The following is a 257,027-nucleotide window of genomic DNA, read 5'->3' as shown; positions in this document are numbered from 1 at the left end:
GAGTTTCCTTGGAGTGTGCTGTCAAGGCCGCATCATCTGTGAAGAGCATCTCTTCGATAGAGAGAGCAGAGCCTCTGAAGGTAGGGATGCAAGGTATATGAGCTTGTGGTACTCCTAACACCAATAAATACTTTACATTGGAGATGCATGGCTGCTTTCTTTGGAACTTGGGGTTGTATCCAACCAAGTTATACTCAGAGGAGACCCACTGAATTTAATGAACTGGAATAGGGCTGCCATACATCTGGAATTTCCTGGACATATCCAGGATTCGTCCTCCGAAAATAGCATCTGGGCAGAATTTTCAGAAATCAGTTTAAAAGCTAGACAATTTTGAGTGTATTTCACTTTTTGAAATACTGTATGTCAACCCTAAACTGGAAGGAAGAATTCAACAACATGCCAAGGCTGTTGATTCAACATCACCGGTCAGAATGAGCATTTTGGCTTGCCAGACAGAACAATTATCCTGATCCCTCACTCTTCTCCCTCAGCACACTGTTCTCCTGACTCCTTCTACAATCCATTTCATGGAGCCACACAGGATGGAGAGAGGAAAAACCCCAATATGCAAGCAAAGTCTTTGTGCAGGGCTTCCACTGATGAGCCTCATTTAGTTAAATCCAATCCAGAGTTTGTCATATTCTTTTCAATGGGTCTACTCTGAATAAGAGTAACAGTGAATAAAAACCCTCTATTGCTGCCCACTATTGCTGCTCCAATACTTTGGCCACCTCATGAGAAGAGAAGACTCCCTGGAAAAGACCCTGATGTTGGGAAAGATGGAGGGCACAAGGAGAAGGGGACAACAGAGGACGAGATGGTTGGATAGTGTTCTCGAAGCTACAAACATGAGCCTGACCAAACTGTGGGAGGCAGTGGAAGACAGGAGTGCCTGGCGTGCTTTGGTCCATGGGGTCACGAAGAGTCGGACACGACTAAACGACTAAACAACAACATTGCTGCCCACTAAAGAGGCTTTGAAGAAAGACAGAATAATAAGGTGAAATACAGACTTGTGTTTTGTATCCCATTTAATTTTACTTACCTTTGTTATAAATTCTGGGGATTTCTACCATGTGGGTTTTTTACTATGTGAAGTCTCATCTTTTACAAAATTAATAAAGGTTAATTATTTTTTTAAAAGAGTAGACTAAATGCTACAAACAAACATGTTTAGTCTATATTGTTTCCTCTCCTTGTGGAAGGGCTTATAAAAATCCTTCCTGACACTTTCTTCATCAGCCATCCTGTTGGTTTTCCTGGAAGTCTCCACTGCTTTTCATACCAGTGATTATAGTTTTATTCTGGCTTGCATTTTTGGAATGGGAATTGGGAGCATGGTGTTACGGTGACTCTGGGCCATCCTACTCAGAGTAGACCCACTGAAATTAATGGACCCGACTAATTTAGGACTATTAATCTGAATGAGTCTAGTATGAGTAGTACTTAGTTGGATATGACCTTGTATGTTGCACAGATGCCCCTCTTCTTTACATGATTGTCTTCCATGCACTCTAGAATAGCCTAGGAACCCTAGGACAAAAGTGGCAACCCAACAGAGGTACTCATCTGTCACTATTGCTGTTGCAGGCTTCCCTTGTGGTTGGAATGACAAAAGATAGAGAGTTTTCTTGCCTCTTCAAATTCTCAATGGCTGACTGGTTGCCTGGGGAAAGATAAGGACAACATACAGATAATAATGCACTAAGGGTAGCAGCTGCAACCAAAGTTACCTGTGAATGGCCACATGATGAAAATAAATGATTAGGAAAGGATGCCAGCACTGAGGTGTCTTGCCATTCCCCATGTGTCAGCTAGGCTCCCTGACCAATAAATGTGATCTCAGATCTTAGGCCCCCTGGGATCTGCATCTTGTGTGGTGTCACCAGTTGGAAGAGATTATATTGCCATTAAGACAATGTTTCCTGAATTTAACAGTGATCAGGACACAGGTTCAGAGCTCAGACCTGACTACTGAAGGCCAATGTGCCTGAGGCCGTTGGACAGGAACCCCCAGAGAAACCGCCCTCTAGGGCCAACAAAGCCACAGCCCAGACCCTCATGGGCATTTTCCCCTGAGCCCGGAGAACCAGATGTGTCTCTTCACACATCACCAGTCCAGGAGTGCACCAAGTAGAAGCTATGGAAGAAGAATGGCACCTGTTTTCAGGCCAGATGGTTGGCCTTTTAAGGCTCTGAAATTATCTGTGGGAGATAGAGTCTGGAGGAGGCAATCTGCAGACAGGGGCTAAAAAGCAATACAGTGGTACCTCGGGTTAAGTACCTAATTCGTTCAGGAGGTGCCTACTTAACCTGAAACTGTTCTTAACCTGAAGCACCACTTTAGCTAATGGGGCCTCCTGCTGCTGCCGCGCCGCCGGAGCACGATTTCTGTTCTCATCCTGAAGCAAAGTTCTTAACCTGAAGCACTATTTCTGGGTTAGCAGAGTGTGTAACCTGAAGTGTATGTAACCCGAGGTACCACTGTAGTCTGCTCTCAACATTTGCTGGAGTAAGTCCTCCAAACTTGCCTTTTTCACTGTGGAATCTGGCATTAGTCCAGAACACACACATTCAGTGGAGGAATCTGCGTCAGAACTCTTGCTGCTAGCTACAAATTGTTTTCCTGTCACATAGCCACTTCTCCCCATGTAAGCCCACCCACCAACTGTGCTCTAGTTAGACAGTCAGTCCTGCTGACTATATGACCTATATAACAGGTTTAGATGGCATTAGCTACAGCTAAGTCTTCCTGAAGCTGTTACAAAACTTTGGAACCACTCTCTGGGAAGAGGTCAGGAAAGTTTCTGCACTAATTAGTTACTACAATCACACTCGAATTTGTTATTATTATTATTTTTAAAAAAAGATTTCAGAGACAGCAGCTTCTTGAAAGCCACCCATTGGTCAGAACACTACGGTGGCAGCATCATTCTCAATATGCTTTCCAACTAAACTGGACACAATGATAATTTTCTAGATACCATAATTTCCACTTCATCGTTGTCTACATCAACATTTATCAAACAGTGGGCCTCAAACAGTGTTACAGTCTGCCCACTGTCTCCCTGCTTGCTGGCCCTATGCCCTAGCTGTGCTCTAACTGTTTGGTTAGATCCATGCCAGTACCAGCAACTTATTTACATACTGAGTAAGGCTTTTGACAAAGTCCCCCATGATATTCTCGCAAGGAAGCTAGTAAAATGTGGGTTGAATGAAGTACAGTAACTGTTAGGTGTATTTGTAGCTGGTTGACTGACCGAACCCAAAGAGTACTCATTCATGGTTCTTCATCATCCTGGAAAAATGTGACCAGTGGGGTGCCACAGGGTTCTGTGTCCTGGGTTCGTTGTTGTTCGACAGCATTAAAAATGACTTGGATAAGGGAACTGAGGGGATGCTCATCAAATATGCAGATGACACCAAACTGGGAGAGGTAGCTAATGCCACAGAAGACAGAATCACAATTCAAAATGACCTTAATGGATTGGAGAACTGGCTGCAAGCTAACAAAATTAATTTCAATAGGGACAAATGTAAGGTTCTGCACTTAGGCAGGAAGAACCAGATGCACAAACATAGGATAGGGGACACCTGGCTTACTAGCAGTACTTGTGAAAAAGATCTAGGGGTCTTGGTGGACTACAAGCTTAACATGAGTCAACAAACAGTGTGATGCTGCAGCAAAAAAAAGCTAATGCTATTCTAGGCTGCATCACCAAAAGTATAGTGTCCAGATCAAGGGAAATAATAGTACCGCTCTATTCTGCCTTAGTCAGACTACACTTGGAATACTTTGTCCAATTCTGGGCTCCACAATTTAAGAAGGATGTTGACAAGCTGGAGCGTGTGCAGAGGAGGACAACCAAGATGATCAAGGGTCTGGAAACTAAGGCTTATGAGGAGTGCTTGAAGGAGCTGGGTATGTTTAGCCTGGAAAACAGGAGACTTATAGAAGGTATGATAGCCATCTTCAAATATCTTAAGGGCTATCACATGGAGGAGGGAGCATGCTTGTTTTATCCTGCTCTGGAGGGTAGGACTCAAACCAATGGCTTCAAGTTACAAAAAAGGAGATTCCAACTAAACATTCAGGGGGAAACTTTCTGACAGTGAGCTGTTCAGCAGTGGAACAGACTGGACTCTCCTTCCTTGGAAGTTTTTAAACAGAGGTTGGATGGCCATCTGTCATGGATGCTGTAGCTGAGTTTCCTGCATTGCAGGGGGTTGGACTAGATGACCCTGGGGTCCCTTCCAACTCTAAGATTCTATGAGTAAAGGTGGCGGACAGAGAAATTCAGGGGGACATTCAGGAAGATATGTCTCCCCACTCTGAGGAGAAAGGACCCTAGGTGGTGTTGACAGAAATAAGAAATAAAAGGTTAATAGTTAATTGTTGCTGTTGTTTAGTCATTTAGTCATGTCTGACTCTTCATGACCCCATGGACCAGAGCACGCCAGGCACTTCCACTGCCTCCCGCAGTTTGGTCAAACTCATGCTGGTAGTTTCGAGAACACTGTCCAACCATCTCGTCCTCTGTTGTCCCCTTCTCTTTGTGCTCTCAATCTTTCCCAACATCAGGGTCTTTTCCAGGGAGTCTTCTCTTCTCATGAGGTGGCCAAGTATCTGTCCTTCCAGTGAGCATTCAGGGCTGATTTCCTTCAGAATGGATAGGTTTGATCTTCTTGCAGTCCATGGGACTCTCAAGAGTCTCCTCCAGCACCATACCAACCAATTAATTAATTAATTAACTAAGTGAGAATAGAGGGAAACTGTTGTAGGAGGAAGAGGTGAATGTAAAGGGGCCAGGGAAGAAGAATGAATGAGAAAGTTAGGGGGGTGGAGATAAGGGACAAGTTGTATGTGCAAGGAGAATGGGGGGGAGGAATTCAGGAGAAGGGTAAAATTACTTTGAAAGGAATGTGTAGATAGGAAGGGTCATGGGGAGAAAAAGAAGACGAAGCAACAACATGTGGGAAGATTAATGGAGAGTAATAAGTGGAAACTAGGTAGGGAAAGAGAGAAGCAGAAAAACAAACCTTTTAAAAAAACCTTATTTAAAAATAAATAAATAAAAGTGGATCCCATAAAATAGGTTGTGCTAAATCCCAGGTCTCCAGATGTTGAAGACTATTCACTCATAGTTAAAGGTAAGACAATATAAACAGAAATGTTGACATTTTTGGCCACAGCCAACATTATGCAGGACATCTTCTGTGACTTTACAAAGTGGTATCTGAATGATACATGTCATTGCAAATATGTGTTTATCCCTGGAGGAGCCAGTGTGGTTTGATGGTTACAGTGTTGGAGACCAACCTGGGAGATCAAGGTTCAATTTTTATTTCAACAAAATTTGTATACCTCTTAAGTCCAAATAAAACTTGCAAGTGCGTATAAAATATGCATTAAATCCCAAATCAGCCATGAAGCTCACTGGGTGACCTTGGGCCAGTCTCTGTCTCTCAGCTATCTCACAGCGATGTGTTGAGGACAAATTGGGAAGTGAAAGAACTATGATGCCACCTTGAGCTCTGTGAAGAAGAGGAGAGATATAAATGGAGTGAATAAATAAATAATAATATTCACACTTTACATGCTTATTTTTATTAGTTCTTAAAATAACAAACAAAAGACATGAGTTATTGCAAATATTACCATCAGTATTCAAGCAAAAGAAAACAATACCACCTGACAACATAACCATCAAAAGTTTCATTCCAAAAGGAAATTAAAATTGCCCAATCAATACATTATCTCTTGCCTGGATGGAATATGTTAATTTATTGTCATGTGCAATATTTTTAAAATATTCTGACTAGAGGTAGTAGTCCAATACATTGCAATCAACATTTTCACTCCTATCAAAATATTGGTAACTATTTCCACATTCACATATATCCATGTATCCTTCCAAACATTTTAAAAGTCAATTTACTGGATTTCTTGGAATTGAGTATCCAACAATTTGCTTATTATTTTCTAAGGCTTGCCACCAGAAACCATGGATTTTATAATCTCCTCGATACATGTGTAGACAATCTGCAAGGGAAGCTACACCTCCAGCAATTATTATTAGACAGGCATCAAATTATTATTTGCAAGGCATCAAATACCATTCATGCAATGTCTTGCAATAGTTTTCTTTCAAATGCATTGACAAAAAGTCAAATCTCTGTGTTTCTTTCACATTTTCAGGATTCAGCATGCTTCCCAGGCATAAGAAACTCTCCTGATAAAAATCACAATCTTTTCATGTTCTTTTGAAAGCGGACACACAAACCCATTAAGTTGTGAGCACTGAGCCGGCTAAGTGCTATATAATACACTAAACACTACATTGCCCTTCTACAACCCATCCAAAAAAAAGAAGAAAAAGCTATTACTTCTTATATGCTGGAAATCAATTACAAGATGGAAATTGAAATCATTTTAGTTATTGTGTGCCTATCACTTTTGCTCCATGATGATTGCAAATCTCTTGCAAAATAAAATGCACTTACAAGCTTTTGTCAGTTTTGTACAGCTTAACATCTATAGCAGTAACTAGTCCAACAGCTCCTCTTACTTGCAGGCCCCAGAATACTTAAACCCTGGTGAAATATTGCAAAACAAGCCATCCAGGTACAATGCAATTCCCTTGCTAGCTTTCCCTCCTTTACAATCCTTTCCTCTTAGGATTTCCAAAGGTTGGTATTACTACATGTGGGGCTGGAAAACTCCCTAACGTCTAATACTGTAATTTTACATCTGACATAAAAGCCAAACAGAGACTATCTCTAGACAGAAGATTATAGCTTACAACAGTTCAGTCAAATTCAGACAGTCACTCCTCACTGTGAGTATAAGGCTGAGCCACGTTTCTACGCATGTGATCCATTATAGCAGAGTGGAGGAAAACTGGTATTTTTCTGCTAAGGCTTCAATCCTATTCACATTTGTCTGGGAGTATATTGAACTCAATGGGACTTACCTCTGACTAAAAATATGATGGGGGGAAATACATAAAGCCCATCACACACACACCCAGGGTATATCACACCCTGAAATTCATGGATGGCATCTAAAATTTTGAAATAAAACCAAAAGCTTTAATTGATTAGTTTATACTTAACATTAAGCTAGTGCATATTGGTATATTTATTTATTTATTCTAAAAATTAAGCTACTCACACTGCAATCCTGTGCACACTTACCTGAGAATTAAAGCCATTGAACGTATTGGGACTGCTAAACAAACATGCATAGGACTGTGTTGATTAAGTTTTTAAATTGGATTTTTGATCAGCTATCCCTTTTGACTGGTTCCCTGGCTTATCAGTGGCCCTCAAGATATTGTTGGACTCAAACTCCCATTAGTTGCAGTTGGTATAGCATATGGCCCGAGATGAGAGATGGGAGTCCTACAACAACTGGAGGAAGATAGGTTTCCCATCTCTAGTCTATAATCTGCCCCCAAGGTTTGCAAATTCCTCCAAACCGAGCAGCTTCAAGATAGGCAGTTGTGTTTATAGAGTACCAGTTGATGACCCATCCGATTCTAAATAATGGTTCCCAATAATGATCTTTGTAAGTATGACCACAGATTCATACAAACTGTTGCCACAAAGTGGCAATTGTAACCAATAATGCTTTGGTCAGGCACTTCTTCTTCCAAAGGATTGCTTAGGCATCATTCTGCATCAGTAACTCCCATACATAAGAAGCAACGCTGGAGCTTTATTCAAGCAGCAGACTTAGAATGTGTCTCCAAACAGCAAAGCATGGTTCACACATGCACACTTATCACACAAAGGACCCTGCATGTCTGAACCAGGCATCATAGATTCAACAGTACAGAAGCTTTCAAATCACCTCGCACACAATTGTTTTTCAGTGTAGTTAACACATTCAACAGTGAATTCTTAAGGAAGTACTGTAATCAAGTTATAGAAAATCAAACACAGCAGGTGGTGGTGCATGGTCGTTCTTCTTAGCTAGTAGAGGAATGAGACTGTGATTTTATAATTGTTGGAAGACGCCCAGAGTGGCTGAGGCAATCCAGTCAGATGGGTGGCATATCAATAGTAAATTATTATTATTATTATTATTATTATTATTATTATTATTATTACTACTACTACTACTACTACTACTACTACAGTATTAGCATGCTAACTAGTCATGGGATGCCTGTAATTATTTTCTTCTCTAAATCCCTTTTCCTTTTCTAAGCCCAAAAACAAGGACTATCTTATAATGGTGTTTGCATTTGCAAGCTTCTTTGAGAGCCCTTTTTTCAGCATAAACTTGAGTGAAAACCTATTTCCAACACCTTCCATGGCAGGCACAGATTGTGAGGAATGAGTAGTAATTTTTACATGAATGCGTTTAAGATATGGTTACCAAAAGTCCCCGTTTCCCAGGGACAGTCCCCAAATTTATCGCTGGAATGTCCCCGGATTTCATTTAATGTCCCCGGATTTATATTTTAAGTGTTGTAGTTTTATTAGTAGGCAATGAATGTTGCGTGATTGGTTCAATGGCACAAGACACATCATATGGGGACTTCTGGAGAGGCAAAATGGCGGGCACCACGGCTGCGAGCAGCTCCTGAAGCCAGCCAGAGCCAACTGTGCTACCAGGCTGGCTCTGGGCTGTTGAGACTGCCGCTGCTGCCGCCGCCGCTGCTGAGGGGGAACTGGGAACGCCCAGCACGTCAACTGGGGGAACCACTGACCCCTCCCCTGCGACCCAAATCAAGCCAGGTGCGAGAGCGTCTGGCCACCCAGCCGACTGCCCAGCGGCGCTCCAGGGCCAGTAAAACCCCGGAGCCAACACAGGGAGGAGGAGGAGAGGAGAAAGATAAGGAAGAGAGAGAAAGAGGAAGGAGAAAAAAGAGGGGAGGCCCAACCTTGCGACGCCGCTGCCACCACTGAGGAGAAGTAGGAGAGCACCAGGAGGGCAAGGACACGTGGCCGAGTCCAGGCCCGACCTGAGCCTACTCGAAGGCAGCTAGTGCTCCAAGAGAGCAGACCAGGGCCCAGAGGAAGGTCGCGCGACAGAGGAGACCACAGAAGAGATTACTTCTTTTCTTTTTTAAAAAAATATATAAATTTTTTTGCTCTTTTTTTTTTTTTTTTAAAAAGTGTCCCCGGATTCTTTGGGGGAAAGTCTGGTAACCTTAAGAAAATTAGGATGTAACTTTCCTGGGACTTTCCATCACCTCCCATTGCTATGGGTTAAGAACCTAGGGAGTTGTCTTGTACCAAGACAACAGATCTTGGGTCCATCTAGCTGAGTCTTTGCCAAACTGGTACACTTCAGGTGTATTGCACTATAGGTTCTATTGGTGCCGGGCAGCAGTTGGACAAGGCTGGCCTAGTGTTTGTCAGCTGTTCTCTGGGGTTTCAGAAAAAGGATTTCCCCTACTGGACCTGGAAATGCCAAAAATGGAACATGGGACCTTCTGCATCAAAGCATATGCTCTAACACAAAACCAGTGGATGAGGGCAGTATCATCTTTCAATCGTTTAAAGGGGTGCCTAAACTTTTTTCAAAGAGGGCCAGATTTGATGATGCTTGATGAGTTGTTTTTAGGATTGAAGTTGCTGAGCTTTTTTTAGGATTTTACCCCAGGACATATGCTGCCATGGGGCGGACTTTGGACATCTAGTGAATTATTTGCACCAAAATCTCACCTAGTGTTTTAATTATATTGAAGGAAAACAGCTGTTTCTTCTTCCTTCTTTTTAAAAAATGTATTGCATTCCTCCACAACCCTCTGCATCTTTATTCAGACGTGATAATTAAATGCGTGAGGGAACGCAACCTTTTGTTTCCGGACAAAGAGCGAACTACAAAATGTATGGACCTTTCGAGGGCTTTTGCGGCAACATGTATTACTCTAGAATCCATTTCTGAACACAGCAGCGCCTGATAAATCGTTGGAGCTTAAAGATAGGCTAAATAATTTGCAGCGGGGCAGGCACGCGATTTTCTTTGGTTGCAATTGCAACACCGAAGAGTCCCTTAAAGACTAGCAAACACTGCACGAGCCGAAGTTTTAAAGACCCCTTTCCCCGCAAATCCCTCTCTCCTCTTCCGTCCGAAGAGCGCTCGACTTCCTCCAGCCCCGGCCACACCCAGCGGTGTTTTGTTTCGCTCCTTCCACCCTCCCTGAGGAGCAGCCGGGTGCGCCGGGCGCTGAGCATTCATTATTGCTACATCCTCCTCGGCCTACTTTTCCTAGCACCGCCGGCGCGGCGCCTTTAAGAAACGAAGCTGGCCACGCCCATCCCTTGAGGCCTCCCCAACCAATCGCGAGCAAGGCCGGGCTTAGGGGCCCAATCGGCGCCGCCTTTAGTGCGAGGCGCTCGAAGCCGGTCCCTGAGGCGGAGGAAGCAAAATGGAGGCTGCTCCTGAGAGGAACGGGGTGTCTCTCGCCGCCGCCGGCTTCGCCCCCGAGGTCCCCGAGAGGCTCCAGCAGCGGGAAGCGGAGCGGAAGGAGGAGGCCGGGCGGCGGCGCCGCGAGAAAGAGTCTCTGGCGGTGCGGGAGGAGCAGAGCGACTACTTCGCCGCCGCCTTTGCTCGGGAGCGGGCGGCCGCCGAGGCCTTGCTGGAGCCGGAGCGGGACGCCGAGGCCGTGTCGGAGGCGGCGCGGCGGCTGCAGGAGCTGCAGCGGCTGCTGACGGACTCGGTGCGCTTCCTGCCCCCCTACGAGGTGCGCCAGGCGCAGGCGGCGCTGGGGAGGCTCCAGGACGCGCTGGCCGAGCGGCGCCTCCAGTTGCAGCCCAAGAAGCGCTTCGCCTTCAAGAAGGGCCTCAGGAAGGAGGCCCAGGAGGCGCCCCCGCCGCCGCCAGTGCCTTCGACGCAGGAGGGTCAGCCAAGCCGGGCGGAGGAGGAGAAGGAGGAGGAGGAACCCGGGTGCGGCTTCAGCCGGGCCGAAGGACTGGAGTTGGAAATGGGGCCGGCCGAGCTGCTGCAGCGGGACGTGGCGCTTTCGCAGCTGAGCCGCTGCCGGGTGCGGCTGCGGGGCAACCCCAACACGCTGTCGGTGCGCGGCTGCCGGGACTGCACGGTGCTCTGCGGGCCCGTGTCCACGTCGGTGATGGTGGACGGCTGCGACGGCTGCGTCGTGGCCCTGGCCTGCCAGCAGCTCCGCACGCACCTGGCCACCCGGAGCAGCTTCTACGTGCAGGTGACCTGCCGGGCCATGCTGGAGGACTGCAGCGAGGTCCGCTTCGCGCCCTACACGTGGACTTACGAGGGCATCGACGCCGACTTCCAGACTTCCCGGCTTGACAGGAGCAGGGACAACTGGAACCAGGTGGACGACTTCAACTGGCTGGCTAGGAACGAGCCCTCACCGAACTGGAGCGTGATCCCCGAAAATGAGAGGATCACGGACTGGGATTGAACCCGTGATTGTAGCCCCTTCGCCTCCGCAGAGGGGACTAGATAGTGCCTGCTGCATTCTGGAAACGGCTTACCAAAGGATGCAGTTAGAGATACCAGATTGATGTCCTTTTCTTGTTCCGGGTATTGGTTTAGGCAGTGTAATAATCAGGGGCCAAACACAGCCTGGTGGCTCTTGCTACCTAATGAATGGTGCTGACGCCTTCTGTTGTGCGCACTCTGTGTTATGCTGTGGCTGCCTTAATATTTCTCCAAATTCTGTTATGGTGGTGCTTTCTCATCTCTGCCCCCGCTTTTAAGATGCTAAGATGTGCCATACCACTAAAATACTCTTGGTTATCTGCCCATTGTGCAGGTTTAAAAAAAGATAGTGCTTTGGATGGTGAAGTGCTTCAGCTCTGTAACACATTAGAACCAGTGCAAGTGTTGAGGAAAGTATAACCTTATCTAATGGCTAAATTGATACTTGTAGTTAAAGCTGAAAAAAACGTTAACAACAATTAGTATACCACATGTCTGCCAAATAAGCTTATTTAGGAATGTGGCACATGTATAACAGAGATACTACAAGTCAGAATAGGGGTGTCAAACCATCCCTTCAAGTGGCTGCCTAACCTTTTAAACAATTCAAATTATGCTTTATTTCCAGAAGCAAACTTTGGATGGACTTCCATTTCAGTTTCAAATGTCCATAATAGAATATACTTTCGTCTGCTAGAAGACATTGAGGGATTACCTGCACCACCTGCAAAATGTCACCAAAACATGTTGCTGAATTACGGTGTTTGTAAGCTTTAGCTCACCTTTGCACATAGAGCTGACAAATACTCTAATCCCGAACAAGTGCATATAATTGGTTTTGGTTTCAATTAACGCTGTACCTGCAAGTTTTTAAAAGGTCTGTGACCAGCCAAAAATGTATACATGCATTAAACAACTAAAGCACATGCTTAATTCTCCCACAAAAATCATTGTGAAATTAAAAGTGCTGAACTCTGGCTATAGTGTGCCCACACGTTTATTGTGCTGTATGCAAGAAAACTACTTTGACAGTAACCATACGAAACTTCATATAGCATTTTGCATGTTTCTGTACAAATATGAAATGGTCTGGACATTTCAAAGTCTTGATGTACTGTCCATGTTATTTCCGCAAATGTCATCTTGCATTAAAACAAACTAGTCACTGTTAGAGGTAATGCCTTTGAGTTCAGTATTGTTGGCCTGTCTATAAACTCTGCAAAATTGGTCTTCATTACTGTTTGACTGTAACAAAAATCATTTCCGTTCCTTGTGTTATTTTAGTATTTATATGAAAGTAGTTAAGAACTTACTGGTTTTATAAAATATTGATGGCTTTTCCGTGTTTACAGGATGCTCGGATTAAAAAGTCATAAGTGACTGGTTTCTTGTGAATTTTGTTTTACAAGTGGTACTTTACCTCTTAATATCTCTGTGACACTGGGAGAAGGTTACATAATTCACAGGCCACTTCTCACTCTCCCACAAGCAGGGGGAGAAACCAGAGGTGGCATATCTTGAGGGCATATCACAGTGCTGGTAGCACTGTGAATTCCAATAATTAACTGGATGTATGGCTCCTAGTACCACACACACCCTAGCAAGCTGTTATAGGTGAGAAGGGATAGTGTTGTTGATCCCTGTTGTGCAGCTTGGATCCAGGAATATATTGTGTGAGCAGAAATGTGCTTGTACAAGACAGCCCTGCCAAATGATTCTAATTTCTTTATCCTGCTGTGAAATGACTACCATTCCAGAAGATCCCTAGACTCTTGAAGCAGCTTTCAGAAGGGGCAAAGAGGGCTGTGGTGTGTGAATGGGGGAGGAACCAGGGAAAGCTCTGTTGTGCAAGTAGAAGGCCTTTCATAGGTTAGAAAGGCACTGTAGCTAGACAACTGACACAGGCAAGCTGAGCAGCAGTCCAGTCCTTGCCTCCTACATCAGAACTATTGTTAATTATTAAATTTATATACCACCCTTCATTTGAAGATCACAGGGCAGTTAACAACACAAGAATACAAAATGAAAACACAACATGCATAACATGATAACAAAAAAACCCACAATAACCCCCTCCCCATGAACACATTTAAAAGACCTGTTGAAGATCTTTCTTTTCCATCTAGCCTTTTAAGTAGAGATTTTTGAAAAATTTAGGTCCCATCTGCACTCTACATTTAAAGCACTATTATACAACGTGAACAGTCATGACTTTTCCCCACCCCCAAACACCCTGGAAACTGCAGCCCGGTAAGGCTGCATAGGGCAGTCAGGAGCCCCCAATTTCCCCTCACAGAACTAACATTACCAGAATAGTTTCACAGTCAATCCCTCTCCCCAGGGAATTTTGGAAAATGTAGCTCTGCAAGAAGAGCAGGGGCTTCTAGCAGCCCCCAGCAAGCCGCAGCACTTAGGATTCTGGGGGAAACCATGGCAGCTCAAAGAGGTATGACAATGCCTTGAACTTAGGAAGACTAAACTTCAGGAAGTACTTCCTGACGAAACAAGCTGATCAGTAACTGAGCAGATGGCTTTGGAAGGGGAAAGGACTTTCCATTAAGAGATTTATAAGTGGGGGTGGAATGACCTCTTGCAGAATGGTGGGCTACAATGCCATTGTCAGGGCAATGTAAAAAGCATGTTTTGTTTCGTTTTTTAAAAGCAAGTTGATTTTCCACTAAAAATAGTAATGTTTCTCTCCAGTGCGAAAGTGGTTGTCTGTAATTAAACCTTCATTTAAGAGGAAGCTCCCACCTAGAGCCATATCACATACAAAATGTTACTTATTTTAATACTCCTATACCTCTAAGCAGTGCACGAGAGGGATACATTGTACATACTGTATTTTTTGCTCTATAAGACTCACTTTTTCCCTCCTAAAAAGTAAGGGGAAATGTGTGTGCGTCTTATGGAGCAAATGCAGGCTGTGCAGCTATCCCAGAAGCCAGAACAGCAAGAGGGATTGCTGCTTTCACTGCGCAGCGATCCCTCTTGCTGTTCTGGCTTCTGAGATTCAGAATATTTTTTTTCTTGTTTTCCTCCTCCAAAAACTAGGTGCGTCTTGTGGTCTGGTGCGTCTTATAGAGCGAAAAATACAGTAGTTAAATCAGTTAAAAGTAACCATAAATGTTAGCCATAATTGTTCAACTGAACAGGGACTGTGGCATCTACAGTGATGGCTTTTGTCATCGTTTATCCGGGCTCCTTCCTGTATGGTTTTATACCAAGATGGCTCGGTGCACTTCTGTTTCTCTTGCTCACTGTCATAATGAAGGCAATAATTTTAAAAGTACACATAACTGGAAATCTACCAATGTAGCTTAGGACACAATGTATTTTTTAAAAGTGTTTTTATTGAAAGTTTTCAACCTAAAACTAATCTAAATTACAAAAATGGTAAGAAACCAAGAAATGAGAAGAGAGAAATGAAAAGGGAGAAAGAGAAAAGGAGGGGGGAAATAACTATGAGGGCCCTTTATCACATTTATATCATATATATCATATCATTTATCCACACAAAGAAAGGTAGGCCCTCCCAGCTCCCACCTGGGAGCCTACTTCTTCCAGTCTCCCACCCTGGGAGAACCTTTCTACCCTGTCTTTCCTTCTGGGACCACCTTCCTCCAGCTATTCCCTTTCTCTGTGTGTGCTTAGAACACAATGTACAAATGGGTGTTGCAACTCTCTAATTCCATTTTGGAATTAAAAATCTGAAGACGTGACAGTAACTGGGAAAATACTGTAATTTAGAAACATCTTTTTTATTGAATATCTGTACTAAGAGAACTTAAAAGTTTGTAGCCAACTTTTTAGCATGAGTTGATCACATAAATCTTACTGATGTTATGTTTCTTGGTAATGTTATTATTAGCCACTAGATTGTACAGAGGCATGTTCCACAGCTTCTGTTTTCTCCCTCTTTCCATGAAGATCTGCGATCAGTCAGAAGGATAGTTCTTCTTGCAATAGTTTGCTGTACAGAATTTGATGCTTTCTCCTGCTGTTTAAACAGTTACATTTTCATTTTCCTATCATTTTCATTTTGTGTATGTTAGGTGGATTGCAAAGATTTCCAAAAGCATGGGTTAGGGTCTACTGGTAGCCCACATACGTCTTTCTGATAAGTATTTCTTATCTACTAGGATGAATGCAAGAACAAAGATGAGAGAGTCAACATGACTTACAAATTCTTGCACTGAAAATAAAGAAAATAAGGACTTCCCTTGTATTGGCATGTACGCTACTAAGAAATTACCTATAGCTGGCACACAGTTCATAATCATACTCATCCACAAATGAGAGTCTTTACAGCTACTGCCATACTGTATTCTGAGTTCTATTTCCACCACCGGAACACCCTGTCGAGATTCTCAAGGTCCATAAAAGACAGTCTTCTTCCTTAAGCAGTGACGTTGGAGCAGAGATTCCCTGCTTAATCTGTGGGGCAACTACATCCCTGGTGTCACACTGCACAAAAGGTTTTCTTTCTTAAAGCCTCAAGTTCTACTCCACTGTTGGCCCAGCCCGATTAGCCTATAAGCTGCTCACAATATCTTTGGGAATTGTTTTTGGTGAGGATCGAGACAGTTTCTCCCATGCTTTTGAACACTTCCAGCTGTGAAAGGTTAGAGGATGGGTATAACTTGTCATCCACGCTTCCTAAAACAAAAATTTTAGTTATCTTAAAAGGTGACCTTAATTCCACCAAAAAAAACCCCATGTAAACCAGAGGGATGTCATTAAAGGTGAGTGGCAGGACAGGATAAGCAGCAACATGGTCTTACTGGCTTGGCATAATCTAAAAAAATAGCAATGTCTCTGATCCAGTTTTGAATTCAGAGAGCGTCGGCTTTTCTCCCAAGAAGAGCCTAGGAATGGGACATCCTTGAAATAACTTGGTTTTCAACTGCAGTGTGCTGTAACACATCATGTGAAAGCACAAATCCACTAACTAGTAAAATGAGGGATTATTTCCATTGCTCATCTGCTGGCAGAGATTTCTCTAAATTGGATCACGCTGATTAGTATTAGAATGACGCATTGTAGATCCAGCTTTAATCATTTGAAACCTTGAAGCTGTTTCTCCTTTGCATGGAAGGGACCACTAGAAATAGTTGCATGTGCTATTTGCCAATAATCCTTTTTTTATTCATTGTGAAATTTGTTGATTCTTGCCCCTTGGAAAACCCACCCACGTTTCTCCTCCTTCAGGCTCGGCAAGATGGAGGGGCCAAACCATGGCTCAGTTAGAGCGACGCCATTTGGAATCTTCAAGGCCTGAATGGTGGCAGATCTTCCTGAAATTGTCCTCTTTTCCAAAACAGGATTAATTTTTGTGAAGTCTTGGTGAGCCTAACACCGCAAAGATGGCTGTGATGAAAGTCAAGTTCAACCAGAAGAAAAGAGTAAAACTAGCGCAAGGACTATGGCTCATGAACTGGTTCTCCTTGTTTGCTGGGATCGTTGTCTTCTCTATGGGATTGTTCCTGAAAATTGAGCTCAGGAAACGAAGTGAAGTGATGGACAACTCTGAAAGCCACTTTGTGCCGAATTCCTTGATCTTGGTGGGTCTCCTAGCCTCTGTGTTCAATGGTCTTGCGGGCAAGATCTGTTACGATTCTCTGGATCCTGCTAAATTTGCAAAGTGGAAGCCTATCTTGAAAGTGTACCTAGTGTTGTGTGTGCTCTTTAACCTCTTCATTCTCTTCGTGGTTCTCATTTGCTTTCTGCTGAGGGGTTCTCTGGATAGTACATTAGAACATGGTCTAAAAAATGGCATGAAGTTCTATCGAGATACAGATACTCCAGGAAGGTGCTTCATGAAGAAGACCATCGACATGCTCCAGATTGAGTTCAAATGTTGTGGAAACAATGGTTTTAGAGACTGGTTTGAGATTCAGTGGATCAGCAACCGATACTTGGATTTTGGCTCAAAGGAAGTGAAAGAGTAAGTAGTTAAGTATAACTTATGCTTTAACCCATGTTTGCATTCCAAGTTCTACTATCGGAACCTCAAGTCATTGTCATCTGAATCCGTTTGGCGCCTCTTGTCTTTTGTGTTTCTTCCTTTGCAAGGGCTGTAGCTCTGCATGCAGAAGGTCCCAGGTTCCATACCTGGCACCCCAAGGTACAGCTAGGAGAGGCCGCTGCCTAAAACCCTAGAAAGCTGCCAGTCAGTGTAGACTATATGGAGCTAGATGGATGAAGGGTCTGACACAGTATAAGGCAGTTTCCTATGTTCCAATACAAAAAGCATTCTTCAACATTCCAGTGTAATGTGTGTTTTCCCAATGTTTTCTAGGTCATTTAGTTTTTAGTTTGTTTTGTTTTAAAAGTTTTATTGTGAATGGCTAGAGGCTCAACTAAAAAAAACACATGGAATTAGGGTGTTTTATCCCTCAAAGGAAGGAGACTGGCATTTCAAGATGCCAAATATATTGCTTCGCTGGCTGATTAAATCTCCTAGGTTCATTCATATCTTTCAGACCTGGTGCTGTAATAAAGTAATTGTGCCAGTTTTGCCCTTAAACGGGAGAGGGAGTAAGGAGGTTCTCCAGCACAAGCCCCACTGAAACGAAGCGATTAACGTGGCTCTTGTTCATTTCAGCAGGGGCTGTGCAGGAAAGCTTCCTGCTTGCACTGAGCTCTAACGTTTGTCTTGACCTCTGTTAAGTCGCTCTGTGGCTATTATTGGCTTTCTTGGCTTATTGAACAGATGGAATCGTAGGGCTGTGCAAAACGGGCATGCATTCAGAGAGACGCAGACCCTGTCTCAGTTGATTTTATCAAACCAGCTGGGCAGATTGTCTTTGATGGTTTTGCAGATCTCGCAGTCCTTGTTGTTGCTCCCTTACAGCATGCCTGGACATTGAAATGCTTCATGGGTCTTGCTTCAGATAGTATGTTTTGCTAGCGATGTTTTTCAAGTACCGCATAATCACTGTACATGCTATGAAGAGGTCTGGGTAATTTACTGGTGGGAAAACACACACCGGGTAAAATTATAGCCAAGGTAATTTTGCAAAAGAAACTCAACAACATAGCGGCAAGTACTTTCAGTGCTTCTGAATGTCACAAAATAAGTGTCGCACATTTACGGCACACAGCCCATTTGGAGGTAAATAGACTGGTGGGATTTCCTGGCATTAAATTCCTCCTCCCACTCACTGCACTTCGTAATGTGGATCAGGGCACCACATGTTTGCTTTGCTTCCCCCCCACTCCTTTTAAAGAAAAGCTTACTCAAGTTATAGTTTGGCACTAAAGGAAAACATGAGAGTTGCAGTCACCGTCCCACACCACTTTCATGCAGGGATAGAATGTGAATATATCAATCAATCTTTATTACAGTCCAGAGACCCAACAAATCGTTACAAAGCAATGCACAATTCAGACAGTCTACCTCCAGGTTAAACAAGCATTTTGTTCAGACTTAAAGATAGGGATCATTGGTTCTGGCAACCACCGACAAAAACTTCGCCACTGCTAATGTTCTAGCGTTTGTCCGGTCTTCCAATAGGAACCTGACATAGTGAGCCTCTGATTTTCCCGGGAAAGGTACCAGCAAGGGTAATATCAGTTCAGCCCTGGCTTGCTCATATTTCACACAGTGCAGCAAAATATGTTTTATGGAATCGATGTCTTGAGCACACGAGCAAAGTCTGTCCTGGTAGGGAACTCCTCTCAACCTGCCAGAATATATGGATATAGCAACACTTCTCCCCACTGTTATACACTGCAATCAGCAGAAAAAAAGAGACAAACACCCCCCAGGTTATCAATTAGCATGGCCTCTGGCAACTGGGGAGGTTAAAAGAGTTGTCAAAGGCTAATCAGTGAATTGCTGAAAAATTCAGGATTTTATAAAGCTCTTCCAGCTCCTAAGCTTTCCGGCCTGTGGCAGAGGAGTGCAGCTCATCACATGAGAAGCCTCTATTGTTGCAAACCGTGAAAAGGCATCATTTGCTGTGGTGCTTCCTAGAAACGCCCCATTAAAAATAATGGGCTGGGTTCTTTTTCACCTGCAGTGACCAGAGTTAACAGCCCTTTTCTTCTGTGAAATTTTATGTGCCTATATCAAACTCTGGTTTCCATTTAATAACCAAATATTAATGTTTCTTTTCTAACATTGTTGGGCATAGCTCACTAGGCACACAAGCTCCATTCATTTCAATGGAAGTCCTAGAGAAGAAACGCCTTGTGCATTGCGCCTGACAAGACTTTGTAAACCATGGCTGCCACAATACTTTCTCTTTTTTCCAAATCATTTTTATTGCTTTTCCAAATTTTAACGAATCAACCACAAATTAAAACAGAATTTATACGAATTTTATGGCTGCCGCAATTCTTGTTAGCTTTTCATTAAACAAGGATCTTTCTGGGATGCTGTATCGTGTTGCTCAGGAACACCATTAAATACTATAAGATGACAGTAAGGAAGGAATTCATTTCCAACTCAATTAGGTATTTCCCAAAGCAATCAGTGAACACACATGAATTCCTTTGAGGAAAAGAGCCCTGGAATATGATAGGCACTAAGGTACCAATCCAGGCAAAGTTAATGTGTTACAATACAGTTCAGTCTATGTCTACTTGGAAGTAAGTCCCATTGGTTTCAGAGGGGCCTGATCCTTGGTAAGTGTGGCCTAAATCACACTGAAATCAATGGGACAAGCCCACTGCAATTAAATTAATCCCATTACTTTCGGTGGAATTTAAGCATGGCTAATTTTCTTTGAATTGGTCCCTAAATACAAGTGAAAGTGGTAGATGGATGGTGAAGTTACATATACAGTACAGTGGTACCTCGGGTTACATACGCTTCAGGTTATAGACTCCGCTAACCCAGAAACATTACCTCGGGTTAAGAACTTTGCTTCAGGGTGAGAACAGAAATCGTGTTCCGGCGGCGTGGCGGCAGCAGGAGGCCCCATTAGCTAAACTGGTGCTTCAGGTTAAGAACAGTTTCAGGTTAAGAATGGACCTCCGGAACGAATTAAGTTCTTAACTCGAGGTACCATTGTATTGGATATGTTCGTATTAGTTATATGCTAATGGCTAAGCAATTCCATTTAAGTAATTGTATATTTAAATAATTGTAACTGTTTATCTTAAATGATGACAAATATATATAAATGTAAAATATTATACTCAGATAGCATACTGAGGTTGTTTTGCTTGGTTTTTGGCAAGTTGCCCTGGAGTTTCTTAAATTTGTTTCTTTGGCTGCGATGGTTATGGCCAGAATTTTATTATCTTTAAGCCACTAGCTATAGAATACTGTTATTAGCATTTTCTGAACTTTGATGCATGCTATGTCAGAAGTTATACTTGTTGAAAAAGTGTGGGGACAGTTTAAGTTGAAATACCCTTTGATATAAATAACTACTTGAGAGAACCTAATGAGATGTTCACCCTTGCCAGCATTAGCTGAAGATTTGTGAGCTTGCTCTTAATCCATGCATAGCAGAAAGGCAGGGCAGGAGGGGGAAAACAAGATTATGCTGTGCTTAAAAACATGGGTGTGCTGAGAAATATTGAATGCTGGGCCTCCTTAGACACAGGTTTGGCCCTCAATCCCAATGGTGAAGTTAGGTGACATAGAAGCTCCTCACCCCACCCTCGTGGGAGTTCACAGAAGGCTACATTCAGACCCCTAAGAAAGAGTCTGGCAACTGTAGAATAAATGAATAAAATGAAGTTCCACATTTAAGTTTGGAAGCGAACCCTTTAAAACTGTATCAGCTGCCTAGAAAACCATGGGTGTTTTGTTTGTGATGATGAGAGCAGAGGTCACAACTAGGCTGTTAAGTGTGCAATATGTCAGGGACTGTAAATGGATTCAGGGCTATTTCAGATGAAATGAGGCCATGCCTCAATATCTCCCAAAATTCACAGATGAAAACTAGGGTGGTCGTGTGTTCTACTTAAGGGGGAGCAGTCCTTTAGTTGTCTATTTGAAGTGTCCAAATTGGGTTTATAAGGAACCAAGGGAGTAGGGGTTTTGATGTTGCACATACTCACAGCAAGTTGCACTAACAGTTTTAAACAAGTCGGATAAAAGTGCAAAAATGGGACAAAATAGGACAGTGATTAACCAGAGACATTGCCCGGGTAAATAGGGACATAAGTAGGATAATGTAATTCTAAGTCCATTTTGGCTTGAAACAGATTCCACTATGTTCAGTAGGGTTTCCTCTTTAGTTAGGGGCTTTAAGATTGTACAAAGTGTGCTTCCCAAATTCGAATCTGCACCTGGCTTTCACTTTACCTTTGTGTTTGTACCACTCACAATGGGAATCCATCGGTTCAACATCTCACAGTACCATTCAGGAAAGATGAGAGCATGAGTACAATATATAAAGTCCAAGAACTCCTCCATTTCCTCCCTGTTCCCCAATGCACATTCTTACGCTTGAATGTTTGGGAGCCTTGGCAATAGATTAAGGGCTGTCCCAAGGCTGCCTTGGTTGAAATGTCAATGGTGCCCATCCATCACTACCTGGTCAAGTTGCAAAGTACCAAGCCTGGCCCAGGTATTTTGGCGACATCTGATGGAGAAAATCCTAATGGGACCTTTTTCCTGGGAGTGAAAATACAATAATAATAAATTTAATAACTAGCTATTTGCTGCCCTTTCACAATACCCCCAAAACTGCTGCCAGAGGCAGTTGCCTCACTCTGCCTAATGGTAGGGCCAGCCGTGAATAGCTTATGATTATACTTCTTCTTGAGCCATTAAAACTTGAGCCATAATCACAAATAAAGAGACACTTAATGCTGACCAACAAGTATCCCCCCCTCTTATCTTCATGAAATAGGAAAGAATAGAAATACAAGCAGAATACACAGATAATAAAGTAAAACTCACCAGAACAGCAGTTGAACTAGTGGTGTAGACTACTGTAATGGCTGAGGCTTAATGTCATCTGCAAGCTCAAAATTAAGGGTGTATGAAGAGAAGGTGATAATAGTGGGTGGTAGTCAATTAACTCTTACTCAGAATAAACCCATTGAAGTTAAAGGACTTAGCTTGGTTCTATTAATTGATTTCAGTGCATCTGAATGCCACCCAGTGTTTTTGCCTGTGCACCGTGCTCTCCTCTCAAAACAACAACTTGGGAACAACCAGGGGAAAGGTGATCTTCATTGTGATGTATCTGTTCTGGGATCTCCCCCCCCCAAAAAAATGAAAATGAAACAATCCCTGCTGTGGAGTATGCAGCACAAACAAGAAAAGGGTTGTCATACCCTGACCATCACAATGTTCAGCTGAGCCTCCTCTCAATTAGCAGCCTGTCCATGTGCCAGCAAGCAGTAAATCAAAGCAGCAATTGGAGGATTCCTGCGTTTCTTCCATCACACCCACATTTTAATAACATTTCTCAAGCAGCTGCCTGCTTTCTGTTCTATGTGGCCATCAGGCAAGTGGCACGCTCCTACTCTTACGCCAACACACACGTTTCTAAAAAGCCTCTGTTGTACCTGGCTGCCAGCTGCTTCATGTGACTGGCAAGCAGCAAAACAAACAGAGCAGCACGTGGGTCTAGAAAAACAAGACAAAATCAGGAAAAGAGGAGGGGGAAACAGCAGCTCTTTAAGACCGCATGGAGTCCTATAGCTTGGTGTCCAAACAACTAACTTATCAATTACTGTTCTGACTTCACTCATAGGCTAAAAACACTGACAGACAGGAGCAGCCAGGCCATCTCATTTCACATCAATTGCTTAGAAAGGCACCTGCACATTTTGCGCCATAGTTTTATTTCCAGGAAGGCTAGATAATTACTTTAAAATAAATAAGGAAGGAAGGAGGTCCCGCCAGGTTGGCCAATCCCTGGTGCATGCTGAGGAGCACAAGGATCACCAAAAATAAGCTGAAGGTACATTTTCTTCTTGCGAAGAAAACAATTAAGTTTCATCAGAGTTCATCAGGATTTACTGGTAAGGATCTGACAAGGTTCTACTAAAGTTTGGGCACTGTTCAGAATATAAAGATATTTGATTAGTCATGCCCCGGGTTTGTTGCATGTTTTATCCACGTTCACTGGACACATTCACTGACAGTATTTTTGTCATTTACTTTCATTCAGCTCCACCCCTCTGAAATATGATGCATACCCTGAACTCCTCATAGAGTCACTGAGCTTATCAAGGACTTATCACCTTTAGCAGACAAAGGCATGCACACACACAATTTCTCTCTCTCTTTTAATCACTTACAGCAGAAATCTAATCAAATCTATTCAGAATATTCAACTCCTATTGAATTCAGTCAGGTGTGCTCCCAGGTAATTGAGGTTAATATCACAGGCTCAATTTCTCTCCCCTCTCATGGATGGTGCCTCTGCCGGATCTTCAGCAATTCCCTCTCTCCACTGTTGCACTATAATTTTGGGAAGTTCCTCAACCATCGGGGAATTTCCAGGGAGCTCAGGAGGCTGCTGTGGCAAAAAAATAATAATGGTGGGGCCGTCATCTTCTGTAGACCCCCTTCTGCCAGCACTTCTCAGGATGCAGCCATCAGGTTTTAGTCAAACCATTAGTTAAATTTGTACAGGAGTAAAAACGATGGTTCTGGATGTCCTTTGGTTTTAGATCAGGTTTGAGGGAAGTGTGGCCCAGACAGCATGCTCAGGGTTCATGCATGATGGGTGTTGTAGTCCAACAACATCTGGAGGACCATGAGTTTCCCATCCCTGCTTCCCATGATACATGCATGTGACGTAGGAAGCGGCTTTCCCTCCCATGTATGAGAAAAGGGAGACTGCCTCTTCTGAGATGGCACTTCCCAGATATTACACAAACACATAATATGAGTGCTTACACAGATTATAGTAAATTGGAGCATTCTTCTGGCCCATTATTAAATTATCAAACTAGCTGATTAAGCGTTGTGGAATTTGAGTGGCATTTTCCCCTAACTGGTGAGTGGGTGGAAACAATGGGCTGTTCTCGACTGATCACCTGAAGGAACAGAGTAAGGTTCTGAGCAGGACATACGGTGGGACCACTTACCCCCCTCACCCAGCATCATTGCTGCTTACCTGAGCGAGGTTGGGGCAGGACGGTAAAGAGATCAGGGGTGTGTGGTTGTGCCAGCCACATTCCACTAGTGGTGCAGCTACACAGCCCACTCCACCCCAGTCCCATCCAATTAAGCAGCAGTGACACCAGTGTTGGAGGCCAACATTGCAGTTTCATCCTACTCCAGGTATCACTACTGATTTCAGGTAACGAAGAGCTATCAGATGTGGGTATTATTTTGGAAGGGAAAGCAGGATGATCATGCAGGGCTGGGTCCAGGTTTGAACACACGGAAATCAACGAGCACTATTAGTTAAGAATGCCCAACTTTACCCAATGATTGCAATGGTCTACACCTGTCTAAGGATGCTTCCAGCAGGTGCACAGGTTGCTCAAAGAGCACATCTGAGCCTTTGGAAACAAGAGTTTAACTTAGCAGATTTTGCCCAGAAAGAGTAGATCTAGATTTCAACGAGGGAGGGAAAATATGGGCTGGCATTTCAATACCAACAACATGATGTGGACTCTGGGGGAAAAGTTGCATGCAGGGGGCACACCCTGAGTTTGGATGCGGCGCTCTGTGGCCGAGAAACGGTGCACTGAATAGCAGTAGGAATGCATTTGGATCCAAATGCTTTTATATTTGTAACTTGCTGTGCTTTGCCTGTTTACAGCCGCATTAAAAGCAACGTGGACGGCAGATACTTGGTGGATGGCGTCCCCTTCAGCTGCTGCAACCCGAGTTCGCCACGACCTTGCATCCAGTACCAGGTCTCTAACAACTCAGCTCACTACAGCTATGACTTTCAAACCGAAGAGCTCAATCTATGGAACCGCGGCTGCAGGGAGGCTCTGCTTAAATACTACAGCGGCATGATGAGCTCCATGGGAGTCATCGTCCTCTTTGTCTGGCTCTTTGAGGTAATATATCGGCATAGTAGTTTCGGTGTCTTGCATAGAACCACAGTGAAAGGCCAGCCCTCCACACAGAAGAGCAAGAACGGGTGATGGTACCAAGCGGGGGGACCCACAACAAAATGGTGCGGTACAAAACCCTCCAACATTTCTCTGATGAAAATAGGGACGTCCTATTTTACTATTTATACCCCCACATCTTATGAGGTTGCCCCAGCCCCTCGAGGTGGCTTCCAACATATATGAAAACATAATAAAACATTTTTTTTAAAGCCTTCCCTAAAAAAATAAAATATTCCCAGGATTGCCTTCAGACAGCTTGGGGGGGGGGGTCAGATAATCCCATACCCTCCAACATTTCTCCAATGAAAATAGGGACATCCTAAGGAAAAGCTAGGGATGCGGGTGGTGCTGTGGGTTAAACCACAGAGCCTAGGGCTTGCCTATCAGAAGGTCGGCAGTTCGAATCCCTGTGACGGGGTGAGCTCCCATTGCTTGATCCCTGCTCCTGCCAACCTAGCAGTTCGAAAGCACGTCAGAGTGCAAGTAGATAAATAGGTACCGCTCCGGTGGGAAGGTAAACGGCGTTTCCATGCACTGCTCTGGTTCGCCAGAAGCGGCTTAGTCATGCTGGCCACATGACCCGGAAGCTGTACACCGGCTCCCTCGGCCAATAAAGCAAGATGTGTGCCACAACTCCAGAGTCGGCCACAACTGGTCCTAATGGTCAGGGGTCCCTTTAAATTTACCTTAAGGAAAAGCTGGACATTCCAGGATCAAATCAGAAACTGGGACAGCTTCTCTAAATCAGGGACATCCCTGGAAAATAGGTACACTTGGAGGGTCTGCATTACACTGTAAAAGGAGGGCCTTCTATTCTGAGCTCCATGCTGTTCAGGGCCTGCAGGGGAGGGGAGACAAGGAAATCTTCCCCTGACCCCACACAAAACATTCCCAATAGTACTAAAGAGCTCAGGTTTTGGGCTGGCTGCTAGCCCCATCCTGAGTGCTTTACTGTTATATTCTGCAAGTAGGGAGGAACACTTCCTGAGAGTGGGAGAGAGAGGCCTTTAATGCTATGATCCCATCCTATTTTTTCATTTCCTTTCTGCCCCCCATAATCAAGTAAGTAAATAAAAATACTTAACTGACCAATCACGTCCCCCCCATCCTTGCCCCAACAACATAAATTCTGGCTATGCCCACACTCTTTGCCTTCATTTTTAACTTTCTTCAATTTCTGACTTAATAGTTTATGATGTAAATAAAAAAGGACAATGTTCTTAGCTTAAATTTCTATACAGTGGTACCTCGGGTTACAGACGCTTCAGGTTACAGACGCTTCAGGTTACAGACTCGGCTAACCCAGAAATAGTACCTCAGGTTAAGAACTTTGCTTCAGGATGAGAACAGAAATCGTGCTCCAGCGGCACAGTGGCAGCGGGAGGCCCCATTAGCTAATCTCTAGACATTTTGGACTACAACTCCCATCATCCCTACCTTGGATGTGTTGTCCTGGGCTTATGGAGGTTGTAGTCCAAAATATCTTGAGTGCACCAGGCTGGCAAAGGCTGCTTTAAACCCATTTCAAGGGTAGTCAATGGAAAAACACGGAAAGTAAATGAGCTGTGTTGTAAACAAAAATTGCCCTTTTCCCTTATGGGGTATCCAAGAGCCCATATAGAGTCCTTACATAGGTTCCCTATTGGTAGGAGAAGATAAAGGGTGGTCTGATGGTGGTCACTGCAGGGTTGTTGCTGCTTTTAAAACCCTCAGTAGTGTTTTTCCTGACCGGAGTGTGCCTTTGACCTCAGATAATGACACTTGCTTGCTTTAATTCAGGATAGCTAGTTTGCTGTACAAAGGAAAAAAACCGCATTCGTTGCTTTGCCCATTTTTGCCTCTGGCTCCACCCACTCTGGCATGCCCAGAAGGGAATGTGGTCCTCAGTCGCAAAAAAAGGTTCCCCATCCCTGCTATAGGGATGGTCAGGCATGATCAAGTCTTTTACATGTGAGTGGGCAGGGTGGAAGAAGACAGAGGCACTCCACTGTGGACTGGCTCCTCAAGTCACAGCCCACCATGGCAGGAGGGCATCCCAGTAGGGACATTTGTGATAAGACTGTGGTATGGCAGGAGGAGTTAGCCAACCAGAGAATACTGAGGAGCAAAGCAGCTAGTAAGCTTGATCTTTATTGAACTGTTGCAACAGGGTGCTCCCCTCACCCGCAGGAGAGAAGAGGAACCCAGAAAAATGGTGTGCAAGGCCTTATAAAGACTTTTGAAATTGCCACCCTGTAGATCAAGACCACCCCCAGAAACATCATACATACATCACAGAAGGGGTATAACCTAAGACCACCCCTCAGATACATCTTATCTACATCACAGAAAAGGCGGTCTTAAAACAGAACTTTGAATGTTGTTTTTCTCCTGTCTGGCAGGTTACTTGATTGGATTGCCTGGGGAGCCTGGCTAGTCTTTTGAAATGATAAATACTTAGTCCCTGGGCCAGGTCACAGGCTCACACCCTATTCATATCTTAAATGTGCCCTTAAGACAGGATTTGTGAGGAAAGAGACAATGGGAGGTTTCCCACTTTGACTTTGCAGAGAAAACATTTGCTCAGTTTAGGAATCAAAATGGTTCCAGGTTGGTCTTCCTGTGCTGATCTATGTATGTGCTTGGTTGGTATGCTTATGAACATTACCATATATCTAAGACCTCAAAATTCCTATCACAGCTGCAACAACCCATAAGAAAATATCCAAATTCATAGGGCAGCATGAAAAGGTCAGAAAATAGTGCAAAAGCTTTCAAGTTAATCCAGAGGTGTTCATCAGGCTAGATGGTGCTAAAGGGTGATCTGATGGTGGTCACTGCAGGGTTGTTGCTGCTTTTAAAACCCTCAGTAGTGTTTTTCCTGACCGGAGTGTGCCTTTGACCTCAGATAACGACACTTGCTTGCTTTAATTCAGGATAGCTAGTTTGCTGTACAAAGGAAAAAAACCACATTTATTGCTTTGCCATTTTTGCCTATGTCTCCACCCACTCTGGCATGCCCAGAAGGGAATGTGGTCCTCAGTCGCAAAAAAGGTTCCCCATCCCTGCCATAGGGATGATCAGGCATGATGAAGTCTTTTACATGTGCGTGGGCAGGGTGGAAGATGACAGAGGCACTCCACTGTGGACTGGCCCCTCAAGTCACAGCCCACCATGGCAGGAGGGCCATAAGACTGTGGTATGGCAGGAGGAGTTAACATACACATACAGACTAGATTCAGATGCTAGGAACATTGCAGATCTAGTCTCAGGATGAGGGGTGGTGGTAAGTAGAAGCCTTGAGACCATATTCTCAGATTGGGGTCAAGAGCCGTATCCTGCCTAACATAAAGCAGAACCAAACTCAACATTATTTCCTCACTCTATTAATTTATCTCAGGTTAGTTTACTTCTTTAGCATCAGTTTCGCATTAATGCAGGGTTCCCCAAACTTGGGTCTCCAGCTGTTTTTGGACTACAAGTCCCATCATCCCTAGCTCGCCAGACCAGTAGTCGTGGATGATGGGAACTGTAGTCCAGAAAGATGGCTGGATAACCAAGTTTGGGAAATCCTGGTCTAACAGAATAAGCCTTTTCAGAACACTCTTAACTGCCCAGACACTATTGTTCTGAAGCAGCCATCCTCCTCTCTGATGGTCGACTTGGGTGACTGACTGCCTATCAGTCTGGAACAGAAATGGGGGCATCCCAAAATAAGGCAGAGGTTTCTATATACCTAGGTCTCTAGGTATGCACATTAAGTGACATTTAAAAAAACAAAAAACCTCAAAGTGCCCTGACCGGAACTGTGAGCTTCTAGGATTTACAGAGGATTGATGCTGACAGTGACAGAGGGGAACAGTTCAGGACTCAGAAAGAACCATCAGTGGTCTGCCATTCCCCCGCCCCTCCAACTCTGCCTGACGCCAGGGTTGGCCCTAGGAGAAAGGACATTGGCCTACTTAAGTCCTTGGCAGGATATAGTAAGTATCTTGCAGCAGGGGATTAGGTTTGGATGAGTGCTATGAGGTTAACCTCCCCCCACCCCTGACAGCGCCACGCTGTGCTATTAGCATAAAAAGGGAAATGAATATTCTCCAGAACTTTATTTCTCATTCATCCATTCACCTCACTGCTGTAAAATGCTCGTATTCATGGCTGACAGCTGTATAACACAGCAGGAGAAGGCATTGGAATTGGGTGAAGAAGAAGAAAGTGCTCTTCATTCTTTCCCCACTCTACACACACCTAAAAACTACACGAGAAGTCAAAATAGAACTGCAAGAAGCACTCCTCTTACCCAGTGGCACCATTCTCTCAGGTTCCACTTCTTATTTTTGAAATTCAGAGTTGAGGGCTTTGCAGCCAGGTGACATAATTGCAGGAGACACAAGCAGGCCAGCCAGGACGTGCAAGAGAGACCTGGTTTCTCTCAGGCTTGCAAGCAAATCCGGCTGTGTTCTTAAAATGGCCACTCTGGACTGCGAGTGGCCATTTTAAATGTTTAATGTTTGCATTTTGCTTTGTATTGGTCAAATCCAACCATAGAACTGCCCCACCCCACCTGGTAACTCTAACACACATCCATTACATTTTAATAATAATAGTAATCTGCCGCATAGCTTAATGTAAATGCTTATATTTTACAATCTAGTTGGTCTGGGAGAGGAGTGGGGGTATTCTAGAATTGAAACTCCAATTATTATTATTATTATTATTATTTATTATTATTATTATTATTATTATTATTATTATTATTATTATTATTTATTTGTACCCCACCCATCTGGCTGGGTTTCCCCAGTCACTCTGGGCGGCTTCCAACAAAGATTAAAAATACATTAAAATGTCACACATTAAAAACTTCCCTGAACTTCAAATGTCTTCTGAATGTCAGGTAGTTGTTTATCTCTTTGACATCTGATGGGAGGGTGTTCCACAGGGCGGGCACCATTTCCAACTCCCGCCATCCCTTGAGGGGAGTTATAACGCTACAGGATCTGAAAGCCTACAGGTCCCCAACTCCTGTCCTTGAGCAGATAACCAGACACTTGAATGTAAAATGTCAAGACTTCTGGTTGATGCAAGTGGCAGAAGTATAACATTTTCACTGAACTTCTACCACTTGCATTCTGAGATTTTACAGTGCAAGGGCTGTAGGAGACTCCTCAGGTGACATCTAGCAGGACAGGCCCACCTATGAGGCAAGGTGGAGCAACCGCCTCAGGCAGCATGGTCCACAGGGGCAGCTGATTCCAAAGTCAATCTTTGTTCCCCTCTTCTACATGCTGTAGATCCCCCCTCAAGCCTTCTTTTCTGGTGGGGCATGGGGTGCCATTTCCGGGTCCACCTCAGGTGCCAAAATGTCTACTATCTAGACTAACCACCACCCTGCCCACAAAAAGCTTTCAACGTACCTGAAACTTGCTATTGAGATCTCCTCTGCCAGTTCGGAGGAAGTTTATAACCACAAACATCTACTAGAGTAAAATTATCGCTGCAGGACTTGGAAGTTATTGAAGGCAAAAACATGTTTCTTCCCTGCATATGGTTGAACAATTCAAGCACCAGATATGCCACACTTTTACCAGGATCTAAACAGGGATGGGGAACGTGCCAATTGAACTTGCCAGCGTAAGTTCTGCCAGCTTCCACTACTTAGGATTGCTCTGTCCATCCTGTGGTTCTTTGGATCCAGGGTTAAGATCAGGGATGGGGAACCTGTGGATCTCCAGATGTTGTTGGGTCTCACTGGGGCTGATGGGAATTGGAGTCCAGCAACATCTGGGATGGTCACGGGTCCAGATAAATCCTAAATATAGGAAACTTGCAGAATTTACACCAGCTTAAGTTAAACTTGCATAAGCTTACCCCTGTTTTAAAATCCATTCAGGAGAAGGCCTACTGCAGAGGGGAAACAATCCTTTTAAATAGTGTTTGACTTACCCTGCTGCTGGGCTGCCAGGTTATGTGACTGAGCTGAAAGAGATTTGGAATATGTAATAATAATAATAATTTATTATTTATACCGGGTTTCCCCAGCCACTCTGGGTGGCTCCCAACATAATATTAATAATATTTTTTAAAAAGCAACAAAACATCAAACATTAAAAGCTTCCCTAAACAGGGCTGCCTTCAGATGTCTTCTAAAAGTCAGATAGTTGTTTATTTCCTTGAGATCTGGGAAGGTGTTCCACAGGGCGGGCGCCACTACCAAGAAGGCCCTCTGCCTGGTTCCCTGTAACCTCACTTCTCGCAGTGAGGGAACCACCAGAAGGCCCTTCTCCCATTGCCCCACCCTGCCCCCACTGTGGTCCTGGAATGACCCCCCCCATTTTACTTACACCAGTTTAAACCCCAATTTGAAAACCTTTTTATTTAGACAAGACTTCCTGGATTTCGGCTGTTTCCAGGTTTTGAAAGGCACATTTTATACTGTTTCGTTGTCTGAATGGCCTTTTGCTTATCACTTTGACATACTTGGACATGAAGGGATTTACGCATTCTTTAAATAAAGGCATTTAAATTCTGTTTCCCAACCAGATGTCGGTGATGATAGGGTTGCGGCTGTTGCATACTTCCCTGGAGAGCATTGCCAATCCAGAAGATCCTGAATGTGAGAGCGAAGGATGGGTGTTGGAGAAGAGCCTGAAAGACACTTTCAAATCCACCCTGGAAAATTTGAAAAATATTGGTAAGATGAACCAAGTGGATGCAGGCGCAGAAGGGGCAGAAGGCGACGGCGCAAAAACCCAAGCTGTCTCAACCGTCAGTTGAGTTTATTGGCTAAAAAGACTGTTACCAAAGACTGAGATTTGTGAATATTCGGTTTTTTAAAAGGTACAAGCTGTCGCAGCTATATATATATATATGCATGCACAAAACATACACTTTTTACATACGGAGAGAACAGTATAAAGCACTTTGTGGATAATAAAAGCATCCTTACAGTAGACAGCCAAAACCACCTCTATGGGAAATGCTATAACGTGAAGTTTAAAGCAGATACTTTCTAGGGTAATTGTATTTTTGAGGCAAGTGATATTTCATAAGAAATTCGGTGTGAATAAGTGGTCAACACTATCTTGTGTTTCGCCTCCCATCACCAGAAACCGAATGGGGAAGTTTAAAGCTAATTATTTTTGTACTTAAGTTTACAAATATATTTGTAAAAACAACAACAATAGTATACTTTTCTGGGGGGTAGTCAAAGCACTGCTCTGAATGTTCTTGCTAAAGCAAAAGAATATTCAGTTGTCCAAGTAATGGAAAGACATAGAGAATGGTATGAGTTCATAATAGCCTCTAATTTTTTGGATAAACGCAGGTGTTGTTTGAAGTTGTTACTGAAAGGACTACCTTCTGCCATGTTCACATGATGCGCAAAAACAGAGAGTAAAATTGTACTGGATTTCTGTGCACTGAACACCAATTTGTCATTTGATAAAAATAAGATCACACTGGTTTGAACAGCAGATAAGCTATAGCCCAAGCTGCCAGCGATTGCTCAGGTGCTGTGATGCCAATACGTCATTCATTCATTTGGTAGGTATTTCTGTATTTCAACTACTTCAGAGTTTTAGGCTCACTTTGTTTTAACATACACACCAACTACAATAAATCGGACATGAGAATTCTGCTGTTTCCTGGGAAGTAATCATGGCAACCAACTTGTAGCGGTTTGGTTGTCAAAGGAAAAATATTGCTGCAAATCAGCACTTGGGAGTGAGCCTTTCCCCCTCCTATTAATAGGCACAAGCTAATAATCGAAGCAAGTTCAACATTTTTATTCAACAAATTGGAACCAATGCAGAAAAAGTTGGATTTTCTGCAGCTTACGGAAGACATCATTGGCTCAATGACCTTGTTGGCTCAGTGCACTGTGAATCCAAACACGTTTTTCTGCATGACTGTATATTACTTTTACTGTGACTCTAAAAGTGGTGATCAGATAGCAAATACTTTTTAAATTTTAGAAGCTGGAATGAAGCATGGGAAAGAGCTTGCTGCGTAAAGAGATTTTTATCTTTGTTCTATATGAAGTTTTCTTTAATTATTTGTACATACATGCATGTATTTGCCAGGCAAGCCTTTCCTGAGTGAAAGCAAAAAGCAGTTAGCTAGCTTCAGCAGATTCCTAGGTGCTGTGAACAAACACGGTTGGACCTGGTACTTTGTCCAAAAGACTTGACCATCTTCAGTAAGTGACAGAAGAAAGGGATGGGTGATTGAGAAGAGATTTTGAGTAGTGTACATGTGTGTGAACTTGTGGGGTAAGGTAGTTCAAGGAAGGTCGTTCTGGAAAAAGAGAAGGCCAGGAGGGACTTGCAGAAGAATGCATAGATAGCATATGAAGCTGCCTTAGCCCAAGTCAGACCAAACGGTCCATCTAGGCTGGTGCTGGCGACAGCTCTCTAAGGCCTTTCCCAGCTTTTGTTATCTGTGCTCCTTTTAACTGGACATGCTGAGGACCAATGGGGATCTTCTGTGTGCATGGACACTTGACAAGAGAGAGTGCAAGGGGCCCTAAGAGAAGCTGACCTCTGCTAGGTATGGCCACAAGCCGCAGAAGGGGGAGACCTCTGAAATAAGGACCATGAGACTGAAGTGAAAAAGGAGGCCAGGGTAGAAACTGAAGCACAGGAGTGAATATGATCACAGAGAAAGGAGAACCAACGTAATGGAATCATACGGGAGAGATACAGCAAGTGGGGAATGTCAACAAGGAGTAGGTTACAGTAGTATCCTTAAGTCATGACGGGAGTACAGCCATGGTTTTTAGCAGCAGGTATCAAAAAGAAGAACAAAAAATAACATAGCGAAATTGACTTGCGAGGTGGTGTGTTGTTTGATAAGAGATTGAGTGTTGGGGGGGAGTGAGGCTCCTTTAATTTCATTGTATACAGGTTGTACAATGGCAGTAAAGGTATTATTATTATTATTATTATTATTATTATTATGAAGAAGAAGAAGAAGAAGAAGAAGAAGAAGAAGAAGAAGAAGAACTTGGCGATGATTAAGGGTTTACAGACTGCTTAGGTTCCAGAAGAGGACAAAAGGAAGGGTTCAATGGTACCCTTCATGAAATTCTAGGCAAATTGGCGTGTGTGTGTGTGTGTGTGTGTGTGTGTGTGTGTGGTTTTAGTAGTATGCCATTGTCGCACACAGGTTCATCATCAGCAAGGTCGCATGTACAGTTTTTACTCTTTTTCCAAATGAAGAAGTTAGTTAAATGCAGCATATTCCCAGTTTCCAAATCCATTCTTGATATTTGCAGACAAATGTTTAGAACATTATCATGAACCTTAGTACAAACCTCTTAAAAGAATTCTGCGCTTCAGCTTTCGAAATGCAGTTTTTGAAACAGTGAAATATGGATGGCAGAACCAGTAAGCAACAAAACAATTGAAGATTAGGGAATACAGTAACTAAAGCTAAATATACAAAATCTGTTGTATATAGGTCTATAATGGTGCTAGTTAGGTCAACATGAGACATTTTCCAAAGAACAGGCAGCTGGAAAAGAGTTTAATTATGAAAATTTCAAAATGCTCTCCGGGGAGATTTTAGTGTGCTATGTTCTGTATCTGACATATGAGTAGTAGTCATGAAATGTTCCAAAGAGTTTATTGTATTGCACCTAAGCTTAATGCAACCCTAGAAGTATTTGACTGCAACCATCACTTCATACAGAGTTGGGTTATCTCCCTCTAATTTGTGTGTGGGTTTTTATTTAACACATTATTTACTGTGATATCAGAATATATGGGTTCACTTACAAAATCACCACATTTGACAGCTAATCTCAAGAGTTACCTCATTATATTGTATTATATTAGGTTATAGAATCAGTTTTTGTTTAAGGACTAGTGAACAATTTCATTTGAAGTCACATTTTAAACTGAACCTACCTAATTTATACTTTCTGAAACAATACACAAACAGAAACACAACCATTTTATAAAATTTGTACTTATATGAATTTTGCAGTAAAATTCTCCAGCCAAGAAATGTGTTCAAAAATGCATGTTTTAGGGGGAATTGTGCATGAAAATAGACATACAGTATTCGTGAAAATAACTTACAAAAATGCATGTTACAAAAAATGCACTGCAAGAATGTATATAGTCATCAAAATTGCACACAAAATTTGCACTTAAATTGTGTGTGAATATTCATGAGGATTTTTTCTAAAGAAAGGATTTTCAAACAGAGGTGGAAATGTGGAAAACGAAACTTAAGATTGGAATAATAAGAGACTGTGATAATAAGATACTGGGAGAAACCAACACTGAAAGATTCACCCATTCCTAGTAAGGACACAGGAGACATAGACATTTTTGTTGTTTTTACAGAAATGGGAGGGATCCGTTCTTCTGAATGCTTTTTCTTCTTTTGCTGAAGGTGGATAATCTCCACCACTAGGTTGAGCAGATTCTTTTAGAACAAGCAAAAAATTGGAACTGACACCCAACTGACTTGGCTGTCACACCCCTTTGGCAGCAATCCAACCTAGTGGTGAAGGTTACTCATTAAGAAGGAAGGAAGGAATTGGTGGTTGAGAAATGAAACAAAAAATGCACTATCCTGCAAGATAAGATATTCCAGTTCATGTGGGTCTTTTGACATGGCTGTTTTGTATTAATTTGTAATATATATTTATCCTATCAAGAAAGAGGTTCTCTGATATTGTAAATGCCATTTAACATATGTTTGTAGGTGCTATTTTTGCAAATGTGAATGTAGATATTAAAATTATCTATATTTTAAGAGTGTATACCTTATATATATTTTAAGGTATTATGTGGATTTTGTTTCTTTGTAAATATTTTTTTTGCTGTAAGGATTTGTAATTCACTGTCCAACACTCTAGAAAGGAAACATTTGCTCCACTTTTTTTCAGCTTAAGACTCAAAGGGCCATTTGACATATTAAGTAGTGACAAAACATGCTCCCCCACAAATGGACACTTGACAGAACGGTAACTGGGGTTGGGGGAGGATTGGCAAATTTATGAACAGCCTTCACCAATTTGGTACCCTCCAGATGGTTTGGATGACAATTTGCATTAGCCAGAACCAGCAGAAATTATGGAAATTGTAATCCACCGTCAGTTAGAGGGCACCGGGTTGGGGAATGCTGGGGTGGAAGCTCATGATGCAATAACCTTTCTGGACCTAGCTAACTAATAGCTAAGCACCTCTGAGTTTGGTGAGTCCTGCAATGGGAGTCCTGCAATACTGCTTGGTGTTCCTTGATGGAAGGAAGATGGGACAGAACATTTGGGAGGTATTCTAGTAATGAGTTCCATCAGTGCAAGTATTTCCACTTGGTCAGTGGGACTGTCCCATCTCTACTCCCCTCACACATGCCCCCCATTCCCCAAATATGCCCCAGAAGAGTGGGGGAGCCCCTAGAACTGATTTAGGGGACTTGCAGAAGGAAGAGTGAAGAGAATGTTCTCGTGCACAGAAAGAGAGATATTTGTGCTGATGGAACCTTCCCCTGAGCGCTGCATTGAATTACGTCCTATATTTCTATACCACCCTTTAGCAAAAATTCAAAGGGCAATAAACAACAAATCACTATATATTCTATAAGTAGTTTCAGCAACAATATAAAACAAGCACAGCATGAACTGAAATAGCAACAGAAACAAAACTACAGGTGCACACTACAAAACTAACTGTGGACCGACTTCACCTCTTCGTTGGCAAAAGAGGTACTTGTTCACCTTCCTTCTAAAATAAAGGATAAAGGCAAGGCAAGGAGCAACTCAGCGAGGAGATTGTTTCAGTGCCTTGGAGATGCCCAAATGGTCTCCATATTGCTGATCAGGACCACCATGTGGGCTTCATTGGCTGATCTTAAATATTGGGCCGGTTGGTATGCAACAAGGTATTTTGGTCCCAGAGAGTTCAAAAATTTAAATGTCAGAATAAGCACCTTAAGCAGGAATGGGAAGACAATTGGTAACCAGTACAGCTGTTTTAAAATGGGAGTAATATGTGAGTTCCCTGCTGCTCCCATAAGACTTGGACCACTGTGTTTTGTACTGCTTTAAAAACGACTTCCATGTCGAGTGCATTATTACAGTATGGAAAACTATGGCCTGGCTAACCCTATCCAGGAAAGTTAGTGCATCAGCCAAAGCGAAGCATAGCTGCTGCTGCTGGCTGCTGAGTTGGGACTTTGGGGGGTACTACTGGAACCATATTCATCACGAAAGTGCACCTCTCCTCCTTTAAGGAAAGTGCGATTCTGTTCAGAACAGGCCATTTCAGTAACTGCTGAACCAGGAACCATCCTCCCTCAGCACATCTGCTTTATTTGGATTCAGTTTCAATTTGTTGGTTCCCCATCCAGTCCATTACTGCCTCAGACACTGATTCAAGATCTGGGCTTCCTTGAAGGCATGTAATCATTAATCCTCAGACTAATAAAGTGCATTGTGTAACTGATTTACAGCAGAAGGGTCTCAAGGTTGCTGGCTCATTTGAGATCAAGTGAAAAATATCCAAAATCCAGAGACAAAAATGTTCATTCAGGCATGTGGCTCTCATGTAGCCACCTTGGGAACAACACAGGGCTGTTGGGCTGGTGTGCAGTTACGTTCCGTGTTCTATAAATGCCTAATACACCCAACTGAATTTACAAGGAAGTTACAACAGCCCATCTTTTCTGCTCAAGTTTAGAAATGCGAGTGTTACTTTAAAATTCCCCCGTTCCTCCAAGACACAGAACACTTGGCGAAACATCCTAAGAGGGAGAAAAGTATACACACAGCTGCTCCAGAGCTAATCGTTTCTAAGTAACCTTAATACATTTTATAAGATTAGCCACCATGCACTCCTCTATCCTGCACACGTAATGCTGGACAGTGATGGCTTCTGTGAGCATGTGCCGCTTAGCAGGAGCAGGAGACGGCTATATCAGGCTCCTCCGGCTAAGGATAACCTCTGCTGAACTGGTAACTGGCAGAGTTTACAATGATGCGAGTAGAATTTTTTTTTTAAGCATTTCAGAGAAAGGGAAAAAATATTATTGTTAACTTTGCTTATGCTAAAGCTAACGCCGACCTCAGCTAAATAAATTTAGAGGTGATGTGGTATTTTTAAAATGCTATTTAAAAAGAAGAGCATTAGAGGTTAATTGATTAAGAGATAAGGCCAGAGAAATAGAACAATGTCACATGCTAACAGCTCCCCACTGAGAGATAAATGCCTGGATAAGTTTGTTTCCAGCAAGGCGACAGGTTAGGCGATGCAGAGATCTATTTTCAAGTCCAGACTCAAGGTTACCCTTCCAGTTTTGACCGTACTGTTATTTGTTGGTTTTAGAGTTTGCATTTTCAAGAATAAAAATAATTGTGTGTGGTAAGATGGGAGGGGAAAGGAGTGAAGAACATGGAGTAGGGAAAAGAGAATGATTTATTTTTGTGGAAAACTGCAGTCTTCCATCAGGGAAATTCAGATATACAGAAGTAGATATATAGAAGCTCAATGTTTTGTTGAAACAAGTCCTGTTTTAAGGACATGAGCCAAAATAATAATAATGAACTTCTATACATCTGAATTGCCAGCATGAAGGACTTTGGATAAAATTCTCATTTTCGTACCTTGTGGGGTTTTGTTTTGTTTTTGCTTCTTTTCCTAACCCCACCCCCTTCCCAGTGTGATAAGCAAGATGTACTTAAAACAATGGGTTAAGTCACCACTCAGGTGCACTTGGCCCATTGAACTGGGAACTAAGTCATGACTCATTTTTAACACTGCTTGTTAAACAACCCAGGTCCTTCAAGCATTCCTCATAAGGCTTGGTTTCCAGACCCTTTAATGATCTTGGGAAAGGAGTCTTCACTTCTCCTGAGAAGTAGTCCTGAATTGTGTGGAGGCTTTCTTCTGTGCTTTGCTGTGTAATACTAATTTACTAAAATGGTGACAAGATGATTGAACTCAGATGTTTGAATGCAGAAAGAGATGTTGCTGATCCAGGCTATTAATCTTAAAACACAAAAGCTAGTAACTCAAAACATTCGGCACACCTTAAAAAATAAATAAATCAACAGGTTTACACATCAATCGAATGTCAACACCTAAAGCATTTATTTTTATACTTTTTATACATATGATACATTTGAATTTTTACAAGTTGTCCACAGATATGAAAGTTATTACAGGTATTAATTCCCTGATACTGAAAGCTTGTTATATAAACATTTCTACAATGAACATAAATACATGCAAAAGGAAAAAAAGTCAGAGAAGAAAATGGGTTGTTGAAGGATGAGCAATCCTACAAAATCCAGGATAAATTTATACACTTTTCCTATGTCATATAGTCATAATTCCATCAACCCATTTGACTGCCATCTTGGACTAGAGTACCTGAGGGGAAAAGACCTTATTCTCTCAGTATTTACTTTACATAGAAACTTGTCAGTTAAATGGCAGCAGATCCTATTTTTCTGTTTTATGCACCCATAAAAGGGGAGCAGGGGAGACTGAGAATCTAAATGCATTGTTACTAAATGCCTCTTAAAGCAAGTTTGTTTTTTTAAAATCCCAAAGAAACAATATCAGAGCAGAACTAGTACATTAAGTGTAACATGCAGAGCAAATAGCTTTATTCACAACCTAATCAAAGGGAAAATGAAGACTGAATATTTTCTTGCTAGTTACATAACACTCAGCAAAGAAGGAGAGGCTCAGGAACTACTAGCAAACACGTGTAGGAAGACTGATCAGATGGACGCCTGTCCTGTCAAAAGTTATTCTCCCTAAGAAAAGGAAGCCGAACTGGTATAGCTTTGAATTTGTGTCCTATGTATTCATTGCAACTATTCTGAGCCTATAGAAGACTGCTGTAAACACTATTTGATGCGTTAGATCACTGAAAAAAACCAAACTTAGACTAATTGCTAGTATACTGGCTGTTTGTGGGATGCCATCTCTGAACTGAAGATGAAAGCCAGGAAAAATCCCAAGAGTTATCAGAACTAACTAAGATTACAGATTATAGCTATTTATTTTAAAAGGATGCTATTTGGAAGGGACAGAGAGAATGAAACCTCTAGAGAAAGTATAACGTTATTTTATATGGTTTTGAGGCCCCAATGTATATTTAGAAAATTCACTGCCTTCAGGCACCCATGTGCAAAATCTGTGCCGTTATTTCAATATACTTACAAAATATACTATAGACAAACTTCTTTACAGAACGCCAGCCAAGTACAAATAGATGTAGATGGCGGTGCAAATTAAAGGAAATTCATGTGGTGGGAGGGGGCCTGTCCTTGGTTCTCACTTTGCCTTCTATGTTTTTATCTTGGAACTTTAAAAAGGGGAAAGGATCCTGAACCTTGAAGGCTGGTAATCAACAAATGTAAATGAAATGAAATAAAATTCTTATTCTCTTCCTATTCAATCTGACATCAAATTAATTTTCGCATGACTTCTCTGATGGGTGATGTTACGCAATATCTCAAATCAACTAAGCAGAATGTCAACCTTCTAAACATAGGAGGTTATCAATCACAGCATGGACAACAGCGTTCGGTTCTTGCCCACTATGTCAATATCACAATCCACACAATAATTCTAAAGAGTGCAATAGTTCAAAAAAAGAAGATCTTTAAGTTAGTTTTCCTTATTAAAGTGTTCTCTTTTAAGAAGAAGAAAGACAAAGGCAAAATAGCCCTTCAAGGCTTCAGATTACAAAGTCATTTTAGATACAATGAGTGTTCTTCTGCACTCCTATAGATAAACCCATTGCTACATTTTTTTGCACCCCTATTTCATTCCATTACAAGTTTTAAGTACTAAAATGCAAAATGGCTCAGATTTACTACAAAAGGGTGAACACACCACTTCAACATTGTGCTAAGTTGCCATTTCAGCAGTTTTTCCTCCTCTTATTCAAAAAGTTTCATACTCCAAGGAGATGGCTACTTTTGTAATAGAAATGTTAAATTCAGTAGCCCAAGTTATAGAAATCAAAAGGTTGTGTACGAAAGAAGCAGTGCAAATAATACTATTGATCAAATCTGCTAAACAGAAAAGTTTACATGGTTATGGAAACCAGGAAATATACAAACATGGAAAAGTCAATAAAAGAACTAGACTCTTCTCTTTATTACTTCAATCCTTTGTTTCCTATTCCACCTTCCGGCTGACAAATTTTGCTGGATTATAAAAGGATGACCATGAAGTTCCAGTCTTCAGAAAGGAATTAGTTATAAATGTTGCCAGTCGATTCCTACTAACGTTTGATTTGCTTCTTGTGCGTGTCCTATTTCCTCCGTAATGCTGTGTTGCTGCCAGAGTTTTTGGATCTTTTTAAATCGCTCTCTGCACAGATGTAAAGGATTCCCTCGTCTAGGGTAGAAAAGTCCATGAAAAAGAAACTATAAGAACATGAAATAACCCAAGTTCCAAATGCTATCTTGCATGTAAACATAAATAAATAAAACCATTTGTTTGCAACGTTTATAAGCATGCCCTGGTCTCAGGGCTGAAACAATTAGGCAAACAATAAATCCAAGAAAAATAAACATATTTTTTTAAAAAAAATAATGAAAACCACCAGCAGCAGCACTGTATGGAAGCAGGTGACTAAAAGCTATCAGAGAAAAAGGCTCATAACAGCAAAGCTCGGTAAAGCTCACCTCCTCCCAATGGCCTGGACACATGCTGAAAGTTGATGTCACTAAGAGGCCAGAAATGCAAGTCACCAGCCAGGCATTCCTCATCATATCCACATCCATTAAGCATCACCTTGCTGACACCTTGGGGTATCGTCTATTCCCTCATATGCCCATGACCATCTGAAGTATTGCTCGACCTTACAAGGCTGATTGTAAAGATTACTTAGTTCAGGGGTCAGCAAAAGGTAGATCTCCGAGTGATCAGAAGGGCCCAGAAATATTTAAGTGTATGTCTTTTGCACTTGGCTCTGGCTGGTGGATCTTGGGGTTTCAAAAAACAAAACAAACCCCAAAGTAGATCCCACAAGCCAGAGGTCTGTCCGCACCTGAATTAGATAACGTACATGAAGCAGTTTGAATACTCGAGACATGGTATATAGAATGTTAAGTCTTCTTTATCCTAACTAGATGAGGCAGGCAGAGATTGATGCTTTTTTCCTAATTCCAATTAGCTGCTCATATGCAATTGGTACTTAATCCTTGGTGAAATCTATGCTTCCCCAGACTTTTGTTATTCCCCAAAATACACATGTAGCGGGCCAAACACCAAATAAGACTTGCCCAGTTTCCACGAGGCTGGCACCATAAGACAAAAGGTTCTGGTACATATAATAATAATAATAATAATAATAATAATAATAATAATAATGTAGAGCACGGGTAGATTGAAGCTTGCACCAGCCCCAGCCAGTATGGTCAATGGGCGTGGATCATGGGAACTGTAGTCCAACAACATCTGGAGGGCACCATGTTGGCTACCCTTGCTGTAGAGTTTAGCCAGCGTAGGGTTTCCATGATGCTCCCATGTGATATTAACAACATCTGCACATTAAGCAGTGCCCTCAAGCTTCAGTTTGAAGGGCATCCTGCAACAGGATTCACTGATTAACTTTTTGTTCAAAACTTGCAGTGACTTCACACTACCGGATTCAACTCTAGAAATTATATTTCCATATGCACCTGTTATCTAGAAGCCACGGCAACAGTGGCCATCCTTATTAATTAGTAACAATTTAAATGACCTCATGGAAGTCCATTTTTGTCAAATGGGTCTATTTCACAGAACTGCGATTAACTTTGAAACCTACGGGACCGCCTCTCCTGGTATGGCCCACAGAGGAACTTACGGTCTTCAAATAAAAACATCCTGAAGGTCCCAGGCCACAGAGAGGTTAGGCTGGCCTCAACTAGAGCCAGGGCCTTCTCGGCAGCGGCTCCAACCTGGTGGAATGCTCTGTCACAAGAGACAAGGGCCCTGCAGGACTTGACATCTTTCCGCAGGGCCTGCAAGACAGAGCTGTTCCACCAGGCCTTTGGTCAGGACGCAGCCTGACTCCCTCCTTTGGCAATCTTTACAAAACTTTAGTTTATGGTAGCCATCAATTTTGATTTTAATTAATTTTTATAATGTTTTTATAATGTTGCACTATTTTAGTGTTGTTAGCCGCCCCGAGCCCAGCTTCAGCTGGGGAGGGCGGGATATAAATAAAATTTATTATTATTATTATTAATATAACTCTATTGATGGTTTCATGCAGTTCACCATTACGATGCTTTTCCTTAGTTCTGGCAACATAGGTTGTTTGTTTTGTTTTTTGGAAACAAACAAAACAAATACAACACAGAGTACGGAAAGCTACCTGAGTCCCTGATCCGTTTCTCCATAGTCATCAAGGTAAGGAGGAGCATAGAAGCAGCCCTTTGTTTTTCCAGCTAAGAATAGCACTTGACACTCCCGTACTCTGAAAAGATCACACAAAAGAGGACGTCCTGGTTAATGTTAACTCCATATGTCTCTTAAATCAATAGTCCCACCAGCAATTAGAGGTTAAAGTTCATCACAAGCAGAAGAAATGAGGCATTTTCACAGAACCACAGCCTGTGCCTCCTCAATGAGCAGCTGCGTGAGATGAGTGCAGAGTGAATGCGCAGGTCAATTCTGTGTCCAGGGCAGCTGCCTACCAGCTCCAACTGGTACACCAGCTGGGACTATACCTGCCTGCGCACTGTCTCACCAGAGTGGTGCATGCTCTGGTTATCTCCCACTTGGACTACTGCAATGCGCTCTACGTGGGGCTACCTTTGAAGGTGACACAGAAACTGCAACTAATCCAGAATGCGGCAGCTAGACTGGTGACTGGGAGCGGCCGCCAAGACCACATAACAACTGCTAACAACACCTTGAAGATCCAGGGACCCAGGGAAATTAGACTGGCTTTGACTAGAGCCAGGGCCTTTCGGCTGTGGCCCCAGCCTGGTGGAACGCTTTCCCACAAGAGACCAGGGCCCTGCGGGATTGGACATCTTTCCGCAGGGCCTGCAAGACGGAGCTGTTCCGCCAGGCCTTTGGGCAGGATGCAGTTTGATTTACTTTCCTTTGTATAAAACAAGCCTGAAGGAGGTGTATGATCAGTGGAAACAGTTGGCCCTGGCAAGTATCAACCTCTCTCAATTCCAACCTGATAATTGCCACCTGCCCAGATTTTAACTTGTCTGAATTAATTTTAAGATGTATTTTAATTAACTGATGTCTGTTTTTATGCCTATTGTGTTGTTTTTATGATGTTATCCACTCTGAGCCCAGCCTCGGCCAGAGAGGGTGGGATACAAATAAATTATTACTACTACTACACCAGTCCTGAAAGACCTACATTGGCTCCCAGTACGTTTCCAAGCACAATTCGAAGTGTTGGTGCTGACCTTTAAAGCCCGAAATGGCCTCGGCCAAGTATACCTGAAGGAGCGTCTCCACCCCCATTGTTCTGCTGAGGTCCAGCGCCGAGGGCCTTCTCGTGGTTCCCTCACTGTGAGAAGCCAAGTTACAGGGAACCAAGCAGAGGGCCTTCTCGGTAGTGGCGCCCGCCCTGTGGAACGCCCTCCCATCAGATGTCAAGGAAATAAACAACTCTTTGACTTTTAGAAGACATCTGAAGGCAGCCCTGTTTAGGAAAGTTTTTTATGTTTGATATTTCATTGGTTTTATTATTATTAATTATAATACTCTGTTAGGAGCCCCCCAGAGTGGCTGGGGAAACCCAGGCAGATGGGCGGGATATATTTAATATATTACCTTATTATTATTAAAAACAAATCCTACAACTTAAGTCTTCTCTTGCTGTGGGAGAGGTGTGACTGTCCATTAGAGCTATTCAAGCGCAACCACCCTCTTACCTGAGAAAAATTCCTACTCCAGAGCCACAGATAAACGTATGTGCAGTACAGGCTCCTACGTCTTCTCCTTCCAACTCTGTTTGACAACAGTAGCTCTGAGAACACAACATGGTCCCACATACAAGGCACAACGTTGGTGCTCTACTTTTATCACCACCTGACTTCGGACACCTTTGTAAGAAACAAAAAGATGTGACATTTATATTTAATATCACGTTACCTTATCTACTAGGGTAAGTTTCACTGTGACTATTATAATATCCTCCATTTAGTTCATGTCTTGGATCCAAAGAAGGGTGAGTGGAACTTCACTCAGGCAATGAGATTTTCTAACTCCCTTCTCCTAGCTGCTTCCTGCTGTCATCACTTTCCCCTCCCTCCCAAAAGCTGATCCTTGAGTATGGAAGAGCCTGTGAAACAGGACAGGATGCAGCAGGGAGGGAGAATGGGAAAAGACTGGAGTTGGGGCACAGGGAGATGCCTTTTGTGAGCCGAAATGCCTTTTTGCTCATGGAGAGGGGAGGAGCTAAGCAACAATGCACCTCACATAAACAAGAGCAGAAGATAAAGCACTATTTGATACCTCTTTCACACTAAATCGAGAAATCCCCTTTTGCCCATGGAGAGCACATTTGGGCTCAAGCCTATATTTTGAAAGTTTAAAAAACTTGTAGAATGTGTTTAGTATTTTTAAGGATACAGAAAGTGAGGAGCTGAACAAAGCATTCATGAAAGTTTTAATAAACTTTTTCAAAACTTTAAGACCCCCTTCAACTGAAGATGCCATGGACTGCAAAGGTTATATACCCTGTCGCTGAGCTGCAGCCTGGTTTCAGAATTATTTCAATAAAAATCAAGGTGGTCATAAGGAATTGCATAAGACTTACGAAAAGTTAGAAGCTTGATTGATGAGGCTACTGTAATCATCGGGAAGGTCTATTAATTTGTTAGATTCTCGCGGGTAGCTAAAATGAAACGAACCAATAATACACATTAATACATTTCAAACTTGGCTTCGGTATGTAAACAGTTTGATCTATTACTGTACATTTGGATTCACTGTTAAGCTATAATGTAGTATTGACTTTTTTATTACTGAAAGACCTTTAACTGCAGGCTTAGTGAGATCAGCTTGGGTGACCCTTGCCTTTTTGTGGGAGGGGGCAGTTCCTGCTGCTCTGAAGGAGGCAGTGATGCAGCCACGCCTGATGACTACTTTCCCTAGACCCAAGGGTATGTGACAACTACTGCCCAGTCACAAATATCTCCTTCCTGGGCAAGGGGCTTGAGAAGGTGGTGGCTACCCACATTCAAACATGCTTGGCAGAAATGAATGACCTGGCCTTATTTCAATCGGGCTTCAATTTCAACCTGTCATTACCTGCATCAGGACAGGCAACAAAAACACTGGAAAGATGTAAATGAGATAGCAAACAGAGGCATGCAAGCTGAGGAGAGGTAAGCAGTAAAAAAGAGCAATAGGAAGGTATGGTAACTCTTAGGAAGAGGGAAGCCGCAATGGGATGCATACTTGTCTGCTCATTCAACCATGTTCCCACATTGGTAGGCTTCTTTCAAGGACAGCATCGCTGTATGCAATCCCCTTACTCTATCACTAGAAACTCCATCATGGATTTATACACTCCTTTTTAAGAAAACAGCTAATTAGGCTAACTGGACCTACAATGTAAGAAGCAGGGTAGGGGGAGGATGGGGTACCCACACAGCCTATGAACAAACTCCAACTAAAGGCCAAAAGGGATGTGGCGGAGCCACCGCTTGCAAGTCTGCCCCATTCACAGATAAAACAGGGGTGAGCAGCGTGTCTTACACACCCCTGAATCTTTCCCTCCTGCTGGTTTTCTCTTACTTACCTTATGGCTTGTCTCTGACCTTGCAGGTATCTTTTTACTTCATCATTATTACACCAGCTGTTAATGGAAAGGGGGGGGGGAAGGTTAGGGTTCATTCTTGTAGGAGCCAACTGAGAAGTACATATTCCAGATCCTGCATCCAGAATTTCCATTTGCGAAAGAGCATCTCTGGATCAAACCCGTTGTAATTTAAATACTCTTAATGCTGTGAAATTTCTCAAAAACAGCTTTCAGCATTCCAACAGCAGAATCAGATTTCACATATTTTTGGGGGGTGGGGAGGAGATCTACTGTGGTATAGGCTGTCTATTGCAATCCCATCACAAAATCTTGCAACAGCTGTATGCCACCATTAGAATGATAGCTATCTCCACTCCAGGATCTTGCATTTGGGAACTATACTTCAATGCAATCAGGTAGTACCAATCCTTATAGCTGTGTGATGCAAAATACTCACATTTGCCTGTAACAGCACAGGACAATGCAAATGTGTACTGCACTATTTTAAATAAGCATGTTGTCTGCTGGCACAGTGATTTATAATGTTTAATGATCAGACTGTCTCCAAATGCACACACTGCTAGTTCTGTCATCTGATATAAACGGTCTACAAAAAAAAGGTGTTTTTCCACTGTATATTTATTTAAATTGAAATAATAAATATCATTCCTACCTTTCAACTAGCGTATCTGTAATTTTGCTGTTTTCTTGAAAAAGGCAAACGAGGTTGTTTGGCAAAGAGAGATAGCTACATAAATGTTCAAACTGGTTTGCCCCACTGACTGCAATGGGAGAGAGAAAAAAGAAAGATATATTATGATGATGGTTAGATGAATCAATCATCTGTAAGGAACTCCCCAAACACACATGTACACATGTGTATAATTTCCAGAGAAGTAGCCATTTTGCAGTCTTTAAGGTTCCACAAAAAAAGTTATGTTTTGTGCTGCAATAGACTAACATTTAAGAGGGAATAAGCTTTCATGGACTACAGTTTGCTTCGCTAGATGCTTTTATTTATTTCATAAAATTTATATACTGCTGGAGGGGGGGACCTCAAAGAGATGCATTAAATGACATCCTGAGTTACAGGTATATACATTGTTGTGATTCAGCGGTTTCATATTGCAGTTTCCTTTTGACGTTCCCCTTTTCCAGCATGATCACCTTAAGGTTGGTTACAGACTATTCTGTGATGTTGAAAATTCCCTCCAATGGTTTGCGTAAAGTCTCTGTGCAGAAGCTGACCTGTCTGTCCTATGTAGAATGTGCAAGGGGATTGTTGGTAGAGGATATGTATCACACTGTAAGGTGTGCAGGTAAAAGAACCCATATTTCCAATGAGATGAACTGAATTAGCGAAATATAGTAACAACCAAGGGAAAACTAATAGGCCCACATGCAAAGCCCAACTGAAGTCCCCTTGAAATTAATGGGACATAAAATTAGTCATGACAAGCTATTTATTTTAATGGCACTTAAGCACAATTAATGTTCTCTGGATTTGGGCCACTTTAGTTTATATTTAGCTCTTTACACCTGGTATGGTAATTCTGCAAGGTTATTGTTTTTCATTTTTGTTCCTTATTTAATGCATATTTTGTTCACAAATGCAAGCTATCTAAAATTTAATTATCCACTACTGCACTGTCTATAAAATCACATTACACCTCACTTCCATTTTCAAGACAAATTAGTTATAATACTGAATATAAAAAGCTGCAATTCATTCTTTAGTGTTTAAAATTACACTTCACCAGCCATTCACATTATTGCTTCAAAGTGGCTAACTGATTTTATACCTTGCAGTTCTGGTGGTACTGGAACACCATTTAAATAGTGGAAGAACATAGCAGAGCACCTCAGAAAAGGCATGATCCCAGCTTTTATACTTCTCCATAGATGCCATCCAGAGGACATTTCTTTGAAGGCACTAAGAATAAAAACAGATATAGAATTTTGGTAAAATCAATCTTAAAAGTTACACAAAATGCCACAAACATTTAATTGATTTTGCATTTCATCAATTAAGTGCCCAGGCAGTGAAATAATGGGTGTGATCCAACTGGTGCCCTTGTGTTCACAGAACGACTATTTATCCAGCGGATGGGATAGCAGGGCCCTGTTCTGGAATGTCTCCAAATTCTGTAGAGCTGTTTTAGGGGTGCTGTGGAGTCGAGGTGATACAGGAAAATCAGCAATATAATAATAATATTCCTTTATTTTCCATTAGTGAAAGCTTTCACTGGCTGAAAAGAGTGCAAGGGCACCAATTGGAGTCCACCCCAAATCTTCTGACTTCATTGTTTTTTAAAGTAGATTCGAAGTCAAAACACTATTCAGTCCCAGGGCTAACCCCACATCTTTAACAACCCCACAGTAACTAAGGCCCCATCTACATTATACATGTAAAGCAGTATCTTGTCACTGAGCTAGCCCTGAGCTCATTCGGTAGAACATGAGACTCTTCATCTCGGGGTCATGGGTTTGTGCCCCACATTGGGTTCTTTCAAGCCCTAAACCAGAACACCTGAAAGACCAGAACACCTGAAAGACTGCCTGCTCATCAGAGCTTATCTGAAATAGTCAGCAGAGAGTTTTCTCCATGTGGCTCCACCTCTGAAGAGTAAGAAATGAGCTTCCACATACAGTGGTACCTCGGGTTACATACACTTCAGGTTACAGACTCCGCTAACCCAGAAATAGTGCTTCAGGTTAAGAACTTTGCTTCAGGATGAAAACACAAATCATGCTCTGGCGGTGCGGCAGCAGCGGGAGGCCCCATTAGCTAAAGTGGTGCTTTAGGTTAAGAACACTTTCAGGTTAAGTACAGACCTCCAGAACGAATTAAGTACTTAACCCGAGGTACCACTGTATATTAAGCTTGGAGAAGGCAAGTGAAGTAGAACAATGTATGGAAAGGCTGCACCAAAAATTATGATTTTACCTTCCTGCATACCGGCCAAGACATTTATGCAAAGCAAGAACTGCTTCTTCTTCACCAGTAGGATTTTCTTGGTCCATGCCATTTTCTTCTGAAAAGTGAACAAAGTAAGTCTAAACCTAATTGTAGTGACCACAGTTGTGGATGCTTGTGCAATTTGAAAACTTGCTAAATCTATATACCAAGAACATAGCAGCATTAACAAAAAGTTGCACTGGAGCAATGCTTTTCGTTTCATAAAGCATAACTGCAGCTATCACAATATACACCTGCATCACGGTTAACCATTATTTTGCCCAGGAAGCCATAATTATTTCTCTTCCCTTCTCTAGTTTCCCTTCATGCACAAATCAGCATAACTTTAAACAGAACACATTACCTGTGGATGAGGTAAGCATTATTTGTACAATATGTGCCATAGTAACAAGGTGGAAGATATGAATATCTCCAGTACCAAGACTAACTCCTGAAAAATCCTGACTGTGTACAGCAGGGAAAGAGAGCACCAAGCACACCTGTAGACAAGGGGAAAATCTGTAAGAGACAGAACGATTGAATTCTCTCATCCACTCCCCATTTACGTCTGCTTAGCCAAATCCCGCAATGCCATCTTTTCAGCATCCTTACATAAAGCAACAAACAGGGCTGACCTTGAATGTTAACTACTGAGCCACTACTTCAGTAAACCAAAGGAAAAGTCACTCATACATCAAGTATTTACTTCCTGTTGCGGGACTCTGACCTGCAACCTTTCTCTTCTGCTATATTTCATAAAAATATTTTGCTAGACATTATTTCCAGTGCGCCGGACTTTCTTTCCAAAAGTTAAGCTAATGATATATGGCATATGGGATTGCAGCACTGTCAGAATTTATAAAGGTACTTACCAATAAATGAAACATGTCAATATCAAGAATGCAAGCAAGATTCCCACTTTTTTCATTAGGCACCAGCGCTGGATATTTAAAATACAAAATGGTTACTGATGTCAGAATTTTATTATTCTACATTTAATTTCTGAAACTGTAGACTGTTTTCTAACCTATTTAATGGCACCTGAGCTTCAGAGTAGCATTGCTGAGTCTGAAGTAGATTTAGTGGGTGATAATACACCTAAGTCACACTCAGAAATCAATGGCTATTACTCGAGTCCCCAGTATTACCTTCGGTGGATGAAACTTTCAAAATATGGACCACAGTTACCATGAAGAAACACTCAGCTATGGACAATAATGCTTTGTCTCAGGAAGACACAGCACATCCACTTGGAAGACTATCAGCCAGGTGGGTTAGACACTGTCCTTGGCTAGGTGGACTAATGGTCTGATGCAATTTAAATCAGCAACATGCTGATTGAGGGGAAGCCTAACTTGTCAGTTTGCATTTCTTAGTGCAGAAAGTATTGATCTGATGTGTAGAGATCTTTCCTATTCTAATTAATTCAAGAGGGTTCTGGAAGCTTCTCTGTGTGAAAGAAACAAACAGAAGGTTCATGACGTTTGGGTTATTCCTTCAGAGAAACTGAGTACAGACGGCTTAAACTGGTTTTGTTATCTCTTCTGTCAAGGGTCATGCTGAGAAGTGTGATAATGTAAGCAGAATTCACTTTTATAAAGTAAGGCCAGAAGGAGCCTGGGCTTCCCTTTCTCTTTCTCTCTTCCTTCTGGTGTGGTGTTCTGTATATAGTGTTAAGCTTTACACTTATTATAAGTTATTGTAAGTTTAAGTTAAGTCTGCTGCAACTGGATTTCTTATGGACAGTGCCAATCCTGAACATATTGGATTTGTGACCATTAAGCTCATTTGCCTTCAGTAGCAGTAAAGCTCTGCTGGATGAAATATAATTGCCTCTGGTCTACTTTTTGGGACTCTTGCAACGAGTTTAAGTTTTTACTCTGCTAACTATACACTGGAATCTACTCTGGATCAATATTGAGTAAAATTTCATAACTATGGATCCAAAATGTTATTTAAGAACGCACAAGCTTTTCTTCAAGTTTGGTTGCTCTGTCATAATTCTGAAATTGAGAAGAATTATCGTGAACTTGAACTTACATGATAAAAGCCTGCCAAAGTGACCCTGTACTGCCGAGAGCGAAGAAACTGCCCAGTGTGCAGCTGCAAATCTAGTCAACGAAGTAAGGCAGTCATCCTGGAAGAGGACATAACCACAGTTGCAAGCAAGTACGGCAAACAAAGGAGCAGACAAAAGCAAACCTCATTCCTTCACGCTGTTTAATGAAAATTAAGCCCTTTGGAAAATTCCTTGCTTTGCTGAAATTGTGGAGGTGACACATATTAATAATCTATAATAGGTGATTATTTTGTAATAGATGGCTATTTTTCTAAAACTACAGGGGACCCAAAATAAGTTAAAGTTATCACTTCACTATCTCTACTTATCCCTCAGTGCTTTAGCCTTAGCTGGTCGGCACATCGTACCTGTCTGCAAGATAAGTGTCCAAATAATGGTTTCTCTTCATCTGCTAAAATCCGTTCTGTGGAGGGCAAAAATAATAAGTTAAGTGAGAGTAGCAGAACACCTAAATGGATCTTGCTCCCCTGAGCTCCGACATTTTAACGAATGGTAAATTTGTTACCTATTGTTTGTATTGTATATGCACAACTGCCCCAGCACATTATAGGTACACGTAGATCGTCTTCATTGGGGTGAACCTTCAGGCCCACTTTGTATGTTGCAGTGCCAAATGTTTTCAGCATTTCCTTAATGCTTTCAGAATACGGATTCCTTAAATATGTGAAGAACACATACTATTAACTACAGGTTTAAAGCATGATTTTGAGAAGCTACACGTTGGCTGGAATACATTCCTAGTCTAAAAGACCAAGCATGCCCTAGACACAGAGTCTGTCCCAGCTAATGTGCTCTTTACATTATCTGTCATCCTTGTTTATTTGGATCTCATAGTTTAGGAAGGTTTTAAACCGCATTTTTCAGAACACCTTTTGCTCACTGTATTCACTTCTGTGAATAAATACTGCAAAAGTCCATTGATTTGGTGATACTGTTGTGCCGAAAGGGATGAGGACAATTAATTTATAATCTGGAGTAATCTTGGCTATGCTCTTTTTGCTAATTTTTGTTGTTGTTGTTAGCTTTATGTAAGGTAAAACTAAACATCCTTAATGATAACTTATCCTCAGTTGTTGGACCTAGGTTTCCAACCAACTGAAAACCTTTGCAAAGTATTCCAGAGTGCTTTTATCACTCTCCACTGCACACTATTTTTTGCCTGAACTTAAATCAATATTTAGATTTATTGCAAATCTAAGTATCAGGATTTTGAACTGAGTCTCCTTCTGCATACACACAACATTGGGTGATATCCCATGTCAGTCATACACAGAATATACCCACTGAAAATAAAATAATCTACTCTGAGTATGACTAACACTGGATATCACCCAGTGTCTGGATGTTTTGCTTTTTTTCCAACCACAGTTGCTCATCCTAAAATAAAAGACAAGTCAAGAAACTCACATCATATCCATTTGGCTTCTGTAAATGTTATGAACACCACATGCATTTTATAATTAAAAATGCCAAAATGTGTATATTTTGTCTTGTAGCTTATAAAAGAGTTCTTACATGCCCCTGGCCTGCTAGTGCTGAACAAACTGTATTTAAATTGGTAGCAGGACAATTTGAAGTTCATTATTAATAAACAGATACATACTTTGGTTGGAACTCTGGTCTAAACCCTTCAGGTAGTTGCAGTTCATCCATTTTTTCTGAGCTACTACAAGAGGGTTTATCTGAAAGGTAAGCAAATGATACATTACTTTACTGGCATGTTAATACTATTGTTCATGATGTCTGCACTCTACAAACTGTAGAAAAAAGCACTCTTGCCAACAGAGAGACCATCAGAACAGTCTCATTGCCAATTAGATACCCAAAAGGAAAAATCCCTTGAACCTGAACAGCAAACACACTATTTTTCACCACCTTTTCCTGAGAAGTGTGATAATGTAAGAAGAATTCACTTACTAGCACTTTCCTGATCTCGAAGCATACACAATGCTTTGATTTGCTGAGATATTGTTCTTATCCACTGAGCAAGATTTTGTTGACTTGAAAAATCTAACCTGTCAAGAACAAACATATACATATGTGTTTTCAAGTCATATTTTTACATAAACGATACAACAATCCCCCAGGTCCAACATCTTGGTTGACCACAAACTTGACATGAGCACAACAGTGTGACGCGGCAGCTAAAAAAGCCAATGCAATTCTGGGCTGCATCAATAGGAGTATAGCATCTAGATCAAGGGAAGTAATAGTGCCACTGTATTCTGCTCTGGTCAGACCTCACCTGGAGTACTGTGTCCAGTTCTGGGCACCACAGTTCAAGAAGGACACTGACAAACTGGAATGTGTCCAGAGGAGGGCAACCAAAATGGTCAAAGGCCTGGAAACAATGCCTTATGAGGAACGGCTAAGGGAGCTGGGCATGTTTAGCCTGGAGAAGAGGAGGTTAAGGGGTGATATGATAGCCATGTTCAAATATATAAAAGGATGTCGCATAGAGGAGGGAGAAAGGTTGTTTTCTGCTGCTCCAGAGAAGCGGACACGGAGCAATGGATCCAAACTACAAGAAAGAAGATTCCACCTAAACATTAGGAAGAACTTCCTGACAGTAAGAGCTGTTCGACAGTGGAATTTGCTGCCAAGGAGTGTGGTGGAGTCTCCTTCTTTGGAGGTCTTTAAGCAGAGGCTTGACAACCATATGTCAGGAGTGCTCTGATGGTGTTTCCTGCTTGGCAGGGGTTTGGACTCGATGGCCCTTGTGGTCTCTTCCAACTCTATGATTCTATGATTCTATTCTATCAGGAATGCAGGCCTTGTGCAGCACGGGTGATTTCTTCACCAATTCAAGAACTCTTGGACAAGAAGAGAGGGGCAATGCACTTCCATCCCATTCCCTACCAAAGTCAGTTTCCTGAATTGTTTTTCTATCATGCTCTTACATAACTCTGCTAGAGGGTGAACAAGAGACACAATGCTAAGACCCAGCAATGCAACCAGTGGTAGGAAACCAAGCATTATGAGAAACAGCTGATGGAATTGGGTATGTTTTTAGCCTCGAGAAGAGGAGACTGAGCAAGCTTGTTTTCTCCTGCTCTGGAGGGTAGGACCCGAATCAATGGAGTATTCAAGTTACAAGAAAGGAGATTCTGACTAAACATCAGGAAGAACTTGCCGATGCAACAGACTCTCTCAGGAGGTTGTGGACTTTCCTTCCTTGGAGGTTTTTAAGCACAGGTTGGCTGGCCATCAGCCACGGGTGGTTTAGCTGACATGCCTGCATTGGAGAGGGTTGGACTAGAAGACCCTTCGGGTCCCTTCCAACTATGATTCTGTGAAACGACCAAAGATACTCCAGGCTTTCATATACTTGTATAAATTAATACTAGCATTTATAAATATCTTGGGTTGGATCTATAGTTGCACGAAGAAGAAGTCTGCTAAAGGGATGCTTCCATGGGCAGAAGAGAGAGAGAGAGAGGTTGATTTTTGCCAATCCCCCCTTTGCCCTGAAGACCCCCATGCTTCCTGCAGATGGGTCCCATACTATGGAACAAGATGGAAGGTGGTGCAGGAAAGGGAATAGCAAAAATAAAATAAAATGCTCCTCTCCTTTCTCCAGTGAGTGTATCTGCTAGATCCAAGTCACAGCAGGTCTGAATCTAATACATTTTTTTTTTCTCTGAACCACCACTACTAGATGTTAAACATGTTGTATCTCAGACTCGGAGGCAGCAAACACAATGGATTACTGTGGTGTTTGCCCTCCTAGGTGTGTGACATCATACTGGGTTCATAAGGAAAGGGTTAACTAATTGTAAAATGACTAACCAATGAGAACCCAAGGGGCAGAGTTAACTGTGTATAAGGTTTAAGCACAGAGGGTTTTTTTGGAGAGAGAGTTAGAGTTAGGGTGGTTGAGAAGACAGTCTGGAGTTAGAAGAGACAGAGAAGATAAGTCTGTGGCTTGGGCTAGTCTGGTATGAGAGAGTGAGAGAATTTGTTAAGAGGAGTCAGTCAAACAGTTGAGATAACCAGGCAGAAGGTATTAAGAAGGTATAGGCCGGTAAAAAAACTAAAGTTAAGATACTGACAGGAATATTATCTGAGAAACCATAAACTTGTTAATGTTTGTAAAATAAACTTGTTTTTTGGTTCACTTTTAAGAACTGTCTGGACTCAGTGTTTTACCAGAGAGTAACGGGTTGGTGGCAGCGGAGAAGCAAGCACAGTGGTGGCACAGGGATCAATAGACCGTTAAACATCCGGGGACCCTATGTGATCGCCACAATTACTATCAGAAATCAAATGGATTATGTTAAGAGCTGTTTCCTCAGGAGAATTAGTCTCAGTTTCTCCAAAAGTATTTGTCATTTCCTGTGGCCATCATGCAGAAGCCAGCATTCAACATAAGAAGAAAAACAACAACTATGTCATGAGGATTAGAGGGCGAGTGTGACGGATTCTACTCTGGCACAGCAAATCTTTTAATGCAGCTCTCTGACCTATTAAGCATATGATTACTGATGTTTACCTATCAGCGCTAAGATTTTGCCACGTGCGACTTTGCTTTGCCAATCTTTTGCAGCTTTTGCTAGGGCAAACCAAAACAAGCTGAAAGCATGCACAACTTTTACAACAGAGCACCAGTCATACGTTAGGACTACGTATGTTAAGAGATATCTCAGTAATCTGTGACAACATAAAGCATTAATGTTGCCCTTAATGGACAACATTTTTTAAACATTAAGATAAAATGCTTTTAAAATAAAATAGGCTTCTAAATATATATGGTTGTATCCTAAAAATGTGAAAAGGGAGTTGTGCTAATGCAATGGGACTTCTCCTCCCTCTCCTCCCTGCTGCAGTCCCTGTGTGTTGCCAGGATCTGCTTCACAGTCTTCCCCAACCCTCTGGGGCAGGTTTTGAGAGTGCATGGAGTGGGGAATCCTGGGGAGAGGAAAGGAAGGGGAAGTCCAGTTGTTGGAGCAGAAGTATTCTGCTGGCAACACTGATACAACTTCATGGCTTAATAGTTCTGACAATTGCAGCAGCACTTCATCATAAAACTCTTGAACCCGAATGTGTCAGCAGGCTTCAATCTACCCATCTAGTCGGCAATCAATACAGTCTGTTTTCTCCCACTACACGTTAAAATGTAACACAGCCCAGAAGGTAATACGTTAAAAATACAAGGCTACTATAACACAGACAAAAACAATAAACTCTCCAGAGTTGCATCCAATTTGTGCCCTTGCACCAGATCTTTTGAACAAACAAGCGGCATCCACTAACAGAGGTGATTTTTCCCTCTATTACGCCCCCCCCCTTTCCTGCAGCTCTTGGGACCAATCCTCAAAATCAGTTCTGGGTGGTCCCCCCCATCCTTCAGGAAAGAAGTACTAGGTTTTTTTAATCAAACCAACAGAGTAGCTAAGAAAGGGTAACTGACCTGTTAAACAAACTCCTTGGAGGAGGAAGTAGAGGGATGACCGTGTTGCTTAAACATTCACAAAGGGGACAAAGGAATTCACCATTTTCTACATCGTAACTTGTGTGCACACGTAATCTTTGTTGTCGCCTTTGCTCTTTTGCTTGTACAGCGTCAAAATACCTTTGGGGAGAAGCATAAGTTAAAGCTTTGCAAAATGAATTCCACAAGATACCACTGAACGCTACTTTGCTGCCTTCATCAACACAAAAGACATCTTCTCCAGAGTGTCAAGTCCTTGTTAGAAGGTTTGCAGTACTGGCCAGCCAAATGCAGCACACAGAACCTCTCAATTATGGGACACTTCAATACAAGAATAGTATCACCAGCAGGAAGCATGTCTCAAAATGGGAATTCACTGCGATGAAACCTTTCCATTTGGGCACACCTTTAGAAATAAGCTCAATGAGCAAGGTCAAAAACAGCTGGACATACATAACCTAACATTAGTATATGCTTGGGGAATGCATGCATACTTGGGAAGAATGATGATAAAACACACGAGTTTCCTTTCACCAAGGTTAGAGGAATAAAGGAAATAGTGAGACATGGAGTGCAAATGTTCTTTACCTAATTTAATTTTTCTTATGCAAGACTGCAGCAACTCAATTTATTTCAGGCTAATGAACAGTGAAGTTGCAGCATTTTTTTTAAAGATGTAGTGTTCTCTCAGCCATACTTTACATTTGTCTTCAAAATGTTAAAATATATAGAGACAAAATGGAGTTTACTACAGAAACTTTTTTGTACGAAGAAAATTTAAGCATTCTTCTGGTGTAGGGGTGGTTATAGGTAAAATGCTTTTATTTGCTCTCGGATTGGTCAGTCAGTTTCCTTTTCTTCCCTTCATCCAAGTCTTGCTCCTAAGCTTTGTTCCTGTTAGAGATTTGTTACAAAATAAAACCACTGTCTCAAAAATTCTTCTCTGCCCCATTAACAGGTAGGCAGTCTGCTGCCCAAAGTGACCCTAATCTTCACCTGACCTTCTGATCAGTCTGCAGATATGCACTATACGTAGAGCCAAAACGTTATGAGGCCTGTAACATGCAGCCATGGACTCGAAGATGATCAAAAGGGGGATCAACTTCTCAGGCAGGGACATCATGAATTACTTCTAGTGGCTGTACATGAATACTTAGTCCAAGTGCATCAGACCACAGAGGAAAACTGCGCTAAATTGACATCTCTTAAAGGTTTAAAATGAAAGTTACCTTTGCCAGCAGTGGGCATGCATAATGTGTCCACAGCTACCAGTGTATGTTCCACAGGACAGGTCCGGGTGCATGAACAATGGATCATATTTTTCTGCATGTAAAGACATTTTAAGAAAAACGTTAGAAGGAAAAACTGCACATTTTACTCACATCGATTTTGAAAATACTTTTACATTATTAAGGAATTAACATCTTAAATCAAAGAATTATTTAAAATTTATTTCCCATGTAGCTCATGGCTAATACACATGCACTAGACTCAGCCACTGGGAAAATCCTGGTGGCCCAAGGCCTCTGCATTAAGCTAGAACCAGGGTGATTCTAAATATTTGATGATGATGATGATGATATATTTATTTACACACGGTCTTTTCCCCTGATGTGGCTGAAGGTGGCTTACAGATAAAAGCAAGAATCACCAAAAGCATAGAAAAAACATCCATTAAAAACAATTAAACATTAATAGAATTAAAACTACAGTATATAAATACATACGTTGAACGGAATCTTCCTAGTTATTATTCCAATCTAGGAGACCTACCGAAATCACACACAACGACATAGATGGATATCCAGTATCACAATATTGCCTCTACTTACCAGGATCTGGAATCACTTTACTTCTGTTTTTAGACAAGACTGTCGATCTTTGAACAAATGCTGCCAGCACCATGGCTCTGTTATCCACCTTAACCTCCTGTTCTTCTTGGCATAAGATACAGGTAACAACTTGCCTCTGTGCAGTCACTTTAGTTTGCTCAGGACCCAAAGCTGTAAGCTTGGTATCTGAAACTGAAGGACTAGAATCAAATGATATTAGTAAGTATTTCACTGGAATGTTTTCCAAACTAAGGCAATAGTTCAGTTCATTGTATGCAGCTGCCAATGCAAACATTTTAATTTGATGCAGCATATGCCTTAAGAAAACTTTAAGAAGAGTCCTACTTTTTTTTAAAAAAAAATAATCTAAGGAGCTCTCCATAGCGTCACAGTTAAAAGCAGCACTTTTGAAAGTGTTTAGATGTGCCAGAATTCAAAGCACAAAGCATACATAAGCACATCCCATATTATTTTGGCAGAAGTCATTGTGGATGTTTAAGGGCTCCCTCCTCTCCTGTCCTTCTTCCAGCAGCATCCTCCACTGGTTTGGAAACTCTTCTGTTTGCACATGACACTCTTAGGATCCAAGCTTAAGAACACTGGCTGGAGTGAAAATGCCGTTGCACAATGACAAAGTGAAGTGTCTACTACAAAGGGAGAGACACTGCTTGTCCCTTTCATCTTACCTATTATCATGCACTCTGGAGGTAGAAGTTTCAAGTTCATCCATAGTCTGCTGGAAGAGCTCTTTGTTCTCATCAATGAAGTGTCGCTGCATCTCAGACATCTGTGCCATGATCTTCTCTCTGCGCAGTCTGGCAATCTCGGCTTTTCTCTTTCTCTCGGCCTTTTCTTTATCTCGTGTGCTCTACAAAGTTGTTACGTTAACAAACACAGCAGATTTTAACTGATCTTCGTTTATGCGCAGATTCCACAATTTACGAGTGTCTTGACATTAAAAAAAACCCAGCGCAAAATAAGCCAAATTTTCTGTACTTGCCCCACACCTGACGTCAAATATTATGCCAGCTGTGGGATATGTGGATGTGGTTTATGAGAAATGGCCTCATGAGACAAATATGTATCTGTGCCAGGCCTAACTAGCAGTTACAGTTGGCAGGGTGGTGGTGTTCATTTGACCCTGTTGCCTGTGTTGCTTCTGCTTATCAGGAGGTGTAGAGGCAAGGCAGTGGCAAGGTTGGTGTGGTGTTAATGCACCAGGAGTATCGGAATGGCTCCACTGGTGCGTATACACCAAGCTGACCTTTCCCTCCCTCTTTCCCTCCTGCTAGGCAACAGTTGCCCCACTGACTACTACTGCCAATTTAGGCCCTTAGGGCACAGGTTCCCCATCAACATGGGTAACATAAACTCCTCCCCCACTACAAATTCCCCTCAATCTGCCCATTAAGATATGTGTGTTTAATGAATGGTCAATACTAGGTTAAGTACTCAATGGTTTTATTTTTACCTCTTCCATAATATTTCCCTCTGTCTCCGATACAGGACTTGCAGAAGATCTCTCTCTGAGCTTCTTAACAGCATTAAAAGTCTGGAACGAGGAAATGCATATTGTTTGCAATTTAAATATTGTAACATTCCTCTGTTACCCATAAAGATGTAGAAAAGATGGAGCACAATTTACCTTTAGTATCCATCTGATCATATCCTTGTGGACTTCCAGGTGCGGTGCATTTTGCAAAGTTTCTAGCATTGCTAATATACTTGGGGAATTGCGGGGTGTCTCACCAGGCCCTGTTTCAAACAAAGGTAAGAGGAAACAACACTATTACTATACACATTTGCTCTATTTGTTTGACTCCATCGTGTTAGCTTAAATTCAGTATAGCGGAACTGTATTTACTTACAGGATACATGTTGTTTTTAAATCCTATCCCAGCAAAGTGGTGCATTTCCCCTTCATTCAAGCTTCCCCCACTGAATTGCGAAATTTATCAATAGTTTAAATTATTATTAGAGCAGAGGAACTGAAGACCATTTCAAACATTGTTGTTTAGTCATGTCCGACTCTTCGTGACCCCATGGACTAGAGCACGCCAGGCACTCCTGTCTTCCACTGCCTCCCGCAGCGTGGTCAAACTCATGTTCATAGCTTCGAGAACAGTGTCCAAACATTACACAGAGGCAAATGTACATTTTACACAGGGAGCCACAGACAATCTGTTCCCTGGTTTATGTGCCTGAGTCAAATACAGTGCCATATTTATCAGAAGCATACAAAAAATAGGTTTCCTTATTAAAAACCAACAGTGTGTAAAGCACCCCTTGGGCATAAAGACGAAGGGGTGTATCCAAATTTGTCCATTTGTGAGCAGAATGGATTTCCTCTTACACAATGGGACTTCACCTTCCCTCGCCTCCCATGTGCCCTCAAAATTTGCTCTGGAAGGATAGGGATCCCTCCTAAACAGATTTTCTGCTCACATTACACTAAATTTTACCCAAAAGGAAATAAGAATTCATATACAGTGGTACCTTGGTTTAAGAACAGTCCAGCTTAAGAACGATTTGGTTTACAAACTCCACAAAACCGGAAATAGTGTCTTGGTTTGAGAACTTTACCTTGGTCTAAGAACGGTATCCGAACGGTGGAAGGGCACCAGCAGCGGGAGGCTGCATTACAGAAAGCATGCCTCAGTTTAAGAATGGTTTTGGTTTAAGAATGGACTTCCGGAATCGATTAAGTTCGTAAACCAAGGTACCACTGTATACAATAAGATGCTGTGCTTTGTATAATTTTATTCTTGTGTTTTAGTTTTACAGGTCTGGTACCTGCAAGTTGCCTTTGATGTCAAACTGGCAGAATGGCAAATTAAGGATGGTAATAAACATAAGGGCCCTATTTGCATAATATTGTGGTTTGCTGTCAATGAGTGGCCTGTTGGTGCCTGTGGCCTGATCATTCCTGCTTCATTTCTTCCTATAAGAGCAAGATAAACAAACCTGGAAGCCTTGGCTTCCCATTATGCCAGAGGAAATAATGGTTTGTTGTTCCCTAGCAAATTACAATCAGCAGGCCAACAAACCATGATTCAAGGTTGCCTGGCATTACATCCCAGTATGGATGAAATGGAAAACTCTGGTTTGTTTACCTTGCTCACATCAGGGGACAAGTGAAGCAATTGGGCAGCCCACAGGAGCCCACTGTTCATGTACAGAAAACCATGATAAGCCAGAAAATCTGGCTCATTGTTGCCTACAAACACAGCCAATGCTTCTGTCACAACACATGAAAAAACAGACATATTATTCTTGTTCACTTTTTTACTAGTGAAATAGTAAGTATGTATTTTCTTAAATAAATGCAGCATTGAAGTTAGTTCCAGTATCGTGTTTAATAAATAGCTTTTCACATGCAGTTATTTTAGAAGAGCATAAACAGAGGTACTATGGGAAAAATCAAAGTTTGCAATGCGTATACAACTATCAACCTACTTGAGATCTTCTGACTGAAGGTAAATGTTATTACATTATCTTCATCAGCATTCTCAATGTGTTGTTTTTCTTCTTGAAGGGCCATTCCAGTCAAGTGCAGAACCTAAGCAAAAAATTAACATGCTTAGAGTTTATATTTCTAGGAAAAGCTTTTGATACAATTTGCTAATATTTATAAGTGAATTAACAACAGCTGGAGTTTAAAGCTGAAACACACCCTTTGAAGCATGGACTCCGACCAGGCATAGCCATTATGCTCTACTGCCCATTGCAGTATCGTCCTCATAATGCACAACATGACGTCACACTGCAGAATATTGATCAGGCTTTCAAACAGAGGGCAGAATGGAGGTAGAACAGGAGGTGGGAGAGCTGAAATAGAAATAAATGAATGAAATATGGTATAGCCCTGCTGCAGCAAACTTTGAAATGTGTATGAAATATTTAAGAATATGTCATGGAGCCTTTCAAGATGACAAAAAGACATCGGGAGTTTTTGTTCTTTCAAGAACATCTACTCACTGAGTTTAGTGGGGTTTACTCTCAGGTAAGTGGGTATAAGACTGCAACCTATTTCCTGATCTTAGAGAATCAAAGCAGTTCTGTTGTCATTCTCCCATATCCGGATCCTATGCTGTTCCTAAGAACTGCCGATGAATGAAATCATGCGGCACAGATCACATGCAATGTTTCCATGTCACCTCTCCATTTCTTATAAGGGCTGGCGGAACTAACACAGGAACTTCATGGGATTTCAACTATCCAAACAATACTGGACAGCAAAGGATCCAAGTATGAAGGAGCAGCCACACCATTCTGATGTGCAGTATTTGTTTTTGCAAATCTCAAGGGAAGTCTTTCCATAGCCTTCATTTTCTATAATCCTACAGGCAGCAAGAAAATTTCAAACTTTTTTTTTTTTGCAAGAATGTACACATTGTTGCAAATTTCTTAAATCCTGAATCAAGCTCAGTGCCAACTTGATTTTTGATGACATTTTAAAAAGCAGAGACAACTGAGGATACCCTCATACACTAGCAAGACAGGTACCTGTATCTTCCCGGTTTTGTCGCCTTATTTTCCTTTGGGCTTCCTCCGCCTTATAAAAAAAAGAAATACGTATATTTTAAATTTTCCAAACGCTGAAGGCAACAATATTATTTCTGCAAAATTAACAGACACTGCCATTTACTTTCCTCTTCTATTTTTCTGCATTACATTGAGTGCTACTCTGACTCAGGCTTCATTGTTATAAAAGACTGATTTGTTAGCAGTTTTGTTTATTTTCGTAGCAGGCCTGTTTACATCTGGGTTTTTACATTTTGTTGCCCGGCATGAATTCCAAGAAGTAGCTTTAGGTAATGCAAGAAGCTTTATTTTTTGATATTTCCCAGTATTACTTTCAAGGTTTTCCTGGTAACAGAAATGTGGTTCAGCCAAAACACAATTCCTGTTTACATCTGGGTTTTTACATTTTGTTGCCTGGCATGAATTCCAAGAAGTAGCTTTAGGTAATGCAAGAAGCTTTATTTTTTGATATTTCCCAGTATTACTTTCAATGTTTTCCTGGTAACAGAAATGTGGTTCAGCAAAAACTCAATGCCAGGCCACTGGCAGATCAAACAATAGCAGATTATTTGGTCATATCAGATGGATCAACAGGAATCTCAAAGTGCTCGTATGGGCTAGGTTTTCCAACCCACACCTTTATATTTTCAATTCCCTTTTCCAGTTAAATGCAGAAGTCTGAAGGAAATGGGACAGAAGGGGCAATAAGAAAAACAAAGGAGGACTGGGCAAAAGCTTCACATAGGCAAAGGAACTGTTATGTGCTGATGGCAAGTAACAGGTAGACAAATGAGGAACCTTCAAAGGCTTGAGACCAGGGACTTAAGTGGGCAACAAAGCTTAATTCTGCATACTGATTTGAGCAACCCATTCAAACCTTTGACGGAAGATCTCTAGTTCTGAAAACGAGACCTTCCAGTCAACATTACAAGTTAGGAATTTCATTAAGTTTGATTTATTGCTGTAAACTTATATTTTGGAATTTAATGCAAAATGAAAGGACCTGAGGCTACTTAACAGCAGAGAAGTCTCTGCATAATTTTAGTGTGTTTCTTCCTGCAGTGGCTGCAGAGAGCACTCCCTTTACTGTACGAACAGTGCAGTTAGGATAGAGTGTTAGCATCTTGAGTTCAGGTTGGGGGGAATTGAATGAGGAGGAATTGAATGAGAAAGAGGGCAATACAGCTGGTTGAAAAGCTCAGGCAGAGAATTTATTTATATTTCATTGTTACCTTGGATCGCTCTGCCCTTGAAAATACAATTTATTTATATTTCATTGTTACCTTGGATTGCTCTGCCCTTGAAAAATGATAGAAATATAAATTGAAGTATTTAGCACATTCTGGTTTCAGCTCATACAATCCTCTGCCTGTTAGTCCTGGTTTCCTAAAACACAAACAGAACACTTAGAATTCACACCTTAATAACTGAACATTGCTTCTAAAAAGGTTCCATGTATATGAAATAGCAAGCCCTTTGAAAACTCAAGAACGAGGGATACTAGCCTATTCAGGCCTTGTTTTATCCTTTTAACTACTGCACTAGAAGCACCAGTAGTACTCTCTTAAGGGATTCATATACAGTTTCTTTCTGGTAGGTGTGTAGGCAGGAAGAGAGACAGCTATTGTTTCCCTTTACAGTACTCCTTCCTTCCTTCCTTATTGCTTTTTATTTCCTTCTATATAACAAAGAGTCCTGTAGCATCTTAAAAATGAACAAACTTATTATGGCAGAAACCTTTGAGGGTTAGAGGTCCTCTTCATCAGAAGAATAGTACATGTGATGACATGGATTTTAATGCACAAAAGTTTAGACCATAATTAATTGGTTAGCTTTTAATTTTAATTTTTCCTGCAAAAGGCTAACATGGCACACCCTTTTGAAGTTTTTTGTATGTATTTTTTTAAGCAAAATCCAGTGATGCCCACTTGCTTGTATAATTAAAATCTGCTTCTGCTGTTGGTTTCTCCTCTCCCTTCCCCAGCCTTCATTCACCCCCAAAATATGTTCAAGGGAAACCCCAACCTGCCAGAAGGAGAAACCCTGAGGTGGGATGGTATCTCTGGCTATGTTGGATGTTACCCTTCTTTCACAAATTTGTATATACATTTTTTTTTAAAAAAAGAAGGGTTTGTTTGTCAACAACTACTTTTGGCAAACAGTGTTCCTATACACCTTGTCAGATTTGCCAGTATGTATGTTGCAAACTGTTCATTCAAAGCATTTACTGTCTTATGAATGCAGTTAAGAATAGCCTTAAGCAATCTGTTGCATGATGTATTTTTAAATTGTGTAACCCATCCTGGTAACTCATTATGAAGAAACTGAAAAAACAAACAAACAAGAAGGCTATGCTTTGTTGTTATTTTACACATTTAGAAAGACGATTGCAGAAAGGACATTACTTGAAACAGGCAACTGCTTCGATCACACTTTCCATTCCAGTCTCCTTGTTCTCCTGCATAATTTTAAAAAGGAACAGAAAATCACTGGATATGCCTATGACTAGCAACTACTTCCCAAATATTTCCACTAGAACACTGGTATATCTATAATCACCATCAAAATTTAAAAATCTGAAAGGATACTTTGGTCCTATCTCAGGATCATGCTCTCTATCCTACCTTGCAAATGTGGTGGGATACCACAATTTCTGCTCTTGGCAGAAAGCGGTTGGCCACTTTCCTGTTGTTTGACCTTCCACAGCGGCCATAGCTCACCGCTATATATATTACCCCGTTAGGATGCAGCAATGCAGATACAAAACAATTTGACGACTAGCTCTAGCCATGCTTCTGCACACACCCCTCACCAAACATCCATTTTCCCCTCACAGTACTGCAAGCTCTCTCACCACGTCTTCACTCCCAACGGCAGCAAAATGACTTCAAGTTGCTAAGAAAGTTTAACATACGGTATTGACAGATTTCTAGGCAGCATTAAATTATAGGAAAGAGTCAAAGAAGAACACAAAAGCCTATTGGCTAGAAAGACACTGTGTCCCATAGGAACAATTTTCTCTACGCCCGCCATGAAAACTGAACCTCTCCTCCCGTCTCCACAGAAGCCAATCACAATTCCAAAAGTTCTTTCATCCACTGCATTGAATGTATTTTTAGTGATTCTCACATCTTCAGGCAATGCTTTTACTAATTCACTGTGTGCCATGGGCCTGATGCTCAGTTGATGGATGATCTCCCTCTTGATTTCATCTGTAGCAGTGACTTGTCCAACACCAGGGATAAATCTCTCTCCTGCAAAATAAATCCATAATTACAGCAAACAGGGATCAATTCCTTTTATTAACCATTCATGTGTTATGTTTTCTGCCTGGCTAGATAAAGACACATTAAGCCACTATGCAGATTATACACAGAAGAAAAGAAAGCATGGCTGGTGTGCCATGGCGATCCAGACATTGAAAAATGCTGCAGACAAGGGCTTGCTGAAGTTAAAAGCAATGTATCTAAGCTTACCATACTGACAGGGTGGGCTGATGAGAGAGCAAACACCAGAGCGGTGAAGAACACCAATTGCCAAATCAACTTTTAAAAAGATGCCTAGCACGGAAGTCCTTGGACCTAGTTGTCTCCAATTTGACATTCATCTTACCAAAGGACACTTCCCCTGAGTCTCCAATTTTTAGAGCAATTGCCCACAAACCACTAGGGAAGGTTAAGTTAGGGGTGTGGGGTTTTTTGCATACCCTAAAACTGTAATGGCTACCCCTTCAGCTGAGCTTCTGAAGTTTGGCATAATATTTGCCTTCTAAATGGGTGACGTGTCTACAAATTTCTTTCAATTCCACCCAAAAACAGTTAAGACATTTTCAAAATATTTTTTTTTATAGTACCCAACATGAAAGCTCCTAAACTTATTTTCTGTAATACAGTGGGTATCATATTCTCTGGAGGGTGCCTGTAAATTTCACCTAGTTCTGTCAAAAAGAAAGAATTTAAAGGCATTTTTTCATTTCCCACTAGTGAACAGCAGAGGAATGGAGCAGGTCTCAGGTGGAACTTAGCTGAACTGGCCAGCTACAAATTGATTCAGGTTAAGGCAAACTGATTTCTGAAGTGCTGAATTGGGATCCAAACCATTATTTTGTGGTCAGTGCACACTCCTGGTTTCCAAACCCATTCAATCCATAACACATAAACTGAAATAGACAACAAACTTACCAACAATAATTATAATTAGGTACAACATTTCTTCAATAAGTGTATTATTTTGTTGAACCACATCCTGAAAGAAAAGGAAAAATATATTCAGTGGCCTAGTTTACACAGAACGTTCAGCCGTGACTGTATAGGCAAAGTATAGTTCGTCTGAACATCCAAACCCAGGCCAGCAGACTAACCATGGTTCATTTTCTGGTAAGCATGACACAAAACCATACGAACCATGGTTTGACTCTATGTCTGAATGGAACAGTCTTGCTTAACCAAACTTCACTTGGTTATACCACTCCAGACGTGTGTCAAGCTATAGAAGCACGAGGCAAGAAGAGATGGAAAACAAACCAAGCTTTGGAGAAACCAGTCACAGCTGGTTTGCTTGTCTATAGCAGAACTTGCGGTTTGTTTAACAAAGCATAGTATAGCATTACGTGTGAATGCAGTCATTGTATGAGGAAAACTTTTACAAATATGCTATAGATTTCTTATTATAAAATAAGTCTAATGTACAGTAATCCATTTGCAGCATTTTTTTAAAAATGATGCATAACTTTCAACAGCTCATAGCTTACCTTATTGGAGTTTTCAGAACTGAATCTTTTGCCATAATCCGGAGTACTAAATATCTGATAAAGTTCAAAGCGACTCAGCATAATCATCAGGAAGTGATTTGGATCCATCATGGATGCACCTGTCTAATGAAATTTTAAATGTATTTATTACACTGACTAGGTGAAAATAAGAAAAGTTTCTGCCTTTTAAAAATAAGCGTTCCATGCTTGTTTTGGAAACATGGATACTATAGTGCGACAAACTATGCAATGCTGGAAATATTCCTTAATTTATGAACGCAAATCTTCATTAGACTTTGCCTAGGAAGCAACACAGGACTTAACAAAACAGCCCTTTTTATTTTTGTCCATTTTAAGAATAAGTAGCAACATTGACAGATGCCTTTTCAAAATTTTGTAGTTGTGCTTATTACTGGTTCTGTTTATAATTTTTTCATATACAACATGTTCATAACCCAAACATGGCAGCTCCCTTAGCTGAAAATACAATGAGAGACTTCTCCAAAGTGTGAACACGGATTTTAGATGTAGGTGCATGCAAGAGGACAAGTCACAGAAAACCATACACCTCTTACATACAGGTATGTGAGGATTTTTACTGAAGCATCATGCCTCAGGTTCAGGACACGCTGAGTTTGAAACCAAGTAGAGAAGCAAAATATGCATCTAGGCATAAAATACTACGATACTGGGGATCCTTCAGCCACCTAAACAGAACCTAAATAATAAATTATTTTCTAAACATCTCAAAACAAATACGAAAATGTGAGAAAGCATCCTAAGAAACCACCTTTCTAAAGAAAGCAATCAGAGTAGTGACGTCTCAGGGTCCTTTAACAACCATATTTAGGCAACAGGAAAGAGCACACATACATCAAAATGACATTAATGTTACCTGAAGCATTACTATATCTTTGTCAAACATCTCTCTTCTGCATTTCACATTATGATAGTAGTATATCTGTGGAGGAGCAAAGATAAGTTTTTCATAATTGAATAGGTAATTCATATGAAATACAAGATACAGATCAGAAAGAGATTTGCATAACCAGAATGAACCTGAATAAAGCCTTTCCTGCTCACCCCAACCTCCCCTCTCTTTCTGCCACACAGCTGGGAGAAGAACTTCTGCTGGGTTTACTTCCGATTTTCGTAAATCTCATCTTGTAATTACATACAAGCCATGGTTTAAAGAAGGTCGGCAATGTGCGGCCCATGGGCCGGATGAAGCCCACAAAGACCGTTTTACCGGCCCACAAGCCGCCCCTGAACCGAGCCACCCGCTTGGCAAGTCCCCCGCGTGCTGCGCTAAACCGGTGCAGTCCGGCAACTTGCTGAGTGGCGCTGGAAATTGCGTCTGCGCATGCGCAGATACCAGAAATTGTGTCTGGACATGCTAATGCTTGCTGCATTCCCAACTTGCTGATCAGGAACTTGTGGGTCTAGCATAAGTTGCCTGCAGCTTATTTAGTATTTTACTACTATTTTTTTTATATAAAAAAAACCCCTTAGGATGAAAAATGATTATATCTATTTACAATGTTTATATACATAAACAGATCTTGCATGACAGTTTACAGGAACAGAGAACTTTAACTTTCTTGTTCACTGTACATACAGGGTGGAACAAGAAATCACGAGTTCAGATTGACTTGCTTCTTGGTAAACATGTTTAGCAACCAAACAAGGACAGAAATATTTGAAGACCCAGGAAAAAAATGGGAGCACACAGTCCCCCCCCCCATGTTATTATCTCTCTAGGAAGCATAACACACAGCTATGCTGTGAGCTACTGATCTAGGACAATTAACTCCTTATGCAATAGTATTTCAGATTGTCCCATGACTCTCAGATATATACAGAAAGAGGGGCAAATAAATGTTCGATACTTACTTGGTTAACAAGTGAGAACCCATTCCGCCTCCACATCCCAGCATGTACTTGAGCACACAGAACGAGACATCGCAGGGGATGTTCTATTAGCATAGGTGGACTAAGTTCACTCTGCATTAAGTGAACATAAAACAAGAGAAAAAGCTTTAGACATTCATCATGTTTGGTGAGGGCCCTGAAATATATTTATAAATGGAAAGAAAGCCTATTCTACCTCTTGAAAAAAAACTGCAGGTGTTCTGAACCAGTTTGTACAATGTTTGTACAGTTTGTACAATTTGCAGCATTTAGCTTCATTTCTCCCTAATCTTAGAATCATAGAATTGAAGAGTTGGAAGGGACCCCAAGGCTCATCTGGTGCAACCTCCCCCCCCCCCCCCGGCAATGAAGGGATGGCTTGTCATTTCAAGTGAACCACAGATTGTGACAAATTATTTTCCCAATTATTTTCCCAATAAGCCGAATTCAAAGTTTTATTACGAACTGCAATCTCTGGGTCACACAAAATCACAAGCAGAGCTTAGAAGAAACTGAACACTGCCGAATTTATCCTCCCAGTCATGCAAATGGAAGCGGGAGTGTAAGAGTACAAGCCTGGCTTGAGCTTATACCAGCTCAGGCATATAGCACTAAACCTGTGGGCCTCCACATGCTGTTGGACTACAACTTCCATCAACAACAGCTAATATGGGTTAAGGATGAGAGTTGACAGGAAGAGGGGCTCAGCAACACCGGGAACCATGTTGACTACCCCTGGTTTTGTGTTATGTGAAAACACAGTCATAGTCATCCCCTCCAGCTCTCTGGAGGGTATCACTCACTGAAACCACCCTATAAACTGCTCCAGAGGCGGAACTCAGAACCATATATTCACTGTATCCTTGGGATCTTAACCAGATTTAAGGAAACAAAACATGCTTTAACACTATCTCGTTTCACCAGGCCTTACCTACCGTTTGCTGTAGATCACTCCAGTCTCCCAAATAACAATTCTGATCTCCATATAACCCTCCACCAGTGCACTGAATGCTAGGCTACTCCAAAGGCATTCTGGCAGTTGTGGTTCCGGAAGTAAGTATTTAACCAACAGCTAAAGCAACTTTTCTCAAATACTGCTCCATTTCTCCACTATTACCAGCAACACTTTTTTTTTGTACTCAAATCAATTTATTTTGAAAATCTGAACCTTAGAGATACATTTATCTAAATATTACTCACCATTGGAAGCTGTTCTGGAAATTTGTATGCCACTTCACTTTTGCTCAGAAGCACATGCAAACCTACATTGACAAAAGACAAAAAAGGGAAGAATATTTTTGCAATTTTTGCCACTCTGGGACCTACTAAGATTGTCAAGCAAAGCTGAAAAGAACTAGAGCTTTACTAGGAAATGCAGTTTCTAACTCTGACATCTAGGACTTCAAAGTCACAGCCTCTTACATGTGTCATATAATGTTTATTCCACACATGAAAGAAATCAATCTCAGTGTGGCAGAACCGACGTTCTGGAGACCCCTGCCCATTGATATAGGGCAGGCAACTTCATGGTTCTGTTTTTGCTGCCTGCTAAAATAGGGTTGCCATATTTCAAAAAGTGGAAATCGGGACAAAAATGATGTTTTTGAGCTATTTTTAAGGAAATTCACCAAAATCTAGACTTCTGACATGGTTTGCCATATGTCCGGATTTCCCAGGGCATTTCAACAATTTCTGCCCTGACACTGCTTCCAATTGTCGTATTCCAGCTATGTCTGGGAAATTCCAGATGAACGGCAACCCTGTGCTAAAAACTTTTGACATTTGTACATTTGACATGTCTTTTAATATGTAACTGTATATGTGTGTCATACTTTATTTATATTATTGATTTTTTTAGGTCAGTTTATATTTAACATCTGGTTTTATCAGTATCTTTATACTTTATATAAACTGGTTAGAGGCTTTGCTGGTTGAGCAGTATACAAGTCCTGTTAATTAATGAAACAAACAAACAAACAAACAAACAAATCCAATGGTATAATACAAGTTAACTTATTTGTCATGATCTGGTTCATTTCCAAAGATAGTATGCACCAAATGAAAAATAACCTTGTGCAGATATTAGTGATAGTCAAGTTTGGCAATATCCACAATCATGAAGTTGTTTCATGCAGATTGCAGGTTTATATCATAATTCTGTAGTGCATATAAAAAAATAAATAAAGCAGGGGTCTAGAGTTCATATGACTATGGATAAATCATGATGACAGGAGTCAGCAAACAAATAATAATAATAATAATAATAATAATAATAATAATAATAATAATAATAATTTTTATTTATATCTCGCCCTCCCCAGCGAAAGCCGGGCTCAGAGCGACTAACATCAAATGTATAACACATTAACTTAAAATCAGACAATCAATTAAAATACATCCTCAAATCAGATCAGGATCAGAATAAAATCCAATCAGATGTCAACCCGCAGATTAGGGTTGGGGACCTTAAATGCTCACCAGGCCCAACTGTTTGTGCTGAACTTATATGGGCCTGTGAGAAAAATTGGGAGGCCACTTTCATGCAAGTTCTTATGAAAGGGGAGAGTTTAGGAAAATATCTAATCTTCGAGTGCGCTTGTATAAACTGCTTTAAAACAATCCAGCACAAAACCAACCAAATATGTAGTCCTTACCTGCAAGTAAACGAGAAACAGGGAGATGAATGCTAACTTTTTCCTGAGAAACACAGTATCTGATAGTCTCAACTGAGTGTCCACACATGTTGAGGTCAATCGGTTGCTCTCCATCAGTAAAACCGCTGTGGCATTGCATCAATGTGGTCAAACTTTTCTTATATGCTTCGATCAGCACTTTCTCCTATAAAAAAGACTGAATCTATTCAAAGAAAACACGGCTCATCTACATAAAGTTACAGCATTATTTATTATTAAAATATACACGTTAAAGATGTACCAAGATAAAACCTAGCCCCAGCTTATTTGGTTGAATACAAAAAAGTATGATGTGTGGAATGACTTTACTCATAATAATTCTGTGAAGATGTTACATGAAAAGGTATCTGGAGCTGTGTAATAGTAAGCAAAGGGATTATGGAACTACATTTCAAACATGGGGTATTGTGTAAACCGTTGCAAGCAGAAAAACATCTGTGTATTTCAGTTCATTTCGTGCATAAAATGCTCTTCCACTAAGTTTTAAAGAAGCCTTTCCACATGCGAAAGAGGCGTTTTGCTTGCAGAAGGGAATCTTGTATTTTATCAATTTTCCTTTCCGTACCACCAATTTAAAACCCGAAATGGTTTTGGACTAGGGCAATTGATATTAAGATCCTCCTCAGAAGCCCTTCTTGTTCCCCACCCTCAGAAGCTAAGGAAGGTTGCAACCCGAGACAGAATCCTTTCAGTTGTGGTACCCTAACTTTGGAATGCTCCCTTTTTTATTCCCCCAGGCCATTTCAATTTTTATGCTTTGAAAATTGTATGGCATGGTTCTGAGATACCTCAACTGCTCTGTTTATTTCTGTTGTTACAGTTCAGTTATTCAGTATTTAAACTATTAGCCACTCAGAGAATCTTCAGTCTAAAGAGTGAGAAAAGAAAGGTCCTAAATAGATCTTAAAATTAAAGCTTTCATTAGCATGCATCTTTACACCAATACTCAGTGCACTTAAAAAAAAAAGTAATTGTGTTGAACCAAAGACGAACTGTTCCAGAAGCTCTGCAGACGCCATCTTGGTAGTCAAGATAACCCCACAATTAATTGGTAGTGGTTGTAGCAATGAGATCATATATGTTTATTTTCACTTGCTTTGATATAAGCTAACTGGCTCGCTTTGATGTTATCCTTGAAGTGCTGGGCTCTGAGCCCAAAAAGGGGAACTATCTGCAAGATATGGGTATTTGCCACCTATGCCCTCATCTTGTCAGGTGGAGCGTGGGAAGTCCTGACCAAAGAGAAAGGCAACTAGATTCAAAGTATTTTATCGTTTCTTATTCACCGGAGAAGCTGCAAAATTATGGGCACTGTTATGATCCGTCCTCCTTTTTAGATTAAGGACAGGGAAAAAATGGTTCAAACCAAGATGGCAACAGATAATTCTTCTCACATTTATATATATATATCCCCTTTCCTTCTACCCCTTGAGATATAAAGTACTAGTCCAATCCTCAGTTCCTTTTGCAACACGAAGTCTACAATCTAGTTTATTCCAATAATCATTACCTGAAAAATGTGCACAATGTTGGAGATCCCAATTGTTAAAGCAGTTTGATTTCACTGATGTACACTATGTTGTTTGTTTATATATGAGAACCTTAAGAAAATGTAGCTATTTTATTCATTCAGATTAATCTGAACACATCTGAAGGAGATGCAACTTACATCTAAAGCACACCAGTCCTGCATCATTGAGATGACATGGGTCAATTTCATCTGCAACGTGAATGCTGCTTCCCACTCTGGTTCCATTTCGATATGCTGCCCAACTTGGCGGGTTATTGGATCCATGCCCTTCAGAAATAGGAAAAAGCCAAATCATTTAGAAGAGAAGCATCAAAGCAACAGGGTAGGGTCAGTGCTGCGACTCAGCAAATCTTGCCTAGTGATTGCCTACAGAGGGAACTGTAGAAATATTTAGCTCTACTGAAATTGGGGCAACTGTAAAAAATAGATTTCCAAAGCTTAGCAATATTTTAACAGTAATATGAAGAGTCACCTATACCACCTCAGTTGTTACTCCTTGATAAATATAAGTACCTTAAGAATAAGAAAATCACCTACCTGCATACACTTCAGTAACTCCAAGAAGACGTCAAAACCATCTAAAAATTTTTGCCTCAGATCATCAGACCACTCAACTGGTTTGCTTATCAACACGTACCTGAAGTACAGAAGAAATAAGTTTTCAATCTGATTTTGGGCTATACATGTAAAAATATTTTTGTCTGATTAGGTATAAAACACTCACTTTAAATCCAGAATCAGGCTTTGGACTCGTCTGAATTTGAAAGCCTGTAGCGCAGTGTACCGTTCGAACTGAAATCTGCCCTGTATATCTCGGTGTCTTAAGTGGTCCATAAATGTTGAGATGATAGTAGTCATGAGGTTCTCCTCTATTATTAACATTCGAGCCTATGTCAAAATAGATATTTAAAGGTTTGTTTCAATCATGTCTGCTAATGACAGGGATAAGAGACTCAACTAACAGAAGAAGGCTCAGGTGTATGGTTTTTCTGTGTATATAAGGTAGTCCTATTTCTGTAGCAAAAGCAGTCTGGGCAGGAAAGCCAGCTACTAGGTGGGAGATCACCTAAGAATCCTCTGATCCTTGAAGGATAAAATAAAGAGTTACAACTCCATGTCTATAGCTAGGAATTGTACTTTGAATGACTGACAGGGCTTTGTCTATCGCTCATGAGTCATAAAAGTACTAATTGGCATGATTTTTTGTTCTAAATCTCTATAACCCACTTTTCATCACTTGGTTTTAATCAGATCTCTAAAAAGGTACCCAATTTGGGCAATATAACAATCTATTTACATCTCAACCAAGATGTACACAGGATCTTTTCCGAGAAAAAAAAGGTTCAGTAACTGAGGTAAAATAAACTGTTGGCTTTAACCTTACACCAAAACATTACCCGTATTTATTCTGTCTAACATATCTGAATCAGTTAACAACCATAATTTGGTACTTTTCTCATTAAAAGGAGTACATTTTCTTCATACTATGTTTAGCACTTTATAATCTTCACTGGAAATTTTCAAGCAGTCACCTTAAATAGCTACACCCATAATTATGTCATTTCTATGGCACTGTAACCCTAATCCAATTTCAAAAGCATAGCACTGGAGCCCTACAGGTATACAGAGATCTTTGCACAACTAATTTTGCCTCATTCAATTCCACCCCCTCACTGGACTGAGATACAGAATTGAAATATAAAAAGGACATTAACATGTGTCTCAAAGAGTGTCAGATCATATTCCCTATTATTGCCAAATGCCTCCAACACAAGCATGTTTCATGTATATTCCTTCATTATGTTAATGTTTCTGATTGCTCGGTACATTACTAAAAGGAGAAACTGTTGCAGCCATACCTGTCACTGAAGTTCTCAACCGAAAATATTTGCATGAATTAAAAGTATACTAATGCACCAACCTAATGTCTTGCCCATTCCTTAAAGCACGGATCCTCTGGGGGCAGGAATTCATCTCTGAAACTATTATACTCTAGCTACTAATTTAACATAAATGAGTCTTGTGATCTAATACTATCACAAAAGTACTAGTAGGGAATCTCTTTCCCCTCCCCTCTGTTTTTTCCTCCATTGCCTATTTTGGACTGTAATCTCCTTGTGGGTAGAGATCTGTATTTTATCCATGAAACTATGCAAGACTGATTGCCTGTGTATAAAACAATAACAAATTATTAATGATAGATCTGAGTGGGAGTTGGGGCAAAGAGAGTTTCAGTCAGCATTTAAGTACTTACAAGTGAAGGCACTGTGAATATCTGTACCGAAAGGTCAGCAATTGAGTACTCTCTGTCGTGGTCATCTTTCACATAATCATTCTGCAATCGCTCATAATTCTATTAAAGAAGGAGGCAAAAAAGGCAAAGGGTGCCAACTATCAGTTTAAAAAAGGAACCGCTACTCACCAGAGTAGGCACAGTGAAGAGCTGAACAGAGAGAGCAGTCACCGACACTGGCCGCTCATGATCATCCTCCATAAAATCTCTCTGCAACTGCCGATAATTCTAAACAACAAGGGGGAAATTCACCTCTAATCTGCACTGACCAGATGTTCTAACTAAATTTAAAGCTGGCGATGGGAAGATTTTGTACTGAAAACTGCATTTGTGCAGAAACAGTGCAAACAAACTTGCAGTATCATTACAATTTACCAGACCATTAATAAGCACAGTTATAGCAACGGTTACTTGTGTCAAGCAAAAGGAAGTCAGTTAGAAGTGTCACAAGGAAATGCTATTGGGTTTAGCCAATATTTAGAGGTCATATTTGGGAAGCAGGGCAATATGTGAGAATAATTTTTATTTTTCAGATTACATGGTTGACTACTCCCAAGTTATTCGAAAATGACGCCTGACTTCATTCCACAACACAACAGCCCTCTTCAGACGATCTTTCAGGCATCATAAACCACAGTTAGGTAGGAATGAGAGCTCCTCCCTCCCCCTCCCCAAGCCATTTGCCAGTTTCAGCACAATGATTCTCGCTTGTATTAAGCCAGAGTTCACCATTACGCCTGATTTAACCTTGGTTAACTGCTTTTTTATTTGGATTGTTAGGCACATCCAGCGAAAGTGGTAACATGTGCCATCCAAATCGCATAGGAATATACATTTCCACATTTAGGCTGTGATCCAAAGCTTCCACATTGACTTTAATATTGAGGCCAGCTTTGTGCACGCATCTAAACAGTACATGCAGATCTTCCCAAACATCAAGTCTTCAGGCAGTCCTTTTTTATGCAGGAATACCATGTACAACCCAGAACTCCAAAAGGCATAAGGAGCCTTTGGCACCAGCAATTACTATTTAGTGCAGGCATGGCCAAATTGGCCCTCCAGCTGTTTTGGGACTACAGTTCCCATCATCCCTGACCACTGGTCTTGTTAGTTGGGATGATGGGAGTTGTAGTCCCAAAACAGCTGGAGGGCAAAGTTTGGCCATGCCTGATTTGGTGTAACATTCTATGTGTTCCACTATGTGGTCTTCTGGTGGTTCCCTCACTGTGAGAAGTGAGGTTACAGGGAACCAGGCAGAGGGTCTTCTCGGTAGTGGCACCTTCCCTGTGGAACGCCCTCCCATCAGATGTCAAGGAAATAAACAACTATCTGACTTTTAGAAGACATCTGAAGGCAGCCCTGTTTAGGGAAGCTTTTAATGTTTGATGTATTGTGCTTTTAATTTTCTGTTGGGAAACCCAGCCAGGTGGGCAGGGTATAAATGATAAATAATAATAATAATAATACTTGAAAAGTCAGACTTTGCATCTTAAAGTATTTTTCATTAAGAAAGTTACTCACCCTTGCAAATCGGATAGCAAAGAGCTTCTTGTACTTTAAATCCATAAGTAGGCTGCTCATGAATAACTGATGATACACACTTCTAGCTCCTGTTGTTGTTGTTTAAAAAAAGAAAGATATATATCAATGTGGAGGACTATTATATGACAGCATCATCCAAATAACTTTAGAGCAATCATCAAGTTGTGACAATGTGCTGATGTAGAGACTGAAATAGTTAAATCATTTTGTTAAGTTGTCATGAAGATAAGGTGTCCTAACAACTTGAGTGGGGCTCACTCCCTATTAAGTGTGTTTAGGATTTCAGCCTTAAGAGAATTGTTTTACCAAAAAAGCAACTCCGGGGGCCTTCTGGTGGTTCCCTCGCTGTGAGAAGTGAGGTTACAGGGAACCAAGCAGAGGGCCTTCTTGGTAGTGGCACCCGCCCTGTGGAACGCCCTCCCACCAGATGTCAAGGAAATAAACAACTATCTGACTTTTAGAAGACATCTGAAGGCAGCCCTGTTTAGGGAAGTTTTTAAGGATTGATGTTTTATCTTGTTTTAGATTCAGGTAGGTAGCCGTGTTGGTCTGACGCAGTCTATATATATATATATAATTGTCCAGTAGCACATTAGAGACCAACTAAGTTTGTTCTTGGTATAAGCTTTCGTGTGCATACACACTTCTTCAGATATCAAAATAACAAGTTATCTTGTTTTTAATATTCTGTTGGGAGCCGCCCAGAGTGGTTGGAGAAACCCAGCCAGATGGGCGGGTTATAAATAATAATCAATCAATCAATTTGTTGTTGTTGTTATGCAGCAGCAGCATCTTACATCAGCCATGTAAGGAAGGTGTCCAAAAGGGGGAAGCCTTGCACTGTAGAGCACAGGAAGCATAGCAAGACGTGGCATAGCATTAAGAAGCACCCACAGTCTACATCTCTGCTGCTCCAGAAATGTGGAGGTGGAGGTGCTTGTTTGGCTTAGATCTGAGCTTGGCAGAGATCAATGCCTCACTACTTCTAGCCTTGCTTCTTATGATATCCTGAGCAGCTCTTTCCTCTTGACAGTGCCTTCCACCAAGACTGCAGTAAACCAGGAGTAAACTAAGATATATGAATTCGTATCTGAGTACCTAAAGTCTGTGCCCATCCCTCTCATTACAGCTGCTTTTTGCTCTGATTTATCTAGGCTGCTCTAGCTGTGTGAAAGAAGATGCGTTCCTAGCAACCGGACTGTGGTGCAGGTAGATTCTTAAAACAAGAAGGAATAGCCCACCTTTCCAGAGTTTAGAATCGGACAGCATTAGCTTATCTACAAGAGAAGAGTTTTCTCCTTCTGGCCCCTCCTGTAAGCCAACTTGACACAATATTCTTCGAAGGCCATCTAATTAAGGAGAAACAGTAATACGTGAACCAAAAGGATTAACTGGTTTGCTTTAATCATCCGTTTTGTGCATAAAACTCAGTTGTACGTAAGACATTTAAATCTCCAACATGCACATTCTTAAAATAGAAGGCATTCATCTTTATTTTGTATTTACTACAGATATGCATGATCTTGCAGAATAGGCTGTCTCCAACATAGAAAGCTTAAGTGATGTAAGGTCATTAGAGGAGAATCATATTTAGAAAGCAGACAAGTGGGACCTGAAATTGCTCAGGGATAGGGATGATTTGCAGTCAGGAAATGGCATGGGAGAAATATAAAACTCTCCCTACTTCAGGTGCCCTTGTGGCTGATTTTAGGAAAGGAAAAGAATGTTGGGAGATTCTTTCAGGGACTTTCCACATAACAAGTAGCTTCGTCTTCATGCTTTAAGTAAACTGGACCAATAAGCCTGAACAAATATATTTTTGTTATGTTTGCACCATGTCCACAAGACCATGTCAGTCTATCATTCTGTCCCTAGAAAGTGGAATTTTCTGCTTTTCAATCATGACTTTTCTCTTCCAGCTATATCATAAGTGTTTCAAATTTCAGTACCTGAATATCCAATAATATTGCCAAGCCAAGTTAGAAGCTTCAAACCAAAACTCTGATGGGCAACAATAGATGAATGCATAACTTGAACCTTCAGTGGCTTAGTCTGGCGACTGGTACTTCTCTTAAGGAAAGGAAAAAGGGCAGGGAAAAGAGAAGCCATTAACAGGTTTTGCTCCAAACACAGCACTTTTCTTTTCAAGTTTGTTCAGTTAAGACATAGAACAATCCCAGGCAATTGGATTTTCATGGTTTTTACAAGCTTTCCCAATATCTAGTACTATATGTCTACACTTTGTAATGCAAGAATGGTAAAACTTGAATTCTGTTTCTAATACTGAAGGCAAACAGCCTTAGGAACAATTGAAATTAGTCCATCACCACATGTAGGTTCAACTTCCCTTACCCTTTCTGGCTCTGACAGATATGACTACAGCAAAGGGCTTCCAACTATCTGTAACTGCAGATGGAGAGCACATCACTTGTCTGAGAGGCATGGGGAGGCCATGAGTTCAAGGCTTCTTTCCCAACAAAAGATTTCAGTCTTCAATCCCATCATGCAATTAAATGACACAGTCAAGGCCAAAAGTGCCAAGTATCTATTCACCACAATGCAGGTCCCAGTCTAGTTTTGGACACTGTGCATGTAATTCAGTGATGATTGCAGAGAAACATTATGGCTACGCTCTTTTGAATACACATTTTTTGATCCAGTAGATGTATCTGCTGAACTCTGCTTCTTAGCATGAGTCATACATGTTGGACTGGGGGTTTCTTCATTAGACCCCCCAGAATCTTAGGGAAGACTTGAGCTGAAAATATACATTTTCCCTTTCAATCCTATGCATCTTTACTCACAAACAGTATAGCAATTTGAAGGAAAACATCAGCACTTTGAACTTTGCCTGGAAATAAGACTGGGAGCCAATTCAACACTTTAAGCACTTGTGAGCACTTGTCATCCCAATACCCACTTAACAGTCCAGCAATTATACTCTGAATTATATTTAGTTTCCAGTCTTCAAAGGCAACTCCATGTACAATACATTGCAGTAATCTAATCTGGAGGTTACCACAATTTTAAAGTAGAATGTGCCAATTTTTAGTTTTTGAAGAATGATAGAAACATCAAGCAAGTGACTTACAAGGCATGCTGCCACTTCCATCAGACACATTTAACATTTCCTTAACGTTCTTAAAATGTCACATACAGTTTTAAAATGTTAATGGGCAGATATGCTATAACAGTGAATTGATTATAATGAAGTAAGGATATATACCATTCAGTTAAGGGAAATGAAGCAATGTCACTTACCACTATCACTGATTTGGCTTGGTCACAGTACTGAAAGTCTCCATAGCGAACTGACCTGCGTCCCTGTTAAACAGTTACATGGCTATTAACAGCTAATTAAAGATATAACTAAAACTTTAAATAATATGTTTTGATTGCACATTGAAGTCACCTACGTTTCTCACCCTTGAATTAGACTGCTTGAATTAAATCAACCCTATACCAACAATGACTTCTGCTAATTAGCACATATTAACACAATTAAGCTTGTGTTAAATATATTTAACATAAATTAAAATCTTTTATGTTCAGTTTAAGTAAGCAGTATGTATATATGCTTCACATATATGCTTCATGTAAATTGCATTTATTGCTGATATAGCAAATATCACCTATGAAAAAGTGAACAAAACTATTAAATTCCTCAGCAATTCTGAAAGATGCACGATCTTATGATAAATATATACCTTAAATTATGTTTTGAGCTGGCATTTATTTAAACAAAAAAATAAATAAAAGGGTGTTTTTTTTAAGAGAAAGAAACATACGCGCTATGATATCACATCACTCTGGGTGGTTAAGGCTAACCAGGGTTATAGACAGGCAAATCCAGTTTCCTGCCCCTGAATTAGACTGAGGCCCATTTTGGTTTTAGTTGAGCTTCATGTGTTAAATACTTAGCCTAAATTACACTCCAGCAGAGGCTTCCATAACTGGAAGGGGGAGAGAGGAGTTGTTTTCATCGGAGCCAAGAGCCTCTGTGAATGCAGGGACATATTTAAGATACAACCATAGGGTGTGTTTTCCCCCACCCTTCAAAAAAACTGATTAAGCCATCTTACGTGCAGTCTGATTACTGCATGAGAGGGAAATGGTTGAATAACCCTTAAGAAAGAGTTTATTGATCCAAAACACATTGGTGAGCAATAAACTCACTGATTCTTGTGCATAATTTTGAGATTTGCTCTTTTTTTGTGTCCTGTGCTAGTCCTTTCCCTCTGGCCGGTCTTTTTTTATTTTTATTTTTTTCAGATTTCTGCAGCAACCACACACCCTCCATAATGAACTTTCAGCCTCAAAGTGAGCATGTTGCTTGCAAAATATTCAGTGCTACAAAGATTGGAGAGAGCCTCACTTCATTTTTTATAGGTTTTGCCTCTATGTTACATTAGAAAAGACTGGCTAAAATATATTTTCTTGGTGGATGGTGTAAGAAGAGAGGAGGTTTTCTCAAATTTTAAAAAGTGCTTTCCCAGAGACTCACTGTGAAGTTAACTTGCTAAAGCATTGCCAAAGAATCTCAGGCTGGGAAGGCATCCAGGAAGGAAGTGTCCCAACTTTCACAGCATGATTTACAAAGTGGAGGTGGGGGAGCAAAACTGTATGTTATCAAGTATGCAGCTGCCAAGAGGGCCAATTGCAGCAAATATAATCAAGGAATGAACTAATGAACTATGCTCCAGTGTTGCTTTGGAAATTGCCTAGCTCCTTCTATTCCTCCAAATAAGGTAAATGGTTGATCAGCTAGCAGGAAGGAAGAATGGAAGGAACTACAGGACTAAATCCTCTTAAACTGACCAAGCTTAATCATTTTTATCCAATATTTCAATGGAAGTCTAAAGAGCTTACTTACATCTCTGTCTACAGTTGTTGCGAAACCAATGGCTTCCTTTTGTGTGCAATTGACAGCTTTTTGAAGAGTGTAAATAACCTGTTCATATGTGTGAACTTCATCATTAAAAAGCATGCAGAAGTAAGTATCCGTCTTCTCACTGTAAAGACAGTATTACGAATAAGGAATATAATTAATTTAAATCAATCAAGGTATTTTCTCTGGCATTTCAATACTTCTATTTACTGGAATCTCTATTAAGGAAACATACTGAATCAGCAATAGGAAGACTGAGGGCTCTTGTGATTAATTTTACTACCATGCCTTGCGTGAGTGGAAAACTACTTCTGCTTGTACATGACAGCCTTGCCAAATTCCTCTAATTTCCCAATCCAACTGACCCTCTGTGGACCATCCCGCAGGGACTACCAAGCTTCAGGAGCAACCTGGGGAGGGGTAGAGGGAGTTGTAGTGAGGAACATCCTACTGCACAGGTGGAGTTCTGTTTTATGTTCTCTGGATCCAAGTTATTATATTATCCTACGGGATATGCTGGATCCTATCACTATTTTCAATGACATTAGCTTACTATAGCAGTGGCAAATTGCATTAGATACTATTGGCAAGAAGCATTATTCTACAAAAAAACCAACCACTAATTTCTTTGGTAAATAAAGGAGAAGTGGGAGAGAGAACAGACTTTTCAATAAGAAAAAATCAATATAATTCATTAGAGAAGTGTATTAAAAACATTTCCCTTTTAGCCTCAAGGAACAGCTATTTTAAGCATGTTTAGTTAAAGCTATGTCCCACTGAGCACAATAGCATTTACTCTCAAGTAAGATATATCCACTAAGCGCAATCCCGAGAAAACTGATCACATTGAAGACCCGCTGAAACTGATTTGATGTAAATGTGTGTCACACTTATTTCAATGGGACTAAAGCATTGGCAACTCTTTTTAGGCTGCACACAATGTCATTTATGAATTAACATTTTCCCATTAAAAACTGTGCCAGTCTTGGAAGTTCAAACAGCAATTTTACTTACACTGTCTCTAAACCAGGTGGTAAATCATTTTCTTTTTCCCATGTTAAAATATCTACAGCATACTGAAACATGATAGCAAAAATATTGTAAACTTTTGCTATCATATCTTCTGTCAAATGCACAAGAGGATCCTAAAATGAAAAAAGGAGGAAAGTGTTAACATCAAGGTAATAATTTCTAACGTTTCCCCTACAGCTAAAAGAAGCTTAACACATCAAAGTTAATTATTGAAAATTCTTATACCCTAGTCCAGGCATAGGCAAACTTGGTCCTCCAGATGTTTTGGGACTACAACTCCCATCAACTCTAGCTAACAAGACCAGTGGTCAGGAATGATGGGAATTGTAGTTTCAAAACATCTGGAGGGGCGAGTTTGCCTATGCTTGCCCTAGTCTATGAGATCTGGCTGCTAGAAAGACTAGAAAAATCATTTTAGTGTTAAAAGCTCCTGAAGTGAAGAACAAGATACTTAAATACAGAAAACATAATAAAGCACACCTGACTGAAATAACAATCTTGATCTATTCCCTCCTGCTTTGTACAGGAGGAAGCAAAGATGTCATGTGGGTGGCGTGGGTGGCCTAGAGTTAGGCCAGAGAGTAGGCTCTCAAATTTTGCTCTCTGTCCAAACCTGAGCAACAGCACAAAATAATTTTCAAAACCTGTGTATCCTTACCTCCTCTTCTTCTGTTTCTGAAGTGTTATGTTCATGTTTCTGGCAGTAGGGACCTTCTTTCCAAGCTTCAGTATCGCCACAGTCACAGAAACCTCCTCCACCAGATGTTGTCATCTACAGCATTATTTTAAAATAAATATGAACAAGAAAGTATGCTTCATAAATGAAAACCCAGGCTGGTAAACTTTCTATCCAAAACTGACTGGCAATCTGGGACACAGTGAAGAAGACCTGAGAGACAATTTAGAGATTCGTGGTGGTTTTTCAATCCTTGTGATGTTAAGTTAAATGGCTGCTTTAAAGTTTTGTATAACAAATCCTATACTCAATGGAGCAGAGACTACAGGAATGTCCTTTGGGCTCACCACCAGAATAAGGCTCCATCTTCCAGTAATAGCCCTGACAGCTGGCTGCTCCCAGTGCCAAAGGATCAGCAAGTCTTATGAAAGGGCAGAGGGGAAGGAAAGTCATTATTAACTTTCAAACTAAGGGTAAATCAATGATATGAGCTATAGCAAGCAGAATTCTCCTTGCTTTTAGAGCTAAGCAGGGCATATTCTCCAGGTCTGTCCTGCCTGCTTTTCTATGAACAAGGATTCAATAGATTCTGTTCCAGCTCAAGCCTCTACTCGTGATAAAATGCCTACAGAAGAAGATCCTACTATTGTACTAAAATATGAGGTCATACAGACAAATCAGCAGACATGATCTTGGAATCATACATTATAGGAATTATTGTATAGAATAAAAGAACAAGAATCCCTTGAGTTTATTGCATGACTCACTTATACCAGTTCCAATTTTAGGTTAGGTTATGGAAAATACTGACTGGTTGGCCTTATGATTATTAGTTCTGCTAACTTACATACTTCAAGAAATGTACTTCCCAAATAAATTACAGGAAGTTTCTCTCTGCTCCAGCAAGTGAATTAGGCGATAACAAGATAAGGACTATCTCATTCTTCTTCAGTTAGCAGCTATTCTAATGTGACAGTGCATCTGGCTGCTAACCAGAAGGTTGGTAGTTCAAGCCCACCCAGGGTCGGCTGTGGGCAGGATTCCTGCATTGCAGCGGGTTGGACTAGATGACCCTTGGGATCCTTTCCAATGCCGATTCTATGAGTCTATAATCTATGTTAAGAAATCAGAGCAAAAATAGATCCAACTTAAAGATAAGGCCAGGGGAATGGAGAGTGAAGCCTTTCCCTTACTTTAAGTCTGCAATTTATTATGTTTAATATGTGAACTTGTATGAAGCATATTATGGGATGGCAGTGTAGAGAAGCAAAATCTGAAAGGGGTAAAATGCCTGACGAAAGCTATGGGATTAATCTCAGGTTCAAAGTAAATAATAATGATAATAATGCAACCTACAGTATACAAACAAAGACTGAACTACATAACTTCAGACTATCAGTGGTGTGGTGTTTTAAGGACTTGTGTTGTTCCATAGATTTTTTTTTTTTTTACCTCATTTGATTTTGTTGTAAGCTGCCCTGGGGCATGGGCAAAGGGCATAAACCATCCTTAGAAAAACAAACATGATAACATAAATAACGTATCGGCATTGTTGTGCCATCAAAACTGGATTATCAAAGCTGATTAGTAGGAATTAACATTTGCAGACCCCTGATAATTTCTGTAAAAGGGAAAGAAATCCAAAAGTTGGGCCGGGGGGACTGAAGATCAACAAACCACCAAATCCAGAGCCCTACTGGGCACTTGACCTCAGGCTGAGAGAGAGAGAAGCACCATATTACCTGTCCCATTTCTGTTTTTCCAAAAATGATTTACCTCCTATTGTTTCCAATAGGAAGGAACACGAGCCGGCTCCAGGGTTGTCGTATTAATCCCCTCTGCTTTTGGTGTGTGTGTGTGTGTGTGTGTGTGTGTGTAAGGAGTGTCAAGGGAGTGGGAACACTGACCCATCTCTGTAGCATAAACTGTGACAGCTTGGAGGGGGGCAAACTAGGTCAGATCTCCCATGAGTTTGGACCACTGCCTCCACCCTCACAGGGGGAACTGAAACATCTTATGGTCCCTAGGATGCACTGTCTGGGACCATAGGACTGCAGCCAAAATACCTATTTATTTGTTAATTTCAGCCTTTAGTGCATCATATGTTCAGTGATAAAGGGATATACTAGAGATGCTGTTTTCTTCTTTTAAATAACAGTGCTGAGTTATTTGTGAGCAATAAGGCAGCTGCTGTGTTATAACTGGTTGACGCATTCATTTATTGCCTGTGATTACTCTCATTAAGTCTTTCTACCTACACTTACACCTATAATCTAAGGATATGAACTTCAAAGTCAAACTTTTAGTTTCTGAAAGCTGCAACATTTAATGTTACTCAAAGTACTGATCTGTGTGAAAACATCAGGGCTGCCTAGGCAAGTGGGAGTACTTCCTACATACTGAATTTCATAGCTTTTGTAATGCTACATTTGCACTGGGGAGCCGAGGAAGAGAGAGGGAGGAGAGGAAAAGGCAACAGGGGGGAAAGTGTGATAAAATATACACTCATTTGATTTGACCAAGTCACAAATTTGATACTGAATGAGACATCACTAAAATCACATATAGGCCTACTAACCCTGTATCGATGCTCTCTGTGAACACTTCCCAGGAAACATTCCATGCAAAGCACGCAAGTTGGATCAACTGCACAATCTCTGACAAAAAAAGAGAGTAGAAAAACATGTTAATAAAAGGGCCAACTACACAATGTTTAGGATGAACTTCTATACATATTTAACTAAAAACAAGCTCCACTGAATTCAATAGGACACTTCTGAGAAGATCTGTATAGGACTGAACTGTCAACTGCTTGAGAAAAAGCCTGTAATGTATATTGGACACAACCTAGGACCTTCTATGCAGATGGAAATATTATATTATGTTGTTGTTGTTGTCGTTATTTATTGAAATCATATATCGCCCTATACCCGTGGTGAAAAGTCATGTTTTTGCATGTGGGTGTGTCTTTCTGATTGCTTTTTTAAAACTACAGAAATTAGGATTTAATTTTATAATGGTGCTCATTATGGGTGGCTTAGAGGAGAACTGCTATAACAGTGTGTGATTGGGAGGAGAGGGGAGATTGTTCCTTCTGACAAGCTGAAATGTTTGCACTGATGTAACAACTCCCATAGTGCTATGTTGAAGTCCCCCCACAGTTAGACCCATTCAAATTAATGGCCCCAACTTAGTTGTGTTCATTAATTTATATGAATCTACTCTTCAGTAAAAATTAGTTGAACACAACCCTATATTTCTCTGGGGAGGCTGACAAGTTGCTAAATCTGGAAGTTCTGTATGTATGTTGGGATCCAAGCCTACACATTTATGTGAGAGGGAGAGAGGGGAAATAGTGTTTAAGTATGGACAACCCACCACAACTTCTGCAATCCTGACACCCAATTATGAGAAAGAGCTGCTGAAATTCCAAAGATTCGTGACACTTGAAACTATGAGGACTAAAACTACGGAGAAACAAAAACTGCAGTTCAAAACCACTACCTGCCCAGAAAGCAAAGAATTAAAAAGTACTAAATGGCAGCCACAAATAACCCAAACAGGTTGGGTTTTTGCTGTTCTTTGGAACCAAAGATCAGATATAAGAAGGGTATCAAATTGTGCCCTCGCGAGTATGTAGCCTGATCTAGTTGGGACCTAACGGAAAAAGGGGAGGAGGCGTTTTTTGCCAAAATCCTACATCCAGTTACAACCTCCTACACCACCTTCCACGCAGCCCCAACCGTCTGCAGCATGTAGCTGCCTTTCTTCAACTCTAACTGGTATGCCAACTACGATAGCTCCTGGGCAGGGAACCTGCTTTCATTGGATTTACTGGACTGCTTTTATTGTAAACTGCCCTCAATTTTTAATGAGTGGTGGTATTAAAAATGTTTTAAATAAATAAATAAATAAATAAATAAATAGAGTTCAAATCATTCAACTGTTAAGGGGCTTGACAGTTTAAAAGAAGTGACTAGTTACCTGCAAGAGTATGTAGGCTCGCCAACTTTAAACACCCGGCCACAAAGATGTGAAGGTTTGTTGGATTGCTCAAGTTTCTGAAAGCCAAATGCAGGGTCTTCACCGCATAGGTACCATTCCATTGGTCCCAGCAAAACCTGTTGCGCAAGCAAATCTTCGCTTTGTGGGGCTGGATTAGGACCCCTACAGTAAATTTTGGGTACATAGTAGGCAAGGTGCTTGTATATTTCTTTCGGAAGATCAGGTGTTTGCAGCCATTTCTATAAAGGGGAAAAAGTTAATACACATTAGCACTGCCTCCCAAAGTTCTTTGCTCTCTTGCCTCTGTCACATGATAAGAGACAATACCCAACATTCAGGTCATCAGCAAACATCTCAAACTAAAAAATATTTCATAGCTTTCCAGCATATTTCTTTATGAAAATACTACAGTGGTGGTAGAACTTTCCTATGAAGTATAACATCTCTACAACTATCAATATAAAATTCAGTCAATTTTAATGTCTACAGTCCAGAGAGATACTTTGAGCATATCCAAGACCAATCAGTTGTCAACTTTTTTCCTTTTAAAAGCTGCAAGTTTCAAAGGAGTTTACCATGTGGCAACGCGTACACGGAGATGTACAATAAATACAAGTCTAAAGTCAAACTGCACAACTAGCTGGAGGACCCTTTGAAAAGTGGCTGTTGCCTCAAAATTGGTAGTTTTAAAAACCTTTCAAAGAAAGGTGCAACTACATACAAATAAACCCATAAACCTTTGTAAACAACCTCATTTTGGATAAGAGCGCTGCCCAGGAAAAAACCTGCATTTGGCAACAGCCACGAGAAGTCAATGAAGTTCTTTTTGTCGCAGTTTCACAATCTGTAGTATTAATCCTGTTTACTCTAAAAGTTTTACTGCTTTTAAAGTTTTCTTCAATGGAATTCTGCTGACGGTGTTACATTTAGTATGGGGTGGAGTGGAAGTGAGCCAAGGTGAAGGAATGGAAGCCTTTGAATTTTTTTTTTTAAGTGTTAATCAGAAGACATGGCTTCAAAGCCCATTATATCACTGCTTTTCTTTTAAAACTACAGTCATTAAAAAACAAAGAATAAGCAAGTGGGTTTTCAAGGCATGCCAGGAACACAAAGTGATTCAACTTCAGTATGCCTGGCCTGAAGTAACCTCACTTGCCACACTTGACATTTATGCTGTGCCTGCATGAGGAAAAAAAAATGTTAAGTGGCACCGCACAACTGTGCTCAACCTGAAATAGGGGAGGAGGTTCAAGGGAGTATTCCCCAACAAGCAACCATACCAATGCAGGAAGGATCCAACTGTCTTCTGACAGAAATGTATGAAAGTTATTCTGAAAGCTCTTCCTGATTAGCTCTGGTATTTTTCAGCGGTAAAGGAATGAAATAATTTGGTACACCCACCACTGAGCCTTAACAAAGAGAGCGTCAGAATTGTTTTGCTGGATCAAAACAAGATCCAGCTAGTCTAGCATCTCTTTCTTAACAGAAACCATCCAAATTCTTCTCAAACTTCACAAGCCCAGGGCACAAAGGTGATGGGCAATTCCTATTACTTTCATCCTGGAATTACCAAACATTATACAGAGTGAACCTTGCCATTTCCAAAATTTAAACTAATATTTAGACATGCTGGTAGCAAAACTAGCTTCTTCTTTGGGGCTCATTTTTGGCAAAGGAATGGGCTAGGACTCGTCCTTTTTATTGTAATGCTGGATGAGCATTTTAGGAATTTTATACTATATGTCATTTTAAACATTCTGGTTTCTATTTGATTTTATCTATTTGTATTTTATCTAGCTTTGAGACTTTTTTTGCATAAAGCGACTAACAAATATAATAATAAAGAACATGGGTTTTCACAGCTCCATCCAATACTTCAGTTATTTTCTGGAAATATTTTGACTTGATAACCTATTCAGAATGCAGAACCCAGTTCTGGCCAGGGAGGGCAAGGTATAAATATTTTTTTTATATTTATATTTATATTTATATTTTTATTATTATTATAGTGCATAAAGTACACAAATTAATTATAAGGGGGGAAACTCTAGCTTAGAAAGCTTGATACGTCAATCAGATCATCTGATGTATTTACTGATGAAGTTGTATAGCACTTTTAAGTAAACTCAAAGCAGAAGCCAAGGAATTGCCATATAATTTGTATAAATGTGCTTATGGATTCAGGCTGGAATGATACCAAATTATCAACTTTTGCATGTAAATTATTTTTGCCAGAATTAAAGAGTCTGAATTAAACAATTTGAATCATGGCTTTCATCTAATATAGTGCCAAGTAACAGCTCAAGTTAATCTTGGTTACTTAGTGCTAAACTGAATCCAAGCCAATGTCTTCTTGGTAGAACCTTGTCTACTTTCTAATTCCTCTTAGTGGAAAAACCAACATAAAAGTACTACTAAAAATGCAACAGTGCAATTATTGTTAACCTCTATACCCAACAGTGTTAATCACCTTCAAGAACTTCAACTTCCATTGATTTTAGATTTTTAAAAAACAATCACTTTGATTAAGAAATAACCTTAAATGAAGTAGATTTAAAGTATCATTTACAGTAAATACACAGAATATGTAAATAAGGTTGTCAATGTCATTAATGGTTAAAAGTGCTATTTTTGTCATCACTAATCAGTGGGCTGAAAACATGTGAACCACATATTGCTTTTACAACAGCAGCAAATTATCTATAAACAAATGTACCAATTAGTTGTTACTATTTATTTCAAAAGGATTACTGCCATAATAATGTTTATCTATGATATTTAAACATACTGTACCTGCAAAAATCCTATAACCATGCTTACAGATTCAAATATGATACTTTTTACACATAGATAAAATACTTGTATTTTTAAGTGCAAATAATTTATAATTTCAAATAAAAATTAAAGCCACATTGTAATTATATTCTTTCTAGGTTTTAATTCTATGTACAGTATACTCAGAGAACATTTAATCATAATAAACTAGTCACATAAAATATGTATTTTTAAAAGATATAAAGCATTTAATTTTAACAATTCCATAAGCATAGTTTGTGATAACATTAGAAAAGTTAAACACAACTTAATATTAGACGTCTTTGGTGACTACACAGGAGTGTCTCGGCTACAAGTTTGCCTTCTACTGTACAAGATATACTTTCCTTTGTTTTAAAAATAGGGTGCAAGATACAAAAGATAACAACATTGTTTGTTCACAGAAAAAGAAAAGGCAACTGTAAGTTACCATAAGTTCCCTACAAAAATTCAAATCTCCACAGGAGAAAAAGAGAGCTTCACATACAAACAAGATTCAATTTTCTATACCAATCTATTAAATAATTAAAAATTTTTATTTAACATGTTACTGATAGCTACTATGAGGACTATAAAACACTCCATATTGCTAAAAGCCCCACAGTGGGCAACATATTCCAATTCCACAATTCTATGTGTCAATCCTGCAAACGGTTGTGGGTATGGGAAGAACCAAATCTGCAAGCACTAGATTCAAAATGTCTAAATATAAAGAATATCAATTACACAGGATGCTACTGAGCTCAATTGTGAATTTATTGAGCTTAACATATAAAGTAACAAAAATTATGATAATACATTTCTGGGAGTCAAAAAAGTACCATGAAAAGGTATCAAGACTTCAACAAAAAAAGCTAAAATTCACTCCTGGGAGGAAAGTTTTTTACTTGGTAAGAGAAGTCAGGAGCTCAGTTATAAAATTATAAATATTAACATGTTATAAGAGAATTCTGGTAATATGAGGTGCTAAAATGAACAGGCTGTTAGAACATTTTTGACTTGTGACATCTAATTCATCTTATATTTTACAAAACACACAAAAGGAACAGAATGTCAAAACATAACTCCATATCATATTGGACAGGATGGACTGTTTCAAGAAGTGGCAGAGAGACATTTCCAGATTTGTCTGGCAGGGCAAGAAGCCTAGAATAAAATTTAAAATATTAACTGACGCAAAGGAAAGAGGTGGATTTGCCCTGCCAGACCTTAAACTTTACTATGAATCAGCAGCATTCTGCTGGTTGAAAGACTGGCTGCTTCTTGAGAACACAGACATTTTGGACTTAGAAGGTTTAAACAACGTTTTTGGATGGCATGCATATTTGTGGTACGACAAGGTTAAAGCACATAAAGCATTTAAAAACCATATTGTCAGAAAAGCATTGTTCAATGTCTGGATAAGATACAAAGATTTACTGGAAAATAAAACCCCAAGGTGGTTGTCACCAATGGAAGCGAAGGCTCAGAAAAAGCTCAATATGGAGGTCAAATGGCCGAAATATTGGGAAATATTGGAACAAGAAGGAGACAAATTGAAATTGCAGAGTTTTGAGAAATTAAAAGACAAAGTGCGAGACTGGCTTCATTATTATCAAATAAGAGAGGCCTATAATTTGGATAAAAAAATTGGCTTCCAGGTGGAAAAATCAAAATTGGAAACAGAACTGTTAGACCCCAAAACTAAGATACTTTCAAGAATGTATAACTTGCTGTTAAAATGGAATACGCAGGATGAAACGGTTAAATCTGCTATGATTAAATGGGCACAAGATATTGGTCACAACATTATGTTTGCTGACTGGGAACAGTTGTGGACCACCGGTATGAAATTTACGGCATGTAATGCCTTAAGAGAGAATATTATGAAAATGATATACAGGTGGTACATGACCCCAGTCAAGCTTGCAAAAATATATCATTTGCCCGATAATAAATTTTGGAAATGTAAAGAAAATGAAGGTACATTCTTTCACCTTTGGTGGACGTGCCCAAAGATTAAGGCTTTCTGGGAGATGATATATAATGAAATGAAAAAGGTATTTAAATATACCTTCCTGAAGAAACCAGAGGCCTTTCTCCTGGGCATAGTCGGCCAATTGGTGCCAAAGAAGGATAGAACTTTCTTTATGTATGCAACAACAGCAGCAAGAATACTTATTGCAAAGTATTGGAAGACACAAGAGCTACCCACCCTGGAAGAGTGGCAGATGAAGGTGACGGATTATATGGAATTGGCGGAAATGACTGGCAGAACCGAGACCTGGGAGAAGAGTTGGTGGAAGAAGACTGGAAGAAATTTTAAGACTATCTTCAGAAATACTGTAAAATTAATGAATGTTAAAATGATGTTGGATTGAAAATAAGTGGCATTAGCAACAAAGTTAATAAGAATATGCAAAAATGAATTGATAATGGATGAAAATATAGAGTTATAATATATTGAAAGAGGGTAAGGATTTGCTGATTTGATTATTTAAATGGGAATACAAAAAGGGGAGGTGTGAAGAGGCCAAGGAAATAAGCTAATGAGTTCAAAGTTACAAAAAACGGATTTGTTTTTAATTCTTTTTTAGCTATTTGTCTTTTGTATTTTGTATTTTTATTCTCTTTTTTCTTTTTCATGTATTTTTTATGTTTTCTTTTTTGTATTTTTTTCTTTTTATATGACTTTTTTCATTTTGTAAACTTATGTTTTTGTAAAACTTCAATAAATATCTTTTAAAAAAAAACAACATAACTCCATATCCATCTATACAAAGTTACACCATGACACTCCATCAAACTATACATTCTCCAACCTTGCAGGGAACTACAATTTTTTACTAGGCTGCTCATGTATTACTGGAGTGTTAAAAGTTTTAAAGTCTGGCAACTTATTTCACTGGAAGGAATTGTTCTCTGCTTCCCAGAGCTGCTCATATGAACTAAAAGATGGGTCAGATGAACAATTTCAGAGCTATTTAAAAAAACCCCACGAGTTCTGTTTAAGGGGCAACTAGAAAGAATATTCCCCAAAGAGACAGAAGCGACCTGCCCTTAAGACTCTTCAATTATACCCTCAGCAACGCTCACTAGCAGTGACTTACAGACACAGAGGCTTGTGACGAAGTGGTTTAGATGGAAGAACACCTGCCATTTCCCATGATGACTTTAAACTTAGAGACGCCACTGAATATGCAATGTTTTAATATCAACCACCATAGCCTATTTATTACTGGTACCAGAAGCTCTGTTTACAAATTAAATACAAGTCAAAGAGATCAATCCCAAAATTTATTGCAGGAAGGAATCCATTCCCAATAGCCTTGGAGAAGAAAAAGCAGCCAAAAAATAAAAATAAAAATAAAAAAGGAGCGCACTTCAGATCGCAGTTTGGTTCACCCCGCTGACTTGTGCTCCCTCGAATGAAGTCCGTAACTTACCACGGACTCGTTTCTCTGCTAATTCGGGGACAGCATGCAACCGATCCTGCTTGCAGAGGGGTCACCTCTCTTGCACCCTTTCGCCGCGACAACCTGTCAGGGACTCTTTCACACGACCCTTTCCCCCCACCCCCAGACCCAGAAGACCCGCCGCGTTGCTCTCTGGAGCATCAAGGGGGGGGGGGAATCAACCCCAGGGCTCTCTCGATTCATGTTCGGTAGTAGCACTGCGGCACAACTCCTTGCCTAACTTCGCAGACCATTTTTATTTGTTTGGGAAACTTGCTTTCCCACTCCCCCCCTCCCCGTTTCTCCGACGCCAAGCAGCGAAGACCCTCCCGCCTTCCCCGATAGGCAATAAAACCTTTTGTCACGCGCAACACCCCCTTTCTTTTTTTTGCTCGCCGAGCTTTGTCTTCTCAACTCCCTCCTTCTTCTTTTGCGTGTCAACCTGCGTGTCCCCTTCACTGGACGTGGCTCCCCCCACCCCCATCGCTGGGGAACGAGTGGCTGCCCACCCCTCAACTCTAACACCCCCTCCCCCCAAAAAAACCCCAACCCACCCTCTCCGGCCCCTCGCCTCTTTCTCCGGCCACAGCCCCGAGCATCCCCTCACAGCCTCCCTCCTCCTATCCTCGTCCCAACCCACACACCTGTCAGCCTTGCCGGGCCTCATAACGCCCGGGTCGGACGCCCACCCCCGGGCCGGCCGGCCAAGCGCCTCGGGTCTCCCCTCCCTCGGCGTCCCTTCCCCCCGAGGCCTCTCACCAGGGCAGTCTCCTCAGCGGAGCACTCCAGCAAGCTCCTGTCAATAGCCGGGACCTCGGTCTCCCGGTCCGCCGCCATCTTCTCTCCTCCCGCGCTGCTGCTGCTGCTGCTCCTCCTCCTCCCCCTCCTCCTCATCCGCCTCCTCCGTCGCCAAGTCAGTGGCACCCGGAACCGGGCCCGGCCGGCCGGCCTGACCTGTAGTACCTGCCTGCCAGGGGAACCCGCTTCCGTTCCGAGGCCAACCCCGCCTCTCCCCAGGCGGCCCGGGCCCTGCTCTGCCTTCCCTTCCCGGGCGGAAGGGACGCCATTTCAGGGTCCCGCGAGGCATCATGGGAGTTGTAGTTCTGAAGCAGAGGGGCGGTGGGGGGAGCCCTTCGCAGGGGCGAAGCTTCCCCACCTGCTGTGATCTGCCGAGCCTGTTTGTTGTGGGCGCAGCTGCCCAGCTTGCTATTGGCTAGTAAACAAGGAAGGCGGCTCAATTTGGCTTAATTTGTGCAAAGCTTAGGCTCCCCAAAGGCTTTGTTGGCTCAGCCCAAGCGTGACTAGTAGTAAATATTTGAGCATGCCATTGGGCATGTACAGAGTGGGTTTGAGCGCTCTTTAGCGTGCACATCGCTGGGATTTCAGCGCGGTGCATGGAAGGTACCGCAGCGGAATTTGCTCGTCTAGATAAAATAGGATTATTAAAACTATCCATTCATCCAGCGTTAGGACTGTACTTCTTTTTGTTTCCAATATTTATCTGCTAGCTTGAACACAGACAACTATAAATGAAGCTCCAGCCATTTTGCAAGACTTAGCTTGTATCACACCCTTAAGCTTACCCAGTTTGGTATTTCTAGTAATTATAAAATAAAATAAAAATATTTAAAACGTAATGGATGAGAACGGGAGAGGCTTGTTTAACACTTTGTCCTGTAGGGAGCAGCAGTGTACCAATATGTATGTTTTTTATGTGTGCGTGCATTACATATACACAGCACACTGAAAGTTTTAGTCTCTGAAACTGTGTGCATATGCATGCACAATATATTAATACCGGAGGCAATTTAAACTTGCAATGACTGATAGAGTTATCTGTCTTTTGTAAAGAAAGAAAAGACAAATGTCTCGGACAGTCTGATACATTTTTTATTTCTGTCAGAAAAGTCTAAACGTCTGTTTCTAAGCACAATGTTGGAACAACCCCACCGGAATCAATGGGGCGTCTATTGATTGATTTACTAAAACATTTCTATCCTGCCTTTCTGTTGAATGGCCTCAAGTTGGCTAACAATATACCTTAAGAAAAAACCAATAAACAATAAAGGAACACACACATACAGCTATCAGAATAACAAATGGAGACAGCCAAACAAATCAGTAAGAACAACACATTACTTTCTGTACCCCAGGCCAGCTCTAACATTAGGCAGAGTGAGAAAGCCAGCTCAGCCGATTTTGAGTGCCACAAAAGGGCAGTAAATTGCTGCAATTTACCTTCCTCTTATGGCACTCAAAATCAACTGAGTTGCATTATTCTTTTATTTTAACTGACGGGGCAGAGGCGCTTGTGGGATTTCAAATATCTATGTGGTATGGAAGTATACTACAGAAGCTAGTGTGGGCAGGGCAGGCTTTGAAATTATTCTCTAGAAGAGAATGGACTATAAATAGGCCCACTGGTGCCAACTATAGGGGGCCCTGAGGTGCCGGGCACCCACAAAAAATTGTTGCGGGTGCCCGGCACTCACACTGTGGGGACTCCAAAACAATTTGTGGGGCCTCACAAAGCCCCAGAAGTTGCATCCAAGGCCTCACAGGTAACACCCAAGGCCTTGTGGGGCTTCCGACTCGATTTCTGGGGCTCCCAGGCACTGCTGTGGCACATGCAACATAACGTCATGATGTCACGGAGCAATGTGACGTCATGATGTCTGTTATGTTATGCGTTCCGCTGGGCACCCATAATGTGGGGCCCAAGTCAGCGCCCCTGAATAGGCCTCCTATCGAGCCTTTTGGGTGCTCAAGGAAGTGCCCCCTCCTGACATACTCTTCTTTTTTTGGACTATTTAGAATGTGTACCTTTATTTCCCTACGTCATAAACCTTAGCGCCTGCCGTCTGGAATGCCCTCCCATCAGATGTCAAGGAAAGAAACAACTATCTGACTTTTAGAAGACATCTGAAGGCAGCCCTGTATCCAGAAATTTTTCGTGTGTGATGTTTTGCAATTTTTTGTGCTGTAAGTGCCTAGAGTGGCTGGGCACAATTTTTATTTTTTTTATTTTTTGGACAAAGTGTGTAAGAATAAATGACCCTTCCTGTGCGAGGGTGGGGGTGGGGAAACCCCTGAAAACTTCTTGTTAAGTAAAAGGCGAAAGATTTATACGATCTGAAGAGAAACCAGAGTGGCAGACGAAGGTGATAGACTATATGGGACTGGCTGAGATGACTGGCAGAATCCGTGACCAAGGGAAAGAGACGGTGGAAGAAGATTGGAATAAATTTAAAGTTTATCTTAAGAACTGTTGTAAAATTAATGAGTGCTAAAATGTCATGGGTAAGGTAAAACAGAATTGCAGTGACAAATAACTGGGTAAGAGAAAAAGGATTAAAGAAAGTGACTTATAAGTAATTGAAATTAGGGGTTGCTGGAAAAGCTTAAAACAGGGATGCAGAAAAGGGAGGTATGGGGAAGTCGTTGAAACAAGGTTTAAGAAAAAGAGGTTATGAAATTATACGTGTTTATATGTTTGTTTGTTTATGTGTTGTTAGTTGTATTGTGTCTTAATATATGTTGGAAAATCAATAAAAATTTATTTTTTAAAAAAAGAAAACTTCGTGTTAAGTTGTGGGTGAACATATCAGACGACACAGCGATTCTTCAAACAGCTCTTGTTTATTCACAGGCCAGAACAGAACTGAACTGAAGGGTTCAGTCAGCCTGCTTATATAGAGCTCCTGTACAACGTAACTGTAACAATTTTCTAAAACTATCCAATCACTGAACGTCACTTTCGATCCCTTATTTGCATAACTATCTACATAACTATTTGCATAACTTTGATTGAATGATTTATCCATACCTTTGATCTCTCATGTAGTTGCTGACCCTTGCAATCTGTGGCTGCCTTATGTACCACTCCGACCTGAAAATAAAAGCCTTTGGCAAAACCTGTTGTGAGTTCTAGTTCCTCATTGCGATGGGAGGAGCCCCATGGCATACTTGGCAGTTAGCAATGCACAAGCTGAACAATATACAGTGGTACCTCAGGTTACATATGCTTCAGGTTACGTACGCTTCAGGTTACAGACTCCGCTAACCCAGAAATGGTGCTTCAGGTTAAGAACTTTGCTTCAGGATGAGAACAGAAATCGTGCTCTGGTGGCGCAGCGGCAGCAGGAGGCCCCATTAGCTAAAGTGGTGCTTCAGGTTAAGTACGGACCTCTGGAACAAATTAAGTACTTAACCTGAGGTACCACTGTAGAGGTGCTTTCTCATGACTTTTGCTTAACTAGAAAACTGAAAGCTCTCCTGAAATATCACTGGATCTGGTAGTTGTGTATTTTAGTCATTCATTTATTCTTTCTATCAGGAGAATATGGCCCTTTAAAAAATGGTTCCGCCCTCTGTTTTAACCACACAACCCTTATTTCATTCTGTGTCAACTTAAAGCGTTTAAAATGGACAACTTGGATGACATTTTATTTTGTGGCACAATCTTACGGTTTCATGGAGTTGAGTTCCTGTATTATATTTAATTGGTGGCTGTTTTTAGCTGCCTCATTTGGTTAATATTAATTATTTATTTATAGCACATAAGTGCTTATTTTATTATATGCTTGGTTCATTTTATTTTATCTTCTGTACCCTGCCTTGTTATCTTTATCAATGGGTTATTATTTTTTTTAAGTAAAATTGACTTTAAACATTCTGTAATTATCCCACTCTCTAATCCAAAGTGATTAGAGGTAATTAAAGAGCTACTTAAGGTGCACTCATCACTATTTGGAAAGGCAAAAGCAAATTTAAAAATAAAAAATGGTCTCTATTCAAAACCATATGCTTCTTTTTTATATATAAGTAATGATTAGTCACCTTTGACCATACTGTTACATTAAGATAAATACCATTATTTATTATTAAGTGAGAAGAAGAAGGAGAAGGAGAAGAAACTGGGATATTCCCAGAACATAATTGCTGGTATGACTGCATGGAGAGAGTGGGATCACACCCATTTGCCCTGTCTTATGGCCTGTGCACATTTTGCCAAAGATCTGAAAAAGGCCTATGCATGCCCAAGCATTTGGGATGGTACATTTTGCAGGGTTCCCAAGTTAACCAAGAGTTATGATGATTGTGCTGATTGCATGTAGGGACAAATTTGGAACTTTGACTGAGCACAGACAGAGCAGAGTCACACCAGGTGGCAGGATCCGCCATGGATTCGCATCTGTGAGTCATATGAATAATAAAAATAAAAATAAAAATAAAAATTTATTATTTATACCCCGCCCATCTGGCTGCGCTTCCTCAGCCACTCTAGGCGGCTTTCAACAAAATATTAATGTTATGTACTGAAGTTCTCACCCTGGGCCAGCAGGGGGATACTGTAGATAGTTATGCAAATGAAGGATCGAAAGTGACGTTCAGTGATTGGATAGTTTTAGAAAGTTGCTACAGTTACGTTGTACTGGAGCTCTATATAAGCAGGCTGACTGAGCCCTTCAGTTCAGTTCTGTTCTGGCCTCTGAATAAAGAAGAGCTGTTTGAAGAATCACTGTGTCGTCTGATATGTTCACCCATAACTTAACAATTAAAATACAGTAATGCATCAAACATTAAAAGTTTCCCTAAACACGACTCACGTTTCCTTCATGTTTAAGCCCAGCGGCAAACATGCATTCCATCATCCCTGTGCCTTCAGAGACCGCAGTGAAACTCACACAGTTATTACTAAAAAGGGTCAGAATCTTTGTCTAAAACAATTACACTAGCTGGAAGACTTCCTTCGCTCCAAACATTTCAGTTTGTAAACTGCAAAGTCAAGCAAAGGACCTCAGCTGCAGTTCCCTTCAGGTTGCTGATTATTTGTTTTCTAAAGAAGAATGAGATTATGAAAATCTGGTTTGAATGGAAGAATGAGGAATGGAGAGATCTCCTCATGTGGAGATCTGAAGACTTATGGATTACAAACCTGACTAAAGTGGAAGTTGGAGTTTCTGGGATATTTGGACTTAAAAGAAGTAAGAAACAAGATTTGGACTATAATTTTAAATATGGAGGTCTGGCTGGAAGAAACATGGACCTTATTGGGACAGAGCTTCTCCGAGATTTGGTGTTTAATATAAAGCACTACCAAAAAAACCGGCAGAGAGGAAATGAGAGAGACTTAAGAGCCTCGGATGTGAGGTCACCAGGCTGACACCAGATAGACTGATGGACTTTTGTTGGAGCTTGAAACCGGGAAAGGTGGGGAGTGGGGTTTTGGGTATCCAAAGGCTGTACAATTATACTTTGTTTTTCTATATTTTTGTTTTGTTACTTATATTAAAATGGGGAACTCGTGAAAGGGAATTGGGGTCGATCTTAGAAAAAGATATTAAGAATAAGTATTGATGCATAAAGAATGAGGTTTATGTTAAAATTGGTTAATCAAAAGGATTTAAATATAATAAGGTAAAATTTGGGGATAAGAACTTGCTGAACTAAAAATTGAATTGGAATACAGGAAGGGGAGGTGTGGGGAAGTCAAGGAAATATGTTATTGAAAGAAAGGAATGTAATTATATGTGTGTTTTTTATTTTTATTTTTATATTTTTTTCTTTATTTTTTGAAAATTTCAATAAATATCTTTTTTTTTAAAAAAAGATTATTTGTTTTCTAGATTGGTGATTATATAAGATGAATTCCTCCATTTATGTTTTTTAAGGTAATCAGTAAACCAATTGAAAATACATGTATGACAATGCTACATTTCTGAGAAGTCAAATCCTGTTGGGGAGAATTTTTTTAAAAACACCTGTTTACAAATCATATTACAGGTGGATTGGATACAAATGTCAAGATATCTGGAGGACACTGAATTGAATATAAGAAGAGTCTGGAGGTTTGGGTGAATGGCCCATCTAGTCCAGTATCCTGCTCTCATAATGGCCAACCAGATGACTATAGGAAGCCTTCAAAAGTTCAAATAGGATCTGAGCAGAGAGTGAGAGCCAGTGTGGTGTAGTGGTTAAGAGCGGTAGACTCGTAATCTGGGGAACGGGGTTCGCGTCTCCGCTCCTCCACATGCAGCTGCTGGGTGACCTTGGGCCAGTCACACTTCTCTGAAGTCTCTCAGCCCCACTCACCTCACAGAGTGTTTGTTGTGGGGGAGGAAGGGAAAGGAGAATGTTAGCCGCTTTGAGACTCCTGAAGGGGAGTGAAAGGCGGGATATCAAATCCAAACTCTTCTTCTTCTTCTTCTTCTTCTTCTTCTTCTTCTTCTTCTTCTTCATCATCATTCTCTCCTCCTGGGATTCCCAGCATTCAGAGGCATTCTGCATACTTCGCTTTTCAAATGATGTGATTCTATCGACCTACAATGTGACCCACTATTTAAACCAATTGGGTGTGCTAGTGGCACTGTGGTCTAAACCACTGCCGATCAGAAGGTTGGCGGTTCAAATCCCCGTGACAGGCTGAGCTCCTGTTGCTCTGTCCCATCTCCTGCCAACCTAGCAGTTTGAAAGCATGCCAGTGCAAGTAGATAAATAGGTACCACTGCGGCAGGAAGATAAACGGTGTTTCCATGCGCTCTGGTTTCCGTCACGGTATCCTGTTGCATCAGAAGCAGTTTAGTCCTGCTGGCCACATGACCCGGAAAGCTGTCTGTGGACAAACGCCGGCTCCCTTGGCCTGAAAGCAAGATGAGCGCCACAACCCCAAAGTTGCCTTTGACTGGACTTAACCGCCCAGGGGTCCTTTACCTTTTAACTTAAACCAATAGTCAACATAATTTCATAACACAAAAAGACAGGATTTCAGACAATTCCCTTTTCCTCTAGTTATATCGTGCCATGTTGCATCCCACCTCACATTGTTCCAAAAGGTTCCCCAACCCTCTGAAGCAGATTTTCAGGGGGTCTCGAAGGACTGTGGGAGAAACTGGTAAAAATTGCCTCCCTTTCTTCTGCTAGCTGGGGCACTCTGGAGCCAATCCCCTATGATTACTGTAACAATGTTAATCTGTTGCATATTGCACTTAGTTCAAATTATTTAATAATTCTTAGAGATGCTCACGTTGTTCGTTTTTTGTTTTAAAGATTCCTTTTCTTAACGCCTTCAGACTGGAATTGATTCCAAAATCTAGACCTTCAATAGCCTGAATACAAACGGTTTGTGGGTGGATCTAGACACAGGTTAAAAATGCTATAAATAAGTCAGGAATGAAATCGTTACAAGAAAAAAAAAGCCTGTTTAAAAATCCTTATAACCTCCTTTTTGCTCTCTGGCGCCATCTGGTGTTGCATGTTTATAGCATGTTCAAAATGTATTATTGTGATGAATGTAAGAGGAATGCACTCACAATAATCTATTTTAGATTTCCAAATAAAGCGCAAATAGAAGCTGATTTATTATACCAGATGTCAGTCAAAATAGTTGCTGTAAACAGCAACTAAAAAAAATCTAGTCTCTTTCCTGCTTACTGATACCATCAAAGAACTGCTTTACCCTTTCCTATCTGCTTTTTCGTTCCGGCAGTGGTCCAAACTGTGGTAAACAAAAAACAAAAAAAATATCTAAAGGAGATAAAACATGGTTGTATTTCATGGTCACAAATTCCAAGGCGGTTGCTGTGTTAACCAGCAACTACTACAGCAACAAACAAACAAACAAAAAACAAGCCAGTGCTTTGTGGCACCATTCAGACTAGGGCTGGATCTAGACACATCAAAAATGTGTTTCAGTTAAATGTGTTACAAACTTTGTATGAGAAATTGGGTAAGCAAAAAATGAACTCCACAGCGCTGTCTGGTGTCACAGTGTTAGAATGCATAAACAACTCATGTAAAGCATTTTTTCTTTGTCAACGTAGCTGAGTCCTTAGGGCTTAAATCCTATATGTCAGGCACCCCCAAACTAGGCCCTCCAGATGTTTTGGGACTACAGTTCCCATCATCCCTGACCACTGATCCTGTTAGCTAGGGATGATGGGAGTTGTAGTCCCAAAACATCTGGAGGGCCGAGTTTGGGGGTACCTGCTATATGCACTGCACTTACCAGGGACTTACTTCTAAATCAGGGCCAGCCCATACGTGAGGCGAGGTGAGGCAATCACCTCAGACGGTGCCAGGGTGTTCTGCCTCAAACAGCAAAACATCCTAGCCCAGCCCTGTTCTGCGTAGACCTGTGTAGGATCACACTGTATCAAATTTAAAAAATTTCCTTCCAGTAGCACCTTGACAGTGATAGCATTTAGTAATTTCTAATTCTCCTGTTGAGAGTAGGGTGGTCATATTTATTATCTCTATTTTGTAGCTCTTTTCTATAAAAGTTCGTCATAATAGCCTTGTATGGCAGAGACTAATATTATCACCTTTGTATTGCAGATGGGTGTTTATGGCTGAGCAATAATGGTTTACCTAAGACTACGAGGCCCACCAAGTACTGAAAGAAATCACAATTGCAGTAAAAACAGCCATAATACAAGACAATAAGCAGCAATAATGGGATGGAAGATTATTATGTTGTTTTCTTCCAATGTCAGGGACTTATTTTCTCTCAGTGGATTTAGGTCGACAATAGTCCCACTGACCTTGAGCTAAATAAATGGCAACAAATTCCTTATACATTTACTGTTGCTTTGGTCATTGAAAAGCACAGACCTGAAATAGATTATTGTAAGTAAGTAAGTAAGTAAGTAAGTAAGTAAGTAATATTATTACTTGCCCTTCACCCAGGGAGGTTTACAGCAATACAAAATACAGTAGTATTTAAAACAGTTTAAAACAAATTACAGTCACAGTTAGAGTGGGCCCTAAGGTATATATCTCAAGCGTCAAAGACCAAGGTAAAGAGGTGTGACCAGCATATGGCAAAAATCAGTGATGATTTTTGTGTCCATAAATCTCCAAGACAGGGGTACCAACTTGAATAAAATATATGGGGGGGCAGGTAAGCCCCCGCCCCACATAACTGATCACATGATACTGCACACACACACCACTGAATGGCAATCCCCATCTACTTGGGGGGGCCTGCAAATCATTTATGGAGGGGCCGAAGGGACATTGGCCCCTCGGAGTTGGCTTCTATGCTCCAAGGGCAGACCATCCTAACAGGTCGTCCACCCCTGCAGAGTGCAATAGCCACATTTGACCCAAAGCTCACTAGGAATTGGTCCCTCCTTGACAAATGACTCACAACGAGTCCCACAGAGTATTACCATTCCACTCTGTGGCAAAAACCAGACTGAGGGTATGTCCAACCACAGGTGGAGGAAAGGTAAAAGAAACAAGTAAATAAATAATCGGTAGGCAAGAGAACGGCAGAGCACAGCCAGTGTTGTCTACTAAACCCATGCAGAAATAAGTATTACAATCTCCTCATCATAGATACCCTTTGTGGAGGCTGGTTCACTTGGGCAAATGAGACACTGCTCCGATATTATTATTTTATTATCCATTAAATTTATATCCCAACCTTCCTCCCAAAGGAGACCCAACCTCAGTCTGCCCTTAGCCAGCCACCACCTGCCTTCCTTCTGACTTACCACCAGTCCAGGGGGTAGTATTACCTGTTAGCATCCTCATCCATGTTCTCAATGTTGCCCCTTGTGGAAGTCACCAGAGAGGACAAAATTAGAATTTGTTGGCTCTGCTTGTCATTGGCTGTCACTGGCTCCACCTACTTTGGTCTTCCTGCTTTCCGCCCTGCCAGTCTCCAAGAGACAGCAGGCACCGTTGTGACCAATTGACCATACTCAGTGATGACTCATTGGACCATTTTTCTTCCAGCTTGCAGTTGCCTTTGTGAGTTCTTAGTCCTGTGAGGCCACTAGGACCCTGATGATTCAAAATTGTCATCAAAGCTTGCCGATATTATCTTGGATAGACGTAGAAGAGGTGGTTTTGTGAGTCAATCTACTAACAGTACAAAGACTCACTTTAGAAAACCAAACCTCCAAGAAAAGAACACTGAACCGCACAGCCATACAGAAATACTTTACCCTGTTTATGCAACCACTTCCCTTGTGGGTTTTAACTGCAAATAGTTACATCAGAATTGGTACGTGTGCCCATTATAGGCACTAATTCTCTCCCTGCCTGTCGTCCCAGCTCCTTGCAAACAAAAGCCTCTGGTGACCTTGATCCTATGCTATCTCACCGCACACGAAGCTTCAAGCACAATGGGAGGGATATATTTCCCCCCCTTTATAATCTCTCAGCCTGTGAACTTTCGCACAGATGTATGGTTAACGTGACTGTGCATTTTTCAAAATGAAGGCTCTTCAATGCTAGATCCATTCTGCCCGTAAACACTAAAGCAAAATTATGCATCTTCCGTGACACTCCAGATGATGTTTTAAATTTTATTTTTACACTTTGCAAATATATTTATTTCATTCACAAGCAGGAGCTGAGATGAGGGACAAAGTAGGCATGACAGAGTCAGCTTCATGTATGTATTTAAACACACAACTACCCTGTCACATAGAAGGGGAATGCAGAGGATCCTGTTGAAAAAACCCAGCCAGGAACAAAAGCCAAATTTCCCCCAACGCTTGGCTTATATCCCATCAGCCCAGCTGTCCAAGCAACTTTCTGTTTCAACTAATCAGCTTCAGTCCTTTTTTGAATCTCTGGTTCAATTCGATGAGAGCTAAGAATTCTTTGGTGTGGCTGCAAAATGTTAGACTAGCCTCCGCAGGGTTGTTGTAAGGATAACTGCAGTGAGAAGCAGGGACACTGCACACCTGCCTAGAGGCTGTGGAATGGACTTGTCTCTTGACTTTCCAGAGAGGGTGCAAAACATCTCTTTGGCCTTCAGTTCAGCCGGTTGGTTTACTTGTTTTCTGCCGTTTCGTGAAAGCCTTATTGCAATGGTTTTGTTTTAGCTCTTTGTACAGGGCCTTGAATATGTGGAGGGGCAGCTAACTAGAGATTTTAATCAGTCTGTGGTCAGAGATGCTTCTGGTATCAGAACCTCTGCTGGAGCGGGGATAGGGGAACACCTAGAGAGAAAAACAGGTTAAGGGCTACAATGAATGGGAGCATCTGTACTTGCCTGTTACTTTATACATGGATTTTTTTCTCCTATCTGTTTTGACATGAGGATATGTGACACAGTCACCTTGTTGAAGCTGAGCAAGTCTGGACTGCTTGGGAAAGGCAGCAGCTCAGTGGGTAGATCATCTGCTTTGCATACAGAAGGTCCCAAGTTTACAATTCCCAGGTAGGGCTGGGAGACTCATGTCTTTAACCCTAGAGAGTTGCTGCCTGCCAGTGTAGAGTATACTGAGCTAGATGGAGGAAGGATCTGATTCAGGAAAAGGCAGCTTCCTACATGTTTGTTCAGAGCCTGAATAGGAGACTCCTGGAATCCCTAGATGCCATGATGGAAGAAAAGCTAGACTGGTGACTGGGAGTGGCAACTGAGACCATATAATACCGGTCCTGAAAGACCTACATTGGGCCCTGGTACCTTTTTGAGCACAATTCAAAGTGTTGGTGCTGACCTTTAAAGCTCTAAACGGCCTTGGCCCAGTACAGTCATACCTCGGGTTATAGAGGCTTCAGGTTGCGTTTTTTTCAGGTTACATACCGCTGAAACCCAGAAGTACTGGAACGGGTTACTTCCGGGTTTCAGCGGTTGCACATGCGCAGAAGCACCGAATCGCAACCCGTGCGTGTGCAGACACGGGTTGCGAACGCTGCGGGTTGCAAACGTGCCTCCCGCACAGATCACATTCGCAACCCGAGCATCCACTGTATACCTGAAGGAGTGTCTCCACCCCCGTCGTTCAGCCCGGACACTGAGGTCCAGCTCCAAGGGCCTTCTGGCGGTTCCCTCACTGCGACAAGTGAAGCTACAGGGAACCAGGCAGAGGGCCTTCTCGGTAGTGGCGCCCGCCCTGTGGAATGCCCTCCCATCAGATGTCAAAGAAATAAACAACTATCTGACTTTTAGAAGACATTTGAAGGCAGCCCTATTTAGGGAAGTTTTTAATGTTTGATGTTTTATCGTGTTTTTAATATTCTGTTGGGAGCCGCCCAGAGTGCCTGGGGAAACCCAGCCAGATGGGTGGGGTATAAATAAATAGTAGTAATAGTAGTAGTAGGCTACAAATTTAGCCTCAAGATTTAAAAAACGAGGCAAATGTTTTTAGGCATTGCATTGTTAAACAGGAAGGTGTATTACATGCCCTAGTGCTTTTCAGCCAGCAAGCATCCCAAAGGCCCTGCATTTAAAATGCTGAAAGAAATCACATTTTATAATAAAAACAACCATAATGCAAGATAGTAAGCTACAGGGAGAAGTCCCAGTGTTAAAATGATGACGAGCTCTAGAAAGGGGTGTGTGTCCATTGAAGACAGCGTTCAAAGGAAGTGGGCTGTTCATCCACATCCCACACTTAATCCGTACCAATTCTGCCTTTTCAGTCCTCCAAGGACAGAGTGTGCAATAGCTATCAACAGCCCCCTAAATATAGGGAAACTGTCAACAAGGTCACCTGCATACTCTTCAAACTATGTTGCTGCATTATATTCTTTCATAATATGCCTGGGGCTGAACGTGTTTCCAGAAAACCCTCAAAATTTATTTTCAGCATTCATTTTATCTTAATTTAACTTAACCTGTGAACATCTTTCTTAAGCGGTCGGATGGGGGCCCTCGAGGCCTCTCTATCTGCTTCCTCCTCCACTACACCCCTTTCCAGCCCCCACTTGGTATCTTTCCAAGTAGTAATGCGTCCTTGAACTCTGAAAATACTTCCTGCTTGTCTGAGCGCACTCCTCTGTTGTCTCCCGAGACAGATGGAAGCCAACAACCAACCAGCCTGGATGGATGGATGGAAAGGAGTGAAGAAACAAGCCTACTTCACAAAAAGGTAAAAATTCACATTTAATGCTCTCCTCACCCTTGCCAGATGGCCCTCAGGCGGTTGCCTAGAAGGGAATGTGGCCCTCGACATTATCTTTATTACTTTGCTTTACTCTTCCCTGCTCTGGGGTTGAAAATATTCAATAAAGAGCAGGTTAGGAATACTTCTAATACTAATGAAGATGATGTTGTTCCCCAACCTTATTCTTTAGATGGCGATGCCCCCAAATGAATTGATTTTAGTCAAGATTAAACAAACTTTGCCCCTCAGTTGTATTCTACATGATTCATTGGAACGCCTATCATTATAGGGCAGCAATCTCTAGGTTGGATTACTGCAACACATCAAACATAAAGCTACCTCTTTCGGAAACTTCGGCTGGTGTAAAATTCAGCAGCCCGATTGCTCACTGGGGTAAGACCATTTGAGCATATAACACCAAATCTGGCCTGACTGCACAGGCTGCCGATTAGTTTCCAGGCCCAATTCAAAGTGCTGTCCCCGCCCCCCCCCCCCCCCCCGCAAGTGCTGCTTTTGACCTATAAAGCCTTAAACAGCTGAGGACTGCAATACCTCAAGGAACGCTACTTTTCATATGGACCAACCCAGATCCTTCAATCATCACCTGAGGCCCTTCTTTGTGTGCTTCTTCCACAAGAGGTGCAGAGAGTGGCAACACAAGAATAGGTCTTTTCTGAGGAGGCTTTCTGCTTGTGGAATACTCTCCTAAGGGAAGCTTGCCTGGCGCCAGGTGATATTTCTCTTCAACCAGGCATTCGGACGACGAACGTTCCAAATGTGCTTGTCGGAGGGGGGGATATTGGTTTGTTTCTCTTTTATTACATATTTTATGTTCTCATTTTGTATTTTTCCTGTCATGCACCACCCTGGGATCTTCAGATAACGGGTGGTACAGTGGCACCTTGGGTTAAGTACTTAATTCGTTCCGGAGCTTCCGTACTTAACCTGAAACTGTTCTTAACCTGAAGCACTACTTTAGCTAATGGGACCTCCTGCTGCTGCCGCGCCGCTGGAGCACGATTTCTGTTCTCATCCTGAAGCAAAGTTCTTAACCCGAGGTACTATTTCTGGGTTAGTGGAGTCTGTAACCTGAAGCGTATGTAATCCAAGGTACCACTGTATACATATTTGATTAACAACAGCAACACAACTGAGAGAAGTTTAACTGAAGCTTCACTGAAATCCTACATTGAGTGTCTACTCCAGTAGTTCCCAGTGTTTTTCAAACAGAATCCGTTCTGGAAGTCTGGTCAACTTCCAAAACGTTTGCAAACCAAGGTGCAGTTTCCAATTGGCTGCAAGAAGCCACAGAACCCGCGTAAGACGTTTGGGTTCCAAAGAACGTTTGGAAACCAGAACACTCACTTCCAGGTTTGGGGCGTTTGGGAGCCAAAACATTTGACTCGCAAGGCGTTTGACTTCCAAGGTATGACTGTAATTTATTATTTATACCCTGCCCATCTGGCTGGGTTTTCCCAGCCCCAGAATAGCGGTTTGCACAGCCCACTAAAGAAGATAATGCACAATAAATTTAAAAACATTAACAATTAATTGCGCATTCATTCAAGATCCAACCCAAACTACTTAGGTTCATTAATTCAACAAAACTGAGAACTTGATCAAGAGATACTAGCTTTTCAGTTCGAGATTTACTTAATCCACTTTCCTGTTTCCAATAGTAACCAGCCAGCTGCTTCTGGGAACCTGATAGTAGGGAATGAAGGTCACAGCCCTCACACCTAAACAAGATTTCCCCTCACATGTTTCAAGCCCCACACCCCAGCAGCTGCATGCTGGCCCTGCCCTCTCTGTTGCAGTGTTAGGCAGGGAGCCTTCTGAAGCGGGTCTCCCAATTGCATGGAAGCTTCTACTTGTGTTCAAGCAAATATAGGTAGAAGCCGCCTGGGAAGGCCTGGGACTGAGCAAGCAGGGATGCTAGGGGTGAGACCAGGCTGGATGGATAACAACAGAATAGGGCTATATTAACTTCCATGTTGGCTCTGGATACAAGGAAGCCGGGTTTGAATTCCCACTTGGGCCCCCTGTAGTGTGAATGCGGCAAAGGTGTAGATCACACGGGTACACCTACCAGAGTCTGCTTGCTGACAAAACCCTGCTTAGTTTTTGTCTGAGTGAAATAGTCTTCAAATGAGATCATGTTGTGGTTTTGGGCATGTCAGACTGACCTATTTCACAGGGCTGCTATGAGACCAAGGTTGCAATCTTCTACCTACTTACCTGCAAGAAAGCCCTAATTAACTCAGTAAGACTTGATTCCATATCTCTTTCTTTTGTGTAAACACTCCAGGAGCTTTTTTTGGCTCAAGAGTGAAGTTTAAAATGTTTTAGATCAATAATAACAGCGATTCTTGAGATGATTATCCAGAGCAAGGTTTGGGATAAAAAACAACCCTCCCTTTCACTGGGTTGCTGACTGAAGGGGAGCCAAAATGAGCCCACAAGAGGAAAGCATCAGAAGTTTTCAGAAGTATGTACAATGAAAAAGAAAGGAAGCCTAATGAGACAACCCCTCCACCAGATTGTCCAAGCTAAGTAGCCCTGGAAAGCTGAGCATCAGTTGGGGGGGGGAATGGCCTTACTCCGCTTGGAGGAAATGGCTGGCTGAACATGAGTGCACCCATAGCTGTCAACTTACAGATTTGAAAATAAGGGACCAGCAGCCTCGAAAATAAGGGATCAGCAGCCAAAATAAGGGATTTTCCGGGCACTGGTATATTCAACTTCTGAGCCAAAGGCAGAAAGCCCAGCCAGCAGCCAAACGAAGCCTCAAGCGGTGGTTCCCACAGCGCAGCAACCCGGCAAAGGGGATGCAGAAAGGAAACCACTGTCACCTCTCCGCTGGGAAGCGCTGAGCAAAGGCGAGTCCCCAGGCGATGCGGCCGATTTGATCGGCACAAGGCATGCAAGCTCCACCCCCCAGTCGTTCTTAGACTCCTTATTGGGCGAGCAACGCAGCCAAGCAACACAGCTAGAGCCTCCCTCCTCCCTGGCCGGCAGGGAGGGAGGGAGAGGAGCTGCTTCCTTTGAAACCCGGGAAATTTAAGGGACATCATCAATAAGGGACAACAGCGGGACATGGCGCTGGGATAAGGAAGTTTCCCGCCAAATAAGGGACGGTTGACAGCTATGAGTGCGCCTATTTAGGGAGAGAGGACCCCTCACCCTGCAATGTTTAGTGATGGATCCCACTCCTGCCACCAAACAGTGACATTGCATTTGCTTAGCTCATTCGTCCCAACTCTTCCTTCCTTGCATCAAAACTGGTCACACAACCCATTCCGGAACTGACAGCTTCAGGTATGCTAGCAGGGAAAGGATTCAAACACTTTCTTGGATCTTTCATCACAAATATACTACTAGTGCCACGTTTACAGTTTAATAGTGGACGTTTCATGAATGTGCTGGATGTAGCAAATCAAGTCCCCTGTAACGTATTGCATTTGATGCTATCTGAGCTGAGCTTATACCTGCAAAGGTTCATTCAAACAGGAAGATCATGAAGTAATGAACACACATGCATGGAACTCAGATCTAAGTTACTAGCCAGAAGCACATCCAACGGCGGCTAAGTCATGCAAACACATCGCAAGGTTGCCAACTTCCCCTCGCAACTTGGCTCCTGTGCCGTTAACGGCAGGCTTGACAACCAAGAACTAAGCTTTCCCCAGCATGCTGATGTCAATACATATAGGCAAAGCTCCCCCTCCCCCCACTTAAAAAAAAAAGCGCTGCTGGCCACTCTGCTGCAAAAGGCACAAGAGCTTTAAACAGGGGGGAAAGAAGACGCTGGCAAGCTTAGGCAGTAATAAACGTCTTGCGCATACAGGCGCTCTTTTTAACCCGCGACGGCTTGCAAAAAAAAAATAAAAATGAAAATGGAGAGGCATCTGACTGCGACGAATACTGCAAGTTTCTTTTCTGAGAAGTGCTGGGGAAGGGAGGCGGGGAGCGAGCACCGCCCGCGGGCTCACGTCGGAGCGCTGCGCCAATCACAAGCCAGTGGGGGGCGCTCCCAGGAGGCGTCCCCCCCACCCACCTCCCCACGTTTTGCAGTCATGGCGTTAGGGGTGGGAGGGCGGCGGGGAAGCGTACAGTACGAGGAGCCCACACCCTGCTGCGAAGCGGCACTGTCTTCCTGCGTCTCCCCGACAAGGGAGGGGGCGGGCACAAAGCCAAACTCCCCAGGGCGCTTTCTTGCAGCGCGATCCTGTGGACGTTTCCTCGCGAGTCCCCGTGTGAATGGGGCTTGCTGCCAGGATTACAGTCTCAAGCCATCCATATATAGGGCTTCGGGTGTGTTTGTGTTTGTTGGGGGGGGGGGCACAGTCTTATAAGCCCGATAAATACTGCAGGCTTCATTTCCGAGCAAACACGCGTCGGATCGGGCCGCGTGCCTCCTCCAGGATGTGTTTCAAACGCACCCTCCTCCTCCTCGGCTCCTTTGCAGAAATGGAACCCGCCCTCCGCCCAACTCTGCTCGGATTCAAGAAAGATCCGAGTTACGAAGCAGAGAACGAGGAAACGGCGCGCCATGCACGCAGGGTGTGTGTGTATGTTTGCACACCCCGAGCCTGGAGCGTCACCGGGGATCTCCTGGCCCCCGAGTGCAATTGCTGCTCACCACCCGGGAATCTGGCCCGGGGCGCCGCCGACAGCTCGGACAGGCAGCAGCGCATGGGGAGGTGGGTTTGTCCTCCGTACCTGCTGCATGGGAACTGCAGCCCTTAGAAAAGGGAAACGAGTGGGGCAGTGCAAAAAAAAAAAAAGAGAGAAAACACCCTCCCTACTGAAAACCCCAGGAAGACACGCCGCTAAATTGCCGGAGTTTGCTCCCAGCCCGCAGGTCACTCCTTAAGACAGGAGACCCCGGCGAAGGGCTCCGCGCTCTGCTACTAACTGCCGCCACTGACACCTTACTTCCTGGTTTGCAAACTCAGGACCAGACCCATCTCGGCGGAGTGATTCGATTTTCTCTCCTAGCCGCCTCCCCTTTTTGCTTCTGCTTTCTCTCCCCCCCTTCTTTTGCACGAAAATAATTTGACAGCGTTTTGCTGACACGGGGATTTTGCACCAGAGATTAAGAGAGGGGGGGCAGAGCCCCCACCCTAAAGTGGCATGCAAGGAATTTCATGCACAAGGTAAGTCCAGCTCCCTTGAGCTTCTCCTCCTGGCGTGGGCTTGGGAAAGAGCGAAGATTAGTTATTTCCACCTCTCTCTCTCCGTCTCCCCCCTGTACAGTCGCGGAGGGGAGGAGGGTGCATTGCACAGGGGGTGGGGGGGGGGGAGAAGAGGGGGCGGAGGCGGCGGGGTTGCGTGTAGATATGCAAGTATATATTTCCTGGCGGAGCGATATTTGTTTACAGCAAGAGCTCGTACTGTAAGCAAAGTAGGACCCGAGTAAATAGCAGCTCAGTAATAAATTAAAATTGCAATTGCCCCGTCGCTGCACAATATAGATCCATTATATGTATTAAAAACTGCGCCCACACGGACCCTGCATGCACTTGTTGCAGACTTGCACCAGGTAGGCAAAACGCTTAACAACTTCCATTCTTGCACGGAGCTTGCAAACTCAACTTTTTCTTTTTTTCTTTTTAAGTTTGTAAGTTCACTCACTTTCGGTATGTAGGACTGAGTGGGCGAGGCCCTCCCTGCCTCCTGCTCCTTCCTGCAAGATATCCCAGCAGGAGGAGAGAGATCATTAAGCCTGGCTATTATTATGATTATTATTTTATTATAAATAAATGTCCCCCTGGCTGCGTGCTTCCTTAAGTAAGGTGCAAGGCCGTGAGTGTTTTTTTAAATCGGATCGAGGCGAGTCCTCGCACTGCGGGGGGTGGGGCGGGAAGAGGGCAGCGTGATCTTTTAAATCGAGTGCGTGTACAGGGAGCTGCCCGCGGTGTGGCAAGAGAACCATATGCGAGGATCTGGCAACGGCGGATCGCACACGCTGCCTTACCTACCTGCTCCCAGTCGGTGGGAAATTAGAAAGCGAGAGATTTGCATCTTGGCCACTCCCTAAGCCCGTACACCCATGCTTTCTTTCCCCGTAGCGTTCGCTTAGCATTCATCAAAAGGAAAGAGGCACTTAAAGTAAGATGGATGCAATTTTTTAAAAAAAACAGAGATGAGTCAGTGCCTGAAAAAACCCATAAATGAATACGGTTGTGTGTTGCGGTTGTGTTTCATATAAAAATATAGCAACTGGAGAAGGGGAATATGCAAGGCCGGTACTGAGACCATATATATTTTTCCTTGTTTCCAGAGTCTGACTACGAGAGCGTTGCATGAACAGAATCCATATCTGCTTGTGTAATTTGGGTTAATGCAGGATTCACATGCTTCACCCAAGAGGTTAAAATGAGATCTGCAACTTTTCATTGATTAGTCAGTTTAAAAAAATACCCTTTGACCACCCACAAAAGTTGTCCGGGTTAACCTGGTAGCAGTTTATTTTAAATAGAATGTTTAATTATTTTTAAACCAAATATGTATGAAATTGTAGGCAACTGGGTTCCATGTTAGAAGAGCCACTAGTCCTTTTCTTGCATATTCATCCCTGAATTGTGCCTATGAGCATTAAGCTTAAAAGCAAAATATGCCTGTTTTTCTTTTGTTTTAATTCATAAGCAGTTTTTTTAATTAATCATCTAAGGTGTATTTAATCATATGTCAACCCTGGTTTAAAATTCTCCAGAGTCAGTTTGTAGGTTTCCAGATGTATAGTGTGAATGTGGTCCTTGGCTATGAGATTAAAGTATATTAATGTGGGGGAAACCATGTGCCTAATTGGTTTGGAATCTCTTGCCAGCTGTCTAGTAGTTTTTTAATGTGATATAATCTGCAGTGTTTACCAAAAAGCTGGTGGAGCATCGTGGTCAACAGCAAACCTGCATCCCTGCTCAGAAGTTAGTCCCACTGTGATCAATAGGACTTAACTGCTTAGTGTGTTTAGGATTGGAGCGTGGAGCTAGATCTCCACTTTTAGAAGACCAAGACCAACCCACTCTCTTGTGGCACCTTCAAGACTAACCTTAAAGACTAACATATTTATTATGGCCTGAACCAGAGGTAGGAAACAAAGATATTTTTGCGTGGCTGGAATATTATGTCCTTCAACTCCTGCCTCATACTGGCCTGAATGGAAGCTAGATTTGGGTGTAGAGAAACTAGCCTACTGTACCAAGGAGGTAGAACTTGTGTTTGCTGCCCCTTCCATTTTTGCTTCTGGACTACTGAAAGGAAGCCTGGAAGGGAATGTTGCCCTGGTAGGTTCCTCATCCTAGCCTGAGTCTTGGTGGAACTAGTCTATTTTCATCAGCTGCATGAATCGTCAGGGTAAGTTAGCAGACACGTGCACCGGTGATTGGGGTGGGGCATTTTTCTTTTCAGGGAGTGACATTTTAAGCATTGAGTTTTAGAGGGAAACGAAATGCTTTCCATATGAACCTACCCAGACCCTGAGATCATCTTCTGAGGCCCTTCGTCGTGTGCCTTCTCCATGAGAGGTCCGGAGGGTGGCAACACAAGAATCGGCCTTTTCTGCAGTGGCTCCCTGTTTAAGGAATGCTTTTCCTAGGGAGGTTCTGCTGGTGCTTTCGTTACACACCTTTAGGTGCCAGATGTAAACATTTCTCGTTAAGAAGGCCTTTGGCTGATTGACATCCAACGCCCTTTTAAAAGGTAGTGGGAAGTACAGTGGTACCTCGGGTTACATACGCTTCAGGTTACAGATGCTTCAGGTTACAGACTCTGCTAACCCAGAAATATTACCTCGGGTTAAGAACTTTGCTTCAGGATGAGAACAGAAATTGTGCTCCGGCGGTGAGGCAGCAGTGGGAGGCCCCATTAGCTAAAGTGGTGCTTCAGGTTAAGAACAGTTTCAGGTTAAGAACGGACCTCCGGAATGAATTAAGTACTTAACCCGAGGTACCACTGTAGGTTGTTTATTGGGTTGCTTTTATTTTTATTATGTATTTTGTGATTTTATGTTGTAACTGCCCTTAGAATTGTGGGTATAGAGTGGTATACAGATTTAACTAATTAATAATAATAAGAACTGCAAAAAGTACAAGCTCTGACTGTTTTGTTGCAGAGGTATTGCAAGGTTTGTTCACATAATGTATGGTAAGCATTAGTTCGGATGCAATGTGTCTCTTCTCTGGTCTCCATGTTTCTCTATTGCTGCCAGACACAGTGGTCCAGCCGCTTTGTAGCCCCTCTTTGAGAGGGTGCTTGGCGAAGCGTCTTTGTAGAGGACCTTGGGGCATGGGTACAGGCGCATACGGGGGGGGGGGCGTTCTTCATGTCCCAAGCCGCCTTAAGGTTTTCTAGGTCAAAATCAGCATTTTGAATCTGGCTGGGAAGCGATTTAGAAGTCGGTGAAGGTATATGTTCTGAACATGTTCAGAGTTGCTATATAAATCAGAGTCCCGGGAAAGTGTCCTGGTAACTATAGTTTGTTAAGGATATACAGCCCCCAACTTTCCTTTAGTGTCAAAGAGGGTATAAGGTTGTTTTAAATGTAAGGTGTTGATGTTAACAGTTGAGGCATGAGCCCAACTACACCTTTTTAGGGGTCTGCTTTTGTGTGCATGGGTGGATGTAAGAAAATTGCCAGGCTTCACCATGCTTTGATCCGAGTACTACTCCTCTTTGGAAAGAGTGTGTATGTATGAGTGTGAGAAGTAATAAGTGTGGTGGTGTAGTGTAGTGGTTAGAGTGTTGGACTAGGACTTGGGAGATGAAGGTTCAAATCCCCTGTCTACTATGAAAGGCAGACATAAAATGAGAATCATGTATGCCACCTCGAGGTCTTTAGAGGAAATGGGGAGTTGTAAATGTAAAAATAAATTAAATAACAATGATGAGAGCTGCTGTACCACTGATAGCAAAGAGTGAGTTATGAGCAGGAAGTTTTTGGTTCAAACGGTAGCTTACCCACAAACTTGTTGTATGGCCTAAGCTAAGCTCCTATCTCTCAGCCACCCTGTTGGGTAAGCTGCTGTTTTTCTGTCCGTCTCCACTTTTGCAATACAGTGGTGATAATACTTCATAAGCACGGTTCATAAACAATCATAATATTGAGATAGTTATTGAGGATGTGCGCTTGAAGCACTGTGAACCCTTAAAAGCTTTCTTACTAAGAGTGTCCCTGCGCATGTGCAGTGTCTCACAGACTTGAGTTTAGGAGACAGAGCATTGTTTCTAGAAATATCTGTTTCTGCACCTGTTTCTTTGGAATTGAACCACTGGAATCTAGGGCGCTTATCTGATCAAAGGAAGTCGATAAATCAGTTGAGTTTTTAATAGATTAAAAGTGGCATTTTCTCCTTTGCGTAAGTACTTCTAGCAACAATGATCAATGCTTGCTAAAAGAATATGTTTTGCGTGATTGATCTGTGATACCTTTTAAGTTTATTAAATGTTGTTTAGCTGATTAAACAAACTGTTTATTTGACTGTAGGTGGTATCCATATTGGAAACCACCTCAAGTTGTGTACTTCTTTCTAGGTTCTGTAAAGATTTAAGAAAAACATGGTGGAATGTGTAGGAGGTACCACCAAGTAGCCTCTCTCAAGCTTCCAAGACTTTGAAGGACCTGAAAGTTTGACACACTTCCTCGTGTGGGAATGGATTGCCAGCCACTTGGTTGGTTTGAAATTCATTTAATTGTTGAGTTTTCAGGGGGAAACGTTTTCGGTAATACACCCAGGCCTTGTGTTGTGTTAGCGTCGGACGTTAGGGGCACTGCAGGCTACTTAAAATGCTTAGTGCTTAAAATGCTTGGTGTGCCTCTGGGCAGATAAAGATGGTGGATGGGGTCTCATTGGCACTGTGTTTGCTGTGCATTACACACAACCACACTGTAAGCAAAGGATGTGGCTGCTTCATTCCCTAGCCTTCTTATGGCACATGCAGGTCCTATATATGCAGAACCACATTTCCCCCTTTTTGGAGAAAGCTTTTCCTGTGCAAAGGTTAATGCTTTTTTATTTTCCGTGTTTGTGGTGTTTTCATGAAGAATTATCTGTATGTTGTTTTGTCTTCCCCCAGCATATGTCTCTGGTTTATGATAAGAAAAGCTTATACATAAAATAATAGCAACGACACTGTGCATTTCAAAGGCGTTTGCTTGTAAACCCTCAATTTTGCATTTAAAGCAAAACTGAACGATGCGCTTGATTTTGTGAGATCCATGTGTGTCTGACAAAATGAATCGTTCACTGTAGTTTTTCAGCACATCTCTGCAATTTTAATTCGCTTTGAAATAAGGCAGGTTGTGGGTGGCTTCCACATTCACTTGTTCTGTAGCTGAAAAGATTAGAAGACATTGTGAGTCCTGTGTTCCGTTCTGGGCACCACATCCAGGTGTAGACCAGTGATTCCTAAATTTTGGGGGGCCACCACCCCTTGGTTCCATAAACGCATCTCCAGTGCCCCCCACCTTACCTGGTAAAAAGGCATTATTCAGGTTTGTAGGACCCATTAAGGAAGATAATAGCAAAATAAAATTCACTTAATTGCACATTTATTCAAAATCCAATTGAAACTATTTAGCATAATCAGTTCAGCAAAAGTGATGAGTTTGGTCCAGTGATACCAGCTTTCAAAAGTCTGAGAGTCATTTACACCTCTAGGTAATCCCACTTCCCTCTTCTAGGGGTGGTATCATTCACTTTAGGAACCACTGGTGTTGACCAATTGGAATGAGTTCACTGAGGGCAGCAAAGATGGTCAGGGGTAGGAAATACATGTCCTAAGAGGAAGGAAGCCTGCAGCTCAGTAGCAGAGCATCTGCCTTGCGTGCAGAGTATGCCATCTTAAATCCTGTGTATCTCCAGGTCGGGTTGAAACCCTGGAGAGTCATTGCCAGTCAAATTAGACTGTATGGAGCTAGATGGACCAATGAACTGACTCAGTTTGGCAATTTCCTATGTTCCCAACTGGGTAGAATTATGGAATTGTAGTGATGGAAAGGGACCACAAGGGTCATCTTTTAGCCCACTTCTAGTCTGCAGGGATCTCACCTGTCTCCAAGAATTCTCAAAGATCAGGCTTCCTCAACCTCGGCCCTTCAGATGTTTTGAGACTACAATTCCCATCGTCCCTGACCACTGGTCCTGCTAGCTAGGGATCATGGGAATTGTAGGCCCAAAACATCTGGAGAGCCGAGGTTGAGGAAGCCTGTCAAAGATTATAGACATCTGTTGATGCAGCCTAGAATAGCATTAGCTTTTTTTGTTGTTGCATCACACTGTTGACTCAGGTTCAGCTTGGAGTCCACTAAGACCCCAACGTCCTTTTCACATGTGCTTCCAGTAAGCCAGGTGCCCCCATCTTACGTTGGTGCATCTGGTTCTTCCTGCCCAAGTGCAAAACCTTTCATTTGTCCCTATTGAAATTCATTTTGTTAGCTTGGGCCTAGGTTTCCGATCTCTTAAGGTCTCTTCCTTCTCTGGGTAGTGGCAGGGTAGGGTTCTCTGCAGTGTGCCTTCCCCAGCCACCTTGGTATATTCTGAGGTCTGCAATTGTCCTTGCTCCTCTAGCTGTTGCTTTGGATTTCCTGCATGAAGCAGGCTATGCTAGATAGCTTGCATTGGGGAACCAGTTGCCCCTCTTGATGTTGTTAGACTCCCAGCTCCCATCAGCCCTAGTCCGCACAGGCAGTGGTCAAGGATGATGGGCGTTGTAGTCCAGCAACATCAAGAGGCTTACAGATTCCCCATCCCTGGCCTACAAAGTCTTGCATGATGCTGTATTGGGGGTTGCTTCTCAGGCTAGGTCTACAGTATTCCTTCATTGTGCCATATAGTGGTACCTTTGTTCTGGATGTCTGTTCTTAACCTGAGGTACCACTTAGCTAATGGGGCTTCCTGCCGCCGCCTTCCGATTTCCGTTCTCATCCTGAGGTAAAGTTCTTAACCCGAGGTACTACTTCCAGGTTAGCGGAGTCTGTAACCCTAAGTGTTTGTAACCCGAGCTGTTTGTAACCCGAGGTACCATTGTAGTGTTACGTGCTTTAAAAATATGTAAGAAATATACACCATATAATGACATTTAACATACATTTGCCCAAGAGACCTCATTATACTAAGAAAATCAATAGTAAAGGAGCTAATTAGATGAGGAAAAAGTTTGTAGTGGAATCCAAAAATGTATAGTCAGAAACAAGCGCTATTGAATTCAAGAAGTGGGGTTAGGATTTCAGCCTTAACAAAAATGATTTTATCTATATATAATTCTCAAGAGAGTGTCTTTAAAGAACTGTATTTGTAGAGTTCGCATTGGCATGTGCAAGATCGATCCCCATATTTGACAGCTGCATTGACAGCTGTAATACTAGATGATCCTCACGGTGTCTTCAAACGCTACAATTTTATGACTTTGTGTCTTGTAAAAAATTCAGTATTTTTGTCTGCTTGTAAGATATAGTGATGGCCTGTCCACCAGCTTGGATGGGGAGAGGAAGAACCATGTGCTTCACCTTGAACTTTGTGGAGGAAAGGTGGAATCTAAATGTGATAGTGATGATGATTGTTTTTGATTTTTTTAAAAAAACACCCCATAGTTTTTGCTTAGTTCAGATGTAATGGCAACCTATAATTTGCCACAAAACTGGAAGTCAGGAACATGCAAGCTAGGGGCATGTCATGTAGCGTCACAAGTTAAACATAGTTTGCTGCTTCGTTGTAGTATGCTTGAGAATGCGACTACGTGTGTGCGTTTGAGGAAGTCTGCAATGTGGAATGCGACTACGTGTGTGCGTTTGAGGAAGTCTGCAGTGTGGAATGTAGAAGAATGTGGGCAGGCACGAATATATGGATCGTTCATGCTGGATCAGTGCTCTCCGTCAGGACTGGGGAACCTTTTTTTTTGACATTCTATTCTGAGCAACCTTCTCAGGGCAACATGCCAATTGTAGGTGGAGCCGGAGGCAAAAGCAGGCAGAGCAGTGCCTCTAAATTTTGCTTTCATGTAGTGGGCACTCCTATCTCCAATTCTCCATTCAGGCAAGCAAGAGGCAAACACCAAGAGTTGAAGGACACAATCTAGGCAATCAAGGCCAGAGAGGGGTGTGACTTCCGGAGGCGGCGCGACCGGTAATGGCTGCCTTCTCCGAGTAAGGAGAAGGGAGCTCCGCTGTAAACGGGTCGTCCGCTACGGCGAAGCGGAGACCCACTCAGGAAAACCACAGGTGGCAGAAGCCTGTGGTCTCGGGACCCGGCGGGCGCCAGAAGCAGCCCCCAAAACGTTGAAGGGACCCCGTAAGGGGCTCCGGATCGCGGAGGGGGTAGCGGCGCTGTGGGTCGTTGCGCAAACAGCGAAGTGAAGCCGCATTGCTGTTGCCGGTCAGCGCTGTCCTTTCTTCCTGCAACTTTTCTGAACTTTGGAAACTACAACCCGTGAGTAAATTTGGACATTGAAAACTTTCTGAAACTTTTGTCAACTTTCTGAAACTTTTTGAGAACTTTATGAAACTTTTAAAACTTTTTTAAAAAAGTTGAAATCTGGCTGAAAACGGAGTGAGGATAAGCAGGAAGCCCATCTCCCGCTATACTGAACTTTAAGCAAAGAGCAGGAGGAGTGGAGACAAAAAGTTATGCGTTAACTAAATGCTGGCACCCTGTTAAAGCAGTTTTCTGAGTGAAAGACTTTGAGCTATTGACTTTTGCTGGTTATATTCGGGGTGCACTGATATTCTTCTTCTGTGGCACCAGTGGATTATAAAATAAATAAGAATCTCTGATGCTGGAGCTGCCTGGATGAGCACCAGTTTGCAACTTTGGATACATTGAATTCAGATTTTGAAACATTCTGAGTTGGAACTGGATACTTTGAAACTGTTGCAGTCAAGGCACTGTAAGAAACACTGTTTTGCTTTAAGTTTTACTCTGCTAAAAATAATACATGTGGAGGCGATAGACATGGATTTAAATTTATAAGTTTAACTTGGATTTGATCTTTTCCCTGAAGACGTATTAAGCTCCCTCTAGAGGATTTTGGACTTACAGCAGTGACTTTGTTTTACTTTCCCTTTCCCGGCCTCTGATTGACTATTGTATCTGGGACTCTGCTTTCTCATGGGAACAACTTGGATTGACCTTGGATTACAGATAACTTTGGAATGAGTGGCGCAAGGAGAAGAGGAAGGACTAAACAAACAACTCTAACTTTATCTGCAGCCTCACAGCGTAGATCTTCTGTGCCGGCCTTGCCTTCCACTTTGCCTCCAGACATAGAGGCGGCCTCCCTAATACAGGCAGGGGAGGGTGAGACAGAGGAGCTGCACCTGGGAGATATGGCTTCAGGGACAAGTAGCTCTGTCTTGGAGAAAATTTTGGAGAAACTGGAGGCTCTGGACAAGAAGGCTGATTTGCATACAGCTAAAATTGAACAGAACACAGAAAGCTTGAATAAGCTGACTGGACAAGTTGCACAGAATGCCCAGTCTATTGGAGAATTAAAGGAGGCTGTAGGTGAAAATCGTAAACTGGCTGAAGATACTAGTCAAAGATTGGAAGAACTTGAGAAAGAAGTAAGACCACTCAGCAAACAAGTTGGAGAACATCAGATTTACTTTTTGATGACAGAACTGCGAAACAGGGAGACCAACTTGAGGATACGGTCAATACCAGAGGTGGAAGAAGATAATTTTATTGAATTTCTAACTAAGGAATTTGCCAAGTTTTGGAAGTTAGAGGAAAAAGACTTTAAAATTGTATCTGCTTTCAGGCTTGGCAGAGTCAGAAGGACAGAGAAGCCCAGAGATTGTTTGATAACACTGAGATCAAAGGAGGAAAGGGACAAGATTTTGGGCCTGCACTACGAAAAGTCACTAGACATTTTGGGCAAGAGAATTGAAATCTACAAGGACATTCCTAAGCAGTTGCTGGACCTTAGATCTAACTACACGGAATTGGCAAGACTGTTGAGAAGCAACGCAATTATCTTCAGGTGGGAGTTTCCACAAGGATTATCCTTTACCTACAGAGGGAGAAAGATCAAAATCAAAACAGTGGAAGATAGAGACAAGTTTTTGGGAGCACACGGAGAAGACCTCCACAAAGGACTTGGATTGCCAACGCCAGAACTTCCAGGGGAGCCCGCCCCCTCGGATCCTCAAGGACCGGAGAACAAGGTACCACCCCAGAAAGAATAACCAGATCTATCCAGGATGTCTCTGCAGCTTTTGAGTTGGAACATAAATGGCTGTAACAGTCCCGAAAAAAGGTCTAAAATTTTTCATATTCTAAAAAAGGAACAATTGGACATTATATGCTTACAAGAAACACATGTGATTAGGCTCCATAGAAAGGTGTTAATAAATAAAAGGCTTGGTCAAGAATTTATATCATCGGATACAGTTAAAAAGAGAGGTGTAGTGATCTATGCAAAAGAGAGCCTTTCACCAAAATTTCTCTTTAAAGATGAAAGTGGAAGAATCCTCGCAATAGAAGTACAGTATCAAGGAGAAAAAATTTTGATATTAGGAATTTATGCTCCAAATGAAGGAAAATCGGATTTTTATAAGAAGTTGCACGAGATCATGCTGGATTATCTGGATTACAACAACGTCATCATGATGGGGGACATGAACGGGGTCGTATCAACAAATATGGATAAGTCACAGAACCAGAACATTACTAAAGAGGGAAGACTACCTAAGACCTTTTTTGAAATGACTGACAATATGGACTGGGTTGACATCTGGAGAGTTAGAAACCCCCTGGGAAGAGAAGGAACATTCTTTTCTGAAGCTCAACTGACTTGGACACGAATCGACCAAATATGGATAACTAGAAGTCTGGCACCTAAGGTGAGGAAGGTGGAAATCTGCCCCAAAACATGCTCCGACCATAACGCCTTGAGAATGGATATGACATTGATCCCAATCGGCTCCTTTAGATGGAAGATGAATGATGGCCTGTTTAGAGATCAAAGAATTGTAAAGAAGGCCCAAAAAACCTTAAAGGACTATTTTGAGATTAATTTGAACACTACGGTGGAAAAAAGAACTATCTGGGATGCAAGTAAAGCTGTGATGAGAGGGTTCTTGATTCAACAGAATTCCTTAAAGAAAAGACTGCAAAATGAAAAGAAAGATAAAATTCTGGAAAGTATCAAAGAGTTGGAGAAGAAGTTAAGATCTAACCCGAAGTCCCAACCGATTCTGAGAGAAATTAAACTTTATCAGGCGCAATATTCCAAGCTGATAAATCAGGAAATAGAATGGAAGATTAAAATAATGAAACAAAAAACTTTTGAATCGGCAAATAAATGTGGGAAACTGCTAGCTTGGCAGTTGAAAAGGAGACAAAGATTAAACACAGTAACAAACTTAGAGGTTGAAGGAAGGAACATTCAGAACCCGGGAGAGATTAGAAAGTGCTTCCAGAGGTATTTTAAAAAGTTATATACTCAAGGGCCACAAGATGAAATAGAGATTACACAATTTTTGGAGAGAAATGGATTAGCAAAGCTGTCAGAAGAAAATAGAACAATTTTAAATGGCAAAATAACACGACAAGAGATTGAACAGGCCATCCTGAGTCTGAAACAGGGCAAATCACCAGGGCCAGATGGACTGACCTCTAACTACTACAAGACATTGAAGGATTATTTGATACAACCTTTGTTGGAGGTCAGTAATGAAATAATGGAGGGGAAGAAGGCGCCTGAATCGTGGAAAGAAGCATTTATCACATTGATTCCAAAGTCAGAAACTGAAAAGACACAACTCAAGAATTACCGTCCCATCTCCCTTTTAAATGTGGATTACAAAATATTTGCAGATGTTTTGGCACGAAGATTTAAGAAAGTTTTAAGTGAGATAATCCATAAAGACCAGGCAGGCTTTCTCCCGGGCAGACATATGTTTACTAACACAAGGAACATCATAGACATATTGGAACTTTTACAAACAAACATAAACACTAAAGCAGTTTTAATTTTTATAGACGCGGAGAAAGCCTTTGACAACATTTCTTGGAAATTTATGAAGGGGAATTTAAAAGAAATGGGAGTGGGACGGGGGTTTGAGAACGGGATTGAGGCAATATATTCAGAACAAAAGGCTAAACTGATAGTTAACAATGTGGTTACAGAAGAGTTTAAAATTGAAAAAGGTACACGACAAGGCTGCCCGATTTCCCCATTACTGTTTATTTCGGTTCTGGAAGTGCTCCTGAATATGATTAGGGGGGACCGGTTGGTGGAAGGGATTCAGGTCGGAGCGAAACAATATAAACTTAAAGCTTTTGCAGATGACCTAGTTCTGACATTACAGGAGCCGGAGTCTAGTTTGAAAAGAGTACTACAACTGATTCAAAACTTTGGTCGAGTGGCAGGATTTAAGTTAAATAAGCAAAAAACTAAAGTTTTGGGGAAAAACGTGACAGATATTGAGTTGGAACAGCTTCAGAAAGAGACAGAACTAAATGTGGTTAAAAAAGTTAAATACCTAGGGGTAAATATAACAGCAAAAAATCTGAGTTTATTTAAAGATAATTATGAAAAATGTTGGTCAGAGATTAAGAGAGACTTGGATAGTTGGTCAAGACTAAAACTTTCTTTGTTAGGCCGAATAGCTGCCATCAAGATGAATGTATTGCCAAAAATGTTATTTTTGTTTCAGACACTGCAGATTGTAGACAAGACAGAGTGCTTCCGGAAGTGGCAGAAAGATATTTCTAAATTTGTCTGGCAGGGCAAAAAGCCCAGAATCAAATTTAAAATATTAACAGATGCGAAAGAAAGAGGGGGCTTTGCCCTGCCAGATTTAAAGTTGTATTATGAAGCTGCAGCTTTCTGCTGGTTAAAAGATTGGTTACTTCTTGAAGATACGGATGTTTTGGATTTGGAAGGTTTTAATAATGCGTTTGGATGGCATGCATATTTATGGTATGATAAAGCTAAGATAAATAAGGCCTTCAAGAACCATATTGTCAGAAAATCAGTCTTTAATGTCTGGACAAAATATAAAGACTTACTGGAGAATAAAACTCCGAGGTGGCTGTCACCCCTGGAGGCTAAGGCTCGGAAAAGAGCCAATATGGAGGCCAACTGGCCAAAATATTGGGAGATAATAGAAAAGGATGGTGACAACTGGAAATTGCAGAGTTTAGAAAAGATGAGAGACAAAGTGCGAGACTGGTTACACTATGCTCAGATTAAAGAAGTGTTTAAAAATGACAAAAAGCTAGGATTCCAAGTGGAAAAGTCAAAGTTAGAAACTGAACTGTTAGAACCTAAGACTAAGGTACTTTCAAGAATGTATAACTTGCTGCTGAAATGGAACACACATGACGAAATGGTAAAATCAACAATGATAAAATGGGCGCAGGATATTGGGTATAATATTATGTTTGAAGATTGGGAAAGGTTGTGGACCTCTGGGCTGAACTTCACTGCATGTAATGCGTTGAAGGAAAATGTGATGAAAATGATGTATAGATGGTACATGACCCCTGTTAAACTGGCTAAAATATACCATTCGTCTGATAGCAAATGTTGGAAATGTAAGGAAAATGAAGGAACATTTTTTCACCTCTGGTGGACCTGCCCTAGAGTGAAGGCCTTTTGGGAGAAGATATATAATGAATTAAAAAAGGTGTTTAAATACACCTTCACTAAGAAATCAGAGGCCTTTCTCCTGGGTATTGTCGGCCAGAGTGTGTTAAAAGAGGACAGAACATTCTTTTTGTACGCAACAACAGCAGCAAGAATATTAATTGCCAAGAATTGGAAAACTCAGGAGCTACCCACTGTGGAAGAATGGCAGATGCAACTGATGGACTATATGCAATTAGCCGAGATGACCGGCAGAATTCGAGACCAGGGAGAAGAAAGGATGGAAGAAGACTGGAGGAAATTTAAGATTTATTTACAAAAATATTGTAATTTGGCTGAGTGCTGAATTGGATGCCAGTGCAGACAATTGTCTACCATTAAATTAGATTTAAGGTTGAATTATATGTCAAACCAAATTAAGATTACTAATTAAGATGAATTAAATGATAATTTGTTTGAAACTAATTTAATAATGATGTAAGTGTATGCGGGAGGTGTGGGGGAGTCCCATGTAACAATTGAGAGATGTTAAATGAACAATGATAAGTGCTTATCTAATATATGCTTTATTTGAAAACTTTAATAAATATATTATAAAAAAAAAAAAAAGAGAGGGGTGTGGCCTGGGGAGAGGAGGTGTGGCTTGGAGAAAGTGCCAAGGGCCAGATAGAGAAGTCCAGAGGGCCACATTTGGTTTGCCAACCCTTCCCTGCATAGACCTTTAGTCTAAGGCAGGCATAGGCAAACTCGGCCCTCCAGATGTTTTGAGACTACAATTCCCATCATCCTTGACCACTGGTCCTGTTAGCTAGGGATGATGGGAGTTGTAGTCCCAAAACATCTGGAGGGCCGAGTTTGCCTATGCCTGGTCTAAGGTACCATGGGCAGTTCATATGTTCTTACCTGCTGTTTGCGTTTTCCACCCCTGTTTCTACGCTGCGTGTGGCCACATTGGAAAGGTGCGCATATGTTACTTGGTTTATGACATTGACTCATAGCTGAATGTGTGCATTGTTATTCCATGCCCTGGTAACTTCCATCTTGGTGCTCTGCAGATAGAGGGACTCCTGCAGATACCATTTCATCAGGAGGTCCATTCCATTTGATGCAGAAATTGGACCTTTGGTGTTGTGGCATCTACCTCTTGGAATTTCCTCCAATTGTGTATCAGACAGGTGCCATCTCTGTTGTCTTTTGGTGCATATTGAAGATTGTCCTTTTCCAGCAAACCTTTTAAGTGAAGATTTTTGTCCTCTTTCATCTACATTGGATTAGAAATAGTGTGTTTTACAAACACACACATTTTTGAATCACTTTGGGATGTTTTCTAGGAAGTAATTTATAAATTAAATGAACAAAATTAGCTTGTACTGATATGAAAACTCCAAGAGCTTGGCAGCAACTCTTGGCGAGTTGAAGTATTGCGGGTTTTTCTGGAAAATTCCCTCTGTATGTTAGGGTAAGCTGCCTTGGGAAAAAACCATTTTGCATCAGAAAATTTTGTGATGTCTTAGAGAGGGATTTAATTTAGCATCTTTATGATGTGCTTGCTCTGTAATACAGATGGTTATAGGTATGTTTTATGTTTATGTTGAGTGTTCACTGACTGACTGGTTTGTCTTCAACAAGTAACAAAAAAGTTAGTATTTCTATTTTACTTGCATTTAGTAATCAAAGCTAAAAACTTTGAAACTGCTAAGCTTACCTTTTGTTGTATTTGCAGTTGGCACCCGTTCATGATTACTCATGAACTTAGGAAACAGAAGATTTTCTATGGGGGAAAATAAATCACTGAGGGGAAAAATTCCACCACACATTGTTGGTGGTGGATTGTTTGGCAATGGGTATTAAAAACAGCGATACACAAGAGGTTGTCAGAAGGCTCCAAACTGAGATAACATATGCGATTGATGGTCCCCTTAGGGTAGTTATTTTCAAAATTCCTGATGGCTTCCTTATTGCTTTGTCTGATGTGGGACCTTGAAACACCTCAGCTGACATTCACACAAAAAGGTTTTAAAGTTGCAGGTACAGCCTCTATTTAAGAATTGAAGGCATCACTAACTTGTATTACTAGGGCTGTTTGTTGTCAGGCTGTTTGGCATAAGTGAGAGAAGTTGTGAAACTACCTCCTGAGGGAAGTTTGTCAGGCCCTACTCTTGATTGGATATCAGGAGCGAGGTGAAGACTTCAGTGTTCTGGTGAGCATTTGAAGTGTCTGTTCGAATGTTTAAGATTATGCTGCAGATGATGTGCAGTTCTGCTGCTACAATCTTGTTTTCCACCCTGGTGCTGTTGGGAATTTTCATTATGCTTCGTGTTTTAACGAAGGGAAGTTTCTGTTTATTGAAAGTTATGTATGATGAGAGGCAGAGTTTTGTGGTGGAACACAAAAACTTAAAATGTGCGTGGACAACAGCAGAGTGCTCCATTCTAGTTGAACAGTGGTTGGGATTTTGCCAGTCTCCACATGTATATTGACTGTTGACTGTAAAAGGAAAGCCAGTTACATGATTAGACTCTCTGACTTTTACTGCATATATTCCACTTTGGTTTATTTCTGACTGATCTGATGTTTTTCTATATAGAGTGTACATTTCCCTTGCAATAATTACTGGCAAGATTGAACACCCTTTTTGGAACGGATGAGTGGGCATATAAAATAAATTTGGTGGTTGGTTGTTTAGCCAAAGTGTTCAGTTTGTAAGTCCAATGGCTAATAACTAAAATGAAAGTTAGGAAGTTACCCTGTGCAGTTGTGGCATCGTAAGCTACTATTGACTAAGACTCCCCAAGCTGATTAATGATTTGCTATTTAGATTCAAATCAACTCATAAAAAATAATCAGTATTATAGCTTGGAAGGGAAGGAATTCCAAAGGTTGTTATCGGGAAAGGAGAAATGAACTCATAGGCTTTTACTTGCACCAGGGTTTTATTTTGGTAAAGTAAGGGCATCTGTACTTGGCAACACAGAACTAAAGTAGGACAACTCACTAGAGTAGGTGTGAAATGCTGTCTTAAGAGATGTGAGGGATAGTTTGAGTGTTGCAGGTAAAAATGAAATGTGATGAACTTAAGCTGCCTTTATACTGAGTAGGGACGGAAAGATCTGTCATTCTGCCAATATTAATCCCCCCCCCCGCACAAAATGCAGTTTGTGCATTTTCTTTTTAAAAATCCACATGCAAATTATTATATGCATTTCTGTATGTAGTTTTGACTGATGTACACATTTCTGCAAGCAGCTTCTCTTAATATGATTTTTTTGGTAATTTTAACTGGGGCTGATGGGAGTTGGAGTCCCAAGTTCATACCACCCAGCTCTCCCTTCTGGAGCTGGGTCTAAAAGTTTACTTCAAACTGCAGAAAAGATAGGGAAGCAAAATAAATATTGTGGTACATAGCTGCTAATGACATAGAAAAGAAAGCACTGTTCTATTTTGTCACCTCTGAAGTGTTGACATCCCATGTTTTGGCTGAATACCAAAAATGTACGAGAAAAGTACAAAAGCAGCGCTACCTCAAAAAAGTTGTTTTTGAGTGATGAAGGTTTTAAAAAAAGGATTGGCTTGGTTTTGCTTCAAACTTAACTGAATATGCAAAATCCCTCCAGAAAGGGATCTAAGATTTCCAGTTATAGCAAAGTAATAAAATTGTAATTTTTTTAAAAAAAGAATTTGTCTGTTAGGTTAAATTTCTAGGCTCCTTTCAAATTCACACGTCGGTTCAAAACATAAACAATGCAATGAGAGCTAATTGAAAAGCCAAATCCAAACGATGTTATTTCTTTTTATACCTTTAATGTAGCAATTTGAAGTCAAATATGGTTCAGGGCTTGAAATGTGCTTGCAGAAAATCAAGTTGGGACTTGTGCAGTTTTGGCGGTTGGCATCGTTAAAATAATGCAGAGGCAAAGTGCATGCACACAAGCTGAAAACAACCCAAAGTGTTAGCTATGCAGCTTAAACTATTTAATCGGTTTTTATTAAAACTTACTACTGCTGGACTCGATTATAGACTAAAATACTACAGAAACGATGTGCAGTCAAGTCCTAAGCATGTTTACTGAGAAGTCAGCACTTACTGAATCTCAAGGGGCTTGTTCCTAGGTACATAAGTGTGGTTAGGGCCAAGCTTTAAACATTACCCAATCTCTGGTATTTCTTGTGTTGGTCTTAAAGCCTATATTATTCTTAGTATTGAATAACCAGTGCCACTGAGATGATATCTTACCCACTGCGTAAAGCAGAGGAATAAATTTCTGTGGAATAAGAGCTTTTAACCTTGAAAGGGGTACATGTCTGCTGTGGAAACAGAGCAGACCTAACATCCAATAATTCATTGCAAAGAATGCAAGGGGGCAGAAATTGAAACGGCGAGATATAAATGTAGCAAACCAACAAATTGTTCACCTTTCCTCCAAAGAACTTGAGGTGATGTTCATGTTCATGGTTCTTCCGCAGTTGCCCCCCCCCCACTATTCTATCCTCTCACAACATCCCTGTGAGGTGAGTTAGGCTGTGAGATTGTGTGGCTGGTCTCAGGTCACCTGGGGGGGCTTTGTGGCTGAATGAGGATTTGAACTTTGGTCTCCGTAATGCTTGTCTGACACTTGCAGTGTCAAGCAGAAGGTAGACAGGGATCTGGGTAGGCTAGTAAGGGAACCTGGGTAGACCAGAAAGGGTTTCTGACTCACAAATAGGAATAAAACATTTCCCTCACCTAAATGCAGCTGCTGAAATGATGAGAGCTAACCAGAGGTGCTGCAAGAGGGCCATGAACTGACTTCAGTTCTGGTACTGAAAGCATAATTTTAGGCTCAGAATATGCTCAGAAGGACCCTTGTTTTTGAATCTTTGCATGTACAGTATTCAGCTCCTGACTCCTGTTGGTAAATATTGGGGTTCCAGAAAATAGCAAAGGAGATCCAAGAAACCTAAAGTCTGCCCATTGCTGCTGTAACCCCAGTACCACAGCGGCTTCTGATTTGGAGAAAAGAGCTTTGTGAGAGCTTGGTTAAAAAACAAACCATCAAATTCACAAGATGGTGTTGGGGAGTTGCGTTGCTTATTTACCAGCATTCAGCACAGGCACTAGCATGTCATCGTCCTCATGGCATAAACAGAAGGAATTAGTCCCAGGTCCTAGTCCAGCACTCGAACCACTTCCCCAACTGGCCTCCTTGGGATGAAGCGTTTGATGAAAATCCACTAAATTACTGGAGGAAGGTTTGTTAAATGTCTGGAATTGGCTTTTTTAAAAGAAGATGTGATCAAGATGCAAGTGTATGCTTTAAACCAATAGTTGGGTATTATTATTAACAGCAAGACTTATTGCAACTAGGTATTGGAGATATATGGAAGGAGCCTCTGACGGATTGTTATAATAAAGTCTGGAAATTGGCCCTTGTTTAGAAGCTCACCAATAAACTTAGAAGGGCACAAGGTTTAAAACAAAAGTACTTCTTTGCGGTACAATGAAATTGCTTCATTAAGCATACAGTGAAGAATGACTATACAGGACTTTATATCAGCATTCTAGGTTGCTTTGATCATTTTTGGGGGTTATCCTTCGAGGAATCTGTGAATAAGGATTTATGGTGTGGACTTCAGATTTGGATGCAGACTTAATCTCTCGGTGAGGGTTAAATTAATCACTTCTCTTTTCAATTTCTGCATCTATGTTGTTTTGTAATATACTTACAAAAACAATAGCAACAGCCCTGTGAGGTAGGTTAGACTACGAGACCAGTGACTGGGCCAACGTCACCCAGGGAGCTTCATGGCAGAGTGCAGATTTGAATCCTGACCTCCCAGGGCCCAGTGCAGCATGCCAACCATTGCATCAACTGACTACCTTCTGATTGTATGTGGATATGCATTTTCCCATTGATAAAATGCTATAATTTAAGTGTGAGTGTTGGTGTCTTCCTTTTAAGCATCAGTAAGTTCTTCAGTAACTACTGTGCATTTAGCACACAAGTAAGTCATTATAAAGTAAGTCAAGTAAGAAAGGCCATTTGAACTGGGTGGGACCCCTCTGAACTCTCCCCAGGCTAAACCCCGCACTGTCACTGCATCTTGCCCCAGTTGTTCTTGTCTGAGTGGAATCTATGTTTATTAATTTATTTAGACCACTACTGTACTGCTAGAGAGAGAGCAGTGCACAGAAATCTAAAACAGCAACCAGAAATCTGACCAAAACCACACACACAAAAGATAAATACAAATTACTAATAAATGTATACTGATATCTGTTCCTTTTCCTTCTGGCACAATTTCCCAATCACCCAGCCTCTTGGCTCTCATCCATGACCCAAACAAACTCACAGAATCATGCCCCTCACACACACAAAATAATCTCACAACGAAGAGAATTCCTGGAACCTTCTGACATCACCCTAGTCTCTCACACTAAGCTTGCTTTTATGGAAAGGCACCATGATGGATGGAGCTTTCTCGGGTTGTCCATAGCTGTGTCCCTGCTCAGCACCTTTTTTGCTGCATGGCACACACACACACACAATCCCAAGCTGCAGCGGGTTTAGTTTGGTGAGTTTCCTGTGTTGTGTGTAAAACAGAGAGCAAATAGGGCACTCTTCCACTCTGTGGTCTTGAACTCTCTTAATGCCTCTTGCTTGGCTGGGTGGTGGAAACGGAGGGGGTGTGAGTGTAGACACTGGCCTACGTACAATACAAAGGTAACCTTGACATTTGATGCTCCATCTACTTTTGCTTCACTGTGCACTGGCATGTAGTCCCTTGCCCTGAAAACGGTTCCCCATCTCTTGTTGTAGAAAGACAGTTGCCCACAAAGCAACCGCAGCTGATTTCATGCTGAAAGGAACTTCGCTCCAAAGCTGGCTTGCAATCTTCACTTGAAGGTCATCCCTTGTCTCCCCCGTCTGGGATTTAGCCCAGCTAGCAGACATAACAATTCTGTGATTGCCACGTTTATTTTGCCCTCCTTCCTTTTCGGTGCTCACCCCACCTTTTTTTAATTAGTCTAAGACTGAGTTTTGACCAAGCTGCGGGCGGCAGTGGAAGACAGGAGCGCCTGGCGTGCTCTGGTCCATGGGAGTCGGACACAAAGAGTCGGACACGACTAAACAACTAAGCAACAACAAGAAGACTTGAGTCTTCAGACCAGACAGTGCAGAACAGTAGTGGGGATTCTGTGGCTCTCCGTGTGTTGTTGGACTCTAGCTTTCATCAGACTCATCCATCAAGATTAATTGACGAGGTTGATGGGACTTAGTAGCGCAACGGCCATTGGAGTTAGGCCTCTATCCCTGGTTTAGAATCTAAGCAAGCCTAATTGCTGTACAGGGATGAGGAAAATAAGGAGTAGGACAGATCTTCTGCTCATCTGCCAGAATAGCACCTCCTGCTGTAGCATCGTTGAGATTTGCTCCCTCGGAAGGCCAACTTTTCTCCGTCATTGAATAGGTATCGGGAAACGGTGAGAATTTTATTTTCTGTCCTTTTCTGTGCTTCCGGAGAAGCTTACTATCTCGGCATGTCATGCTACTTGTTCTATCCTTTCAAGTTTATCTCTATAGTCTTCCTATTTTAAGATTTCAGTTGTTTCATTTGGCTTCTTGGTGTTGGGTTAGATCAAAGCCCTCTGTTGCGTACTCTGAAAATAGATAAATCAAGTGAGGCTTGTGAAAATATTTCAAGGCTTTTTATGGTGTGAAGTGCTTTTTGTTTAATTCTTTCCTGTTAATTCCCCCCCCCCCCAAAAGAAAGCAGTGTTTTTATTGTAAATGTTGCTTTTAAACTTTTATTAGGATATACATTCTCTTTTTCTTCAGCTTATTAACAACATAACTTTTAAAAACTACTTCTTATTATTTCTTAGCCTTTTTATATGTTTACTATACTTGGCTATCATCTAAATAGAATCTAAAAACTTTTTTAAAGTGTAAAATTATATCTTATTTTATCCATAACTTCTTACTAAGCTTTTATTTACCTTTTCATTTTAGGATCTTTATGTGAAAACTTTGAAGAAAATGAAACTTTTATACAAACATTACTCAATACTCTTTTTCTTTTTTCTTTTTTTCTTTTTTTAAAAACACTTTCCTGCTTTATAGCTTTTTCTTTTTTTAATGCCTGTGTTCATTTTAGATCTATTACATCAGGTTGGTTTTTAAAGGTCTGAGTTAAAGCCGCTTCAGAGTTATTGATTTCTTTTGTGCAAAGTCATCAACCTGGTTTCTGTGTTTCTGTCCTGGTAGCTTAGGGTGAATACTTTTAATACATTTATAATGCAAATGAATTCTATAAGGGTTAAAATGTTTTGTAACTTAGCTTTATACATTTGCAAATGTGTATCATTCAGGCACACATTCCAAGGAGCTAGAATTAGCTGTGTCTTACTTTTGTGTATGTATTTGGTGTCAAATGTGGGTTTACAACTGCATAATATGTGAAGCAGCCCTTACTCTTTTGGGTTCTCTATCTAAAGTAGCTTTAACTCTCTGCTATGATTTGCTTTCCTCCACCTCCTTCCTTTCATGTCTGCCAAAGCATTCATTCATGTTCCTTTTCAAGTGCTGTGTGGGGACCATATTAAGTAATGACTTACTAAGTGGATATATGCAGCAAACTTCTGCCCATTCACATGGCCATTTTGATTTTACTTTTGCTGCAAGGAAACCCAGAAGCTGAACCTTGAATTCACCATAGTTTCTTGTTTTGTCTGAAATTTTAAGCTATAGTTACCAGGCTTGGTTTAAAGTTGGTTTGATATCCTGGCTTGTTCCAAACCTGATAACCATGGTTTGGTTGATGAAACAGGAAACTATAATTAATTAGTGGCTTCTTGGTTTAGGTTATCCAAACCAACTCAGTGAGTCAGAGATTCAGTTGCATGAAGTGAAAACACATAAGCATTGTGAATTTGGGGCAACGGGGACACCTGGATTTGAGAAGCTGTTCTTTAATCTGCAGGTTGGCTGCATGGGCAAAGGAAGGATTCATTTCAGTCTTTCCAGGCATTTTCCTCCCTGTATGATAAATGCACTGTGATCTGTCTGTAGATCTAGCCCCCTCACCCACACCCACACCCTCCATTGCAGGATAGCACATTTTCTTACTGTTCAGATTGCAATATTTTGTCACTGGAAAAAGATTTTCAGCTGTGCCGCAAATGACAAAACTCTTTATTGTTCATTGTGATGCAAATTCTCTGTTTCCTAGTTCCCAATCAAACAAAACTATGATTCTGCTTGTAGACTTTTTTAAATAATAAAAAAGCAGCAGTATTTTCTGTTTGTGTGGCTAATGTTTTTTTTATAAAAAAAACCTTACGCTTTTGGAACCTTAATATTAGGAGCGGTGAAGAAGCTGTGTTTTCTAGAAGGTAGGAGTGGGAGTTGTGTTGATGGCTAGACAGGAAATTAGCAGGAACAAAAGCTATTGAGGATTTATTAAAAACAACTACGATTGTCAAGTAGATATTTTGCTTTTGGACTACTTGTGCATTGAAGATAGGTCCAGGGAACATATTCAACTTATTACTTGCATTTGACAAAGCACAAGTGAAATGTTTGTTAAAATGTTTTATCAATTTTATTTTGTGTCTTGGTGTGTTCCTATGCTTCGTTTATATAAGGATTATATATTTTAACTTGGTGCATAGTAGAAAAATGTTTTGTGCTCTAATTTGCTTTTATTGGGTATGTGGCAATATTAAAAATGACTGTAAAATGTTTGCTGTTTAAAGAAGATATTTCCTGGTGTGTGTGAATATTGTTCTACATTCTTGAAATTGCTTCTCCTCGCTTCAGAAGATTTAAACCTTTTGCAAAATCTTTTTTATTTTTATTTCTGGAAAATGTTCTTCATTGGATATGATTCTCGCCGGCTTAGGGATGTTAATTTCAGACAGAGGGCGTTTTTGAACACTGGGTGTTCTAATTCAGTGTATTGGATACAAGCCACATGTGAACTTCTACTGAATTGAGTTGCAGACGTGGGACTAGCACAAGCAGGGCAGGTGCTACCTGCATGATTCAAAACAGGAACATAGTTTGTGTGCCTTCCTTAGTGTACGCTTTTCTACCACTCTCGGTTTAGTACAGTACCGCAGTGCTAAGTCAGCATGTGGGAAGAAGATGCTCTGCGGACACAGGCTAAAATGTTTCAGGATGGTCCTCATATTGTAGATCTGCCGTTATGTAAGAAAATAATTACAATTGTGGTTTCTTTATCTGGAGAAAAAATCACCCGCTTTGTAATTATGCATGCGCACACATTGTAATTTGCAAAAGTACAATTGTCAGCGGTAAGCCTCTTGCCTCACTTAACCATAGTAGCTTTTGTTGCGTGTCAAATTAAATTTCTATATTCTTTTGGGGAGCCTTCCAGTTCTAATCCTTTAAGTCAAGAGAAATGAAAAACAGAACAAAAGAACACATGCAATTTATTTTAGGCAATGTGGAATGCAAATCTGTATCTGCATGCTTTAATAGCTGCTAATTCATTTGCCATAGACTATTTCTATTAGAAGCCCTGGGTTAGCTGTAAAGCAAAGCTCCGCTTAGAAGAGGAAAGCCAAACCTTCTCTGTCCTGGGCAGCATTCTTGTGCCTGACAAACGTTGAGCAATCCTCTAAACTCTTAACCTCGTGTAACAAAATATGTGAAATGACCTGACCTTTCTTGAACAGCAGAAATATCTGTGAGTGCAGACTCATGGCTTAGGAGCACCCAATATTATAGAACAGTTGAAGTGGATGTGACGGGTATCAGTATGGGAGCTTGCGGGGCTGTGTGAGCCTTGCAGAGCTTTCAAAGGAGGTGTGAAATGTAAGGCAAGTTCATGCATTACGCAGCAATGAACCTGCTCAGGGAAACTCAAGCAGGCCACAGTTCGGTGGTAGATCACAAGCCTTCCATGCTAAAGGTCTCAACTTCAACCCCCAGCACCTCCAGTTAGGACTGGGAGAGAGCCTGTAAATGGTACAGTGGTCTGACTTAGTATAAACAGTTTCTTATATTCCTGTCCTAGGTTTTCCACTGAGCAATGTGCTCAAGAGGGTGCATTTTATTATCTTTACCCCACCCATCTCATTGGCTTGCCCCAGCCACTCTGGGCAGCTTCCAAAAAATATAGAAGCATAATAAAACACTATTGAAAACTTTCCTATACAGGGCTGCCTTCAGATGCCTTCTAAAAGTTGTATATTTATCTCCTTGACATCTGATGGGAGGGCATTCCACAGGGCGGTTGCCACTACCGAGAATGCCCTCTTCTTGGTTCCCTGTGACTTCACTTCTCTCAGTGAAGGAACTGCCAGAAGATCCTCGGAGGAGGACTTCAGTGTCTGGGCTGAACAAAGGGGGTGGAGACACTCCTTCAGGTATACTGGGCCAGGGCCATTTATGGCTTTAAAGGTCAGCACCAACACTTTGAATTGTGCTCGGAAACATACTGGGAGCCAGTGGAGACTGGTGTTATATGGTCCCGGTGGACCATAAGACCTTCTGTTTTTCAGTGGAACAAGGACTAAAAATCAGTAACATTTTCTAGTAGATTGGATGGACTTCTGTTTTCAAGTACAGTGGTACCTTGGGTTAAGTACTTAATTCGTTCCGGAGGTCCGTTCTTAACCTGAAACTGTTCTTAACCTGAAGCACCACTTTAGCTAATGGGGCCTCTGCGCCGCCAGAGCCCGATTTCTGTTCTTATGCTGAAGCAAAGTTCTTAACCTGAAGCACTATTTCTGGGTTAGCGGAGTGTGTAACCTGAAGGTACCACTGTATTTAATTTTATGTAAGTTACTGAAATTAACACAGTTTTGGTTTTAATGTAAAAAGGCAGAAGTTTAGAGCCGGGCTTGTTTATGACACGCTTAAGTTTGGTGTGAATGAAGTACACTTTTTTTTTTGTCTGAGCTTCTGGCATATTCACAACGAATGATGTAAATATTGGTCATCACTTACTGTAAATCTTCACGATGCTTGGCAGACGCACGGCTTGATTGAGCTACACAGTGATGCATGCTGGGAAGTAATTTACTGTAAGTGTTGTCCCCACAGTGACTCAAAATTGGAAGTACTTTGATATGTACAGATTTTGAAGACAAAAGAGAGCAGAAGAAAAGTCACGGCGGTCGTGTAGCGCTACTGTTTGTTTAATCTCTACATAGCTGCAATATAGAAAGTGCTATCTGGGTTCTTTGACTTGGCCACGCATATCTAAGCTGAGAGCACAGGCAGGGAATAGGTGTCTGGTTTTCGGTGCGAAATCTGTTTCATAACACTTTGAAAACAGCATATGAAAATCCCAGATCAAAATCCGTTGCTTATTGGGTCATTTATAAGCTAGAGGTGGGGAACCTTAGGTCTGGGGGTGGGGTTGAACGCGGCCCTAACCTGTTACAAATGGTTCTCTCCATTTACCTGTTCTGTGGCCTGGGCAGTTCAGGTACTTATTTGGAACTAAAAGTGCACTTTTACGACTTTGGAGCTGTCTGGCCTGCGGAAATGGCAACTAGATTTTCTGTTTTGGCAACTATAAACCTGGTTTACAGAGCCATCTGGCACCTGTAAGTTGTTAGCTGCCCTGGGCTCTGTATGAGTAAGGGTAGGATATATAATAAAAACTAATAATAATAATAATAATAATAATAATAATAATAATAATAATGGTTTTATTATTTATACCCCGCCTGTCTGGCTGGGACTCCCCAGCCACTCTGGACGGCTTCCAGCAGAATATCAAAATACAATGATTTATCAAATATTAAGAAGAGAGACTGGTTTAATACAAACTCTAAACTAAGAAAACACAAACATCGGATAGTTCTTTTTATGTGATTGGATGAATTAAAAGAAAAAGAAAAAAGACTGGTACTCCAGGAAGCTTTTTGTGATGCACCTATTTGGTTTCTGTTATGATAAAGATTTGTCGCTTTTGTTGTTGTTTTTGACAGTAATTCTAAATGTGTGTATATACTTTCTGTGGAAAGGAATTGGAGAAGTAAGGCTGACTTCAGTAAGGCTTGTAGCTTGCAGCACCCCAAGGAAAATAAGAGGAAGTACTGCTACTGTGTGTAACAGCACTGCACCAAAAATTAATGCGCCCTTCCATGTCGTAAGAGGCTATTGGGAATCAAAGGGAGGGAAAAACATGGAAGGGGAGAGGTGGAAACATGTATGAACTTGGCACTCAATGTGAGCATCTCCGGGTCCATACTACTCCTTCTCTTTCAAGTTCCCCAACTCTCATTATTTGAAGGAAAGGGTGGAGGGCATAGCTCACAGTGGAAGCATGGTGGAATAAATGCTGGAAGGTGTCTCAAAAGTCATCGAGTGTTTCAGGACATCCGCTACTACGGCATTGCTAATAGGTAACCATCCAGCCTCCACTTAAAAACTTCTAGTGAGGGACCGTCCACTGCCTTCTGAGGCAGTCTCTTTCTCTGTCCATTACCACTATGAAGTTCCTCCTAATGTTTATACTTGAGTCCTTCTCCCCTTTGTAGTTTGAACACATTGGTTCAGGTAAGTTGTGGAGCAGCACAAACCAAATTTACAACCGTCCTTCAAATATTTGAAGATGTTTTTCTTGTTTTGGGAAGCATTTAATATTTGTTCCCCCCCTTTCCCCCCTCTGTATTTTGTGGGAAGCTTCCTAGAGTGGCTGGGGTCACCCAGTGAGATGGGCAGGAGTCAGTGAGAGTTGTGACCTGGGAAGATTTCTGAGGGCTGGTTAGAGACGCCTGGAGTTTTCTTGTTTGGCTGCCAGGCCTGAAGCTTCTGCCGTTGACATTCACATGTGGAGGCATGTGTTACCTGTGGCTTTTACATGTTGTTTCCTGTTCTGACCCCTGTACAATCCCATTTCTCACCATGACATAAAATGATTTTGGAAGGCACAAATTTGTGTGTGTGTGTATGTATAAATAAAATCTGTAGGTAACCAGTAGAGAAGAAGATAAGAATACAGAGCACATAAAACAATAAAATACGTTAAGTATGCTATTAAATGTAGAGTTAAAAGCAATGTAAAATATTGCACACTTGTTTAATGTTTAAAACCTCAAAGTCTGCAATTGTGAGAGTGAGTTAGCATGCATGCATTGGAAATGCGAAAAGATTATTTTGAGGCCAGTGAGGAAAATGAGAAGTGATGAAACAGAATGTGCTCGCAGCCTAGTCTCCACCTACAGCTATCCAGATTCATATCAGCATGTTGAAGGTGAAAGACTCTCTGTTTTACTCTCGGTCCCAAAGAGCCATTTTGTTCTACATAATCTGTCCTCTCTTTCTCTCTCTCGTTTGCAGCAATGTACACCAGCAAACACACCAAATTGCTTACTCACCAACTTGGTTTCTCTGTGATTCGTATATTGTGAAAAAGATGGCTAGTTTAGCGTAGTGGGTGATGTCTGGTTTCAAGGTGATGCTGGGCATGTTTGAAAGGAACAAAACTTTGGGCTGAGTGCACATTGCGTCACACATGAACCTGGCAGTGGGGCATGAACATATAACATTAGCCTGTCAAGAGGCTCTGGCCTAGGAGTACATGATGCACAGGCATTTTTATGAGCTGTATTCTTGATTGTTTAATACACTCTGCTATTGATTGCTTTTGCTGCCTTAATTTGTTATGTTGGATTCCCACCCCCACCCCCCTGCATGGTCATTTTATTTGTTGCACTGGTCGGGGGTCCCTTTACCTTTATGCTGAACGGAAAATGAGTTATAATATTTTTAACAAGATGTTGTTAGTGTCCTCATATTGTATGTGTGAGTGCTAGCAACCTGGTTCGTGCATGGCATCTGTGCTGATTCCATGTGCTTGACAGGTGTGTTTGGTTTTTAACATGACCAGTGTCACATTTAAAGCAATCCTAAGGGCAGGCACTGGGCAGGCACCAGATAAAATTTTACAATGAATTAACTAGGTGACTTTAGGAAAACTCCTCTCTCTCTCTCTCTCTCTCTCTCTCTCTCTCTCTCCCATCCACAAGACAGGACTAATATTACAGTTCATTATAGGGGTACAGTGGTACCTCAGGTTAAGTACTTAATTTGTTCCGGAGGTCCATACTTAACCTGAAACTGTTCTTAACCTGAAGCACCACTTTAGCTAATGGGGTCTCCCGCTGCTGCCACACCGCCAGAGCACGATTTCTGTTCTCATCCTGAAGCAAAGTTCTTAACCTGAAGCACTATTTCTGGGTTAGCGGAGTCTGTAACCTGAAGCGTATGTAACCCGAGGTACCACTGTACTGACATTATTTATGTACATGAAGCTCCTTGAATATTTGGCGTAATCTTCACCCTTTTAAATATTCAAGGAGCTTCATGTACATAATCTTCACCCTTTTAAAGGGGATGCAGGTGGCGCTGTGGTCTAAACCACTGAGCCTAGGGCTTGCCGATCGGAAGGTCAGTAGTTCGAATCCCTGTGATGGGGTAAGCTCCCGTTCCTCAGTCCCAGCTCCTGCCAACCTAGCAGTTCGAAAGCACTTCAAAGTGCAAGTAGATAAATAAGCGGCTTAGTCCTGCTGGCCACATGACCCGGAAAAACTGTCTGCGGACAAACATCGGCTCCCTTGGCCAGTAAAGTGAGATGAGCGCCGCAACCCCAGAGTCGTTCACGACTGGACTTAACTGTCAGGGGTCCTTTACCCCCCCCCCCTTTTTAAAGACTGGGGCACTGGACCAGTCTTAATTTTCTGCTTTATGCAGAAAAGTGTTGCCTGTGTGTGTTATTTTGTTGGGATCCATCTGTCTCGAAAGACAATGGAGTGTGCCTCCAGGGGTGAAGTCAAACCGCTGGAGAATCAGAGTGCCATATAGAACTACCATCCATTCTAGCTAGTATCATTGACAAGTTTCTTTTGGCTCATAAGCTACTGGAAAAAGGAGTTTTAGGATGAAATCTTGTGTAAAGTAATGCTGTCAGAGTAAATAGAAAGGGGTTCAGGGAAATCAAGGAATATAATAATTCCAACTATTCCTTTGAAATGACAAAGTGCCCACTTCTTATTTTAGCCCATGAATCTAGATTTGCCAAGTTCTAAATTAGGATGCGGCAATATTTATTCAGCAAGGCATAAATCTCATTTTACACATCATTCGAACTGCCTTATAATTTAATAGGCTACAAATTTTACTAGGCCTTGTTAAAAAAAACAAATCAGAAGTGAGTATCTGGCTTAAAGCCTGTTTTCCATCTGTCTGTATTTATAGAATTATGCATGTTTTTAACATGAAAAATGTGAGGTCTGTGTAGTTACAGAGGCAAAGCAAATTAAGTCATTTAGTTGTTAAAACAGGTCAGTGTGAATACCACAAATCCTTTTCATCCTGTAAATACTAGCAAAATGCCTGTCGCTATGATGTGCTTGAAGAGAAGCAAAATTAGAAAGAGCCTGAACATCAGCAATGCCTGAGAGCAAGGGGACGGTGTTTCAACTATGTCCCAGATTGCAAGCTCCAGTCGAATTTAGCGTCTCCACTGGGAGCCACTAAGAACTAAGTCCTCACCGACATCAGTAGCCATATATCCTGGGTTCCCTTTCTTAGTTACACTAGAACACGGGTGCAGAATATTTTTCAGCCCAAGGGTATTTATCAGGGCCTTGTGGGCCGGGACAACACACCACTTGTGAACAACAGTGAATGTAGAGTTTACATTTGTACAGTAGGCTATTTTATAGACAAGACCCTTAAACACTCCTGTCTGGCTCCATCTGGGCAAGCAAGAGTAATCACCAGAGTTCAAGGTCACATTGCAGCTAGGCAAAAGCACCCAAGAAGCCTGTGACTGATGAGGGAGATTCTCAGGGGCCACATAGAGGAGTTCCTCACTCCTGTGCTAGTCTGTGACAATGAGAGGGAACCCAGGAAGCAGTGGTTATATATACACCGGGGTGGAGACCCTGGTATTGTCCAGCTGTTGTTGCACTGTGCCTCCTATTCTCCCTCACCACTGGCTGCACAAAGGGTGGGGCTGATGGGAGTTGTAGTCCAGCAACAACTAGATAGTGTCAAGTTAGGAGTAGGTTCCATAAAACAGCTGTCATATTGAAAACAACATTGCTTTCAATGAGAACTACTTTCTGAAGCTTTCGTCAAATGGAGCAAAGTCCCGATTCTCTAGTTTCATGTGATGTTCTTCGAGCCTTCGACTGAAGCTGCTACACTCTTTGTTTTTATTCGTTACCAAACAATACTTCCTCTCCGGTGACTCTTTCTGCATTTTCAGATCAACTCGCCTGCTGACTCAGCAGCCTTTCGTTTTATAAAACGTGAATCTTGAAATATTAATCCTATGTGTTTTGATGGTTTATGTTAGGCCAGGCATAGAGAGCTGGTTCTGTTTGCAGAAACTGGCCTTTGCTCCTGAAAGGTTTGGATATTCTAGATTGGTGTTCTTTATAATGTACTGGTAACTGACAAAACAATGGGTAGTATGTGAATATAGAAAGGGTGGAGGATTCTTCCAAAATCAGGCTTGAATCCCAACTTAAGGTAACTTAATGCTCACAGGAGAAAATCCCCTCCAATACCCATCCTATGTTAGGGGGGCTTCACTGAACTTCCAAAGCGCCTTAAGGTACACAGATAGGTTCATGGTGGAAGGAAGAACTTGTCATGGAATCCGTTGCTGTATTTTAAAAATAAAATCCAAAGGCTTTAGAGGGACTGCATATATTTAATACGTATTCTGTCACCATACTTACCTGTGTCTCATTAACTTTTTGTTTTTAAACGTAAATATAGGTTGTGCTCCTTTGTTTCTTTTATTTTTATGTTTTCATTTATTTTCTCACATTACAGTGATTGACTCCTTAACACGAATCAGCTATACCTTCAAGCATTTTGCTCAAATATTTGTCTACCAGCTGCTTTGTTTGTTCAGTGCAATTTGCTGAATCAGACTATAAATTGAGGGTGTTCCCTGGAACTAAAAGCGTGTGAACAGTCTAAATGCATGACTTTGAAATGTTTAAATTTGTCTTTCAAGGACTGTCCTCTGAGAGGGAGGGTTACAAATTGGGATTAGTTTTTTCCAAAAGTGCAACCATATTTTTACTGAAATGAAACAAACTTGTTTACAATCACTCCTTGGCATGTTTCATGTTCTTTCTGGCAGTCAATATTTAACCCGTGAAAGGAAAGATAACATTAGATCCCAAAACGATTGTCAGTGGGTAATGCACAATATGATCGGATTTGAGTCCTAATAGCCAATGCGGCAACTCATTCATCCCTATTTATTTTGTTGATCATAGAAATATAGAATCTTAGAGTTGGAAGGGACCCCACAGGTCATCTAGTCCAACCCCCTGCAATGCAGGAATCCCAGCTAAAGCATCCATGACAGATGGCCATCCGACCTCTGTTTAAAAACCTCAAAGGAAAGAGAGTCTACTACCTCTTGTGGAAGCAAATGTCAATCCACTGAAAACCTGATAGATGTTTGCTCCAATTCAACTGTTAAGGAGCGGGTTTCCCCAGGGGAAATCGGCGGGACAAGTGGAAATGTGTACAAGCCCTGAGTGGGCACTGAGGGAGGAGAGGTCTCATTCCCTCACTGCAACGATAGGAAACCTGTGGCCCTCCAAATATTTCTGCACTCCAGTCTCCATCATCCCAACCTTTGGCCACACTAACTGGGGCTAATGTGAGTTGTGGTCCAGCAAAATTAGAAAGGCCACTGGTTCCTCATACCTGGAAGGAGATTCAAGGCAGCAGCTGAGGCAGGTTTGGGATGCATCAGCACCTTGCAGATGCATTGCTGCTAAATAACTAGCAGCATCCTACAACAGCCCATTGATGTCAATGTATCATCCAAGTATGCATCTGGCCAGTCAGTAGCTATGCACCTATGTGGTGCTGACGGATCTGATTTCTGCTGCAGCTTCCACCTTGTGCCTCCCGTTCCTCTTAGCTGTTGCGCAGGGGAAATGGCCAAGTAGAGCCTCAGCTCCAAACCTCCCTAATTTAATAATGACAATTTGATGTTTTATTATGCTTTTATATTTGCTGGAAGCTGCCCAGAGTGGCTGGGGCAACCGAGTCAGGTGGGCAGAGTACAAATACAATAACAATAAGGACAACAACAACATTGTGTAAGAGGCCCTGCAAAAAGCAGTTTCACAAAAGCAGAGCAGTTCCGCAGTGGCCAAGGGTAAGGGAAGATGTACGGGAATATGTACGGGGGTGCGACCGCTGCCAGAGGGCAAAGGGGGAGAGGGCTGCCCCCTCAGGGTTACTGGAACCCTTACCCATGCCGGGAAGACCCTGGGAGGTGGTATCCATCGATTTTATGACAGATTTGCCCAAGTCAAGGGGGAAGACAGCAGTCATGGTAGTAGTCAATCTACTGACAAAAATGTGCCATTTCATAGCTTGCTCACATGCAGTGACGGCAGAGGAAACAGCCAGGTTGTTTGTGGATCACATCTTCAGGCTGCATGGGGATCCCTCGAGGGTCATCTCAGATCGCGGGAAACAATTTACTTCCCGGTTCTGGAGGAAGCTCATGAGCTTGCTGCAGGTCGAGGTGGGCTTCTCGATGGCGAGACACCCGGAAACCAACGGGCAAGCAGAAAGAGCGAACAGTATACTCCAGCAATACCTACGCTGCTGCGTCAGCGAGGGACAGAACGATTGGGTACAATAACGCTGAACATGTGTCCACGGGAATGAGCCCGTTCATGGCCAATTATGGGTGTCACCCCAGGGCCTTCCCGGGGAGTGGGGAGGAAGGGTGGAGCGTACCTGCGGCAGAGCAGTTTGTAGAAGAAATGGAGGCCTTGCACCAACAACTTAAGATGAACTTGGAACGGGCCAAGGAAATTTACAAGAGGCAGGCAGACAAGCACCGTCGGGAAGGGGAGACCATACGGGTGGGAGACCGGGTGTGGTTGTCAACCCAAGGGTTACCCTTTAAGGGAGGGTGCAAGAAGTTGCAGCCAAGGCGGCTGGGACCTTTTGAGGTAACACAGCAGGTGAACCCCGTGGCATTCAAGCTCAAGTTGCCGGACAGCATGAAGATACACCCGGTGTTCCATAGGTCCCTACTCTCACCGTACAGGGAGGGGCGGGAATTCCCGGGGCGAGAGGGAGAAGTCACCACACACCCGCAGGTAGAGGAGAGGGAACACCACAACCAAGCCACGGAAATACTCGATTCAAGGTGGCGAGGGCGCCAGGTGGAGTACTTGGTAGCTTGGGAGGGAGAACCCGGGTCAGAAAACACGTGGGTTCCTGCGGAGGCTATCAGTGACAGGTATCTTGTGGAGGAGTTCCACAGCCTGTTCCCACTAGCTAGATTCTGGGAGGAGCAATTTGGAACCACAGACGACGAAGATGACTTTGTGGGTTTTCCTGCCTCCGAAGAGGAGGGAGGAGAGGCGTCAGAGAAGAAGAATCAGACTGGGAGGCCCACCCCGCGGGAAGAGATCGGAGCGGGTGGGAAGCGGGTTTTGAATCCTCAGAGGATGGCGACAGCTCCTTCCGGGGATTCCCCGCATCGTCGGCCGAGGAAAGGGACGAAGTTGGGTCAAAAGGTCGGGCCGGGGGTGGAGGGGGTCCTGGGGGGGGGTGGATGTCAGGGAACTGACATCGGAGCGAGAGGCGGAGGCAAGGCTCCCAAGCGATGCTGGAGAAGGGCCCAGCAGGGAGAGAGGCAACTCATGGGCTGGGGAAGGAAATCAACGTAACACCAGGGATAAAGGAGGGCAGATGGGGGAATCGGTGAGGGGGCTCCAGGACTCCTCGCCGGAGACTAGCGGGGAGAGCACGGGTCCTCCGCTACCCACACCCACCCTGCGCAGAAGACTTCCGCGCAGGGAAAGTAGGCGTAGACTTGGCGTCAAAGAACTTCTTTGCTTGAAGAAGTTCAAGAAACGCCCACTGACGGATTCTGCTAGCGACTGAAACAGCCACGAAGTGAATGGCTGTCCAGACAGAAAACGTTTAACCAGGCAACCTAGCCTAGAGTGGCGGTCACTTACGCACGAGCAACCCCTAAAACCATTACACGCAGTAACAATCTAATGTGGAAGCACCCTAAAATTATTGGCACTCGGAAAATTGAAATATCGTTAGAACTTGACTGCCCTGACATTATTTTCCTTCCTTTAATTGAATACCTCTATTTTTAGCTCGACTTTAATGCTAGGCAGCAGACAATTAAAAAATTTGCATACATTTAAATGTATTATGCAAGCCAGCAATGACAATGCTTTAAAAAATAATCTGTAAGCCTTCATGGGCTCCCATTACGCCTGTATTGCTTTGTGACAGACGCGTAAAGCTCCTTGGACCTCCAGGAGATCTGAGGAAGCAAAGCATGCACGTTGTTCCATGTTCACTACAGAACATGCATGCCACCCTGCTCCTAGCATAGACAGGAGGAGGTGGACAGGCCATGGAATCATTGGATTGTAACCAGGCTCTGCTGATTGAAATGAAGGCTGGCTGTGTAAACTGATGCCAGAAAGCTGAAGCAAAATGAATATGTCTTGGCAGGGTCGGGGATATATCTAGACTTTCTGGAACTCTTATATGCTCCTGCTCTTCTTTGTATGTTCAGAGCAGAGCAAAACATTGGTTTAGAGAATAGGCTGGCAGTGTAATGGTATTTGCCCCCAATAATTTTCAGCCTTTAAACCTGATCTCAGTGCAAAATCCTTTCTGTTCTTCCTTGCCTTTTAAAAACCTCTTTCCAGAGTTTTGGAGCAGTATTGGATATGGGCACCCCTGCTTCCAGTTCAGAGATGTAAAGTCCTGGGGAGTGGGAATGGTGGAAAAGGGTGCCCTGCCCCACATTCTTTTCTGTTACTCTATTTCTTATTTATTAAATTTGTATACAGTGGTACCTTGAGTTACAAACGCCTCAGGTTACAAACGCTTCAGGTTACAGACTCCACTAACCTGGAAGAGTTACCTTGAGTTGAGAACTTTGCCCCAGGATGAGAATGGAAATTGTGTGCCATCAGCACAGCGGCAGCAAGAGGCCCCATTAGTGAAAGCATGCCTCTAGTTAAGAACAGTTTCAGGTTAAGAACGGACCTCCGGAACGAATTGAGTTCATAACTAGAGGTACCACTGTACTGCCCTTTGCCCGCAGGTCTCAGGGCAGTTGTTTCGGTGGCGGAGCTTCATACTCCAGCCCCGGGGGGTGGAGAGCAGGCAGGGGCGTGGCATACCACCTGTGGAAGCGTGGTGCCCGGCATGGGCGGCAGGCCAGCCTTGATGGCACCCCACCAGGATTGTGTTGCCGGCACCGGTGCGCTCCCCCCCCCCACTTCTCTTCCTCCGGCAGTGAGTTGTTTCCTTCCACCCCCCAGTTCCCTGCAAAGAAAACCCAATTCCCCCCGCCACCCGGGGGGGGGGCTATTTAGATCTCTCTATAGCAATGGAATTTCATGGTTGGCTATGAGCAAATCATAGCCGTGAGCTGGCGCCCACATACTTCTTCCTTGTGTGTTTTACTCCATTCTCTCCTCATGCACCCACCTTTAGCAATGGCTGTCTGGGTTTCTGAAATCAGTTTCCCGAGATGTCTGAATCGGGAAACTGGTTTAAGAGCTCTCTCCAAACTAGGATATCAAGCAAGGATCAGATCCTGGAATGCGACATCTGTCAGGGCATGGCTTGTTACTAGTTATTCCAGCCTCAGCCTATTGTGTGTCGCTGAGTTGCCCGGGAGGATAATTGGAGATAAAAGAGGAGGGAAGGAAATTGTGTGATTGCTGTACAAGCAGAAACAGCTTTTTTCCCTAAAAACGTTGGTTTATAAAATAAAGCCTGCTAAGTTTGTGAGCTTCTGAGCAGAATGCAATTCACCAGCCATGTATGGTGATATCTCAAATCTTGTGGGACTGCTACTCCCATCATCCCTGACCGATGATCATGCTGGTTAGAGATAATGGGGATTGGATTACAACCACATCTGGACTGAGGGAGGCTGTTTTACTGTCTTCCAGGGTCGACAAAAACGGGGGGATTTCCAAGTACCTGATTGTATGGCTGCTGGTGGGCAAAGTTGTGTAAGTCCCCTCCCCATAGTACTGTAAAATACCATAATCAGGATCTAGGTGGATTGGTGGAAATGTTTTTATACAATAGATGACCTTCTGTGGACTATAAGTAGCCTGCTGTAAATTGCTTACTGTCAGGAACCACAACCATTATTTATGTCCATTTAATCATTAATGAGATTTAAGGTGACACATCAAGTCATAAAACTCTGCTCTTTGACCATCCAATATTTTCTTACCGAGGAAAAGTTCTGAACTGCACCAATTTCCAGTGGGGTAGCTGTGTTGTTATTATGTTCTTTACTCTTTTACTACTTACAGTTCATGCTTATTACAATTTTTAGAACCAGGATTCTAAGTATATTGCTAGTGATTTACTGGAGGTGATTTTCTGTAGGTGTAATTTCTGAATGTTCTTTATGCTTACAAAAAAATTACTAGATTTCACTTTCTGGTCTACAGTTTCTGATTTACAAGATGTTTGCTCCTGCAGCTTTCCAGAGATTACAGAACTGTGTTTTTTAATTAAAGACTTGCAGATGGCCTCAGTAGGTTTGTTGCTCAGGTACAGATTTAAGGTAGTTAGATGTGTACCAAAACATTTTTAGTCGTATTTGTGTTCAGATGTGTGTGTTAATTATTTATTTCTTTTAAAAGCAGTCGTGCTTTTCATGCACTTGGTCATAACAACGTTGTTAAAAACCAACGAAAAGAATGATTCAAACCATGATTAAATTCAAACAAGGAAAACAAACCAATTCACACCAGAAAGCAGTGGCAGCAGAAAAAAATTCCAGCTAGGTGGAAAGGTGGCAAAATGAGATCGCCTTTTATCTAAGAGACAGAAACATAAGGCGCCAGCTCTGTAACCAGGGTAGGGCAAATGGGTTCACAACCCCCCTAGATTTGTGCTTCATCCACCTGTCTCTCCAGAATTTTCGGAAAGTTGTCTTAATTTGTGGCGTGACAGCCTATGGCAGCCTCCATTTACAGAATAACAGCTTGTTATAAGTACAGGAGAAATTTAAGAATAGGACCCTCTAAAAAATTCAGGCAATGTCTCAGAAGTCTCATCTGGAAGAGCCCCCCAAAGTCTGCTTACTCAAGACTTTCCCTAACTGAGGGTGGATTTTTCATGATCACAACCACTCTGCAGTCACTTAAGCCAGGGGTTGTAAAACAGACTCTGCACTTCCTTTCTTTTTAAAAAGTAGATCCCTAGACATCCTAGTGAGCAACATGTATAGGTACTTTATAAATGTTTTCTGTCATTTCAGAGTAAGGTATTTTGTACTTTGTGTATTTTTCCTGGTACTGAGGAAAGCATCAAGTTAGAAAGCAGGAACATCTGTGTGTGTGTGTGTGTGTGTGTGTGTGTGTGTGTGTGTGTGAAACATGATTATGTGATTTCCACAATCAGGACCAGCAGGACTTTCTATGGTAAGAATAAAAGTGTCAAAGGTGGCTGTCTCTCTAATTCTATGTTATGCTGCGCTTCCCATGGCAGTTGTTTTTGTGTTATGTCATGATCCCCACCATAGTAGCTATTTTGTGGGTGGTGCACCTAGCACTTTGTCAAATAAAGTGAAATAAAGAGAGAACTTAAAGTGATCTGAAGAAACATCTTCCCTAAGTTACCCTCTTAAAATACTGGACTTAGGATCATAGTGGCTATTTCCCCTTTTTTCCCCTTGAGTGCTTGATGGCAAAGGATGAAACCAGCCGTAGAGGAATACAGTGGTACCTTTGTTCTCAAATGCCTTGGAACTCAAACAACTTGGAACCCAAACACTGAAAACCCGGAAGTAAGTGTTCTGGTTTGCAAACTTTTTTGGGAAGCCGAATGTGCTCTGATTTGAGTGTTACGCTTCCGATTTGAGTGCCACACTTCTGTTTTGAATGTTACACTGACAATTTGAGTGCCACACTTCTGTTTTGAGTGTTACGCTGAGGTCTGTCTGTTTTTACTAATTATTTTGTGTTTTCATTTTTGCGGCTATTTTTGTTTTGTTTTTGTGACTGTGTGGAACCCAGTTCAGCTACTGATTGATTGATTGTGTGACTGCAGTGCATTGTTTATTGCTTTCATTTTATGGATCAATGGTCTCGATAGATAGTAAAATTCATGTTAAATTGCTGTTTTAGTGGTTGTTTTTAAAAGTCTGGAATGGATCAATCCATTTTGCATTTTACTTTCTATGGGAAAGCACGCCTTAGTTTTGGAACGCTTTGGTTTTGGAATGGACTTCTGGAATGGATTAAGTTTGAGAACCAAGGTACCACTGTAGAATCTGTCAGCTGCAGAGACTTTCAGTGACCCATAAGGGTTTAGCAAATTTGGTTTTTCTTTCATTTGACCCATGACTTGGGTGTTTGTGTGGATTTGCTGCCTCCGTTGGGCTGGGCCCTGTGTGGCACTGCCACAGAAGAGTCTCTAACCCAAATGTCTATGAAGTTGGGAGCATGCAGAGTCAGGTCTCCAGTAAATATCTTAAGTTAGGGATGGGGAACCTGTGGTCCTCCAGATGTTGTGGACTGTAACTCCCATCAGTTTCAAGCCACCATGACCAGTGGTCAGGGATGATGTGAATTGTACTCCCAACATCTTCAGGGCCATACCTTCCTCATCCCTTTGGTACTTAACTAGCAGCAATGGGTAATCTTCAGCTACTTATGTATGATTGTAGCTGCTTCTCATACATTCATATGAATATACCTCCACGGGATGTGACATTTTGTGTGTGGAAGCTCCTCACATCAGCTGCAGTGGTTTTGTTCATGCTACTGAAGATGTTCTTTTTCAGGGCTTGATGAAGTCCGTAATGCATTAACAACTCATAGTGAGTTTATAATCCATACGCAAGGACTGTGTGTGTGTTTACGCGCGCATTCACAATGTTGTTATGGTTGCCATGACACCAGAGAACCAGTTTTCTCTTGTATTAATTGGCATTTGTGCCTTGGTAATTTTATTTATTTAATTTAAGAGTATTTATTTGTTGCTACCCTGAGGAGCCATGTCAGATCACTGCACAAAGTGGGTCCTTATCGGATATGTGGCAAAACTTCTAAGTAGACCGTGCCTGTGAAATTTGTGACCTGCTAACCACACAGAGGCCACCAGCCATGTTTGATGGCTTGCTAGGAAACTGTTTCACTAGTCCTAAGCAGACAGCAACAGCTTGCATTGTGAGCTCAATATGACTTGATGCAGAGGCACACACGTACTACAACCTAGGTGGCATCGTCGAAGGCTAGAAATCGGTGCACAAGGCTTGCAGGAGAAGAAACACGCTGGTCTCTGTTTTGCTGTTTAGAGGTACAACCACTATACCTGTTTTGCTGGGACTAAGTTCCACTGAAACTAGTGGACATAGTTCTGAGTAGATGCATATAGAATTGCATTGCTCATCTTTAGTCATGAGCTTATGTTTCATGTTGTTGCATCAGAACAGTTGTGAACTACCTTAGGTGCAGTAATTGAAGCCAAGGCCAGTGTTACTCGAGCGGGCCTTCCACATACATGCACACATGCAATGCATACACATTGTTTTACTTGTGTGCCACTTTCCCACAGTTAACACCATGCTCAAGGAGGTTCGCAACATGAAAAAAATGCATAATTACAGCATAACAAAAATAGTCATAAAGAATAAATAAAACATAAAAAATACACAACCAAACTGAACAATTTACATATAAATCATAAGATCTGTTGAAGAATCCTTGCAATGGAATTCTTGTTTTTTTGATGAACATCTTTGAGTAAGCGAGCAAGAAGCTCCAGTTTTTAACTCAACTGTGCAAACAAATTACTCGTTAGTCAATTGTGGCCTGGAAGCAGTTTTTGTAAAGCTTCCCTTACTAGTGACCAGGTAAATAGACACTTCACAAGCCTGAATTAATCCATGTGCCAGAATCCAGTATATCCCAGTGAAGTCATTGTTGCTTAAACGCTCCAGAACTCTCTGCTGGATCATAATCTAAGGGCCTGACCTCCATGTTTGAATAATAATAAAAATGTAGAAGAGATACTATGATCCCTTTCTGATGTGGGCCATTTTGAGCATATTTAATGACAGCAACAGCCTCCTAGCTAAAACAACACAGACAAATTATGGCAGGGGCCATTTTGAGGATATGTAATGATGGCAACATCAGTTCTTTTGCTAAACAATTCAGACAAATAATTTATCACTTGGAACAGCATTTAAAAAGATGTTGCCAAGATCACAGGATGCACACAGATTGTTTATGCCTGTACTCTAATCATGAAGCATTTGGCAGGGTACAGCCTCAACTAAAAATACACATTTTCAATCTGATTAATTCATTAATTAAGACTTTAAGCCTGTTCATAACTAATTGCAGTTGAAGCGCCATGTGGATCTGATTATTTTCTCCACACCACATTCCCGTGCCTCCAATCTCACGACATGGAGAAAATAGCCCAATTAGTGTGATGAACAGCTGCACGTGAACCGTCTGATGTGTGAAGGCATCCGTTGGAAGGAGCAATTTGGAGTGGCTTCTCTGTGTGTGTGTTGTTCCATGAAGAAAAGCTGTTATAGTGGTTCAGATGCTTCTCCCCACCCCGCCGTCCCAAAATTAGGCTTCAAATCTGGCTGGGATCTTGCGGAGTTGCATGTAGCAGCCTCTCATCATGCCTCTTGGGATTTGTCTCATTGGAGCATCTTTAAAAGGCCTTCCATGGTTGCATAAATTGCAGTGGCTAAATATGAACCCCCGTGAGGAGACACACCTCCATACAACCTATGCCTGCCAGCAATTCAGCACCTGGACAAGGTGATGCAGGTGGGATATAATGTTGTATGTGGACATGGCCCTGGCACTCGCTCTTCAAGGGGTCATAATTTTATCAGCCTCAGTTCCTCATTTGTAAAATGGGGATAACAGCAGCCTACCTAATTTGACTATTGCCAGAAAAGCCCATTAAGAACTCTGTGAATACAGTGGTACCTCGGGTTAAGAACTTAATTTGTTCTGGAGGTCCATTCTTAACCTGAAACTGTTCTTAACATGAGGTACCACGTTAGCTAATGGGGCCCCCAGCTGCCGCTGCGCGATTTGTGTTCTCATCCTGAAGCAAAGTTCATAACCTGAGGTACTATTTCTGGGTTAGCGGAGTCTGTAACCTGAAGTGTCTGTATCCTGAAGCATCTAACCTGAGGTACCACTGTAATATTTTTTCTGGTTGAGTAGCAGCTCCCACCATTCCTGACTGCTGGCTATGCTGACTGGGGCTGCTGGGAGTTGGGAGTCCAGCAACTTCTGAAGGGCAACAGGTTCCCGATCTCTATATTATGATTTAGCGATGCTCAACAATCTTTTTTTTTTTTTTTTGCGATCCCAACAGGCAGCTTAAACAGTAGCAGCTTGGTAGGTTGCATAGTGAGATCAAATATCAAATTCCTACTTGGGATGAAGAAGATTCCACCTAAACATTAGGAAGAACTTCCTGACAGTAAGAGCTGTTCGACAGTGGAATTTGCTGCCAAGGAGTGTGGTGGAGTCTCCTTCTTTGGAGGTCTTTAAGCAGAGGCTTGACAACCATATGTCAGGAGTGCTCTGATGGTGTTTCCTGCTTGGCAGGGGGTTGGACTCGATGGCCCTTGTGGTCTCTTCCAACTCTATGATTCTATGAACTTTCCTGGTGACCTTTGACATCACGCTCGAGCCACCTACCTCACAGACTTGTTGAGTGGATATAAGCCACTTGTTGCTTCTCTGTGGCTGGAAGGGTGAAATAGCAATTTGGTTATCAAGGCAAGACCGACTGGTGAGAGTGTCAGGGTTGGTGCAAGCTGAGCATGGGCTGGAAAGTGATGGCAAATTTGTTATACTACCCTCATTTGTCCCGTGGTGCGAACAGAACAACTTACTTTACATGAACAACTGGTTATATCAACCCTATAAATGTTTGTTTGTTTGTTGTGTTAGCTCTGAGCCTCGCCTTTTCATATTAAACATCCAAGATGGCAAATGACAAAGCTAAATAGTTGCAGAATAAAATCAGATTTGGAAAACAAGAACAGATGAAAATAGAGCATTAAAAAAAAAAAAAAGCAGTCAACTGAAAATGAGCAACAGAGGAAACAAATCGCTTAATAGCCAAAAAGCCTTTCCATACAGGAAGTTTGGAACAGGAAGCCTGACAATGTTAGACAGTCTCAATCAGCGGTTCTCAACCTGTGGGTTCCCAGATGTTGTTGGACTACAACTCCCATCATCCCTGAGCTCTGGCCTTGCTGGCTAGAGGTGATGGGAGTTGTAGTTCAAGAACATTTGGGGACCCACAGGTTGAGAAAGGCTGGTCTAGATGGACTTCCCTAGTGAGCAGGTTCTGGAGCATGAATTAGGAACCTTCTGCCTGTAGGCAGAATCAGCAGGCAACAGCCCTTTGTTCCTTTCAGACATACTGGCCGTGTTGCGCTCCCTTCGTGGTCATCCCAGCATCAATGGTCATTTACATGGCATTGAAAATACTGAGGGACCCAGGGCAGTAGAAGATGTGGGGCTGAGCAGGAAGCAGTTGCTCCCTTCCTGCACTGCTGGCGCTCTTGGCTTTCTCACTGAGAAAGAGGAGCTGGCAGTGCAGGATCTGTGTGCCAAGAAATGGGCTCCCTTTCCTCAGCATGGCTTCTTTGCTGTGCCACGAGGAACAAGACTCCGAAGGGAATTCACTTCAAAATGGAGAGGTTCCTCAGCCCTGCTTTAGAGCCTAGGGAATGTAAGAGCATAACAAGAGTGTGCTGGATCAGACCGGTGGCCCATCTAGTCCAGCATCCTCTACTCACAGTGGCTGAACAAGTTGCCAGTGGTCAGCCAGCCAGCAGGATTTGAGCAGAAAAGCACTGTCCCCCTCCTGCGGTTTTCATCTACTAGGAAGGCGCTTCCTCTTGTCTGTCCACAACGTGCCTCACATGTTGGCAGGATAATAAAGAAGGGCATCTTGTGAAGATCTTAAAACCTAGGCAGGTTTGTAATGAAGAAGGCAGCCTTCCAGATATCAGCAGTATAGACATTTTCTAATTGCAGCATTAAACTGATAGTGGGGGAAATGTGCATGCACTCTTAGCGTGCCTTCTTTCCAGGAAAACGTTACAGAAATTGCTTGGCTTTAGACCTTAAGAATTGTGCATCAGGATTGTTATTTTAAAATGGCCTTCTCCGCTTCTGTGCCAGGATGCCTGCAGATCTGATAATGAAGCTGGTTTTTTTTATGACAGATGCAATTTCAAACTCTGAAAACTGGGACATAGGCAGAAATGCCCTTTGTCTGCCCACTAACTCCTCCAATAGAATGCCTTTCAAAACAGAACAAAATATAGCAATGAACTCTGTGTATGAAAGCGTGCAGTTGGGTTTTCAGGGGACCTAGTCTGAACCAAATATGGTATGTACTTGAATCACTTGTGGCCAGAATAAGTTATTTCTTTTAATACTCCCAGGTCTTTAAATATATAGAAAAAGCTCTCTATAAATTCTTAGTGATGGTAGTGTACTAACGAGCAATATTTACTTTCTGCCCTGTGTGACAAAGGGCCCAATGGACTGGATGAGAGAAATTAAGTGGCAGCAGTTTTATTACTTTTATTAATTTATTTGTTTTCATTATTTGTTACAATTTATAAGTACTCCCCCCTTCCATGGAACTCAAGGTAGTTAGTGTGCATTGTTTTCCCCTTCTCACAGCAAACCTGCAAGGTAGAATATGCTGAGAGTTTGTCCCAAAGTCACCCAGTGAGCTTCATAATTGAGATTTAAACCTGGGTCTTGCCTGTAGGAAGTGTGACACTTCGTTTAACCACTATGCCACAATTTGAGAAGGCTGATAAAGCCCCTTTTCCTATAGGAAACACTCCTGGTTTTATTTGGGCATTTCCTTTATAAAGTATGCATAAACAGAGATCCAGTTCTTTTCCAGAGGCATGTATTTTAAACAGGACTGTTGCAGATGCTTACATATTGCATCTGTGATATCTGATGGAAGTGTGTGTGTGTGTGTGTGTCTGTGTGGTTTTTGGATATTGGAATCTAGTTACAAAACTTTCCAGAGGGATGGCTGGTTTAGTCTCTTGCAGCAGAAACAATACTGAGCCCTTGTGGCACTTTAAAGACTAACAAATTTATTATGGCATAAGCTTTTGGGGGACTGTAGCCCATTTTTTTTGGTTACAGCTGGGGATAATGGGGATGTAGCAGGGCAGTGGGAACAAGGGAGGGGCAGTGCATGTGATTTCAGCTGTGTGAACCGGCACATTGTGCATTCGCCTTCAGACATTAGTTTAAGTATGGTTTAAAGCAGGGGTCAGCAAACTGTTTCAGCAGGGGACCGGTCCACTGTCCCTCAGACCTTGTTGGGAGCCGGACTATATTTTGAAAAAAATAAATAAAAAATGAACGGATTCCTGTGCCCCACAAATAACCCAGAGATGCATTTTAAATAAAAGCACACATTCTGCTCATGTAAAAACACCAGGCATGCCCCACAAATAACCCAGAGATGCATTTTAAATAAAAGCACACATTCTACTCATGTAAAAACATGCTGATTCCCTGACCGTTCGCGGGCCGGATCTGGCCCCCGGGCCTTAGTTTACCTACCCATGGTTTACTTTAAAGTGATGTGTTAACCTGGTCTAGTACAATGAAATATAAGAGTGCCATGCCGCAGTGTTCATGCATTTCCATCACAGTAAAGGAACATATACTATTAAGATTCTTTGGAACTGGTAAGTCTGGATAGTGGTTGCATTACCCTTTGAATGTGTGAAACTATCATTGTTTATTACTTCTTTATTTATTTTATATACCATTCCTTAAGGCATCTACTTGGGTATAAGGCCAATTGATGTCATTCTTTCCAATAAGTCCTATTTGGTGTCCTTATTTCCTTACGATATGTACTTAGGCTCACGACCTTAATTTAATTGCTTTTTGTGTGTGCCTTAGATGAATCGTTTTGGGGCATATGAATACAACATAAAATGCTACAAAGAACAAATTGCCTCAGAGTAATTGAGATTTCTGAAAACAGGAGTTGCTTCACAGATTTATGTGTTGTTTATCAGATTTATAATTGGAGTATGAAGCATGGCACGTTTAAGGAGTCTATTAAGCAAATGTTCGTTTGACAAGATGGTATGTTCTCTCACCTTATGGTTAGAAATAACAATGGAATATAAGAACATCAAAACGGACTTGATGGATCAGAGCAAAAGGACAAGTACCAGTTCGCTTAGAAGTAAGTTCTGCAGTATTCAGTGAGGCTTATTCCCTAATAAGTGTGATAATGATTGCAGCCTTAGCCTACAAAAAATGTAGGTGGCATTGTTGGTCCACAGGAAGTGGACGTAGAATCCAAAAACCACATGGCTTTATTAGGACCAGCCAAAATGTCTCAAAATCACAATCAAGCTTTTGATTTGACCAGAACTCTTCCATCAGGGGAGAAGAAACTAGGTGTGATGATGTTAGCTCAAAGCCGACAGTTTATACAACAATCTACAGGATGCAGAAAGAGTTATGAGGACAAAATTAGATTAGCTTCACCAGCTGTAAGACAGATTGCAAGATGGGCTACATGGACAAAGAAACAACAATGACCTTACTTTCCAGCTATGGTCAGTCAGTTCCCCCGGAAGCTCACAACCAGCCACTTGTAAGGGATGGGGCTGGTGATTATTGGGATCTCACCTGACAATGATGGTGGAGTTTAAGCCTTTTGACCCTGGCTATGGTCCCAACGAAAATCTCTCATCTGAAGCAGCTATTTGCATTGGGAGGAAATCCATCACCATTGTCAGTGGCAAATGGCAACTTTTGATGAGCAGTTTTTGTCAGGACTAGGGGCGTGGGGCAGGGGGAGATGTTTTATTTTGTTAAAAACAACACCATTTTCATCTGCTGCAGTTCCAATAACTATCAGTTCCTCGCGGCACCCATGTTGAAACATGGTTAAAAAACACCCATGTTGAATTCAAAGACAGTATTTAGCATCCTGCTTGGTTTTGCCATTCCTCAGCATCCAGAACACACAATGGTGGGGATTTTGCTCCATATCACTAATGTTGATGGTAGTGGTGGAGAAACACACTATGTAATGAGATTGGCCTAGATATTATGGAGGGGAAGGTGGCACATAAGCCAAAAGACAATCTGAACTCATCTGTATTCATTAAATGAAAATCAGCTAACAGAGTACATAAAAATAAAAAATAAAAAATCAGCCAGGCTCTCCCTACCCATCCTTTAAGCACTTTATCAAACATGCCGAACTTCCTTTTTCAACCATAGGAATAGCCTTGCTGAAGGCCCATCTTGGCTAGCCTCCTGCTTCCCACGTGGGCTAACCAGATGCGTTCAGGAAGCCCACAAGCCACAAGCACGAAGGCAGTGGCCTGTCCCGCTGTTTCCTTCAAAAACTGGTATTTAGTGGCATACCTCTTCTGCTCACACGTAACGATGAGCCACACTTTCTGGCTTATTGTGGTTTGTCAAGAATGAGCAGCATGCTTGTGCACGCTGTACAATTTGCTCCTTCCATGGCACGTGCGGGATAAGCAAACCAAGAAACACTGGCTTTCCATTATGCCTGAACCGGGTGGTTTGTTTCGCCATAACAAGACTTGAAGCTGTGGTTTTTCTGGTTTTAACCCATAAATCCCTAAGTAGGTTGGGACCAGGTTACTTGGAACATTGCCTCCTCCCGTGTAGGTCTTAGGCTCCTCTGCAGAATCACTGTTCCTGAGGCCAGCCAAGGAGAGGATGGATTCAGTAGTGGTACCATGGCTATGGAATGATCTCCCAGGGGGAGGGTTACCTAGTACTTTCTCCAGTGTCCTTTCAGCACCAGATGAAGACTTTTTTGATCATTCGGGCCTTTTAATTTGTTCTTCTTTTCTTTTCCTTTCTTTGAAATCTAGCCTGTTTTTTATTACAAGAGAAACAGCATTAAAAAACAAACCAACCCCTGGCCGTCTTTTATTGAGCAGGATTCAGCTAATGAGTCTTATTAGCAGCAGAAGCTTGTGTTAAGGACTTCTGCTTGCCTAGCAGGGCTTCCCCCACTTCTCTTCCCTCTGCAAGCCCCCAAAATTGGCTTGGGGAACCCCTAAATAGCGTGCAGGGGACAGACAAGGGAAACTTTCGTCTGACAAGCGCTCTTTCGCTCTGTCATACACACAGAGCATTATAGTGTTCATAGGCTGCCAGGGAATATTTATTTGGTGGGTGAATATATAAATTCAAATACTACTGCTACTAGTAGTATTAACCTTCCCATTAGTATTCCCTGTTAGTATTAGAAGGGAAGGTATTGCAACTCCTTCATAACTTTTGGTCACCCGTTGCTGCACCTTTCCCAGCTCTGTGATACCCTTTTCGATATGTTTCGATATCTTGCGCATCTATTAAAATTTGAACCTTGCCTCATTTTTCGAAATCCATTTTGCATTTTGAAGCAGGCACCGAGTTTTCTCTCCCCTCTAATGCATGACTCCCAGCAGTGAGAAATATTTGAAGTATCTTGAAAAAAAATTAATAAAGCAATTTAGCCAAAAGATAATAGCTGACATTTATGGAAGAGAATTGCTTGGCTGCTTTGGGAATAATTGTGTCCATAAGAAATTATCTCTTTTGCATTAAATTGAATAAATGCAATTAATGAGAAGTTAATATAGTCCTCCCATTTCATTGGGATATATATATATATATATATATATATATATATATATAGACACTGTTATCCCTTTATGTAGGAGGAGGGGCTTTTATTGTGGTTTCCACAATGGTTCTTTAAAGAAGATGAGCAATATTTCCCCCCACAAATTTTAATAAAGAAGATATTAAGAACTGCATTTTTTCCATCCCCTCCTTTCTCAGACCCTCAGCTTAATCACATTTGCAGTGCTGTAACTGTTCTAAATCAAATGTTTTCAAGATTCTTGCAGTGGGCATTCCTTAGACAAGAAAATATCTGAGCCTCTGTGCTTTTCCGTCTTCCTCTCTGCCTGATTTCAAGGAAGAGGTCAGAAGTAGTCTATGGTCCTTTAAAAGAGAGGAAATACTTCTGACATTAAATTTAATCTCCACCCCCCCCCAAAAAAAAACAGCTTCAGGGCTGAAATTTGACATTGAGATTTGCTAAGCAAGCCACTGTGGTGGTGTGGTTCTGTTATGGGCTGGGAACTGGGTTCAAATCCTACCTTAACCATGAAGCTCACTGGGTGGCCATGGGCCAGTCACACCCTTTTAGCCTAACCTACCTCTCTGGGTTATTTTGAGGGTAAAACGGGGAGAGGGAGAACCATGTGTTCTACTTTCCTGGAGGGAAGGTGGGATATAAGCAGGATAAATAAATAAATGTGTTTGTGCTGGTGAATCATTCAAGCCCTCTGCAGTCTTCTGCACACACAGGATTAGACATGCATTAGCAGAAGAAGCCCATTGACCCCTCCCACTCTGTTAGTCTCTCATCACTAGTCCCCATCATCCTCTGCAAAGTGAGAGCTGAACATCCACAGCAAGGAATCTTCACAAGTAGAGAACTGCAGGAGTTGAACCCCCTTGGTGGGTATGGCAAGAGAGAGTAGGACCAAAGGCCTCATTCCTGTTCTCCACCTCACTGTGTGAGGGGTGTATCTTCAGAAGAGGGCTGTGGCCTGGATAGTGATGGAGACTTCAGTAGATCATCCCAGGCTGAGGCCTAGCACGCATGCACCTGTTAAAATGTGGTGGTGTTGGGGCACAAGGGAAAGAGGCTCAACACATTGCTCTTTGATGCTTACAGAATAAGGCTCAGTGGGTCTCCCATCTGGAAAATTTCCAGAGAGCTTCTTGTAGGCCATTCTTTACCCACTAGTGAATAGGTTGGTTTCAGCTCTGGCCTTCAACAGCAACAGAGAACTTCTCAAAGGAGAGAAGGGTAAGCCCAGTACAATTTGAGAGTTGTCTGCTCCATACAGCAGCAAGAGGTTTTCCCAAAAGCCAACTTTGGGCACATTGATAGGTGTAGTTTCTAAGCTGGACTCAGACTTTAGTAAGGTCTTCTTGGACACCAAGTCTATCCATGTGACCAGCTGATAGACCTGGTGTCTGTTCTGGATATCTTCCAGGGGCAACAGAAGAAGGTCTGCCAGTTGGTAGACCAAATGTTCCTTGAAGAATAAACCTTCAGATGGGTTTTTTGGAGATTGCACACTGTGGCTAACCAGTAGACCTTCAATGTGTTTCTTCTCTGCCATGCAGAATGTGAATCATTGTCATCTCCAGGTAGGACTGGGAGAGACCCCAGTCTGAAACCCAGGAGAGCCACTGCAAATCAGTGTAGATGATAACCAACTAGGTGGACCCTGTATGAGACAGCTTCTGATGTTGGTAGCCACCTCTAGGTTTTATGTTACATCACCCCCACTAACTCACTCTGCCTTTGCATTCTTACTGCCTTCGCAATGTTAGACTTCTCTACTCTGACCTTCATATACAATGGGGGGGGGGGGTGGAAGAAGGAAGCCAGAATCTGGGGCAGACTGGAGAGTGGAATTCTTCATCTGCATTCCAGCTACTCACCCCACTAATTCATTGTATTTGAAATCCTAGGGGTGTGGCATTGGAGTTGTATTTAGAGCATAGAAATGAAGAGCAGAAAAATGTTTTTCTCAATGATAACAGATTTAATTACCTTTTCTTTAAAAAACCCTGCACTTTTGCGTAGGGTCAAGTGTTCTTTCTTTCCTTCCTTTTTCTGTTTTAACTATGCTAGGTGTACTCTTGTCCCAAGGAAAGTTGATAAGGCTATGCAGAACAGAATAAATACAATTACACCTTTTTCCTTTCCCTTCCCAGGTGTCCAGAGTATGCCGAGTATATTCTTAGAATGAAGACTGATGCTTTTTCGGCCCGTTTAATGAAGGAATGAAACATTCTCTGCTTGAAAGGGGAACAGCCATCCAGAAAGAATTTAGTTCCGTAGTGCAGATGGAAGAGCCAAAAAAATAAATAATTTCACAGACGATTTCTCAGGGATTACAGATCTTGGTGTGTGGTTTCTTAAAAAAATTAAAAATTTAAAAATTAAATGGTTTTTGTTGAGAGAAAATGGGAGATCAGCAAATGTACAAAACGAGCCATGTTGTCAACAACAACGAAAGCTTGTATTACCAGCAGCAGCAACAACAACACCTAAATTCCCTTGCACCGTTAAACCACAGCTATGGAACATCAGCCATGGATGCAACTCAGGAATCTCCGCTCTCCCCATCGTTCCCCCAAGACACCAGGGAAAACATAGCTTTGAATGCTGGGTCCAAAACCCTTGGGTTGATGGATTCTCCTAGGCAATCCAGTTGGGCGCATTTGGGTTCTGGGAACCACGCCCCAGTGAGGAACAACCAAAACGTCATGTGGGGCTCAGTGGGGCAAGGCGAAGTAACTGACGGATATGAGCATCTGTGTTCCCAAGCCAACGAGGTCAGGCCGCAGAAGATGACGAGTGGTGTTTTGCATAAGCTGGACTCCTTCGCCCAAGTGTTTGCAAACCAGAACTTAAGGATCCAAGTCAACAACGTATCTCAGGTCATCCAGCCTTCGGCGATGGGCGGCACTGGCGACAGCGCCCTTCGGCAGCTGCTGTCTCAGAAGCCTGCGGTGGAGCAGCAGCCTGCCGTGCAGAGATACCAACAGCTGCCGCAGCAAGTCCACCAGGGTTTTGTCGGCACGTCGCAGAAGCAGCACATGCACATGATGGCGCACCAGCAACCCCTCTATTACGACGAACAGCAGCATTTAGCCCATCTGCAGATGCACCCTGCCATGCATCAAGGGCAGGCCCACTTCCAGCAAATGCACTCTCAGCACCTGATGCCGCAGCAGCTACAGCAGGATCAATACTATCTGCAGCAGCAGCAGCAGCAATCCCACCAAGGACAACATAGGCTTTTAATACATGAGTTGCAGCAGCAGCAGCAGCAGCAGCAGAGGCAATGCCCAGTGCAAACAGCTCAGTATTATTCAATACAGCCTATGATGCAACAGTTGCAGCAGCAGCAGCAGCAGATGCAAATGCAACTTCCTGCCTTTCACAGAGATCCTGACCAGAAGCCTCTGCACGAGACTCATCAGTACTCTCAGGATCGGGGTCATTCTGTGCAGCTCATTCAGCTGGGAGCAGTGCCGCAGTACTTCTATCAAGATCAGCAGCAACCCTTCAGACATTTGTATCCACAAAGCTTATTGCAGCAGCAGCAGCCGCCACCAGGAGATGCCAGTCAGCCAAACCATTACCAGAGCAACAACAAGGCTCAGGCACTGATGGATTCGCACCTTGGATTCCCCTTGGCAGAAGGGACGGAGGGCCCAGTTCAGCAGGACATGAATTCTGTCGCTGGTGGCGTCCCTCAGCAACCTCTGATGCCCCCAGAAGGTATCCACGTGGATAGCAAAGGGCCACAGCCATTGTCCCCTGGTCCAATGTGGCCTCAGGTATGTAATACTTTCTTTCCTGTATCTGAGTTTGGGAAGAAGCAGAAACCAAATTCGCCTCTGCCGTGTGAAGTGGAATTCCCTCAGAAGTTTTAGGCTCCCATTGGCACAACAGTTTGGTGAATCCACAACTTATTAGCCTGGCCACTGAGGTCCGGCTACGAGGGCCTTCTGGCGGTTTCCTTACTGCGAGAAGTAAAGCTACAGGGAACCAGGCAGAGGGCCTTCTCGGTAGTGACACCTGCCTGTGGAACATCCCATCAGATGTCAAGGAAATAAACAACTACAGTCGTACCTTGGAAGTCGAACGGAATCCGTTCCAGAAGTCCATTTGACTTCCAAAATGTTTGAAAACCAAATTGCAGCTTCTGATTGGCTGCAGGAAGCTCCTGCAGCCAATCAGAAGTCCCGTCGGATGTTCGGCTTCCAAAAATAGTTTGCAAACCAGAACAGTCACTTCTGGGTTTGTGACATTTGGGAGCAAAAACATTCGGGAACTAAGCTGTTTGAAAACCAAGGTACACTGTATTTGACTTTTAGAAGACACCTGAAGGCAGCCTTGTTTAGGAAGGTTTTTAATGCTTGATTTTTATTGGGTTGTTGTTTTTTGTTGGGAGCTGCCCAGAATAACTGGGGCAATCCAGTCAGATGGGCAGCAAATAAATAAAAACTAAATTATTATTATTTATTAATTAATTACCATATTTTTCTGTGTATAAGACACCCCCATGTATAAGACGACCCCTATTTTTTTTAACCCAAAATTAAGAAAATGCACTATGCACTATCCATGTATAAGATGACCCCTTATTTTAAACTTTAAAAAATTAGGAAAAAGTGTAGTCTTATACATGGAAAAATACGGTAATTTGTTGGCCTCCTAATACAGGGCAATCTTGAAGGCGGCATAGTTTAAAACCATAAAAGTTTGTGCTTGTTTAAATTCTAATGGTGGCAGTTGTTTTTCTTCAAAAGAAAAACCCAATACATAGCATAAAATGCCAGCTTCCATGCCAAAGGCACTGACAGAAAAACCTTGACCTGGCTGTGTCAAATTCCATTAAACGCCCTGGTGAAGAGAGGGTAGTCTTTACCTGGTGTCAGTGCTAGCAGGCCTCACTTGGGAGGACATTCCCACAGGCAGAGGGGCTACAACTGAAAAGGCTCTGTCCATCGTTTCCACCCTCTGAGCCTCTCTTGGCGGTAGCATGTAAGGAAGGGCTTCAGATTACACTTGCAAGGTCCAGGCATGTTCTTTTCAGGAGAAGCGGTCAGTCAGGTAACTACTTAGCATTCATTAGCACTGTATACCTACCCCTCTCCCAAATAGGCAACATGTTGCTAAACTAGAAAAAATGCCCATAGTTCTGATGGCTGGGATATGAATTAGTGGAGGGTCCATATATTATATTACAGAGATCCCCAAGTGGAGAATTCAGCAGCATTCTGCATTCAAAGATTAATTATCACCATGGGGTCTCTGTTAGTGGAAGCCAAGCCGACCACAGGTGGAAGGGGGAACATTTTGCTCCCACAGTAATATTCCCCGTGCAGCCCCTGTAAACCCAGTGTCTGGGGTGTGAGATAGGCTTTGTCCCCTCTCACAAGTCCCAGACTGCATCCCATTTAGACCTGGTTTGTGCAGGCAGCAAAAGGAAAAACAATTTTCTACAAAGGTTCTGGCTTCTTTGTGCAATGCTAGAAAAACTTTTAATAATAATAATAATAGTAATAATAATAATATTTATACCCCACCCATCTGGCTGGGTTTCCCCAGCCACTCTGGGCGGCTTCCAACCGAATATTAAAAACAATACAGCGTCAGACATTAAAAACTTCCCTAAACAGGGCCGCCTTCAGTTGTCTTTTAAAAGTAAAATAGTTGTTTATTGCCTTGACATCTGCTGGGAGGGCATTCCACAGGGCAAGTGCCACTACCAAAAAGGCCCTCTGTCTGGTTCCCTGTAACCTCACTTCTCGCAGCAAGGGAACCACCAGAAGGCCCTCAGCGCTGGACCTCAGTGTCCGGGCTGGATGATGGGGATGGAGACGCTCCTTCAGGTATACATATTCAAATGAGCACCCCTCACGTGTTGAAGGGGGAACAGGGTCAGTCCGCCATCAATACATGCACCAGCTACAGTCTGTCTCTGCAAGCCAAGCCAAGGCAAGCGGCTGTATGCTTCACATGATTCCCCCTGGATGTTCTCTCTATTCATGTACATTTGTGTGTGCGTACAGCTCCTTCACACTAGCACCAAATGTGAAGCTGGTCAGGGGCTTCACAAATATACACGTCATTGCGGATGGGACATAACTAGGGAGGTAAGATGGCATCCCCCCCCCCCCATTCTGCCCTATACTTACTGCATGCAGCGCTGTTTCCATTCTGCTGCAGCTTGTCTTGCTGTCTGATGTGGTGGAATTAAGCATAGCTTACACAGTTCACATCATTAATTAGGATGTCACTAAATTATTCCAGCCCAAATATTTCAGTGCAAAGGAAACACAATGCAGGCGTGATCATTTATGTGTAATTTGTGGGCTGAAAGCAACAGCAACAGTGAGTACTGATCATATTTGCTAGACTGATTTCCATTGGACCTGGGGCAAATAAGGAAACACAATGGCAACTTCCACTTTCATAGCTGTTGGAACCTTCTGATCTCCCTAGATAAGACCAGTTAGCGTAACAGCATCGTTCACCTTCACACATCTGTGAATGGGCAGGGGAGGTTGCAGGAAACTCTTTAAATGATTATTTGAATGAGTCATTACATGTGTGTGAGTCTAGATAGATGATTCTTCAGCATGCTGATATATACCAGTATTTTCATCTCTTCCTTTAGCAGCAGGTCCATCTGCCTGATGGAAGACTCCAGTCAGTTTCCCCCGAGCAAAGGTATATTTGTGCTATAGCTACATATGTATTCTTAACTTTCGTTTTTTCAAAAGTCCTCAAATAGTAGCCTCATGCAAGTCCACCTGTGTGTTTATTGGCCATGTAGTGGAATCTTCTAGAGCTCTGAAGCATCAGGTACTTATTCTACCAATCTTTGACTTAATGGTTTTGGTGCCTGTTGCTTCCTCAGTCTGTGGCCCATGGGACTAATTTAGTGATGGAACCAGCCAGAACTCTCCGGAACTCATTTCTGGCACCTCTCAGGTGGGCGTCATTGCCATTCTAAGAGAACAATGGAGTTGTTCATTGTAAATTCTGGCACCTCTTTTTCTAGGAAAATGGCACTGGATGGAACCTTTTGCATAAAAGCATAAAAGTGACCCTTGAGTTAACACTTGTCTGCTCTCCACCTTTTCACTAGCCGTGAATTGGATCAGGGCCAACCTGTTAAAACCTCACAATGGTAATAAACAGCAAGCACTTTCAGCATTTGAAGGACAAATTTCATTAATGCTCACTCAAAAATAGTTTTTTTGTGAGAAGATTGCTTAAAAAAAGAAAAAAAAGCACTTGCTCACAGAATTGATTCTGACAGTGGATGTTTTCCTGAGGAAAAAATGGCTCACGATCTCCTTAGATTAGGGGTGGGCAGACTCGCAGGATCTGCTTTTTATTTTGCTTACTAGAACTATTCAAAGCTAGGTGCAAAATAATGGTTCTGAAGGGTGGATGCATAGTAAGAATTAAATACAAGCACACCTTCAGCCCAGGTTAATAAATGTACACCTGTTTCCCCACCAATCTCTCTTTTTCTCAGCAGCCTAACTTATGGTCAGGACTCAGCAGAGAAGGTTTCTGTTTAGACATTTGGGAGTCAGAACCCCATGCCAGTCTACTGAAGATCTGCCAGCAGTTCCCCATCTATTTTCTGCCTGCCCCTGCTCTAGAGTAGACCTGGTCCTTCACTTCAGGCAGCAAAATGTCTTGAGCTGGCCCTGTCAGAGAGAGAATCTGTGATTATTATTTTTTAAGAGTACATGTATGTGGCTGGATTAAAATGTATTTGGGAACATTCTCATCAAAATGTGTCTCTCCTTCCTTTCTGCAGCAGCATTCACGATAAAGAAACTCATAGTGAGAGATCTGAAACAAAGAGCAAACTCACATGCACTGTATGCTTGAAGGAATTTAAGAGTTTGCCAGCCCTAAATGGCCACATGAGGTCTCATGGAGGGATACGGGCATCTCCTGCCCTCAGACAGGTAACACTGTGGTGTTTTGCTGTATGGCCTTCACCCTTTTTTACTAAAGTTCGCTGCTTGCTTTGCTTTGCAATTTTCCTTTTTTAAAAAAATACAGTGATTCTCAATCTGATCCTGCTATTGTCAAGGAAATGTGTCTTTCTCCAGTTTCGTTTTCTAGTATGTTCATTCTCCATCGATGGAGATCTGTCAATGTCTGATGTCATGTAGACCTGAGAGCTATTCTGAGGCGCAAGATTTGGCTAGCCTCCAAGTGAAAGGGGCTCCTTGCTGTGAACACACCTCAACGCCTCCTTATGACACCATTATTATTATTTATTAAATTTGTATACCACCCTTCATTTGTAGAGCTCACAACATAAAATTACAATGTAAAACCCACAAAATACATAACAAAAATAAGAATGACGACAAACCAATAATCCCTGCCCCCAAAACAGGGATTTTCTCCACTCACCTCACCTGAGTTTACTTTCTGTTCTGCCCTGGGGCGTTTCTTCTGCCTGGGATGTGCACGTGCCACATTTCATGCTGTGTTTTCCAGAGAAGTAGCGGTGTTGACCCCCTACCGCATACTGATACTTGACAGATCTGCTACATAGTGGGCTCCAGCCCACAGTGGCCAATGCCTCCGTAAGCTGGCTAACCTTGAGAGTACCAGAAGACTCTTTTATTTGTTGTCTGTGCTGCCTTTTAGTGTTCTAGTTGGGAGCAGTCCACGGTTGAGGCTGAATGCCTTTGGTTGTCTGCACAGGACGAAGGGGAGAGCCTGCCGCAGCCCCAGCGCCAACACCAGCAGGAGCAGCTGCCCTCCGAGGCGGAGAGCTTCGTCCCCATCGTCATGCCTGTGTCGGTGCCCGTTAAGCTGCCGTCACCCGATCCCGGCAAGCAGGCCGCTGACAGCAGCGCCGTGCTTAAAGATAAGCCTGTCTCAGATGATGAGATGCCCGTTCTTGTGAGGATGACTTGCTCTCCGCCATGCTCCCCTAACGTGGCCAGCCCCTGCCTGTCCTCTGTGAGTGTTCTCTTGCTACTAACTGTGCTAGGGGTGCCTCGTGAATCCCTCTGCATTTTTTTTTTAAAAAGTGCTTCCTGTTAAACATCATCCCTGTTTGGACATATGCAATACAGGGTACTAGGACTCGGCGATTCCTGGATTTCAACATTGTGATATATCACCAGCTAAACGTCGCGATATACTGATATATTAAAGGTAAAGGTAAAGGTACCCCTGCCCGTACGGGCCAGTCTTGACAGACTCTAGGGTTGTGCGCTCATCTCACTCTAGAGGCCGGGAGCCAGCGCTGTCCGCAGACACTTCCGGGTCACGTGGCCAGCGTGACGACGCTGCTCCAGCGAACCGGCACCAGAGCAGCACACGGAAATGCCATTTACCTTCCCGCTATAAAGCGGTACCTATTTATCTTCTTGCACTTAAGGGTGCTTTCGAACTGCTAGGTGGGCAGGAGCTGGGACCGAACGACGGGAGCTCACCCCGCCGTGGGGATTCGAACCGCCGACCATGCGATCGGCAAGTCCCAGGCGCTGAGGTTTTACCCACCGCGCCACCCGCGTCCCTTACTGATATATTACAGTGTCTGAAATAAGTATGGAGCTATGTAGAGGTATTGGCTGGCTTCACAGTTTTTTCCACGTTGTGATTTATGATGATGATGACGTTCATCATCATCAACAACAATAATAATAGTAATAATATAATTATTTGTACCCTGCCCATCCAACTGGGTTGCCCCAGCATATATTAAAATATAGAAAAACATCAAACAGTAAAAAGCTTCCTTAAAAGGGGCTGCCTTCAGATGTCTCCTAATATATATATAACTCAGCCCTCCAGATGTTTTGGGACTACAACTCCTATATCCCTAGCTAACAGGACCAGTGGTCAGGGATGATGGGAATTGTAGTCCCAAAACATCTGGAAGGCCGAGTTTGCCTATGCCTGATATAATTACTCATTCCCTAGACCTAGACACACACACACACACACACACACACACATATCATGATTCGCGATATATTGCCTGGTCAAAAATTATGAAACCAATATCACAATATGGACTTCAGTTTTGGATGATACATTGTTAAATGGCCCAGCCCTAACAGGTACCCTGGTCTCTTCCAGTTCAGGCAGAAGCAGCCTTTTCTTTCTGAATTGTCCCAATATTCCTAAATGGGAAGCTTTACTTCCCTCCACCAAAAAAAGGCAGAGGGATTTATTGCCTATCAGTGTTATTTGTGCTTGTTTGTTTTTAATGTTGCTCGAAACCATTTTCTTCTTTAATAATGTGGGAGCAGGGCTGAGTGGGATTTTGCCTAATATTGTCTCCTGCAGATAAATAGCCTTTATCGCCTAATTATTATTGTAAGAATAATATACTCTGGCAGGTATTGTGAAGGACTTAATTAGTCTCCTCCTTCCTTTCCTCCCTATACATACAACCCCCCCCCCCCCGAGCAGATTATAGATATCTTTGTGTGAATTCTCAAGGACACAAATCACCTTCAGGGAGTCGACTCCCCAGTGTCAACCTCTGTGAGTTCGTGGCATTGTCTGAATCGCAGAGGGAGCCCCCCTGAGTCCTGTAAGCTCCCTGCTTCAGATATTTGACCTCCAACTCGTGCAGGGGGCTAGCAGTTGAGGGGTAGGGAGCTTAGTGTTCTCGTCCCCATTTTGCCCTGCGTAATGCTTCTTGTGGGAGGGATTCATTTATTTCCACATTTTTATCCATCCTTTCCTCCAAAAGAGATCAAAGTGACATACATGGTTCTCCCGCCCTATATATTTTACCCTCAGAACAATCCTGTGAAGCTTTCTGCCTGCAGAAACCAGCAAGAAAACCACTGGCAATAGATTTTCTGCCTGCCTGGGTATGGTTGGCAGTGTGGCCAGTGTGGTGTAGTGGTTAAGCTCCTCCACAGGCAGCTGCTGGGTGACCTTGGGCTAGTCACACTTCTTTGAAGTCTCTCAGCCTCACTTAGCTCACAGAGTGTTTGTTGTGGGGGAGGAAGGGAAAGGAGAATGTTAGCCGCTTTGAGACTCCTTTGGGTAGTGATAAAGCGGGATATCAATTCCAAACTCCTCTTCCTCCTCTGCATAGCTGGGGGTTTCTCAGATGTTGATGCTTCTCTCCACATGTGGAGGTCAGCAGAGATGCATCAGGACACCATCCTAACTCCATTGGTTTTAGGGGCAGGCAGAGGTTAGGATTCCACTCTTACTTTTTTTCTGAAAATGGAAAGTTTTAACAACAACAACAACAACAACAACAACAAAAGCCCTCACATATATGTCTTCAGGAAAGCAAACTTATAGCATAAGCAGTGTACCACTTTGGTGCTTGCTGAAAGCTTTTTCATATCAACAAGCCAGCCAAATGCAGTTTAGTTTCCTGTATTGATTTATTTTAAAATTGATTCTTTTAATCCATGTTTTAAAGATGATTATTGTGTGTATATTTGTCTTTCAGTTTTTATGGATCTTAGATATGCTTTGGTTAATTGTTTTATTTCTACGCTGCTTAGAGAGCTCTTTGATTTAGTAGTTCATCATTTTTTTCTCTCTAAATAATGAAATATGTGCAAATAAATGAAGATGGTATCAATTAGAACAACTGGAGCCTATACGTAAAATAAGCAGCAAACGAGGTCTGCAGCAGAGATCATAAAATCAGTGTCATACATGCCAATAAAGCAAGTTAAAGGCTAATGATGAGCTGAAGCATGGTTTCATGAACACATTTGATAGTGGAGATAAATATCAAAGATAAGCTGGCGGCTGAAATTGCAAGACTTTGAGTATACATACATAGCTCTATATTTTGGGGCTGTTCTGCGGATCTGTCAAGATCCCTGTCAGGCTGCCAATGTACATAGGGAGGTCTCTGGTTTAGCTTGGCCCATTTTAACTTAAATTTGCTAATCATTTCACCACTGGGAAAATCCCACACTTTGCCAGACCATTGAAGAACTGAGGGAAGGTGGGTGAAAGCCCACTTCTTAGCTATCAACCAAAGAAAAAAAATGGTGGAGGTTGTTTTGGGGTGTCACCTCATTGATGTCAAAATATAGGCTGGTTCATAGAGGCTCATGAGTTGGTTCAGGTTTTCGTGTCCGCCTGAGACTCCCAAGTATATGATGCAATTTGCCCATGTTACGTCTTAAGTTGTCTGAATGCTGAAAACCTTCCATTCAGGACCTCAACAGAAAACAGCACCAAAGCACGGCCAACTCTGAAGAAAGCTTCAAACCGTTTCAAGACAAGAAAAAATACCGCCACAGACCTGAGCCTCTGTTCATACCACCACCTTCTTACAACCTCGCTGCATCCCACCTGGGCGCGACACTGTACCAAAGCCAGCTTCGCTCTCCCCGCATCCTGGGAGACCACCTGCTTGACAGCATTCACGACCCCCCTCCTTACACCCCACCTCCCATGCTCAGCCCGGTACGTCATGGATCTGGCCTCTTCAGCAGCGTTATCACATCCGCTCATGGTGCGTCTCACCCCCAGCTGCCGCTCACACCTTTGACACCCACACCCCGGATGCTTCTCTGTCGATCTAGTAAGTATGATGATGCACTGTAAACCAGGGGGTCCCAAACTGTGGTCCATGGACCACCTGTGGTATGTGAGCTTCTTACAGGTGGTTCATGACATGTCCATATCGAATACACATATTGATTTTTAGTTGTGTTTTGTTGTGTGTTTTATTTCTTGCATTTCATTTTACTGTATCGCGATGCAGATTCTGTAGAATGCAATTAAATGCAACCCAAGCCATTAAAGGACAATTAGAAATCATACGGTATCTAGACCCAGTGCATTACAGTTGCCGCAACAGGCAGAAATTAAGTGTTCTGCCAAGGCCATTTTTTCAAGTGGTCCAGCAAGTTTTAAGTGGTCCACGGGGGAGAAAGTTTAGGAACTACTGCTGGAAACTGAACCAGTTTCCATGCTGACGACTTGCCTCACTTCTGTATAGCACACTGCTGGTTTTTACATCACACGGCATTTTATTTTGCGGTCACTTGGATAGCAGTTTCTCTCTTGCTCACACGTGTCCGAAGAGGAGCGATTGTAGAATATCCCCAGGAACATGCCACCCTGAAAGACTCCTCCATTTGCCCCTGGAATCCATCCAATCCATTTTAGGATTGGGCTACATGATCATTTGCCCCACATAATACAGTGGTACCTCGGGTTACATACGCTTCAGGTTACAGACTCCGCTAACCCAGAAATAGTACCTCGGGTTAAGAACTTTGCAGGATGAGAACAGAAATCGTGCTCCAGCGGCACAGTGGCAGTGGGAGGCCCCATTAGCTAAAGTGGTGCTTCAGGTTAAGAACAGTTTCAGGTTAAGAACGGACCTCCAGAACGAATTAAGTACTAAACCCGAGGTACCACTGTATATCTGTTGATGAACTGTACCACTTGAGGCTGCAGGTGTGAGGTAGAATGTATAAATGGTCACTCATATTAAAAAACAACAACAGCAAATAGCTTGCATATACAAAACTAGAATTTCTAGTCAAAGCCAGTGCATTCCCTCAAGGGGTACTCAAGGGTACCCAGCAGCACCACCTCTTTTTGTTGTTGTTAAAAGGTGTGGCACTTCCTGTAACAACTTCATGATGAGTACTGGCACCTATTTCTCTAGAAAAAAGGGTTCTAGCCTCGTCTTCTCTCTGACCTGCTAGGGAGGTTTTTACACAAAGGAGCCTTCAAACTTTTGAACCCCAGCCCCTTCACTTGCAACCTCATGTGGTATAGTCCAGCAACAAAGATGCATTGTGTACAATTGTTGATGGTTGCGTTTGGCCTCTTCAAACTCCCCATCCTGGTCTGGTTTTGCACTGGTTTCTTATCAGCCCTGTGGACCAGGTGGGGCTTCTTGAGCATAGGGGGCCATGATGTCATTTCTGCTTAGGTTCTTGTCATGAGAACTGTCTGGATGAAAGGTGTGTGCAAAAAAAAGGTGTATGTTCTCAGATCTTGGGTTCTGGAGCACCTCAAGAGATGAAGATAGCAGATAATGTTCAAAGGGGATGGACATACATTGTTCCATTTGTAGAACCTCCACTAGTTTGCAGTGGGACAGTTTTCACCATGGTTACACGATGGTTTAACAATCCCCCCCCCCCCGATTTCATCAGTGCAGAATTTTACTTGCTTGTGGCCTTGAATAATCTCTTTAGCAGTTTTAACTCAAAATTTTTTTACAAAATAGTCTCAAGTGTGAAGTTCATGCTAGTAATACATACAGATGCCGCCGAACATACGAATCTTTCTTAAGAACCTGTGGCCATCCAGATTTTGTTGGACTCCAACTCCCATCGGCCGCAGCCAGCATGGCCAATAGCCAGGGATGATGGGAGTTTTAGTCCAGTAACTTTTTGAAGGTCTCAGATTTGCCATCCCTGTCTACTTTGATGGATCTCAGAGAGAGGCTTTTTCCCATCCCCTGCTATCTTTATCCATTTAATTGGAAAGGCCAGAGATTGAACCTAGGACTATCTGTACGAAAATCTGTATTTTTTGTTAGTTTTGTTTTCTGTTAGGTTTTCCCAGAAAGATGCAAATCTGTACTAGTGAAGGGAGTGCCTGCCTGCACGCAGAATGACATATTCTTGTTTTTCTTACAGATAGTGTTGATGGAGTCAGTGTCCCGATCACCCCAGGTCCTGGAGAACAGACCATTGACGTAGAACCGTAAGAACTAGTCTCATTTATTCAGACAACACTCGGCATCCACTGTAGTTTTATAAACTGAATGTGATTTGTAACCTGAGGTGTTTGTAACCCGAGGTACCACTGTAAATAGCTCAATCAGAGGTGATGGGGAAGGAGGTATCTTTAAGCGCAAAATGAAGCATATGGAATTGACACTTTAAATACCCGGGAGGAATGTATTCTTTCCTATGTTTAGTGACCCTTGCACTTCCCATCCCTCTGTGTGGCAAACTGATGTAGTCAAAGACCCAGATTTTTCCTTGGGGGCTCCTAAAACCTTGCACTCATTGGGCACCATGTTTAAGCTTTTCAAACCATTAATAAAATCCCTGTCTCACTCAGCTTAACTATTAATGGAACGACGTTCAGCTAAACTAAGCATACATAACCATTTTCAACTGGTTGCTTGGCAGATAATAGCCAAGATGGGAATTCCTTTCCGCCTCACATCACAATTGCATTTTATTCATATTGTTTTTCGTTACAATTATATCTGTTTAAAAAGTCCACATGGGGGCTGGAGAGTGAAGAACTGGAACAGCTCAGTTTTTAAAGCTAGCATTTTAATTGTCCTAACTCTGTTCCTTAACTCTTCTCTCAAGACAGAGTTTTGCCGTTGAATTCCATGGCTATTTAATCACCCAGTTCTATTGTGGCAAGGGTACAGTTTTAAAGACTTAGGTTAATATGAAGTTTCATTTTGAGAGGTCCCTTGCTTTTCCTCACAGATTGTGCATTTTACGCTATGTCTGGGCCTGTTTGTTTGTTTATTACTGTATTGGCCTGAATGTAAGCCGCCCCCAAATATAGTCCACACCGCTAAAAGCAGATTTCTTAAATCATGGTACTTTTAAGAGTGCAACAATAGACCCCACTCAGGTTTTATACAAGTCAGGTTGAGCAGGGCGGAGTGTATCCTGTTTTCAGACCAGTATTGCATGGGAATATTCCATCTTTCCTCCAAGGAGCTCACAGTGACATACGTGGTTCTCCCTCCTCCTCTTTATCCTCACAACAACCCTGTGAGGTAGGTTTGGCTGAGAGTTAGTGGCTGGCCCAAGGTCACCCTGTGAGTTTCCTGGCTGAGTGAGGATTTGAACCCTAGTCTTCCAGGCCCTAGTCCAACGCTTTAACCACAGTAGTTTGCCCACCAAACCTCAACGGCAAATTTTGGTGAGTGAGTGAAATGGGGAGGAGATGAAATTTCTTTATATGCTTTCAGGCATATCAATATTGGATCGAGATTCCAAGCCGATATTCCTGAACTTGAAGACAGAGCGTTGGTGGGGGAAGAGGACCACATGGCAACTTTAGTTTGGAAACCAGGGCCAGAACTGGAAGATGAAGATATTCAGCAAAGAGGTACTGTGTTTTCTAACCCCCTTTGCAACTGATCTAAGCATCTCTGCCAAGTGTCCTATCCCGGTTTATCGTTCCACCTCTGTGTCTTATGGCGTAAAAGTCATCGCTTCATTAAATGGGTACTGACCTTCACATGACTTGCCGTGTATCTGTGCAGAATAACACCTCTTGCTGTCCTTTAGCCTGATCACCACTTTGACACAGCTCAAAATGTGCCTTTTTCCTTAAGCCATGGGAGTTTTTCGCCTGGCTGCTGGACTGTTCATAATCTTTGTTGGGTATTATTTTAATGCTTCTGTTTTCCTTATGCCTGGTTTATATAGTTTTCATATTTATTTGAACATTTATTTTGTCACGTATGACCCTGAGAACCTTGCGGGTTGTAGGACAACTTATAAATCTGATAAAAATTATTACTGATACAGGCAGCGAGACCATTTTACATTCATCCAAGCAACATATGACTGCCAACACGGTGGGGGGGGGGGGCTCAGAACAGAACCCTCACGCAAAACTGTTGCCACCTGTTTTTATTTTATTTTATTTTATTAGCTGTTATAAATAGCTTAATTAATATTTAAGAGTGTCTAAGTGCTGTACAAAATACAATATAAAAACCCGTAAAACAGGTAAAAGCAATATTATTTTCCTCAGTGTTTAAAATAATGCTGGTAGGTGCATTTCAACTTATATATGCGTTCGGCCACCCCCTCTGAAGGACTTGTCTGGTACACTCGTATCTTGGTACTCAAATGCCTTGGTACTCCCTCGTTTTGGCTCCCAAACGCCACAAACCCAGAAGTAAGTGTTCCTGTTTGCGAACATTTTTCGGAAGCCGAACATCCGACGCGGCTTCCGCTTGAGTGCAGGAAGCCCCTGCAGCCAATCGGAAGCCGCGCCTTGGTTTTCGAACCATTTCGGGAGTTGAACAGACTCCCGGAACAGATTAAGTTCGAGAATCAAGGTACCAATGGTTTTCTGTTCCAACTTTCTCAAAATGAGAATCTGAGCTTGTAAGAATTAGAAGATTTGTGCTGACTTTATGACCCTTTCAGATTTATGTTTTTGCTTACAGGCTTAATATTGGACAGGTTTGACAATACTGTTTTGGATTGTTTTCTTACAGTGACCAGCCTTTTAAATCTGTGTTGTTCAAGTGTATTGACTGGTGGGGGAACCAACCTTGAATATGGCTTGCATTCTCTCTTTGAGGCTAAAGGAGACGTTATGGTAAGAGCAGCTTGTTTATCCTCTCCCAAATATGTGTTAAGATATGTGTAACAGGCTTCATGAGGAAACCGGGCACAAGCAAGCTTTTTCCAGTGACTAACTGGGAGAGTTTAGCCTCACTCTGGCACCCACTACTTTTCATAGAATCATAGAATCATAGAGTTGGAAGAGACCACAAGGGCCATCGAGTCCAACCCCCTGCCAAGCAGGAAACATCATCAGAGCACTCCTGACATATGGTTGTCAAGCCTCTGCTTAAAGACCTCCAAAGAAGGAGACTCCACCACACTCCTTGGCAGCAAATTCCACTGTCAAACAGCTCTTACTGTCAGGAAGTTCTTCCTAATGTTTAGGTGGAATCTTCTTTCTTGTAGTTTGGATCCATTGCAAAAGAATGGATTCTTTCTCAAAAGAAACCTTTTATTTTATTATTCCTAGTTTTTATTTGTTCATTAAAAAACACATACCTTGCCTTTCTTTAGAAAAACATTCAAGACCGCCAGTTGACTTGTTTATTTCATAATGTTTATACACTGTTTGATTGTTAAAAAAACAAAAAACAAAACCCTGGATGATGCTCGTTTAAAATACAGTTAACTAAAATGGCAGAATTACAGTAATACTCCAAATCAACAGTAGTTAAAATCATACTCGTGGAATACAAAATGCAAAACCAGCATCAACTAAAATCACACAGAACATCCTGGGTCTAAGGCCCATTTAAAATGGTCAGAGAATGAGACAGGTATATCTCGTGCAAAAGGTTGGATGGGCTCTCCCATCCGTAACATGGGAATAATAAGACTGGCCTGCTCACAGGGCTGTTTTAAGGATTGTTGAGGTCCCAGCAAAGGAAGAATGGATGCAGAAACTTATGGAATATGCAGAAATGGTGGAACTTACTGGAAAAATAAGAAACCAGGCAACAAACGTTTTATAAAAGAATAGAGATGGTTTATTGAATATTTACAGATAAATTGTAAACAGATAAGAACATTGGCAGGATAATTGCAATAACCTGCAGTTTTATAAGAGTATATATTTAAAGCAGATGAATAAATGAGCAAATTAAGTTAATTTGGATATTCAGAAGGTATCAAAAATAAATTTAAGGAACACCAGAAAGAGGGGGAAGGAAGTCAAATTTTGAAATGTTAAAATTGTATATTGTAAAATTATAGTGAAATGTATAAATCTGAAAAGCATAAATAAATTTTAAGAAAAAGGATTGTTGAGAAAATGTATAAGGAGCTCTTAGTGCACATAGAACAAATGGTATGTAAATATTATTTTATTACGTTATTAAAAGAAGCAAACGAGTCATAGCAATTAAGTGTCACAGAGTCTTAAAAGAAGATAGAGTCATAATAATTAAGAAAAAGTTGTATACAATTCTGCTTGCCTCTTTTTGTCCTGCAGGTTGCTCTGGAGATGCTGCTTTTGTTGAAGCCAGCAAGAGCAAAATCGCATCCTCTGGCAAGTTATCACTATGCTGGTAAGTTCCTGAATGGATGAGTTAAAAGGATTACCTAATAAAGGCTAGTTCTGTGTGTGAGTCCTTTGCTCGTGGAAGGAATGCAGCTGCTTAGCGTCATTGATGAAGTTCAGAGAAAATAGTTATTCCATTGACAGTATACATACACACCTACTTGCAGAAATCATAGAATCTTCAAACTGTAGAGTTGGAAGTGACCCCTGCAATGCAGGAATCTCAACATGCGGTTCCCCATCCAATTGGAAACCATACCAGAACCTGCTTAGCTTCGCAAATGTGACAGCAGTTTTATTTTTGTACCATGGTTCAGGCAAACCCCCACGCTCGATTATTATCTGTTTGTTTCTTTCAGGTTCAGACCAGTGGGCACCCGTTGAAAGAAAGCTGTTCAGCAAAGCATTATACACATACGGCAAAGATTTTATTTTGGTACAGAAAATGGTAAGGCTTGTTGTCCTTGTTCGTGCTTTGTTGACATTCCTGATCTTGTGGTTTTCAGCCACTAAGTTAGTTTTACCATATGAAAGTAGAACATTATCATCAACATCATCCCCTGTTGCTTTTCTTTGCCACTTTCCTGCAAAAACCAGGCCCAAAGTGATTCACAACGTAGCAAATGAACAATAAATATAATGACTGGAAAATATGAGTATAAAAAGAAAAAGAGAGGTCCACACAGCATCGTATAAAACAATACAAAAAAGTGAAACAGATTTAGTATTTCAATTTAAGCAATAACGTCAACACACAAATAGAATAGTAGGATGCAAAACATCACCCTGTTACACGCAGTGCACCTGTATCTGATTGTTTGGTTCCGAAACTCAGTCTCCGTTCCAAGGACCCTAACCCCATCTCCCACACAGACCCCGCCTCCCTGGCTCTCACCCAGAGGGGCCTTAATGCTCACCATTATCATGTGCTCTTATCCACATGGTAGACATTAACTTTCCTTCGACACTCTCCCACCAAGCATTGCTCATTCATCCAGGTTGGGGGGAATTCATACATTTTAGCTTATGAGAGACTCCTCTAAGCATTCGGTTTATTTTACCGTGTCTGTGATACCGAGCAAGAATTTGTTTCTGAAATTAGAGCAGGGGAGAGGGAATGTTGAAGGGTGGGTGGGTGGGGCAGAGAGCATCTGCGTTGAAGTGGAGAGACCCAAGTTCATATTCCCTACTCCGTAAATGAATCTCAATGGTGACAAAGAGCCCAGCCCCTCCTCTCAGCCCAGCCCCTCTCCCAGTCATAGTGTCAACCTTCCCTTTTTTTGAGGGAAATTCCCTTATTCCAGTTTCCCACTGCTTCCCGCTGCTTTCCCGGATTGTTAGATATCCTGTAGACTGTCCCCGGGACAGGTGAGGCTGCTGATCCCTTATTTTAAAATCTGAAAGTTGACAGCTATGCTCCCAGTCTAAACAGGACTGCCACCCAGTGCTCCATAATGGACTGGCAGGATAAAAATGAGCATGTGACTGGGAGCATAGGTAAACATACTTCCATAAGATCTGTAGCCCAATTCATGCTTTCAAGCCTTCTTCCACTCTTTGTGATCAAGACACGAGTGAGTGGTGTTTTTGGTGTTGTGCTGAATGCTACACAATCGTAGATCAATGTTGCAACATCTGAATTACTGTTTGACTGTAGGTGAAGTCGAAGACAGTGGCCCAGTGTGTGGAATACTATTACACCTGGAAGAAAATCATGCATTTAGGAAGAAAGCACAGAACACGCTTAGCAGAAGTGAAAAATGAATGCCTGGTAAGAGCCACCCTCCTTTTTATTTTTCTAGCTAGTGAACTTGTGCTCTCCACATATTTATTTCTGACATTGTTCCAAGGTTCAGAAATTCCCTGGCATCTCCAGTTTAAAGGATCAGATAGCAAGGAATAGGAAAGACCTCTTACCTGGAGAGCCACTGCTAGCCAGAGTGCTCCAAGTTGGTGAAAGCAGCTTTTACCAGCTGTTCAACTTGATTTTTCAAGCTGGGAGGAGGTCAGCCAGCTTGGGGAAAGACCCCTCCCACCTTCAGAGCTGAGAGAAGAGCTTTCCTGTCTCCCATTTATTTAAGGCATGCTTGCTCTCCACCCCACCTCCCCTAAAATCCCTTTTGAATTTCAGACCAGCGGCGAAGATGATGAATTAGAAGAAGAGGAGCAGGCAGAGGAGGACAAGAAGTCAGTCAAAGAGGAAGCCGAAATTCAGAATTCTCCTGAGCCACCTTCAATTATTGCTGCTGAACCTATTAACCTGCCTTCCTTGCAAAGCCCCACCCTTCCGGCGACCTCATTTACATGTGAAATGCCGGACTGCGGAGCGGTAAGTGGACTTGGAAACATTTTAATTCTATGGTACAGCTGTGCTTGGATTGTTACGTCCAGTTTGGATTGCCCCACCTCAGAAAGGGATATTGTAGAGCTGGAAAAAGGTCAGAAGAGGGCAACCCAAAACCGTCAGGGAGATGGATCAACTCGCCTATGATGAAAGGGTAAAACATTTGGGGAGGGCTTGTTGAAGTGGCTGACCGCCATCATAGGAAGAAAAAGGCTGGAGGTCTCCCAAGTACACAAGAAAAGGTTTATTAAGCCCAACACATTTTGGAGAAAATCCTCCTCTTTGAGTGCTCTAGGAACCAAGCTGCAGCTGTGCTTTACAGACTGGGTCACAAACTGTTATTCAAGTCCCCCTGAAGTAGGATTTATTCCAAAACACATGAGGCCTGAGAAGTCTCTTCCTAGGTGCCTAGAGGTCTCTTCCCTTTTTCTTCCTTCCCCTTTCTGTTTAAGACGGTGCTCAAGAAAAGCAAAGTTGGGCTAGATGGAAGTTTTTAACTGGTCCAGCAGGATTCTCCTTATGTTTTTAAGCAAGCAACCAGAATGAGAGCAAAACAAGTCCCTGTTTAGAAATGCTTTGATATTACATATGAAGAGCCTGCTGAATCAGGCCAGAGGTCCGTCGTAGCGCAACATCCAGTTGTCACAGTGGCCTGTGGGAAACTCTTGATTGCACTTCACTTTTGTGACTTAGAACTGTAGCGTTGCAAGGGACCGCGAGGGCCCTCTTGCCCAACCCCCTGCAATGCCTGATTCTTTTGCCCAACATGGGCCTTGAACCCACAACCTTGAGATTAAGAGTCTCAGGCTCTACCAACTGAGCTATCCTTTTGCCCCCTAGATGTTCAACTCCAGACCAGCTCTGAATGGCCACGTTCGCATTCATGGCGGTACAAACCCTGTGACGAAAACCCGTGGCGGGAGCCACGGTTCAAAGCAGAAATCCAGCTCCCAGAATGATTACAGCGCTGCCAAAAGCTCCCCAGCTCACAGCACGACAAGTGGCGAGACAGACCCAACTACACTTTTCCCTTGTAAAGAATGTGGCAAGTGAGTAGATGTGGGAAACACAGAGAGAACTTAGTTGTTTCATCGGGGGGAAATAAACTGAGATTTTAGGAATGGGGCTCCCTAGAATGGTATAAACCACTGTATAAACCAGGGGTAGGGAACCTTTGGCCCAGGTTCAAAATGTGCCCCACCAGGCCTCCCTGTCCGGCCTTTGGGATGTGCCTGAGGCCACACACCCTTCCCAGACCACACCCCTGGCTGGTCCTGCTGCGATTCCCCCTTGGGTTACCTACAGTGTTTTGACACCTAAACAGAAGATGGGAAACTTCTTAATGTAGCCAATCCCAGGGTAGTTTGCTGCCAGCACCAATCAGCTGATAGGCACTGACAGCAAGACCTCTTGGCTGCACCAGGGGGTTCTATGTCTTCAGGGTGGGGAACTAGATCTGGCCACTGGACTGGATCCCCATCTCCCCCACTTGCTGTAGACCAAGTTTGAGAGGTGGATGGAACCACCTGGGGCTTGAAATGTGCAAGCTTCATCAACCAACTGGCTATTTCAAAGTAACGCGTGGCATGCCGGCCTTTTTGCAGGAACTGACAAGCAGGTGATTGTGGTTGTTTGTGAAGTACTTTGTATGGTGTACCACTGGACTATGAATCTTCGGGTGGTCTGCATCATAGCGGCAGAAAATTGGCTGTGCTTGCAGGACGTCCCAGGTTCAAACCCATCATCTCCTGGGAGGGCTGGAAACATTCCCTGCCTGAATTCCCGGAGTGCTGCTTCCAGGTAGTGTAGACAGTCCTGAGCTAGATGGACCAGTGGTCTGAATCAGTATAGAGCAGCTGTGTTTTGCAGGTACTGCTGATCAGCTGGTAAGTTGTGCCTTTGACACAGCCGCATCTTTTACCCGTCCCACACCTGGCATCGTATATAATGTCAAGGGTTGGACAGGTGAGTGTGTGGTGTGGCCAAAAGAGCCTCACAGTCCAAATCTGGAGGCCTGGCAGGTCTGATGAAGGCCAGATGGTTCCCTGCTGCTGATCCCTGCGAGGCTTTGCTGTCAGTTCCCCTTGGGACTTCTTGTAACAACCACCCTTTCAGCAGTGAGACATGCTTGGCCCAAAGGATCCTGGAGAATGAGGCAATTGGTGTCTGAGGATGCATACCCTCTGCTGCTCATTATTTCAACCCAAGTTCTTTTCTACAAAGGAACTTCTAGCAGCAAAAGGGCCTGGTCTGCCTCCATCCCTTGATGACCGGAGGGGTGTTGGGAGAGCAGAGGGCACCCATCCTTGGAGCCCAGTTCTCCCCTTGCCTTCCAGTATCCTTCCATTGGTAACAAGGCAGCCTCCTGTTGAATCAAGCCCATCAATCAGAGGAATTTGGCACTCTCCAGGTGCCCGGCTTTGATTCCTTGACCTCCCCGTCAGCGACTCCCGGCAGGACAAGGCGAGGTCTTTATCGGCCGATTCTCCTCAAACGTGAGAAGAACACAACCACTCCTCCTCCCTCACTCCCTGCCATCCCCAGGGAGGGGAAAGAGACAGACAGAAATGTATTTACATGCCTTTATTTCTGTCTTTCCTCAGTGCAGAGAACAACATGTCTGCACCCTCTTTACAGCCACAGCAGAGAGAGAATAACTCCACCCATGTACTTCCAGTACAGGGTCATGTGACACTCTGAGCTAACATCCGGTGCTCAGAGCACATAATAGACTGTCCCTGGTTCCCACGGTACAGTCCCATAACATAAACATCCTGTTTGGCTTTCCAGCCATCTGGAGCACTCAGCAGCATTGCTCCTTTTTCGTAACAACCTCCCCCAAAAGAATCAATGCATGTTGCGGCATGCATAGCGTGATCCAGAGAAGAAAACAAACAGTTGTTATACACATAACACTCCCCTGTTGTTTCAGTTCCACCCTTGGAACTACCCGCCACTGGTTTCCCCAGTGTACCTCTCTGGTTGTCTGGCTTCCAAGGAATGAGTGCATCTGCATTACCTTGGCTAGCAACTCTCTGTTGTGTCTTTGTCTCTGACTTAGACACAGCTCCAACCTGTCCTCGGTTGTGTACAACAGCAACACACGCAACAGCTAAATTAGCATACTCTTCTGAGTACCTTTTGGGTGGTTCACCCTTTGTGACTCTCTCAGACCTGCGTATGAGGTGCTGATCCTCTCTGCTCACTGGTTCTGTCTCAGGACTCTTAGGAGAACCAGTTCCAACAGTAAACAGTGGTTCATCCTTCACCTGTGAAGGTCTATCCATTGTGTGAGATTTCCTCTCAATGACTGTGACAACAGAGCTCTCTGAGCTATCACTGTCGCTCTCAGTACCACTGTACTCTGTGAAATCATCATCATCAGAATCGTCCTCTGTGGGAAATGTGTGTGCTATCACTCTCTCCTTTTCAGGAGCACTCTCTAGAAATTTTGTGAGAATCACCTGACCAGATTCAGACAAAATTACCCTGTAGAGACCCTTTTCATATCCCACAAAAATGCCTCTGGCATTCTTTACCCCACCTGGAGCTTCTGTTCTCACATGAGACCCAAAAACCTTGAAATGGGCAACAGAAGGTTTTCTCTGGAACAGCTTCTCAAAAGGAGAACTTCCCAACTCTTTCGAAACCTTTCTCACCCATGCATGACAAAACGACATGAGTGACTCCGCCCAGAACTCATGTGGCAGATGTGAACTAAGCAATTGCGCATTCATTCCCTTTTGCAATTCTTTGTCCACTGTTACACAGACACCCCTGTTCCACGCTTCCGCTGAAACAGCAACCTTGTGTCTAATCCCCTTCTTCTGCAGGAACCTCTGGAAATCCTGTAAAAGAAAAATCTGCTTCTCATCTGTCAAAAGACAATCAATGTTAGCATCATGCATGTCTTTAACCTTGTCACAAAACTCTTGAAACCTTTCCAAGGCTTCCTGTGGTTTCTTTAACACATAAACCCAGACAAAGTTAGAGAAATGATCCACACACACAAGATAAAATCTTGCATTGCCTCTAGATGGTTCTAGAGGACCAATCACATCAGCATACACCCGCTGAAACGCTCTGTCGACCCTGGCCACCTTCTTGGCGCTTGTTTTGGTCACACCTGCAAGAGAAATCATGTTAGACTCAGAATTACATTCCATGTAATCACTTTGCGCAAAGTCCAACAAATACAGTCCACCTTTCTGTCTGGCAGAAAGATATAACTCTCCATCTTTGAAGATCTTGCAGCTCTTATCATCATAGGACAGTTTCAGTCCTTTCTTTGCAATCTGCGAAACACTCAGCAGATTGAACTTCAGTTCAGGAACCAAGTAAACATTGTTTATTGTCAAGTTCAGACTCTTAAGATAGACAGTCCCTTTTCCGGTCGCTTCCAGCTCCTGACCGTTGGCCTGTGTCACAGCGAAGCTTTGCTTCTTAAACGATGAAAAGAGTCCTCTGTGTGGGGACATATGAACCGTCGCTGCAGTGTCGATAATAAACGCGTTCCCAACATCTGGCGTGGTTCCTTTCGCCATCAAAGCCCTTGCAGGTTCCACCATAGGCTTGGTATGACCTTTGCCTGACGCCTCAGGTTTTGCTGAGCGGCCCTTCGCTCCTTTCGGCTGGCGTGGCTTCTTGCAGCTCCGCTGAAGATGCCCAGCCTGTCCGCAATTGTAGCATCGGACAACGTTCAAAGCTACAGCATCCTTTCCAGTAGCCTCATCAGTGGGGGAATTAGAACTCCGTTCTTCCCTCCCCCTGTCCTTTACGTCCAGTACAGCATGCCGGCTGTGTTCATCCTGAACCACGGCACTCAGGGGCACTCCCCCCTTCTTGGCATCCATTTTGAATCCAAGTCTCAGCTCTTCACTCTCGAGCCAGTTAAAATCCAAAAGCTCCTTTGAGCTGTTTTTCTGCCTGTCTCTCAGGCAGGCAATCTCCAAGCTGTCTCAAAGTCAAAACAACTTTCGCTTTCCCGGCTCTGACTGAGCCAGCCCCAGGTGTCAGTAGTTTTCCACTGTCCGACTGTCGTTGCTTAGCAACCTTCCCCGGGACGGGAATCCTTATCTCACCACAGGAATTTCTGGTATGCAAGCCTTTCTTTCAGAGCTTGTTTTGCCAAACGCAGCTCTCTCGTGAACCAGAGAATAAATCAATCTGCATTCACACTTTTAGCCCGATATTCAGCATACCTTTTTGGGGCTCCGTTGCTTTGAAAACACCCCCTCTTGGTGTCCTTCCGTCTGTTCAGCTTCTGGCTGCAATGCAGACGTTATCTTCTTTCCTTGGTGCAGAGGATGGCACACGATCCATCAACCTCTCACCTCTCATGCTGATTCCCATGGATCAGATAACCAGCAGCGTCTGCTACCATATGTTGAATCAAGCCCATCAATCAGAGGAATTTGGCACTCTCCAGGTGCCCGGCTTTGATTCCTTGACCTCCCCGTCAGCGACTCCCGGCAGGACAAGGCGAGGTCTTTATCGGCCGATTCTCCTCAAACGTGAGAAGAACACAACCACTCCTCCTCCCTCACTCCCTGCCATCCCCAGGGAGGGGAAAGAGACAGACAGAAATGTATTTACATGCCTTTATTTCTGTCTTTCCTCAGTGCAGAGAACAACATGTCTGCACCCTCTTTACAGCCACAGCAGAGAGAGAATAACTCCACCCATGTACTTCCAGTACAGGGTCATGTGACACTCTGAGCTAACATCCGGTGCTCAGAGCACATAATAGACTGTCCCTGGTTCCCACGGTACAGTCCCATAACATAAACATCCTGTTTGGCTTTCCAGCCATCTGGAGCACTCAGCAGCATTGCTCCTTTTTCGTAACACCTCCCTCCCCCCTTGAAATGATCATTCAAGGGCTTAACTAACACCTTAAGTTTATTCTGGTTCCCTTCTTGTGAATGCTTGGAAACAGTGCTGGATTTAGGGCAGTGCGGGCAGTTACCCCAGACAGGCGGCTGAGCTGACAGGGTGCAAAATAATAGTAGTAATAATAATAGTAATACAGTGGTACCTCTGGTTGCGAACGGGATCCATTCTGGAGGCCCATTCACAACATGAAAAGAATGCAACCTGCAGCGATGTGTTTGCTCATGCGCAGGTTGCGATTTGCCGCTTCTGCACATGCGCATGACGTCATTTTGCGCTTCTATACATGCGCGAGCGGCAAAACCCGGAAGTAACCCTTTCCGGTACTTCTGGGTCGCTGCAGGACGTAACCTGAAAGAATGTAACATGAAGCAGACGTAACATGAGGTATGACTGTACTAGCGCTACTACTACTACTGCTGCTACTACTACTAGCCAGATAGGCAGGATATAAATATTATAATAATAATAATAATAATAATAATAATAATAATAATAATAATAATAATAAATTTTATTATATTGCCAAAGTCTGCCTGCTTGAAAATGCATTTAACTGTATATTCAACTAACCCCTACACTTTTTGGATGTTCACAGTAGCACACAGGTCCCCATGTACTCAAAATAATTGTTTCTGAAATCTGCTCTCTCTCTCTGCATTCCTTTCTCTTCCTCTCCCTCCCCCCCCCCCACTAGGATGTTTTTCAAAATCAAAAGCCGGAATGCTCACATGAAAACACACCGGCAACAGGAAGAGCAGCAACGACAGAAAGCCCAGAAGGCGGCTGTTGCAGCTGAAATGGCGGCTACGATTGCAAGGACCACGGGGCCCTCTGGGCATAGCTTGATACCCTTGGATCATTTGGACTTGATAAAGCAGGTTGAGGAAGCCGATGACCTCAGCAGCGATGTTGTTCAGGAATTGGGAGAGGTCATGGACGATACTGAAGTGATAGACCCTGACCTCTTACTGGATGAAGAAGACACAGATTTGCTTCAGGATGATGTGGAGCTGTAGAGAGAGAAAAAGCCATTCTGTAAAATTATGGACGCCTGTTGGAATTATTTTTCTTCAGCTGGGAGGGTTAAGTGTTTACTTCCCTTTTATTTTAAACTATCTGAATAGTTTGAATGTTTTGTTTTTGTTTTGTTTTGTTTGTAACTCGGGGGTGGAGGAGGGTGAGATAAATCTGGTTATTGCTGTTGGTCCTTTTACTTTTTGCAACTATGATTGCAAAAAGATTCATTTTTCCCCTCATTCGAAAGGTATTTTTTGTCAAATACCTTGCAAACTAGTTGGTTCTGAGAAGTCTTATTTCCTTACTGTTTCCTTTCAGGCATTTACGTGACAAGTCCCCAAATTCATTTGCAACACCTCAGGGTTTTTGTTTTCCCTCCCACCATGCCCCCTATACGAGTAGATTTTGGTTTCTTTTTCTTTTCATAACGTGTTTCATTTTGTGCCTTCAGCTCTGGCCTCAAAACATCTGCCACAACAAAGAATGCTGTCTCTGCAATAAACAGAAGCTGAGACTTGGATTGTTGGCATCTGAAAGTTTTGCTCTAACATGTCGCTGGGGCTGTTAGAGGGTCTCTCTGCTGATAGGACAAGTAGCTGTGGCAAGTTCCTTCCCATTACACAGAATGTTCTGTGGTGGATGGAGGCTTCCAAGATGCCTTTGGATTTCCTTCTTAACAAGAAGACTGGCTTTGTACTTGGCTCTGTAGAAATGGATGGGCTCGGTGGCCTATTCCTCTTTACTTTGACCCAGAAGAAATTCAAGCGGCCCTGAAACGAGCGAGAACAGCTAGATTAGCCCTCTGCGAATCTGCATTCTCTTCCTTCTTTCCCTTTTATGAGGCAATCTGTTTCTTTGAGGGCTCTACTCGCGTTGTGCACTTCAGAGCTCCCAGTTAAGCAGGATTGAGGGAGAGACAGAGTCAGTGAAATCAGAAGTCCGCAAGCTTCACCATGGGAGATGCTGCTGAGGCACATCTCAAAAGTCTTTTGACTGGAGACTACTGGCTTGGATACTTGGACTTGGATGTGCATTAGTGATAGGAATGCACTGAAATACCTCCATTTGCAAAAGTTTTATCACTTTTTTGTTTTAAAAAGGTTATCCTTGAGAGTATGCAGGGATTTATTATTATTATTAATTATTATTATAATTTGCTGCCTAGAGGCAGTGGTACTTATCAAGACTTTTCCTCACCAAAAGAAGAGGGGGGGAGATTTCCACTTTGAGGTAAATCGGTCCTTTTTTCTAAGCGTGTTAAGATTTTCATTGTGGCCGGAGGCCGTTTATGTATGTATGTAAGAAATAAATAAAAATTACATAGCTTGGCTGATAACGTTAGCATAAATATACACAGTGGGAGTTTTATGCCTGCCAGGACTCTCTTATGGAGCCATAGGTTTGCTCTTGGAAGCGATAAAGCCCAGCAAACATTCAGCAGTTTGGGTCAGGGGGTGGCGGGTATGGAAACGCAATAAATAAGCACACACACCTCTTCTATATGAAATTGTTATCAGGCCACAGCTTCCTCATTCCTGTTCAGGGAAGTCAGCATGTTCAACTTTGGAATGATTTGGCTAGGCAGCTTGCACCTTTCTCCTTCCCAGAGCTAGGAGTGGGATCATTCCCCAGGCACGGTCTTCTTGTGCATCACCTCTATTGCTTATAGAAGTTGCAAAGTATGATGGGAAAAGTTGCAAAGTATGATGGGAAAATAGACAGTTACTATATCTTACGTAGACCAGAGCCCTAGAAAACGCTAAGTGTCAGAAACATCTTTATTTCTCTCAATCAAAGCCAAACCGTTCATAGCCATGCTCCCACTTGGTTCAAAAGCTGCTGCAGTCATGGGTGACACTGGTGAGACGTGGCTCTTGGATGCCCCCAAATCAGATGAAGATTGACCCTCTTAAGCCAGGGCCACTTTAGACAACTGAAATGGTCTCCACTTGGCACATCCCCCAAGCATTTCAGAAAAAAAGTAGCACCTGACCCAGGGTGTTCCCTGTTTACACCCAATAGTTTTCAGTGGTGATTCAGGGTTGAAAAGAAATGTGTTGCTTTGTTCACTTAAATTGCTGCCAGAAAACCGTGGTCAGATACTAGTTTTCCAGGTAAATTGCATCTCCAGTTGGAATCACATCCTCTTTGTGGCCGTTCCCCTGAGGATCTGCACGGAGACAATCTCAGAGAAGATGAACTGGCTTTCAGTATGAGCGGACCAATTTAATAATCATTGAAAGCATTTTGATAAATGCAGAGGAACTATTTGGGTGTTCCTTGCAAGCTACTCCTCTCTTTTCCCCAAGCTTTCTCCCTGAGAATCTGTTCTTATCAGGGAATAGCTAGTGTCACCCAGGTTGTCTTTAGAGAATTGGATATGGTTCTTGAGTGTGTCTGCCCATCTCAGTCAAGGGGTGTGATTTGCCTTCACCTGTCACTGTCGCCCGACATAGCTGATGGAGAGAACTGGCAACTTGCATGCTATGTGAGATGCTTCTCATATGTCCAGCTGATTACTGACAGCCTTGCATGGTTGACCCATTTCCAGGGGTTAGCTAATGTAGGGAGTTAACGTGACACCTATAAGCATGCCTGCATTTGAAATGAAATGTTTGCTGGCAAGTGACATTTGCAGTGTTCTTAGTGAGATGCTAGTACCTGCATGTCTGAGCAGAATATTTTCTCTCTCTCGCTATTATTTTCAAAAGGAATGTAATGTCCCTCCCAGTTTTCATTGACTGGCATCTACTGGGACAGACCCTTAGGAATTCTCAGTAGCCAGGGATTGTGTATTTTCCATCTGTAATCTAATCAGATTCTGTCGTTAGCAGCTTGGCAGGGGACTGGCATAATGGTGTTGTTGTGTAGGTCAGTATCTGATCAGCTCGCTGATTATTTGTTTTAGCCATTGGCCATAACAGTTACATGTGGTTGCAGTAAAAAAAATGCATCAAAAAGAAAAAATAGGGGAGCATCCTAAAACAAAATATATCCAGCCTATAGGCAACTAATTACACAAGCATCCAGATTTTTTTGTCAAAAGTTTTGTAGCAGCCAAGGCAAACATAGCCACAGAGATCTCTATCCTGTTTGCAATGGAAAAAATATTATTTCTGCTGATTTTACCAGTTGACATACTCCTTCAGTAGGTAAAGGAATCATTGTACCTTTAGGATAAAACAAGAACAAACTAAATAGGTGCCACAGACTGTCTTCCATTGCTTCCTCATCACAAATGCAATAATGCTGTGGTATTGCCTGGCTAACACAGCAGAGGGCATCAGCTGAAATCTTACCAATGTATATTCTTTCCTGTAGTGCAAATCTAGACCAATCAGTTTAACTAATTCATTTGCCATTAAAGTACAATTACATGGACGAAGATTTCTTGTATTTCCAGTTTAACAGGGTAACACAGAATCTAAATGTAATACGCAGGAAAGACCGGCTGAGCTATTCTTTGAAACCAGTTGGACAGTCCTAGGCAATCGGGTTGCAAGTGTTTGGAAGCCTATTATGACATATGCATGATCTGTAACCAATAAATAAGGAGAGGAGGCTAATGCGTATATAACAATAGTTCCTTCCAAACAGATTCATTGAGTTTATATTTGACTATATGATGCAGCATTACACCAACAAGCCCATGTAACAAATGTCTGTTCTAGGTCAGGACTTGTTAAAACATGGAAGGTTTGGGGTGATACATATTCTTGTCAGCGAGCAATGATTTCTCCAATGTGAGAAATAGGCCTTTCCTTCAGATTTATAACCACAAAGTTGTCCTTTAGTAGTAGTCTTACATCACACTGGAAGGTGTTACAGGGAAAATTGCCATCTTGAAAAAGTATTGTGGAGCAAATGATGTGGCTTAAAATAACCAAAGAGAATCTCAAAATAATTCCTGGAAGAAATATTGATCCTTGTTTAACTTCTATACATAGGTTCTGTATTTCTAAGACAATTGCAGTGATAAATAACATCTAAATATGGTCAACATTTTGCTGGAAAATCTGACCTTTTATTTCCCTTTTTGTTAATGTTTCATGTTTATTGTGGTATAATTCCAGTAGAGAATTAGAGAAAAATTGTACATAACAAAAGAAAAAATCTATTTTATGGGGGAGGAAATCTTATTTTCAGGCATATTTAACTGCTGTTATATTGTTACAGAAAAGCTGTAAATAATTTCAGAGTTACAGTGTAGTGTAAAGAATGTTCTTTGGGGATAAAATAATAAACATTTTAATGTAGTTCTTTTTATTTTTGTAAAGAAAACTTTGCCTGTTACGGCTTAATTGCACCTGAACTGCATGTGGTTTAACTTCAGGGTGTAATTTTATTCAGGTTTGCACTAAAATGTTTAATTTCATACGATGATGTGCCATGGTGTTTTTTTCTTTCTTTCTTTTGCCCCTTTCCTTTTTGTTTCTTTGGAGGGGGCACGAATCCCAGTTAGTTCATGAGAGCACTATGTACTATATAGAAATATTTCAGCTTTTTCTTAAATCGACAGAATATTGTATTTGTAAAATCAAAGGGATCCAACATAACGCTGCCACAGAACAGTATTTTATACTTTTGATAAGATGTACTTTGCTGATTTTTTTCCTTGTTCACGTGACAAAAGAATTCTTTTAAATAAATTAATCTTCATTTGAAATATGTAGTATTTTTTAAAAGTTGGGATGTTTATCTGAGTTGCCTGTACCAAAATGGGCCCCCAAACTTAGAGGTAGTGCTCCACTAGATATGTGAGAAATAATAGGCGTGTGCATAACCGCCACACTAGCGTTTCATTCATTTCCAGAGTATTATCTGTGCTTGTTTCATGTACCAAAAACAAGAGACTTGTGACGCTGTAAAGATTTGACACATTTATTGTGGCATGAAGTTTTGTGGGCTATAGCCCACTTCATCAGATGCCTGAAGTTCATATTAAATTTATTGACGGTTGCATCCAGCTAATGCTGTGTCCACATTTGAGCATTATTTAGTTGTTCGGCTGCCTCACCACCACCCCAGCACACATTTGAATTAGAGCAGAGTAGTTGACACCCATGATGTGGGTTAAACCACAGAGCCTAAGACTTGCTGATCAGAAGGTTGGCGGTTCGAATCCCCCCAACGGGGTGAGCTCCCGTTGCTCGGTCCCTGCTCCTGCCCACCTAGCAGTTTGAAAGCACATCAAAGTGCAAGTAGATAAATAGGTACCACTCCTGCAGGAAGGTAAACGGCATTTCCGTGCGCTGCTCTGGTTCGCCAGAAGTGGCATAGTCATGCTGGCCACATGACCTGGAAGCTGTACGCCGGCTCCCTCGGCCAATAAAGCGAGATGAGTGCCGCAGCCCTAATGGTCAGGGGTCCCTTTATCTTTACCTGATCCACACCCATAGGTATTTGTGGAGCAACTTCAGTCTTTACTGGTCATCCAAGTAGGTGTTGCTTTTTGTCTTTGACCTTGGGGGAAGGATCAAGATCAGTGTTGTTTCTGCTTTAAAAATAATACAGTGGTACCTCTGGTTACGTACTTAATTCGTTCCGGAGGTGCGTTCTTAACCTGAAACTGTTCTTAACCTGAAGCACCACTTTAGCTAATGGGGCCTCCTGCTGCCGCTGCGCACGATTTCTGTTCTCATCCTGAAGCAAAGTTCTTAACCCGAGGTACTATTTCTGGGTTAGCGGAGTCTGGAACCTGAAGCGTATGTAACCTGAGGTACCACTGTAATAATAATAATAATAATAATAATAATAATAATAATAATAATAATAATGTGTTATTTGAGGGTAACATCGTGTTGACAACACAAATGCAAGGAGCTGCAAACCATAGTGTGGTTCTGTGCAGATTAGACCTGCTGAAATTAACTGGCCTCCGTCATGTCCGTTAATTTCAGTGGGTGTGACTAAAGCATACAACATTAATCAATGCTACAAAACTCATGTCTTTAGCAGCCTTTTAAAGTACTATTTAACAATCCTGCTTGTGTGTACAAAAGGGTGGGGTGGGGGTGGTTTTGTTTGATAAAGAAAATGTTTCTTTATTAAAGCCTTTATCAAAGCGGCCTTAAGTAGCAACTGTTCTGAAAGATGGAGATCATAATAAGCCGTAATAAACTTAACTCCACCCCAATCTGCAACCAGACAGAAGTTAAATCCTGGAGTAACATTACATAGCTGTACATATTCTTAGGCGCCAGGCAAAAACATTCCCCTTCTCCCAGACCTTTGGCTAAATTTTAAAAATCTGTGGCCTTTTAAACGGGCAAGAGGAGGAGTTATTGTTTTGTTTATTGTGTTATGTGGCGTTGTGTGTTTATACAGTAAGCCGTCCTGTGATCCGCGGATGAAAGGTGGTATAGAAATTTAATGACTAATAGTAACAAATTCTTCAGCATCCCCATCCCCCCCTCCCAGCTCAGCATTGTAGCTAGAACCCAGAGCTGCAGCGCAAGGTTGCTCTCCGAATGCCATTTACAAGTCATTTATGAACCACTGACTGTGCCGGTAGGGTTTTTGCGAGCAGGGATGGCAACCTGCGTCTTTCCCATCTTCTGTTGGACTACAACTCCCATCATCCTTGATGCTGAGGTTGATGGGAATTGTAGTTCCAAAACCCAATTCATCCTCAAGACTCTGGAATATGGGCCTTAACCATTCTTTCGTAATATTAAGGGAAATTTTAGATTGTTTTTTCCTTCCTGGAGCAGGGAGAATTTGCAGGTCATTAAGATGATGATGATGATTAATAATAAAATGCCGCAGTTCTTAAAATAAAATAGTAATAATCAAATTTTTCCCCACACTGGAAGATCTGCTTGTAGCCCTGGTAGTTTTTTGTTACATTGCTGCCAAAGGCACTGCAGCAATGAGCAGCTGCAGCTTTTGCCGCTCTAGCGAGAAAGTCGCACGACCAGAGGAGGAACTTTTGTTGTTTACGCCTCTATGGTTTCTTTGGCTAGAGAACTCTACGATGAGCTGTATCCCAGGGCCATAGAGATCGACGCCGCCGCTCAGACCCTACAGGAAGTTGAGCTCTATGATGTCATGACCGTAGGAAGTTGCTTGAGGAAGGGCAAGATGGCGGCGCGGAGGGGAATGAGCTTCTTGTGCCGGCTGTGGAAGGTGATTGTGGCGTCCCTAGGGGCAGGGTTCGGCTGAGCAGCGATGAGGCTCCCCGGGGCGGTATAAGTTAATGTCTAAGCCGCTAAATATAGGGTGATAATCTTAAAAAGCCGACGTCGGCTTTTTGGATTATATCTGAGCGGGAGGGATGTGCCAGGAGAGGGAGGCTGGCGAAGATGGTCACCTCAGAGCTGGGCTTTTATGTGGGAAGGACCACCTCAGCGACGGGTCTGCTCCCGCAGGATTTTATCCCTTCCCCACCACAGGGCCCCGTGAGAAAGCGTCATACATTGATATCGTTTGCTGTGGTGTGATGGTTTTTCTGTAAGCTGCACTGGAAAGATTAGCATTCCGAGGTTACTGCAGCTGTAATAACTGGCAATGCATACTGTAAATACGTATGTGCAAACTAGGAGACCCGGGTTCAAATGCCTACTGAGCCACAAAATTCACACAGTGACCTTGGGCCAGACACTGCCAACCTAGCCCACTTTGCAGGGTTGCATTCGAGTCTTTGCAATGGAAAATTGTTAAAAGCTTTTACTGGCAATGGCTCTATGTTATTGGAATTATTCAACACTAAAGCAACGGTCTGTTGCTTAAATGGTGATCTCTAAAACCCTTTGAGTAGCTTTGCTATTCATCTCAGTTGACATAGTAAACAAAAGAGAAAAATAGTCATTGTCACTTTCGCGTTAGTAAGTCTCCAGCACCTTTATCTGTCTTTTATCAGGCAACATTCAAAGACGTTTTCCCGGTGACCACCTTCACACTGGAAAAATACCTATTTGCTGTGGTTTTGCCTGGCTTTTCTCATATGTTTTAGAATGCATAGCACTCCCAGAATCCCAGCGGCAAACTTTATTGGTGGCTGCTTATGGACTGATGTGCGTATCTCATAGAGAAGCATGGGACATAGATGCTTCCATGTCATTGCAGCCTGGTAAGGGTAGCTATGCTATTGCCCTTTCCCCCTCCTGTTGCACTGCTGCCCTTTACAGCTTTTACTACATCAGGTTCGGAATCTACTGCTAAGAAACCCCAAAAGCAGCCAGGGGGCAATGAGTGGGAAATGCTGTGCTTATGAGGGGGCAGGTTTGGCCTCAATGGATGAGCAGCAGCCCATTTAAACATGAAGGCCTTGAAGGGGATTGTGTGTAGAAGATCCAGTTATGACAGTTACAGAATACGTGAGGAATCTAGAAAGAACTGATGTGATAGTTTGTAATTGTGGACTGCCTTTTGTATGAATAATGTTCTAAATAAAGTCTCCTTTCTCATCAACTGCCCACTTTTTCTAATGTATTTTAGATTGGGGTGGGCATCTAGGTATTTATTTTCTTATTTGACTAAATAAATCTGGAAAGCTGAAGTAGCTGGCCAACAATGTAGCAACATTGCTATCTTAACATACCAATCCTATATTATGTTCTTAGGGACCAGAGGCTTGCCTTTTAACAAGAAGAGTTCCACTAAAGCAATGTAGCTTTCTTCAGTAAGTTTATCACTTCCAGCTAAATTCTTAAAACACTCATTTTCTTATATTGCTCCTGTCATGATATTATCACACACATCCCTTTTTCCTATTTCAGCAACAATCACTTGATGTGGTTTCAGTTTTCAGGCGTGCACACCAATATTCAGCAACCCAAGGAAAAATCCCTGGTAAGTCTTGAGTTTTGAACTTTTTATATCTTGCCAGTAACTAATAAAATGTTCTGAAAAATATTAACTTTGAGATTGGGAGTACAGGTACTTTACAACTTATGCATATTGAACTTGTGCACATTCAGCTTTACGTACTTGGCAAATTAAAAATAAATAAATAAAAGGGGATGGAAAGGGGGCGGGCATCCTGAAAACAAAATACATTGGTTTTCCCACCTGCCATTTATTCCTGTGTTTTGGCTATGTGCAATTTTGGCTTTATGCGCTATCCCCAGAATGTAACCCCCATGTAAGTTCAAAGTCATTTTTATACAGTTGTACCTTGGTACTTGAATGGCTGGGCTCCCAAACAAATTGGCTCCTGAACGCCGCAAACCTGGAAGTGTTCCGGTTTGCAAACATTTTTTGGAAGCTGAACATCAGACGCGGCTTCCGCTTGAGTGCAGGAAGCTCCGGCAGCCAATCGGAAGCCACACCTTGGTTTTCGAATGGTTTCATGAGTCGAATGGACTCCTGGAAGAACCAAGGTACCACTGTATATTGATAAGGTTTAAACAATGTTGGGGCACAAAAAATGCATATAACAACTTAATTTGAACTCAATTATTTAAAACAAGACTTTAATGAACCATGCATTAAGGCTGCCAAGCCTTAAAATATGAGTGCTTCTTTGCTTATTTCTCATTGTTTTTACATCCAGGTATCTGTTTCAGATGAACCAGACGTGTTATATAAGAAACTGGCTGTTTTGGTGAAAGGTCATGACAGAATGGTGTTGGACAGTTATGAGTATTTCATGGTGCTTGCAGCTAAAGAACTTGGTCTCTCCATAGAAAAAGTGTAAATACAATTATCCATTGTAGTTAGTAATTCTAAAATCTCATTTTCTAATTGGTCCAACCAATTATCCAACTATAGCTGGATAATTGTAGATAAAAGACTTAGCAAAATTGCATCTTAGCTTAATGCTTTCAAATCTAATGGTTTCATTGACATTTGAAAAACAAGAGAGAATGCATAAAGCACACTAAAACCGTTTTATTGATCGGAAAGAATCCAGGATATCAAATTACTACCCTTATATAATTTTGAGGGCAAGTGTGGTGCAGTGGTTAGAGACAAGGGTCTGTGAGATTAAAGTTCAAAATCCTCATTCAGCTGCAAAGTTCACTGGTTGACCTTCAGCCAACCACATCACAGGGTTGTTGTAAGGATAAAATATGGAGGGCTGAACCACATATGACAGTTTGAACTCATTGGAGTTAAGATGGGATATAACTGTAGTCATAAACAGACAGTTGAGCTCATTGATTCTAACTTTGGAATATGGACTATTAGACAATCTGCTTAAGGACTAGTAAATTATGCAAGACACTTTCTTGCAAATTTACAATCCAGAAGTACAACATCTTGTGGCTGCTGTTGCTAAGAAATCTATCATATTGAACAACAGTTCAATGTTTCTGAAGGTAGAAGTAACCTTGTGTTTTAGGCAATGCATAATTACTCAAAAGTATGATTTTAACTAGCAGTATTACTGTTAAGATTTTTTATATAAAAAAAAGTTTGTCATATTTAAATTGTTGACAAAAGTTCTTGAAGTCAGCAAGGGTTTTGCTACTGGCTTTAGTTTAATGAGGTTTTCCCTTGCCCATTTCCATGATTCCCCCCCCCCCCAAACCTTAGGTTACGTGCATCTCTTTGCATACAGCCACAAAGGCCAATCAGTTGAGTTGGAGGCTCAGTTGTTTCTCTCCCTGCTCCCCACTGCTTGCCAGGCAGCTTCATTATTGAAAGCTGTCAGTGGAGTGGCTGTAATTTCAGAAATAAATGAATATACTAAAATAACCAATGATTCTATGAAAACTACTGTATCTCTTAGAGAAGAACCTCCAAAGAAGATAGAACGATTCACACTTCTAAAATCAGTGCACATATTCAAGAAGCACAGAGTTCAGTATGAAATGAGGACGCATTACCGCCACGTGCAGGTGAGTGAAGAGCTGTATGTTTAAATAAGAGGCGTGCTTAGCAAACAGATTAACATTTTTATTATTATTCAGGAAATAACAGCTGTCTACCCCCTCTTTCATCATACACATGCACATACATACTTGTGTGCAAAACATTAAACGTAATAGGTGGTGAATAGCTTGAGAGCCATATTCAAGCCTCTAATGCTTGACCTAGAATGGTCATAACAGTGGTATCTATATTGGTCCAAGTAGGGCTGCAAAAGCTGGGGAAAAGTAAGCCAGATACAGCCTACAGATTGGTTTCCTTTAGCACATGTCTTATTCATTGCTATGTGAGAACTAAAATACTGTTTTTGTTTCAGTTAAAGCATTTAACCGGCAGCACAGCCAATGTTTACTTGGAATACATTCAACGAAACCTACCTGAAGGGGTTGCTATGGAAGTAAAAAAGGTATTAGTTAACTTTGTTCTTGCTTCTGTAGTATAAACTGTTCTGTAGTTTTATCATTTATCGGACAAAATGGGATTTTTGCCACTTGGTAGCCTATCTGCACGTCATACATGTGTTGAATTTTAGGAATATAAGTATCACAGAAACTTATAGAAACACAAAAATCATATAAGTATCACAGAAACATGCTAGGATTGTTCTAGTATAAAAATGGCTATTGCACATGCATTATTTTTTTAACCTCATTTTTGATACTTTCTTTTTAGACAAGACTAGAAAGACTTCCTGAACATATCCAGAGACCTGTCTGGGACACACTGCCTCACGTAGAAGAATCAACAAGTAAATCCTAAATGCCTGGTCTGAAGATCCCACCCCCTAGAGTTGAAATTAAATGTAACAATGTCATTCTGTTAGAGAGAAATATACTGTTTCTTAAATGGACCTGTAATGAACTAGTTTTTAATGAGCCTGCTTTTCGACCAGATTAATTCTCAAAAAAACACTGATGTTTCGGAAGAGATTGTGGACAACAGACACTTGACAGAAGTTGTGTTATCTGTTGTTTGTGTATCATGTCTTGCTGTACAGTGGACGCTTGGGTTGCGAACGTGATCTGTGCGAGAGGCACGTTCGCAACCCGCAGCGCTGCGTCTGCACACACGCGGGTTGCGATTTGGCACTTCTGTGCATGCACGACCGCCAAAACCCAGAAGTAACTCGTTCCAGTACTTCCAGGTTTTGGCGGGTCTGTAACCCGAAAAAACGCAACCTGAAGCATCTGCAACCCGAGGTATCACTGTACATGGAAAAAAGGTTTTAAATTATGCTACTGACACTGTTGCTTATAATCAGAATATTTACTTCAATATGAACAGCATAATATAAAGAGACCCTTAGCAGAGTACTGTTGAATTTGTAAACCATCTGCAACCAACTGTATTAATAACCTGTACTTCCTTCTATATAACTCTTAGAAAAGGTGTTAACAGAATACAATGGTGTTAACAGAATCCGTTCCAAAAGTCCGTTTGACTTCCAAAACGTTTGGAAAGCAAGGCGCAGCTTCCGGTTGGCTGCAGGAAGCTCCTACAGCCAATCGGAAGCCACGGAACCAGCGTTGGATGTTCAGGTTCCAAAGAACGTTCGCAAACCGGAACACTCACGTCCAGGTTTGCGGCGTTCAGGAGCCAAAATGTTCAACTCACAAGGCGTTTGGGATTCAAGGTACGACTGTATTTTGTTCACAATAGGAATTTTATTATAAGAGTCACTGTGTTCTACATATGAATCTTTTATGTGTACCACTGATAAGAAATGGAAGGTAACATCAGCTAGAAGGAGCAGGTGTGTGGTGCCAGATATCCATAGTTCTTAGTGCCAAATACAGCTGAGGACCATGTTTGCCACAGCTTCCCCTCTACCCCCACTGACGTATGGATGTTTGCTGCTACATTCACAACACACGAAATTAACTGTGGACGGGCACTATGATTCATGCAAGAAGCCTGAAGCAGCCTCATGTTAGTGTTTAAACAATCATAGAAATTGTCCTGCTTCTCTGCAAAAAAACACTGGGCAACTGTAGATGTATAGTGAAATCCTGTGTTTACTCAGAAGACAGAGTTCAGTGCGGCTTACTCTAAGATGATTAAATCAAGGTTGCAGTGCTAGAGACATGGTTCAGTTGCTTCGACTGAAGAAAAAAAATCCCCTCAATTTCAGTGCAAAGGTGCTTCTTTTATCTTCATTCTCTTTATTACCAAATGGACATTAATTGTAGTGGATAAAAAATTACCCTGTTAACCTGTTACTTAATAGGCACCAAATTCCCAAGTACTTAATGTGTAATAACCGCTTCTAAAAAGAAAAGTGACTGCTTTTTTGAAAACGAGATGAGAACTAGTCAGCTTGAAATGCAAAATGTCTAATTGCTTGAGACAGAGCTTCGATTTCACACGGCCAAGGATGATTTTGCAGGATTTATGACTTTCCCCAATTGCTGTTAGTTCTGATCCATAGTGTCAGCTATTCTTGGAGAACTGGGCATACTGCTGGAACAGTAATCTTAAGCTGATTTTTCCTTCTTAGCTTTTTTGTTGTTGTTGCTAAAGAGGAAGTGTAAGACCAAGCTGTGCCAAAGAGCTTGTCTTAATTAGGCCAGCCCTGAGCAGATGCTATTCTCCCACATAGAGCTTACTAATAACCACAGGATGTTTAGGAAACAATCAAAAGCCTACAGAAATATTTTTAACTGGGGCACAAGCCAATCTGTTTCTCCCATAAACATACTTAATAATTTGATATGTTAATCTGCACCCCCACCCCAAATATCTCAATTGCCCAGCAACCATATTCTTGTTTCACAAATCAGTGACATCACTCAGTTTGCTAAAGCATTTTGATCTCTTGGAACCAAACCCAGAATGCTCTAACCCCGTAGTAGTTATTGGCATTCCTGGAAAAGATATTCACCAACCTATGAACAAGCTCCATTTAACATACCAATTTCCATAAAGGACTGCATTGTTACGTCTCACTCAGGGTTTTTTTTTAAATTAAAATTTTTGTGTTTTTTTTTAAATACGCAAAATGGATAATTTTTAAAACTGCATCTCTCCCCTTTTTCTATTTAGTTCAGGGAATCAAGTTCTTTTTTTCATTATTGCTTTGAGCAACATTTGAATAGTATTCTTTCTTTACTGAAACAGTGTTTCAAAGAAAGTTGTCTTCCTAAGAAAAAATCACAAATAGCCAATGCTATCCTAGGTATAGGCTGTCTCTTAGCAACTAGACTCAAGGTAGCTAGGATACAGAAAATACAAAGGGAAAAAGGTTTCTACTCTGCCAGAGCACAAAAAAGATGCCTGATACAGGGACTGGTCAGTACATGATCCTACTGCTGTAAAGGCAATGAGTGTCTAGCTAGGTATCTATTTGTATTGAGAGCTCCCCATGTGGTTTGGCTCTCAAGAAACTACAGCAGGGAGACTGAATTACCAGTCATGTTTAGTTAATGGTGGGGTTACTGTTACTCCACCCCATGTTGATGACTTTAGCCAGAAAGTTAAAAGTGCTACATATCTTCTCAGCAGCAATAATAGTGTCAGGGCAAAATAAGCCAGCTATGTATCTTGTGCCAGTTTAACAGGAGCTCCATTGGACCTAAGCAAACCATCTGATATAAGCAGCTTGAGTGCAACAGAAGATGAATAGGGCCATAGACAAGAGCATAATGTCCTCTTGAGTAGCAGTTGTTCATTTAAAGGGGTTTGTGCGGTAGGAATAGATGCTGGATTTTATTCAAATACAACTAGGATTAATTGGATGAATATGTCTACAGAATAATCTCAGGTCAAACAGGAAACTTCATATCCACCACTGTGAGTTGCAGCATGGAAGAAAGCGTGCAGTGAATAATGTATATATTCATATGAGCCATTTCCTTCCTCCCAATGATGCTACACAGAAGAGTAGTGTTGATGTACTGTATACACCTTGTAAATACTTCCATCACACAACAATCACAGTGCTTAGATACTTTATTAGTTTCTCATTCATTGACCACAAAATACATTTTTGTCATTAAAATGAGTTGATCTTGGGATGTAATTTATTGCAATAGACAAAACATTCCTAATATATTACACACACTGCTTGGCTCAAGCTAGAATCAAGATCAGGCTACTGTGAAAGATTTATCTACCGTGTTTCTCTCAAGGTCTGTGAAATGGTCCCTATGGAAAAAAAATGAGTTAAATGTACTTGCAGAGTTACTGACAAGGGGAATAATTCAGCAGGAATTTCCTCTGCAGAGACCACATTGAAATTAACAGGATCAGTGCAAAAATACCAAAGATGAGAGATCTATCAATGACTATTCTTCCTGGTAACAGAAACAGTATTTCTGAACGCTGGGTCCCTGGGGCAACCTACCACATTCATGCTCTGCTTATGGTTCTTAAAACATCCAGACTGTGGCTAAAATAACAATACAATGACCTTTCTAAATAGGGCAATAGACTCTCAGAGCAACTTACAAAAGCTTCTCACAATACAGTTCAAGTATAGTATCAGAAACATAAATACCATGGAATTGAATCTGGACTAATTCTGCAATCCTATATAAACCCAGTGGGACTAACCTCTGAATAAACAGGTGTAAGATTAGTGTTAGCTTAATTTAGTAATGAGTAAGTCTGAATAATCTTATACATGTCTATTCAGGCTGGTTGTTTTTTTTTAAGTGATACAACAAATTGGGGTGGGGGGAAGTTGATTATAAATTATGTGTTCAAACATTGAAATGTTGTCAATTGGCCTTACTCTCAGGTAAGTCTGGATTCAGCAAATGATGCTAAGATAATTAAAGTAGCGTGTTTTGCCCTCATCCTTGCTTTGTCTTTACTAGTGTCAGCCTTTGATCATCCTGTACAACATCATGACCAACAATTCCCACTGAGGACTTCTTAAGTTAAGGAAGGAGAGCCAAGCAGGTTGAACTTGCTTGGCCAATGATGAAGGCATGTGTTGCTCATATTAGGACCATGTTTCCATCATTTCACTTTGCATCAGAGCATTATTACAGTTTATACAGGCACTAGACACTAGCTCTTTCTGCACTCAGTTGCAATTCAGTGCAAGTAGAATTTTATCAAAAGGAGGAGAGTGTTAGTTTCTGTTTCCCACTGAGCAGCTGCTGGGAGCCACAGGACTCTGTTTACATTCCAGAGACCTTGCAGTCTCACGGGAAAGGGAGACGGGACCTCAACCTAATCTTCCTGAAAAGTTAAAATAGCTGCACCGATACACACTGCTTCGCAGGCTGTTAACTTAAGTCCACATCTGCAATGGATGTTCCCCACAGAAATATAGAAGGTCAGAAAAACAGTTTCACTGTCAAAGCAGCATCATCACCATTTTTTTAAAAGAAGGCAATAATGAAAGCAAGTGTTACCTTAACAATAGACTTGAAATCTTCCTGCAGAGTAGTATGCTTATACACAGTTCAGATGGCTGCAGCAACTTTAATACACTAGAAAGGACAATTAATTCTCAGTCTATACAAACATTTGTGCGATTGCAAGCTTCCAAACTGATTGCTTCTCCATGAACATTAGAAATCAGAAATATGTTAAGTCAGCCTGCTACTGTATTTTAAATTTCTGAACAGTAATCTCATGCAGCTTATAGTAAAAGAAAGGAAAAAGAAAAGAGGAATTCCAAGCCCCAGATCTTTAGTGCTGAATGGGATTAAGAGACAACTGAGGTACTACACCTTTGAAATGGGGTGCAAGCAGAGGGCAAAGCCAAGGTGACTATGTAACAGCATCAAAGCTTTTACATTCCCCTTCCATCCCTCAGCTACGCCAGCCTGAACTGGTGTACCGACAGAGAACACCCACACCACCTACCCTGGTTGGCATGAGCTAGCAGGACTTGGGATGTAGTGGTAGATATGCCATACCATGCTACCTTATCATTTTTGATTGCTCTGCCCATCATGTAGGTGAATTGCTGTACTAGAGCACTAAAAGTGTTTGCGTTCTCTCTCATGCGTGGGTTCAATTTCTCTCCATATCAACAGATAAAATTCAGCAATATATTCCTGCTACTAAATGTACAGGCTAGTACTGATTTACTATTACCAAAGCAGCTTTGCTTTGCTTGTTCATTACTCTTGTCAGCAGTTGGTATAGAATAATATAGAAGACTGAACATACTAATCCTTTTCTCCTTGCATTTTCAAACACATTGAATGAAGAACAGCAAATACTAGTTCAGTTTAAGGGGGAAATCAAGGGCATGTGGTTCCTTTAACAAGATGGGCCACACTCAGTGGTATCTGCAAGCAGAAGGCCAGCTTCAATTTCTGGAAGCACCAAGTTACAGCTATCTCAGAAAACAAGGCTGGGGAAAATCTTAGGAGATCAATGGTCAGTAAGAACAGACATTACTAGGCTGGATCAGCAGGAAACCTATGAGGCCCTTTGGGCTAAGCCACACGAGCCTGCCCTACATGCAGTCTCAACTGTGGGTTAGGTAAAGATGCATCTGTGCCAAAAGTGGGTTTGCAAGCGCCTGCAAAGCCCAGTGCACAGCCAACCTTTTGCAAGCCCCAATAATAAGCATGGCGCTTGAACCACACAGCCAAAAACGGGTCATCTGACATCATGAGGTCAGGTGACTGACAGATGGCCAACCCCACCCACCTCACAAAGTGGATCTATTATGTGTCTCTGTGTTGCAGAGATAAGGATATAGCCTGGTAGCTAGATCATTCCCCACCCCTGGACTAGACGGAGGAATGTTCCAATTCAGTGTAAACATGGCTTTATATGTTCAGATGTTATTCCAAGTAACAGAATTTGTGTATTGCTTAGTAATTTCTGACAGTAACCTTTTCGGTAAAGATCTGCATAAAGCCCAGCTTCATTGGACACACGCCTGGTTGACCCACCACCATGTGCTCGGCAACTCAGTTTCTCCAACTGAACCTGATGAATCCCTTTTGTATGACTGGGTTCCACTAAGAGGTAACTCTGTATATTGGCCGCTAATGTTCTGAGTGAAACAGAATCGAGACTGTGTGTTGTGTATGTGCCCCACTTCAGACATGAATCAAACTCGGATGAATGTGCACTTCACTCAAAGAAAAAGAAAGTGAGTGGGGAAAATGTTTAAATACTGTCTCACCTCAAGGCCTTGATGAAAGCTCTCCCAAAGGTCTGCATGCCATCTCCCACTGGCCTCAAAGGGTGACTATGTTACCCTTCAGAAGATAACAATAGCATCATTCTTTCACCATTGGGCAACATTAGATTACTTTTTTAAAAGTTGCAGTCAATACTGTGTTTTTAAACCAACATAATGAACCAACACAAAGTCAAAACAAAGCATCGTTGCAGTATAACAATTTAACCAAATGAACAGAATAAAGTATTTTCTAATATGTTATACACAACTGAATTTTTTCACTTTTAAAGAATAAGTTGTGAAGGCTAAATATTAGCTTTCGTGATTTATTGGGAACGCTGAGGTTCTGATCAAGTATCAATCTAAGTCGGGTTTTTGTTTTGTTTTATCAAAGCTAAGGTTAATACATTTTGTTAAGATACCAATTAACTGGAAGCCAAGTGTTAAGAGTAGAATATAGACATCTATATATGCTTTCATACCTCAATTTATTGCTTTTCTTCATTTTTTTTAAACTTTGCTTGTAGACTTTGGACCCAGTGTAGGAACTGCTTAAGTTAAAAAGTCCCAAACTGCACCAGACTGGTAAAAAAAGTTTCTATTCAGCCCTCAGCACAGAAGAACACAGACCGTATTAATGAATGTAAATTTACTGACTGTGATCATCCTTGACATTAAACAGCACTGTTTCAGAATTTTACAATTTTATCTGTTATTTTAACAAGCAAAAAAAGATTTACATGTTCCATTTTTGTTAAGTTTTTCTAGTGCACAACAAAATCAAATCTAAAGTGATTGTGTAATGTACAGAAATCTGTCATTTAAAACAATATGCACACTGCGGATTTTAATATAGCCTTTCATTTTATGTTTTTGATAACATCACCAGTTGTAATTATACAATAGGTCAAATGCTTAGCCATGTACTACACGTAGTTATTACATGCTAGAAATTTAAACACCAAGGTCAAGCTGAGTAACAGAAACAGTAATTAAAAATTTAAACAAAGTCCATAAACTTCTGTTCATTTGTAATTTTTTTCTTTTTCTTAAATTAACATCCACAGTTTCTTTTATCCATTACATTTTGTGCATTGCTTATATTTCCCCACATGATACAGAATAATTGCCCCTTTGAAGTAAGAAGCATCTTGATGAATTTATTGTTACCACATGTAAGTGCATTTGAAACCAGAGTTCACAAGATTTAGAACAAACAAATACATGTTACTGAAACAAATCAAGATGTATTTCCAAAAAAAGAGCTGCACACAACTTAATTGTGAATATTAAGTTAAAGCTTGACCTATTCTTAAGATATCTTTCTTTTAACTTTTAGTGTGCAGATGCCAAGGTCCACAAAAAACAGGCTTCAAAAGGATATTCTTGAAAGTGTCCAAGGAGTCACAGGTCTTTAGGATATTTTTAAAAAATATATGGCTTTTACCAACTTGGTGCATAAGGGCTGCTGGAAAAATATGGAATATCAAGCACTCTGTTATTTTCTTTGCCTTCTTTAATGCTTTATAGGCAATTCTTAGTCCAGCCATTTCAAATGGTCTTAAGGTAAAAAGGATGTATCCCAGTTACTGAATTTAAAGAATAAGCCTCTTTAATAGTATCTGCCACCTGGCGGCCCAGGCCATCTCTGGCCCCGCCCAGGTGGCGGAAGAGGTGGTGCACCGGGTCCACTGGGAAAGCTGTATAAAAGGATAAAATCATAATTGTTGTTTTTTCCCTTCTCAAAAGAGTTACTTTTTAAAAACAACAGACTTAAAACCCTACATTACAATTTGGGAGTATGCTTTCAACATGCATATTTAGAAAGCTTCCAGTGTGGTTAAGTATTATGCTAACAATAAGTTCTGATTTTTTAAGTCTCTACGTGATATGCCTCGTTCTGAATACTTAACCTTCCTTAAGTTTTAAACACTGTTACATAAAATTCTTTAAGTGTAAAGTAAAATGAGCTAAAAAGGGGAGTGGGAAAGGAATCTTACCTGCTTGGAGGTGGGAAACGGCCTCGTGGCCATGGCGGCATCCCTCTGCCTCTGGGGGGAGGAGGAGGTATTCCTCTGAAGCCCATTGGTCCAGGTGGTGGGGGAGGGGGAGGTGGGGGAGGAAGCTCAAAACTGCAGAGACAGACCCAACTGACCATCATCATATGACTACTAACCCAGTTATATATCATGTAACTATTAGTTTTGTTTTCCCTGCTTCAGACAGGCATTTTCTTCAAATAATAAAAAAACATACCGTATTTCTCTGTCTATAAGACGCCCCAATGTATAAGAAAACGGGGGGAGATGGCCCCCGTGTATAAGATGCCCCCCCCCCCAATTTTGGACATTATTTATTAGGGGGGAAACCTAGTCTTATACATAGAAAAATACGGTAATTTTTATTAGAATTTGCTCATTCATTCAGTTTACGTTCTGCCATTCTTCCCAAAGGTGCCCAGGACAGCAATCATATTGATAATAAAACATGTTTTTTAATCTAAAAATTGTGCTTTCAGAGTTGCCAGGAATAGTTGCCTGTTTTAAAAGATTTTCTCCAAATTTCAGATGAGTGGGGGATATATATATATATATATATATATATATATATATATATATATATGGAAGGTAATTTCTCCTTGTATGTACAGGAGTGCTTGATCTAACTCAGTAGCTCTCAATCCTAAACTTTCACTGTCTGATTAGCATCAGCTATCTTGAGGTATATTTTACAACCCCAAATCTTTCCAAAGAAGCACTCCTGATATTGAGTCACATACAACCTTTCGGTTGCATAACTTAGATTCAAAAAAACCCCCCATCAATTGCAGTGTCATCTCCTCAGTGGAAAACCCCCAAAACTGATCTCCAGCTCTTGACACTTTTTTTTTTCCTTTGTGGACCCTCACACAACCAATTCTATGGAATTTGACAAGAAAACAGGGTCTTGTGAACTTTGCTTGCAGAAAGCCCCAAATTCTGCAACTAATGCAAATTCCATATATAAAACATATGGCTAGGTGAATCAACCCCAAGCACAGCCCTAACTAACCCAAAACTACAGTCACTGTTTTTAAATATATTTGCACTGTCAACCTCAATACTAACCATGGTGGGGGTGGCAGAAAAGGCACTCTCATCATTCCTCTCCGAGGCAGAGATGGCGAGAAGAGAGGTCCGCCTCGTCCTCCTCTTCGCCCTCTTACATCTGAATATGGGCGCATTCTTCCCATTCCACGTCTACAAAAACAAGAACTTTTCAGCACCAATCTAAAAGCATGAGCAACTCAGCAAATCTTAATAAAGAGACAAAAGTCCAGGTTTGCAAATGTGCAGACTCCTGGAAAAGAGCTTGCAGCCATTTTGGTCCTTTCCGGTCCCTTTTGCTCCTAAGCCATGTGTGAGGTAAGTCAAGGTTTGGCTTAGCTGATCTTCTGAACACAAGCTCATGATTAAGTTCTAACCACATTCTTAGTTACAGCTCAACATATGAAGCTGCCTTATTCCATAACCAAGGGTCAGGAATAAGAGGGGCTACAGTCCAATGACATCTGGATGACACCATTTTGGCTACACCCTGAATGGCAGTCACATTCAGGAGTTTCAGAAGGAGCCTTTCCCAAGCCCTACTTGGAAATGCTGGAAGTTGGACCTGTGACCATCTGCAAGCAAGTGCAACACTCATTTCAGTAGGGGAAACGTACCTGCATGCACATCCCTTTAAGCCTACAAAACCATCACAATTCAAACTGCAACTGTGTATTAAAGCTTAGGAAGTTTGCACCCTGAAGTTAATGTGTACAACATTATACAATAAGTTAATAATGTACATTAGGTAAAAAAATGAAAGATTACCTTATCGGCCCAAAGCCATTCAGTGATCTGCCTCGCATTTTCCCTCTAGTGTAGCCTCTGCCACCTCGGCCTCTTCCCCGACCTCTTGAGCCTCTGAGCACAATAAAGGAGAACATATGAAATTCTGACCACTTTTTTTTGTTCTAAGAACCACAGACCAATTACTATGGCTAGGGGTGCCAACAGGATTTTGCAGGTCCACACTGTATGTAGATTAGGCCCTCTGCCCCACCCATAAAAGAGAACACAAATTTGCATCAAACTTGCAGATATCCTCCTTTAGCAAGGGTCAAAAATAACCTGTGGGCCACACAGAACTAACTAACAAGATGGATGAAGTTCTTTGCAGAATTGCATTTCCATACTAGAAGTCTTAACCCACTGAATTTGTGATTTCCTCATAGCTGTGGTACATGAGCCTGCTCTCCCTTCCTAAACCATGCACAGAAGCAGAGTTTCATGGGCTGTCAACCTAGGGTTGCCATATGTCCGGAATTTCCCAAACATACTGTATATGGAATACTGCAAATATATGGAAAACCTGGAAGTATGGCAGCCCATGTTGGCAGTGCAGTTTTTCCATAAAACTAGCTGAAAAATGCCCCCCACCCTCCCCAAAAAGAAAAAAGCTCAACAACTTTTCTTTCCGGATTTTCAATTCAAAATATGGCAACCCTGGGTCACTCAAAATCTTTCATCAATTGATCTTACCTGGGAATGCTGCATTGTGCCTAGTACCAGTCATGCTCAGAGTAGATCCACTGACAGTAATAGTCAGAGTTAACTTCAGTGAATTAATTTCTATCGGTCTACTCAAAAGTAAAATTTAGTTGGATACAACCCACTATGTTAGTACATGACCTAGGACACTTAGTTTCAGATTACATATATGTAAAAATATACACAAACCCAATGGAAGGGGGGGATGACTGCTTACAATCCCAGTACATATGTACTTACAACTCAGGATAACACTTAATGCAGCTGATGAACATGAAAATATACATATATGTTAAGGTGGTATTCAACCACATTTATTCAGAGTAGACCCACTGAAATTAATGAACACAACCAAGTTATTTCCATGAATTTCATTGGAACTACTCTAAGAAAAACTTAGCTGAATACCACCCTTCAAGATGCCATAAGACTCTTTCTAGTTTTTATAAAACATTTTTCATTGTTTAAATATGACATTTAACAACAGCTGCAACTTAGGAATTATATCTCACCTTTTTTTTGTTTCAGTCACTTGTATGTTTTCTGGAGCAGATTCAGGCTGATCCATTAGGTCTTCAGCTCCTTCTTCCATCTATTAGAAATACTGGAACGGAAAATAAAGTCATGTTTCAACATAAAAGTTTAAGAATCAAATTTCCCCTAATGTAATTTTGGAGGTTTCCAGGAGAGTCTGTTAAAAATAGGTAAAGGTAAAGGTACCCCTGCCCGTACGGGCCAGTCGTGTCCGACTCTAGGGTTGTGCGCCCATCTCACTTAAGAGGCTGGGGGCCAGCGCTGTCCGGAGACACTTCCGGGTCACGTGGCCAGCGTGACAAGCTGCATCTGGCGAGCCAGCGCAGCACATGGAAACACCGTTTACCTTCCCGCCAGTAAGCGGTCCCTATTTATCTACTTGCACCTGGGGGTGCTTTCGAACTGCTAGGTTGGCAGGCACTGGGACCGAGTAACGGGAGCGCACCCCGCCGTGGGGATTCGAACCGCCGACCTTTCAATCGGCAAGTCCTAGGCGCTGAGGCTTTTACCCACAGCGCCACCCGCGTCTGTTAAAAATAGTTATCAACAATTATACACCATCTTATTGATACAAAGAGAAATATCAAAGCAAGTCTTCTAGATAATCTTACCCAAGTCTGTGCCTTGTAACATACAATGCAACTATGAATACAGTTTCAAAACGAAGATGTCACAAATAGGCAAATGCAAGGCTGCTGGGCCAACAGCAGGAGTGGGGAACTGGATCCAGCCAGCCAGAGGGCCAGCCCTCCACAGGCAACTTTAATTGGTGGGCACCCTGCCCACCTATCAATCACAGGACGTTGTATGATGTCAGGTGATTCTATCTGTAGATTCAATCAGATCTTCCCTTGCAGCCACAGCTTGAAATCAACTGCAGTGCAGACAGGCAAAACAGCTCGAGTTTTTTCTTATAAAGGAAGAATCAGGAACACAAACATCGCAACATCTGCTACTTGAACTTTCCTAAATCTGATACCATATATGACCTCAGATGCAAGGAAGCTGGATGTGACTAGCCTGGTCAACCCTGAGGCTAGGGAGACGTAATGAGACTCATGCGCCACTTTACATTGGCCAACAGGAAAATTCCACCACCACTCTCAGTGAACACATGGAAATGTACTGTGTAGGCACTACTATGGGTAACACAGAATAAGAGAACAATAGTCCCCTATAAGAGAAGAGGGGAACATGAACCACACATCTCTCTTTTAAGAAATTATTCTTTGCGTTCTATTAAGTATTGCTCAAAGATTGCATGTGTTATGAAACTGACTAGAACAGTAGCAGTACAAGAGGGTAGGAAGGTGGAAAATGGAGTTTACTCATTATGCATTAAAACAATAAAGCTTTATGTTTTGTTCAAGACACTTTAAAGGTATTTTGTTGTTGTTTAGCAAAGTTTAAAACAGATTACTTAAATTTCTTGTTGTTAAGGATATAGCAGAAAAAATGGGCTTGCAGGGTTCCTATTAGCAGAGGTCGGCACTTTTGGTTACCCTAAAATTTTCCACTCCAGTGGTCAGTACAAGAATTCTCTAACCAAGAACAAGTTTGTGGTTTCCTCATCCCTCAGCATCCCTTTTTTTTGGTGCCATTTATTTTCAATTAAAAGTCTGACATTTCTAAGCTGCTCTGGAAGCCTTTTTTCAGCTGAAGAGCTGGCCAAAGGGTTTTAAATAAACTATGTTACATATTTTGCTGTATTTTATATTATATGACCTTTTTTGTATAACTTGCTGTAAACCTCTGACTGATGTTTCAAACTAATCCCCCCCATCAGTCTGGCTCTGGTGATCTATTGTTTATTAGGCGGATATTTTAGTTCTAAAAAGGTTTGCTGTAGATCTCTTAGGTGAGAGTCCCTGTCTGTAGAGTTGGAACAGATGCGGCTGTAACGTAGGGCCTGGCTATATACAATGGATTGTTTGGTATGATTGGAATGGTAGCTAGAAGTATTTTTTTTTTCTTTCCAGTAGCACCTTAAAGACCAACTAAGTTAGTTCTTGGTATGAGCTTTCGTGTGCATGCACACTTCTTCAGATACACACGAAAGCTCATACCAAGAACTAACTTAGTTGGTCTTTAAGGTGCTACTGGAAAGGAAAAAAAATTTTTTTTTGTTTTGACTATGGCAGACCAACACGGCTACCTATCTGTAACTGGAGCTAGAAGTATGTTTGTCGGTCAGTTTTGGTTTACGGTATAAGGTGGTGTCTCTACGCCCATCTTGTATTTTTATAGTAGTGTCCAAAAATTCTGGCCGGTTCTCCTGAGGGAAAAGACGCAGCAGGATCAGGCCTTTTATGCCTGACCCAGCGAGGCGACGGTTATACAATATATGCTCCAGGCGCGCGGAGGAGAAAACGAGGACGGAGCAGAAGCCGCGGAGCGAGGGAGGACTTACCCGGCTCGACGCTTTGCCAAACGGCTGACAGAAACAACGTCGCGGCCGCGCCGAAAGGGGTGGGAGGAGAAAGCCGCCTCTCCTCCTCTCGTCTCTCTCGGGTTCAGCCCACAAACAAAACGCTTTTCAAAATGGCGCCTCGGCAAAGTCTCAGGAGAGGGAGAGCCGCGAAGCCACGCCCCCCGCAGCAGGAGGAGGAGCCCAGGGAGCAGGGCGGGGCTTCGTTTCGGGAAGCAGCTGCCGCAGCTAAGCCCCGCCTTCTCCGTCCAAGTTGCGTCAGCGGCCGGGCTGCGATTGCCGCAAAGGATTCTGGGCACTGTAGTCCGCCCCTCACAGAGTTACAATCCCCAGCGAGGCTCAAGGAACCCTAGAACTGTCTCAATAACACGTGCATTAAAGAGAGCATTCAACGAACCGGGGTTGGGGGGGATAACCGATATGGGCTGCAATTCTAAACACATTTACTTGCCAGCAAGCTCACTGGGACCCAATGGAACTTCTGCGTAAAGGTGGAAAAAACCCCCTAACTATAAGCCCTTACACGCCAGGTACCAGTCATTCCTCCTCCAGGAGGAGCCAAGGAACCCACAGCAGATTCAGCCCAGCCCACTGTCGTAAGCGGCGGACTTGGGGGGCCGTAAAGCGACAGGGGAGGAAATCCACGTGGGAAGCGGAGCAGGAAGTTCGACAACATGGGGAAGAGAAAAGCTCGCCGGCAGCAGCAGCTGATCAGCAGCTTGAGTAAGAAGCAGAAGAAGCACCTCAAGGATTTCGGGGAGGAGCACCCCTTCTATGATCGGTGAGCGGGGCTTGTTTGAATAGCGTCTAAGGTGAAAGGTGAAGGATCTGTTTGCTGATGAGTCTTCTTGCCTGCAACGATTTCCCTACAGTAGCCTTCCCTGAGTCGGCGCCCTCCTAGTGTTGTCGGACTACGACTCCCATCGTCCCTGGTAACTGGCCGTGTCGGCCAAGGCTGATGGGGGTTGGAGTCCAACAACGTCTGGAAAGCCACAATTTCCCCATTCCTCTCATCGACTGAATTGCTAAGGCTGACTGCTCCCAGGATTTTGGCTGCCCTAAATGCCTTTCTCCCCACTCCTGCAGCATTTTCAGTGATCCATAGCTGACTATATCATCATTTTCATTTTTCAATGGCCTTTGCCTCCTTTCTTCCTGTGTCTCCATCTCTCACAACTGATAGAGAGCAGAAAGTTTTTACTTATCTGTCCCAGAATGCAGAGGATATCATCTCCCCACTCAAAGGCAGTCCAGTCGGCATCCATCTGTATCGGGAGATAATAGAAGAATGCACCTATGGGGCTGACAGCAAACTGTTGGAAGGTTACAGAGCCTGCTGCGGCTGTAGAAACCGCTACTGGAGAGATAAGTTTTGTTGCAGCTGGGGCAGATGAAGGCGTCCGATTGTGCTGCTGCAGATGCACCATTGTGTTTCTTCTCTCTGGGAACCGCAGGAGGGGAGTGCTGTTGTGGACAGATACCACCACTTGCTGGTTTCCCATGGGCATCTGGTTATGATCAAGGCCCTGCTGCTCATAGTGTGCACACTTATCCCACACTCAACCTCTGTTCACTGTTTTTGCATGGTCCTGTAGTGCTTCAAAACCCCGCAAACACTACAGTTTGACAGGAGTGAGCACTGGGACAAAAGAGTTGTGCGATCCACCACACGTCTTTTAGACTGCCGTTGTATGCACACTTACCAGGGGCCAAGCCCCATAGAGTTCAGTGGGGCTTACATCTGACTAAACATGCCTATTAAAAGCTATTGCTTGTACCCAGTATAACTGTATCTTTGGGCTCCTCCTTTCCTTTCCAATTATTCAATGCCAGATTCTCTACAATGTATTAGGTGATGCAGCAGCAATAATAATCTGGGATTGATGCTTTTTTTCCTTCAGTCATTTGGGGCCCAGAAAGGACAACTCACTTGGGATGGTTTGATCACAGCTTTCTGTAAAGTTTTCTCTTTTTCGAAAGGTGCAGTTCAGCTTTGAGCCATCAGTGATCTCCTTCCAGCTCCCAGGTGGTGTCCACACAGGTGTGCAAAGACTGCACACAGTAGAGTGATGCAAGCATTAAGGAACCCTTAAAATATTATTGTCTTTTGGAAATCTCTTGTTGTTCTGGTTCCAATCAGGACATTATAAGTTGTGATGGGCATCTATGTGCAGTAATGCTCACATCTTCTTGTGCTAAACTCTCCAAATATTAAAAGCTACACACCATTTTGATTATTTTTAATTTTTTTTTTCAATCTATGTATCAGTCGCTAAAGATAAATTAAATTCAAATGGTTTCCTTTTAGGGTTTCTGGGAAAGAAAAACCAACTCAAATCTGTGAACTGGTAAGAGTGACCCTACCTTTTTTAAAGCATGCCTCTTTTTATTTGGATAAATTAATGGCAAATGCTAATGCATGAAAACTGACTAATTGTATTAACACAGTTAGTTCAAATTCTATAGCACATCCCTCCTCACTGCCTTTGCTGTTTCCATCCCTGGTTGCAGTGTAATTCGATAGCTCAGTGTGGTGCTAATAGTGGCAATGTTGCAGGTTCGATCCCTGTATAGGGCAGCTGCATTGTATTGCAGGGGTTCCGGCTGGACGATCCTCAGGGTCCCTTCCAACTCCACAATTCTATGATTTTATGTGTCTGCTTTAGCGCCTGGTATTTTACCCAGAATTTAGGCTTCAGCATATCTTATTGGACTCCACTCACATCACCCTCAGCCAAGCACAGCCAGTGGTCGAGCATTGTAGGGATTGTAATCCAACAACATTTGAAAGGCCACAGGTTCTCTATTCCTGTCCTAGCACTTGTTACTTCAGAGGAAAGCTTGCAAATCTGAAAAAGCTGGGGAAGGTTTGTGGAAGCTTGCAGTAATAACAGAGTAGGACTTCAGCAGTCCCATCCTCTGGCTCCAGCTCATTCTCTATCCCTGCCCCAACCCATCCCGCTTGCACAACACATTTTTGCTGTTGCAAATGGGAATTCCTTTCCCTCCTTCCTGCAGCTCCCCACAAGCCCCAAACATCTGCTCCAATGAGTTGAGGGATACTCTAGAGCAGATAGGGGTGCAGGGGAAGAAGAGAAGTACCGTCATGGCCCCTGACGTGCCATTGGATCTCACCCATAATTTGGATTTCTTAACACAAAACTTGAAATATTTATTACCAGTTTAAGTCCCATGATGAGGCCTGAATCCCTATTGGAAGGAATGCAAGTGGTCCGCATCAGTCTTCTCCAACCTGTTGCTTTCCAGATGTTTCAGGCTACAGCTGAACACAGCCAGGAGTTGCCCATCTTGAGGGCACCATCTTGTAGAAGGACAGTCTACATGCATGAGATCCTAAGTTTAATCACTGGCATTACCTGTTAAGAAGGAAACCCCTCAGCCTGTGAACTTTGGAGGGTTGCTGACATATAAAAGCTGGATTTGGATAGAATAGTATAGAAGGTAATACTAGGCTCAGCATCCAGTGATCAGAATCTGTATCAGTATGTTTGTATTATATGTCCTGGGTTATTTTTTCCCCATTTCTAGTCAGACACTTCTGAGCAGTCAAGCTCAGAAAGTGACACAGAGAATGATTCTGAACAAGCCTCAGTATATCACAAGTTACTGGCCACCTTAAAAACTGCTCCGTATTCGGACAGTGAGGATGATGAAGATGAATCAGAAGGAGGAAGCAACAAAGGTGATGCAGAAGTGGGCAGTGATGATGAGTACGAAGAAGATGAGGGAGAAATGGAGGACGAAGACAATGACAGCAATGCGCCTGACCCCCCAGAATCAGGTAATCCAGTGCATCTCAAATTCTGTGAACCACAGCTCTCATACGAATACAACCTATGACTCTTCTTCTTTTTGATCTGGTATAGATCAAGAAGCACCACTGCAGAAAAACAGCCAAGAGGAACCTGGAGATCCAGAGGCTTCTAGCGACCTAAAACATGAAGCTACTGAAGAATTCACAGACGTGCAGCACGAATCTGAGTTTAGCCTGGAAACCAATTTCATAGAAGAAGAGTGCAGTGATCCTTCTGCAGATGGAAAAGAAAGCAGTGGTTCTGCAGATATTGCAAAAGGTAAAATGCATGGTCTTTATATTAAATGTTTGTTGGGTGGGGGAGAGTACCTACATACAAGCTTCTTGACATCTCGAAGGACTGCCTTCACCTCTTTGGACCAGTCTGAGCCCTATGGTTGAATTTGGAGGCCCTTTTCATTGGCATGCCACTAAGGCCAATTAAACTGGCAGACACTAGAAACAGGTCCTTTTCAGAGGTGGCCCCTGCCCAATGGAACACCCAAGGAATGTGTGATTGGCCTCATCTGTACCTGTTTCCAATGGCTTTAAATTAAGAGGATTTTTATTATAGTTGTTACTGTTTTTTAGAGTCTTGTTTCGATTGCTAATTGAAATTTTGGTCATTTTTATTCTTTTATGTTTCAAAAGGTTTATTAATCCTGGTTACTGCTTGCTGGATTATTGATATTTAATATGTAATATATATTATTGTATTGTATTATATAATTAGAACTGTGGTGGTCTTGGTTATAGGTTCATATGTTGCTGCCTAGGGGAGGACATTATTCCTTAAGGTAGCCTAAGAACCTTGAGAAATTGATTTAAAGCAGATCTGAGCAGCTGATGAGCCATAGAACCTGTTACCTTCCACCTGAAGTCAGATGAACCTCCTCTTTGTGCTGCCTGATTAAAACTACACAAAGGAGAGATTTCCATTGCATCTGGCAAACAACACGTAGCAAGCTGCATTTAACTTAAGTCATCAGTTGTGCAAATCAGACTTGAACACTAATAGCTAATTTGTTTTTTATTGTCAATAAGTTCAGTTCTTTGGTGGTGGAAAAAATATTTTGCTAAATGTGGGTCTTCCATTCCTTCCAACGCCTGCTTGGGTTTGCCAAACCTCTTGAGAATGGGTGTTCCTTTTGGGGGGAATGACAAGGCTTATGTGTATGCTCATTGTAGAACAGAGGTGGACTGCACTGACTGAGGCAGATGGGAACTGGAGTCCGACCACATTGGGGTGAGGCAGATGTTCCCCTTTAGCTATGATGTTGTTTTCTGTACTGTAGAATTGCCTTGTCATGCAAGATTCTTTTATGATTACATTCTTCTTCTTCTTCTTCTTCTTCTTCTTCTTCTTCTTCTTCTTCTTCTTCTATTTTCCTGTTAGATGCAGCATTTGAGATCTCTGATAGATCTCTAACAATTCATAATTCAGCGATAACAATTTCCTCCTCCTGATCAGTTTTCTTTTAAAAATGCGTAGAGCAGAGTCTAGTTTTCATAACATTGTTTTTATCTCTCCACACAGATCCATTTAAGTGTCATGTCGAAGAAGAACTGGAAGAAAAACAAATAGATAAAATTCTTTCATGTTCAAAATCTATCAGCCAAGTCAAGGTAATAACGTACATTTATTTCATATTCACTGTGGTTGGTTTCTATTCCTTATTTGGTTCAAAACTTGCTAACTCATCTCTGAATGCGTTGTGCTCATCCTCTGTAAAAAAAAGAGAAATAGGGTCTTTTACAGCGTATCTAATATTATTAACAGGAGTTGTGTTGTGTTGTGCTGTTAATATTATTAACAGGAGTTGTGTAACCTTGTGTTGTGTTTGTTTCTCCTTTCTAGTGGCCAGCACTGGGTCAGTTAGTTTTTTCTTCAAAATTGGAGAAGTTTGGAATGGTTAAGCCAGACAAAGAAGTTGATTTGAAACGGCTTCATCTTCGCAAGCCTTTAGGATCTGCTTGGCCTAAAGTCAACAGCCCATTCCTTTCCACGCAGGTGAAATCGAAAGATCAGCCATTTACTCCGCTGCAGAAAGAGCTTTTCTGCATCATGAATTCATACAAGGACTTGTTCTACCCTGAGAGGACTGCTTTAAGCAATGGGGAAGAAGTCCGTCAAGTCTACTGCCTGCATGCCCTGAACCACGTCTTGAAGGCAAATGCCCAAGTGCTTGGCAATAATGCCAAGCGAAGGGACCAAAAACCTGGGACTGACGATGATAGCTTCAGAGATCAAGGACTCACAAGACCAAAGGTGAAAGGATTTCCTTAATTTGTCATCATTGCATGGAAAACATGCCTTGGTGTATGTGGTATTCCCTAAACAGAGCTGCCATTGTACAGTAAAGGCGTCCCTTCAAATCAGCCTATGAATCCCTGACCCAGTAGGGGAATTATTAAATCTCTTACAACTTGGAAACTGTAAGGTGCCCATGTTTGGCCAACTGTCCATGATTCCATAATCATCATGCAATAAGACTTCAATTGATTGCATCCAATATTTGCTTCTCTTGTATAGCAAACGATGGACCAATTTTCTTTTTGGACTTGAGTAGAAAATGTTATTGGAATCTCCAGGATCTATTCCTTGGGGGCTGTTTAAATCTTGTATCATAACACTGGGTATGTTTGGGGTTTTTTGGTTAGATCTTCATTTTAATGCTCAAATGCCAGGGATAGGAAGTTTGATAAAGAATGACAAACATTGTTCAGTATATCCCATGGAGAATGCTCCTTATTTCTGTATAGTTATCTAGAACTCTCTCCTTCATATACATGGACCCAGGTATTCACTGAACTGCCTTCTCCAGCAGCAATCTGCCTGCTCACTGAGATGATCATCTGAAACCATTATCCCACCCAACACCACTGGTCTGGGTGTCAAATGAAGATAAAATTCCATTTCATTGGTGGCTCCTCACCTTTGGAATGCCATCCACAGGGAGACCCACCTAATGCCCTTATTACTGTGATTTAGGCACCAGGCATTTTTTTCCTACTGTTTTCCCATTCTTCTTAGAATGGTAAATTTTAACACTTACAACTTTGAGCAGCTCTGATTTTCACTGGACTGTTTGAGCAGACAATTGCTGTTTTAGTTTGTTGTGCTAGTTATTCTCATTACAATATTTTTTTCTATCTTTCTACTTTGTTAGCTACCCTGGGTACAAAGATAAATTTATGTTGTACATTTGGTAGGATATAAATTCTGCAAATAAATACGTATTTTAAGGAGTGTTCAGTCAGCTAAAACTAGATGAGGGGCACATAATTTTTTTTTAATAGCTAGCCCTAAATACCTACAATATAGCATCTCACTCTCTGTGTGTCTTCTTTTGAAAAATATTTCTTGCTCAAAATATATTTGCTTCTGCATTTCCCTGCATAGGTGTTGATAGTGGTGCCCTTCCGGGAATCTGCTTTACGTGTGGTGCAGATTTTCATCAGCCTCCTTGAATCGACAAGTCAAAAGAAAATTGATGTTAGTAACAAAAAGCGGTTCAAGGGGGAGTTTGGCTCAGATCCAGAAGAGAAACCGCCCAATCTGAAAAGGCCAGAAGATTATGAAGCTGTCTTTGCTGGGAACATTGATGACCACTTCAGGCTAGGTACTGACATTTTAAGATCAGTCCTTTTTTGTTCTAAAAAATAGTTCAAAGCATTAAGCATGTTTTACAAGTTTAGGGTTGTTTTTTTGAATGCCCAGTGGAAGCCCACCATATCTCCAAAATAGTATTCGATTTTTTGCGGGTTTTTTTATGTAATTCTCCCTCTTACCATTTAGACTCCTTAGGGCTGCTTCATTTATAGGAAAAACAACAAGGTGTCACTTGGCACCAAATTTATTATGACATTTTGTGGAGTACAGTCCATTTCATCAGATGCAGGAGTTGCAGGTATGGTTTGGTGTGTAGTGCTGCAAACAGTGATTTCAGAAGAAAAAGATAGCACAAAGTGCTAACCCCACTGCTTTGTGTATCTCATTTGCTTTAGATCTCTTTGTTTATAATCTTCCACAAACCATACACACACCTGCAATATTTTTACCAGTCGCCAGTGATGTGGGTTTGCTGGGAAAACAATTCCAGTGCCCAAAAATAATTTAAATGTGGTTTAGCATGTTTGCTTTCTGATTAGTTAGTATGCGGTAATAATGTTTTTCCTTAGTGGGAAAAAAATAGTCAAGTGCAATTTATGCAGCTTAGATGTTTCATTTGAAGCCTTACAGATATTATTGAAATACTTGAAAATATTTAAGACATTATAATGACGACACCAAAAGCTGTTAGCATGCTAATTTCAGCATGCCGAGAGAGTTGTACAATTATATTGTATGTGCGTGCATGCATTTATGCTTTTTAATGAACAGTACTCTGAAAAACGTACATTGCAACCTTTAAACTTCCCCAGTTTCACTAATAGCGTATTTGTTCATCTTGTTACTACGTAATTTTGAGGAACAAGGCATTTTCAGAAATGGACACTCTTTTTCCATGGAAAATTCCATTGCATTGGAAACAGTTTGCATGGAAAATTTGATTGCAGAACCATTTTTTAAAAACAACAACAAAGGGCTCAAGCTTGGCCCTGCTTGTAACATTGAGGCAAATGCACAAGCTGGACCACATTGTGCGGGTTGGATGTGATTCAAAACAATTGGTGCTTCAAAATTATGGATGAAGCTGCTGCTACTTAATTGTCTTTCATGCTCTCCTTCCTCTGCTTGAGACATTGCTGCCAAGCGGAGTAGACAGTACTGGCTGAGATGGGCCAGTGGTCTCATTCGGCTATAACTCAGCTCAGTGGAGGACCTTATATTCTGCTCCTTTTTGTTTCTTTAAAACTGCTCTGATCTCCCTTGTCTCTCTACAGCAAGATTGACTTAAGGTAACAAAGGATGGCAGGGAGATGCAGGCTAATTCGGAATCTCACTGAGCATCAGCATTGAGAGCTGTACTGGATATATAGCTCCAGCAGCTACGGGCCCAACCACATTGTGCAGGGTTGAAAAGTAGATGCCTTGGTGTATTTCCTCGCTGCCACCTACTGCTGCCTAGCAACTGCATCACTTGTCCTTCCTCCTCAAAAGTGAAGAAGAGGTGGATGTGGACTAATTTGGAGCGCACAAGAAAACGCTTTGCACAACCATGGGAAGACACAGTCAATATGGAGAAATTGGCTGGGACAGAAGCAGTATGTGGCTGTGTCTTGTGCTGCTTTTGGTCCAGTTGTGCCTTTACCCTGCACAAAGTTGGACCGTGCCCTGGTATTTCAGGAGTCAAAATCTTAGACACAGAGAGTGTGTCCCCCTCTTCTCAATCAGCTGGTTGTTGCTCTGTGCAAAACAGGAAATATGTCCACTGGTCCTCTGTGGCAGTGCTGTGATCTTTGGAATACGCTTGAGATCATCTTCTGAGGTCCTCCTTTATGTGCCTCCTCCTTGAGAGGTCCGCAGGGTGGCAACACGAGAACGGGCCTTCTCTGCAGTGGCTCCCTGTCTGTGGAATGCTCTCCCCAGGGAAGTTCGCCTGGCGCCTTCATTATACACCTTGAGGCACCAGGCAAAAACGTTCCTTTTTAACCAGGCCTTTGGTTGATCTGATTGATATCCTATGCCCTTTTAAAATGAGACCCCTAGGTATAGGGTGGTATACAAATTCTAATAATAAAAAAAATTAATAATATTAATAATAATTTGTGCCATGCCTTCTCCTTACAAACTGGAAAGTGTCCAGGGAAGAGAGAAACTAGGATAGTGAAGGGTCTGGAATTCATTACCTATGAGGAACAGTTGAAAGAGTTGGAAATGTAAAGCCCAGAGGAGAGAAGATTAAGGGGTTTTGTTGTTGTTTAGTCGTCTTAGTCATGTTCTACTCTCCATGACCCCATGAACCAGAGCATGCCTTGGAAACTCACTTTCTTCTCAGAGCTTCTCCTTTTTTATGTCCATGGAGTTTTCTTGGCAAAATACTGGAGTGGTTTGCCAGTTCCTTCTCCAGACACGGTTGACAGCAGTCTTTAAATATCTGAAGAGTGATCACACAGAAAATGGAGAAGACGGGTTCTCCGTTGCTGCTGAAGCCAGGACTTTGAAACATTCGGAGAAGCTTCCAGATGATAAAAGAGCTATCTGAGGATGGAACAGATTGCCTTGTGTGGCGGTGGTGGACTTTTATTTTGCTGGAGGTGTTTAAACAGAAGCTGGGCAGCCATTTATCAGGAGTGCACCCTGCACTGCAGATTCTTCACTGAGCAGCGCGTTGGACTAGGTGAATTCCCAGGTCCCTTCTAACTCTACACTTCGGTAAGCATAGAGCAAAGCTGTATGCTTTTGTATGGAACATGCAGCCTGCTAATCTACCACCAGCACAAGCACACCCCAGCTGCAATGGTGTGCAATAAACATTGGGGATGCCAAGGTGTGGAAGCTGCAATAATCGTTGTGGAGGCATAGGTGGAGGCAGCCCTTATTCTGGAGTTGTTGAACCCCTAACGAGCCCTGCACTGCGCTGAAACTAGAAAACCGAAATCGAATCTGATGGCAGTGTTGTAACCGTCACTCTTCTTTGTTGCCCTTGAGGACTGGAGAAAGCAGAAATTCAGTAAATGATCTAGATGTTGTGTTCATCTGCAAAATGGTGATTGTGCAGCTAGAATGCCTGCGGCTTCCAGCTGAGCCCTGCTGTACTCTCCCCAGGTGAAGTGAGTCCAAATGTTGGCTAAACAGAAAGCGTCAAGACTCTTCCAGAAATTGCAATTTCATGCTGGTTTATTGGTGCATTATGCAGAGTCTTTCCCTGTGGCTTGATGTCTAGGACTCTTGCTATGAGAAGGCTGCTTTAAAACCTAATGTTACTTGAAGGTATTGTCTCATGAAAGATATTGCTTAATAATACAGCCAAGAGATGCAAGTAGTGCGTCATGACTGCCGCTGATGGTTTCCTTTTGATTAAGTCCAGTTGCCAAATGGTTCCCTTCAGGATTTCCCTTCCCTGTACGAATGTGTCTTACCTACTTACTAGGTATGCTGAAAGAAGCAGAGAAGTTCTCTTCACCGTAGTGACAAACATGGCGTGCGTTCATTTTTGTGATACTGGTTGCTGCATTGTCACTTAATGTTGACCCTGTAGGTGTGTTTGGAATCAGGGAAACAGCTGATCCCAATTCAAACAAGGGAATTGGAGGAAGGTCTACTATCCAGTTCATGTCATTGGTTCCATGTATTTGGAACCACCAGTGGGCTTTACACCATGGCGGTGGTTGCATGGAAATGGGTTGTGCCTCCATTTAGGATGGGGAACATTTTTTACTCCATGTGCCAGGTCTTTATCAGGATCTGCCTTGCAGACTTAATTTGACGAGTGGGCAGGGCTGCCCACCTGTCAAAATGCCTTTCACTCTGATGGGAGTGAGAGAGGAGCCTTTGTGAGTTTCCCTCACCCTTCCCCTTCAAGTCTCTAGTCTCATGCTGATCTTGTTCTGCTGCCTAGGCTGTGCATTTTTTGCTGGGAACAAGATAATGCAACCAGTGCAGGATTAAACCCTGCCTGTCAGCTGGTGTCACCAGTGATGTCAGCTGATGGGTGGATGGTCATAGGTTTGGGGAAGATGGCCTGGCAGGCCAAGATATGCTCATGGGCTGGATGTTCCCCATCCCTGACTTGGGGCCTATCCCAAGGGCAGCATTCCCTCATGGGCAACCCTAGCTAGCAATGGGTAGGACCAAAGAAGAAGATGAAGAAGAGTTTGGATTTGATATCCCGCTTTATCACTACCCGAAGGAGTCTCAAAGCGATCAACAATCTCCTTTCCCTTCCTCCCCCACAACAAACACTCTGTGAGGTGAGTGGGGCTGAGAGACTTCAGAGAAGTGTGACTGGCCCAAGGTCACCCAGCAGCTGCATGTGGAGGAGCGGAGACGCGAACCCCGTTCCCCAGATTACGAGTCCACCACTCTTAACCACTACACCACACTGGCTCTCAGAGACAAAATTGGGCAGAGTGACACATGTGATCATTGCCTTTTGTAGAGTAAGCTGCATCCACTCAGAGGTTTCTATGCACACTTGCATGCTCACCCAACTCACCCAGATCACAGCCATTGTGATCAGGTGTGAAGGTTGTGATGGTTCAGAGAGAAAGGAACAACTATACACAACCATTCTGGGATTCTGTGAAATAATGACTGTTGAAATGACTGACTGGTGACTGACTTGCCTGTCTGTGTTTGGGCAGGTGTTTCTGTTCTTCAGAAGAGCATACGGCTGTACGCGCCTTTTTACTCCTCCGATATTATCATTGCATCTCCCCTTGGCCTGAGGACTGTTATTGGAGCTGATGGAGAGAACAAGAGAGACTATGATTTCCTCTCGTCCATAGAAATTCTTATCATCGATGAGGCCGACATCTACCTAATGCAGAACTGGGAGCATGTTTTGGTAATGCATCTCCTTACCCCTTCTTACCCTTTTCACTCATGTATCATGCCTCACAAACAGGGTTCACAAGATAGGTAATGCAGTAAACAGCCAGCAAATTTTAATGCGGGTGTTTAATTTGAACTCATGGGATGGAGACATGTGTTCTGGGTTTCTGAGTGCGGATGCATTCTTAAAATTTAGCGAAGCCGATTCTCCTTTTGGGACTGCCTTCAACAGGCAAGGCTTCCCTCTAGAAGTAGCACATTGCTTAGAAATTCTCCTGGCAAGGCTTCCACAAGTAGCAATGGCCACCAGCTTTAAAAATAGGATTACAGTGGTGCCTCGGGTTACAGACGCTTCATGTTACAGACTCCACTAACCCAGAAATAGTACCTCAGGTTAAGAACTTTGCTTCAGGATGAGAACAGAAATCGCGTGGCAGCAGCGGGAGGCCCCATTAGCTAAAGTGCTTCAGGTTAAGAACAGTTTCAGGTTAAGAACTGACCTCCAGAACGAATTAAGTTCTTAACCTGAAGTGCCACTGTAGTCATATCTGTGGAGGATAAGGCTATTCTCTACTTCCACCGTCAGAGGCATTATGCCCTGAGTACCGGTTTCTGGGAATTTCAGATTGGTAGAGTTCAGCTGTACTGATGTCTGTGAGAAGCCTGCCAGCAGGACATCTGGTTGAGCACTGTGATAACAGGATGCTGGACTCAATGGGCCACTGGCCTGATCCAGCCAGCTCTTCTGATGTCATGCTAGAAAATAGTGGGGAGTTCTTTCTAAGGGCAAATCAGTTGCAAAGACATGGAAACTATGAAAAGCAGCCTAAGCAGCTCCTGTGATCTCTTCTTGTACCATATTATTTCCTGTGGGCCAGTTGAGAACACTAGAACCAACTAAAAGATTTCATTTTGTATGGTTTCTAACACTGGATGGTTCAAACAACACTTAGAGCAAGCCAGGTGTCGAATGACCCTCGTTTCACTAAACACATGCTGCAGTGATCATTGACAGTCTCTTGGATGCTGCAGAATGATTTTCCAGAAATGAGCTTGAGAGGCAACAAAAGCCTCCTAGCAACAACAGCCAAAGAGCTGTTAGGAACATAAGGAAGCTGCCAAATACCGAGTCGGACCTTTTGGTCTGTCTAGCTCAGTATTGTCTTGGCGCCAGGCGAGAATGTTTCTCTATAACCAGGCCTTTGGCTGATTAAACAATCTATGGCCTTTAAAATGTGCTCATGGGGGGTGTGTGTTATTGATTTGTTTGTTTGTTTTGTTACCTATTTTGTGTTGTATTTTTATGTTGTGAACTGCCTTGTGGTCTTTGGATGAAGGGCAGTATACAAACAATTCTGTACTGGCTGGCAATGGCTCTCCCAAATTTTCAGACGGGTGACTTTCCTCTCCCTGGAGATGCCAAGGGTTGAACCTACGACCTTCTCTATTCAGACTGGTGTTCTACCAGTGAGCCAAATCCGCTGCTCAGTTTCAGCCAGGAAAGGAGTTTAATAGTTCAGATTTCCATTCACGTGCCTCATTTTAGTATAATGCATGAACTTTTCAGGGTTCTCTCTCCTTGATTTTCCTCTTCCTGCAAACCAATCCAGATTGACGGACATCTTCCTTTTCTTTTTAAAATCTGCTCACAGCACCTGACGAACCACATTAACCTATTGCCTTTGGAGTCTCATGGGGTGGATTTCTCGCGGGTGCGAATGTTCAATCTGAACAACTGGTCCAAGTATTATCGGCAGACACTGCTGTTCAGCGCCCTCCAGGATCCACAGATCAACTCCATCTTCAATAAGCACTGCTTCAATTACAGGGGGCAGGTTAGTGTTCACATGTGTCTGTAGCCCTTGTATAGAAGTGAAGAAGGCTTATTGGCCTTCCAACATGACCTTGCAGCAAAGGGCAATGGGAGGGTGTGTGCTTATGGACTTACAGATAATAAATCTTCCCATTCCTAATGTGTTTTAATGTCTCAAGACAAGCTGACCTCAGATTATTGCTGCCTCCAGTTATTACATTTGTCTCCTGCTGCCAAGCTGATATTGAAGCTTGTTTGTTAAAATATCCCACCACCCGCATTGTCCCGTTAAAGATATGAACCTTGACAGGCATCGTCCCCAACAGTAATGTCCTATTTCTATCTTCCTTGCACCAACACAAATCTTCTTTGTTCATGTAAAATAAGGGTTGGCAACTAGTATCCCTGGGGCCAAGCACAACCCTATGATGAGTACCCTCTGTCTCTCTTCCTCCCTTAAATGGTAATTTATAGGTACAAAGAGAAAGCATAGCGTGCAGGAGACTTTCCTGTAAAAGGAAGTGTTTCTTTGGCACTGGATTCATGACAGGAAGAAGGAAGTGTCTCCTTTCCCCACAATTCTTGATTTACTTGTCGAATTCACCACTCTCCTTGACGAGTTGATGGCTACTAGTTAGAGGGTTTTTAAAAAAAGGATTAAGCCAGTTCATGGAGGATAGACAAATGGCCTTATTAAGTACTGCTAACCTTGACAGCTGAATGAAGAGTCCTTTTTCACAGGCAACTTACCAGTTGCTAAAGCTAAATAATGAAGGTAGCTGTCATCGCCATGCCCTACTTGTTTCTAAGAGCATCCGGCTGTCCGTTGCTGTTGAGAACAGGATTCTAAAGTAGACAAGGGGGACGTACAATAAAATGTTGCAGTTCCAATTCTATATTGGTTTTATTCTGCTTTAAGGGCAATGGCATCCTTCAGTGAATCCTGGGAATTGCAGTTGTTTGTTTTTATTTTTTTAAGTTTTAAGTTTTTATTTTTTAAAATAATTGTACACTCTTTACACCAGAGGATTTTACAACCAAAATAAATCATAATACAAACAGGAACATGACTTTGCTTTTCATTCATGTTAATCTCCTTCTTTTAACTCCTTGTTCTTAACCTCTTAAATCACATATATATCATTAACAATTTTCCAAATGCTGCCCTGTACCTCCCTCCCCCCGTTCCCGTTACTTCCCTTCACCCATGTGTGATCTTCTCAACCTAATATTTTTTCTCGTTGTGTTAACAAAAGTTTGTATTTGTTGTTCCATATATGTCATGACATCGTCTTGTATCCTTGCGCATTTTACCTATTGCATGTTAAATTTAAGCTCCAAAACCAAATGTTTCCATGTATTCCTTTATGCACTCCCACTCTTTGTAAATTTTTTGGTTGGAACATGGTGCAGCTCCAGTTCAGTGTCCCCTTTCTCAATAGGATGTTCCATTCTGTTTCCCCCTCCTGTGTAGTTTTCCATTTTTCCACCCCAAGAGGCAGCCAGTGTTCTGGGTATGCGAAGCACCCTCAGTCCTCATTAAGCTGTTTTGCGTCTCTTAGTCCCCTGAGCAAGGAAAATATTGTTTATATATTTGCAAACCTTGGGCAGAGGGAGCGTTTGGGTTACATAAGCAAATGGCACTCATGCCTGAGTGCTGGTTATAGAGGGAATGAAGAACCAAACTGTTCCAAGCCGGCAAGCCAACTCTTAGCCTTTCCATGAGAGTTGATCTCAGATGTAACCTGTCTGTTCTAACATTGCCTTCATTTGCCTGTTGTGTTTGCTTCTTGCAGGTAGCGGTAAGGAACATACCTCTGAAGGGCTCTATAAGCCACGTTGTAGTACAGCTTCCTCATGTTTTTCGCAAGCTGGAAGCAGAAAATTCCATTTCTGCAATAGATGCCAGGTAATGTGGTCGTTTCAGCTGTGCTCTTCTGACATCAGGTTCAGATTTGGTGCTCAGTAGAGTGTAGCATTGTGGAAAGAGTGTGTGTGTGTGTGTGTGTGTGTGTGTGTGTGTGTGCAGGCAGTGGGCGGGGGAATAAATTTTAAAAATCCAAGGAAACCAACACAGCCTGCTGAATGGCAACATTATGCACACCAGAATCTTCGGCTAACCTCCTGCGGTGCTATAGAAACCTCAATCCTATATACTAATAGCAAACTCCTTCTCCAAGCACTGATCTTTATGCAGGCAAAACGGCACCATCTGCAGACAAGGAGGAGGTGTCAGCAGGGGACCTCAAGCCTTGCCAAAGTGCAATGAATCTTTAGCCAGGGGGCAGGCAGGGAAGCCTAGCGGGCAGACCCCAGAAACAGCACAATGAGGACTGGGCACACTCTGTAGGCAAAGATTGCTACCTACCAGGGCTGTGGGGAGATGATGATGATGATGATGATGATAATAATAATTTTTATTATTTATACCCTGCCCTCCCTAGCCAAGACCGGGCTCAGTGCGGCTAACACCAGATATAAAAACAATGGATTAAAATACAACTTAAAAACAAGATTAAAATACAACATTAAAATGCAGCCTCATTTCAGTAGAAACTCAAATCAAATACTTTTTGGGGATGAAAACATCAAATCTTTACCAAGGCCAACTATCCAGACTGGTCCTACGTGGGCCAGAAAAAAGCCAGGGAAGTCCCCAAATAGGGGTTCCATCACAGAAGGAAAAGGAAAGAGGGGAAGGGGATCAGGCTGGTTCCAAGCCAAAGGCCAGGTGGAACAACTCTGTCTTACAGGCCCTGCGGAAAGAAATCAGATCCTGCAGGGCCCTGGTCTCATGAGACAGGGCGTTCCACCAGGCCAGAGCCAGTGTTGAAAAGGCCCTGGCTCTGGTTGAGGCTAATCTGACTTCCTTAGGACCTGGGACCACTAGGGTGTTGCTATTTATGGACCTTAAGGTCCTCCGCGGGGCATATCAGGAGAGAATAGAAAACCAGAGGATGGAACTCTGGAAGATGGCAACCCTGAACAACTCTGCACTGAAACACTCTGTTGCCGGTCCCAATTATTTTCCTTGGGCATTAGACACTTGCCTTGTGGAGGACTCCTAAACGTTTCCTTGTGGTTAAGTGCTCTGCGTTGCAGCTGCAACAGCCCTCCCCAGTCTGATGCCCTCCCAAGTGCTTTGGACTGCATCTCCCATCACTTGAACAATGTAATCACTGCCATAGTGGAAATTCCCCATGCTCCCACTAAAGCTCACCAAGAAAGTTTGAGAGCCAAGTGCCCACTCAGTCTCCAAAATATCGTGGAGTGTCCTTTGACTCATCACCATCTCTCCGCCTAACCAACCTCACAGGGATGTTGCGTAGATAAATGGGACAGGAGAAACCATATATGTCACCCTGCGGTCCTTGAAGGAAAAGTGGGATATGAATAATAGTAAAAATGCGGAGACTCCACACAATGTTAGATGCAGTTAGTGGTCTGTCTGCAGTGTTTTTACTATGAAGACTCTAGTGATCTGTCTATAAATCACTTTTATATGCATTTACGATGTTTTTAATAAGAATTGTTATTGCTTTCGCTAGAAAATACGATCAAGAATAAGATAGCCTGTGGTGCATGTAAAAAATAGTCATAAAGACACATTTGTGCATATCAGTTAAGGGGGAGACCCTCCTTTTGTATTAAGCAGCATTAATAAAACCTCTCCCAAGTGAGAGGAGGGTGACATCTTTCCCTTATTCTGCTTATGTAGGAAATAAATTGGAACTCGGCTCCTTCAAAATGGTCCCTTTTGCAGTGTGTTGAGTAAGACGTGTATTTACAACGTAAAGAGAATGTTTGTGTGTGATATATATTCTACATTTGCATTAAGTGAGATGCTGGGAATTTTTATTTTTGGAGCAGAATAACGTGCTTATGTTTCCTTAATCAGGTTTCATTTTTTCATTGAGAAAGTGTTGCCTGAGTATCGCGATGCCGTCATGTCGCACACACTCATCTACGTCCCGTCATATTTTGATTATGTACGCCTTCGGAACTACTTCAAGAAGGAAGAGTTGAGTTTTGTGCACATCTGTGAATACACCAGTAAATCTGGCATTTCCAGAGCGAGGCAATTCTTCCTAAAGGGAGTGAAGCAATTTCTGATTTTCACGGAGCGTTTCCACTTTTATAAAAGGTAGGCTGGGGTGGTCGCTAAAGTCCAAGTCTTTAATAGAAGAGGGTGCATGAGGTCATACTTGCTCCCCCCCAAAATTAATAATGCTTCATAATTAGGCTAAAAATGTGGAATTTTTCAAACAGCACTGGAAGATTTCTTAAATGTGTATTATTTTCATCACCTATGCAGCACCATCAATGTAGATGCTCCTCCACAGATCATAAATATAGACTAAAAGACAGTACACTTCTGGTTTGATTTCTGAATGTGTTAATAACTGATGTTTCTTGGGCTCATATTTCTCCCATAGAAAGGTAAAATGTGTCTTGAAAATCATTGCCAGCTGATCATAATGTGATGCTGTGTATACTTCCGTTTGAACCAAAGCTGTACGTATTTATTTAATAACAAGGAAGGGCCATAGCTCACTGGTAGAGAATGTACTTTGAGTGCAAGTCTCAGGTTTAAGCCCTGACAGCTCCAGATGTGGCTGGAAGAGACCTCTGTCTGACATCCCCGAGAGCTGCTGTTAGTCAGTGTAGAACAGGGGTAGTCAACCTTTTTTATACCTACTGCCCACTAATGCATCTTTCTTGATGGTAAAATTTCCTTACCGCCCACCATTGCTCGATGGAAGGAAGATTCAGCTAGTGCCTTAGAACCCCCTACCGCCCACCTAGAACCCTGAAACACCCACTAGTGGGCAGTAGGGACCAGGTTGGCAACCCCTTGTGTAGACAGGGCCGAGCTAGATGGACCAAAGGTCTGACTTGGTATGAGGAAGTTTCCCTTGTTCCAGAAGTCTGGATTAAGTGGTAAGAACAAAGGTGGATAGAGATGATCCAGTTTGACAAGAGGAGAAGGGACCTAGGGGATGTTACTTTGCTGGTCCACTAGAGGAGTGATGTTTGAATAGGAATCCGCAGCCCTTCCTTATAAAAATGATGCCACCTTTGTGATCTTTGGGGCACCAACTGAAGCCCTTTTGATTCACCCAAACCTTTTAAATTTTGAAGGCTGGGCCTCTCAGCATTTATATCTGCATTTTAATGGGGGTGGGGGGTACAGTGAGGTTTGCTTTTGTTTGCATTTATGTAGATATCAGTTTGATAGTTTTTTTTGTATTGCATTGTTTTTTACTTATTCACTGAAAGTCGACCAGATACCTTTATGAAATAGGGTGTCCAACAAATGCCAAACATAAAGAAATAAGGTGGGGAGGGAGGAGGTTCAACAGATAGCTGCGGGAAGGTTTCAGGCATCCAGAGACCCTGTTTTTTTGGTGGCTAGCAGTCTACAGAATCTATTCTACCTCTCTGCATTGTAACTTTTAATCTTGCTTCACTGCAGAGTGGGGGGGGGTCAGGAAGTCTCATTTCCCTTGTTGAAATCCCAGGGGTCCGTTAAATTTAAAAGGGGCTGTACAGTGGTACCTCGGGTTAAGAACTTAATTTGTTCTGGAGGTCCGTTCTTAACCTGAAACTGTTCTTAACCTGAGGTACTATTTCTGGGTTAGTGGAGTCTGTAACCTAAGCATCTGTAACCTGAAGCGTCTGTATCCTGAGGTACCACTGTATTCTGTTTCATCTATAAATGGTTAAAGTTTCAAAAAGGAATTTCTGTGTTGCCCGGTTGCATATTAATCATTTTGTGCCCTCTTGTTTGTTTGCTTTATTCAGGTACTCAATTAGAGGCATCCGGAACCTTATTTTTTACGAACTGCCCACCTATCCCCATTTCTATAGTGAGGTCTGCAATATGATGAAGCTGGCAGGCAGCGAAGAAGAGGCCACCTTGACCTGCACAGTGCTGTACTCAAAATACGATGCTCAAAAGGTGGCTGCGGTGGTGGGTGTCGACCGGGCGGCCCAAATGCTCCAGTCTTCCAAAAATGTGCACCTTTTTGTCACCGGAGAAACAGAGTGAAATAAGCAGTGGACTGAGATTTCGAATGGACTCCTTGACCTGTTCAGCCTATTATTTGGGGCTTGTGCTTCTTCCAGAACAAATGTTAGGGGGGGAAAGGCCATGTCCACACCATGCATTTAAAATGTGATTATACCACATGAGCAGTTATGGCTCCCCACACCCCAAAACAATCCTGGGAGCTGTAGTTAAGGGTGCTGAGAGTTCTTCCCCCCACATTTGCTTTTAACTGTTTTGAATACACTGTCTAATACAGTACAGCTACAGTAGGGATCAGCAACTAGCAGACCCTGGCTCCAGTCCACCCCTCTAGCAAGCACCCTTTAGCCCTCCAATGGCCAGTGGTTGCCAGCTGTTCTTTAGGGTCTGGTCCATCATTCTCCACCTGTTCCTTGAAGTGACCTTCAGTAAAGCTAGATGCTGACCAGGACACTACGGTGACCAGAAAAACACAGCCAGCCAGTCACTCACCCTTTGGATAACTATAAACATCAAACATGTGAGAGATGTCTTGTTAAAAAAAAATTGTGGTCTATTTGTGTTTTGTCATTGCATTTATTAAAAAAAAATTTGTCAAACTTTTTAAAATATTTGTATAATGATTGTGTCCTTTAAATGTCAAAATAGGCCTGCAGAGCTGTGGTTCACTAGTCTCCGCCATTGCATTGTTGTCTATTTTAGTTTTAAGCTGATTAACTGTGTCTAATTCCTCTAGTGCAGGAACTAAACACCAATAAAGAAGCAATTCCATTTCAATCCCTGAATTAGCCAGCATTGATATAGGAATGTTCCTTTAAAAAGAGAGAGAGTTTATTTTAGCATTTTCAGGTTTACAAGCAACAACAAAGAAAACATTTAAAACATAATCAGTAAATCCCCTTTGACTTCCCTACTCCCTTTTGTGGATCCTTATGCCAACATTTTTCTCCTGCTTCTCTTCTATTACTCCAATTTTATCAAATCTTTAAACAGACCATAATTCAACTTTCAACTACAGGTATTTATTCTTCCTGGTTCCTAATTCTTCTGGTCACTTTTGCCATTTCAGTGTGGTCCATCAGTTTTATCTGCCATTCTTCCTTGGTAGGGGTTGTATTTTTGTGATGGCCTGGGGTTCGGACTCAGAGGCTGAACCTGAGGAATCCCAGCCTGCACAGGAGTCCCCGCCTCCAGAACCAGCTGAGCCGGGGCTGGGGCATGAGCCTGAAGGGTCCTCACCTGTGCTGGATCCTCAGGTGCAGGCAACAGCTGAGTCTGCTCTGGCCCCTGAGGTGATGGAGGACCCATTGCCTGCAGGTGCTCCACTCTCAGCCCCGTCAGAGGAAGCTGAGGTTGCCTCTGGGTCCGGTAACCCTCCAGCCTCTCCTGAGCTGCAGAGGCTCAGGGCACAGAGGCGGAGGGAACTAAGTTCCCACAGGAGGAGTGCTCGCCTCCAGCCTCAGGGCAGATAAAAGCCAGTCAGCCCCAACCCAGGTTGCGGGAGCAACGTTGTTGCTAGCCTGTTCCTGCCTGCACCCTGTCCTGCTCTTCTGCCAGAGTTCCTGACCCCACCCGACTCCCTGCCTTGGACCCAGCTACAGCTTTGATGGACAGCCTCCATACCGCACCATTGACCTCGGACTGGACTTGGGCCTCGCCTCTCAGTAGCCCCCAGGACCATCACAATTTTCTTTCCCATCTCTGACCTAACAAAGTCTGGGCAGCTGTAGTCACATACATAAATAGTCTCTTCTGGTCATTTGGAATCTCTGTACCTAAGACTCCTAAAAGAAAAGCTTCTGGTTTCTTAGAAAAGGTTATCTTTAACAGGAATGTTCCTGTTTTTGTACTGAGAGGCTAACTTACTTTATTTCTAAAATTCTACATGCTTCCCAGGCTGACTCATGGTTAGAGACAGAAAAGCAAGCTGCTAAATTAAGATTAAAGGTCTTCTGTCCCTCTCTTCAGGATGTATTTATTAGAGATGAGTGCCTGAGCAACCTAAAGCAGGATAACAAAGTTAGGGAGCAATGAAAGATAAAGCATGTTGCTTTGTAGTTTCTTGGCAACAACAGGGATGTCATTGAAGTCACCCTGTTCACAAAGGCTGATTTTTTATTTTATTTTTTTGAAAAGATCATAACTTTTGGTTTTAAAATGAAAACTTGAGAAATGGTAGCTACGTAACCACTACATCACCCAAGTGATGGGCCCAGGTCAGAGGAGTGGGCGGCCTCTGAGCTGAGTTCTGGAATTGTGCCTGTGTTACTGTTTGACTGACACCTTGTGTGAGCAGAGCAAATTCATTTGCCTTGCTCACACACTGTGTCATTTGTATTGTGCTGGGAACCAGCACTGCTTAGGTCTGGATCCCCACCACACAAAATACATTACTGTCGGCTGTAAATTGGTGGCGCCTCAAACAGGCCTCGGATACCATTTTATAGTTGCAGAGGAGTGGAACTGGCCTAGAGCCATTTTACTCTCAGAGAGATCCCTGCATATAAAATGTCAAAAGGTTAATCCCTCTTCCCTGTATCTTCTCATGCCACTGTTCTGCTTGAGCTGGAATGGGACTGCCCCTTTGACTTAGCTGATTTGACCTTACTCTGTTTCCTGAGAGCCTATTAAGCTAAGTAATACCATATTAACTGTCTCCTCTTAGAGCGCTGATGATGCCCTGTGTAAAAAGCTTTCAGCGTTAAGGGCTGTGTGCTAATTTCTTGGTTGTTGAAAGCCAGATAAATTGTGGTCCAAAACACTTAATGGGAAACCACCAAGAAATTATCCCTCATCCCTGGAATGAGAGCACACATTATTGGAATTAAATGTTTGTGAAGCATTAAGCAATGACAATGTAACACAGCCATTCAGAGGAAGGAGCGTGATTTGTGCCAGCACTGGGTAACCTGTGACTCTCCAGGTATTGCTGGACCACAGCCGTCATCAGCCCTAGCCAGGATAGCTGGTGATTAGGGATGATGGGATATGAAGTCTCGCTACATCTGGTGGGCCACAGGTTCCCCATCCCTTGCCTATATTAATGCTCCTTTCTCTGAATAGTCAACTCTACAGCAAAGGAGACAAATTAGAGAGTTTCTGCCCAGATGGCACCCAAGGGAATATATATGGCATTCAGATCTGAGCAAGCGGGATATGCCTCAGGTGTGTGATAGGGGAAATGCTTCTCAGATAATAAAACAAATGGTAAAAAAAAAAGTATTTAAGGTTCCCAGGGTGACTGAATAGTCATTTGCACCCAAATTGCCCATGAGAACACTCTTACGCTGCCATACTGTCTATTTCCATGGGCTATCCAGTATCTCTCATCCACTGGGAATCGCTCCACTGTGGCAGTTAGTCAGGAACCTCATCTCATTATTTCTGTCCCACTCCCAAGAAGTTTGGGATCTGTTAGGCTTGAAAACAATTAGGCACTACAAGGACAGTTTGGAAAGGCTGATGTAATCACTTCATTTTTGCACACACAGTCTTGGTAGATCAGGCACGGGGGGCCTCAGGGCCAGGGGCCACTCCTTTTGGCCCTGGACTGGCACACTTCTTGTGACACACACACACCTCCCCATGGTAATGTCTCTTGCTTGCCTGGATAAGTAACAGACATATCTGTCAATTTCAGTTCTCCAAGTTTCTATTTTAATTTTTTAATCTTAACTTCACTTCTCAACATTTCCACAATTTGTGATTATTATTTTTGTGATCCCCATGAAAATCCACCAGCCTTTTAGTGCACATTTTACTAATAAACACTTTTTTGTATACGGTTTTGACTAATAGCATTTTTGCAAGCAGTTTTCCCTAATGTCCATTTTTGTAAGATAGTTTCACAAATATATGCACTTTCATGTGCACTTTACCCTGGTATATATATTAGGTGGCTGAAGAAATGCACTGCAAAACTTGAAGAAGTATGAATTTGAAAGGCTGGCGTTGCACATTGTTTCAGAAAGGGTGGTTTTGGCTCATCTTTAAAAGTGAACTGAATCAACTTTCTCCCCCACCCTTGTCTATGTCTGTCTGTCTGTTTGTCGGTCTGTCTCTGTCTAGAAACCTGACTTTATTGCATGGCTAGAATATAATCTTAAGAGTCACATCCATTTCAGCTCCCATAGGGCTGCCCACAAGGGAATGTGGCACTTAGTCTTTTTTTAAAAAAAAAACCTCACCCCTGTGGTAGATAATATTTCTGTGATGCCCTGGTGATCATAGATATAGATATAGGTGTGTGTTTGTTTAAAACAGCTTTGAATTAATGGCAGGGAATCTCTGATTCCCACCTACAGTGTGCCGTTCACAGAATATTTGGCTCTTTGTTCTCAAACTGTGAGGGAATTAATGCAATTTGTGCTGGTTGACTGACTGAACAGTTTGAAATGAACCGTAAAGCCCATCTGTTCACCCAGATGATATCAAGCGTGCTGGGAACAGTGAGGGAATGTAGCGAAGAGGAATTTACAAGTGGTCGTCTTTTCTAAAGTGTGGAGCAAAGTCTTAGTAATTGTGACAGATCTTTATTATATGTACCGTATCTGTGACAAACAACGCTTGCTTGACGATACCATTGGCCTGATCCAGAGAACAAGGAAGTTATCCCAACCAGGGACCACCTGTTCCACATGACAATTGGTTTTGAAGCAGTTGGCCAGAGGGATAGGCTGTGATAACTCAATCAAGATCTGGTGTAGTACTTGCCCGTTTCCCAGAGTTCTTACGGATTCTGGGACAAAAGGCTTAGACTAAAGTTGCTGCTGCTGCTTCAGTTATTTTTGTAATGGTACTTACCGGCATACTTACCTCCCTCCCTCTCTCCCTCTCTTGTTGTGCATGGCTTTTACCAGGCTCCTTTCCCTGCTTTCCATCAGCCCAATGTTTGGTGCTTTAAAACCCTAAACGGCCTCGGTCCAGTATACCTGAAGGAACGTCTCATCCTCACCCTCATCGTTCTGCCCGGACACTGAGGTCCAGCGCCGAGGGCCTTCTGGCAGTTCCCTCGCTGCGAGAAGCCAAGTTACAGGGAACCAGGCAGAGGGCCTTCTCGGTAGTGGCACCTGTCCTGTGGAACGCCCTCCCACCAGCTGTCAAAGAGAAAAACAACCACCAGACTTTTAGAAGACATCTGAAGGCAGCCTTGTTTAGGGAAGCTTTTAATGTTTAATAGACTATTGTGTTTTAATATTCTGTTGGAAGCTGCCCAGAGTGGCTGGGTAAACCCAGCCAGATGGGCAGGGTATAAATTATTAATTAATTAATTAATTAATTAATTAATTACATTGGTACCTCAGGTTGCATATGCTTCAGGTTACATATGCTTCAGATTACACACTCTGCTAACCCAGAAATAGTGCTTCAGGTTAAGAACTTTGCTTCAGGAAAAGAACAGAAATCTGGCTCCGGCGGCGCAGAGGCAGCAGGAGGCCCCACTAGCTAAAGTGGTGCTTCAGGTTAAGAACAGTTTCAGATTAAGAACAGAATGAATTAAGTACTTAACCCGAGGTACCACTGTATTATTATTATTATTGAGAAGCACATATTTCTCTCCCAGTCCCACTAGCAACTGATGCTTTCCTTCCCCACTGCCTGTCCCTTGATGGGGGCAGGAGAAGGAAGTGCTTTTCCCAGTGCTATTTTTCTAGAAAAAGAGGTGCCGGAACTCACCATGAACACCCCCCTGGTTCTCTTATAATGGCAATGGCACCCACCTGAGAAGTGCTGGAACTGAGTTCTGGTAAGTTCCCACTGAAGAAAAGCCCTGGCTTTGCCAGCCCTATATGTGCGAAACTTCCCAAAGAGACACCTAACTGCCCCAGTGCCATGAACCAGGGACACACAGGTTTGCTAAAAATAAAAATAATTTCTAAAAACACAACTGAGACCCTTTAGCCTGCTAGGCATAATCTTGGCGTGCTTTGAGAATGGATGGTGTCTGTGGAGCCTCTCTGATGAGCAAAGCCCAAAGCATATCGACTGTCAAGAGACAACGTTGCCTCTGAATACCAGTTGTTGGAAATCATGCGTGGGAAGAGCACTGTCATGCTCAGGACTGTTTGTCCACTGTGAGAGCAGGGTGCTAGATTAGATGCGCTGTTGGCCTGATCCAATATGGCTCTTCTCATGTCATGTGGCTCCATTTGCCAGTAAGCGGCAACAGCTTGTCAATAGACGAGGGCTAAGGAGAAATCTGTATCGTTCCTCAGACAAATTTCACTTAATAATTTAAAGCAAAGAAGCATTGCTAGTTGTCTTTCCACCCGCTTTTGACTTGGCATAGGAAAGAAATTGGATGGTGACTCTTGAGATTATTCATGAGCGTGCCAGGTTTATGCACTGCAGTAACTTAATGTTTTGCCAAATGGATCTCTCAGTTCTGGTGCTTGACAGCCATTTTTGAGTAAGTGGGTAGATAAATTACCAGTTTGTCACTTTATATATATTTTACGGAAACTTTTACATTTATTTACAGCACTTTGGAGAAGAAATGATAAGAGCTTTGAATACAATTTAAACTCACATATCATAAATAACCAAATTCTCAATTGTACCATTTTACCACAGAACGCAGATTCATCTTTTTAAACTTTTTCATCTTTTCTTCCAGGAAATTGACAAAACTGGAAGAGTTATAATGTGAATCCCTTCATTCTCTTTTCTTTGTCTTATCTTGCATCCCAGAGCTGTTGAGGAGGGAGAAAAGATATATAGGGCCAGGACAATGCGCTCTACGTGGGGCTACCTTTGAAGGTGACCCGGAAACTACAACTAATCCAGAATGCAGCAGCCAGACTGGTGACTGGGAGCGGCCGCCGAGACCATATAACACCGGTCTTGAAAGACCTACATTGGCTCCCAGTACGTTTCCGAGCACAATTCAAAGTGTTGGTGCTGACCTTTAAAGCCCTAAACGGCCTCGGTCCAGTATACCTGAAGGAGCGTCTCCACCCCCATCGTTCTACCCGGACACTGAGGTCCAGCACTGAGGGCCTTCTGGCGGTTCCCTCACTGCGAGAAGCCAAGTTACAGGGAACCAGGCAGAGGGCCTTCTCAGTAGTGGCACCCTCCCTGTGGAACGCCCTCCCAAAACAACAACTACCAGACTTTTAGAAGACATCTGAAGGCAGCCCTGTTTAGGGAAGCTTTTAATGTTTGATGTATCACAGTATTTTAATATTCTTTTGGAAGCCACCCAGAGTGGCTGGGGAAACCCAGCCAGATGGGCGGGGTATAAATAATAAATTATTATTATTATTATTATTATTATTATTATTATTATTATTGTTGTTGTTATTATTATTATTATTATTATTATTATTATTATTACTCCATCCCACATGGTGAAGGAATAAAACCCATTGCTCTAGAGCTCACTCTGAGTTAGGATTGCCAACCAGCTAAGATCTTGTTTGGTCTTAATAGCAGTCTTGCTTGGTCTTATAGCAGCAGTAACTCCATGGCACTCATGGGCACCATAGTGTGTCCTCCATGTACAGTGGTACCTCAGGTTAAGTACTTAATTTATTCCAGAGGTCAGTTCTTAACCTGAAACTGTTCTTAACCTGAAGCACCAATTTAGCTAATGGGGCTTCCTGCTGCTGCGGCGCCACCGGAGCACAATTTCTGTTCTCATCCTGAAGCAAAGTTCTTAACGTGAAGCACAATTTCTGGGTTATCGGAGTCTGTAACCTGAAGCGTATGTAACCTGAAGCGTATGTAACCTGAGGTACCACTGTACTTTCAGTGGCATTGCAAAATGTCTCTGTAAGTATCCCTTCAGAACTCCAGGGAGCCTGAGAGACTGTTAGCTCTTCCTGCTCAGTTCCTGTTTGCATTGGCTTGGTCTCTCCTCTGAACGACATGACCAGTCCAACAAAGTTGATGCTGAAGAATCATTGCTTTCACACTGTTGATCTTTGCTTCTGACATGTGTACACTGACTTGTGTTCACATAATCACTTACAGACACACAGTTAAGACCAGTGCTTTTCTGGGGGTACGCATACCCCTAAACATTTTGTGAATCTAACGGGATGAATCATCAGTTCTGTTGCTACCCCTGATGGCGGCCTCATTTCCCGTCACGGTGTTTCCTGAGTCTCAGATGGAAGTGAGTGTTTAACGTATGAAGCAGTGTGGAATGTGGGTGTGTTGTCTTTTACTGATGAGGTGATGCATGTTCTTTGTACTTTTGTCCATTTATTTCCCCCGATTTGAACTATAAAAGGGTGATTTTCTTGAGTCAAAATGAGATTACCCCTAAACATTTTTAAAGAACAAAAGTACTGGTTAAGACCATATTCATGGAAGACATATTCCTACACTGAACACCCCCCCTTATGATTACTGTGATTGCGCCCGAAAAAGGGAAATATCTTTGCAAAATGTGTTGGGTTTCAATAAACTTTGGCCTTCTTAATAATCTGTGTCTCCCTTGCTTTCCTGTCCTGCTACTTTTAAAGCTGAAAAAGCTTTATGATCTTAAGATCTCATGATATTAAGATCAGCTGGGGAGTCTCTTCCCTGTTTCTCATCAGGTGGTACATCTGGCCAGGTCTCAAAGGAGTCCCCCCTCCCTAGGAACAGCTGCCTATCCCTTTCCTGCATAGTATTTCACTACTTCAGAAAAACCTTTTTATTTCAACAGGTATTTAACCTTTCAGTTTGCAGGTGTTTTATTATGATCTGATGGTTTTATAAAGTTTATTTAAAACCTGCTGTTCTCTCTGCCCCTCTCCAAACCCTGACATTTCAATGGTTTCATCGTTCTGGATTGTTTTATTTCAACTCATGTTAACTGCCTTAAGTGTCTCTTAAGAGACTGAAACTTACACAAGCTATAATGAAACATTAATGGCATTGGATGACATCCAACACTATGCAAATAGACACTGGCTCATGTACTTCCTCATCCTCTCTTTCCCAGGCAGCCCCACCCCCCCGGGAGGCTCTAGAGAGTCCCCAACCTTCTGGAGCAGATTTGGGGTATGTGCAGGAGGTTGCATGGGGAAGAGAAATCTGTTCCGCTGATAGTGTCCGTTCCACATGCAGATGGATGCTATCAGCTCTCATCTGTATGCATATCACCTGAGAAAGATTAACCTGTCCAACTATGTTGCTGCAACAAGTGCCGGTCATTGAAATAAAACATGATGTGGCTGTTAAAACACACACACACACACACATTTCTCACCTGTCAGTATACACAGTGTGGTTTCCCTTAGGGCGATGGCTTGTCCGCCACTAACAAACATTGACAGATCAATCCATCACCGATTTTTGTGGAGCGGTGCCAGAAATAAATCTGACCCAGTTTGCTTTTATTCCGTGATGTTTCTGTTCAGTTTTCCTGCGCAAGGCTGCAATCTGATCAAGACTGCTCCCTTCTATTTGGTCTCTGCCAGCTGCTCACTTGCTAGGCAGCCAAAAAGGGAAGACATTCCAGATGCTTTCATTTTGGTTTCAAAGTACACGGGATCTATTAATTATAGGGAAGTTAGCAGATGATGAAAAGCAAAGGCGAGCCATTTTTATATTGCTTGGCTGCAGTTCCTGGGAGACAAACAGATCTGGTGCTAGAGACAGGCACAGTTCCCTGGTGACTATTAATATTTTAGGGCACGTGTAATATTTTCAGGATTGCATTACAACTCTTATTCATAGAATCACAGAGCTGAGGAAGTCTTTGCAGGCCATCAAGTCCACCTCTTGCTCAAGCAAGTAACCCAGATGCCCCAACAGATGGCTGTCCGCTTGAAGACTTCCAGCAAGGAACAGATCATCTGACTCTGGAGAATATTTACATTGTCAAAGGAGGGGAGCAATAAAAAACAAAACAAGGGATGAAATGAAAAAGAGGGAGGGAATAAAATAAAAAGGGAGGCCAAAATTTGGGATGATTTTGCTCATCATCTAGGAATTTGTATTTGCCAATATGATGTGTGAACAGGGATTCTAATAAAACAGAAACAGAAATAGTATGCCCCCCCCATGAATAATTATTGCATCAGATGAGAACAAAGGCTATACAATATGATTGGTTTTTCTGCAGAAAATCCAGGCTGCCTTGGAGTGGGAGGAGCCTTTCCAAAAGCAGGTGGAGCAGAAATTTAATAAGCAAATAATAAAAATGTATGCATCTTTATGTGGAAATGTTTCGGGGATGCTTTGCCCAGCCAGGCATCCCAGACGTGTGTATCCACATATGTATCAGCTGTCCACAAGCATTTCTCCCCAACTTCACTTTATGTGATCGCGGCAGGAGTCACCAATGAGTAGCATTTCCGGATGTGCTTAGGAGAGCCACAAGCACTAGATGGCGCCCTAAGCAACAGCAGGGGCTACTTCGAAAGAGACCTGATGGTGCTGTGCACAGAGGAACTGTCCATTTCACAGAACAAATATTGTGAGTGGGGTGCCTGTGCAACATTTTTCTTTGCATTGTAAAACGCCTCAGTCGAAGGAGTGACAATATATGTAAAGTGCTCAGTACATTTACTCCATCCTTCTGCTATAAGATTGGCTGTGGGAGGACTCCTTAAATGTCTACCCTCTCTATGTACCCTTATTACCTGTCTTACCATACATTTTGCGAGGACTATAGTTGGTGACTAAGGCTGCAACCCTAACCCCACTTACCTGGCAGTGAGTCCTATTGAATGAAATAGGACTGACTTCTGAGTCAACGCAGTTAATAGTTTGTTATAAACCTCACATTGTCTGTAAGCTCCCCGTTTTTGTTCTGTTTCAAAAACAAGGGACTATTTTTCCATGGCTTAAAGTGTGCACTTTTCACAGCATTCTGTGCAAAAGGATGTTGTTTCTTAGACATAAAAAACCTAAGAGCCTGCTGGTTCAGGCCAATGACCCATCTAGGCCAGACTCCTCTCCTCAGAGTGGCCAACAAGATGCGTGTGGGAAACCCGCAAGAAGGAACCAAGCACAAAAGCACGCTCCACACTTGCAATGTCTTTCTTTTTTAAATTTTATTTGCAAAAAAGTTTACATAAAAGAACAACAAATAAGAAAGAAAACAGTTGGGACAACAAAACAAAACAAAACAAAACAAAAACACAACACCACCACTAGACATTAACTAACAACACATCAACTAACATCGCACACTCTTTTGACTTCCCATTCACCTCCTTGTGCTTTCAACGTATTCTTAACTTATACGCACTTTCTATTGTATCTATCACATATCTAAAATTATCTACATTTGTCACTTTCCTTTTAATCTTCAGGATTCAATCTAAACATCACCGGCACAATATTGTTTTAAGTATTCTTTAAATATTATCCAGTCTTTGCACACTCTCTGATTTGAGTTTCCTCTTATTCTCCCAGTCATTTTAGCCTAGTAGCCATTGGTAGTCTTATGCTAATTCCTTTTTGTTTCAACCGCCCTGACAATTCACCATCATCAGCAAATTTGGCTACCTGACTACTCACCCCTAGATCTAAACCACTTATGAACAAGTTGAGAAGTACGGTTCCCAGTACCAATCTTTGTGTATCTCTGCTTCCTGTTTCTTAACCAGATCCACAAGCAGATGTCTCTTATTACATGACTACTAAGCTTATTCAGGAGGCAGCCTATAGGTAATGCCTACAGTAATGCCACAAGTCTCCAGCGAGCTTCAAAAGAAACCTTCCTTGGGGCACACACTGGAGTCCCTGAAATCTCTCACCTTTAGAAGATTGGGGTATGTGGTGGGTGGCGCTGTAGTCTAAATCACAGAGCCTAGGGCTTGCCGATCAGAAGGTTGGCAGTTCAAATCCCTGCGACGGGGTGAGCTCCCATTGTTCGGTCCCTGCTCCTGCCAACCTAGCAATTCGAAAGCACGTCAAAGTGCAAGTAGATAAATAGGTACCGCTCCAGCAGGAAGGTAAACAGCGATTCCGTGTGCTGCTCTGGTTCGCCAGAAGTGGCTTAGTCATGCTGGCCACATGACCCTGAAAAACTGTCTGTGGACAAATGTCGGCTGCCTTGGCCAGTAAAGCGAGATGAGCGCCGCAACCCCAGAGATGTTCGCGAATGGACTTAACTGACAGGGGTCCTTTACCTTTACCTTTTTTTACCAATATTGTGCTTTTTGTGTATATTAATTATAAGCTATCTTGGCTAGGAAATGAGTACAAATATCAAAATTAATAACTGAGATAGGCTTGAGTCCAACTATGTAACTGTGCAAGTGCCCCCCTTCCTTTTCTCCAACTGCACATCCCCCTGCACCTTCACAAATCTGCTTGGGGGGAGACCCCCAAAACAGATTCTGGGGGTGCACCAGGGACAGAGGGAGGGGAAATTCCATTGCACAAAGGAAGTTGTTCTGCTTGTGCAATGACCTCATTGGATACAACCCATATTTTCCCATATGTAAAGCTAAACTTGATGCCTCATTAGCTTATTATTTTTTTTATGTCCACAGATATTTCTAGATGTCCCTGCATTTGCCATCTTCGCAGTGATAATTCAGGTTCAGTAACCTAGCAATTCTGACTGCAGCTCGGTGTCACAAGACCAAGTTCAACTTATCTTGCGCTCTTCCACAGTGCTGTGACAACTTAATAAATAGCACCTTGTTAAAGCTAATGAGAAGAATAACTAGAGTGCGAAATGGAAGATGAAAGAGCAAGGCACCATTTGACAATGTCTCACAGAAATTACTTGGAGTTTTGCCTTAATAAAGCTGACAGCTTCCTATTCTCTTTCAAAGGTTGGGTGGGAAGCAGCAGTGGCCATTAATCTATCAGGTAAAATGTTACAATTGGGGCAGATTTGTTATAACCTGTCACAATTTTTTAATGCAAGATGCTATTGAGGCGGCTCATTAATTTCCACACAATTTAAATTTCACATGTCATTATTTTATAATACTCAGAGGATTTTTTAAAATAATAATTAATGAGGAAGCCCAGGGGGCTGAATTTCCCTCGGATGGAAACTTATATGTTATGACAAGTGATTGCCACATAGATTTCAAAATAGCCCACCTATAATATATTACCTGAAGTCTTAACTTGCCATGTGAAGCGGCTGTGTTACAGTAGAGTTTTTTTAAAAAAATGTGCAACATTTTAGACATTTTATGCAGAATTCAGGAAGGTGTGGATAATTTCCTCATTACTCCAATTTCATCCTTACAGCTATCTGTAGCATACGTTATGCTGCAGAGTTGTGAGCCAGTTCTGTCTTGGTTTCTAAACCCCAGTTTATTAAATCAATACTGTACAATCATCAGTCATATCCCCTCTCTTCCTAACCCTGTGCATCAACTTCTGTGTTTCTGTCATGGTCTGTTTAACGTTTAAACCACAGTTTCCTGTTGCACTTGAACTGGGAAACTGTAGTTCAGTCCTGGTCTATTGCTTGTTTGTTTATTTAATTCCATTTATTAATTGCTGCCCATAAAATACCTTAAAGTGATTTCACAATAAAAACAGCAGCAACAGAACTGCTAACACAATGTCATATATACAAAAACAATTATAACAATGGGGGGGGGATGTAAAATGCAATTTCAGATCCAACACACGTACTGTTTGAGATAAAGATATCAACATAGAAGGCTTGTAAGAAAGGAACTTCAACAGGCACTACAAATACACTAGGGATGGTGCCAGTCTGATATGTACCGAAATACACCTTTGGATTCTGCCCCATCCAGCCTTAGAATTGCCCCCTAATGCTGCAATCTTACATGCACTTACTTGGAAGTAAGTCTCATTGAATTCAGTGGAATTTCTCAGTGTGGGATGAAATCCATTGGAGCAGTCACATACAACATTCCTTGTTTCCCTAGAGTGGACTCAGGCAGGGGGATGTTACTGTCAGGAGTTCAGCCTACACTCAAGTAGGACTCTGGCAGAGACACACGCCCAACTGGCATGTTCTCTGCCTCCTGGTCTTTTGTTCTGGAGCTTCAAAAGCTTTCTTCAGACCAACTGGCCAAAATATTGGGAAATTTTGGAGCAGGAGGGTGATAAATTGAAACTGCAGAGTTATGAGAAACTTAAAGATAAAGTGCGAGACTGGCTTCATTATTATCAAATAAGAGAGGCCTATAATTTGGATAAAAAAATTGGCTTCCAGGTGGAAAAATCAAAATTGGAAACAGAACTGTTAGATCCCAAAACTAAGATACTTTCAAGAATGTATAACTTGTTGTTGAAATGGAATACTGAGGATGAAACGGTAAAATCTGCTATGATAAAATGGGCACAAGATGTCGGACATAACATTATGTTTGCTGACTGGGAACAGTTATGGACCACTGGAATTAAATTTACGGCATGTAATGCCTTAAGAGAGAATATTATGAAAATGATGTACAGGTGGTACATGACCCCAGTCAAGCTTGCAAAAATTTATCATTTGCCCGATAATAAATGTTGGAAATGTAAAGAAACTGAAGGTACATTTTTTCACCTTTGGTGGACGTGCCCAAGGATTAAGGCCTTCTGGGAGATGATTTATAATGAAATGAAAAAGGTATTTAAGTATACCTTCCTGAAGAAACCAGAGGCTTTCCTCCTGGGCATGGTCGACCAATTGGTGTTAAAGAAGGATAGGACTTTCTTTATGTACGCCACAGCAGCAGCAAGAATACTTATTGCAAAGCATTGGAAGACACAAGATCTACCCACCCTGGAAGAATGGCAGATGCAAGTAATGGACTACATGGAAATGGCAGAAATGACCGGCAGAATACGAGATCAAGGAGAAGAGCGGATGGAGGAGGACTGGATGAAGTTTAAAATCTATTTACAAAAACACTGTAAAATCTTTGAATGCTGATGACATTGAAATGAAATGAAGGGGTTCTAGTAAATAAGGATTGGGAAAGTATAATACGTGAGGGAAATTGTTTAAGGATAAAACTAATAAGAATGAATTTGCTGATCAATTTCAAAGTGGAATACAAGAAAGGGAGGCGGGTGGAAGTCAGGAAAATAAGGTAATGAATGATAAGAATTTGAAAAGGGGTCTTTTTCTTTTTTTCCCTTTTTTTCTTCTTTCTTTTTTGTTAAATTTTTTAATATCCTTTTTCTTTTTAATTGTTGGTATTTGTTGGTGTTTTAATATGTATTGTTCTTTTTTGTATGGCTTTTTTCTCTTTTCCTGTAAAATCTAATAAAATATTATTAAAAAAAAAAAAGCTTTCTTCAGCCTGAACATCACAGAGACCAATGCCAATGCTCCCTTCAGCTCTTCTAGAGGGAAGATACAATAAAATACCGATCGAACAAAGATTATGTCCCTGTAACAGCAATGAAATCGAAACCATTGGGCATGTCATCTTATTCTGCCCATTATATCGAGACTCAAGAAAAGAGCTGATCGAACCGATTCTGAGGAAAATACCTCGCAGTACAGACGACACCTATATCAGACACCTCTTAGCTGACAAAGAGCCCGAAATTAACAGGTCCGTGGCAAAGTACTGTTACATTGCAACAAGAATAAGACGAGCAATGATGTCAACAACGGAGTTCAAATTGTAAACATCGAAGGAACAATAATAAACAGTAGCGACACCTGAATTGAATTTTTAAAACTTTAAAAGTCAAAACCTGGTTATAAATATAAGCACCAATTCTGTGAATTGGCCATATTTCTACTGTTATTTGTAGCACAATACTACTTTTAATGTCATATTTTTATAAATTGCTTCCTAGTCACTGACCGTATTAAAGATATTTGATTTGACCAATGCCAACTGACACCAGCACACTTAGGGATCTGTAGAGTTTGCGCAACTTGCGTGACAGACCTCAGCAACTCAGCATATTGGCTAATCTACTTTATTTACATATAAACACACACAGAGCACTGCAACATGGCTCTCTCTCTCTCTAGCATCAGACAGCAAAAAGAACAAAGGACAATAGTCCCACTTCATGGAACACAGTAACACAAACATCCTGTCTCCATCACTTCCCACTCTGTGGAGTCAAAACATATACCATCATGTGAAAAACAAAAATCCCATGACTGCAATCATGAAGCAGGAATTCTAACAGTTACTCCAGCCAGTATAACTTCCTGTTCCACTGGTCTGGAGCGTCCTCGCCTGCATGTGACCAGGCAGATGGGCGTGACCCTGACTGACTCCATAAAAGAGCCAAGTCACGCAGCCATCTTTCTCTTGATGCCATGCTGCTCTCCTGCAGCCATTTTGTTTTCTTGGTGTTGTTCTCTTAATGTATTTTGCTGTCTGCTGGCTCTCAGCCAGCAGCACACGGGCTCAGTCCTCATATGGGATGAACTCACACTTTGTTGTGTAATTACAAGCTAAAGCCTGCCTTCAGGGATCATGCTGTGAACTGAATGTGAGTAAACTTCTTGTCACTTTTAAAGAAAGACTCTTGTGTCTTTATTCTTTTCAGAGGGATCATAGGGTACCTACCAGGAATAATCCAATCTGGGCAAGCCAGGTTGGATTGCTTAACTTGTTGTCTAGTCGTTTAGTCATGTCCAACTCTTCGTGACCCCATGGACCAGAGTATGCCAGGCACTCCTGTCTTCCACTGCCTCCTGCAGTTTGGTCAAACTCATGCTGGTAGCTTTGAGAGCACTGTCCAACCATCTCGTCCTCTGTCGTCCCCTTCTCCTTGTGCCCTCAGTCTTTCCCAACATCAGGGTCTTTTCCAGGGAGTCTTCTCTTTTCATGAAGTGGCCAAAGTATTGGAGCCTCAGCTTCACGATCTGTCCTTCCAGTGAGTGTTCAGGGCTGATTTCCTTAAGAATGGATATGTTTGATCTTCTTGCAGTCCATGGGATTCTCAAGAGTCTCCTCCAGCACCATAATTCAAAAGCATCAATTCTTCGGCGATCAGCCTTCTTTATGGTCCAGCTCTCACTTCCATACATCAGTAGAATACCGTTCAGAAAAGGAGATTTGTCCATCAAAGCTCGAACTATCAGCAGGTAACATCCTTTCTTTGCCTTCACACAGATGAAAGTTCATAGAATATATCCAACAGCATTATTGGCAGCAAGACAGTTCTGAACAAGAACTTATGTTCAGAAACCCCTGTGAAGATTTCACACATGCATACACACACACACACACACACACACACACACACAACTGCATCTATCAATAGTAGGGTTGCCATATTTCAAGCAAAGTTGTTGAGCTTTTCGGCAAAATCACAAAAAAATGCCTATTTTTATGGAAAATCGACAAGAACTGCATTGTCGACGTGGGCTGCTATTTCCACACGACACTGCCGCTACCAAGTGCAGTATTCCAGATATGTCTGGGAAATCCAGGACATATGACAATCCTATTTCAGAATTATTGAGGGACACACCTGGCAGAAGCCGCTTAGTACAAATATTGAATTCAGTGGGATTTCTCAAAAGTGAAAGACTTTAAGGATCTAAGGTACTAATGAATAACTGCTGAGGCAAGTCATAGCTTTTCAGCAGAACTAAAAAGTTTTCGGATTAGCTGACAGCCATAATTCCCCCCATGTCTATTTGAAAGTCAATTATATTTTCATAATTTAAGTCCAGTCCCAAAGGTTAACAAACTCTTCGAGATCTAGACTTGATATAGATTGGGCTTGCAAAGGGCACATTGATTTTTAGACCTGACTCATAAAAATGCCAAGCGGTCTTGAAGGAACTGAACTTTCTCCTCACCTTGCCAGGATTAGATTTACAATAAATCTCTTTATGATTGTTTTTCTGTACTCTATGAATATTCAACAGGATGGAAAACACTTGCTCAACCCTCACCTAGGGATGGGGGGGGGGGGATTTGATTCAGTTCGCATTTAAAGCCAGATTTATCAAATTAACGCTTTCTGATACAATAGGAGAACTGAAACCCAGCCATCCTCCCCAAACTGCACTTATCCAAATTTTGAAATGTAGTTGTCTAACCTAACAATGATTGGAATAATGCATATATTAGGTAAGAATGTGCATAAGAATGAATATATTAGTGAAAATCACAGACAAAAATGCATTCTATTGGGAGAAATTGCTGGCAAACATATGTTCAATAATCAAAACCAGATACAAAAATGTGTTTTATTTAGAGAAAAAGCTGAAGAATTTTCATGAGGATTATTTCAAAAGAAAATTCACAAATTCCTGCAAAAATGTGGAAAACTAAATTTAAGATTGAAAAAATGAGAAACAGAGGAAAATATTGCAGCTCTGCTGGTGCAAAGGATTTCTGTGCAAACAATGGAACTTCCTCTTCCTGTCCCCTCCAGCACCCGCCCCCTGGAAGGAGGGCCAATAAATGTGGTACCCCATTTATAGAACTCCTAGGAAGGCTAGTCTAGTACCTTGATGTCTTTTCAGGTCCAAACAAATACCATTTTTTTTACCCATTCCTGAAGAAGTAACCATTATTATTTTTTCTCATGCTTTGCATAAGAAGAGCCTGTTGGATCAGGCTAATGGCTCATTTAGTCCAGCATCTTCTTCTCACAATGGCCAACATCGGTGCCAACTCCTAGGGGCCATGCGAGCTTTGGTCCCCACAATAAAATATTTGAGAGGGCTGGGCCCCCACAAAGTTGAGGGACATTCCCATTCAAATGGTGTGTGTGCACTGCATCATGTGACTGATTATGTGGATCAGGGCTTACCTGGGCTCCAATAATAATAATAATAATAATAATAATAATAATAATAATAATAATATTTATTATTTATACCCCACCCATCTGGCTGGGTCTCCCCAGCCACTCTGGGCAGCTTCCAACCAAATATCAAAAACTACAGCGTCAGACATTAAAAACTTCCCTAAACAGGGCCGCCTTCAGGTGTCTTTTAAAAGTAAAATAGTTGTTTATTGCCTTGACACCTGATGGGAGGATGTTCCACAGGGCGGGCACCAATACCGAGAAGGCCCTCTGCCTGGTTCCCTGTAACCTCACTTCTCACAGGAAGGGAACCGCCAGAAGGCCCTCAGCGCTGGATCTCAGTGTCCGGGCTGAACGATGGGGGTGGAGATGCTCCTTCAGGTATACAGGACCAAGGCCGTTTAGGGCTTTAAAGGTCAGCACCAACACTTTGAATTGTGCTCAGAAACGTACTGGGAGCCAATGACGCCAATATTTTATTCAAGTTGGCACCCCAGTGGGATCTTTTCTCCTGCCGTTTTTATGTTTTTTTATTGCATTTTCTTTACCTCAACAACCTAAGAACATAATAAGAGCTCTGCTGGATCTGACCATAGGCCCCTCTAGCCCAGAACCATCACAGCTAGCCTTATTCTTAATTAATTTAATGCACCTCACTTTTAAAGCCATCCTTGTTGGTGGCCATGGCCACATCTTGTAGTTGCAAATAGTTTACTTGGGAAAATGAGCACCTTTTGTTGTCTGGCCAGAATCTTCCAACCCTTGGCTTTATTGCATGACCCTTGCTTCTAGGATTAAAGCATATATTGAAAAGTGTTACAAAAATCAGAGAGGGAAATGGATAAATGAAATTATTCTACTCTTGGTATTATTTTTCTACTTGTACATAGAAGCCATGAATATCCTAACAGAGATAAGGCAAAGGAATGTTGTCAGAGCTGAACTACTGCAGCCTCTTCCCAACGGAACATCCATTTATCTCTCTATTGACTGGAACAGAGGAAGCTAACACCCTTACACAGTTCATTGGTCCCCTCAGTTGTTAGGGACATATTTTTGAATACTTGCATTTGGCTCCAAGTAACTGTTTTTCTGATTTATGGAGACAGTAAAAGCTATAGAAGATGTATAGAAGATGCAAAGTGCTACTGCTGAGATACCATCCATGACCAAAAGTGCTGAATAGTGAGAGGCTGACTCCAAGGATAATTTTTATTTATCTCTCCAAATCACAGGAGACTAATTTAAACCACCTGTGTTGTTCTTTTCCATTTCAGCATTTACCTTCATTAACAGTGTGATCCTTTGCATGTCTGCTCTGAAGTAAATCCTACTGAGTTCAATCTAGCTTCCTCCCCAGTAAATAGCTGGGATGAGGAAGGGCCACATTTGTTCCTGGGAAGCATTCTAAGGGCCACATGCCAGGGATCGGCCAGAAGCCCATGTAAAATTTATGTCTGTACTATAGGCTAGCCTCTTACACACGCTCACACACAACCTCCATCCAGATAAGCAAGCAGCATTATCAAAGTTCAAGCTTACTTGGAGTGATTTTAAACCTGCTTTCTGCAGAGATCGGCTGTGTGATCGAGTTCCCCATAGGGAACAGAGCTGAATAGCTGGTTGAGCCATGTCTCTGCACCTGCTATCACATATGATGTCAGGTATGGAGCAAGTGGCCATGGTTTGGGGAAAACAGCCTTGTGGGCCAAAGAGGAATCCATGCTCAAACAAACTTGGCTAACAGTCCACAACTTCCTCATCCTTGGCTCAGCATGTCATCCAAACCAGGACAATGTCTTGTTATGTTGACTCTGCGCTCACATCCTTGAAGCTTGATTGTTTTGTCTGTTTTGTTCATTAGAACCCCATGACCTTGCTGTTAGCTTTTTAAATGACTTGCATTTGGGTCAGCAATCTGTGGTCAGAAGAGTTTTTCAGGGACTTGAAGGTAGCAAACCATAGTTGCTACAAAAAAAAATAAATCCTTCCAGTAGCACCTTAGAGACCAAGTTTGTTATTGGCATGAGCTTTCATGTGCATGCACACTTCTAAGACCAA

At 42.2% G+C, this 257,027-nt stretch overlaps 6 protein-coding genes and 2 long non-coding RNA genes across 33 annotated transcripts; 5 read left to right on the top strand and 3 right to left on the bottom strand.

The window, feature by feature from the left end:
- Positions 1–9,424: 9,424 nt before the first annotated feature.
- On the top strand, positions 9,425–12,802 carry TBCC (tubulin folding cofactor C). The gene has a single exon (XM_083605744.1). The coding sequence runs from the start codon at positions 10,392–10,394 to the stop codon at positions 11,400–11,402; it is 1,011 nt and encodes a 336-aa protein (XP_083461870.1). The 5' UTR covers positions 9,425–10,391; the 3' UTR covers positions 11,403–12,802.
- A 3,355-nt stretch (positions 12,803–16,157) lies between these two features.
- Positions 16,158–34,235, top strand: PRPH2 (peripherin 2). Its single transcript, XM_083608061.1, has 3 exons — positions 16,158–17,369; positions 25,123–25,369; positions 31,949–34,235. Exons 1-3 carry the CDS (start codon positions 16,789–16,791, stop codon positions 32,180–32,182), a joined length of 1,062 nt encoding a protein of 353 aa, XP_083464187.1. The 5' UTR covers positions 16,158–16,788; the 3' UTR covers positions 32,183–34,235.
- Positions 34,236–39,486: 5,251 nt separating this feature from the next.
- Positions 39,487–96,655, bottom strand: UBR2 (ubiquitin protein ligase E3 component n-recognin 2). 3 transcript variants are annotated; one of them, XR_014545797.1, is made up of 47 exons: positions 96,310–96,655; positions 89,282–89,541; positions 87,876–87,954; positions 85,280–85,393; positions 84,604–84,734; positions 83,575–83,713; positions 81,963–82,025; positions 80,651–80,771; positions 79,943–80,050; positions 78,681–78,769; positions 77,121–77,219; positions 75,591–75,754; positions 75,404–75,503; positions 75,005–75,133; positions 73,297–73,480; positions 71,843–71,904; positions 70,625–70,735; positions 69,627–69,692; positions 68,732–68,854; positions 68,163–68,226; positions 67,111–67,235; positions 66,387–66,439; positions 65,265–65,367; positions 63,964–64,012; positions 63,131–63,285; positions 62,914–63,016; positions 61,103–61,212; positions 60,929–61,009; positions 60,144–60,325; positions 59,458–59,649; positions 58,855–58,948; positions 57,605–57,766; positions 54,112–54,209; positions 53,798–53,876; positions 52,700–52,848; positions 52,542–52,597; positions 52,155–52,251; positions 50,987–51,054; positions 50,479–50,614; positions 50,103–50,190; positions 48,958–49,088; positions 47,829–47,937; positions 47,156–47,212; positions 46,169–46,246; positions 45,282–45,452; positions 43,751–43,852; positions 39,487–41,781 (listed from the first exon to the last, which is right to left on the bottom strand). XR_014545797.1 is itself a non-coding variant. In XM_083604763.1 (47 exons), exons 1-47 carry the CDS (start codon positions 96,442–96,444, stop codon positions 41,640–41,642), a joined length of 5,319 nt encoding a protein of 1,772 aa, XP_083460889.1. In that variant the 5' UTR covers positions 96,445–96,655; the 3' UTR covers positions 39,487–41,639. The 3 variants fall into 3 exon arrangements, 2 of the variants coding, with proteins under 2 accessions (XP_083460889.1, XP_083460888.1); XM_083604763.1 differs by lacking the exon at positions 77,121–77,219 and adding an exon at positions 77,289–77,387 and having other exon boundaries at positions 59,458–59,657; XM_083604762.1 differs by having other exon boundaries at positions 59,458–59,657.
- A 17,126-nt stretch (positions 96,656–113,781) lies between these two features.
- On the top strand, positions 113,782–195,451 carry TRERF1 (transcriptional regulating factor 1). Of its 17 annotated transcripts, none has more exons than XM_083604897.1 (15): positions 113,782–114,562; positions 164,897–166,531; positions 169,384–169,433; positions 170,545–170,695; positions 171,393–171,710; positions 174,909–175,278; positions 177,362–177,428; positions 178,672–178,811; positions 179,938–180,041; positions 181,461–181,536; positions 181,889–181,977; positions 183,187–183,300; positions 183,661–183,858; positions 184,714–184,922; positions 190,463–195,451. In XM_083604897.1, the coding sequence occupies exons 2-15, from the start codon at positions 165,149–165,151 to the stop codon at positions 190,782–190,784; spliced, it is 3,591 nt and encodes a 1,196-aa protein (XP_083461023.1). In that variant the 5' UTR covers positions 113,782–114,562; positions 164,897–165,148; the 3' UTR covers positions 190,785–195,451. The 17 variants fall into 17 exon arrangements, with proteins under 17 accessions (XP_083461023.1, XP_083461027.1, XP_083461025.1 ...); XM_083604901.1 differs by having other exon boundaries at positions 113,783–114,562; positions 171,450–171,710; XM_083604899.1 differs by having other exon boundaries at positions 113,783–114,562; positions 170,542–170,695; positions 171,450–171,710.
- A 2,267-nt stretch (positions 195,452–197,718) lies between these two features.
- Positions 197,719–202,453, top strand: MRPS10 (mitochondrial ribosomal protein S10). The gene is made up of 7 exons (XM_083605579.1): positions 197,719–197,913; positions 199,350–199,408; positions 199,506–199,578; positions 200,282–200,421; positions 201,464–201,572; positions 201,920–202,009; positions 202,276–202,453. Exons 1-7 carry the CDS (start codon positions 197,734–197,736, stop codon positions 202,360–202,362), a joined length of 738 nt encoding a protein of 245 aa, XP_083461705.1. The 5' UTR covers positions 197,719–197,733; the 3' UTR covers positions 202,363–202,453.
- Positions 201,610–216,402, bottom strand: LOC310758786. Of its 8 annotated transcripts, none has more exons than XR_014545898.1 (8): positions 216,224–216,402; positions 213,792–213,883; positions 212,560–212,652; positions 211,813–211,944; positions 210,706–210,837; positions 208,706–210,405; positions 206,967–207,044; positions 201,610–206,854 (listed from the first exon to the last, which is right to left on the bottom strand). It is a non-coding gene; the product is annotated as an uncharacterized lncRNA (long non-coding RNA). The 8 variants fall into 8 exon arrangements; XR_014545899.1 differs by having other exon boundaries at positions 201,610–205,746; XR_014545895.1 differs by having other exon boundaries at positions 206,967–210,405.
- Positions 216,403–216,522: 120 nt separating this feature from the next.
- UTP25 (UTP25 small subunit processome component) lies at positions 216,523–236,948 on the top strand. The gene is made up of 12 exons (XM_083605105.1): positions 216,523–217,022; positions 218,550–218,589; positions 219,791–220,043; positions 220,129–220,335; positions 221,593–221,681; positions 221,914–222,324; positions 223,459–223,678; positions 228,306–228,508; positions 230,148–230,330; positions 232,105–232,217; positions 234,207–234,452; positions 236,114–236,948. Exons 1-12 carry the CDS (start codon positions 216,916–216,918, stop codon positions 236,358–236,360), a joined length of 2,319 nt encoding a protein of 772 aa, XP_083461231.1. The 5' UTR covers positions 216,523–216,915; the 3' UTR covers positions 236,361–236,948.
- A 12,469-nt stretch (positions 236,949–249,417) lies between these two features.
- LOC310760119 lies at positions 249,418–252,738 on the bottom strand. Its single transcript, XR_014546790.1, has 2 exons — positions 252,397–252,738; positions 249,418–250,197 (listed from the first exon to the last, which is right to left on the bottom strand). It is a non-coding gene; the product is annotated as an uncharacterized lncRNA (long non-coding RNA).
- Positions 252,739–257,027: the final 4,289 nt, after the last annotated feature.

Source organism: Podarcis filfolensis (genome assembly GCF_964270895.1).
Source record: "Podarcis filfolensis genome assembly, chromosome: 3".
NCBI lineage: Eukaryota > Metazoa > Chordata > Lepidosauria > Squamata > Lacertidae > Podarcis > Podarcis filfolensis.
Note: the sequence above shows the minus strand (reverse complement) of the source record. Positions and strands in the feature narration are given on the sequence as shown.

Coding starts and splice junctions, on each gene's coding strand:
- TBCC (XM_083605744.1), top strand. CDS start 10,392: ATGGAGGCTGCTCCTGAGAGGAACGGGGTGTCTCTCGCCGCCGCCGGC.
- PRPH2 (XM_083608061.1), top strand. CDS start 16,789: ATGGCTGTGATGAAAGTCAAGTTCAACCAGAAGAAAAGAGTAAAACTA. Junction 17,370..25,122: donor GGCTCAAAGGAAGTGAAAGA/GTAAGTAGTTAA, acceptor GCCTGTTTACAG/CCGCATTAAAAGCAACGTGG. Junction 25,370..31,948: donor TCTTTGTCTGGCTCTTTGAG/GTAATATATCGG, acceptor TTTCCCAACCAG/ATGTCGGTGATGATAGGGTT.
- UBR2 (XM_083604763.1), bottom strand. CDS start 96,444: ATGAGGAGGAGGGGGAGGAGGAGGAGCAGCAGCAGCAGCAGCGCGGGA. Junction 68,855..69,626: donor AAGATATAGTAATGCTTCAG/GTAACATTAATG, acceptor AAATTTCATTAG/ACAGGTGCATCCATGATGGA. Junction 54,210..57,604: donor CCAAGGAGTTTGTTTAACAG/GTCAGTTACCCT, acceptor TGTTCTTGACAG/GTTAGATTTTTCAAGTCAAC.
- TRERF1 (XM_083604885.1), top strand. CDS start 165,149: ATGGGAGATCAGCAAATGTACAAAACGAGCCATGTTGTCAACAACAAC. Junction 175,279..177,361: donor GATGCTTCTCTGTCGATCTA/GTAAGTATGATG, acceptor TTTTTCTTACAG/ATAGTGTTGATGGAGTCAGT. Junction 184,923..190,462: donor CCTTGTAAAGAATGTGGCAA/GTGAGTAGATGT, acceptor CCCCCCCACTAG/GATGTTTTTCAAAATCAAAA.
- MRPS10 (XM_083605579.1), top strand. CDS start 197,734: ATGGTTTCTTTGGCTAGAGAACTCTACGATGAGCTGTATCCCAGGGCC. Junction 199,579..200,281: donor AACCCAAGGAAAAATCCCTG/GTAAGTCTTGAG, acceptor TTTTACATCCAG/GTATCTGTTTCAGATGAACC. Junction 200,422..201,463: donor GGTCTCTCCATAGAAAAAGT/GTAAATACAATT, acceptor TGTATCTCTTAG/AGAAGAACCTCCAAAGAAGA.
- UTP25 (XM_083605105.1), top strand. CDS start 216,916: ATGGGGAAGAGAAAAGCTCGCCGGCAGCAGCAGCTGATCAGCAGCTTG. Junction 218,590..219,790: donor CAACTCAAATCTGTGAACTG/GTAAGAGTGACC, acceptor CCCCATTTCTAG/TCAGACACTTCTGAGCAGTC. Junction 220,336..221,592: donor TTCTGCAGATATTGCAAAAG/GTAAAATGCATG, acceptor CTCTCCACACAG/ATCCATTTAAGTGTCATGTC.